Here is a 253453-nt window from a genome sequence, read left to right as displayed (position 1 = left end):
GTTAATGTATGGCATGTGGAAGTAAAGCTGGGTGTCTGAAGAAACCCCACAATGCATTGCTAGATTTTCCTCCCCTGGCAACAGCCCAAGTCTCCCTATTCAATTACTCGCCAGGTCCTACCCTGCTTAGCTTTGGAGAACCAACAACATTAGGACCATTCAGGTATATTTGTTCACAAGGCGATGAATTCTAGATTTGAAGCTTTCGTGACTGCAAGGATTCATACTCTTAGTTCTTTCGGTAAAGTCACGTAGGTAAAAAAATGAAATTAAAATTAATAAAAATAAAATAATAAACTCACGACGTTTCGGAGGCAACACAAGTCTCCGTCATCAGGTGGGACCGTCACAGCCAGATTTGCTGCACCACTTGATCACTTGATGCAGCAAATCTGGCTGTGACGGTCCCACCTGATGACGGAGACATGTGTTGCCTCCGAAACGTCGTGAGTTTATTATTTTATTTTTATTAATTTTAATTTCATTTTTTTACCTACGTGACTTTACCGAAAGAACTAAGAGTATGAGCCGTGGTAAATGTCTCATCCGTAATTGTCAGAAGGAACTAAAGTATGTGTCCGTGACTCATTCCTGTACCACCGTGTTTGAAATTTCGCCGGCTGTCGGCGGAGGAGAAAATATGCGCTGTTGTTAAATTTAATTACGCGGTCTTGTTCATTAGTGACAAAGGCGTGATTGAGCAAGGAGGCGGAAGTGAAGCCCGGTATTCAATTACTGCCGTGCTTTCAAAAGGCACAAATTAATGAGAAAGGTAAACCCGGCGTGCCTTTCACACTTCGCACGGCCTCACGAGTGCACCCAGTCTGGCTCGGGCACGGTGGTGGCCTGACAAAGTCAGGAGTTCTAGCGATCTCTGACCCGGAACAGGTACAGACCAACGTGCTGAAGTATGATTCAAAAAAACAATCCCCGTGACTGATGAGGCACAGGGAAGCCTTCCTCCATTCACCCAGCAGTAGATTGGCTGTACATCATTAGAATCTAGCACGGTGAAATATGGTTAAAAAAAAGCAATGACCGACACAGTATTAGCAGGCTTTAGTCCAGCGATGGATTGGCTAAATGGCTGAAATTTTCCAATTTAAATAACTTCTTATCTTCAAATATATTAAGGAACCAAGGCGCATATCTCTCAGTCACAAACGAAGGGGCTGGTTGCCTGGGCTACTAGGTGGACTATATTCTCAGAGCTCCTAAGAATAGCGATATGTAAATGCATGCTCCAATAAGCAAGGGCTCTGGGAATGCAGAGGAGTGATGACTGGCATCCGTGGTGCACGGTGTTGGGTGACTGGACCGGCCAGTGGCCACATTGGTCCCAGATGCACAAAAATAGCCGCGTGATTAGAATGCAGGGCATTTTGCAGAGCCTCATAAAACTAGACATCCGCCAGGAATGGACAGAAACATAATAATGCAATGAAGTGTCGAAAATGACGTATGTCTGTGTAAAAACACCCAGTTATATGGGGGGTGTAGCGTGGAGTCAAGAGAGGGCAATGGTTAGCACACGAGGATTGCAATCCCAAAGTCGCCGGTTCGAACTCTTTGGTTTTTTCGGTAAAGTCACGTCGGTAAAAAAATTAAAATAAATTAAATCACGACGTTTCGGATGCTTTCGCTAAGTTGTCCCCACCTGAAGAAGGACGCTTGTGTCGCGCCCGAAACGTCGTGATTTAATTTATTTTAATTTTTTACCTACGTGACTTTACCGAAAAAAACAAAGAGTATGAATCCTTGCAGTCACGAAAACTTCAAATCTAGAATCGCCGGTTCGACTCCGTCTTTCTGAATGGAAGTTGAAACAATGGGGGCAAGTTTCACAACCACGCGTGGTGGGGTAAGGTGTGGGTTGCGGCCACCTCTAGCAACACGTCTGGTCAACTTGCAAGGGGACAACAACAAATATATTCATCATCTTGGTTCTTTCGGTAAAGTCACGTAGAAGGGAAATAATAAAATAATAAAAATAAAGCATAAAGCGTCTTCAGACGCTGTCTCCCCGACAGACCTGGTCTTCACCTGAGGACGGCTGCTTGCGTTGTGGCCGAAACGTCGTGAGAATTATTTTATTATGTTTTTTATTATTTTATTACTTCCCTTCTACGTGACTTTACCGAAAGAACCAAGAAGATGAATCCCTGCAGTCACGAAAGCTTTAAATCGAAAAATATATATATATTCTCGAGTTCGCCGTCTTAGTCGAAGTTATTTCCGCCAGGAATGGCGCGAGCGAGCAATTACACGGGACCGTATTATTCAAGCCCGTGGGCGTGTTTTGTTTGCCTCTGATAAGCAGTACTTCTGTTCCTAGAACAAACTAAACAATCTCCCATCGCGAAACATCGGGACATCATGTCGCGAACAAGACGCGGTACAACTGGAATAAAACACATCGGAGAGCTGTGCATCCACCGTGGCTTGCTTAACAGCAGAGGGCAGTGGTGCCAAAACGATGGTTTGTGCGCAAACTTTCAAAGATGTATGTATCCATGCGCAGCTCAATTCTCATTGGTCGACTTGGTGCTGGGAGTTACACGATAACCTTTCAAAAGCAACGTCAATTATATTAAATGCCAACTTCGTGAAAGCGTTTCCTGCCAAAACAATTAAGTCCCGCGAGAATTACTTGTATTATACGGGCTTCCATCCTGGCTTTATATGAGAAACCACAATGAGAGGTTGCATTAATGTGCATAACAACACGAGCCCGTGGCTTTTTATGTCAATCATAAGTGAGCCTTACAAGCAAGCTTGCACCCACCGCAACACACGTAACACATAAACAGTCCTGTAGTGTAGGACACTCCACACCACCCTCCTTGTGCTCAAGGATCAGATAGTTATCCCTTCTAAATTCGTAGGCTAAAGTAACAAAAAAAATCGAGGCTTTTTATTTGACCATGTGATAACTCAAAATGCCAGGATGGTCTCGTCTATGGAGTGATGCGTGTTGCCATGTTTGATTTTTTTGTACTGTTTCTGTTTATTTGGAAACGTGACTTTGACCCCTTGGTTGGTCTCCGAAATGACGATGGGAAAAAAACCCACAAAGAAATTGGAACAATGAAGCAAAATTAAAATTAAGTGCAATAAAGCCCAAATAGAAATCACAACAAAGACACACACATCCGCCTCGCGGGAGAAATGTAAAATAATCTACATACTGCACACACGTAAATCAATATTAAACGCATACGTAAAACATGCTGCTTACACTATTTAACACTGGTAGCAATTTAACGATGGGCGTCACAGGATTTCCTGATGCAGGGAGTGGGGAGAGGTCAGAGCTGCAGACAATGCAAAATAAGACAAACCAGATCGTGCTGTTACTCGTGTTCAGCGTTTAACATTCGGTTGAAGTTTGTTTAGCATTACAACCGTATCGTGCCCCACAACTCCCCTCCTTTAGAGAACCTCACGCTACAGGGTTGCAAATAGATGTGGACGAAGAAGCTCGGAGCGGCTAAATGAAAACGGCTGACAGAAGACAGGGTGGAGATGGAAGGATGCGCTACTGACGCGCAGACTGTTTCCCAAGGCCGGCGAACGTGATAATGAGCGGCCCGAGCAGATACATCCTCCAAGTAACTTCTATATTAAGATGAAGCCTACTCTCAGTGTCCCAGTGCAAATTGTGCTGGCAGAAATGTGCCAGCTTTGAAAATTTTCTGTTGATAGGGACACCCAAAAATACCAGCCCCCTTTGCACCTAACCACAATAAGTGTCCTGCGTGTGGCATTGCCAGCAGATTTCTGCAGATCTTGGTGTTTCAGCTGTCGTGAGTTCTTAGTTGTCATCCAAGTGTCACCCAGTTAAGTCAAATGTTGATTATCTGGGTTAATAGTAGGGAGGAATGATCCGAATGAAACAAACAAAAAACCACACGGATAATCCAAAACGTGAAAATGAGGATGTACAAAACATTTTGTTTACCGACGTAAGATGGGAGTGAAGACGTTGAATGTTCCATCGTTTGTGTTGCTCCTTAAAGTAAATTGGCATTCTTGCCGACATTTGCTGCCACGTGGGTACTAAGCAGAGGTGTGGACTCGAGTCATGTGACTAGGACTCGAGTCAGACTCGAGTCATGAATTTGATGACTTGCGACTCGACTTGGACTTGCATAACAATGACTTTGTCCCACCTATGAGATGTGGACTCGAGTCATGTGACTTGGACTCGAGTCAGACTCGAGTCATGAATTTGATGACTTGCGACTCGACTTGGACTTGCATAACAATGACTTTGTCCCACCTATGAGATGTGGACTCGAGTCATGTGACTTGGACTCGAGTTAGACTCGAGTCATGAATTTGGTGACTTGCGACTCGACTTGGACTTGCATAACAATGACTTTGTCCCTCCTATGAAATGTGGACTCGAGTCATGTGACTTGGACTCGAGTCAGACTCGAGTCATGAATTTGATGACTTGCGACTCGACTTGGACTTGCATAACAATGACTTTGTCCCACCTATGAGATGTGGACTCGAGTCATGTGACTTGGACTCGAGTCAGACTCGAGTCATGAATTTGATGACTTGCGACTCGACTTGGACTTGCATAACAATGACTTTGTCCCACCTCTGGTACTAAGTGATTGACCGTCGACGAGTGAGAGGCAGCTCAGGACAGAACAAGCCTGCGCGTTCAAGGCGCGGATTAACACGGTTATGATCGCACAAATCTGCCCGTGAATATTCGAGTATTAACCGTATTGCAGTTCAGCAATAGCGTGTAGCACAAACAGTGATTAAGAAATACAGAAATGTCAAGGTAAAGTCACGTAGGTAAAAACATTAAAATTAATAAAAGTAAAATAAAATAAAAATCACGACGTTTCGGAGGCAACACAAGCCTTCGTCTTCAGGTGTATCAAGTAAATGATACAGCTGTCGTGGCTGTGACGGTTCCACCTGAAGACGGAGGCTTGTGTTGCCTCCGAAACGTCGTGATTTTTATTTTATTTTACTTTTATTAATTTTAATGTTTTTACCTACGTGACTTTACCGAAAAAACCTAAGAATATGAATCCTTGCAGTCACGAAAGCTTCAAATCTAGAAGAAATGTCAAGCTTTTCCCTAATGTTTGCACAGCAAATGGATTGATACGTGTCTTGGTTGACCAGCGGCAATTCCCATCTTGTTTTTGGCACATAGCGCGAGAGCCAGCATCTCCTCTCACCAACAGCCGTGTAGGTACACATCGGCACGGTGAAGTGTGTTCGACGAAGTGCTGTGGGTCACGTTGTAACAATGAGAATGTGGTCAATAATCGTGGCTTAATTTCAGCCGGAGCCGTCCAGGGTTGATCTCCGGGGGAATAAAAAAAAATTCCTCGCCCGAAAAAATATTCCACGAGAAATTAAGTCCCCACCCAACCCCACAAGAAATACAGTTCATGTGCATGGGACAACAGTGCCACATATACGGACTAGAATTGAAATATAGCACGGCGTATGATGTAATACCCCATATATTATATTTCATGGTATCATGTGTATGACGGTGGTGAGGCTGGCGCTGTTGTATGGGGCCGAGTGCTGGGGCACAAGAAAGAGGTAGGACCGAGCTATGGCAGTCACAGAGGTGAGGATGTTGCTGTTTGATGTTTGGGGTTTAACAAGGAAGGGCAGGGGGGTGAGAAATGAACAAGTGAGAGGAAGACTCAAGGTGGTAGAAATCACGGAGAAGATGAGAGAGAGAAAAAAATTAACCCGTAAAAACAAAGTTTTTCACTATAAATCCTTTATATGCGTGGCGGCTAGAGTCCTCTCGTCCTCTGGCTTGAGATGGCTGCCACCTATGGGTCAGATGATTGCCTGCCACCATTACGCAATTGGTAATTAAATATAATTATTTTTTTCCTAGAAAGTGTAAAGTTACGGAAAAAATTTTCACGAAAATAAATTGTCACGCACAGCGAGTCTGTGTGCAAAATGTCAGCTCGATTGGATCACGGAAAGTGGGTTAAAAAACGACCGAAAGATTTGCACGGTCGTAAGCGCGCAAGCAAGCAAGTGAACTTAATATAAAGGATTTAAAAAGGCTGCTGTGGTTCGGTCATGTGGAGAGACAGCAGGAAAATGATGTGGGCCAGAAGGTGCATGTGATGCAAGTGGAAGGAAAGAGATCAAGATGAAGGCAGAAGAAGAGGTGTGGGGGGAGGCGATGTGGTGCGATCGCACCATGGTGGTCCGAGGAGAGGAAAGAGAGATGGCACAGGGCAGGGCAGCGTGGAGAAGGTTGGCAAGGACAACGGACACTCCCACCTGAGTGGGACAAACGCGTGGAAGAAGAAGTAGACTGTGTATTGCCATGGTCACCATGAGCCATGATCTATGCACTGCTGGATGGGGGGCTTTTGAAGTCGTCGCCATCTCTCACGGTCCAGCAATACAACAAGTACATACAGTAGGCCTACCGTATACAAGATAAGCATTTCTTATACAGTACTGTAATTATATATGCAGCTTAGATAGTCCCATCGGTGAGCTTTTCCGGCAGGCAAGGCTGCGTTTGCTGGGTCATGTAGCCCGCATGTCCAGTCACCGCATGCCTAAACAGCTTTTGTTCGGCCGGATCGAGGGGGTTAAACGGGCGCGGCACGGGCTGGAGAAGAGATGGAGTGATGTGGTACAGGAGGACGTGGAGCTGAGTGGACTTGCCGATGACTGGTACCAGCGGTGTCAAGATCGGCCTCTGTGGAGGAGGCTCGTGAAAGACGCTACTGGGCAGTTGGAGGCAGTCGCCCTCCAACAACAACGGAGGGCGGAGGAGCGACGCTCACAACAACAAGTAGAGCGCCGGGTGGCTAAAGCACAGCAAGTTGGCACAGTAGGGGGTACAGGTGGTGCATCAGCCAGTCATCTCGGTCAGTCGACCCGTGGCACCTGGGTCTGTCCCGTGACCTCCTGCCAGCGGGGGTTCGACACTTCACTTGGCCTCAAGGTGCACATGGCCTGGCACAAGCGTCGTGGTGACGTCACCGCCACTTAGTGGCGAATGGCGGTTGTTGCAGTACTGTACTATTCATTCAAATAGCATTGCTGTGCAGTTCTGTGTAGCACGCATTTTTGCCTCTTCTCTTCAGCCATCCTCGATCCGAGGTTTGGCCGCACCATGGCCAATATTTCGCCACTGACTTCTGTCTTCTGCTATCCTCACTGTCTGTTCCAGGGTGAGCCTCGGCCATGCTTTGACGTGAGCTATCCGTGTCTTCCTGGCGCACGGGAACCGGGTATTGTGCCTTGCATCATCTGCTTTTTTCCCCAAACAATTGTTGTTTCTCATGACATGACCATAGTAGGCTCGCTTTCTCCACAACCCATTCATTTGTTTTCTTTTCAGTCCACGATACACGGAGTGCCTCGTCGTTCTCCTTGATTGTCCAACTTTCACAAGCGTACGTAAGCAACTGGCCACGCAAGGGCTGGCAGAAGTGTCATCTTCGTTTCGAACGAAGATGCTGAGACTCTTCCAAATTGTCTTCAGGGATGACCCCAATCGCCTGGCCCTTTTAACTCAGTTTTTAGCTCGGATTTCTTTAGAACACTTCGCATCCCCAGCAATAACCGATCCAAGATACGGAAAGGTGTCCACTTGCTCCAGCTGGATGCTCCATCGCTGCCCCCATCAACTGCCCATCACTTTAGGCTTGTCCACATTGACGAGGAGGTTAAACTCGCGACTGACCCGATCTAAGCCATCTGTCAACTGCTGCAGTTTCACCTCGGAACCGACAAGCAAAATGATGTCATCGGCATACCGAAGATTTGTGACTCATCACCCTCCGATCTGAATTCCTCCAAAGAATCCATCAAGCGTCTCTCTCATTCTAGATTTGAAGCTTTCGTGACTGCAAGGATTAATACTTATAGTTCTTTCGGTAAAGTCACGTAGGTAAAAAATGAAATTAAAATTAATTAAAATAAAACAAAAAAATCACGACGTTTCGGAGGCAACACAAGTCTCCGTCATCAGGTGGGACCGTCACAGCCAGATTTGCTGCACATCGTGATTTTTATTTTATTTTTTACCTACGTGACTTGACCGAAAGAACTAAGAGTATGTCTCTCTCATTACCAGCACGCATACATGAGACAATTGAGGTACTTATATAGTCTATGTTACGTGCTGTACTTAACGTAAACATATTATCCAAGGTTAAACATATTTAACACGCATGCACATCAGAATCTCTATTTATGCGGGAGGAATCCGATGAGCTATGAAGTTCTTTTTCACAGATGTTGGGGCGGGTCAACAAGTTACATCGGAGGTGCCGCAGAAGGACAACAAACTAAACGCAAACATCAGTTCTCAAGAAATGACAGCGCCACACGAAATAATAACAATGAAAACGATTAAACTAAGCGTATTCGATGTTTATTTGCAGTACACCACCCAGTGCAGTGCACTAAACATCACATCCAAATCAACACTCTTTACATCACCCACACGATCACCGTCTCACACCTCACGAGTCACTTACATTCACAATCATAGAGCTCACACGCTCACACATATCACACAACCCCAAATTGCTCTGCCACTCACTGTGACAATCAGGCACACTCCCTCACCCACAACTATCATCACTGCCGCACGCCACTCACACCGCTAATATACGCCCACACACTCGCACACATCGTATCACACCCGATGCACGTGTCACTCCTCCTGTCACCCACACTCACTCACTCACTCACGTCGGCCGCACTTACACAACTGACACGAACAACGGTTTCATATCTCACACACATCACATCACACGACTCACAGAACACGCACACACAGGCACAATCGCACACTCAGATTGCATCTCGCACACCCTCGCATTACACACGTACACACTCAGATCACACCACCCCAACCCCCATCACACACACACACGTTACACATCAAGACAAAGACCCCCCCCCCGTGTTCGCCTTTAACAAAACTGTCGCATGGCTGTCAACCCACACGGATTACCCCGTATTCTTGTACAGAGGGAAATTGAGTTTTCAGGACCATACGGCGTACAGCCGTTGCACTACGGGCAAAATTTAGTTTGATTCTATTTCTTCTTAGTTTTTTCAGTAAAGTCAAGTAGAAGGGAAATAATCAAATAATAAAAATAAAACAATAAAATAATTATTTCCCTTCTACGTGACTTTACCGAAAGAACCAAGAAGATGAATCCCTGCAGTCACGGAAGCTTTAAATCGAAATTGTTTCTATTTGTTTGCGTTTCTCCCTTGTGATGGGACTTTGCAGGATGAACGTTGATACTTATAACGGCACGGGGTGACCAATACGGTCTGAATTGGTCTGTACTAAGATGGGCACTAAGGGGTTGACAGGTTTGGTGTCGGGGCGAGTGCTGTCAGCGAGCTCCTATTGAAGGCCGGCAGGGCACACGAGGGAGGGGGTGGGTGGCCAGCACCGCACAAGGCCGCCTTTGTCTCCCCAGTGGCGATGTTTACGCGCAGGCACCGGGTACTCATTTGAGGCTGAGCCGAACTCGGGGAGGCCCAGGGCCGGTTCAGATACTCGTCACTGGGTGTTGGTGGTGGCCGTGAGCGGGAGTCGAACTCGGGTCGCCGGGTTCGTGGCGCAATGCGCGCTTACCGCCACACGACCGCTCCCCACACACACAACCACACAACCACACACACACACATCAACACACAACCACACACACACACAACCACACACACACACACAACCACACACACACACAACCACACACACAACCACACACACAACCACACACAACCACACACACAACCACACACACAACCACACACACAACGGCACACACAACACACAACCACACACACACAACCACACACACACACAACGGCACACACAACCACACACACAACCACACACACATACACACAACCACACACACATACAACGACACACAACCACACACACACATCCACACACACAACCACACATACACACACAACCACACACAACCAATACAACAACAACAACCGCCATTCGCCACTAAGTGGCGGTGACGTCACCACGACGCTTGTGCCAGGCCAAGTGCACCTTGAGGCCACGTGAAGTGTCGAACGCCCACCACTAAACTACAACCAACACACACACAACCACACACACATCCACACACAACCACACACACACAACCACACACACAACCACGCACACACACAACCACACACACACACACAACCACACACACACAACCACACACACAGCCACACACAACGACACACACACACAACCACACACACACAACCACACACACGCACACACTCTCGCCATCAGCTGTGGTTGATGTTTCCGGAGAGACGGGGCAGTGCGCGTGCGCCGAGAGTGCGCAGGGCGGAGCGCTCGGGTCGCGTCCGCGCTCCTCTGCGCCCCCCCTCCCCTCCTCTCTCCTCCTCCTCTCTCCTCATCCTCATCACCTCCTGTGGCCGGTCGCTCAAGGCTTCTCCCTAACCCAGCGCTTCTCCACCATCCAGGGGTTTTGCTTTCTCGGTCTCTCCCACTCTCGCTCGCTGCTCGCCCGCTCTTCTTCCCGACCCAGCGCGCTCCCACCCCTCCTCCACCTCCTCCTGCTCCACATCATCAGCATCCTCACGCTTCTCTCGCCTCTGCTCGCCCTCTCTTCTTCTCAACCCAGCGTTCTCCCCTTACCCCCCCCCCTCCTCTGGCGTTGTCATCATCTTGACCATCACCACCACCACCATCACCGCCGTAGTAAGCTGCACTTTGGTAATGTCTACAACGACGCACACGGCGTCTCTTCGCTAGCTGTAGGCTTCGTGCTGCGAGCTAGCTCTGCTATCTAGACAGATCTCGTGTACAGCCACAGTCTCTATCCTTTCGATCTGCCTCGCTCTCTGCGTTGCTCTGTTGTGGGATAGCCCTGCAGTTGATTTTATTTCACTATTTTGTGTTGTTTATTTCTTCTCGTCGAGTTCGCCCCGGTGTCTTCCTCCTCATCGTCCTATCCCTCCCCCTCCTCCTGTCTTTCTTCCGCCGCTCCCCAAGAGAGATTACCTTCAGCCATCTCCATTAGGGACTGGAGACACTGCTTACTACTAGACACAGGCCCAGTGGGGACACGCACGTACACACAGGTCACACACACACAGACACGCCGCATACACAATCGATCATACACAGTTGTTACACCACACGCTCACACGTGCGCGTCTATTCATCGCGCACCTATGATGGACAGATGCCACGGCGTCTACTTAACGTGGGTGTCCAAGCGTAGCCGATTGGGTTAACGTCACAGAGGAGTAGACATACGCACGTACACACGTGTACACGTGCACAGCAGCAGCAGCAGCCCCTGATGCGTGCGTGCACTCCACGTGCACTTGCGCTGACTGGACGCATGCGTGCACATGTTGGAGAAGGCACACACTCACACATCTTGCGATGTGAGCACACCAGCGCAACCTGATAGGCAAACAAAGCCAGGAATAGCACCGAATAGGTTACGGCAACATTTGGCTGGTCAGTGTAGTATACCTTGCATATATGCCGCGTTAATTATACTTTTTTTTGGGAGCGTGGGGTGGGGGAGGTACACGTTTATTTATTTGTTATTTTGACCCGAAATATTTGATCGGGGGGGTGAGTGCATAAAAAAAAGCTCAATCACAGCACGCGACTGTTGGCAAGATGATGCCACGGAGAACGTTAGAAGATGTGAAAGTTGAAGATGTGGAAAAGAGGAGATCACCCAGCAAGCACTATGTACGTATATGTCACGTGGCAACCTCTCACCCTGCACCGCTCTTCACAATGCACCATCCACGGTTCTCCCTCCGGCAGTCTCGACCGCCGATGTGCAAACTCAACCGCACACAAACAGATCAAAACAAACACACTCCCGACAATGCGCGCACTACGCCTATCTAAGTCCGTACAAACACAAACACACACATAGGTAGTAGACCGTAAACGCGCAAGCACAACGTGCATGCCTCTATTTCCTATACACCAACACACGTAGAACGGAATGCGTATACGAGTGGTCATGCATGCACACATCTGTATAACTGCATTGATACAAATGGCACACACGCGTACACGCGTGGTGAAACACATTGCATGTGTTGGAGGGGATATGCGTCGTAAACCTTAAATCCGGTTACTGTCAACATCCTATCACGACACGCGTTTCAATGCAATGCGTGGACAAGACACGTGTACTCCGAAACGCACTCACGACCTCGTATTGAACGACACGTGTATGATCGCAATCATGAGCACTTGCATCCGCTGATGTATGGGACTTGCACTCTCTCATGGCTGAAACAATGCGTGCTTGATTCATTGATTGGTGTTTTGGGAATTGGTAAAGCTTTGTAGCGGCTGTCAGATTGTCAGGCTCGCATGTTGTGTGTTCACCCGTGTTTGTGGAGTGTATGTTATACATCATGTGTGTGTGGAGTGTGTGTTATACATCATGTGTTTGTGCAGTGTATGTCATACATCATGTGTTCTGTAGTGTATGTTATACATGTGTTGTGGAGTGTATGTTATACATCATGTGTTGTGGAGTGTATGTTATACACCGTGTGTTTGCGAAGTGTGTGTCGCGGCTGCTTGTAATGGAGCAAATTGGCTCTGCTACACCAGTTTCCATCCTTGTGTTATGCCCATTGCAGAAGAGTGCCACGGTGATTCATCCTAAAGTCTCGCGTGGCCAGTTGCATACCATTCCCAATCACTGCGCGTTTCTCCCCTTTACATTGCAAACCAAGTGAAGACAACTTTAATGCGTCTCATGCGACCCACCCCTGAACCTTTCTGGGCAAACACCAGAGGTGTGGACTCGAGTCATGTGACTTGGACTCGAGTCAGACTCGAGTCATGAATTTGATGACTTGCGACTCGACTTGGACTTGCATAACAATGACTTTGTCCCACCTATGAGATGTGGACTCGAGTCATGTGACTTGGACTCGAGTCAGACTCGAGTCATGAATTTGATGACTTGCGACTCGACTTGGACTTGCATAACAATGACTTTGTCCCACCTATGAGATGTGGACTCGAGTCATGTGACTTGGACTCGAGTCAGACTCGAGTCATGAATTTGATGACTTGCGACTCGACTTGGACTTGCATAACAATGACTTTGTCCCACCTATGAGATGTGGACTCGAGTCATGTGACTTGGACTCGAGTCAGACTCGAGTCATGAATTTGATGACTTGCGACTCGACTTGGACTTGCATAACAATGACTTTGTCCCACCTCTGAGATGTGGACTCGAGTCATGTGATTTGGACTCGAGTCAGACTCGAGTCATGAATTTGATGACTTGCGACTCGACTTGGACTTGCATAACAATGACTTTGTCCCACCTCTGAGATGTGGACTCGAGTCATGTGACTTGGACTCGAGTCAGACTCGAGTCATGAATTTGATGACTTGCGACTCGACTTGGACTTGCATAACAATGACTTTGTCCCACCTATGAGATGTGGACTCGAGTCATGTGACTTGGACTCGAGTCAGACTCGAGTCATGAATTTTATGACTTGCGACTCGACTTGGACTTGCATAACAATGACTTTGTCCCACCTATGAGATGTGGACTCGAGTCATGTGACTTGGACTCGAGTCAGACTCGAGTCATGAATTTGATGATTTGCGACTCGACTTGGACTTGCATAACAATGACTTTGTCCCACCTCTGAGATGTGGACTCGAGTCATGTGACTTGGACTCGAGTCAGACTCGAGTCATGAATTTGATGACTTGCGACTCGACTTGGACTTGCATAACAATGACTTTGTCCCACCTCTGAGATGTGGACTCGAGTCATGTGACTTGGACTCGAGTCAGACTCGAGTCATGAATTTGATGACTTGCGACTCGACTTGGACTTGCATAACAATGACTTTGTCCCACCTCTGAGATGTGGACTCGAGTCATGTGACTTGGACTCGAGTCAGACTCGAGTCATGAATTTGATGACTTGCGACTCGACTTGGACTTGCATAACAATGACTTTGTCCCACCTCTGGCAAACACTGTCCCGTACTGCTGCGTGTATCTTGTGTAGAACCACATGTTCAGCCCGATGTTCAATGCAGCTTCAAACAAAACTTGCGGTGCTTTGCTAAAATCCCAAAACGCCTAGCGACCAGCAACAAACAGCACGATGTAAGGCGTCGCAGTGTGGTGGTTGAACACAGCGTGGTGGTGAACACGGCGTGGTGATTGGTCAGCACAGCGTGGTTGGTGAACACATCGTGGTGGTGAACACGGCGTGGTGATTGGTGAACACAGCGTGGTTGGTGAACACAGCGTGGTGGTTGAACACAGCGTGGTGGTGAACACGGCGTGGTGATTGGTGAACACAGCGTGGTTGGTGAACACAGCGTGGTGGTGAACACGGCGTGGTGGTTGGTGAACACATCGTGGTTGGTGAACACATCGTGGTGGCTGCACGCTGTGGGGGGATGACCCCGAGTCCTCAACATGGTTAGAGGAATCGATGCGCGGATGCTGAATTGACGGTGTTCCCACGCCTCGCGACTCGTTATCGGTGATTTGACCATACTTCACCACGCTGCCGCATCTACTCGTCTGTGCTCCTCTTGTTGTAAAAGGGGAGCATGGACGTTGGTGCATAGTACAGCACAATACTTGATTTTGCTACACGGCCCTCAGCTGTCCAACACGAATCGGCCCGCGCACCACGTGGGAGCACATTTGAATCGGAATCGTTATTTATGCTGGAGGAATCCGATGACCTACAAAGGACTTTTTCACAGATGTGTCCCGTAGGGGCGGGTCAGAAAGTTACACCCATCCGAGTACTATTGAGGCTCAAACTTGCTTAGCCGCCGAGGTCTGACAAGACCAGGCACATGCTGGTTGATTTGGTCACAGGCAAAGTATGAATGCACACACCTTCAATTTTTATTCTATAATAAAAAAAAATTTAAACAGGGTAGCTTTCAAGTCTCCTGGAACGGGCGTCACTAACCGCGTGTTTCATATTCAGGAGTGATGCAATTAAACACCACGCGCATTCAGTTACCGTATTAGCATTCGCATTCACGTGAAAATTGCCATGATCGGTGAGAGAAAATAAGCTCAACTTGTCACAAAGGTGCAGTGTAGAGAACAAAAATAGAGTAAAAATGCATCGCTGTTGGCTCTCGCATGGCTTATGAAGCTATTCATTCATTCACTCAGTAGTAAACAACTGTACCACCGAAAATAAACGCAAGACTTGCATTGCCAAGGGAATAGAGTGGGGGGGGCTTTTTTATTCCCTCCCTTTATGGTACTGTATGTATCGTACAAATAGTTTTCGTATTGTTCACAGTCACGGAACGTAAACAGCGGACGGTTTTTTTTCGGCAGCTCCTGTTTCTCAAATGTCCTTCAAGAGTACAAGACATGCGCCTTCATGTATGTGTGTTACAGGGTGGGATGAATGTTAGAGCTTACCACGCACGACGCGTTGGCTCTGTGTCTCTCTCTCTCCTGTTCACTGCGGTTGCGAACAGACAGAGACAGCAGGCAATGTCTTTCAATGCGGTATCTCCGGTTTCTTTCTATGCAATTGTTGCTGAGATGAATCCCAGATAGTCCGCATACTTTTTAGCGGTCAATGCCTGGCCGCTATTTTCGGAGAGAATTTCATCTTCCCCGCAATACTTAAACCGCCGCACCGATTGAGCGAGACGCTGCTACAGTGGCGTGCATTGTTACCGCCTGGCAGTGGCTGTAAATCTCAAGACTCGGGATGACGTACAGAGATGAGCTTTCCTGACTAAAGTAACATAAAATATAAACCCACACCGTTAATTTTAGTTAACGACCGTGCATTTTTTTTTATACGTCATTCGTTTCCTCTCTCTTGATTAAACATGACTTTGGGAGAATTAAAACTCTCAAATTATTCCACGAGCAGGAAGACATGCAATTTGAAAATGCATTCCTTCTCAATTACGCAGGCTGCAACACGTCCGAATGTGTGTCTTTTCGCGTAATTGGGAGGATTACTTTCAGAACTGCAACAAATTTCGCGGTCCGTGCCCAACGTTTTTGGATTGCCCCCATGAATTCAAAGCCACCGTACACCTCTTACCGGCCCACATATCCTCCTCGCGCTGGGCAAATGAAGAGTAAACACACACTTAATAAAATGGTTTAACTTTGTATCAAACACTTTACGGTTATGGGTACGCATACCCTCCCTCGTAAAATTGTAAACGCCTTCATAACCGAGCTGACTGCACCAAGCGAACGTGATTTTTCACGTCCGTGGATGTTGCTGAATGTGTGCTGCTAATTGGAGGATGATTAGCTGTGATTGCCTTCGCCAGCTTTAAGGATTTAGCTTTTCAGACAACCACTGTCAAAGCAAAGTACCGATACGTACACTGTTATGTGGGTAAGATGTCAAAATGAACTTCATGGGGAAAGGTTAGATTGGGTGCATACGATACATGTGTAAATCTGTTTCACTATAGCACTGTTTAAACATTTATTCTGTGATGGGTTATTGCCAAGCAAGCTAGTCCGAATCCTTGTACAACAAGGTAATACATTCTTCACGTACATAATTTGGTTCGAGGGAAGATTACGCTGCCTTGAATCAAATAAACAGAGGGTGATAACATCAGTAAATAATAAAAGCGAGTAACCCTGCATGTGTAGGAATCCATTTATTACAAATGCTTGCTTCAAGAAAGAGGAGATGGTCACGAAGTTTACAGTTTCTTGCTGTGGTGCAGCCACCCTGTTTGTCGTGGCCAGTGTGTGGCCTTGTAAGAGTCGTTCTCTTCATTTTGGCATTCACGGTTTTGATGGCTGACGAGACACTGGCCAAGTTAGGCAGCTGCGAACACAAGTCATATGTGCAGTAACGCTGACAGCAAACCACAACGTACCGTTACCCCCCTCCCCCCCCCCCCCCAGACTTAAACATCAAGGCACGCGTTACACCGTGACACACAACAACGTGTGTACGTGTGGTTGTGTATTCTCCCTTGCCCCATAATGCCGTGCACAGCCAGAACCAAGGCGTTAAGGCACTGACAATTGGAGTGGCGTCCACTGTGGTAGATGGAGATAGCCCAGCACCCACGGCTCCGTCTCGAACGGCGAACGCTCAAAACCTGCGCGTCCCCTACCTCTAATCCGGACTCGCGTCGCCACAGACGGCTGCTCACCGGCAGGATAAGAAGAGCGGCGCGCTGTTTATCGCTCAGAACAGCGTTTGTGTTCGAAACCGCGTTTGCGCTCCCTTCGCCTGCCTGCCTGCCTGCTGGCTTACTTGCTTGCAACACTGCCTCATTAAAGGTGTTGAATGTAACGGAATTATTTCACCCCCCCCCCCCTTTCCGCCGTCTCCGTCCGCCTGCATTGGCACCCATTCCAGGGAAGTCTGGGCTGGAGAATGCGCAGCGGTTCTTGGACGGTGAAAAGTGTGATTGTCTCGTCGCGTTTGTCGCACGTGCCGCCTTTCAAAGGTGGAGAGATTGTTTCAAGAACGAGCGCAATGAATTGTTGGCAGGCCACGCATCAGGCCCAACGATCGATAAATACCCTTGCTTCGCTCAATCTCATGCTATGCACCAACAGAATGCTTTTTGGTTGGGACGCCACACACTTTCAGGATATGAGACACTCCGCTTGCGATGACAACCTAGCCGTTGCCGCACCTATTTATTACAACCTTGCTGGAGATGAATCAACGTGTGGGTAAAGTTCATTTCGCAAGTGCAAATGTATTTCCCTTCATTAGACTTGTGTTGTTATTGCAAACCTAACATCTTTCCATGCCACCTTCAGTTTTAATCATACGTAGGCTGCAGGGATGTAGTGAAAGCATATATATTTTTTACATTTTGATGTTAATTAACGCTCGTTACACATGTAATGATTTTCAAGCATAAGACTTCATGGATATTTTCCATCCATGTGCAGTACGTTGCATCACTAGAGACGCTGCCATTCACTGCAGTGAGAATTGATTCTTGCCTGAAAACGCGACCCTGAATCAGGACCATCAAATGTGTGGGCAGTGCATTGTTCAGCTCCTAATTGACTGGGTTATTTTTTTGCAAATGGTAATAAAACCAAGGACAGTACAACATTTATACGACATGTACAAACGTATGCGATGCTCAGCTCTTTGATGTTAGTCGTTGCGGTAATTTGACCGTACTCCATGCTGGTCAGAGTGGGGTTGTTGAAGTTGGAGGGAAGACCAAGACGAGTTCATATATCACCCGCAGCTGACAGCCACCGCCAGGGACCAAACCCAGGATTGCCAAATTCATAGGCACAGCGGGCTAACCACTGCGCAGACACCAGTCCACCCAGTACACAAATGCCGGGTTTAAAATACCGTTCGAGTAGCGTGTTTTGTATGAGAGTCATGCGCACAAAGCGCGTCAGAAATTGCGTTTGCATTCGCAGCGTGCCTCCAGTCTCTTTAAGATTATAGAGAGGGCCTTTAAAAATGTGCCACAAAAGACATCGGTTGGGCGCGTGGCAGGCGGCACCCACGCGCTAATGCCCCCCCCCGCCACCTCCAGCTGCTCGTCACTTCAGTGCCACTTTCTGGATAGCCGCCACCTGTTGAGGGGGGCCCAGACAAACACTCTGCCGCCACTGCCGCGTCTCCTTTCACTCGTGTGACCCCCCACCACCACCACCAACCCACCACCGCTTGTGCATGGCTGACCTCACCCTGCGTGGATTTTGACAACTGCCGCTGGGCGAGTGGCGTGTGGCATGCGTGATTGTGGCAGGCACGTGTGTGTGTGTGCGTGTGCGAGAGAGGGTACGCGCGTGTGTGTGTGTGCGTGTGCATGAACGGCGGTGGTTTGTGCAGTGGTTGGAGCTCTGCGCCGTGAACCAGGTGACCCGAGTTTGATTTTGCGTTCACGACCAACAACAATGGGAAAAAAAATTGAACTGGTCCCGGACTTCTCCTAGGTCGACTCAGCCTAAAATTAGTACCTTGTGCGTGAACAGTCGGCAATGGGGAAATAAATGTGGCCGGGTGCGGTGCTGATCGTGTTGGCCTTCATTAGGTGCTCTCCTAGGTCGACTCAGCCTAAAATGAGTACCTTGTGCGTGAACAGTCAGCAATGGGGATATAAAGGTGGCCGGGTGTGGTGCTGATCGTGTTGGCCTTCATTAGGTGCTCACTCGCGGCACTCGCCCCAACAGTCTGTGAAGGCTATTGGGGGGATCTTTGTCTTTGTGTACAGATGCACAGTCACTTGGCTTTGCCCGTCAATGTCCTTCAGCCGTGTTGACGAATCTTTTGTGTGCCTGTGCCTTAAATGCTGCTTTCCAACAAAGGCTACAAGCCCTTATGTCAGCTCTGCCCGTCCCTCCGTGCATAATAGTGGGCAGGCTGATGCACTGTTACTCTCAGGAAACAAATATCCGATATGGATGAATCTGGAGTGTAAAGTTTTGTTGTTGTTGTTGTTTGGAGCTTACTGTATTGAAAAATGTCCAAAGCTTTTCCCAAACCTTGGAAGCACAAATCAGAGCAAACATCACTTCAGCATTTGCCACTTTGCCAATGTTTTTGCTCTGTGAGCTACCTATTGGTTTCCGTGCTGCTAATCCAATACTTTCAAAAACAAACGCGTGTCGGAGAGCGTTACGTATCCATGCCAGTGTGTGATTTTTCCTAATTTGTTCACTTTGGCTGGTTCTGTTTGGCAACACTCTGAAAAAATCAGTAATTGTCATTAGTTCAGTTCTTAGACAATGTCATGGCTGCGTTTTCTAAATCATCCTAATAATACATAATACCGGTCATCAGAAAACATTTTTAAAAGTTAATTCTCATCAGGCCCCATGGTATTAAGTGTAGTCTGCAGCCCTTATTAACTCTTTCTCTTGTCCCTCTTTTTACGTGCTATAAACAGCGCTATTGCCAGAAACGTCACTTACATTTTATTTTAATGCCACAGTGTTATTGACGAATGTGTTGAGTTCATTTGTGAAAATAATACATATGGGGTGTAATTTTGGAGGTGATTATCTATAATTTCGTAAAATATGGTTTATTTGTGGAAAAGGTCAAGAGTTTAACACACCCATGAAAATGAACTCACCGTACGCAGCATGGATGAAAACATCGGTTCGTTTTGAGTGCGTCCGACAAATGCTTTCATAATCACGGTCCTAATTGGTTTACACACTGTGCCCAAGTACAAAGCCACTTCATGATAACGGTAATGATTACCCATTTATTTAAAGTGTCTGAAATGTACGTCCAGAATTGCAGAATTATGCAAGTACGTTTCTCGAAATAACAGGGAGAGGGAAAAAAACACGTGTATGTGTTTTGTTGGTAGGGAATGACATACCGAGAAACTGCGGATTAAAAATCTTATTTTTTTCCAACATTGTAAATTAAGTGCCAAATCACAACCTTCCATATATGGCTGGCCATTTCGTACAAGAACGTTGTCCTGAAAATGAAATAAATCGACCTTCTTTACGCATCTCCACAAACAGATACTATATTTTTAGTCTTATCAGCATATTGATTTTGTGGACTTGTTATCCATACCTATTTGCTAAACCACAAAAATCCCAGACTTGCAGTCCTCGAATTGCTTTAGCAAAATGCTTTTGATGAGCATAAATGGAGAAGGATAATACGCTGAGTGCATTTTTATTAATGCGGAGATGGAGAATCATCATCATCATCACCATCACCGTCACGATCCATGGGCAGATAGCCCGTAGTAGTCCATTGCACGTTTCGTAATTTCCACTTTCCTGTGTCTTGTGCCAATATGCTCAAGTAGTGCCACATCCGTCTGGCACCAATCTCTTCTCATGTCGTCATCAAGCCATTCTCTCTTAGGTCTTGATGAAGGACGGAGGTGGATTCATTATTACACAAAATTATTATTTTTTATCATTATTATTGCTTACCTTAGGAAAGTCCTCACTAAGCCGAATTACTCTTTTCAAGAGAGTCCTGTCCAGTTTGATGGATATTAATCCCGATTGAGTTAATTCGTAGGTAATGTTGTGTTCATTGCCATGTACGGTCAATACACGTTACATTGCATGTTTCCTTTTTAAATCCTTTATATTAAGTTCACTTGCTTGCTTGCTTGCGCGCTTACGACCGTGCAAATCTTTCGGTCGTTTTTTAACCCACTTCCCGTGATCCAATCGAGCTGACATTTTGCACACAGACTCGTTGTGCGTGACAATTTATTTTCGTGAAAAATAATTTCCAAAATGTTCCACTTTTTAGGAAAAAAATAATAATATTTAATTACCAATTGCTTAATGGTGGCAGGCAATCATCTGACCCATAGGTGGCAGCCATCTCAAGCCAGAGGACGAGAGGACTCTAGCCGCCCATTTCAAAGACCAATGTGGGCTGGGTTGTGGCCCATTGAACACGTACTGTAGTTTATTGTCTTGCTCTTTGTAAGAAACCGATGCCACGCATATAAAGGATTTACAGTGAAAAACTTTGTTTTTACGGGTTAATTTTTTAGCTATGGGAGGCGAACGATACAAAAAAGGTGCAGAACGACACAAACGGCATGCAGAGAGCTGCCCGAGTCGAGTATCGAACCCAGACCCTGCTTGCCGTGAGTCACAAGTGTTACCATTGCGACACCCTGCCACAAATGGTCCACAACGAAGCATAAAGTGATTTTAACATCTGTTGATGATGCCTGCTTTTATTTGAATTGTGTGTGCGCGTTAATATCGGTTGGCTAGAGAATATTAGTATTCTTGGAGAGTAGTGCATAGCGCTTCCAGCGGTGGTCTGTACGTATGTTGTAGATCTGTCTGAATCAAGGATAAATACTTTTTTATATATATTGTAATAGTCCGCTATTTGTGTTATGTGTGCAGGTTAATATCGGTTGGCTAGTGAATATTAGTATGCTTAGAGAGTACTGCATAGCGCTTCCAGCGGTTGTCTGTTTTTACATTGTACTTCTTGTCTAGTACCAGGGTTTGCTGGTTGGCCTCATTTTTTGCCACGATCTGTCCCAGCCCCCCCCCCCTCAGATAATAAATTGCATGTACTTTATCAACAAGCCTGCCTTGCTTTGAGAAGACATTAAGCCTGCTATCTTACCCGATTCCTTGTGGACGTTTTTTTCCTTCTTACCAATAGTAGGTCATCATGTGTTGTGTCATGACATCATTTGCCAAGAAATATTTCCTGAAGCGAGCAAACTCCCCACGGTGCGAGGTGGGTCAGGACTATTCCGTAAACAAGTTGCGTGCAGCCTAATATAGCTGTGGAAATAAACAAGGGGTGAGGCGTGGAGGGAATTAGACATGCACGGCGAGAGAGATGGCGTTGCATTGTGTCGGGGTGCGGGTGGCTTCCAGATGGACGTGGTTTGTTCTACGCCACTTTATCAATCGACCGCTGGATGAAAGCTTCCCCCACACCCTGTCAGTGATGGGTGCTGCTTGACCATACTTCACCACGCTGGCCAAACCAGGTTGGTGAACGAGGGGGGGGGGAGGATGCAGATGAATACTGCACGAGTAAAAAACAAATCGTCACATTCGTCTTCAACACTGTCGTATAACAGAGAAGAAAACAAAGTTGTCCAATGGTTCAGGAAATGGGCCTTCTTCAGGGCAGCAAAGAGAGGGCAGCAAGGTTGACCGGCTTTACAATTGAGAACGTGCACATTACACCGTGGGTCTCTGAGAAGACACGGGGACATTTAAGGAAGTTGACAAGCGAATGACTTTTGAATTGACACACTATGCTCCTGGAGCGTGGATTTGCACAGCGCCCAAATGCAACGACATCCCAAGACGCTGCCGGAAACAGTGGGCACAAGAAACGTGTGCCCGTACATCGACGTTGAGTATCGAACGACACCCTTGGAGAGCCAATGCGTTGTCATATAGACCAATTTGAAGTAAAGTAAAGTAATCGCATCTGATTGTAGAACTGCGTCACGCAGGGAGTAAAACACAAATTACTAGTGCAGTGCCTCGCCGTCGTTTTGAAGATGGATACTGGGCACAGTATTTAGAGTGAACCTCTGGACTCTGTGGGCATTGAGTGTTTACACTGCTCACAGACCCCACCTTGTCATATCACTGGCATGCTAACATAAAGCAGGTTCAGGGACATTCTCACGCTTCAACCATTTTAAACAGATAAAAACGGAAACTACTATAACTGTTTTTATTTTACTAGGTAAGGCCCACTGAGCTACATAGCTCTTTTTCAGAAGCGACCTGGCTTTCACAAATGAGAACTCAACAAAGTGGCTAATCATCATGGGGAAATTCCTAGCAGCCAAATACTCTTGAGTGCACGCTGATTCTAATGTGGAGTGAAACAAATCCACGCGACCACGGGGAGAGAGACACGCAAACTCCAAATACACAGGCCTCATGGTCGGGATCGAACCCACGACCTATTGCATTCCAGGCAAGGCAGTTAACATCTGGACACCACGACACCCAAAAAGGGTAAAAGGTACAGCCCTGCAATTGCTTGTTCACTCCACTTTTTCTTCTTAGGTTTTTTCCGGTAAAGTCACGTAGAAAGTAAAATAAAATAAAAACAATTTTGTTTTTATTTTATTTTTATTTTATTTTACTTTCTACGTGACTTTACCGAAAAAACCTAAGAAGATGATTCCTTGCAGTCACGAAAGCTTCAAATCTGTTCACTCCACTGTTGGCGGAAGGGCCGCCACTAGAGAGAGGGAATGGAGAGGCCCTCTCGAGGGGATTTTGGCTGACTCGTCTATCCTGGACGGACGTTTTTACAAGAGGTTAGGAGTCGCCACGTTTCACCCCACTCCATGCGACCTGGTGAGTCACTGTGGTGTGCCCATTTATTCTGCTGAGTTGACGGAGGGAGTGGTGAATAGGGGGGGGGGGGGTGGTTCAGAAACATGCACCATTTTTTGACCGCCCAGTTGGGAGGTCGAATTGAACGGATGACCTCTGGATTTCAAATCCAGTGTGTTCACCATTACACCACGGCTGCATCGCCGATCAGCATAAATAGATACGTTCATTTGTAAACGTCCATTTTTAGTTAACTGTAAATCACAGTAACATTGTGACTTGGGTTCCTTCAAAAATACACACACGGAGTGACCTGATTAAAATATCCTGCAGACTGACAGTTTGTTAAAAACAGCCATACTTGAACCCTGCTATGAAGGACAGAATGAGAATAACACATAACAACGGACGGATTGTGAGCACACTCGATGGTACATTTTCGGTCCAAATTTATCGCTCCGTTGCTTTCCAAAGTTGGAAAATTTAGCATTTCATTCGGAACGGCTGAGTGTTCGGACAGCAAAATGGGCAGCAGTAAAACTCCTTCATGGAGAAATACTTTCCGTGCGTACACGTGGCAGAGTTATTGTTAGGTCACTCTCGCTGCTGCTGCTGCTGCTACTGACGCAAACCACTTGGCTGAAGACTGTGATCACTTGAACATGCGGTGGTAACGATTTCTCTTCGTGCCCTTTGCATTGCACTGCCAATTCAGAGAGCGTGCAGGCTACTCGAGTGCGCACGTATTGATGGCAATTATGCAGGGAAGCGTGATTTTCAGCGGACGGACGGCGGGCGGACGTCTGCAAGTCTGAGGGCCCGTCTGATGAGGAGTACGACATGCATACAGTCCCGCTACACTCGAAGTATGGGCCAGTATTGTAGTTTGCAGTGACATGACGTTTACCTTTTCTGAGTGGGTTGCAGCTCTGTGTAAATTAGGGTGTAAGAGGGCACTTGCACCTGGTTCTTTGACGGCTCAATCAGGGTTTTTTGAAGCTACATAGTGGGCTCCTGGATAGATGTATTTTTTCTAATATATGCATTTTAAGAAATGTAATATATTCTGTCAGTCAGTCTGACATGTCGCGGCATTGGAGTCCTGTATTTTGTTGTCGTACGGAGTTTAGTGAGGGATCAATCTGATCGGAAAGAACCAAGGTCCTCGGCATTGATGATGAGCTATGCATGACGAGGGACCTTTGACCCAAGTGGAAAAAAACATGACCGTACATTTTCACCATTTCCTAAATGTTGTGCTTTGAGAGTTGAAAATTGTTTTTTGCGATATTCACAAAATAACGCGTCACAAATTTAGTCTTTTTGGGGGGACCTTTCTACAGATAAATCCTAGTGCGCCTGTATTTTATGATGAAATGTGAATGCTCAGTATACCTTTAGCTTTGACATAGGTCTGCCATCCCATTGTGATCACAGTCAAAACAAGGTTCTCCTATGTCAGTAACGGTAGTCCATAAAATAACTTTGAGGTCCTCATTTAGATGGCCATTCTTTACACCAGAGACCCATTTGTGATTCCCCTGTTTTTGCATCCCCAAATAAACAATACACTCGAATGGAGCATATGTCTCACAGAATGTGCATTTAGCAGTAATCTGTAGCCATCTCTGGCATCACCGGTCTCCCTGTGTGGATGTTAGGTGGCTCCAAAGCATTTATCTATCGCTGGAAACATTTTGAATCTGGTCTTGACAGTCAAATGTTAATGAACAGACACATGCATCCGTATTGTAAATCCACTGCTGGATGAAGGCTTCCCCACACTGCGCGTTGCGGGGGTTATTTCACCATACTCTACGAGTCAATGTGGCTGTGTGAAGGTGGGGGGAAATAAATGTGGGGCCATATGGAGTACAGTACAACATTGGATTTTTCTGCACTATCCGCACCCTATAAGAACCCGTTCACGCATGGCGGACGTCCATCCGCGCACTATCCAGGCTCAACCCCTCTTAGCTCATGAGATGTGAAAAAATTGGGTGCATTCCTGGTGATTCATCATGGGACCTCCTTTGCCAGTACCAAAATATGATAATCGGTTTTTCCCCCTTTTTTCTGGCAACAAAACAGGTGTTAAGATGTTAAAACACCAGTTTTCAGTTTGGTGTTTTTAAATCTTAACACCTGTTTTGTTGCCAGAAAAAAAGGGGGAAAACCTATTATCATACTCTGGTGATTCGTTTAGACTAATGGTAATAAAACAATTGAATGTCGGTAGACAGAAAAGCCTCACTGAGTCTCAGCGCGGCGATGGTCCGTTTGACAAATTCCACTCATCGGTGTTTGTCTTCGTGCGACAGGAGTGTGGAGTACCTGGAGAACACCCATCACACATACCGTGTGGGATGCTGCTGCTACGGCACACGGGACTTGCAATCCAGGCGCACACCTTTTACCTCTTTACGTAACAGGGGGGACAACACTCCAAAGGTCCACGCAGATGGATGGATTGACGATGACTTTTCAGAGTTTTTTGACAAGCATCGACAGCTCTGGTCAATCCACCGCTGGATGAAGCCCCCCCCCCCACTCAAGGCAGTGTCACCAGTCATTGGCTGCCGCTCCGTCGCTATTCTTGACCATCGTCGTCCGTCGGATCGACGAATCTCCGGCCCAAGCCCACTTACTTTTCTTCGTAGATTGGAGACCGTGCATATGCGTGCTCTCTGATGCACGCGTTCCTCTCTCTTGTCTCTCATCGTGATTCCAAGCGTGCATGTTTCCTCGTCACATTATAACAACGCGAAAACGTAAGCCAGCATTTGTGGTTGAATGTTAATAATCTTTTTTTTTACAAAATAACGCCATGTATAAAACATTGGGCAAGTCTTGGGCATTTGCAAACGGGACGTGAGAGAGATGCGTAGTGCTTATGCCATTGACTTAAATTGGAGATTTAAAAAAATCAATCTGACAATTGTGCTCGGCACAGACGCACACTGCCCCGCACACATCACTCATGTTGATTGGTCAACGGGCGCCGCAAGAAACCAAATTTCACTCGTGTCAGTCATTGGCTTCGTTCTTGGATAAATATCTTTTCGTTGGTTCACGAATGTGCGCGGTCTAATACGGGAGCTTGGAAATTACGAGGTGCACTGTGGAGCTCACGGACAAGGGTGAAGGATGGTTGTAGATCATCGGCTACTGTATAGAAATGTGTGCACCACTTTATTTATTTTTATTTGGGGAGATGAGCCTTATTGCTAACACCTTGCAAAGGGAATATCCTAATCTCGTAATGCCACTCCCCACCTTCGCTCGCTCGCTCACTCTATCCTCTGCCACTATTCAATTTGGCGACTTTGATTTATAATCCCGAGGACAATTAGTTATTCAACACTGCAGCCTATAGACCATTGCCAGAGTCCATCTGTTCACCTTAATGCCGTGAAGGTTTTTTCTCTCTCGACAGCTGCCAGTGTGTGAGCAAAGCCAGCTATTTTTTTTGTTCTATACAAGTTATAATTGCTCGCCTAAGCAGTTAGTGAAGGAAGAGAGCAACCTTGGGTCTTATCACATGTTGTTCGGAAAGATGTCCGACGTTTCACTTCACGTGCTCGGAGCTTCTTCATTTGAGTTCTTGAAGAAGCTCCGATCACGATGAGCGAAATGTCGGATATATTTTAGCCGGCACGGAAACACATCGGAGAGGTATAGCGCATAAAACTGCGAAAACCTACGCTTGTGCTCTGGTCAGCTGAAAATGTGTGTTGGCCAAAACAATTATTACACAAAATAAATGTAAATAATCTCATTCAGCATTTGTTTATTATGGTCTTCCTATTAATCCCGATTAATATATTGCACTGTCAACACTATTCTATTGAGGCCGAGGCCATACATTATTCCATTATAAATATAAAGCTTAAATTAGTTAGTTGGCAGTGGAGAAATGTTGGTGATGCACGGTCGTGCTTGTGTGAAACATTTGCTCAACATTTAAATAGCCGGCGCTTGCAAAGCGTCAATTATATAGTAAGCCTCGCTGTGCGAAGAAACACAACACACAACTTCTCTCACATCTTCCACAACCCCCTCGCCCGCAACCAACTCTGCCACCGCCCCCCACACACAAAGATCGCATAGGGCCCATGAGATGTGTCGAAATGCCAGTGGTGACAACGGTAGCAGCTGCTTGGAACACGTGCTACGGACAACACATGCTTGGTCACGTGGGTCCCTCCGCACTGCTCATAGAAAGGGGGCTGCCTGCATCCCTGGTTGAAGCGGTGGGCTCACTCGTGGCCGAGATGAGCGTGGGGCTTGCACGCTGAACTTCGGTCGAGTGCCTCCAGAGTTTTTTAACATTCTTCTCCCGTAGTGCAAAGGCGAATATTATTCACCTCTGCTCTGGCTCTGGGGTAAGTCACACGCAGCGTATATGTTGGCGGAGGGTCGTAGAATTTCACTTTTATTTCATATCGGGGGAGCCGGTGGATGGATAAAGTAAGATAGTGAATGGTGCGTCAAAGCAATGTATGTGTTCGTTAGGAAATAACGAGTACACTTATTGAATTTATATTGAATGCATGTTTTTTATGTTAAACGTTGTTCTCACCGCACGTAGCGAACCGTATTAATCGGAGGTGCACACTTATGAGTTTATATTTGAGATCTATATCGTTTAAAAAAAATCAGATTTTTCTTACTTTTGTGAATGTGGAATTGTGAAATAGCTAATGCACAGCTTCATATTGACTACAATAAGCATAGTTATTTTTCGAAGTTCACATGTTCCTATCGCTTACAGGCTAAATATGTTATACTTTGGATCCAATGTCAATAATCTTAGTCTTGTACAATTTGAAAAAAAAAAATTCAACAATCGCTGGTTACATTTCCCAAATCTGATTATTATTTTTTATTGATGGGGCGGGGGGCAGGGGTACATATTATGCATTTGTAATGTCATCCAATACCTACGTGTAGGGCACATCTTCAACATTGTTGTTTGTGGTTTGGCAGGAACCCAGCACTAACAAACAAGACGAGGCGTACATGTGGGTGCCATTTCCAAATCGAATTTCAAAGTAGCTGTCTGGTAGCAGAGGGGCATTCTAAACCGGGAGGAGGGCTTTCTATTGTCCGTCTCGGCTCGCACACACTCCGCGATTGTGGTCGCTCTCCGGGACGTTGCCGTTCTTCGTCTGAGTTGTGGGCAGGATTCCTGGGAAGTTTGCTTTGTCGGGCCTACGACAGGCTCACTGTGAGATATTGATCCCCCGCCGGCCGTGGAACGGTGGTGCAGTGGTTAGCGCGCCGTGCTATAAACCCAGAAATGTTTGTTTGCGTATCACATCTGGACCTGGTTGAAATGGTTCTAGGTATCATAGCCCCCCGCACCCTCCTGCTCCATACCATTACTACTTCACTGATCCACACTGAACAGGGTGGTCAAGTATGGCCAACAACCCGCACGACAGACACTGTGCGGGCGTTATTTGTAAATTCAACTTGTAATTTAACCCAAGACGCTGCCTGTACGTGTTGTTCTCCATCTCCTGGTCAAATAAAAAAAAAGAAATCTAAATCTGCTAATTCAGTTTAAGGCGCCAAGGCATTGGCCAACTAAAATAAACCTCCGAATCATTTCCACCAAAAAATGTTTGGCAGCCGCCCTGCTTGGCAATAATTGGTCTCGTGAAGGGCAGCATTGCACGTTCTGTAGCTGCTAGCCCATGAGGTTTGCCACGTTGCCGTCGTTTTTGTTTATTTGCTTTAAGGAACAACAACAACACAGTACATGGGGCTATTTGCTGGGTGGGGGGGGGAGGTGTAGCAATGTTTTTTCAGGCGGAATGTTTTGGATAAACTGTTGAAATGTGCAGTTTTTTTAAAATATCTATTTTATCTATGTGTGCACAAGTGTTATCTTTCCTGACATCGTGCAATGCACCCTTTGCTGTCTTTCCAGGTGTACATCATCAGTGTCTCGTGGTCAGACGGAAGTTCGCAGGCCATCTTCAGGCGCTACAGCAAGTTCTTTGACCTCCAGGTACACCGAGCATTGACGGACGATCAGCTCAAGTTTTTTACCCGCAGTCGTTTCTCTGCGGCCCTTTTTTATGCGCTGGGCCTATATAAGGAATTGACGGTCTTTGAAACTGTTTAAAATCCAAATCCAATTGGCGTCCTGAAATAAATGTCTGGATAAGCGCCCCTTAGCTTGACAAAAGGAGTGAAGCGTTAGGCTCCCTCCCCGTTCGACAAGAATACCATTATGAAGCATTTTTTTTGCATTTCATCACGCGCGCGAGAATTCTACCCGTGCAATGCCTCATGTCTTCCTCTGTCTTGTTCAATGCGAGCAACTTGAGTTATATTTATATGGTCATATGCAATGTTTGTCACGCACTCATGCTCGCTGGTAAAAAGTAATAATAATTTAACAACGCAGCAAGTATATCCATTTGACATGTGGCATATAAACTCATGCACATTTGACATTTCGCGAGCGGTTTTAGATCTCTTTATTTTTTTATTGGAAACACGCATTCTGCAAGCACGGCTTACGCCTCGAAACGCATGGCCCGCTTCTCGGCTGTCGATCCATTTATCACACGGCCTGGCTCGGAGGCAACCGCACGTGTCTCTGAGAGCAAGGGTTAGCAGCTCAAGGCTTGTCTCTTTAAACCCCAATCCCAGCTCCAGGCGCGGCTGCTGTGGCGGGAGGAAGGGCGTGATAGAGGGCAACCACTCCTCATTAGGTCGGCTGTCCCGTATGCTTAGGGGAGCTGAACGGGTCTCTTGCCGTGTCCCGCTAGAGAATGCCATCGGGTGCTGCTGGTACAGGCCTGCAATCGCTCGCTCACCCCACTGCTGGTCGAAGGGTCTTCACTGGAGGGAGCTCTACGGAGCCCCTGTAAGGGGCATTTAGGCCTCCTCTTCCGCACTGGCATGACGATCTTGCAAGAGCTGGGAGTACCCGACACTTAACCCCACCGCACGTGACCTGCCAATCGACTAACCGTGCTGAATCCATTCACACTGCCGCTGGGGGGGGGGGGCATTCAAGAAACGTGCGCCACTGTTTCAACTCCCGTGCCGAGAGACGGATGCGGCAGACTTATGGATTGCAAGGCCAGTGTTCTGAGCGTTACAGCTCGACAGAAACCCTGGTGTGGGTGCCCTTTGGACTTGGACTCGCACGGCAGGTAATATTCCCCAATATCCGAAGAGCTGTAGCAAACAACGTGATGTGCATTGTAGTGGACCTACCGCCCAGCCCATATTGCGAATACAGTGTTGGGGGGGGGGACCCCTCCCTCCATAAAGACTACCCAAGAGAGCAGAAAATATTTGTTTTTAACGCTAAGCTGCTCTTTATGTGCTACTCCTCTAATGTAACCGTTCTAGGAAATGGGGAAATGTGCCTTTAATAGAAAGATTGTTCATCAAAATAAACTGACGTGCGCGAGACGCCGCCGTGGGAAATAAATGCTCTGCGATTGCAGTCGTTTTAAATCTGTGAATTAGAATTATAATCCTTGTCTTCGCCCACAATCTGATGGCATGGCTCTCTTGGCCATGTATTAGGCTGTGGTCATGCACAGAGAGGCTTCACGAATTGAAATCGTATTGTTTTTGTATTTTAGGTTTTAATAGGGCCCTCTAAGATGAGAGAACGTTGCTTTTCATTACACTTATTAGGCACTGGACATAATCGTGTTAGTGGATATGTCTATGGAGCCATTCATCCAGAAGTGGGTTGACATTTTTTTTAGCTTTGCATGAGCGTACAAAATCTGTACTTTGTGTGTCCGCAATACGGACTGGGCCATTCTGAGCAAGTGCTTGTCAGACTTGTGCAGTTCACCATCCAATTATGTGGCTTTTTCACTTCTTAGGCTGCGAGCGGTTAAAACATACGTATATAAACAACGATGGGAAATCGCGATCGTGCGGATCGTGGCACCCTTTTTTGAGGTTTGGTTTCTTTCGTTTAACCATGTGAGAACTCAAGAGACCGGGATTTGCCATGGTGACCTGGGGCACTATTCTGTTGGGGGGTGGCGGGGGGGCAGAGATGATTGCTGAGCATAATCCCAATTGGGTAAAATTTGTGAGGCTTTAATGTTGTGAGGAATGGAGTTGAGAATCACCGGCCTGGTCCCACTCGATTCACTGCACACGTCACGGTCTTCCTCGCCGACAGCGGGCAGTGGGCGACAGCCGACAGACAGCCTGCGCCCTGAACTTTAACTCCCTTATCAAGTCTGGCGCGGTGATGATTTGCAGCTCCTGCGCCGGTTGTTAACGCGGGCCACTTGGCAGTTGGTTGCCCAACGACCCAGACCCGTTCGCAACAACCGTAATGAAGTGCGCGCTATCATTAAAAAAGTCGACGCCCGCTCTCTATTTACTCGGCGATTAAACGCGCCGAGAAGGGCGAATCACGCGGGGACCCATGTGGTTTAAGGCAGCCCCCTTTGCAGAGGTCGCAAACGGGTTTTGATTCCTTACCCGTACCCGGCCGCACCAGGGTCGCAAATGGGTACCCGTACCCGGTACCCGGCCGGGTACGGGTACCCGGCCGGGTACGGGTACCCATTTCCTACCCGTACCCGTACCCTACCCGAAATGAGTGACAAACGGTTACTCACCAGTGACTCACGGTCTACCCGTACCCGTACCCGGCCGCACCAGGGTCGCAAACGGGTACCCGTACCCGTACCTGGCCGGGTACGGGTACCCGTTCCCTACCCGTACCCTACCCGAAATGAGTGACAAACGGTTGCTCACCAGTGACTCACGGCCTACCCGTACCCGTACCCGGCCGCACCAGGGTCGCAAACGGGTACCCTACCCGTACCCGGCCGGGTACGGGTAGCCGGGTATCGGGTACCCGGTTGCGACCTCTGCCCCTTTGTGGCTTGTGCCACCGCTGCCGCTCAGCTGTTGCCGTCTGGGGGTCTGCTTTCGGGGGGGGGGGGGCGGGGGGGGGCGGGCAGCGATGATCTGCAGCAGCTGCCCAGTGTAGATTCGACCACGATTTGTCTGTGCCAAGGGGAGAGGTGTCAAGTGTCTTGTTTTACATTTAGGGGAGGGCAGGCTAAACAGACGGGCAGATGGCTGTTTGTGTTATTGTTATCTTCGCGCAGAAACAAAAGTAGGGCCAGATAAGTTTCACAGCCAGGGCGACATTTGATCACACTCAGACTTTTTGCCGTTGGAAACATGTTCGTTGCCGGAAAGGGTGAATCCGAATTTTTGTTTTCGTTATTGAAAAAAAAAACAACGAAGTTTACGTGTTCTCATGAGGCGGTGAAGCTTTTGGGTGGCGCAGAAATCATGGCGCTGAGCTTAGCACCGACAAACCGCACACCCCGACCAAAATCAATGCCTTCGGGGTGATTTGGTCACCCGGTACTCCTATCGAGCCCAGACTTGTATAAGAACGGAACAAAGTTATCTGGAGGGACTGTCTAGAGATCCCTCCAGTGGAAGACCCTTCCGCCAGCAGTGGCTTGAGTGAGCACAACCGCAGTGCTGCACATTTGCCAGCGCCGTTACAGCAAAGTCTAGTAATTACAAGTTGCCTTATCACTCTAGACGGGCAACACTTATACAAGGAAACCCTAGCTCAACAAAGACTGCACCTTGGCCTCTGAAGCATCTAGGGGATAGGAGGTCAGATGGGTGAAATATTTAATGTTCAGCTTGGTCTTTCTCGTAGAGCATTGTCAGATATTTAGTCGCTTGATTTATGGCTCAGCGTTTGTTTCCTAACAGGCTTCCACAAACACTGCACTGAAAACTTTCTCAAATGGGTTGACCTATTTTTAATGGACATTTGTGATTTGCAGCAGGTTAAAGATACCCAATGAAACGGGTGTGGGGGAAGGGGCAGCTTTGATTTTTTTATGGTATATAAAACATGAAATGCTCTTGTGAAAAAGAAAAAAAGGACATTTTAACGAAGTGATTGCTTTTAAAAAATGTTTAACAAACACACATCTCATGCATTTCACGACCTTTAAATCTCCTTCATCTGTGTTTTGGACGGATAGGTTCTGTTGCTGTTGAAAATACTTTTTTGTTACGAAAAATCACGGGCAGCTATGAGCAGTTAGTAGAGCCATGAAGGGTACTGGAAAGTGACGATGCATTCTGGCAGTCCTAGTCGATATGTTTGTCATTGCCTTGTCACCTCTTGAATCGGTGATTCTCACGAGTTAGCGAGCAAGAATTATATTCTGCTTGTGCTATCTGCTCGTGCCTTAAATTGCATATGTAATACTCGTTCAGCTTATCTGTGTACATTTCACATTTTCCTGTGCTGGGTGCACACTGCACGTCAGAGGTCGCAACCGGGTACCCGATACCCGTACCCTACCCGATACCCGGCTACCCGTACCCGGCCGGGTACGGGTACCCATTTGCGACCCTGATGCGGCCGGGTACGGGTACGGGTAGGCCGTGAGTCACTGGTGAGTAACCGTTTGTCACTCATTTCCCAACGTCTTGTCTCTTCTCACAATTCAAGTTCCTAGAATCAACCCACCCGCGCCTGCAACATGGCTTCATCCCAGAGGTCGCAATCAGGTACCCGATACCCGTACCCTACCCGTACCCGGCCGGGTACAGGTAGGGTACGGGTACGGCCGGGTACGGGTACCCGTTTGCGACCCTGGTGCAGCCGGGTACGGGTACGGGTAAGGAATCAAAACCCGTTTGCGACCTCTGCTGCACGTTAATCAAGACGGTGGGTGAAGCGCTTTACGCATTTTGGAATATTTGTCCCACGAGTCAATGACTTTGCTCACGGGCCTTTGACAATCCACTGCCGGATGAAGGCACCTCCACGTCGTCTCGCTCATTGGGGTTGGTTGACCATGCTTCACCACTCTGGTCAGTGCGGGTTGGTGAGGGGGGTGCCCAGCAATGGTTCCGATACCCAGTCACCACTGGCGGTAGCAAGGGCCAGCGGTTGCACTCAGGTCGCACGGCTCATGGTGGAGTGAGTACGCTAACCACTGCGCCACCGCTCAACCACAAAATTGTTCCCTTTGTCATGATGCACGTCGTGCATATTAACAAAAAAAACGATTCCATCTTGGTCGACTTGTAATGGGAAATTGGGATTGTTATTTGGTCGCTGTGAATGTAATTGCTTTTTACACTCCACAATATACCACAGTTGACGCCTATATTACCGGAAGCACTGTTCTATGTTTACACTTTATGCCCCTCTGTTTATTGTTTATTGTTGAGGAACGCTTCATTTCATTCAGAAGTTTTACGATGTTGTTTTGACTATTCAGTTTACCGTTCTGCTTTGCGACCCAGGGACTCCCTTGAAAAGCAGACATATGGTCTCTGTGGACTCTCACCTGGTTTCAATTTGTTTTGAAGTCCTCACAAACTTCCAGAATTTGTGGCCGGTCGGGTGAGAAGAGAGAGCGCTGCACATCACACATTGTAGCCCACCAGAGGTATTGCTTGAAAAAAAACACACAACGTGGAGTATAAGCCATCTGCAGTTCTGCACAGTGGTTATGGCAACGGTTCACGCACGGAGCAATTAACTGGCATCCTGAGTTTGATTCTTAGCCAGGGAAAACGTCAACTAGTGGCTGATATCTGAACCGGTCCTGGGCCAACCCCCTCTACACCAACACGGATTGACCATCCGGCAGTGGTTTAACATTTAAAAATTTCACGAGACATCACACCATTGAGCTGCTGTTTGTGTGTACAAGCTCGGCAATATATTCTGAGCACACATTTGTCAGACATGTTGCAGTTCACTGTTCATTTCACCAGCGTTCTCACTTAATTGGCTGCACACAGTTAAACGACACGAGTAAGGAGAGAAGCCAACATGCTGGGCACGAAACTGAAATAATACCTTTGGCTCTATCAGCCACTACAACAGATGACACAAGTTTTGAGCAAGAGAGAGAGAGTAAAACAAAAAATCTTATTTCCTTTTTCGCTCCACAAGGACCTCTGTGAAATCTGCGAAAAGCAGCAGAAAATATCTCTCGCACGTCCTTTCGTTTATCAACAGAATCGTTCACAGACTCTTAACTGGGCCTCGTGGTGAGAAGCTAGCAGCGTGGGGGGGGGGGTAGGGACAGGAGGGCATGTGGCCATGATTGCTCCCAGATGGATGGTTTTACTCCCCACCTGAAGCTGCTTTCCGGATGTCGAGCTAAATTTAGCACACTCCCTAACTCCACGTGGCATCAGTGTGTGTGTGTGGCTAGCTGGAGGGTCGGCGGGTGGTGGTGGTGGTAGTGGTGGCGGTGATGGAGGCGGCGGTGGGGTGGTTGCTTTTCTTCTCGATGTTATTTGTTATTTTTCACTCTTCGCCTTCTGCTCCGAACGTGAATGTGGCACGACGGGAGAGCTGTCCGTGGGGGCCTTGACTTTGATCTCAAACCCAGGTCCTAGAGCTCCTAAGGCTGAGGCCTTGATCTCTGGACTCGTCACACTCTTGACTTCAGAATGGTTTTCAAGCAAATATAAGCAGAAGTCTGTTCTGCGTCTCCACGTATATAAATATGAATGTTTCCTAGTCCCACCAGCCGAGCTCGAGTTGTCACCTGGTTAAACAAACTAATGTGGAAAACTTTCAATTACTGTCTTTGAAAATCAATATTATCCCAGCAGAATTTGTTATCCAAGCGAGGTCTGGACCGGTTTCCATCTTCTGGGAGTTTGTATACAGAGACGTTTGGGCGTATTCTTGACCACAGCACAGCGCTGCCACAGCCCACTGCGAGGCACGTTGACCTGATCGTGCTTTTGAAAACTCTGGTTCGTGATTCCTTAGTTTGATTGCTTCACCAACCCTGCGATCGCCAACTATGAAATCGGTCAATCTTGCCTCCCTTTCTTTCTGTTCTGAAGAAGGGTTATGTTCTCAAACATCAGCCTACCCCCCACCCCCTCCGCTTCACCTGTCCATACTCACCAGCTTGGTGAAGTATGGTCAAAGAACTGCTCATGTTCAACGAAGTTGTAGAGGATGCCTACACGTGATAGTGAATTCTCACACGGCCGTAAATGGTAGTCATCATTATTATTTAGATTTAAAGCTTTTGTGACTTCAGGGATTCATCTTCTTGGTTCTTTCGGTAAAGTCACGTAGAAGGGAAATAATAAAATAATAAAAATCTAACATAATAATATACAATTCTCACGACGTTTCGGCCACAACGGCTGTTGTGTTGTCGTGAGAATTGTATTTTATTATGTCAGCATTCATCTAACTTAGCAATAATAATAATAATGATCTTATTGGTTATTTCGGTAAAGTCACGTAGAAGGGAAATAATAAAATAATAATAATACAATTCTCACGACGTTTCGGCCACAACGCAAGCAGCCGTTGTGGCCGAAACGTCGTGAGAATTGTATTTTATTATGTTTACAATTCTCACGACGTGTCGGCCACAACGCAAGCAGCCGTTGTGGCCGAAACGTCGTGAGAATTTTATTTTATTATGTTTTATTTTTATTATTTCATTATTTCCCTTCTACGTGACTTTACCGAAATAACCAAGAAGATCATTATTATTATTGCTAAGTTAGATGAATGCCGAGTGCGGTCTCCCCGCTTGCTTGTTGTTGTTTTACAGGCACCCTTTCGTAGAGGCTCGCACTAATGAAAAGCTTGATTCACGTCCACTGCAGAGATTTTCCTCATCGTGCGCCGAGACGTAATTCTTCCTCCCCCTGCGCTTCACGACGACCCAACTCTGATCCGCTGCCTCTCGAGGCATTTCCAGTGCAACATTCGCAGCGTCGCACGTCAATACTGTCCTGTGTATGGACATGCTGGTCAAGGAGCATGAACCCATCACGCCAACTCCGGTCGTCCTCTCATCTCTTTGGAACTGCTTTTTGTGTTTAGTTTCTTGTCCTTCACCCACATCACCGATTATCACGGTTTGCTACGTATTGTGTGAAAGAAGTTCAACACACAGCCGTGTGTAGTAGAGCGCTGCGCTGCATATGTTCGTGTCTGCTAGCAGACATCGCAAGTGGACTTTGTCCGCTTTAAGTTTCAGAAAAACACAAAGGCGTCTAAAAAGCACTCGGCCTTTGTGCATTATGCATAAGCAACCAATAGTTCCTGAAGAACTGCATTATGGTCCTCTGTTGTCTTAGGTCACCATCAACATACATTTGAGTGAAGGTAACTGACTGACTGGCAAGGCTGAGTGATATGTAAATGTTTGTAGTGTTGTTTGAAACTTGCGGGTTCTTTTTATCACTGTTTGCGTTCTACCAGCTTTAAAATTGGAATCCACGGGAGGTGAGTTACGTGGTTCGCTGATGATGGGGATCATACATTTTCAAGTGTTTAACGTGAGACCTAAAGAAATAGGACGGCTGCTTGCGTTGTGGCCGAAACGTCGTGAGAATTATTTTATTATGTTTTATTTGTATTATTTTATCATTTCCCTTCTACGTGACTTTACCGAAAGAACCAAGAAGATGAATCCCTGCAGTCACGAAAGCTTTAAATCGAAACCTAAAGAAAAGTTTAACTTTTGGCCTACCCTGTCCTAGGAGAAGAATAAATCCACCCCCAGGGCCGTAATTTTTTGGGGCCCAAGTTCAAAACATTGTTTTTTCTGGAAGGGCACCACGAACCTGGCAACCTGAGTTCGATCACCGACCACGACTAACATCAGTGGAGAGCGATATTTGAACCGGTCTTGTAAGGTCAAATAACACCGGTCAACACACGTTTTCTGGCATAAGGTATTCCAGCGGTTTTAAGGTAATTTTGTGGGTGCTGATTCCAAATCTGGCATCAGTTTTTGTCTATCACATCAGGTTTTTGAGATATCAAATATTGCATTTTCAATAAAAGCTGCAGAAGAAAAATATTAAATAAATATGGATATCTACGTAAAATTATATTATGAACACACTATTCAAAAAATACAGCACCATATTTTTACACTAAAGCAGTCACTGACTCGCAACAACTTGCAATCATAAGTGACAGAGTTAATTTCGGATAAAATCAATGAAAATGGGGTATGCCGATAGCATAAAGATGAGATGTGATAGAGCAAATCTGAGATCAGATTTAGAATCAGCACCCTGAAATTAGTCTAAAACAGCTGCAAAAGTCCAGGCCAGAATTTTTGTTTGACCAGTGTAACTGTAGGGGTCTTACGGAGGGAATATGTGTCGAGCTGATATGTATGGGATCCAACGGGAAACTAGCACAGTGGGCGGGGCTACGTCAGTGCACGGGCAGGTGCCCTCTACGACGTCCGCGCTTCGGACGTTACGATCCCCCGGGGCCCCACCCCTCAGGGAGGGGGATGTATAAAAGGGGAATGTATCGGGGGGCTAGGGAGAGTTGGGTTAGCTAAGAAGAGAAGACGGAAGACGTCCCAGATAGAGCCCTGGTCTCCCCCTGCTACGCCGTCCTTGTCAGGACCGCGCAGGCTCGAGCCAGTGGCGTGGTGCCAGAGCCAGAGCCAGGGTTGGTCTGGACTCTGAGTACCGGGCCCGACTGACCAGTGTCGGGCCAAGATAGCCTCCCCTAGTCCACAAGAGGAGGACTCTGAGGCAGGCTAGGGTTAGCTGGGAGAGGTGTCCCCAGAAAGACGGGTGAGGGGGCCGATACCCCCTCAAGTGTGTATGTCACGACGGTTGTTGTAATAAACCTCAGTGTGCCTCAACCCCGGGTGTCGACCTGTATTCGACGGTACTACATAACCTACACAATATCACAATGTGGATAGGGGCTTTAATCCAGCAGTGGATTGACAGGAGCTAAATGATAATACTTGTGTATGTTTTACTAATCATAGGTTATGTATATGTACGCTAAATTATAGCTCTCCATCCTTTGTAAAAATGTAATTAGTGTTTACATGTCGCCCAGGCATATGTATTGAATGCGCATGGGTGGGTGTGTCGTGTAATTGTAATGGAAGCCATGTGAAACGAGGAATGTCTGGGGAAAACCCAACCTCCTGAAACAATGTCAACATCGAGAAGAAGGGAAAGTCACTCATGATACACGCTTGAAAACTGGGCGCGTGAAAGTACAAACTCTATTTACAATATATGCAAAATATGTTACAACGATATGCCAGTGTAGCATTAGCATATCATTTACGGTGCAATGAGACCTTGTGAAAGTTGCCTAATAAGTGCAAATTATAACTTTAAATTTCTTAGGCTAATGGGATGAAACAAAGTGCGCAAACAATGCAAAATATGCATATTTGTATGCGTTTATGATATATGCATTGACAACCGTCGGTTATTAATGATGCATGAAAACCCTGCTACCTCTAGATTCACGGGACAGACAAACCTGTAACAAACACAAAGCAGAGATGGTGAGAAACAATACGAAATGAGGCGGTAACAACCTCCCCAAATATAGATCTTTAGTTCATCTCTGGTGGATTAAGCGAACAATTGACCACGCTTCCTTAATTAAGCCCCACCCGCTCGCCCGCCCCCCCCCCATTCACAACTTATTGCTACCACACATCACTGGCCCTTCACAACCATCAAAGGTCTTCTCCACCGAGCGGACGGAGTGGTTTGTCGCGCAGGCTTCAGAAGTTTGGCGGCGGCGTCGGCTGCCCGAGGAGGGTTTTTCGCAATACGCCCGCCACCGGCTCCCGACGACGCAGCAAACGGGACGAGGATTGTGGCAAGGGCCCCTCCTCCCCCTTATTTGTATGCCTCGCGCCGCAACGCCGCGTTGACATTTGGAGCATATAGCGCCGGCAATGCAAGCATGATGGATTGCACGCGGTTCAATAAACGCTCAGGGGCCTGTATTAAAAGCTCAATCTTGTACCTTCGAGTCACTTTCTAATGAAATGGGGGAGGGCATGGCCGGTTTATATTTATATGTTACTCATGACGGCTATCGGCCAAAACGCTGACTTTTCCCCTCGTACTGCTCGCTGGACGCTTTCGATATAGCAATCACCCACGCTATGTTTACTGATGCTATGTTGTATATATTAATAATGTATGTGCTGTAATGTAGTCGTGTAATTATTCACCCAATACTGCAAGACCCCCTCCCCTGGCTGTGTGATGAAGGGAAGTTCTACAAATCAGGCAACCTGACAGTCGAAATTTCAAAATCATCCTCAATATATACGTGTGTGGTGGTGTCATATTGAAGGTAATTATGTATAGATTTGAAAAATGCGGCGGCTTAATTGTAGAATGTGTCAGTGGTTTGGCACGTATAAAAACTAAATGCACCATCACCTCCCAGATTGGATTTTTTTGTTTAAGTCCATTTGCCTGAGTACGTCCCACACCAGGGTATTTAGAGGATTTCTCCCTTATCAAGAAAAGCGTCCCCCGTGGAAGAGTAGGCCAAATATGCCCTCTAGAGGGGCACCCGAGAGTTCCCTCTGGTGGAGGTCCTTCCGCCAGCAGTGGAGCGAGAAAGAAATTGCAGGGTTGCACCTCTACCCTTTACCGGCAATTGTTAAACGTCAGCAGACATCTGATAAACAAAAAAAAAATTGGCTAAAAATTACAAAGGGGAACCATACTCTTTGGTTATTTTGGTAAATTCACGTAAGTAGAAAAATAAAATAAAATAAAAAATAATAATATATCACGATGTTTTGATCGCAACACAAGCGGTCGTCCTCAGGCAGAAAAAATCAAGACACAAAGGGGAAGATCCAGCTTTTGTTGATTTATGTTTTTTTATTCTTGCTTTTCACAGATGCAGCTGTTGGACAAGTTTCCAGTGGAGGGAGGGCAGAGAGACCCCAAGCTGAGGACAATCCCCTTCTTGCCAGGTGGGTCCAATATGAATTTCACCACAGACCCATGTGGCCGCGTGGCTTTCCAGAGTAGTCACGAAAGATGGGTCCAACTTTCTCTATTGCCAAGGCGTTTTTGTTTGTTTGTAGAAACAGCAGCGGAATATTACAAAGGGCTTTATCGTTATAAATCTTTACCGAGGACAACATCACTGGAATATTTTTCAGGATGGTCCTGCTGAGACTTTAGGCAGCTAGTGACACCAAATCACTGTGCGCGCTTGCCGAACAGATTCGGTGAATCGTAACGATTCATGGATTCGGTGAATTTTTATCGTCTCGTTTCCATTGTTTCTCAGTTGGCTGCATTTCGCTTGTTCAGTTTTGTTAATTCCTTGCGCCTCAATTGAACCTGCGCATTTGCATACACTTTTTTTCATGAATTGCAAATATTGATTTGGTGCACCCGCAGTCCGATGTATGTGCGTTGAACTTCTTTCACACAGTACGTAGCCAGCCGTGCTCATCATGCGTAACCAACCGTGCTAATCGGAGGTGCGACGGGCGTACAGCGGATGTAAAAATCGACGAAGCGATGCAGTGTGACGTTCCAATCAGGGTTCTTCTTCAGACAATTCTTCCTCGGGTACTTGTTTGCAACTGGGAGGAAACCGGAGTTCTGTTTGAGAGATCCCTGTGCTGGAGGAGAAGTATGATAAGTATGAGGATACGTAAGAGGAGGAGTAAGAGACAGAGAGAGAGAGAAGAGAAGTACGAATTATTTTAATATATTATTTTATTTTAGTATGTTTTATTTTTATTATTTTATTATTTCCCTTCTACGTGACTTTACCGAAAGAACCAAGAAGAAGAAGCTCAACCTCGTAGATTGGTCACTCGTCTTGTGGCTTGCGTGCTTTGTGCAAGCGGCGACTCGCTGTGAGTGGATGCTTTAATTTATTGCCGACCACCAAATCAAATCTAGAAGGACCAGCAAAAGCACCGTGAATGTTCCCATCCTCGCCGAGTCTTAGACGCTGCGCGGTATTGAGCCCGGCTTGGTACGGACGTGACGAACGCGTCGACTCGTCGAATCTCAAGTTCACGGTTGTGATGCTCAATCGAGCATTGCTTTTGTTTGTGTTACAGTTGACGTGCTGTGGATCATATGTGTTGTATATAACGAGTTCACTGCATTCCTCCGGCCACTAGAGACTGCGACGTTCACCACAGTAAAAAAGCAAAGTGTTGTTTGTATCATGGGTGGAAAAAACCCGATTTTTCCAGCGGCAGGCATCGGGTTTTTTCTTTAATACAATTAAACCCGATTTCGGGGAGTTAAAACCTGGTTTAATGAACACGAAACTCTGATCCAAGGCTTAGGCTGCTTCCTCGTCGGTGCTGCTATCGTACTCGGGGCCGTCGGGCACGGGGTAGTCGTAGAATGCGGCGGGCAGGTTGGTCGTGATGAACACGAGGAGCTTCTCCTCCACAATCGTGGGCGCCAGTGAGTTCCTTAGCTTGGAATGGATGAAGCCCATCGTTGAGAAGTGCGGTTCTGCAATTAGAACCAATTAAACCGGATTTCTCCCAATCTCAGATGATCGGGTTTAATATAAAAAGACAATTAAACCCGATTGTAAAAAACCCGACAGTGCCACCCTTGGTTTGTATCAATTTGCGACTCAGAATCGCGACAATTTTGTTGGCTCCTCATGGGGGAGAGAATAGTTAGAGTGCTCTCCGTAGCCACTTGGATTGAAGACTGCGAGTAAAAATAAATCAGGGGTTCAGATGACCAGATGGCAGCACAACAGCATCTTCTTGAATCTACCTGTGCAGACTTTAGAGTGTTACCCCATGTGTGCTTGGGTTTTCTGTGGGGACTTGGGTTTCTTCTCACATGAAGCCAAATGTGGAGAACTGGAATTGTCCAAATATCCCAAAGCATGGCACTTTTGAAAAAGAGTCTTGAGTCTGAGCATGGCTTTCGTGGATAAAGGACATGGTTATTTTTATTATTAAATATATAACGGCTTGCTTCCATTCCTGTAGTGATTCATGAGGCTTTCGGTGAAATACACAATTTTTAAAACATCCCAATACATTACAGATTTTAAGTGGCCTACCACAGCTCTTTTGGGAGCAGGGATTGGAAACCTAAGCTGGTAATGCCACCAATGGTATGTGCCTACTTGAATGAGATTGTGCGAGGCACCTGCGCAAATAAAAGCCACCTTTGCTCGTAAGCACCGCTGAGACTCTAACATTTGGGCGACGATTTGGTCTACAAAGCTGCATATGGTGATATTTAGCACATATCCATCTTGTGAGGTATATAAACTCCATACTGCGGGTGGTGGGGCAGTAGTTGGCTCGCTGCGTTGTGAACTCAATGACCAAAGTTCAATTCCTGGCCACGGCTAACACCAGTGGCGAATGATGTCTGAACCGCGGCCCGGTCTCGCCCACCGGCGTTGACAGGTCCTTCGTACTGGCCAGCGACGTTCAGTATTCCAAACGTTCCTCATCGTCCATCTGGCACTGGGAGGTCTTCATACAGCAGTGGAGTGTATGTATGTATGTATGTTGAACTTCTTTCACGCCGTACATCGCCAACCGTGATAATCGGAGGTGCGGGGGAAAGGCAACGAACTAAACACCAAAAGCAGTTAAGAAGAAATGAGTTTTCAATCTGGAATTAAAAGTGCATAGCTCCCAGTGGCTTCCTAATATCGGAAGGCAGAACGTTCCAGACGGCCGCATAAGCGCATCCGAAAGCGCGCGATACGGTGACGGTCTTTGTTCGACGGCCTGCCGAAATCCGCTGCTGCGATGATGACCCGGAGTTTGCATGATGGTTTATGTTCCTTGAAAAAGGCCTGTAAATAAAATAAAACTAAATAGGCCGCAGTGGTTATTGCAATTGCGCTACGAACCTGGTGACCGGAGTTAAATCCCAGCAACGGCTGACATCAGTGGCGTGTGAAGTCTGAAACCGGTTTTGGGACGCCCATGTTACCAACCCTCACTGACTAGCACGATGGAGTCTGACCAAGCAACCCATATGACCGGCACGGCCGTGGGGAGGCCTTAATCCAGCAGCGGATAGGCGAAAGGGATGTAAATGATTAATTATTTTCGATACTGTACTCTGTAATAGTGTCTGTACCCTATTGATTTTGTAAGTGGCTTTTCCTAAAAAAAATGCTACCGGAAATGAGAGAATAATCAATATCAACACATGCAATATCACAATAGACTTTATCATGCACGTTAGAGTCAACATTGATATTTTTTGGGGGGGTTTCATTCCACTGCTACTGTGCAATATATCGCAAAGTACAAATTGTATGACACAAGTAGAGCGAGACCTTGTGGAGTGGTTTGGTGGCCAAAGCTGCACACATACAACAATTCGATGATGCTGCAATTGCAATTATCTTTTCTCTTAGATTCAAATAAACAATGATCGCTCCGCGCCATACACGCTCAAATTGCACTTCCAGATGTATACGATGGGGGCGGGCGGGTGGGTGGAAAACAAATTATTACCCTTCCAGAGATCTCATACGGTTTGTTTGCAGACCTTATGAAATCATTTTATTGCTTGTGCCAGTCGGCGCTGGCTGTTTCAGAACCCACTTTACTCCCATTCTTTCCGCCGACAGCAAGCCATAAAGGCTATTGGTCTGGGGGTAACAGTGTCAATAGAGATTTACCGATAAGTACACAGTTATTACATTTGACAAAGGGGGGGTGGGCAATCTCTCCACTACCTCTCTCTTTTCAGATGGGCCCTTCACATATTAATTTGGCATACCTGCCTTGATCAGAGCCAAAAAGGCTGTCGGGATTTTGGCAACGGCTGACATCTCTTTGAGATCAGACAAATGAGTGTTCTGCTTCCAAGTTCAACCCCCCTGGTCGTGTGGTTTCCCCTGCACCCAAACACTGCCCGTGGCTTGAGCCCCACTGAAACTCTATTTACTCAGATGGTTCTGGGGCACGATATTAAAGCTTCTGTTTGTGGATATAAATTCTCAGTGGATAATCTGGGGCAATTTTTGTTTGTTTGTTGTGATTAATGCCTTTAAGATGCCCGCAGTATCAAAGTGAAGGATAAACTGTCTTTTTAAGTTTGCATGAGACAAAAGTCTTAGAACCTTTGTTGAACACTTAAAACATAATGCTTGAGCTTGCACGATAATTTATTTTGGCAAAGTGCACCATTGTGGATGACTGTTCATGTTTACAATCGTCTGATGGTGGCGCTTGGGGCGGTTGGGGGTTGGCGGTGTTTGAGTGGATAGCTCTTGGCTGATCATAATGTTGATGAGGATATAACAATACAGTTATTTTTAGACATTTCCTGATCCACTGCTGGATGAAGGCTTCAACATGTCACGTGGGTCTTGGGGCTTATTTGACCATACTTCACCACGCTGGTCAGTTTGTGTTGCTGAAGCAAGGGTGGTGGTGGTGGGCGGGGGGGTATGGAGGCCCAGGACCGCTTGAGGTATCACTTGCTACTGATTTTAGCTTGGGACTGGAATTGAACTTTGGTGTCACTGGGGTTCATAGCACGGTGTGCTGATCACTGTGCCAACACCCCTCGGTCTAATGTTTAAGGCATTCAATATCTCATCGTGTCAGATGTCAAACTTATTCAGTTCCAAGCCGAACAACTTGAAACATAATCTCAAGGAGATCATCTTCATGACGTTTCAACACAACCATGCATAATCTCCATGGCATGCTATGAACATGAATTCGTACTCGGGGTGTAATGATGCAATGTTTACAATCGATTAGAATTGATTCTTGTGCGAGCGAGATATGATATACGTGTATTGAATTGTAAGTTTAATAATAATTGTGTTTTTCCTTCATATACATTCTGTCTTTATTTGTTTAAGTAAAAAAAAGGAATTTATTTTTGAGTTGAATCGTAGCAATAAACATCCCAAGGGGACACATTCTGTACAGAACTAGTAAATTTAAATATATATCTTCATAGCTGTTTGTCAATCATTTTCTGGATCAAGTCCTCCCCATGCAGTATTGGTCATATGGGTCATACTTCACCACGCTGGTGCAGAGGAGTAGGACCGGTCTAGTTTTCCCTCGCCACTGATATTAACCGCAGCTAGGAATCGAACCCCAGTCGCCAGGTTCATATAGTGCATTGCATCAACCACTGCGCCATCATGCCACCCAACAGATCTAGCAGGTACCAATAATTTAGCCTTATTATCGAAGTCAACAAAAGGTTTTTTTTGGAGGAGGGTGGGCGGGGGCGGGGTGGTGAGGGAAATAACAGCGGCATTTTTTTTTACGTATCAGGAGGTATTTCAGGAGAAGCAAAGCGCCAGGAATTTTAGAGCAACTTGCTAGCCGAGCAGTGGGGTGAGCGGGCACTGAACGGGGGCGCGTTTGGCCGGCTCCTGCGCAAGTGCTCAAAAAAAGCTGTCGTTGACAAACAAACCAAAAAATAGACATCGTTTTTCCCTCGCCGGGAATGGCGAAATTTTATATCGGTCTCTTGGTTCCGTCTCGCTCGGAAGGGTCTTGAGCCTTTTCTGGGCAACTTGTGCACCGGGGGCCCTCAAAGCCAGCTCCCCCCGGCGGGTTGGCAGTTTATTAGGCGGCACGTTCATGTTAATCATTTGGACGTCTATTGTTATATACATATTGAGGTGGACATTTCCTCCAGTTCTTAAATTGTGAGGCTTCAGGCCCTCACTGAATTTAAAGTATGGATTTTCTTTTTTGCAATTACAAAAGCTTATTAATGTTGGGGCGGTAGAGAAGGTTGCTACCCGTTCTGTTTTTTTTTAAACGAATGAGGTTATTATCTACATCCTTGATGTATTGCAGTTTTATCTCTCCCTGCGCCAGGAAGCTTTCACGGTTATGGCCAGTCGTGCCGCTGTGCTTATGCACGAGTCTCATCCGGCCTCTCGCAATGTACGGACGGTGTAACATTTTAACGGCGATAATTTAAAACAATTCCAACGAGGATGGTGTTGCGAAAGTGTCGCGTGCCTCACAGTGGGCTGCTGGATAGTTCACTTAATTTCTATATTTGCAAAGCTTTCGTCATCATCAGCTTTGATTATTCACTGCTGGATGAAGGCCTCCCTCACAATTGTTTTCGTCATCCCTCGCGAATGCAACATTCCATCCACCTCCTCCGCAAGGTCTGATCCGATTGCTCCATCTCCGGGGTGGTTGACCTTCTTGAGCATTATCCTTTATTTGCCTACCACTCTACTGCCAGTCTGAACCATCAGCCAATATGCCTTCTTGCAACTTGTCGTGCCCAAACCCGCCTACTTTCTTAACAGTCAATATGCTGTTTCCTGCCAGAGCCCACTGACTTTTATTGACACTTTATGATGTCCCTAACGTGTGTTTGTTCTCTGGTCAATGTGCCCATCTGTCTGTCTCAACTTTTACAAAGGGGGGTGTCGTGGTGACTCAGGGGTTCCCACACTGCTTTTCGAATCGGACCACTTGAGTTTGATTCCTGGCCACGGTTAACATTCGTGGCGAACGCAATATCTGATTTGGTTCATCGGTCGCCTCCTTTCACCAACTCGCGCTAAGAAAGTCAACGGTGAAGTATGAGCAAACAACTCCCATGACTGAAAAATAACGTACTTTATCCCCATCAGCATTATCATCATCACAATCCATGATGTGTCCACTGTTGGATGAAGTTTTTGCCAAGCTGTCACGATCAGTCAACGTTAATAAACATTATGCGAAATGGCACACTTTGTAAAAAAAAAAATTCATGAAAGTGCGATTTTTGGGGAAATTGTTACAATGGTTAAACTAGGACCATAATCTAGTCTCTTCTGAGAAGGTACTTTGCATTGCTGGCTAAGAAAAGCACACGAGGTGAGCCTGTGAGTCACGTAAATATGTACGGTACCTAATAGTAGCGATGGAGTACTAGAAAAACCATTGCCTGAAACGTGGCCAATGTTTTATATGACAGGCTGCTCTTGCACAGGTGAACTTCTGTGTTGTTCTTCTTGGTTCTTTCGGTAAAGTCACGTAGAAGGGAAGTAATAAAATAATAAAAATAAAACATAATAAAACAATTCTCACGACGTTTCGGCCACAACGCAAGCAGCCGTTGTGGCCGAAACGTCGTGAGAATTGTTTTATTATGTTTTATTTTTATTATTTTATTACTTCCCTTCTACGTGACTTTACCGAAAGAACCAAGAAGATGAATCCCTGCAGTCACGAAAGCTTTAAATCGAAATTCTGTGTTGTTGTTTGCTTTAATGTTGTGTTTTGCTTTAATTCCATAGTTGTTGTGTCTGAGTGCTTTGTGAGCATTGGCGTCACGAGAACTTTTTTGCAGTTCTCAGTGCACCAGCTTGTGTAAGTGTCCCCAGGAGGTGACTCACACAGAAATGCTTCTGAAGGAATTTAAATAGCCCCTCTATATACAGTACGCACAAGGGGCAAGCCGTTTTTTTGTGCCCTGCAAACTGAGTTTGTCACACGTCAGTCAAACCAAGAACGATTTTTTTCACCGCGAATAAGCCAAATTAAGTGAACACAACTTGAATATGCTGGAGTGTGTGTGTGAGTGTGTACAGCCATTGGCTAACGACGCCAAGACTATCAACTCAGTACGCTTGAGAAGCCACTTTCATTACGGGTAGCTGCCCTCATTCAAACCCATGTTCTTCGCAGTGCCGCCTCAGTGCGTACATTATATTCCTCCCGGAGTCAATCGGCCACCTCGAGACCGGGTCCTCCCACAGTGCCACTGCCAGCTTTTATAGCAACAATATACAACGGGTACGTGTGACTTAATAATGAAATTGTGTTAGGGTTCATCTTCTAGGTTCTTTCGGTAAAAGGGAAGTAATAAAATAAAAAATAATTCTCACGACGTTTCGGCCACAACACAAGCAGCCGTCCTCACCTTTATTACTTCCCTTCTACGTGACTTTACCGAAAGAACCAAGAAGATGAATCCCTGCAGTCACGAAAGCTTTAAATCGAAAAATGTGTTAGGGTTTTTGAAGTAGATAATTGGACCTGTAACAGACACCGAAGTACTCCTGGTTTTAACGAAGGAGCAGAAGTCGACTGCTTAAATGTTTTATTTGATTACGCTTTATATTAAAATTGCAAAGAATGCATCTCATAGAATGCCAGCTGCCACTCTTGCGATAGCAGCGCCAGGAGTGGCCGCGTATCCTTGAGCCCGGCTCGCTGGTCGGGATCGAGTCTGTTGGCTTCAAGGGTATCGTGTCCCCCCCCTGAGTGTGTGACACGCCATCACTGTTGGGGTGGCAGTAAAACAATTTTTTTTATTGTGGGAATTTAAAATTCCATTACCGGTATACGGGCAAAAAAAAAAGGTACGCATAATAAAACTTGCTTCCAAAAGGCTGTACTTGGGCATTACTTTAAATTGGCAATTCAGCCGCCGTCAAGAGTTTTATACGCAAAGATAAATTATTGATGGTTTGTACAGGTGTTTTAGTCTACTGAGCACGTGTGACTACCACTATGATGAAGGAAGTTTGTCCATCAGTTTATTACGTCAGTCCACTGCTGGATGAGGGCCTCCCAATCCCGTGCGGGGCCTGGGTTGTTATTTGACCATATTTTACCACGTTGGTCAGTGTGGGTTGGTAACGGTGGCGAACACAGATGTGGGACCATAGACGTACAGTACAGCAAGGGATTTCACTGCACTGCCCTCTGCTGCTGTCCACCACGTAACACAGCCCGACTGCAGCCTACAACAACCTGACGTGCATGGCAGTCGCCCATCCAAGCCAGTGCTGCCCAGGCTCAATCCGGATTAACTTCCGAGACGTGACGAGATCAGGCCATTCCAGGTGATTTGGTCACACGATAGGCGTACGCTTACCCAACGTTTAAAAGGCAGGTGATGCATATACACTGGCCTGAAGCCAGTGCCGGAGGAAGCTATAGTGCGGGGCCTGTAGCATTTGTTATAAAGGGGCCCTAAATTAAAAAAAAACAGATACATATTAAAACACACATTTTTAACTTGCATATGAAAATAATTGTATTTTTTCATTTGCTACACAGCCAGATAATACGACAAATCGCTAACCTTAAACACCCATCTTCTTGGTTCTTTCGGTAAAGTCACGCAGAAGGGAAGTAATAAAATAATAAAAATAAAACATAATAAAATAATTATCACGACGTTTCGGCCACAACGCAAGCAGCCATCATCAGGTGAAGACCAGGTCTGTTGGGGAGACATAATTATTTGATTATGTTTTATTTTTATTATTTTATTACTTCCCTTCAACGTGACTTTACCCAAAGAACCAAGAAGATGAATCCCTGCAGTCACGAAAGCTTTAAATCGAAACTTAAACACCCAGTCGTTTATAAAAGTTGAAGGCAGTATAGTACTATAGTAATAGAGCCAGTGCAGAATCCCTGAATCGGAATTGATAGCTTCAAAGCATTTAGCGCGGGGCCCTTGAAAGTGTGGGGCCCGTAGCTACTACATATGTAGCTACTTTTGCTACTAGGATAATCCGGCACTGGCCTGAAGCAGAGTCAGGCGGGTTGCACATTGCCCTGATTGAATAGTTTATTGCGATGCGTCATGTTGCTGCTGCTACTGCTGTTGTTGTTGTTGCTGTGTGAGATGGCATCACAGCGTGCGTGCGAGGTTTTGTCAGAACGTGGTGGTATCGCCCAGCGTGGTAGAGGATCGTATGCGTTGGACGTGCTGATGGTGTGTAATTTTGAGGAAGTGCTTTTCCTTGAGGTCAATGCTGCTGAATCGTCAGTGTGTGACTCGGGTTTCTCCCCCCGACCCCTCAACTCCGGCTTTTATGTAATGTGGCTCGCAGCCAGGAAAGCCTCCTGTATAACGAACGCACGCACGCACGCCGACCGTTCATTCCTCCGCTCGGCCTGTCATTGTGGCGGTGGTGCCGCCGATCCCAGCAGGATGCGTAACGAGGTCGTACAAAACGAAAATGGCCCGCGCGGCGCGCTCGAATTCGGAGACCGTCTCTCTCCACGAGCCCCACACAAGGCAGAGTCTTACCGGCGAGATTGAGCGGCACGGGAACATCAGTATTCAGGACGCGGAGTAGGGGACCGTATTTTGCGCTTTAAAGTTGTTTTTTTGAGGGGAAGGTGCATTTCAATATCTGCTTTGCCGTGTAATTTTTTTGAATAAAATTTTCTCACCGTCAGTCATTACGTTGCGTTCTCCGAGCTCGCACCTTTTGTTCGATAGCAATTGTTGTTCTCACGAAAAAAGGATCGTAATGAAAGCGTCACAGTTCGCGCGGTGCCTGTGACCCTTGAGATGGAAACCACCGCCTTACACCTCGTTAGCGGGCTTCAGTTTGGTCTCCTCGCATAGGTCAATTCCCGCTGAATGATAACCCTATAAATCCATAGCGAGCGTGTTTTAAATAACACACACATGCACGCGCACTTTGCCGGGGAGTGCATTGATTATCAATCGATGACACCGAAGCTTTCGTCAATTGGCTATAATTTGTTGTTTGCAATTGTCCGTATGCTTAAGCAGAATTATAACATGTAAACGCATGTAAAAAGGTAACGGTGCAGCCCTGCAAGTTCTTGGTCACGTCATTGCTAGAGGAAAAGCCTCAAATATTGGGGGGCGGGGTGGTGGGGGGGGGGGCCTATAGGAGGGTATTTTGGTCTACACTCGCAAGCTGGCTAGTCGTATTGGAAGCGGAGGGACTCCCCAGACTTTACCCCACCACACACGACCCACCGATTGAGTCGAGCTGCTCTGCACAAAGTTACGCAGCTGGGAGAACAGAGGCCCGGGAGGGTGGGGGAGGGGTTTAAGAAACTTTGCATCCTCGCTTCAACTGCCTCGCTCGGAGATCGAAACCGGTGACCATTGCGCCAACCCTCATACACCATCAGCGCGTGCACCTCACTGTAACACAAATATGTATTGCAAAAAAAGATACTGTGCAAGCACGTGCAAGATATATTTCGGGTGTACATTTTCCCTGAAGGGCACGACTTTTTTGCTAAAGTGACATGTGCTCTCGTTTATCACGGGTGCGCACACGCACGCGGTCATCTGTGCTGACGGCGCCTGCGAAATGTGGCAAGCGTGGGGCATGCTGTATGAAATTATGCTATTAATACAAATGCACAGCATGGATCTCGAGGCCATCTGTCGAGCGGCGATAGGTCGGTAACAAGGCTTACTGTCTGCGTGCCTGCGTGCTTGCTTGCATGCATGGGCAAGCTGTTGAGCGCTTGGGCTCGCGGACTCGTGCACGAGTCCGCGATTGGTTGCGTCGACCTCTTAATTGCGCCACGGTCGCGAGATGTTAACTACCTCGCCTGGTGTACAGGAGGTCGTGGGTTCGATCCCAACCGTGTTTGCCTGTTGTATATTTGGAGTTTGCGTGTCTCTCCCCCCCGTGCTTGCGTGGAATTTTTCTCCGGGTCCTCCGGTTTTTCCCTCCACATTTAGAATCAACGTGCATTTAGAGTATTTGACTGCTATGGATTTCCGCATGATAAGCCACTTAGTTGAGCTAACATTTGAGGCCCATGTCGCTTCTGAAAAATAGCTATATAGCTCAGTGGGCCTTAACCTGGTAAAATTAAAATAGTTTCTAGTGTAGTTTGAGCGCTTAACCTCTTGGGCTCTCGAACTCATGCATGTGTCCACAGTTGGTTGTGTCTGACCCTCTTAATTGGCTTGCACTAAGCCATTGGACATGGAGCCCACGTGCGCACGACACGTGCCACGTGCGCACGACACGTGCAGCGGCGTGGCATCGCGCGTGCCACGTCTTTAGCGAAGAGGAGGTGAGGATGAAGATAAAGGAGCACTGTTAGACCTTAGCCGACTGTGTTACCATGCAGCTGCCGAATGGATTCATTTTGGTAAACAGCAAAGCCTGCGTGTCTGTTGCCAAAATTGACGCTCGTCGTTTGAAAATCATTTAATGTTTAAAGGACCCTTCTTTTAACATCAAAGTTGCCGAAGGTAATTAAATGCGTCATCGGTTGCGATTGCAGCCTGTTAAAATAATTCATCAAGTGAATTCCTTTTGATGTTTACTCAGCCACGCTCTAAAGCGTGTTACCCCGGGTAGCATATCTCAATTACAAAATAATTTGAATGTTTTTTTTTTCTTAACAATGTCAAAGTGTGGAGAATCTGTTGGAAAAATGTGTCTCAGTTTGCTTAATTGAATAGATTATCTGTGCATAATGAGGCACTTTCTTTTTGCCTTTAACTTCGACATGAAGTGGGCAGCAGATGGGGCCAGGTCTTTATTATTCTTTGGATCTTTCGGTAAAGTCACGTAGATAGGTTCAAAGAAAATAACCAAAAACTACGACGTTTCGATCACAACACAAGCGGTCATCATCAGGAAAAGGGGGTTAACCTCTAAAGGCAAACTGTTTATAAAGGTTTGAAATGGGCGGGGCAGCTAATGTTAATGTAAGTGATGGTAGTAGTGGGCAGTGATGGTTCCGGTGGTGGGCTTCCACCAATTAAAGAGCTGCCAGGTCTAAAATGGAAACATTATCGCCATTTATGACTTAAACTGGTTCATAACGTCCTTCCAGTGATTGCTGAGTTTATACCCATCTTCTCGGTTGAAATTGTGTCGATGTCTGTATATATGGATGGCTTCATGAACGAGTCTTTGTTGATAGCCAGTGGGTTTGCAAAGTACCTTCGTCTTAGAGATGTCAATTTCATAACTGGCGATAATGTTTACATTTTAGACCTGGCAACCCTTTAATTGGTGGAAGCCCACCACCAGCACCATCACTACCCACGACTACCATCACCTCTAGCAGCAACCTCCACCGTCACCAGTGTGAGTGTGTAAAGCGAGGTTCGATCATTACTTGGCAGCTCTTTAATTGGTGGAAACCCACCACCAGCACAGTCGTTGCCCTCTAGAGTACCACCACTTACATTAACATCAGCTGCCCCGCCCATGCTGCTGACACGTGGGCTACATTAACATCAGCTGCCCCGCCCATGCTGCTGACACGTGGACTACATTAACATCAGCTGCCCCGCCCATGCTGATGACACTTGGGCTACATTAACATCAGCTGCCCCGCCCATGCTGCTGACACGTGGGCTACATTAACATCAGCTGCCCCGCCCATGCTGCTGACACGTGGACTACATTAACATCAGCTGCCCCGCCCATGCTGATGACACTTGGGCTACATTAACATCAGCTGCCCCGCCCATGCTGCTGACACGTGGGCTACATTAACATCAGCTGCCCCGCCCATGCTGATGACACTTGGGCTACATTAACATCAGCTGCCCCGCCCATGCTGCTGACACGTGGACTACATTAACATCAGCTGCCCCGCCCATGCTGCTGACACGTGGGCTACATTAACATCAGCTGCCCCGCCCATGCTGCTGACACGTGGGCTACATTAACATCAGCTGCCCCGCCCATGCTGCTGACACGTGGGCTACATTAACATCAGCTGCCCCGCCCATGCTGCTGACACGTGGACTACATTAACATCAGCTGCCCCGCCCATGCTGATGACACTTGGGCTACATTAACATCAGCTGCCCCGCCCATGCTGCTGACACGTGGGCTACATTAACATCAGCTGCCCCGCCCATGCTGATGACACTTGGGCTACATTAACATCAGCTGCCCCGCCCATGCTGCTGACACGTGGGCTACATTAACATCAGCTGCCCCGCCCATGCTGATGACACTTGGGCTACGCCCATTTCAAACCTTTATAAACGGTTTGCCTTTAGAGGCTAACCCCCTGTTCCTGATGACGACCACTTGTGTTGTGATCGAAACGTCGTAGTTTTTGGTTATTTTCTTTGAACCTATCTACGTGACTTTACCGAAAGACCCAAAGAATATAAATTCCTGCAGTCACAAATGCTTTAAGTCAAGATTCAGGTCTTTATTACTCTACAAACAACAAAAGCCCTGTCCATTGAGCGGCGTGCATCGGCAAAAGAACAAACTACGTGCTTAAACGTTTTTGCTTCATTTTAGATTTAATTGCACCCTCTACTTCAAAACAAAATATTTAAGATAATAATCACGACTACACTTCTTCAAATAAATTCGAGCAAAAGAAGACCAAAGCCGCTTCTCCGTGCGAACACAAATTTGGCCCTCTGTGCCGATGGTGGTAAAATGACTCTGCCATGTGTGTGTATGTGCACATAGACCAACAGCTTATTACACAAAGGCCACCTCGCCTCTCCCGTCGGTTCACGTAGATCGCTGTCATATTCACATTAACATTTTATTTTCGCTCCGACGCTCGCCACTGGCCAAGGCGTGTTGCGCATAGAGAGCCCCCCCGTAGGGCACGTGTGCAAGCAAATTAAAGAGGGCTCCAGTGGCAAAGAAACAACACGGAGACAGGGACGTGACAAGCCAAGCATTGGGGATCAAGACCGCTATCCTTTCCATAACGGCCACGCTCGTGCTGCCACTGTTTACAGTTCCCATAATTGCTTGATAGGTAAACAGCACGCCACGGTGGCGAGATGTTAACTACCTCGCCTGGTATGCAGGAAGTCGTGGGTTCGATCCAGACTCTGACAGCTGCTCTATATTTGCAGTTTGCATGTTCTTACAGTGGTCACGTGGATTTTCTCTGGGTCCTCCGGTTTTTCCCTCCACATTTATAAATGTGCGTTTTGGAGTATTTGGCTGCTATACATTTCCACATGATAAGCCACTTCATGGAGCTATAATTTGTGGCCAGATTGCTTCTTTAAAAGAACTATATAGCTCAGCGGGCCTGACCTGGTAAAATTAAATTGTTTAGTTTTAGTAAAGGCGCATGCCTGCAATGGCTGGCTCACGCTACTGCTGGTGGACAGGCCTCCTGAGATTGGGAGTTTCATAGTGTGCCTCTAGAGGGTGTTTGGCCTATTCTTCCACGCTCGACGAACGTTTTGGAAGAGTTGGGAGTGCCCACACTTGACCCCACCACACGTGACCTGCCGACCTATGAACTGCGGTGTACACATTCATACCGCTGGGTGAACAGAGGCGGTTCGCACATCACTCACTGTCGTGATGCGTACCTATCAATCGTTTTATGGTTACGAATTTGTTTATTTTACGAATTAAACCTAGAAATGGCTGTTATTGTGCACCTCACGTCATATTTTATTTTCGTGAGCACAAATATGTCTGGACAGGCCGTAATAAATCACTGGTTACCCGACGGCCCGTGAAGCCATTAGCTGTATTCAACATTTCTATTTGAAGTATTTCCATGGCCAACATTAGTTCCATTTTGCATCCAATAGAACATGGTCTAATGCAATTAACCGTTGTTAATTATGCTGGGGGTGGAGCAGTCGTAGTGGTAAGCGCGCTATGCTATGAACCCCGGCGACCCGAGTTTGATTACCGGCCATGGCTAATGGTCAGTGGAGAGTGAAATCTGAATTGTTCCGGGCTCCACCTTTACCAAGCCACATTCACCAGAGTGGTGAAGTATGGTCAAACAACCCCTCTGAACGACACAGCATAGGGAGGCCTTCATCGTGCAGTGGATTGACAACGGGCTGAACATGATTATTATTGTATTAAACAGATGGTATTTACCAGGTAGTTTTCACTTTTATTTATCTTTGTCAATCCACTGCTGGATGAAGGCCTACCCTTGCCTTGTCGGCCATGGGGATTGTTTGTCCATACTTCACCATGCTGGCCAGTGTTGGTTGGGAAAGTGATGGGGACCCATGCCCGGTTCAGAGCATCACGCGCCAGTGATGTTCACCATTGGTGGGAATCTAACTCAGGTGAGCAGGTTTTATAATTGCAGTGCACTCACCACTGGTTCACCACTGCACCCGCTAATTGAGAAAGACAAATCCAACGGACAACATCCACCACGCTGGAAACACATGGATTGGTGGGGGTGCCATACGCAAGCTAGCGACAGATTTCAAACCGTTAAGAAAAGTAAGGGGTGCTCGGGCAGAGAAATGTTTGCTAGAAGGGATCACGGTCTAAGGTAAACAAATAATAACAACAACAACAACGACAACGACGGAGCAGCAGCCACGGAGTGGGATGCATCCAACAGGACGTCGAGCATGGAGCTGTAGCTTCTGCACATGTGCGCAGTGGATCATTGCGTCGCAGGATCATTGCGTCACAGTGGATCATTGCGTCGCAGGATCATTGCGTCGCAGGATCATTGCGTCGCAGGATCATTGCGTCGCAGGATCATTGCGTCGCAGGATCATTGCGTCGCAGGATCATTGCGTCGCAGTGGATCATTGCATCGCAGGATCATTGCGTCGCAGGATTATTGCGTCGCAGTGGATCATTGCATCGCAGTGGATCATTGCGTCGCAGGATCATTGCGTCGCAGGATCATTGCGTCGCAGGATCATTGCTCGAGATGGTGGCGGCTTGTCGAAAATCTTATTCCTGAGGCAGCGGATCACCCATAGCTGCCGACGACGGTGGAGTTCGCGGCTTCTGAGAATGCGGTTGAAATTCCGGTCTCCGTCGTAATACATTTTACTTGCCGAACGGCCCCTTTCGCACTTGTTGCAAGAGCAGACTGTTGCCTACGAGCAGCCAAGTCGACCTTTATCAAATTAAATAATATGCACCACTGAAAAGACATTAGATGGATGCTCTCTATATTATAGCTCAGTTGAGCTGGCTTGGCATTCCAAAAATCCCCCAGGCGTGCCAAGTTAATAAATGCCCCTGCGGAGGTGCCGATGCCATTTCCAGCCTCGTTCCTTCCGTTAAGGTTTGTTTATTGGTTTGGAAGTGACGTCCGTCCCGCGAATTTCGCCCGCTGTCTTCAAGGCCTCGTTTGTGCCGCCGTGTCATCGCTCGTTTGCTCACTTGGCCGTTCGCCAGCCGCTAAGTTCAACTCAATTCGCGCAGCGGTCTCTTTGAGTTAGTGTCGGGCTCGTGGAATATATTCACGCGTTGCCATCGTGCTTCACTTCGTTCGGGTTTTGGCATTCAGCGGGTGCCCGTGCCGTCTGTTGCATTTTTCTCACGGTTGCCGTTTCGTGTACTTGAGTGCCCACCTGCCCATTGGTTGTCTCCGTGCAGCCGGCAGACGTTGTGGTAATTCATTGATCATCTTCTTGGTTCTTTCGGGAAAGTCACGTAGAAGGGAAATAATAAATTAATAAAAATATTACATTAAAAAAAATGTCTTCTACGTGACTTTACCGAAAGAACCAAGAAGATGAATCCCTGCAGTCACGAAAGCTTTAAATCGAAATTTAATTGATTATCGTCATAGGCCTATGAGCAAATCGCCCAGAATATGCCTGTTCTCTTTAGACCCGTGGAAGCGAAGCAGAATTGAGCCTGCATAGTCCTTGGATGGTCGCCGACCGTGCACATGCAGCTTGTGGTGCAGGATTGGACTTGCCTATGTGGTGGGCAGTAAAGGGCAATGCAGCTGAATCCATTGTTGTACTGTACATCTATGCATCCGCGTCGGATGCCGCCCGCCAGTGTAGGGAAGTATGGTGAAATAATCCTCACGAGCCGCACAGGCGTGGGGAGATCTTCATGCAGCAGTGGATTGCCTAAAGGGCTGTACGTGTCCATACGCGGTACATCGTCGCAGACTTTATTTCACCAGGTGAGAACCCATTTCCTTTGCAAGGGTCCCCTGAGCCAAGGCATTCTAGCTGTCCATTGCTACACACTCAGGTCATGTAGTGCATCCTGTTTTTATCTCTCCGCTGCTGGATGATGACCTCCTCCTACACCTGTGTGTATGTATCTTGAACTTTTTTCGCACCATACGTAGCCAATCGCGCGAATCGGAGGTGCGGGGGAAGGACAACAAACTAAATACAAAAATGCAGTTCTAAAGAAAGGAATTTAAAATTTAGATTTAAAAGTGCATCAGCTCCAGTGACTTCCCAATATCGGACGGAAGAGCGTTCCAGACGGTCGCAGGGGCGCATCTGAAAGTGCGAGTCGTGAGTGATGTTTGACCATACTTCACCACGATGAAGTTGATGAATGTGGGGTTGTGAATACGGAATAACAATGGATAGGATATTGCTGCGGTGTCCTCTGCTTGCTCACAACGCTGACTACACCTGTCTTAGGCGCGTGGCGGTGAAGCTTCCAAGTGCAGTACGAGACTCGTCTCTGCTCGAATTCAAAGATCTCACGAGATCGAGAGCATTCGGGGTGATTCGGACAGAGTCCTGACATTCACATTGACCATCGGAGTTAAACACACCGATCGTAGAATGCAGTACAATTCAATGCAGTCATAGTGTTAGGAATACAAAAATTGCTGCGCGTTAACAAAGAATGCATTCACATCGTCGCTGGAATGCTGCTTGGCCTGGGAATGGCGAGGAGCCCATTACAATGGAGTCATTCTCGTGGTATGTCTCCGAGTACAGTGCTGCGTTAAAAATTCTAGTGACAGCATGAATGAAATGTTGGAATGTAAATATGAAATAGGCTGTGTGTTCATTCTTCGCACAGAGAAAGCCCGTATTGCGATTCATTTTCTTGGAATCATTTTCTGAAATTCCGTCAGTGACGTGTACAATTACTTGAATAAAATAGCTGCAACAATAGGAGGGGGGGGGGCTAAAGCGTAATTTACATTAGGCAAGCGCTATTTGAGCTGATATTCACAAGGTGAGAGCTGAAATGGTTTGCGAATGCTCACATCAACCGTCAAAACTTTCAAAATAAGTTGTGGTTCATGGCCAGTCTGCGTCAAGTCAAGTTTCAATTTTCTCTCATAATATGAATTAAATGATTATAATTTAAGTGTGCATTTCTAAATTTCAGCACAGGCTTATATAACGTACACAAGTGGAGGGAATTCATTCAGTTCCATCCATTATAGAAGTTTATGGAAGGGATAGAATGAATATGGGCTTAGATACACACATGCATTTTGTTACATAATCAATATGTTTTCCCCAGATCTAAACATTTTCTTTGTCAGTTAATAAAAAAATAATTGTAACGTACGAACAAAAATCCAACCATCGTTGCACATTGCTCTCAGTTCAGTGGACATAATACAGCAATATGCAGGGTGCTTCAAAAAAATGTTAACACTTTACATGGGCCAATAGTTTTTAATTGAAAATGAACGGATAACACACCGTAACATGATAACAAGTGTAATGTTAATAGCTTCAGAAAGTCAAAGAGTCTCCACTTGTTCGCCATCGTTGTCAACACGTGCCTGGAATCTTCTCCAGGTGGTCTCCAGAGCCAGGAGGCACAATTCTCGTGGTATTGTTGCAAATGCTCAAAAGCGTTAACATTTTGTACCTATCTTCTTGGTTCTTTCGGTAAAGTCATGTAGAAGGGAAATAATAAATAATAAAAATAAAACATAATAAAATAATTCTCACGACGTTTCGGCCACAACGCAAGCAGCCGTCCTCAGGTGAAGAACAGGTCTGTTGGAAAGACAGCGTCTGAATGGGCACCACCAGGCTTGGCAGCGTATATTTAAGCTATTGAAACAAAAGTGGCACATCGGGCCACGCAACTACCAGCGTCTGTCTTTCCGCAGACAGAGGCAATGACTGTTGTGGGCCGCTGCCCTGATACTGACCTCCCCATTGTGGGCCACAAGCCATCCCATTCCCAGGACACCTTGCTCAATAGAGGAAGGGGGGGTGGGGGCGCTCTGGTAAAAAAACGATTTACGCCGAACCATTTGTGAGATTGGGCAGAGGATAGCAGATGGGCCGGCTTCCTCCAGAAAAGCCTGAGAGACAACCCTTTCTGCATCACCTCCGGGGAGCCCTCGTGTGTGTGTGTGTGCGTGGTGGGGAGTGGCGGTGCGCCGGTTAGCGCTACGCTGCGCTACGAACCTGGCGACCAGAGTTCGATTCCCGCTCACGGCCAAAATCAGTGACGATTATCTGAACCGGTCCTGGGGCCTCCCCTAAGTCGACTCGGCCTCAAATGAGTACCTGGTGTGTATAAACATCACCGATAGGGAGACAAAGGTGGCTGGGCGTGGTGCTGGACACCCACCCCATCATGTGGTGCTCTGGTCTTCATAGGTGCTCGCTAACAGCGCTTGCCCCAAAAGTCTGTTGAGGCTATACGGGGGATCTTGTCTTTGTTTTTTTGCGAGGGGTAAAACTGCCCGTACTTTAACTTTTGCATCTCTGTCCGAGTTGTTGCTTGTTTCGCGTCACCAACAACAGTCGCTTGTTAGAATGCAAGAGCCGTGCCGGGAGTTTGCTTCCAAAGGAAGCGGATCGCTTCAAATCGCACGGCATTCAAAACACAAAATCACGGTTGCTGAGCACGGGGCCCACGTTGGCACGAGATGAAGGTGTAAATAGATAAGACTTTTGCCGCGTTACGTCTATTGATTTGTTGAGTGGAGTTGTGAAGAACTGAGCGTTAGAGATCATGGGATGGAAATTCCAAGATGGAGCCTTGCGAGGGCACGTTGAACTTCTTTCGCACCGCACGTAGCCAACCCAGCTAATCGGAGGTGCGAGCACGGTGTAGCTGAGACGGAACAGTAGGCTGCACCGAGCCTGCAACGTTCATGGAGAAACGACTGCAGAAATCAAATGCATGCAATGGAATATATGCATGTGCTGCGCCTCTGATCAGCACGGTCGGATACATACGGTGCCGTACATACGTATGAACATTGAAATGTTGCTTCATTACAATCATAACTCGCGAGCCTCTCTACCGTTCAAGTCCCAGAGGGGTCGACTTCAAACACAGCGCGCAACTTCTTCCAGTCGTTTGAATGTGAAGTCTCTCGGGTGTCACTCCAAGAGAGGCTGCCATGCGAAAAAAATGTGACACGTTAAACAGGAGTGACCCCCCCAAGGAATTGTGTTTGTCGTTAACAAGCCCAGAGCTCGCTCTAAAGTCTAAACCATCGCCTTAACAATGTGTCGTATGGTCGGGGTTAGGGCAAGGGTGAGCCTTGCAAAAGGATTACAGCACACGAGTGTCTAATACATGGGGGCGCTCGTAGCGGAGTGACTGATGTTAATTATAATGATGTTCTAAGAGAGCTGGAAAGCTGAATCGTGGCACAAATATATCTAAGTCTATGCTTACGTAGCCGAGTCTCTGCTTATCTATCAAGTCGAGGAATATAATTGTATCTATGTATGAGAAAATTGCAATTCGGGCCCAAAACGATTACAACCTAGAAGTTGATTGCTTTTACTCGTAGGGCAGAGTAAGCCTAAATGTCTGATCTACTTCAAAGTCTCATTCTAATATTATAAAGCTACGCAATGTCCATCATCAGTGAAACAGGTAATTTACCTCCCATGGAATGTGATGTTAAAGCCAATAGAAAGTTGGATAATCCATCTAACAGTTACTCCTACCCAAACAGTCGATTGTTTTTTACGTGTAATCCTTTTAAGATGGAATTATTGGTGTTTTTAGTTGTTAGACCTATGGTAATATCTATCTCCAGATCTGCATAATAATTCGCAAATTTGTGTTCATATATAAAAAAAACACATATGCCGACAACACTGTCTAGCCTGAAATAAAAAAATAAAACAGGCGGTGTTTTTTTTCTTTCAATTACCCTTTTTCATAGCACATCCTATGAAAAATCTATGGAGAAGGGACATTGCCTGAAATACTGCCTATTATTATCATGTCTTTCTTTCTTTCAAGGCCACAGAGTTCTTGACAAATGTGTTGAGCTGTTTTGCTCATTGTATATGTGCACTACTGCCCAATGCAGCATCGCCAAATAATGTTATTCCCGTACATATGTTTGTTCTAAAATTCATTCTATTTGTGCACTACTGCCCAACGCAGCATCACCAAATCATTTTAGTCACGTACATATGTTTGTTCTAAAATTCTTCTGAGACTGCTTCTCCAATTTCAATACATGGCAATTCATTTAAAGGCTTCTGATCTGTATTTTATGTAAATGAGGTCTCAATTACAAAATAATACAATACCCCTTGGTTTATTATTGAGCTCATTCGGCCTACCAACTGAGGCACTGCTTATGCACTTTTCCATTTAAAATCACACTGCCTGTGTAACTTGGCCTCGGCAAGGTAAGGTAATTTACCCTTTTTACCGGGTAAAAGGGTAAAGGTGTCGACATGCCAAGGGGTAAGGTAAAGGGTAGGGTAAAGGTAGCGTGAAGTATTACCCGGTAAATACGGTGCCTTGTTTACCGCTAAAAGCTCCGTGGTGCAGTCCGTGGCCTCCATTTAAGAAGTAATATTAAAACAAACTTTTAAAAAAACACGCTTTTATGAAATGTACTCGTAATGGCAGAACTCCACGACTTCAGGAAGTGGCCCCGAAGCTTGCCACAACGTAAGGGGCCGTGGTGATTTACAGCCAACGTCAGTTGAGCGTGGACAATTAGACCCAAGCCGAAACATAACATATAAAAAATAATGTTAAGAAATATATATTTGTTTAATGATGGAATATAGTATTGTCATCAGTATGAAATATATTTGTTTAATGATGGAATATAGTATTGTCATCAGTATGATATATATAACGGTAAATGCTCTACCTAGCATTTACCGTTATAAACCTTGTTGATGTGTAGTTCCCTAGTAATTACCCTGTAATCGGGTAATTTGTATGGGGTAAGGGTTAAAGGTCGGGTAAAAGGTAGGCTCGTTGCTTTTCACCTTTTACCTTACCTGCTGAAGGGTAAGAGGTAGGGTAGAGTGATTGTACTGTGGTAAGGTAAAAGGTAGGATAAAGGTAGGCTCGTTGCTTTTTACCTTTTAACTTTTACCTTACCTTGCCGAGGCCTATGTGTAACTCAAGCTTACCTCGAATTATACAACAGATAGGCATGTGTCATCGGGGAGAGGTATTTGCTGGGGCAGCGTTGGGGTGGGGGGGGGGATGACTGGGAGATGCCGTTGAATCTCAGTGGGCTTCCGACCAATGTTGAACGTGGCCCTTGATGTCTGGAATTGTTTAAGGCGGAGCGGAAGCACGGGTAGTATCTCACTGCTGTGCTGTCCTTCGCAGGGAAAATCCTGTTTCGGAGGAGTCACATCCGCGATGTGGCAGTCAAGAGGCTGAAGCCCATCAACGAGTATTGCAGGGTAAGTAACGACATTTTAAATGCATGAATGCAGCTTCTGCAGTGCATCCACACACATGTACAACAAAGACAAAGATCCCCCGTATAGCCTTAACAGACTGTTGGGGCAAGTTGCTATTAGCGAGCACCTATGAAGGCCGGAACGGTACACGAGGGGGTGGGTGGCCAGCACTACGCCCGACCGCCTTTGTCTCCCCAGTGGCGACGTTTACACACTGCAGCAGATACTCATTTGAGGCTGAGTCGATCTAGGGGAAGCCCATGACCGGTTCAGATAATCGTCACTCGTGTTGGCCATGAGCGGGAATTGTACCCAGGTCGCCGGGTTCATAGCGCAGCGCGCTAACCGCTACACTACCGCTTCTCACATCCACACACATACACGTTTCCACACACACGCACATCTACTTTTCCGTTGTATGTATATATGCAGATTCTGCACACATAAGTGGCCTTCGTGTTTTAAAACAAATTTCTGACAGTTAGTCAGCCATAACTTACAGTATATATGATTACTAGGAATGTAATGAGTCTAGACCTGGGCTGTCCGATTGTTTAAGTACTGTAATCGACTACTTTATGTGGTGGGTTGCGGTTGCAGTGTGTTTTTTTTGTGGTGGTGGATTATTGGGGTGAGTTGTGGTGGTAGTGGTGGTTGTGCTGTGATCATCTGTGGTCGAGGTGGTAACAAAATAGGTCTTGTGCTAGAGGACACAAAATTAACCAGAATATTAATTAAATAATGTGCAGTACATGTATAAAAAACAAAGAATAACAGATTTTTCAATCTATGTTCAACCCTGAATCACCTGCATGGGAATGGTTGATCGTCACACCCCGGATGGCTTTAGCACCGAATAGTTAAGTGAAGGTATCTTACGTCATCGAAATAGGTCTCCCTGCAAAAGTGACATTTGCTGTGGGGATGGAGTTCGTGCAATCAGCTCGCGTGCGGAAGCTAGAGGGATTATTGCATCGAGGCTTGTGGAAGCCATCATCCAGCGGTGTCTAGATCGTGGCTGCTGCTGCTGCTGACGATAATGATGCGAAAATGATCTGCAAAAATTAGCAATTACAACGCCTAGATCCAACTGTCTATGGAAAAATGCAATTATTGAAGGTGACCAGAGTTCATATGGTGCTAGCAACTCGTTGACAAAAATGTAGGCAGATCACAGTAACATTCCAGCTTGGGTAATAATGCTGAGGGTTGTGAACTAGAATTTTACACATTTTGTTTGGGTCTAATGGAGACTGTCAGCTCCCTTTGTCGCAATGCTAATGGGTACATCCGAGAAGCTTGCCTGTAATAGAGCAGTACGTTCAAATAAACGGTTTGAGCATTATAATTATACTATTCAAATTTCAGCGTGGCATGAATTGAAGATTACAGCCTGTAGAGTGATTTAGCATACTTCAGTTCACTTGTTATTAACAATGTCCACCCATCCCTATGGCAATGGCATCTTTGTATAATTGAGCTAAGTTTTATCAACCCATGCTTACCACTGGAAAATTCAGAAGGGAAAAAAAAACCTAATAATAGTTTTCTTTGTGTTTAAAGTTAGTGCCATTTGGTGGCATGTTGTTAACTTTATTAGCTGTGTTATTAACAGACCTATGAAAATGGTTTTGTTGGTGTCAAATAAACATCCAAACCAATTATACCCGCATTGCATGGCTGCCCTGGTGTCGCGGTTAGCGCACTGGACTTGCAATCCGGAGGTCGCCAGTTCGATTTCCCGGGCACGGCAATTGAAACAACGGTGCAAGTTTCTAAACCCCTCCTCCACCCCCCCAACTTCTGTCTACCCAGTAGTATAAACGGGTTCCACCGTAGTGGATCGGGTAGGTGGTGCGTTCAGATTCAAGTTTATTTGTTTAGCCAGGGTGAGAACTCAAGAGACCAGGATAGATGAGTCGCACTGGCAAGAGTGCCTCTGACCCTGGGTCACCAAAAATGCTGTAAAATCAGAACAACAAAAAACAAACACTGGCTAATGTGGGGGATGTCGTGTTGGTGGGGTAAAGCGTGAGTATTCCCACCTCTTCCAAGGATAGGCCAAAATAATATCTAGAGGGCCTCTCTGGAGCTCCTGCAAGTGGAGTCCCTACCGTCAGCAGTAGCATTAGCACAAAATTGCGGGGCTGCCCTTTTACCTGCATGCGATTTATGCCCTTATGATCATTAAATATAAATTGTTCAGCGGTTTTGTTTTTGTGTGTGTGTATGTGCCGCTTGGTTATCGTGTGCAGAATTCTTCGAGTCTGCCCGTAGGGTGATATTTGATTTGCATTTGGCTTTTTACGTTGTATCTTTCATGTTTTGCTAATTGCTCTCAGCATTTTTTAATAGCTGGGGGAAAACACTGATAACTTGAAAAAAAAGTCTCATGCAGGGGAAAAGTGTGGAATTGCAAAGTTGCATGATGGAAGAAATGGTGAAAAATGTCCAGAAATCTTAAAACTCAACCCAACTCGGCTGGGCTGCCTTTTACCAAAGGTCAGTCGGTGGAAAGTGGAGGCATTTCTGGTTTAACCTTTTGTGACACAGCTGATGGAATTACATTTCAGCTACGTGGCGGCCATAGTATAATTAAATATTTACGCGTTTGCACGGTGACAACCATAGCAACATTAACATTATTATTATCATTCGAGCCCCAAAGTGATTGTCTCTCGATGGGGTAGCTGGCGACTTGGAGTGTTTTTTTTGCAGCCCTGCTGGGGGCTTATACATTTTTAGAGCAAAGTAAAATAAATTCGGAACAATATTTTTACACTGGGGGGTGAGAGCTCGAGCAGAATTCAAGGAAGATGAATGCGGACCAGGTTGTTACTCGTGCTGTTTAACATTTTCACTTGTTTAAAACGTATCTTGACTGTGTCATGCCCCCCCCCCCCACCTTATAAGTTTAAATAAGCTCCCTCCCCTTAACCAAGGTGATGCTACACGGTTGCTTTCTAGTCGACATCACAATTTTGCCTGCACGTCAGGACACATTTTAATTGCATGCTCTCAACTGTTCCGCAGCGTAGGTTACAAATGTCAATCCTTCACGAGGCTGTGTTGATGGTGAATTTCTGGTGGGCGGTTTGCGGGTCCCTTGGGGCCATTGGCAGCATTGGAAATTGATCTCAGGAAAGCTGGGTTGAGAATATATCCACACAGAGTGTATAATATATTCGCTGCAGCATAGCGGCCATCCTACCATGTGCATATGTTCACGAAGGGATGTAAGGACATTTTCACACAAATCTAAGGCTGTGTTTATTTAGATCGCGTTCTCTACGACTAATATATAATTCACTGCTGTATGAAGAAGGCCTCCCCCACAATCTGCATGTCATACTTGACCACACTTCGCCACGCTGGTCAGCGTGGATTGGTGGATTTTGGGCGACGTGGCATCAAGACCGGTTCAGATATCGCTCGCTACTGATATTAACTGGTGCTGGAAAGCAAACTCAGGTTACCGGGTTCGTGGTGCGACGCTAAATTTACTTGTACCGCTGCTTCCTAGCATGATGAAACAATAGAATTGACGCAATGGGTTAATATATTAAAATTTCGAAGAAATCCGTGCGAGTCGGTGTGTACAATTAATATCCAATTTTCAGATGAGATATTTGTACTACTTATTATATATATTTGTGTATGTGTGATCATGAAAATGAGTTTCATGTCTTTGTTAATGATCGACTTAATAACGTTTTGGTCCAGCTGCGAGCTACCCAGCTGTGCGTCAGTGTTATTGTCACGTTGGCGGAAAATAAACACGCGTCGTGGAGATTGGAAGTTGCCTTTTGTTGTTGAGCCCAGAGCTACAAACAGCCGATTTGTTGGCATGAACACATCCTTTCACAGCAGTTGTCTCCGCTCTGTAAACCCTGCGAGCCTTGACGCCTCGTGAGTGTGGTTGATTTCTATATTTGGTTACATGTATCTCTGTTCGACCTTGTGAGGCAAATGAATTTAGACATTTGAAGGTTGTAGGTACACTTTAGTTTTTTGCGTGATTTTCTGCTCAAAAGAGCATTGAGGTATTGCTCATCGCTTGTATGCAGCCCTGAGCCAGTGGTGGACAATCCACGTTCCTGTGGCGGGGGCAAGTCTATCCAAAGAACAACCGCTGCTGACTTCCCCACAAAGAAGTACTCACTTTTTTTATCAACCCCGGAGGGATGATGGCCCAGCTTAACCCCCGAGCAGGAGTTGAACTCGTCAGTTTCCCACTGCGAGCCCCTGGACCGGCTGTAGGTTGGGAGGAAGCTTCCTAATGTCGCTGCAATATAGCCCGCCCGTGTATTTCTGGTTCTCAGTTTGTCTCCGGCTTTCACGTCTCACTCCATTGTCCCAGTGCAGCTTCGTCATTCTCCCAAACAGCACAGCATGCAGCCTGTGCATTTATCTTATCTGTTGGATGTGACCGGAGATGATGAGAAAATGTGCTGGAATGTTGCCTGAGGATGGGATCGAGGTGGGGGTTTGTTATTGTGCTGCGTAGTCGAGTGTCAACCTTGTGTAAGAGCTTGCACTGATTACACTGTGTAACCAAAAAAATGTTGTTCCTGGGTAGTGAGTGTTATTTCCTAATTGCGTATGCCTCAAAAGTACAGAAAATGGCTATTATTCCCCACGAACTTTGCTTTTGTGACCAGGACAGTGATATTTAGAAATGTACCTATTTTCAATGAGAAAACGTGGTGTGCATTTGTGTCTTGCATTCACGTAAAGTCTTGCTCACAAAAGCAAAGTTTGTGGGGGATAATATCCATTTTCTCTACTCTTTAGGCATAAGCAATAAAAAAAATAACACTTAGTACCCAGGAACAAAAATTGTGTTACATGCTTCTAAACGTTGCCCATTGTGTTGGGCCCACTTTACCTTGTGCATTGCGATTAATAATTCACGTCAGACCGATATTTAACACTTTCCGGCTAAGGCTGCATGCAGGCTGACATCGTTAATGCATTATCTCTGCCCGCAACGAGGGAGCACTTCTATGACGCTCGTGGCGATTGAGGTCGTGGGGCCTTTACCCGTTTGATGTTCGGACTGTCCAAAACTTGGAGACACACAAACCAGAGCAACGAGGACTCTCTGGAAGTACAGTTTATTTTCCTCTTGACAGTTGACCATCGTTAGATCGAGCACTCCGGGGCCTTCTCGTGTGCAGTGAGTATGGCCGTTGACCATACTTCGCCACGCTAGTTCTGCAAGAATTGAAGGGAGCACATTTATTCCCGCAGAGTTACCCGCCTGATATGGGTGCCCCTATCCAGTCGAGCTACTCAGGCCTACAAGGCAGTCGAGCCTCTCCACCTCAAAGCAGAGGACGTCCACCAAGAAGACGGAGTAGGTCCTTGGTGGGTTATGACATCACAGGATCATGGGAGGAGGTAGCAGATTGAGGAGGCCTTCATGCAGTGGTGGATTAACCATGGTGATGATGATGCTGCTGCTGGTAGTGCAGTGGTTAGCACGCTGCACTACGAACCCGGCCACCTGAGTTCGATTCTCGCTCACGGCCAACACCAGTGACGATTATTTGAACCTCCCCTGGCCGCCTTTGTCTCCCACTGGGGAGACAAAGGCGGCCGAGCGTGGTGCTGGCCACCCCTACCCCCTCGTGTGCCATGCCGGCCTTCACAGGTGCTTGCTAACAGCACTTTGCCCCAAAAAGTTTGTTAAGGTTACACGTGGGATCTTTGTCTTTGATGCTGCTGGTGCTTCAACAGGATGGGGTGCCAAGGTGGTGAGATGTTAGCTACCTCGCCTGGTATACAGGAGGTCGTGGCTTAGATCCCGACCCTAACACCTGCTGTATATTTGGATTTTGCATGTTCTCTCCGTGGTGTGATTTTTTTTTCCGGGTCCTCTGGTTTTCCCTCCACATTTAGAAACATGCGTTTAGAGTATTTGGCTGCTATACATTTCCATTTGACAAGCCACTTCGTTGAGTTAAGATTTGTGGCGAGGTCGCTTCCGAAAAACAGCTATGTAGCTCAATGGACCTTACCTGGGAAAATAAAAGGGAGTTTATTTTAGATTTGAAGCTTTCGTGACTGCAAGGATTCATATTCTTGGGTTTTTTCGGTAAAGTCACGTAGGTAAAAAATAAAAAATAAAAATCACGACGTTTCGGAGGCAACACACGGAGGCTTGTGTTGCCTCCGAAACGTCGTGATTTTTATTTCATTTTAATTTTTTACCTACGTGACTTTACCGAGAAATAAAGGATTTAAAAAAGTTTTTCACTATAAATCCTTTATATGCGTGGCGGCTAGAGTCCTCTCGTCCTCTGGCTTGAGATGGCTGCCACCTATGGGTCAGATGATTGTCTGCCAGTATTAAGCAATTGGTAATTCAATATTTAATTTGTTTTCCCTAAACAGTGTAAAATGTTGGAAATTATTTTTCACGAAAATTAATTGTCACACACAACGAGTCTGTGTGGAAAATGTCAGCTCGATTGGATCACGGGAAGTGGGTTAAAAAACGAGCGAAAGATTTGCACGGTCGTAAGCAAGCAAGCGAACTTAATATAAAGGATTTAAAAATATATTCGCCTGTGGAGGACGCGGGGATCGATCCCGCGACCTTTGGCATGGGAAGCGAGGGCGCTACCAACTGCGCTACTCCACCACGGCCAGTGGAGGGGTTACGCTCTGGGCTCTTACACTCTGACGTTCAGCCAAAGCCATGAATGAGTTCTATTTGAATATATGTAAAATATTTTTTTTTTGCCTAAAAAGTGTAAAATTTTGGGAATTTTTTTTCACGAACAATAATTGTCTGGCACAACGAGTCTATGTGGAAAATGTCAGCTCGATTGGATCACGGGAAGTGGGTTAAAAAACGACCGAAAGATTTACACGGTCGTAAGCAAGCAAGCAAGCACGCAAGCAAGCAAGCACGCAAGCAAGCAAGCGAACTTAATATAAAGGATTTAAAAAACCCAATAATGTGAGTTTATTTTAGTTTTAGGATAGAAGTCAACGTCTGTTTGTCCCCGACAGGCTCTGGTGCGATTGCCTGCCCACATCTCGCAGTGCCCCGACGTGCTCAACTTCTTCGAGACCAAGCCCGAAGACCTCAATCCACAGCGAGGGTACAAACGAGCGTGTGTGTGCGTGCCCTCGCGTCCTGTGGGGAGTGGTGGTGTAGCGGTTAGCGCGCTGCGCTACGAACCCGGTGACCCGAGTTCGATTCCGCTCGTGACCAACATCGGTGACGATTATCTGAACCGGTCATGGGCCTCCCCTAGGTCGACTCAGCCACAAATGAGTACCTGGTGTGGCTTGTAAACATCGGCACTGGGGAGACAAAGGCGTTTGGGCGTGATATTGGCCAACCACTCCCTCGTGTGCCGTGCCGGCCTTCTTAGGTGCTCGCTAACAGCACTTGCCCCAATATCCTGTTCAGGCTATACGGGCAATCTTTTTCTTTGCCCTCGCATCCGCGCCAATCCTAATTCCAAAAGCCGTCAGCTCGGGTTTAAAATGACCGACCGTAGCCGCCAGCTCTCCACCGCGTGCGCCCGCAGTTACCGGGCGAGTTGTTGGTAACGGTTGGTTTGGCAAAACAAAGGAGGGAGAGAGAGAGTGTGCGAAATTTGTCTTTTTTTTTTGCGGGTGAATCGAAAAACCTTCGTGGCAACTTTATGACACTTGAAAGCGTCGGTCGTGTATCGCAAATTGCGTTTGTGTTTGTTCCAAGTAAAATATTCATTCCAACCCATCATGATAGTCCTCCAGTCGTGCACTTGCTCGTTTCCATCGCGATTGCGCAAAGAGAACTGTAATGGTAAGAGAATAAAAGGCGCAGCCCTGCAGCTGCTCGCTCACGCCACTGCTGGCAGAAGGGCCTCCAAAAATAGGGGTAGCTCTAGAGAACACCTCGAGGGTATTTTTGGCCTACTCTTCCACACCACACACGACCTGTCCATCGACGAACTGCGCTGTGCCCATACTCTTTGTTTTTTTCGGTAAAGTCACGTAGGTTAAAAAAGAAAACAACTAAATTAAATCACGACGTTTCGGAGGCGACACAAGCCTCCGTCTTCAGGTGGAACCGTCACAGCAGAATTACTGTGCCCGTTTACGCTGTCGGGTGGACAGAGGCGGGGAGATTTGAGAACCTCATGCCACTCTTTCAACCGCTTACCCGGGATATCCAATTGAAGCCCAGCCCATTGTGCGAACCTTTACGCCTACCGCAGCATCCGCGAGAAATGGAAACACTTAAAATTTCTGCGACATCCCTCGCGTGTGTGCGCGCGCCGGCTATGCGGAGCGGTGGGACAGTGGTTAGCACGCTGCGCTACGAATCCATCGAACCGGGTTCGATTCCCGCGCGCAGCCCAACGTCGGTGACGGATATCTGACCGGCTTCTGGGCCTCCCCTAGGTGCACTCAGCCTTACATGAGTACCTGGTGCGGGTGTGTGGTGCTGGCCACCCACCCCTGTGTGTGCCGTGGCAGCCTTAATAAGTGCCCGCTAACAGCACGCAAAGGGCCTCTATGGGGGGGAGGGGGGTGGGATCTTTGTCTTCGTGTGCCGGCTATTTTCGAAACGAGGAGGGTTTTGGGCCATGTTTTGGTGTTTGGCGGATATGTTATTTTTTTACTGCGGAGGAAAACTGGGACAATAACCTTCAAGTGGCCATCACCGTCTCCGGAGACTGACTTTGCTAAACAGTGCGATCCTGTTACGACGGAAATGTTCGTTTTACTCCGCTCCGGGCCGAGGCTGTGGATTTCCGTTCGCTGGGAGAGGGCTGGGTGGTTGCTCTCGCACTCAAGAGTGTAACGTTTACACCCGCACGCGTTTTGCTTCGTGGCATCGGGGTTGCGCGAGGAGGAATATCGACAACTCAACCCCATTCCTTGAAGTTTTCTAGAAACGCAACGAATGAAGTGTGTTTCCTGCATCGGCGCCCATGGTGTGTGACGTAGTCTCCAACTGTCACGCAGTCAATCTCTCACTGGCATCCCTATCTCTCTTCTACGACGGCCAATTGCTTGAAACGCCGACCGTTATATACGTGTCCCTCTTCATGGGCAGTGTTGTTGTTGACGGACGTGTTCAGATTTTGTTCATATTGTAGAAACGCTTAGGGTGCAGTTTCCCCGTGTGTCCCTGCAGCGATGTCTTCTTCTCTGCACTACAAGCGAGCCTTGACGTTTTAAACTGACCACCGTCTTGTTTTTTTTGTTAGTGGGGTTCTCCTAAGCAGCTGGGCTTGAACTGGGTAATTAGTTTGTTCTTATTAAAGAGGTCCCTGGAGCGTCGAACGCACCCTGGCGTCGACTGCTCGCATCTGGACCACGCGCCGCCATTATTTTTCAGTCAATCCACTGCTGGATGAGGGTCTCCCCATGCCGTGCTGGTGTTGCAGGGGTTGTTTGTACACACTTCACCACGCTGGTCACTGCGGGTCAGTGCGTTAATGAAGGGATGCAGCTTTAGATGTCCAGTGGTGGCCGTTGGGTAAATTCGGTGTATTGGTGGGGCAGCACAGACTGCACGGGAAGGTGCGGAGGGTTGAGGAAGGAGGGCGATAGAGGAGGATGCAGTTTGTAATCTTTATAAGAAGCAGATAAGTATTGTTTACAGTGTCCTGTACCTTTTTCAGCGTTTCACTCGTGGCGCCTGGCCCCACCGGACCCTAATGACAAGCCGTCGCCGTAGAGATTAAGTATAGTACAACAACGAATGTCCACCACTTAGACCCACGGCCCCATTTAACAACCAGCTTGTGCTTGGAGATCATTCGTTTAAGCACCATCCAGGCACTATACAGGCCTCAGTTAGCTGCTCAGCTTCTCTGCTTAGATCCAAAGAGATGGGGTGGTGGTATTCAGGGTGACTTGGGCTTAGACATCGCTGGTAACGCGACTCTGCTATTGGGATTGGAGTTTTCGCGAAGGAGATGGCTTCTTGAGACGGGCGCTCGGAACTGTTTGGAATCTCTCCATCAGGAGAGTGTGTTTAGAAGTCTTCTTACAATGAGGCCTCAAGCAAAGCAGCCATTTATTTTTAAACGCACCGTTTAAGCAAGCCCCCTTGTTTTGTGTTGTGCCAGATGTGCAGCAGCGTCGGCGCGACGGCCCAGGTGCCGCCCACCCTTGTGCACGGCTTGTTTCCTCTTCGTTTAAACCGTCGTTCAAATCTCAACCTGGATTTATTGGCACGATACACGGAGCCAGACGAAGGCCCGTTTGCCGCCTCTGGCTGTGCAATTTTAGAGCGCGGTTTTCTCTCTCTCTTTTTCCGGAGGAACTGGCGCTGGTGGCTTCAGACGGCACAGGCCAGTGGCACAAAACCCATTAAAACCTTCCGAATGTTTGACGTCTCCATCGTCCTTGCGTGAAATGGGTTTGTGTTTGGCTTTGTGATGGATTTCATAGAAAAGAGGGAAGGGCGGGGGGGGAGTTGGAGGGGTGTGGAATTGTAATTTTTTTTTTGACATTCGACGTTGCCGTTTTCCGGAATTGGTTGCGATACGTCAATACAATTCACTTATGGAGTTTTATGGGGTACGCTTACAGTTGAAATGGCATGACGCGTCCAACTGGTTTGCTCTCAATATATATCCGTTATGCACAATGTATACAGTGTATACATGCACGCGTGTAGATGTAATTTGCCGTTGTCGATTAAAACAAAAAACATTTAGATAATTGTGACGGAGGATTTCGCCAATTAATTAGCGTTGCGTTTTTAAAAAAAAGCCACTTTCGTGTATCGTACGCATCCAGCATAATCTAATAAAGCAACCGGAGATTTATTAACCATTTTCTATCAAGCTCGCCGTTACGCTGTAACCTTCCCCATTAGGTTCACGTATTGTTTCCTGTCAACTGCCCCGAAAAGCCGACACACATCACACAGCGCCATGCCAACGTTTAGGCTGCAGCGACACCTGGTGGCTGGGGGCTGACATTAAAAACACGGCACACAAATCGTGACGTGGAATCGTGGCGATGTATCAAATCTTGAAATCATATACGTGCACACAATACTCTTATTCTATATTGCATTATTCATCATGGTCAGCTATGATGAAGGCCTACACAATCCGACACCATCCCTCACAGGGTGGTGACGCGGCCCAGCGGTAGTACGTTGAATAAGTTCGTGGCCAGCCTGGCTATTACATTATAATTCTACTGCACGCCATTTGCTTCACAGTGAACTTTAAAGATATTCTTAGGTTTTTTCGGTAAAGTCACGTAGGTAAAAAATTAAAATTAATAAAAGTAAAATAAAAATAAAATAAAAATAAAATAAAAATAAAATAAAAATAAAATAAAAATAAAATAAAAATAAAAATCACGACGTTAAAAACTCTAACAGATAGGTGGAATTCCTCCCCGTAGAGGGCATTAATTCTAGATTTGAAGCTTTCGTGACTGCAAGGATTCATATTCTTAGGTTTTTTCGGTAAAGTCACGTAGGTAAAAAATTAAAATTAATAAAAGTCAAATAAAAATAAATAACGTCGTGATTTTTATTTTATTTTAACTTTACTTTTGTTAATTTTAATTTTTTAACTACGTGACTTTACCGCAAATACCTAAGAATATGAATCCTTGCAGTCACGAAAGCTTCAAATCTAGAACTTTAAAGATGCCCTGACAAGTGTGCGCCCTGCGTCGGGGTCCAAAATCGAAAATCCCTCTCCAAATTACAGTACTCGAAATCTTGCAGATTAGACTGTCCTGGTCCCTGGAGTTCTCACCTCCGGATAAACCAAACGCACTTGAAACTTGCACTCGTGTTCCTGTGATGCGGCAATTCATCTGACGTCTGCTCGTGAGCCGACCACGTCGCTCCATCTCTGCTACGGTCATCTTTTTTGAGGGGGTGTCATGTGCTCACCCCTTTAGCTGCCATTCCTTCACTAGTCTCATCCGTCATCCCTCTATAACGAATGTGTCCTGCCCAGGCTGGCTAACTGCCATTGATTTGCAATTGTTCTCCTAGAACCCCGTGTTGCCCTCAGTGTGATTCCGAGCACGCGTTTCTTCTTCACGCTTGTTTTTTTTGGCACATTTATTTAGCGTGCATTTAATTCTCGATATCGGTGTTCAGGATTTTGTTCCATGCGTTTTAGTGGGAAGTATACAGTGAGAATTATTTTATTATGTTTTATTTTTATTATTTTATTATTTCCCCTCTACACGACTTTACCGAAAGAACCAAGAAGATGAATCCCTGCAGTCACGAAAGCTTTAAATCGAAAAGTATACAGGCATTAAACACTTCGGCATATATTGATATATGAATTGCTCTTCAGACAAACACTTCTCCAAATAAATGTGGTGTTCTGTCCACGGCAGGAATAAACAACACACATTTGCCTTGGCACAAAAAGAAAGACTTGCTTCTTAATAACTCGAGTACGTTACTCGTATGGTTAACACTTCGGTCGTTTAAGTCGGTGTCATGTAAATGAACGAAGCGTTTAAATTCAAACGCTTTGGCCATTACAAATTGAAATGTTTTAGTTTACCGTGACCTTATGAGTGTGCCTGTGCTCCATTTAGGATGGCACACGGAATAATGCACGTGCGTGGGTTGCGTTGCCTGAAAATACTCGCATTTCATTCGTTGGTTGATTGACCTTAACAAACCAAAAACACTCGGTCGCACATTTCACACATCACTGGTGACTGCCGATTCCAATCGCTTCACAATGCGATCTCGCGTCGCGTTACTTGTATGTCCAGTAGGGGGCACTTCGTGCCTTTGGCGTCTCGGAGGGAGGGTGGGCACGGTGGTAACACAGCAAGAAAGTCCTGGGTTCGATTCCCGACTCGGACGCTTTCCTATGCGGCGTTTGTATGTCCCCCCCCCCCCCCCCGGTTCTGCGTGGGTTTCCACTGGTTTCCTCCAAGAGCTAAACCCCCACCCTCTCCCCCACCCATAAAATGTAACTGATATTCATAATACAACTTTTATTGTGTCAGATCATGTAAGTCCATATTCTTGGTTCTTTCAGTAAAGGCACGTAGATAGAAAATAAAAAATAATTTTTATTTTAAAAATTAAAATAAAATACAATTTTAAAAATTAAAATAAAAGCAAAAAAACCCCACGACGTTTCGATCGCAACACAAGCGGTCTTCATCAGGCGGAGATAAAAGAGGGGGCAAGCCTCCAAATGCAACTGCTTATAAGGGCTTTCAAAGTGAGCAAAGCTGTGTGCGGTTCCACCTGAAGACGGAAGCTTGTGTTGCCTCCGAAACGTCGTGATTTTTATTTTATTTTACTTTTATTAATTTAAATGTTTTACCTACGTGACTTTACCGAAAAAACCTAAGAATCTGTGTGGGGTAGATGCGATGGCATCACTTGTGTGCTCTTCGTGCGCGAAATGGGGGTGGGGGCTTAATGCATATCAATGACTATGGGTATCCATTGCCGTTTGATTTATTTATATGGTAATCACCATAGATAATGCATGTGTATTCTGCACACCCAATATTCTTGTGCTTCCTGTCGATTGTGTGTACTAAAGTAGCCGGGTGGTGGCGATTTTAACGACACATTTATCTATTTATTAGATCTAACCCTAATAAAACCTGTATTATGGATGATATTGGTCTGGTAAGCTTCCTACGTGTTAAAGTAACTGATATTGTCTTCTTGGTTCTTTCGGTAAAGTCACGTAGAAGGGAAATAATAAAATAATAAAAATTCAACATAATAATAATAATAAACTCGTAATAAAATAAAATAATTATTTTATTATGTATTATTTTTATCATTTTATTATTTCCCTTCTACGTGACTTTACCGAAAGAACCAAGAAGATGAATCCCTGCAGTCACGAAAGCTTTAAATCGAAATTTAACTGATATTGGCTAAACATCCCAATGCTGAATTCATCGTTTGGGATTGCACAGGACCTTCTGTGAAAATCTTGGCAGGATCCCTCCTGAAAGCCAGTCTTGAGACTCGGTTGAGGCTATCCTGGCTAACAAGCGTAGTTACAATCACGTGACGATGTGAATGGACCGCGGCTAATCTTGCTTGTGTTGTGTGCTTTGTTTCTTCTTCCAGGGAAAATGATAAGAAGAGAAATTCCCAAGGTAATCGACTTTTTAAAACCAATATATTTGTATAATTGTTGCGGTGCTTTTGCGTGTCAGGTAATGTGTGAATGGTTTCGTTGGTGGGAAACAGATGGCTGTGTTGGTCATTTTTTTATTTTCATGAGTAGGCAGTGCTGCAGTGGCGCCTTGAGTTCGATTCCCAGTCTTGGTGAACATCAGTGGTGCCGCGGTGGTGAGATGTTAACTCCCTCGCCTGGTATGCGGGAGGTCGTCGGTTCGATTCCGACCCTGACGCATGTATGCTTGGAGTTTGCATGTTCTGCCGCGTGGTCACGTGGATTTTTATTTGTGTCCTCCGGTTTTTCCCTCCACATTGAGAAATATGCTTTTAGAGTATTTTGCTGCTAAAAATGATGTCCACGTGGTAAGCCACTACGTTGGGCTACCATATGTGGCCAGGTTGCTTCTGAAAAAATGCTAGGCAGCCTAGTGGGCCTCACCTGGTAAGATAAAAAAAAGAACTGTAGTGTAGTTTTATAATTTTTTTACTGGACCCGGGTGCCCGCCTTTTCCAACCTGCACCGATCAGCGCGGTCAACCCCATGACCAAAAGGCATTGGTTGGTCTTCATCCAGCAGCTCATTCACAAAGTGCTGTACATTATCTATCAATGTAAGCAGCGTAACATTTTCTATTTGTAAAGTGGCTTTCATTCTGTGCTTGTCACTTAGTCACTGAGACCATCGGTTTCATATCCACAAATGAGAACGAGCAAACATTCTATATCGGGAAATGGAAAATTCACATTGTGAAAGTAAACCCACTTCGTGAGACACCAATATCTATGCTTATGTTTACATAATCCGAATTCAGGCTGCCCACTGCCGATGTTATTATAGCTCTCTAAACGTCCCTCCAGTCTTCGTTTACCAAATATAGCCGCGTGCAAAACAGAAATCCCACACGCTGCCATCATAATCGCGGCGTGTCTCGGGGAAATGCGGCTGGCAGCGTGAAAGCGCTGGAGCAGTGGCGGGTTTGACTTCCGGCGCTCCCGTGACGTCACGGTGGCACTCGCCATGCGGCATTGAACGAATTGCATCACAAAGCCCGAGGAACGATCCTAATTTTCCATAGTAGAGGTTTTTTGTGGGCACATTAAACACGCACTACAATGACAATAGTTTAAAGCGATTTGGAGCATGTTTTATTTTTTTTTTGGGGGGGGGGGGCAGAGCTTTGTGACGTCATATTTGAGGGGGGGGTCTGACTTTTTGTGACGCCGTGTGACGAGGGGGGGGGGTCAAAAATCGTCCAAAATCGCGTGACGTCATTTATGGACGGCCCCTAAGGCCCACTGAGCTCTACAGCTCTTTTTCAGAAGCGACCTGGCCACAAATGATAACTCGTGGCTATTATCACGTGGACATTTATAGCAGCCAAACACTTTAAATGCACGTTGATTCTAAATGTGGAGGGAAAACCGGATGCCGCGCAGAATTCACGCGACCAAACTCAAAATATACAGGTGTCAAGGTCGAGATCGAACCCATATCCTCCTGTACACCAGGCGAGGTAGTTAACATCTCACCACCACTGTTTCAGCTGCCACGCTGAGAGATTGAATGCAACCTTTGTTCTAACCATTACACGGTGTCAACATATGTAGTATATGATAATAATACATTAATAATAATAATACAATAATAACAATAATTATTATTTACAGCCCTTGATCAATATACTGATTGATAAAGGCCTCCTCATGTCACGTCAGTCATGGGGAGGCACGGTTGACTACGTACGGTGCGGAAGAAATTCAACATAAGTACATGGAAGTTGTTTGACCTTCCTTCACCACCTTGGTTGTTGTGAGATGACCAAGATTCAAATATCAGGACCAGTTGCTGCTGATGTTAACGCTGGCCAGGAAATCAGCCTCGGGTTGCTAGCTTCATAATAGTACAATAAACGAACCACTCAAGTAAAACAAAATTGTTCAACCATGAGTCTTCAAGAGAGACCACATTAAGTGTAATTGTCAAGAGTGACCTGGGTCACCATATTGAAGATAGCAAGCAGAGACATTAGAACAAAAATGCACCACTACTCCACTGTGTTGGCAGTCATAATATATATATTTCTAAAGATCTGACAAATCTTACGTTAGGCATATTAGGAAGCCGTTTTCCACATATGCTCGAAAAAAAGTGGAATAATCCAGTGGTGTTAGCGTTAACTATATACATGCAATCATAAGTACTGTGTAACACACTAGTTGGTCCATAGCTAGTTTTAATATTCTGTAGATATAATTTTCAAATGTCTCTTATGTACATGCACGTTGTTCGTGTATCCTGTGTAGCAGGGAGCGGTAGTGCAGTGTCTTCTTCGTTCTTTCGGTAAAGTCACGTAGAATGGAATAATAAAATAATAAAAATAAAAATAATAAAATTATTCTCACGACGTTTCGGCCACAACGCAAGCAGCCGTCCTCAGGTGAAGAACAGGTCTGTCGAGAAGAACAGGTCTGTCGAGAAGACAGACCTGTTCTTCACCTGAGGACGGCTGCTTGCGTTGTGGCCGAAACGTCGTGAGAATAATTTGATCATGTTTTATTTTTATTATTTTATTACTTCCCTTCTACGTGACTTTACCGAAAGAACCAAGAAGATGAATCCCTGCAGTCACGAAAGCTTCAAATCGATATTTTTATATTTTATATTTTTATTATTTTATTATTTCCCTTCTACGTGACTTTACCGAAAGAACCAAGAAGATGAATCCCTGCAGTCACGAAAGCTTTAAATCGAAATGTAATTATGTTTTATTTTATTGTTATATTTTTATTATTTTATTACTTCCCTTCTACGTGACTTTACCGAAAGAACCAAGAAGATGAATCCCTGCAGTCACGAAAGCTTTAAATCGAAATGTAATTATGTTTTATTTTATTGTTATATTTTTATTATTTTATTATTTCCATTCTACGTTACTTTACCGAAAGAACCAAGAAGATGAATCCCTGCAGTCACGAAAGCTTTAAATCGAAATGTAATTATGTTTTATTTTATTGTTATATTTTTATTATTTTATTATTTCCCTTTTACATGACTTTACCGAAAGAACCAAGAAGACGAATCCCTGCAGTCACGAAAGCTTTAAATCGAAATGTAATTATGTTTTATTTTATTGTTATATTTTTATTATTTTATTACTTCCCTTCTACGTGACTTTACCGAAAGAACCAAGATGAATCCCTGCAGTCACGAAAGCTTTAAATCGAAATGTAATTATGTTTTATTTTATTGTTATATTTTTATTATTTTATTATTTCCATTCTACGTGACTTTACCGAAAGAACCAAGAAGATGAATCCCTGCAGTCACGAAAGCTTTAAATCGAAATGTAATTATGTTTTATTTTATTGTTATATTTTTATTATTTTATTATTTCCCTTTTACATGACTTTACCGAAAGAACCAAGAAGACGAATCCCTGCAGTCACGAAAGCTTTAAATCGAAATGTAATTATGTTTTATTTTATTGTTATATTTTTATTATTTTATTACTTCCCTTCTACGTGACTTTACCGAAAGAACCAAGAAGATGAATCCCTGCAGTCACGAAAGCTTTAAATCGAAATGTAATTATGTTTTATTTTATTGTTATATTTTTATTATTTTATTATTTCCATTTTACGTGACTTTACCGAAAGAACCAAGAAGATGCATCCCTGCAGTCACGAAAGCTTTAAATCGAAATGTAATTATGTTTTATTTTATTGTTATATTTTTATTATTTTATTACTTCCCTTCTACGTGACTTTACCGAAAGAACCAAGAAGATGAATCCCTGCAGTCACGAAAGCTTTAAATCGAAATGTAATTATGTTTTATTTTATTGTTATATTTTTATTATTTTATTATTTCCATTCTACGTGACTTTACCGAAAGAACCAAGAAGATGAATCCCTGCAGTCACGAAAGCTTTAAATCGAAATGTAATTATGTTTTATTTTATTGTTATATTTTTATTATTTTATTATTTCCATTCTACGTGACTTTACCGAAAGAACCAAGAAGATGAATCCCTGCAGTCACGAAAGCTTTAAATCGAAATGTAATTATGTTTTATTTTATTGTTATATTTTTATTATTTTATTATTTCCATTCTACGTGACTTTACCGAAAGAACCAAGAAGATGAATCCCTGCAGTCACGAAAGAAGCTTTAAATCGAAAGGTGGTGCAGTGGTTAGTGCACTGAGCGACAAACTCGGTGTCCTGACTTCGATTCCTGCTCACTGCCAACATTGGTGTTGGATATTCGAACCAGTTCCGGGCCTCCCCTATGTTGACGCAGCTTTAAATGAGTAACTGCTGCTGTGTGTAGACATCAGTACCGGGGAGATAAAGGTGGCTTGTGTTAATGCTGGCCACCCACTCTCTCGTGCGCCGTGTTGCCCTTCATATGTGCTCGCTAACAGCACTTGCCCCAACAGTCTGTTAAAGGCTGGACGGGGGATCTTTGTCTTCGTACTTCATGCATTTGTAGGGTGCTCCAATTAGCCTGTTTACAAATCAAAAATCAATCACTGAGCATGAGGAAGAATTGAGGGATGGGTGCAGGCGGCCACGACCAAAAAGGGCATTGACTGGATTATTATATCATTTTATTTTATTTTTATTATTTCCATTCTACGTGACTTTACTGAAAGAACCAACAAGATGAATCCCTGCAGTCACGAAAGCTTTAAATCGAAGTTTGGATCTATGCTATTATCGCATTGCAGGCCATCATTGGCCATGTCCACATTGCTCAATACTTTGTTGTTAGTGTTCATGCTCTCACGGATTTTGCTGTCAGCGTGACGGGTTCGCGTGCAGCTAATGTCAAGTGCACCACCGCGGGGCTACGATTCGTATTCATATTAAACGTTGTCGGGCACATTTAACGAATGCGCCTCAAATCGAATCCGTAGGGTGGTGCCGCGTGAAGCGCCCCTCGAAAGATTGAGAAAGTTGCGCGGCGATTAATGCGCCTCGAGTCTATAATGCCTCCCTCCCTTCCCCGTACCTCTCAGCCACGTGTATTATTCATAGTTTGGCCCGTGTTTATTGTCGGGGCCTAATGTGGCACGCATTGATTTTTCTCTGATGTTGCCATAAACCTGCCACTTCGCACAAGCAAGAAGTAAAAAATGAGCGATGGGCCGGTTTTTTGCTTTCAAAGCCGCACATTGAATCCATTCAACTTCCTTCGGTCACCTCCGACAGAGCATTGTGGAAACTCAAGTACAGCTTTGGCTATGCATTTCGGCTTCATAAAAAAAAAATCCCTGTAGTATTCCTCGCGCATGTGCGGCGGGATTGTGCGGAACATTTGAAAGTGTGTACGGAAAGCGTTGTTGAAGCACTGTGCGTACGGCCGACGTTACTGTGCACAAGTTGGGCCCCTTTCGCGTCATCTCCGCTTGCCCTCCTCCTCTTGTGTTTCACGCGAGGGCCCTCGTGCTCATCACACTCGTGGCTCGTGTGCACCGAGAACAAGGAGTAAGAGAAAACACACAAACCCTCGTGTAACAGCACAGGCGTTGTGCGTGTTGTTACACAGCATACACGTCCGTGTCCATCACGTAACTTGTATATTTGAAGAAGCGCTGCCAGATTTTAAAAGCCACTCATCTCCAAAGATTGAGTGGCTTTTAAAATCTTAAACGTGTTTAGAGTCTTTAGTTTTGCATTTTTGCAGATAGAAATCATAAGATATTTTCAATTTTATTGCCATTTTGTGTCTCCTATTGAGTCTTCACTGCCACAGCGAAACACTGAACAAGCCCTGGTTGTGTCCTTCTAATGAACGGTCAATTTCGAGTTGACGCATTCACATTTAAGTCCCATTTCCTTTATGCTATATGAGTGGGATCCATCCCGGGGCAATGGTGTCACGCTTGAAAATCAATGTGCGCATAATGGCTCAGCATGTGTTCCCAATTTGAGAAGACCTTTTTATCTCCAAGGCCTGCCCTCGAGATAACATTCCAGAGCCCTCTGCTATAGGACTTGGTGTCTCTCGCTGTAATTACCAAGAACCAGATAGAGATTCCTTTGTGATTGTTGAAATTAATTGGCGTTATATCATTTGCACCACTGCATTGCTGGCAGAAGATTATGCATTGGCGTTTTTATTTATATTTTAATGAAAATGCGTTTTGTTCATCGTCCACATAATAAATTAGTATAATGTATTCGCTTGTGGATTAAGCGATTCGCGAGCAAACTATTTAAATCATTTGTGGTGGCTGTCACACGGACAGATTTTCTCATTAACCGCACGTCGGCTCGTGAAGTTCCATCTCGTGAAGTCTGAGGCTCAAGTTCAGCGAACGCGAGCAAACTTATAATTGGCAATATTGTAACGCGCGTCAACTTTTGCCGCTCCACATGAGACATTTACCACAATCAGTCAAGCGGAGTGCATTCATTACAGCCGCCCACGGCATTGGCATCAAGAGCAATAAACCACATCTCTTCTCTATCTGGGCCGGGCAGGCAGCTTGGGGCAGAAGGTTAATGTTTTTTTTTGTCGCCCGTGTAAACATGTGCCTGCCAGTGCAGCTTCAAACTAACCGAGACGCTTGTGGCCCCAGCTGCCCGTGTCGTCTGACGCTCTTTTGGCCCCCGTGGGCAGTTGTTTGCCAGAGTCAATACGGCGAACTGTCCTTGCCTATCTCCTGCACTCAGCGAATCCGCATGACCCCGGGAGCATTGCTATTTATACCGGTCATGTGGAAGGCATACACCACCAAACCAAGCCCCTCTCCCATCGCATTTATCTGCCTTCGCGAGAGTGTTTCTGTAATTATCTGCCGTCGTTGTGTTTTGCTTCGGAGCAATTCGTCGTTAAATAGCGGATGTTCACTATCGGCTTTGACGGTTCGCAGCTTCATCCGCGAATCGCCACTGTGACGGCAGAAGTGGATAATTTTCTGGACCGCATTCCCGCAGAAGGAGATTTCAAATTGACGTGTTGATGCACGTCTGTCAAGGACGTTACGGCGCTCAAACATTACCGCCCAGCAGAGGCAGACGGCCGCTGTTACCTTGTCGTCATCGCCTGAACAGGCGTCGGTGCGCGCTATAGTCCAGAGTGCCGTGTGTGCGTGGTGTTGGGTGCACGCAGAGCAGATTTCCATTGGACCCAAGTGATTACATATCACTCAGTCAAGCAGCTGTTTACATGCCCCGAATTCTTCACAAAGTAATTATTTAGTTTCGTCATCGTTGTCGTCTTCGTCGTCGTCAGCAGCTGGGTGAAGGCAATCCATCCATAAGCTGCCCCTATCTGCCACGATCCTACGACGTAATAGTCAGTTGTGTTTTGCAGTACAACGTGCCCCAGTGCAGTGGTCAATCCACTGCTGGATGAAGGTTTTCCCAAGCCGTGGCCATCTCTCACGGTCTCCCGACGTAGCAATCCATCTACGCGAAGCACACGAGCTGATTTCATCGCTCCGTCTCCACGCTGGAAGGCCCTTCGACATTTTTCCTCCTTTGGTCGGCACTGGTGGCACTTTGACGTTTGTCTCGTCTCACGGCCATCATCTCTTTCCCGTGACGTGCACCGCCCAAGTCGACTTGATTTTCTTCAACAATCAACGACATCTCCAACTTATTTTGTTCTCTCATCCGCGTTTTCCCCCCTTCAACCTGCTCGCGTAATTATAAGCATGCACCTCTCAGTGCTCATCTGCGTACCTTTCAGCTTCTGATCAGTTCCTTCTGTTAACATCCACGGATTTGTGATCCCGTACGTCGTGGCGGATAATGTGCATTCATTGCACGGAATATGCACAGGACGTTTGTTGAACTTCTTTCGTAACCGTACAACCGCGCTAATCGGAGGTGCGGCAATAGCAAACGCTATATATTCCTCGGCTGTGCATACGTACGTGCGTATCTAAATCGTGCAAGGGCTGGGAAAACCCGTCTCTCGTTGATGCGTGCGGTGTCGGAATCTGCTGTCTCGACTGGCTTCGTTTCCCCCCCCCCGTCCCCGAATCCATCACCGGGCGCCGGTCCCCCGACCGCCGAGCAATTTTCCACTTAAATTTCGATTTAAAGCTTTCGTGACTGCAGGGATTCATCTTCTTGGTTCTTTCGGTAAAGTCACGTAGAAGGGAAGTAATAAAATAATAAAAATAAAACATAATAATATAATAATATAATTATTTTATTATGTTTTATTTCTACGTGACTTTACCGAAAGAACCAAGAAGATGAATTTTCCACTTGCGAGCATTTCGCGCTATCGCCGGAGCCACTTTGCTCACGACGCCACGGCGCTACGAGGGGGAAGACATCAAAATCATCCCTGTCCGTCCGGCTGGCCGCACGCGAGGACTTTGCACGCATAAACCCCTGAACCCCGTGCAGGCAAGTTCATCTCGGCGAGCTTGCGTCAAAGCTAAATTAAAAAAAGGGCGCTGGTTTTTTCGAATCGCTGACGACCCCCACCCACCACTCCGAACCGCTTGCCAAGAGCAGTCTTCCAAATGTTACAGCGACAGCGTTTGGTTGGCGGAGGGTCAAAAAGGCGAGATTGCAAACGCAGAACCAACTCCTGCTCTCTCTCCGATCACCGTCAGCCAAGTTTTTTTTCGTTTCTCGCTGCCTCTCTGTCTCTTTCTCTCTCTCTGTCTCTTTCTCTCTCGCTGTCTCTCTATCTCTCTCTGTCTCTCTCTCTCTCTCGCTGTCTATCTGTCTCTTTCTCTCGCTGTCTACGAATTGCACGCAAGTAGTCAACAAAATGTGGCCGTTTTTTTTATTTCGCGTTTTGAACAAGACGGAAACAACAGCAAATTCAGCCCGAAACGCTGCCAGGGTGTAAGCCTCCTGCCCTCTGGCTTCATCTCTCACATCCATCGGGCGTCATCGACGGAGATAGCCGTTTTGTTTCGTCTTTGTTCCACGCGTCCGCGAAAGGAAAAGTTCAAAACCGTTTTTTGAAGCGCGCATCGCCAAACTTCAATTACGCCAAAATCACCCACAGCTGCTTGCGCGCATCGATTATAGCTGACAGTGATTATTAACACGTGCAACAACTGAGTTTCAAACCAAACACTGCGAGGAATAAACGTTGGCTTTGCTTCGTTGCGGAGTGCTCCGGTAAAAAAACCCACGAGCGTGCACCACGGCGCAAAGGGGGCGGGCTGGAGGAATAAAAAAAACACTCCTCGTCGTTTTTTCTTCTTTGTGTCTCGACCGAGCAGCGGCAGCAATGCGCCCGTGGGGGCTCTCCGGCACTTAGCGAGCACCCCAAGTGCGGGCTGCGTAAGTCCGCCGGCGTCACTCGACCCAAAAAAAAACCGAAGTGGGCCGACCGAGCTCCGCCTACCCAGTCTCTCCCCCCACCACCCCTCCTCCCAGCCGCTCTCCCTCTCTCTCTCGAGCAGCACGATCCCACCGCACTCAATCCGGGCCATGTGATCGAATCACAACAATTGTGCTTTACCGTGGAGCAAGCACCCCCCCCTCCTCCTCCTCCGCCCCCTCCAACTTAGCGACTCATCCGCGCTCCGTCCCTGCTGCCATGTGGCAGCCGGCAGAGACTCCGACGGCCGCTCGTCTGCGCTGCCCCCGCGAGGCGTCTACTCTTGGCCAGCGCACCCGAGTGGGATTGTACTTTGCCCAAAGCAAGCAAGAGTGAGAGCGAGCGAGCGTTGCGAGCAAGCACCGGTCGGCCCGGAACTTTGCGAAGGTTCCTCCCATCCCACACCCCCCCCCCCCGTGCACACCGCTCGAGATGAAAGGCTCTACGGTCGTCGGGTGCAAGGCTGTCATCGCCGTTTTGCCGGACGGAAAGGCGATACGGTGACCGTGGCGGGCTGGCCGGGGCATTGTTCAGGAGCTACTGAGCCGTCGGGAGTGTCACCTTTCGGAGGACGGGTGGAAAGAGACGACAAGGGGAGGGGCTGCGAACGGCAGCGGTGCCAAACATCGGACTGCTTGTGATGCTTGGCTCGAGTGGCGCGCTGCGGAGGAGGAGAGCGAGAGGGAGCGAAGAGCTGTTTGTCCTCGCCCGACAGGAAAACTCTCGCGCCGATTGAAGATCCCGCGCACTCCGTGGCAAAATCAGGGGAATCGCTCGCGAGAGGATGCCCTCGCCCCCCAACACGTGGCAAAACCATCGGGAGAGGGCTTTGGTTGCCCACGTGGCCGCTTGCCCGTCGGGATGGCTGTTTCTCTTCCTTTGAGCCGAGGAGCCAACGTGTTGCCCCTCTGCGTGGGATGGAGAAATAAACAATTGCAGAAAGAAAGAAAATTTTGCGAGGGCAGGAGGGGGGCTTAAGGATGGACTGTGTTGATAGTCATGTTGCAATGTGGGTCACTGAGCCTGGCTGGGAGCACTATAGTCATGGGGAGGTCGACATGTGCTTTTTTTGCTGAAGCTAGGTCAGACGAGTGATTTGCGGATCGTTTTGAGCACGAGTTTTTTCATCTGCACTGTAATTTTTACAGGGGATTATGATGAATCGGTAAATATAACTTTATTGAAATGGGTCTTTTAATACATACATAAAGTATACGTGTGTTTTACACACATTCAATATTATTCGTCTCATTTAATGCAAAATGTGTTTTTTTTATATGTGATTTTTTAAAATTACTTTGGCATGTTTTACATTTTCGAATGGCGTAATGCCTTTAGAAAGGTTTAGCTTACTGTTGGAATGCTGCCAAGCCATTAGGAGTGACCACTGTAATTGATACGGGTGACGTGGTAAAATAAATGATAGGCTAATTCAGCTGTAAAGTAGCTGGTACTAGTAATGGCTTTTAAAAACGTGGTATAGCACAGCAAGAGATTCATCTTTACAAGAGTACACACAGCCCGTGTCCTGTGCGTGTCATACAAATCCAAACGTTTAATACGTAAAGCTCAGCAGATTAAGCAGAGATTAAGGGATTACAGCAGAGCAAATAAGAATCATTGTGTGCAGTGGGGAACACAATAATATTATTTTTAAAAAGGACAAATAACGGACTTTGTAACATACACATGCTTCGTGAAAATGGTAGCCAGTTACTAGGAAATGGGAATGAATGAACTTCATGAAAACATTATTCAGCTTTGTGATGGATTCTCTGGAGGAGGAAGACAAGATGAAAGATGGCTGGAGGAGGAGGGAGGGATGTGTTTCTCCTTGTGGCCCCTGAGCCTCATAGCTGGGCCAGCAGAATAGCTGGAGACTCGCGAGGAGAGGGTGTAGCGTGTTTGCCGGGAACACTCGCAAGCGCATCGATTGGGGAGAAAAAAAAATAAACAGAGACATTGGAGGGTTCAAAAACCAAACAGTGCTGTGTGGGAGTGCGGATAGCGACCAGCACTTGACGTGACTTGATGCATCCCAGTGAAGTAAGACATTCAATGCGCGTGAATAAGTAACACGGACGTGAGGCATCGTGGCTGAAACAAAAATATAATAATGGAAAAGTAAATGAACAATAATTGTTCAACAAAAGAAATGCTGATTAGCCAGACGAAAACTAAATCGGCAAGAATAATTTCGCAGAGAAATTATCTTGATTGAAAACATCATTTGATGTTTCACGTGTTCTCAAGGACGGAGTTTTATCACTGCAAGCTTCCTAGGATTTGCCATCGTTTTTTGGTCGTAAAAGTGAACTGCGAAGGAAAAACCGCATTACTGTTTGGCGTTCACCAATAAAAGCCGACGCTCGCATCGTTTCACCCTAATATCAGAGACAATATATATCTTTTCAGTCGTCGTGACAATCGTCAAAAAGAGAACCCTTGGACAAAATAAAGAAGAACTTATTCACCGCACGCTTGAAACCCGGCCGGTTCACGCGATTAACCTGGCCGGGGGCGGTGGCCCTCCGCTTCAACCGGAGCACGATCGGCGCAGCGGCGGCGCCCGCCGCACGCCCCCGGTCGCCGCTCGTGCGCCCGCCGGCTCCGGGCCGCCCGTGCGGTCGCTCGCGTGCCGGCCATGGCGTCGCGCTGGCTCACGGCGTGTCTGACCCCCCCGGCAGACGGGGACACGGAGGGCGACGCGGACGACATGTGCGTGGCGGTGGCCGACTACGAGCGGCAGCAGGGCGGCGAGATCAGCCTGCGCGCGGGCCAGCCCGTCGAGGTCATCGAGAAGAGCGAGACCGGTGAGTCCTTCGTGCCACGGCCGGCGGAGGGGAGGGGAAGAGGCGTCGTGGTGGTTACTCCCTTGATACGGGCACTTTTAACCCTTTCCCATTCCGATGACGTCCGTGTACGTCATCGGTTTTTCTTTTCCGATTTCGTTCCGATGACGTACACGCAAATAAAATAACTTTATCGGTACCGAGGCTCCCACAAGGCCACGCGGGAGGGCGTGGCACAGTTTGGCGCCAGCTATACAGTGCAGTCGTGTCTGTTACAGTTCTCTGCGGTGAGTGCAATGTCTTTTAAAAACGACGGCGCTTCGCCTCTCTAAATAAAATTCACGCTGAACCACTTGTGCGTTCCGAAATTCAGCGATGAACGGGACCCACCCTGCAAGTTGCACATGTCTCGGAACGGGAAAGAGTTAATTGCAGTGCAGTTGATGCGGGGAACGAAAGTGAAATTGATATGATATGAAGCACATCCTCACGTGACATGCATGGGGATAAGGCGAAGGGAAATTTCTTATGGAAGCACTTTTTGTGGATATACGTACAGAGGGCCTTGTCACCCAGGGGCGCACTTAGATCCAACTTCTGCTGGACTAATATTAATTCAGTTTCGTTATTTTTGTGGCATCGTCGGATGTTTATATGTTGTGTCTTCCGGTGAGAGTGCCATTTCCTGTGATTGCATCATTCCCTGTTCAAAAATTTAGAATTTAAAAAATGTGGTCATGGTTGTGTATAAAATTGAGGCTGGTGAAACGAGAATTGGTTCTGCTCCAGATGATGGGTTCAAGGTCCTGAGCTGGATCCTGAAGTATGTTGAGCAACTTTTTGAAAGGCGTTTTGTCATTCCGCGTATAGCCTGGGAACCAAAACCAGGATGAGCAACGTACAAAAAAATCAGGGCAATAAAAATTGTCTACTCCAGAAATGTAACTTGGTGATTCGAGTGAGTGTGACCCGTCTAAACATTTAAAGGAGTGTATATTTAAATGCTGCATCATCATCATATTCATCATTCATGAATTCATTCATTTACATTCCTTTGCTGGTTGAAGGTTTCTACACGCTTTGTTTGTCGTGATATTTTTCTTTTGAAGTTTTCATTATCATCATCAAAGCAATAATATCCATTTTTCTTTTTTAACTTCGTGTGTACAAGGCTGCCTACCTCTGTGCAGGGCCCACGGAGGGGTGCAATGGTGCCAAAGGTGCCGATAGAGTTGTTTTTATTTTATTCATTTGCACAGGCAACGCTTCTGTTGGGTGTAGAGACTTCTTTATAAGAGAGTCTTGTTTTAACTTTTAAAACTAAACTTACAAACTATTTTCATTTTACCAGGTAAGGCCCACTGAGCTGTTTTTCAAAAGCAACTTGGCCACAAATGATAGCCCAATGAAGTGGCTTATCATGTGGAGATTTATATCAGCCAAATACTCTAAATGCACATTTCTAAATTTTGAAGGAAAAAAATTAACCTGTAAAAACAAAGTTTTTCACTATAAATCCTTCATATGCGTGGCGGCTAGAGTCCTCTCGTCCTCTGGCTTGAGATGGCTGCCAACTATGGGTCAGATGAATGGCTGCCACCATTAAGCAATTGGTAATTAAATATAATTTATTTTTTCCTAAAAAGTGTAAAATTTTGGAAAAAAATTTTCACGAAAATACATTGTCACGCACAACGAGTCTGTGTGCAAAATGTCAGCTCGATTGGATCACGGGAAGTGGGTTAAAAAACGACCGAAAGATTTGCACGGTCGTAAGCAAGCAAGCAAGCAAGTGAACTTAATATAAAGGATTTAAAAACGGAGGACCCGAATAAAAGTCTACGGGACCACGGGGGAGAACATGCAAACTCCAAACATACACCCCACGACCTGCTGCATACCAGGCGAGGTAGTTAACATCTCGTCACAGCGGCTAGTTCGTTTAATTAGTATGTTCACTTGTAGGAGGAAACCATCGTGCCCAGAAAAATGTCATATATTTAAGAGGAGAACAAACTGATGCACATATGGTTCATAAACCTGCTTGCTGTACTGCCTTCACCGTAGTAGTTAATTGGGATTGTGGTTTGCAGAGTAGAATGTTTTAAGATGCTGTGTCCTGGAAGATTAATGGAATGTCTAATTGTAACTTAACACTGCAGGGTCGACCAGACAAGACGTCCACTTTAACAGATTGCTTTAAGAGTTAATAATTTAATAACCTCGAAGGAATACAAACATTCCTATTGGGCAGCAACGCTTGGGATATTTCAGGAATTTCTCCTTTTCTTTGGATACTGTAATAAAAAAAGTAAAGGTGCAGCCTTGCGATTTCTAACTCATGCCAATGCTGTTGATAGGCAGCTCTAGAGAAGGGCCCCTTCTAAAGGGTAGATGGCCTACTCTTCTACGCTGGCTAAGACATTACCCTACCGCGTGTGACCTTCCAATCATTGAACAGTGGCTGTACCCTTTATACTCCGCTGGGTGGACAGAGGTGGTGGGGTGACTTCACCAACTTACACCATTGTGTCAACCGCCACCTCGGGAAATCGAACCAGCGACCTCTGGATTCGGTGTGCTAACCCCCGGTTGCGCCGGGGCTGAATCCACCGGGTATGTGAGCACATTGTAAACATACCGGTACGCGTTTATTTTTATAAGAGCACCCACCCACTCACTATGCCCAATACCTTTTGACAATGGTCACAGCACGCCACAAAACCCTGCGCGCACGTTCAATCACGCGCGGTGCAGCGTCCACGCTCGCGCCCGAACGGGCGTCACGTTTATTGGATGCGACACAGTCCCGTTCGGAAACGTTACATCAAAGGAGGGAATGGGAAGCTTGGGAAAATGTACCAATAATAAAAAATCTGCACAGCCAAGAAATGAGACAAATTCAAACGAAGCAAGCTGGAAGCATCTCATTGGTCTCGTCATCTCTCGGAAGCTGAGTTGGGCCCGGGCCCTTGTCATGTGTGGGTTTCATGAAAACAAAACAAATAATCCTGCAAGGTTGTTACCCGCAGTGTTATTTAATACCACGAGCCAAATCATTCCTGAATGCGGCAGCTCTCGTCAGAATCTCGGATGCTAAGAAGGCTTCGGGCCTGAGCATTCCGTGGATGCACAGATAGGTTGACCCTAGGGCTTCGCAGTGCTGCACAGCAGCGGTGCAGCGAAATCTCCTCTACTCCTGTCTCCCACGTCTGTGCTCCTCGCGTTCACCCATCCGCACTGGTCAGCGTGGTGAAGTACGGTCCGATAAATCTCACGAATGTGACGGCCCTCATCCTGGGCTGCGCAGGTGCATCGCTGCTTAACCGCTACAGAGGCATCCTCCCCTCCGCACCACAGCTCATCCAGTGCTGGGGAAGAGGCACGGGAGGGTGCAATGTCGTGCTCGCGCCGCTGCTGGCCACCAAAGGCCCTCCTCCACGAGAGGGGGGAGCTCTCTAGAGGCTCTCCAACAGGAGCTCTAGGGAGCCCCCTCTCCGGGGGTATTTCGGCCGAATGTTCCGCGTTAGTCGGACGTCTTGGAAAAGCGGGGGTGGGGTAGGAGTAGGAGAGAGGTGGGGTACCCAAAATTGACCCCGCTGCGCGCGATTTGCCGATCGATTAACTGCCGCGGTACCCCATTGATACGGCCGAGGTAAATGGACCGAGGGTTATTTAAGAAACTTGTCGATTGCTTCAACTGCCGCCCCGGGAGGTCGGGAACACGGTGACCTCTGCATCGTAATCCAGCGCGGTGTAAGCGGTACGCCATGGCAGCACCCTAAGACGAGGCGTTAAACCGGAGCCTCTTGTCAAAGTCGGACATTAAGTATCCCCTTGCAGCCCGTGACGAAGAACAGCGCTGTCTCGCGCGAGGACAATAACAGTGTCGGGATGTAGCAGCAAAAAAAAAAATCTTCAAGATCCACGGTCGTTTTTCAAAAAGTTTCACGTTTCTCCCGGCGGTGGGTCACGACGCTGCTGCGTGCTTCGCCGTGGATGTCTTCCCGTCGTGAGTAGTGGGTGCAGAAACTTAACAAAGAGAGAGCGGACTAACGTCGTCGTGCGGGTGCGGGCAGGGCAGGCCGGGGTGCGGTGCAGCTCGGATGGGACAGTTCGTGTTTTCTTAGTCAGAAGAGAGTTTTTGTTGGGGGGGGGGGGGGGTTTCTGGGGGGGGGGGGGCGGGGGAGAGAGAGAAAAAAAGCGAATAAAACATTCCGGAGGGCAGCAAAAACCCGACGAAAGAGCTGACGGAGACAAATGCTCTGGGAGTGTTTCCCCCACTAAACCCTTCACCCCTCTTATTGGACAAACTTTTGTTTATCGGACCCGGCCTGATTGTATTTATTTCTCTATGATTCTGCTTGAGCAAGTACATTTTCCCTCCCGGCCTGCTGTAAACGCTTCTATCGAAGCAAATGGACGAGTGTTTTTATAGCTTTATGATACTCTGCAGGAAACCATAAAGCTTCCAAGTGCCCTCCGCAGCCTTCACTTGGGCTGAGCGTAATCCCCATTTGCGGGTTTCTTTCTGAGGACATTTGGGTGTCTCAATTTCCAGAGCATTTAAGCCAAACAAAGACGTTGAAATCCAGCAATCGCGATGAATGCCACTTACTTCGAGTGCAAGGTCTTGTCTTCTTGGTTCTTTCGGTAAAGTCACGTAGAAGGGAAATAATAAAATAATAAAAATTAAACATAATAAAATACAATTCTCACGACGTTTCGGCGACAACGCAAGCAGCCGTCCTCAGGTGAAGACCAGGTCTGTCGGGGAGACGCAAGCAGCCGTCCTCAGGTGAAGACCAGGTCTGTCGGGGAGACAGCGTCTGAATGTCTCCCCGACAGACCTGGTCTTCACCTGAGGACGGCTGCTTGCGTCTCCCCGACAGACCTGGTCTTCACCTGAGGACGGCTGCTTGCGTTGTGGCCGAAACGTCGTGAGAATTATTTTATTATGTTTTATTTTTATTATTTCATTATTTTCCTTCTACGTGACTTTACCGAAAGAATCAAGAAGATGAATCCCTGCAGTCACGAAAGCTTTAAATCGAAATTTAAGGCCTCGCTCGTCGCCACCCGTCGACTTACGGGAAATCTGGCCGCGCGAGTTCACCCGCCGCGCGTTGTTCGGCTCCATTGCCCGACGTTTCGCTCCGACGGGGAGCTCTCCTCGAGCACGTGGAGCGAAACGTCGGACACCGTTCCGAACGACACGAGGCCTCAGCCCAAAAACGTCATCGCACAGAGGGGCTCGTCGAAAAACGCTCTCCCCCTCTTTATGCTGACATTGGATTCTGCGAGTTGGCCCAGGAGATGGCTGCGTTGCCGAATGTTTTTTACCCTCTCGTTTGTGTCGTGGGGATTCGCCGGGTTCTCCACTTTCCTCCCACATGAAGCCCAAACTCTCATTCATGCCCTTTGGTGAAACATTCTTCACCGCTGGACCCCTCCTGTAAAGTTGTCTTGAAATCCAGTGGGGCCTTTCTGTGTGTATTATTGACATTTCAATATTATTGTTGTTGTTGTTGTTAAATTACCTTTCCAATGTGTACAACAGAAGAGCTTTAAAAGTAATACACGTGTTAAAATCGTTTATAAAAATAACACTGTCGTGGCATACTCCATATTCTACGCGCTTTCAGTTTTCAGCCGAGGTGTGTGTTAAACTGTGCGCTCTAATGAGTGGACAGGCGAGTTTGAGCACGTCAGCCTGATCCTCTTAAGGGTGTTAAATTAAACAATGTAATTGAAGGGCGCGAGGTAATAGCAGTGAGAGCCACACCTGCACAAGCATGCGAACCAAGCTTATATATTTGCCCTTTTTGCGCAGAGCACGCTGTCGAGGATAACATTATTTATTATTTTTAAAAACCTCGATTGAACTTTTCTCGTGTTACAGTATTCTGCGCCTCCTTGGACCGTATTCATTTGTTAAAATGAGTCCGTCGTTCCGCTCATAGTTAAGCCGTACAAGGACGAACAACAAACAAAATACCAGCACGAAAAAAATAAATCCCGTCTCCAAATTGCAAGTTTTGCTTTTTGAGATTTACGTGTGACCTGACCCTGGAGAGTGGGCAGTGACTTTTAATGGTTGGTTGTGACTCCTCGCAAGAGACCCCTATGGGCGGACAGCTGAATTACGACACATTTCAAAACCGCGTTGCTGCATTGACTCATCGAAATGTCATCGCCGTCACACGGACCACAGGTGCATTTGCAAACTGCTCTTGTCCTCCGTTCTGTTTTTAAGCGGAGAACCGGACATAACACAAAGACGATGCCCCCTTTGTTGTGCAACGTAGCCTTTCCTGTGCGCGTGCCCGCGATGGCGAGACGGAGCCAAGCCTCTCACATGTTTATTGATATTTTTACTGATGTGTTTACACGATCCTATGGTGTGCACACATCCCTTGCCTCGTGCCACCACGGTCTGGCCATAGAATAAACAACCGTGACTGGAAAAAATCAACAAATGCGCATCATGGGACTTCTATTCGGATCATTACTTGCCAATTAATGCTCCCTCGTTTAGGGCGCGCGGAGAGTGCATTACGGGCGGCCCTATGAGTAATAATTAATAGGATTGCGTCATCGCATCGGCGGTACGTAAATAAAGCATGGCCTCGAATCTCGCGGGTAAGTGATACGTTTGACCATTAATGCACATTCGTGCCACGTTGGAAGAATAATGATGGCGCCTTTTATTTACCCGCGCAAGCCTCGCTGAGCATCAAGGTGACTATTTTGTGTGTCCTGCTACACTGGGATATTTGGCCTTTTGCTCTAAAGAGTGGATGGCAGGTGATAATAATGTGGAGTACCTGGAGAAAATTCCACACAAATGAGGGGATAACAGCCAAAGATCCGCACTGAATGTCAAGAATCCATTGCTGCACTGCCATATTCAGGTAACATTGCAGCTCAGGTCTCGAACAACTGACATCCGCATGTGGTCGACCCTGAAAGTACGAGCCTGACTCAACTCTACTTAGCTTCGGAGATCTGGTGCGATTGGGGGCATTCATGGAGATTTGAACAGGGTCTGCACTACACATTACATTCAGATCCGATTAGCACGGTTGGCTACGTACGGTGCGAAAGAAGTTAAATTTAGATTAAAGATTATACAGTCATTGGCCGTAGTTTAGTCACGCTATATACCTGAATTATTATACGTGCCCCGCTGTAGTTGTGTGGCAATTAGAATAACAAGTGAAGTGGTGCAATAAAATGTGATGGGCATATGCTTAGATGAGTAACTTAAATGTATTAGGCATAGCGGCAGGTACATGAAGAAAACTATATGAGTACTATTTCTTGAAAACGTCATGGGAAAACAAGAGACTGGGAAAATTACCGGTGCTTAAAGGCGGAGAAGACAGTGAATTTAGTACACATAGAGCATTTATAAAAATGCATTTTATAAATAAATGCTCTATGTGTCCTCCACCTGCTGTATGGACAACATCGAGACGATAGTTGAATTCGTCCAAAACGCCTCTCAATGTGTCTTCTTCCGCTGAAGTCACCGCTGTCGTGATTCTGTTCTTGAGGTCATCCAGATTAGTCGCTAATGGTGGCACAAAAACACGATCTTTTCTGCCACCGTGCTCTTCGACATTAGCGGATCAATGCCAAAACGCCGTTGAAACGCACGCTGCACCGCAATTACGGATTCAGTCTTGCTGAACTGCAGAACGACCCGATTTGTCCATAACGTGGTGTTCTTCTGGAACCCAACTACCGCATACCAGACTGTATGCACGGAAAACGAGTACACGCGCTGCATTGCATGGATAGACATTTCCTCATTGCAAGTCTTGCAATGGAGCAAATTCCTGGTGATGCCCTGAAAGCATTTGCGGGAGTGCATTTTTCCCATTTGATCTCATGGAAAATAATTCAGTCTGGGAATGTAATTCCGATGCAGAGCCGATTAATACCCCCCCCCCCCGCTACTGCAGTAGCAAGGGAAACATTTTAATAAAAATAAACGTAATACGTTTTGACTGTACAGTGTAGTATATGGAATTTCTATACAGAGCATTCACTCTTCCCATAGTAAGTTTTGTGTGAATTTTGCAGAGATGCCCCAGGGGAAATCGTAAGGAGCTTTGCACAATATAGGGCACTGGTGGATTATTTATATCTATGTGTACGTGAAAGTGCAGTTTTGTTTTATTGTATGGAAGCTTCATGTGAGTTTAACTTATGTCTTCCTTGGATAGGACTTCGTCCAGCAGTAGATAGATCATGGCTGATGGTGATGATAAAGTTTCATTGGAAGCATACGAGCATACTGTAAGGTTTTTGTGACCAAATCCCAGGCGTTGTAATGATACGTTGATCCAACAATTAGCATTGATTCTTAAAGCTCATGATCGGTGCATTGAATCGTGGGTGTGTAAGACTCAATGTTTTTCCGCTTTGTACGTTGCATGAAAAGGGTTTGTGTGACTCTCTCCATTCGCCAGAGGTGGCTATACTCAGCTCAGTGTTGACGAAGAAAATCGATTCTAGAATCAGCCTGCAACTCTTGAATTCTAACACCCCGAAACATAACCCTGGTTGTGCCCAATCTCATATGAGCTTGGATGCCAAGGACGGTTGAGCCCGCTTAATATTAGTCTTTGGTTTTGGTGGCTACCTGGGCTTGCCAGGAGTTGTCGGCGTGGGGGTCTCCGCCTCCTATGCGCGGTGGGTTTCCTCTGGTTTCCTCCCACACGAAGCCAAATACTCAATAATTACATTGGCCAAACATCCCCATGCAGAAAGGACCCTCTTTAGAAAGAGTTTTTGAAATTCAGTCAGGCTTTTCCTGTGAAATAAATTATGTTATTTTAAACAGTTGCCATTTTGGGTGTACTGTAATTCAAACTGTCATTGTTTTTTTTTTCTCCCCTTGTTAATGGCTAAAACACACACTAATCGGAGATGGCACTGCAATAACGCTGCGAGCACAGTCCCTCGTGGACCAATTACATGAGCCGTTTATTTATTCTGTCATTTTAATGTTGCTGTTCTTTCAATCCCTTAAATGTGTTTTTTTGCGCTTTATATGTGACTACCGACCCCCAGCAGCTCGCAGCTCAACAATTAGGCTCTCGGACAGAAAGTGCAACCATTGTACAGCAGAGAGCAAACGTGACAAGAAGTGCGAATCCTCAAGGGCCAATGATCCGGACCTAACCTCGGCTCTCCACGTGAAAATCTCGTAAACCGCCTTCAAGAGCGTTCGCAGGTCAATCAATGTCTTGTGGCGGGGTAAAGTGTCGGTACTCCCATCCTTCTCCACAATGTCAGGCCAGTGTGGGAGAATGCAAAATATCCTCTGGAGGGACTTTCTGGTGGAGGCCATTTCCTCAACAGTTGCATGAGCAAGCAATTGCAGGGCTGCACCTTTGCCTCTTTGTTACTTGTAAGTAGTCAAGCTCCAAGACCTCACCTTTCGCTTCTCTGTCAAACAGTTAACAATAACGAGAACCACCTTAATTTTTTTTTTAATGTATTGTCTTTGCCGGTTCACAGCAGCGCTCAGAACATATGTTTAAGGTTATTATGAACAACAGCCATGCCCTCGTTAAGTTGGCTATAAATTACACGTAATTATGCAGTCAGACTAACTAATCTTTCTGGTATGGGGGCAATACTTTATTAAGGGCACTTTAAATGTGGACTTAAAAGCTTTCGTAACTGCAGGAATTCATATTCTTTGGGTCTTTCGGTAAAGTCACGTAGATCGCTTCAAAGAAAATAACAAAAAACTACGACGTTTCGATCGCAACACAAGCGGTCGTCATCAGGACACAAGCGATCGTCATCATTCCTCCTGATGACGATCACTTGTGTTGTGATCGAAACTTAGTAGTTTTTTGTTATTTTCTTTGAACCTATCTACGTGACTTTACCGAAAGACCCAAAGAATATTTAAATGTGGAGTTTAGGAATATAGATATAATCATCACGTGCTTTTGTAAATATACTATAATTGTCAACATGTAAACATCTTCATTTTGATATCCGCTTTGCAATAATTGCCTACCTTGTGTTGTAGCATGCAATATTATTCATTATAATGCCATTTCGTCATCCAGGAAAGCAAAACTGAGTCTCAAGGCTGATTTTCAGGAGGGTCCCACATTGGGATGTTTTATCAGTTCCATTTGAGTGAGTGGTATTCATGTTGGAGGAAACTGGAGTTTCCAGAAAAAATCACCGGTGCTCGTACGAGCGGACAAGCACTCGAACGGTCTCTGTGAAACCAACTTGACCATTCTGACCATTCACTGCCCACATTTAGGCCCGATGTATTTGCGAGTGTCACCAATCCATAACACTCGATCGCGTGATCAAAACGTGGACGTGGGGCAATGATATAATTTCAGTGAGATGGATTGTAGCATCGCTGGACCGTGATGGATGGCAATGGTACACGGAGGCCTTCATCCAGCAGTAGAGAGACAATAGCTACTCATGTTGACGAACATGGTCATGCACATTTGATCCAACTTTCCGTTGACTTGACAGCAAGGGTTTGTAGATCACCGACTCTTGCAAATGATCATGGCATGAATGCCCTGATGGTGCACCTCTTGTGAAAATGCCTTTTTTTACCAATTAGGCAAAACTCCAGATAAAAATCATTCGTAAATGCCATGGATATTGCTCTCCAGATTAACAATCATTACTAAATGTAATAAACATTTCTCTCCAGCAGCATGTTATGGGACTCCTTACAGTAACTTTGAAGAGCGACATTTCTCCTCTGCGTAAAGTTTGGAGGGAGTTCTCAATACAATATTCAACATGTTAAAGTCAATAAACTTAGACAGACTATTTATTGACAAATGCTTTGAGAGATTCCATGTTAGTTTTCATTCCTTGCGGGTTTTATTTCATATGTGGAAAATATTGGGCCCCAAGGGTTATACGGCGTGTCAAGGCTGCTTCTGTTGTTTGCCGCGGCTTCTGCTGCTGGTTGTTCGCAGCAATATCTCAACGCGTTCTGGCAGTAGTACTACGCTTTGGTGCAAAACTGCCAACGAAGGGCCACATGAACAAAGAATTGGTTCAAAATAAACTTGACGATCACGGCGACGACTCGGTGTCACCAAATTTCCGCTCGAAACGATGCAAATCACTCTGGCTCATGTTCCGACAGCCTTCGCTGGAACTGAACCTGCTGTCTGCAGACTCCCAAGTGCGTCACTTCTACCTCCCTGCCACGGCTATTCCGTGAAATCTATGTAAGATTGCCGGCTTGGCAGCAGATCGCTGAGATGTAAGCACATGAGGTTTTGTTCCCCTTGTCTTTCCACCTGGGTCCAATTGACCAGTCTGCCACCCACCTGAGTGAAGCTCTGCCAAGATCAAAAACACTCTCACTTATTTATTTTAAAAAACGCTTTTTGATCTTTTTTGCTTTCATAGGGTCGTCGTCCCCCCCCCCGTGTCTCCTAAAATGAGTGCCACACGTGGAATGGTGTTTAAGAGCAATCTTCCAGATTTGTAAGTGTGGAAATACGTAATTCTCGCTGTAGCATCGCTAAGTTGTATCGAAATAAAAATGATTGAAAACACACTCATTAATAGGATTTGCCTAATATCGGCCTCCAAAGCAGAGACAGGAAAGTGCGACTTTCCTGGATAAATAAAGGACAGTGCTGTGTGTGTGTGTGGTGTTTCTGCACCCCCCCCCCCCACCGTGCAAATGACCTTCACCAATCTGCACTGACCAGTGTGGTGCAGTATGGTCAAAAATAATATGACATGGGGAGGCCTTAATCCAGTAGTGGATTAACAAAGGGCTGTACATATTTTTATAGTATTGTTATTATTTAAATGTCAATAAGACAAACACTGCTTATAAATAATGGTTTGTATTGCTTATTATAACATTATTCATCTTTAAAAATGTTATTTCCAGAAATTCATTCTGAGTGCAAATGAACGGTGTAACATGGTACACAATACACATGATTTATACATGATCAACATTCCTGTCAACTTTAAAACCATGACATTCTTACATAGCATCGTGTCTCGCGTGATTCTTTAAAAGGACATGCTTTTTAAATGGCAACTGGTAAACGACTGAAATATATTGCTTTACAACAGCCCATTGTGTGTTGTTGCTTACATAGGGATTTGAGACCATCAGCCCCCGAGCACCTGCTAGATTCTGTCATTAAGAGACATCTGTTAGAACTTAAAACCATCTCCCTTTAAAGGACAGGTGAAAAGTTAAAACCATACGCAATAAATCCTTGACTCACAGCAGAGCTGTTTTGCCACTGCAAATATTGTGCACATGATGGTATTGTTTAATTCCTATTGTGGTAGTGATGAGCTATAATTGCATAGCCTTCATTGTACGTGTGTGTATGTACTGCCCTTTGTCAATCCGCTAGCAGATGAGGGCCTCCGCACATCGTGCGATGCAATGCCATACAATGCATTCTTGCAGCGTTTAAACAAATACGCCTGCTACAAATGGTAAAGGAATTCTGCTCGTATTGCTGAATAATCCAATTGGAATTTTTGAAGTGAGATTTAGTAATTGTTTGGGAACGTTTGGTTTTGAAATTACAGTACGATTGGCAGGTTTGTTAGTTGGTTTCGTTGGATTTTACAACATGCGTGTGCATGAATGATGTGATGCTATCCCACATGCATTTGTCTTCAGAAATATTTAATCAGCAACACAGATCGCCCAAGGGGCAGCTTACGAGTGGGGGGGGGGATACGTTTGCATAATTGTAAACACGGTCGTCGGGTTTTTTCTTCTTCTTCAAGTTTTTGCCTCTCCAAGTTTTGGGGGGAAACCTTTTGATTCAACTTGGCCAGCTTACCTTTGGGGTAAATCCCAAATAGCCACATTTTAAACCCTAATTTGGTGCAGATTGGATCGTCTCGATGAGGGTTATAGTGCGCGCATTTGTTTGGCGTGAACGAATGGACAGAACTCACGAGTTTAACGCCCTTTGCTTTCGCTGGAAAGCGTAAAAGAATTCACAGAATAATACAGCGCAGGCCCCTTCACCCCTGAAGGCCTCATTGCCATGATAGCACGACTCTAAATAATAGTAAAAACTACAACATTGCCGTCAGGCTCACAGCTTGCGCCATAGTATTATTATTTTTACTGCCTTGTAACTCAACGGTCGAAAAACATCCATCGCGTTTAATGGTGCGTTACAAGTCGTGTTTAAGAGCAAGCTTTGCTTAAAATTTAATATTTTGAGATCCATTAACAAAAGAAAAATCACAAGTCCAAGTGGTAAATTGTGTTGTCATATATCCTATTAAAACAGCATGTCAGGCAAAGTGTTCATTCATTATGCGCCTCCAGCATGTCCACGACTTGGGTTGAGATTCAACGGAACAATCGATTTTGTTGGTGTTTCATTTGTTCCCTTTCGTTTGTATTCTTCGTATTTTGTGGTCTTATTTTCACGGAAAAGTTCACGCTATTAGCCTCAAAGAATCGTCGGCATGTGAATATGCTGCGCTTAAATTGTAAATAATCAATGACTGCAGTAAAACAGTCGATTTGCTTTCAGTGTCCTATTCTGCATACATCAACCCTGCTTCGCTTCCGAGACCAGAATGAGAGTCCTGATATGGATGGGGAGGAATCCGATGAGCTATGAATCTCTTTAATCACAGACGTCCAGTAGGGACGGCTCAGCAAGTTGCACAAACAACAAACGATACCAAAAACAAAAGACACAAGAGCAAGATAGAGAAAGTGTAAAGCAATTTTGCTCACTACATAATTAAAGCGATGAGACTGGCCGCATTTCTGAGTGACTCGGTCGTTGAAATATGCACAGAATTGCATCAGAAATGCATCGGCGGTGAAGCACAAATGTGCTTGTTATGGAGTATTTTAGTTGCAGGGGTTCAGGCTCTGCTGCTGCTGCTGCTGCTCCACACAAGAAGTGGCTCTTTGTGCTACGCGTGGCTCCCAGCAGTGCATTTGCAGCGCTGTTGGGGGGGGGGGGTGCGACGCTGGCCCCGTTGGTAGCGTACACACAGCGCCGGGATTGTGGAGAGAGTCGGTCATGTGACAACGCTTCCAGCTTCAAGGGATGCATGCAGTCTGGCGAGAGTTTTGTGGTCGCCTCGGTTGATGAGCGTTCTCAAACGCTGGCAGGGCCGTCATGCTTTCTTTTATTCCAAAAGAGTTTGGGGAGGGGCAGATGGGGGGGGGGGATGTTTTCACACATACACAGCAGCATGTGTGTGTATACACAGCATGGGCTAGCATTGAATATGCCTCGTACAGGTTGATAACACGATGTAACACCATTTTTGTTCCTGGGTAGTAAGTGTTTTTTTTGTAATTGCTTATGCATCAAAAGTACAGAAAATGGATATTATTCCCCCACAAACTTTGCTTTTGTGACCAGGACAGTGATATTTTGAAATGTACCTATTTTCAATGAGAAAACGTGTGCATTTGTGTCATTCCTTCGCATAAAGTCCTGGTCACAAAGCAAAGTTTGGGGGGAATAATAGCCATTTTATATACTTTTGAGGCATAAGCAATTAGAAAATAACACTTACTACCCAGTAACATTTTTTTTCTTACGCAGTGTTATATTCCGTTACAGTTCTACGTGGGAAAGTGCATTCGTTGCTTGGTGATTCTGACTGTAAGTGCTTTTAGTGGATACCATCTCATCATTGCCGTCGTCATCAACGGTGATCCATCCACTGCTGGATCAATGCCTCGCCCAGCCAATGCCATCCTCCATGCGCCTACTAACATGCCACAATCCATCTCGCTTATACATACAAGCTGAGCTAATCACTCCACAACAGTTCAATAGTGGTGGTGAGGTCCTACTTTCATATTTATTTTCTGTTTTACTTTACACTGTTGTGTTGTTTTGAAGTGGTTTTTTGTGTTATTCGCTGCCTCGTGATTTACACCGCACCTCTGATTAGCACGGTTGGTTACGTATGGTGCGGAAGACGTTCACCAAACATACCGCATTTATATAGTTTCTTTCGACCTGACGTTTGTGTTTTGTTTGCTGGTTACATACGGTGCGCAAAGAAGTTCAACACACGCACACACGCAGCAAATTGTTTTTAAACCTTCAAGCAGCCAGCCACCTTTTCAACGGACCTTCACAATCGCTCTCACCGATGGTTTGACTCGCATAATGTTGTTTTCTCTCTTAAGAATTCGTGGCCGTCTCGCTCAACGTGTCCCTCCCACATTAAAGGGGGCAGTGATTTATGGAAGCCTCGACCTGGACATGTTTAGCCATGCTCAGCAGGAACGGTGGAGGGGGGAGCGGGTGGTGGGTTAGGGGGGGGGGCAGCACCTATGCCGCACTTTGACCATGAATCACTGCCCCCTGCTATCGGCGGGAGAAGCCGGTCTGCTCCGTGCGTTCCACACGTCTGTCGTGTCTGCGCGACCCAAATGTTTGTGGCATATTGCTCCCCGGGCCTAAGGTGTCAGACTGGGGTGTGGAGTGTTGTGTCTCGAGTCTCGCTGCAGACCTGCGACCAGACGCGATGACGCACTCCAGCAGAGCACAAGTGGGGGCTGCCTTAAGACAGAGGACCGCCTCCTCCGTGGGGCTAATCATGGCCTTGTTTATTTTGCCCCCTCTCCTGGGATGCCCTCCACCCCCCCCCCTCTCAGCGTTTACGTTGGAACGAATCCCAAAGCAAACTCAAGTTAATTGTTTTTATTTTTTATTGTAAATTTTGTGCCGGTTCAGAATTGTTGAAAAATATTGGGAGTTTTTTTTTTACGTATTGAGTGCACTTTTCAAAAATGTTTTTATCGTTGCGAAGTACATTTACGGTGATTATGTGTATATAATATGCTTATGTATAATGGGACATAATGTCAAAATATGCGCTCTAGACTTTACGATTTTGTGCCAAGTGATAGCCGTAGACGTTGAGCCAAAAGTGATGGTCGACACGTACAAACAATCATAAAATAATGTTGGGTTCATTGTAAGCATTCTTATGTGCTTGGGAAGAATGGTCGGAACTCAGACACAGACGACAGTAATTTCAGACCTTTGTGTGACTTGTCAGCTGCGTGTAAGTCACTGACACAAATCTCTGGGTGCGCACAGGCGGTAATCAAAGAGTGAAGAGTTCTTGTTTAGCCATTTCACGAGGAATTGGACGCTGGGAGATTATCCCATTGTATTGGATGTCCTGTCAATCCTTTTCATGTTCTTCATCAGGTTAATGGTCGTATTTTAATTGGGATTTTTTTGGGGTAAAACATCAGAGATGGCCAAGCGGCTAAGGGGTCTGAGCGCTAATCTGGCACCGCTGAGATCCTGTGTTTGAATGTGGCTTTCAGTTGCCCATGATTAAGATGGGTCTTCTCAAGTGTGGAGAGTTGATAACCTCAGCCTGATCAACAACGACATCGCACAACAAATAAAGATAATTTTCATTTGGTTAGAGCAGCAGGGTGTGTGGGGGAAATGCTGTGCCCTTAAAACAAGTTCTAAAAATGTCCCTTTTTTTTCACTCAGCTCGAATAAATACTGTAATTCTGCACGAGTACATAATTGTACTTTGTACACTTTTTGTGAATTGTTTAAAAAAAAAAAACCTGTTAGATTACACAACATTTGCTAACCGTCGGTATAGGTAGTAATCGCGAAGGAATTTTCATGAAGAATTTCGCAAACCTGAGTCATTTTTGGTCACGTTGCTGTTTGCTGGTGAAGCATCGGTGTGCCGTTTTTCTGACGGATGGTCATGGCTGGCGTGTGCCTGGCATGTGATTTGGCGTGTTGCTTGGGGTACAGGCTGGTGGTTCGTGAGCAGCTCTGACGAGCAGGGCTGGGTGCCGGCTTCCTTTCTCGAGCCGCAGAAGGAGACCCAGGACGAGATCGTCGCCAACGGAGGGAGCAAGACGGGAGAAGGTGAGCTTCACTTGAGCAGGATCTTTACAAATCCAGCCACGGCGCGTGATGCCCACGGGCGTGGCAAGTTCGGTCTCGGCAGAAGCAGACGCGGTGTTTTTTTTTTAAATCCTTTATATTAAGTTCACTTGCTTGCGCGCTTACGACCGTGCAAATCTTTCGGTCGTTTTTTAACCCACTTCCCGTGATCCAATCGAGCTGACATTTTGCACACAGACTCGTTGTGCGTGACAATTTATTTTCGTGAAAATTTTTTTCCAAAATTTTCCAATTTTTAGGAAAACATTTTTTTCATATTTAATTTAAAATACCAATGTGATAAAAATGAAACTCTTACTCAAGAAAAACAGAAATGAATAATAAAATAAAACCGATGCCACGCATATAAAGGATTTATAGTGAAAAACTTTGTTTTTACGGATTAATTTTTTTTACAGTCGTGGTGTTAATTCGTGACACTTTGTTCGCAGTCCAGTGCTGGGTGAAGACCTCTGTGTTAGCCGTGGCTGAGAATCTGACTCGGCTCCCAGGGTTCATGGTGTAGTGCACTAACAGTTGCACCAACATTCAATTCAGTGGTATATATATTCACTTAGTATATGGGGGTTTTAATGTATCACACGACAATGAAGGTGAACTTGATAATTATGTTCTGTATACCTGTGATCACCATGTTGAATATTCATAAAATATCAACTTCTCTTTTAAAAATACTATTTAGTATTTTAGATTACATTGCAAATTTAACGTTTAACTTTCTAATATTATTATTGCTAACTGTAAGTCATTGATTATGTTTTCAGTTTGTATAGTTTTTTTGTCTTGGCCAGTTGTTTTTCGATAATCTCAAATCGTGGTTACGCTTGAGCAAAGATGTGCACAGGATAACACATGTGTCCGCACATGGGAATACAGATAACCTTTACAATGAGAGGATAAACAACTGATTTTTTGCGTTATATTTTCTCCTGAGAATTCTGCGCTGGTGTTGGCGCATTAAGTGTGTGGTGTTTGTTTTTATGGCACACAAGGCTTTCTCGACCAATATTATGATTCATAATACATTTTTAGGTCAAATCGTTGGAGAAAAATGTGTGTTGTAGAACCCTCCTCCGCCCAACACAGCCAATTGATAAAAGTTGTCACGTGAAAAAAATAAAGTGGCCAATGTGTGACTGCTTCAGCAGCACCACCGGTCGTGTTATTGTCGGAGGGCGATGCGCAACGTTTAACAATCGGGCGCGGGCGTTTCGCCGCTACGGTCGTCACAACAACCATCATCAGGCAGTTCAACCCCGATGAAGCTTGGAGAACTGAATGAAGCTCAAAATAACTCGCAAACAAACACCTCGTCGTGAAAGACCCAACACAGGAGATACCTGGGTTTGATCTTCCACGAAGCTCGCAGTCCACCCTAAATTGCATCCATACAAACCATGGTGGCTGATGCGGATAGCTGATGCACAAATGGAAACTTAAAAACTCTCCAGTGTGCGACTGTGGTCATCCAGAACAGAGCGTACAACCTGTAATGACGCAACGCCTGAGCCACAAACACGAAGGAGACATCACGGCGATACACTCCGCTGCTGGTGATGCGGCTGTCTGACTAGACCGCTTGAATGTGAAAGACGAAGAAGATGACCGGGCAGTTGCCGGCCTACATTGTGTTGTTTGCTCTGATCAACCTCCACACATCAAATTGTGCTTCACTGCTGTGAATGTTGCTCGCCTAATTATTCACGTCGCTGATGCTTGATCACAAAGCCCCTGCACCCCCCCCCCCCCACATGCACCCCGCACTTGCTTGGTCGCAGTCGGGCGCACCACCCCACCACGCGTCGATTGAATCTGCCCAGCAGACCGCCCTCGTCTTTCTCCCGTTCCTCACCAAAACCTCGCGGATGTTCCCCTTTCCCTCTCCTCTCTCACCCACACGCCCTCCCCTCCCACCACGCATCACGGGTCTGCCCCCCACCCCCCTTGCTTCCCCCACCCACCCATCCACGACCCCTCCTTGTCTCCTCCTCTTCCTCGATCCCCGACACCTCCTCGCGCGGTCAGTGGCTAAGCGGCGAAAGCCCCACTTGAAGAGGCTGGATCGGCGCTGGACCCTAGGGGGCTTCACGAACCGGCACCAGAGCAGAGGTGCGCCCCCTGCTATCTCCCCCCCCACCCCCCCCCCCCCCGTCGATTTGCATGCTTCTAATCAAACTTCTCCCACCCCCACCCCCTGTAGTTGAGCCTGTGTGCAGGAATTTTGATGGGCAAACCCTAACAAGAGATAAGATATTGACGTTCGAAATGTATCGCTATAGGAGGATACCGCGTCCGAACTGGACCCAAAAGAGTGACCAATGTAGAAGTGGGAAAAAAAAGTTGCGGGTGGAAGCAGGCAACCTGGTGATGCAGGCAGGGATGAGAAGGAAACTGGCACTTTTCGGACACACGTGTACGGATGGACAACAGTAGGAAAAGCAAAAGTGAGTTGTTGTTCGTAAAAATGTAAGGAACCGGAAAGAGAGGAGGAAGACCTCGCAGAGAATGGCTTGACGATGGCATAAGAGAGTTCGGTGCCAGAAATATGTGCGCACTGCTTGAGAATATTGGCACAAGACAGAGAAAAGTGGAAACAAATGACGAAGTGTGTGGTGGACACCTACGGGCAATCTGCCCATGGATTGTGGTGGTGATGATGATGATGAAGGAATCATGGTTTCCCGCACAATCATTGTTCTTCCCAGGACAAATCTTCGTTCGTTCCGCCCCAGTCAACATTTGTTGCCCTGCCTCTGATTTTTCTTTTTTAGCACCAAATTAGGGTTTGGGTGAGATGCTAAATTGGCTCAAACAAAGTGAGGACCAAACAGCTTGCGTGAAGAAGTGTATGGCTCCAGGAAGCCACTGGGAGCTATGCACTTTTAAATATAATTGAAAACTCATTTCTTTAGAACTGCTTTTTTGTGTTTAGTTTGTTGTCCTTCCCCCGCACACTCCAATTAGCGCGGTTCTCTACGTACCGTGGGAAAGAGGTTCAACATACATACATACACGACGGCGAACTAAACAAAGATTTCATAAATAAGTTCCTGGGGAAGTGAATATTCAGGGGTGGAACAAATGTGCTTTGACGCCGGCTTGCCTTGTGCGTGCGTGTTCACGGCGAGGGCGCTTGTGCATTGAGGTGTAGCCAACTGAAGCCCAGTGAGCGATGATCAAAGCCCTGCGATTGGGCCCCTGGTGCTGATCAAAGCTCTGATGCTTGAGTCTTTGTTTTCATCGTCCATTGGCTTCTCTGGTACTCGCTCGTGCTGTGGAGCGATTCACCACCCGCCCGTCGCGCCCCGCCCCGCCCGGCGAGTGGATGAATTGTCACGATGTTTTCGCTGCAATATGGTGGCAAGCGTAGCGGCCTCCAGTGCCTGCAGCGGTCGGATTAACCCATTGCAACACGTGCAAATATCTAGCAGTATTTTGCGATTGCACGCGCAGCGCTGGCGCACGAATCGCGAGCTCGAGAGAGCTGGGTGCTCACCGACGCGTCGTTACACACCCCCAGTTCAACTTGGCGCCTGCTGCGTGACCGCAGGAGCAATGTGCGCGTCTACGTTGAACTTCTTTCGCGCCGTACGTAGCCAACCGCGCTCATCGGAGGTGCGATCGGTGGCCGTAAAGAGACGACGGCTTCGCCCTTCATTTTCTCTCTCGATCGGTCTGAAAACCGACACCCGATCGTTCCCTCGTTAGCCGAGGCAATCCCGTGAGGAAGGTGGGGGGGGGTTACTGTCCCCCCCACCCCGGCAGGGGATCGCCTCGTTTATTGGAAGTTGCGCGTGGCGACCGTCGCGCGATTAAGAGTGAAAACGATTTCAAGTGAGCGAAACCAAAGAACTTTGCCTCCTTCGAAATGAATTTGCGACAAAAAACGCCTCGCAGTCGTAGGTCGTCGATTCTATCGTTAACGAAGTCATTTGTTTGGCGACGCTGCTTTGGCAGCGGTGGACACACTAGCGCAAATAAACAGAGACCTTCAATGCGCTCGTCAAAGACACTTGGGCCTCCAAAGAGAAAGGGAATAATAGGCGACGTTCGGGGTAATGGCCCTTCTTCAGAGTGCATAGAGAGGCCAGAGAGGGGTAGAGATGTTAAAGGTCACGTGACACCATTGCATGCAACGTATACCGATTTGAAAAGGGTTGATTATTACACGTGTCATTTAGTGATTGTATTATGGTTGAGAAATGGATATTAATTTGATAAATCTGCGTGTCTTTTCACCCATACTATACGATGGGCATTCACAGTTGTCAGCTTCGTGATATGAAAAATAAGAATAGGTTTTACACTTTCTGGCAAGAAAACAGGGGTTAAGATCTTTTGATGTTTTATTGCCAGAAAGGATAAAACCTTTTCTAAATTATAATACTTTGATACTCGGAATAAGGTCCCTCGACTTCATGATACTTAGTGCACCATGAGGGTGTGTCTTTCAAAAGCCAGTCATATGAATGTGCAGTGGCAGTCATTCCCTGTCAACATACAAGAGCAATTCGTGGAAATTCCACATTCCCATCGCGGAAAGCAAGTCTACCCATAGAATGACCATAATCGAATGAAATAGGCTTAGTTAACTCCTCAACGGGATTTGAGCTTCACAACCTTCTGACCGCAAGCCACGCGCTTTACCCAAGGTGCCACCCAACCGGAAACAGAATATTTATGCACTAATAACTAGTACAATGAAGGTAAACATTCATCGATTACACTGGTCAACACACTTTTTCTGGCATAAGGTATTCCAACGGATTTAATGCAATTTTGTGGTTCTGATTCCAAATCTGGCATCAGTTTTTGTCTATCTCATCAGGTTTTTGAGATATCAAATATTGCATTTTCAATAAAAACTGCAGAAGAAAAATATTAAATAAATGTGGATATCTACATAAAATAATATTATAAACACTATCCTAAAAATACAGCACAATATTTTAACACTAAAGCAGTCACTGACTCGCAACAACTTGCAATCATAAGTGACAGAGTTAATTTCGGGTAAAATCAATGAAAATGGGGTATGCCGATAGCATAAAAATGAGATGTGATAGAGCAAATCTGAGATCAGATTTAGAATCAGCACCCTGAAATTAGTCTAAAACAGCTGCAAAAGTCCAGGCCAGAAAAAAATGTGTTTTTGTTGTTGACCGGTGTTATCAGTCACAATCCATCCGTTACTGGACGAAGGCCTCCCAAAGCCATCATCATCTCGAATAGTCTTGCAATGCAACGATCCATTTGGCTTCTGCACACAAAACAGATTATTACTAACCTGAGAATTGAGAGAAGTGAAAACGTACTCTATTGAAAAAAAACAGTCGTAAGTTTGAGTATTCATGAGCTGAAAAATCGCATCTTCATATGGAAACAAACCGCATAACCCTCCGTTGTTGATAAAGGCGTCAAGCCTTTTATTTCCTCCACCCCCTCAATGTATAAAGTAAACAACGCTACGCAGAAACAGTTACTGCACGCAAGGGATTACAAAGGCTGTGACACCCCTGTTTAAGTGCTGTTTTGTCAAGTCGTGGGTAAGGATGCGGTGTTTTGTTTTTTTAGTTTGGGCCTCATTGAATTTCCTGCATGCGCAATTCTTTTCCTGTCGCCAGCCTTTGGACGCAAAGTTACTGCCAATAAAATAACGGCCGGAAATTCAATTCCGGGTTTTTTTTTCTCCTTTGTCTTGGCTAGGTTACCCGCTCGTGTGACATTTGGCGAATGGTAGAAGAATATAAGAAAAAATCGGAAATGTTTTCCAACAAAATTATTTAATATATCGTACGATACCGTTATTCGGATTTATGCGCGTGATTTTTTTTATTGAAATAAATATTCAAGACAATTACTACAATGATGGCCATTATTTTTTTTGTAAATCACTTCCAATGGAAAGCCACAAGCCAAATCGTTCACTTCGGCAGCTTGAGCGAGGGTTAGGGAAACGTTTGCCCTCCTGCGAAACATCGCGTGGCTCGTCAACCCTAACACCGGCGTCTCCTCCTCCGATTGTTCACTCGCGCAGAAGAGCGGTGCCTGGCAGTGCAGTCGTACACGGCGCAGGACAAGGATGAGATCAGCTTTGAGAAGGGAGCCACCCTAGACGTCCTCCAGCAGGACACCGAGGGCTGGTGGCTCGTCAGGTGAGGACGTAAAGCCTGTGTCTGTGCGTGCGTGCGTGTGTGCAGCGGGGAGTGGTCGCGTAGTGGTTAGCGCACTGCGCTACCAACCTCGGCGACATGAGTTCGATTCCCACTCATGACCAGCAACAGTGGTGAATATTTGAACCGGTCCTGGGCCTCCCCTAAGTCGACGCAACCTTAAATGAGTACCTGTTAAGGTGTGTAAACATCGCCACGCGGGAGACAAAAGTGGTCGGGTGTGGTGCTGGCCACCCACCCCCTCGTGTGCCATTCCAGCCTTCATAGGTGCTCGCGAACAGCGCTTGCCCCAACAGTCTGTTCAGATCTTTGTCTTTTGTGGACCGCGCTATTGACGATCAGTTCAGTTTGGCTTTCAGTTTATAACACAAATAATGTGCAGCCCTTTTAAAATCCACTGCTGGATGAAGGGATGAAGGCCTCCCCATTGCCTTGCCAGTCAGTGGGGTTGTTTTACGATACTCCACCACGCTGGTCAGAGCATAACAGCGCGGTGCAGGTATAGCCATCATTATTTTTGTTATCGCACAGTGCTTCGGTGTGCGTTAATGCGTGTATCACCAAAGGCACGGTGTTTGAAATCCCTATTCGGCCCACGCGACGGAACGCATTGGTCCCCCCCCCACCCTTGGTCAGCAACCAAAACAACGAGAAGAGGCATTTTTTTCGCATTCGGTAAGCAACTCACATATTTCAAGAGCCCCCCCAATGCACGTGAATACGAGACGGTGCTTCTTAATGAACAACGCGTCACGAAGCCAGTCCTTGGAAGAGGCGCACGCGGCTCGAGAGCCGCGGTTTTTCCAGACCCCCCCCCCTTGCTCTGAGCCACCGACTGACCTGGCGCCACCCAAACTCTCGCGAGCAGACACCAGGGCCGGCAGGGCTGGGCGCCGGCCTCGTGCCTCCAGAAGGTCCCGGAGGAGCCGGCGACCCGCCGCAAGACCACCTTCCACCCGGTGGAGATCATCAGCACCATGATGGAAGTCAGCAACCTGCCCGGGCGCCAGGCCTCTCCGGGCAAGGAGCCGCCGCCCGCCAAGGAGGGCAGCCCCAAGCCGACGCCGGCGCCCAAGCCGACCGCCAAGTGCGCCGAGCCGGCGGGCTGCGGCACCGAGAAACGCGCCCCCGGGTCTCCCGCCGTAGCAAGAATCGCCCCGCAGAGGCCTGCCACAGGTCAGATTACCCCCTCCTCCTCCTCCTTCGCTGCTGCGTCGGCTTGCCCCTCGCTCAAGTAGGGGTGCCACCATGGGCGAGATGTCCACTCTCTCGCCGGGTATACAGGAGGTCGTGGGTTTCGATCCCGACCCTGATGCCTACTGTATATTTGGAGTTTGCATGTTCTACCCGTGGTCGCGTGGGTTTTTCTCCGGGTCAACAGCACGCGTTTAGAGTATTTTTCCGCGATAAATTTCCACGTGATAAGCCACTTCGTTGAAATATAATTTGTGTTCAGGTCACTTCTCAAAAAGAGCTATATAGCTTAGTGGGCCTTGGTGAAATAAAAAATAGTTTCGTTTAATTTTACTTGTTTGTGCTACGCCTTGCTACTAGGTTTGCCAGCTGTCCTGTTTTTCTGTACTCTTACCCGCGTATATCAGCGGATGTATGTATGTGGAACCTCTTTCGCACCGTACGTAGTGAACCTTCCTAATCAGAGGTGCGCGATAAGATAAGATGAGGCATGCCCCAAAAGCTGTGCAACAATTCTTCCTGCTATCGGTGCTAATTAGTGGGTGAGGTGTCACAGGAAGTGGTCTCCCAGTCGTCCTTTCAACCGCAGCTTTCCACGGATCAAAGAAAAAAGTGGGTGACCAGAAAGTTGTGGCATAGTCATCCTATTACCCGCATACGCCTGCTTGATAATATAAATAATTAACGCGGATAATAGGAACCTTGCCCACATCAACACAGATAAGAGGAGCTTCACTGTACATGTATTTGAGTTGAACTGCACGTGCCGGCGCTGTGGGGGGTCACATGTTCGTCCGCTGCCAGAAAACTCGGCTCCACGGCGCTTGCGTAAACTCGCTTTGTTTCTTATTTTTTTCCTCCTCCCCCCTTTTGGCTGATCTTAGTTTTTTTTAATTTACGGATGCAAAAGCCAACGCTGCAGCCGTGACGTTTCGCATCACGCCACTGCCCTGCGTGTGTTTGCGCGTGTCTTGGGAGCGGTAGTGCAGCGGTTAGCAGGCTGCGCTATGAACCCGTCGACCCGAGTTCGATTCACCTTAACGGGGCCAACACAACTGAAAATTTTCGTGAACTGGTCCTGCCCTCCCCAAGGTCGACTCAGCCTCAAATTAGTAGCGTGTAAACATCGCCGCTGGGGAGACAAAGGCGGCCGGGTGTGACGCTGGCCACCCACCCCCTGGTGTATTTTTCTGGCCTCGCCAACAGCACTTTCCCCGACAGTCTGTTGAGGCTGTACGGAGGGGCGGGAATCTTTGTCTTGTGTTGGATTTGAAGCAAAGTGTGCCGCTGCTGCGATGCGTTCACCGGTGTAATTTTTGTGTTTTTTCTCCCGCTTGTGTTTTTCAGGCTCTCCTGAGCTGTACAAGTCCGTTTCCCCAAAACGCGATGCCAGTTTGGTGAGTGTAGACTTGCAGGTTCGTTCTCTGTCCTTCATTTCATCTCGAGGCACATGTATGCTTGCTCCGCGGCAAATCATTCCGACGTGGCAACGGCAACTCTCCGCTGCGTTTTGGGTCTCTTGCGTTGCCTGCGCTTCACGTGTTCGTGTGGTTGTCTAATTAGGCAGAGCGTCTGAACGTATTCCAGAGACGTTTACCGTTTCGTGCGTCTCACTGTCAGTTTGTTAAATGTAAGGGAATTCATTGGGACGTTTATTTGCGTTGCATTTGCTCGTAAACAACGTCGATTCAAGCCTCCCCAAATCTGTGAAACAACTGGGACATCTCCATAATAAATGTTGTGGCTTTGCTCTCCAACACACCGGTGTACTGTACTAGTAACGAATTAGCATGTTCTGCTTACGTGACAAACCTTAAATATCCCTTCAAATGTATAACTTACTCAAGAGTTTGTGGCAACTACAACGTCTTCTGTTATTGTACTGATGTATCGTAGCTTCCGGCCACAATACTCAGTCGTTTTGTACGTAAGAAAGAAATATTAGCAATGCTCGCTGTGTTTCAGTAGTTTAGAACAAAAAAAGAAGGAAATCAAAGGGGCCTTCATAGGTGCAAAGGGACAATTCTGTGTTATTTATTTTGTATACGGCCAGACCCCGTATTTGTGGCTTTATTTATGAATGGGCGTATCTGGGTCATCATACCATCAGGCAGTCGCCTATCAAGTAAAGCAAAGTATTGGAGATACTGCGTTTGCAGTGGTGCACAAGCACATGTAACAACAAAAAACTCAACACAGTCTTCAACAACACTGTGGCCTTAATAAGAGAAGTATATAATAAGCAACGTTTCTAAGAATGTCCCTTCTTCATAGAGAGCACGTATATATAGACAGAGATAGAGTGAATACGTGGATCAGAGTTGGAGTGTGTGCTTTACAGCGTGGTGATTCACTCGATCTTTCTGGCTTGAAACGTCTCCGATTATATATTTTTATTTTTACGACCACAGCGTTATTGACGAAGGTGTGGAGTTGATTGTCATCTATCCAGTAAATGTTTATCTCCAGGATCCAGTAGGCAGTCGTCGCAGGACAGCCTCCGTAAACTCCCAAGCAGTTACTACGACTAAAGATGTCCTGCATCGGCCTTCTAAACAGCCGTGAAAGTGAAGCGTTACCCATTCATCTTCCCATCACGTAGCAAGGATCAGTTTCTTCTTATTGTTCTCCTCATTAGCACTTTGATAGATACATAGATAGCCTCTTTGTTGCGTCAGTTTTGTCATCCGGTGCGGAGGCCTGGACATTGCGTCAGGCTGATTTTGATCGGCTGCGGTCCTTCCACACACGAGGCCATAGACGCCCTCTTGGCATCCGATGGTTCGACTTTGTCGGAAACGTCACCGTTGCATTTGCGACCGGTCTCCTAGCGATCCAGAGCTTAGCTCGAGAGGGGAGGACGGCTGTCGCCTCTTCGGACACGTCGCCCCGTATTGATGCGCACACTCCAGCACACTGCGCTCACTTCAGTTGGCGGCCGGCGTTCGAAGTGAGGACCGCGACTCCTCTCAAAGGGATGGCATCACCCCCGTGGTCGCCCCTCCCCCCGTGTTCCGTGGATAAAACAAATCACTGGAGACAGCAAGTGCATGGCAGCAAGAGGAGTCGATGCAAATGTTGTCGCAAGAGGTCGCACGTTTGGCGCAACGGTCCCTCAACTGACTATGCCTCATGAATGAACGAACAGGTCATAGGACTAATGGAAATTAGGGGCATCGTATTGCCTGTCGAGAAGAGCTCGTGGGTTTGGGCAGTGCACGTCGCTTTGAAGGGACGATGTCTGACGGTCCAGATTGACGACAGCCGAAGGAGGGGGCGCGCCCGAGAGAACGGCCACTGTGGAGGTCGCGCGATGAGTTTGTGCAAGAGCTGCATCGGTTGTTGCATCGTGCGACCGTAAACGATGTTGGCGGCTTGGGGAAGTCCGTCATTCATCCAGCAGTGGATAAGCCATGGCAGATGGTGGTGGTGGTGGTGGTTATGATGATCAGAACTCCATTGAGGCTGCATGTTTCTTTTTCCAGGGCAGCGCACCAGAGTAACATCATTTCCACATTTTGCAGTGTGTGTTCACGGCGCGCAAACTCAAGCTACGCGAAGGCCCCGCAGTATAAGGCAACAAAGGCAGCTTCATGTTGTTCACATCCCTCAAGGCCTCAACGTTAGTCCACTAGGCCCCTTAACTCGGCTGCCAGACCCCCATAAACTCCGAGAACCCTTTAAAACCATCACGACGGTACTCTCGCTCTCGACATACCTGCCCCGCATCGTTACTTTCCAGAGGAAGGATTTCAGCCACTGGGGGGACCCCGTGGGATCTGCTTCCTCGAGTGGAAATCGCTCTAACCGCTCGGCTATCCAGTCGGCCGATATAGCCTCCTTTTGTTACTATACGCCAACAATCTCGGCAAAACCGTACGCAGATCCGTTGAATAATACATCACCCCTCCTGCCCACCGATTTTCATCATCCTGAGCAATGTTTTCTCCACCGCTGGATGAAGGTGTCTGCAACACTCTTCGCCATCTCGCAGTGGTGTCACAATGCAACTGCCTCGCCAGCTCCTGCAGCCAATCTGATTTCATGGCTCCGCCTCCGTTATCGGACGTCCTCTGTGACGTGTCCCCTCCTTTGCCTGCAACCCCAACACTAGTCTCGACCACCGGCCACCATCCGTCGTTGCGTCGCGTGCCCCCCGAGAACCACTTGGCTTACTTAAACCGTCAACACGATGTCTTTAACTGGCGCTCGTTCTCCAACCCACGTGGTTCCCCTTCCTGTTTGTCAGCCTTTAGATCCGAGCACGCACCTCTCCATCTTTTCTTTGCGTGACTCCACACAGATTTGAATGCACAACAAATGCCCCGAGAATAACTCGCTGAAAAGTTTGGGCTGTATTGGTTGCCCCTTTTAATTGTTGTTGCTGCTGCTGTTAGCTGCCTTTTGTGCCACCCAGGTGGACTCTAGATTTGAGAACAATCATTGCATTAAGTGCGTTTTGGTTGGGCCTTCTTGGAGCTTGGCCTGGCAGCCTTGTCATTAAAACACAGTTTATCCCCAAAGGTGTTCCTGCTGGTGTTGGCATTTTGTGCAATCGGTATACACGGTTCCCTTTGTTTCATAAAACGCCGTGTGTGCGTGTGTGTGTGCGCGCGCGTACGTCCACACTTAATTTTAACCAGATGTGGCCTCACAATTACAGCGGCTGCTGCGTTCACGTTTTAACCAGTTTGACTCCTTTTTTGCAAAGTGTACATTTTTTATTGAATGCGTTCAACTTTAGTTCTCCTCGCAGCTGGTTTAGTATCTGTGGGGTTTTTTTGTGTCTGTGTAACACAATTCCACGTGACATCATGTGTTTTTGACGTTTTGCTAAATTAAAACTGCCTCGTTTTTTTTCAAGCGAATATATAATAACCGGCCAGGGGGGCTCAGTGATTGAGTGAGCTGCTCATAGTTGGAAGATTGTGACTGGTTTGGGGTTAAACTCAGTCCACCGTTCCTCCTGGTTCGATAGAATGAGTACGAAACTAAACCATTTTTTTGTATTTTAAATGGTAAAGCCCACTGAGCTATTATCTCTTTTTCAGAAGTGACCTGGCCATAAATGATAGCCCAATGAAGTGGCTTATCACGTGGAAATTTATAGCAGCCAAATACTCTGAACGCACGTTCTCACGATTTTCGTTTGGAAGTCAACAGTGGCTGTCCTTAGGATGGACTCTCCCTTGCCATTGGAACATGGAATTTCCACCACTGGCTCAGAGTTGTAAACGGGTGATGAGCAATCGCTTCGATGCTCATTTAAACAAGAAGTCGAATTCACTTTTCTTGAAGCAGAGACAGAGTGTGAAAACCCACTGTCGTTTTCTTACGTCTTTTCCCCCCCAGCGCACACTTTCTGGGCGTCATTTCTCTGTAACTCGAGCCGTGTATCCCAGACGGACGTTTTTTCCCATGGCTTGCTCTAAAGCCTTCCTGATGACGATGATGATATTCCTTGGCTCGAATCCCGCCCAACCACTGCATTGAGGCGGTACAAGGAAACGGCTGTTTACATAGCGGCTCCGCAGTGAAGCGCACGCGCGCCCCCCCGCTCCGTTCCCGGCTTCCGCCGTCCCGTGCACAACTGCGATCGGGCACAAAACGGCCCTCTCCGCCGCTGCGCAAGGCTTGGCGAGTAAATTAAATAAATAACCGGGGGGGGGGGGGTGGGGGGGCATATTTCCTTTGGGGCGTCCTTCCCCGGCCCGCCGCCGTTGTTGCGGAGAGGCTATCGCCGTCACAGAGGGGTGTCGAGTTGCAAGGAGACGGACTAAAATAAGGACTCGCGGTCGGGCTACAATAGCGCGACTGTGTCGAGCCGCGCCGATGTGGAGAGCCTGTCTGGGAGGCGCCGAAAACGATTATGCCTCGATCACCGTGAGTAGCCGCGAGCTCCCGCTCTCTGCCCGTTGCGGGGAAATGTGTTTTGTACGAGAGGCCAAGGAGAGCCGTCTCGGGAACGGGGAATGGACGAGCGTGTGCACACGCTCACGATGAGTGCGGTCGGCTACGCGCGGTGTGCGCGAAGGAAGTTCAGCGTGCAAACTGCGGCTCGCTCGCCTCTCCCCCTGTGTACAGTATTGTTATTCTTACCGCTCGGCTTCTCTGCACTTGACTTCTGTTGCGTGTGTTTCGTGCTTAAAAGACGTGAGGTTGTCACCAGCGTAAAGTTACTTGCGTGCGAATTGTCGAGCTTCTGTGTCCCCGAAGTTGTGTTGCCCACCGCTCTGTACGGTTTCGTTAATTTACTGCGGTGAACTCCTCGGAGCGTTGGAGGCAAGGAGAGAGAAGGGTTAAATTTGCGCTCAAGGTGAGGTTCTGCTTTAGATCAATGTTGCTTGATGTTTTGCTTTTGGAAAGAATTCCTCTGATGTTTTTTTTTAAGGCTGTAAACTTTCTCTTTAGAATTCTTATCTCTGTCTTTCTGCCCTCCGGTGTACCAACAAATGTTTCCACTCGTACTCTGCTTTACATTTTTTCACAGACATTTTCCCTTGCACCGCTGTCTCTCTGCTGTCGAAGGCATTGTTGCAAGGGAGTTTAGTCTGGGGAATACAGAGACTGGTTTTGATTGAATAAAGTTTCTCAGCCAAAAAATTTGGCTGTTTTACTTTCGATGTGCATGCTAAGGATCACACTGAGAGACAGAGAAAGGGGAACGCGTGGATCAGGGAACGTTCACAAGTTATGGACGTCATATTGACTTGTCACGAAAAGTGAGTGCTCTTGGTCAGGACACAGCTCAGAGAGATGATGGAAGAGACTGGTGATGGGGTGGCAGGGACTTTGCCCGAGAAGAAGGATCGTGGCATTCCAAGAAGGTGTGAGATCGCAGCGGCATAGGGGCGGCCTCCATCCAGTTGGTGGCTAGATCAGGGCCAGAGGTCGCAAACGGGTTTTGATTCCTTACCCGTACCCGTATCCGGCCACACCAGGGTCGCAAATGGGTACCCGTACCCGTACCCGGCCGGGTATGGGTACCCGTACGCTACCCGTACCCGTACCCTACCCGAAATGAGTGACAAACGGTGACTCACCAGTGACTCACGGCCTACCCGTACCCGTACCCGGCCGCACCAGGGTCGCAAACGGCTACCCGTACCCGGCCGGGTACGGGTAGCCGGGTATCGGGTAGGGTACGGGTATCAGGTACCTCTGGTCAGGGCTGATGGTGGTGGTGGTGACTTTGATACCGTTAGGGTGGTGGTGGTATTATTGTTCAAAGAGGAAGCCACAGGGGCCGGCTGTAGGAGTGGAGTAACACAGTGTTCCAACAATCGCAGTGTGTATATAACTTTGAGCTCATATAAAGATAGATCCTCTTTGATATAAATCTTACAAATGGTTTGTTTTGAGAACGCCGTGACTGTTTCTGTAAACAGTGTTACAGTTACAATTTATATTTCAAAATATTCGTATTATCTCTGCGCTGTGTACGTTAGCAGCTTAGTGCTGTTCGCAAGTACAGTGGCAGGTTTATTTTTGGGATCTCCACCCCCTTGGTAACTTTCGTGTGTGTGTATAAAAACGTTGTGTGTGTGTGTGTAAGTCTTATGAGGAGCGGTGGCGCATTGGTTAGCACGCTGCGCTACGAACCCCGCGACCCGAGTTCAATTCCTGCTCACGGCCAACACCAGTGATGGTTATCTGAACCGGTCGTGGGCCCTCCCATAGGTCGACTCAGCCTCAAAGGAGTACCTGGTGCAGTGTGTGGACATCACCGCTCGGGAGACTTAGGTGGTCGGCCGTGATGCTGGCCACCCACCCCCTCGTGTACCTTGCTGGGCTTCATGGGTGCTCACTAACAGCCCTCTCCCCAAAAGTCTGTTCAGGCTAAAGGGAGAGCATTGTGTTTGTGTGAGGCTTAATGTGTGTACCTTGTATGGGCCTCTCCTAAGAATGACCGTCTCTTCTAGTGTGACAACACTGAGGGAGACAAAGGTGGCCAGGAGTTTATGGAGCGAGCTTTACGGTTGCAGTACAGTATTTTTAAACAAAATCTAAATTGAAGGGGGTGAAATATTGCAAACCTGCAGTCAGCACGTGGACTTAAAAACAAAGATGAACGCACGCGCAGTCTACAATTTTGGACGGGCATCTGTTTTACTCCAGCGACTAGGCTGACTAAACTAAAGAATTATAGTTTGTGTACGTTCACAAATATCCATGGCACTCTGAACCAATGGCAGTTAATTGTGAATCGCGCCGACTCGTAACTTGGGGTTATTTTTACACCGTTGGTTAACCTGGTGTGAAAAAAGTCAGCGGCAGCCTTGTAAATTAAGGTAGCCGGGGAGTGCTTGTGGCCTGTGTGCGCGCATTTCCGTGTGTGTGTTTACCAGAGGTCGCAATCGGGTACCCGATACCCGTACCCTACCCGATACCCAGCTACCCGTACCCGGCCGGGTACGGGTACCTGTTTGCGACCCTGGTGCGGCCGGGTACGGGTAGACCGTGAGTCACTGGTGAGTCACCGTTTGTCACTCATTTCCCAACGTCTTGTCTATTCTCACAATTCAAGTTCCTTGAATCAACCCACCCGCGCCTGCAACATGGCTTTATCCCAGAGGTCGCAATCAGGTACCCGATACCCGTACCCTACCCGTACCCGGCCGGGTAGGGTATGGGTACGGCCAGGTACGGGTACTCGTTTGCGACCCTGGTGCGGCCGGGTACGGGTAAGGAATCAAAACCCGTTTGCGACCTCTGGTGTTTACATAGTGTTTACATAGCATTTCCGCGTGTGTGTTTACATAGTGTTTACATAGCATTTCCGCGTGTGTGTTTACATAGTGGCAAGCTGTTTAGTTCACTGCGTTACGACTACGAACACGAGTTCCTGGCCGGGATTCATTTCAGCCAGAATACTGCCCGGAAAATACATCCGCACCCGGCACACCACATCCATTATACCTTTGGCTATGTCTGTTGCTAGTGGTCAGGGTCCCCGCCTGCTTCCCGTCTACCAGCGAGCTGTAAAATATTCAGTGAAGAATTAAAGGTCTGGGGTTCGATTCCAAACCTTGCATGTCACAAGTAGCATTTGGAGTCTGCTCCTACCCTAGGTGGTCCTCTAAGTCAGCCCCGCCTAATATAAGTGCCCATTATAGCAATACCAACATCAGCACATGGTTTTGTCACGAGCTACGTAACGAAGCGTCGATTCACCAATCAAAATCGAGCTGATCGTGATGTATTCAAATAATATTACATTTAGCCCGATGGAACACACAAAACTTCACGGAAAGCAGTGCAACCATAATGCAAAATAAAACAATTAGACAAAACAATCGATTCTTGAATACGAATCGCAAACCTCAATCATAACAATCCATTGAATCACATGGGGTGCGCAGTGGTGATGAATCATTGCATGCCGATTTAACAGCACACAGCTCACCCGGTCGGGCATGGCACCGACCTCGTACACTTTCCACTCTCTTTTGCGCCATTCTGACCTTAATAGGCGCTCGCTAACAGCACCATTTGCCTCAACAGTCTGCAACCATGCATGGATATATTCTGGTTCGCCTTCCATCTGTGTTGGCGTGTGCGTGATGTGCGCACGCGTGCCAAAAGCACCGCTGTGTTTCTATGGTGCCTGTGTATGTATAAGTATGTGTCCAGTGTGTGTATTTACCGTATGATTGGGGCCTTAATAGGTTCTCGCTAACCGCACTTCCTGCAAGCCGTCTGGTTGAGACTATACGGGGGATCTTTGTCTTTGTATGTGTGGGGGACGGTGGCGTGGTAGGGAGCGACACTGCCCAACAAACCTGGTGAGCTGAGTTCCATTCCCGGAAATTACTGGCGTAAGTGGCAAAAATCAGAACTCCTCCTAGGGCTACTCAGCCCAAAATAAATACCCGGTGCATTGCGCAAACATCAGCACTGGGAAGACAAAGGGGGCCAAGCGTGGTTATGGCCACAACAACAACCCCCCCCCCTCGCGAGGCGTTCCGGCCTTCATAAGTGTTTAGCTCAGAGCACTTGCCCCTTGCAGTCTGCTGCAGGCTATGTGGGGGGGGGGGTGTTTCGTCTTTGTGTGTGGGATTTTTTTTGACATTCCCTCGTGTGACCGTACTTGCAGGCCAGAGGGCTGCAGCTGCCCAAGCCTCCGGCACCGCCCCCGGTGGAAATGGAGTATTACACCATCGCCGAATTCCAGACGACCATTGCCGACGGCATCAGTTTCCGTGCCGGCCAGCGCGTCGAGGTGAGGGCCGCCCATCGTCACCACCACCACCACCACCACCATCGGCCTTGGTCAGTCCACTGCTGGACGAAAGTCCTCCCCAAGACGCCGCCATCTGCCACGATCCTGTAACAATGCACCCAACACCTGCACACGGGCACTTACAATCGCTCCGCCTCCTGGGTGGATGTGCTCTGGGACACGTTCCATTCCTTGGCTGCCACTCCATTATTATTCTTGACCGTTGGCCATCATTTTTCCTTGTGTCCTGCCCAGGCCCACTTACTTTTATTAACGGTTTCTTATTCTTCAGATTTTTTTTACGCTATTAACTCGTTTTCTCATGAACGTGTTCCTCTTTCTATCTGTTGGTGGAATTCCATGCATGCACATCGCCACGCTTTCTTTGCACACGTTTCGGTTTTTGTTCGCCCATGACGTCAAAACGAACACCAACCAAGGTTGAAACGGTGGCGCGGTGGTTAGCGCAACCGAATTGATCAGTGGCGATAGAACCGACTCCCACTTTTTCTTTCGTCGAACGGGCAGTTGATCAGCAACGTTAATGTTTTCACGTTGGTGAGTGAGCCAGTCGATGGCTTTGGGGGGGGGGGGGGGTGGTAGTCTCATGGTAGATATCTCAAATGCTGCCAGTGAAGGATCGAAGTGTGCAGCGTGTAGGCCCGTGGTTTGAGGTTGGTGACCGCAATCACACTGTGGGCTCACCAGATCACACACTGACCGGTATGGTGACCTTTGGTCAAACGGCCCTGGCAAGCGATATGCTGTGGGGAGGGCCTTTAATCCAGCGGCGGATCGACAACGGACTGAATCAACATTGAATGTAATGCGCATGATCAACCTGGTATGTTGCACTCATATCGGTGCATTTCCATTCGACGTTTCTTGTTCACCGGGAACAATTTGGTGGCTGTAATTGCTTCCGTGCGAATTAATTACGGCATTTTCGGTTTATCTCTCGACTTTTAGATATGATAATTTAATCTGAAGCCAATATGCAATATCTTATTCTCGTCAACATCAGCACATGGCATTTAAAGTCAGATTCATATCACACGCACCACACTTTAGTGGCTTCCTACATAAACAACAGGACGATTGTATAAACAAAGGAAATCTTACCAATTATATCAGTCCAAAACACTACTATGCTTCGTGAAGGTTTTTTTTTGTTTGGAATGAGAAGATGCCAGTTATCATTTGCTTACATATACGAAGTTGCAAAGAGCGCGGGAGTGTTTTGTTATTGCTCCCACTTTATCTGAGCCACTGCTCGGTTTATCAAGATTCATTCAGGAAGTATTTCCTGCCCGCCGAAAACAGACCACCGCGCGCTTGTTTGGAGTCTGTGCAGCAAAAAAAAAAAACCACGCCCTCGATGTTTTCTTGTCACGACCGGGGGATTTGCGCAGTGCAACCTTCGAGGTCCTCCGCAGGCCAAGTCGATGACGCGCGCTGCCGACATAACGGTCACGGAGATGGGCTTGGCGCACACACGTACGTCCTTGTTTTGCCGTGCCACTTGAAATTGCGCCTTCCTGAACTTGGGCCAACTCGCGCGAGAATGGAGGGAAGTGTCGTGGCTCACAGTCCACCCAACCCATTCTTCCCATTCCTGCCGGGCCTTCCTTTCCAGCCCAGCCCACGTGGCACGGAATAGCCGATTCCCATGACCCTCAGCTGAGGAACTAAAAACGTCAACGCTCACCAATTAGTGAACAAGGGCTCCTGTGTTAATCCTGCGATAGAAGCATTCAGTGACATGTTCCTATCGTTCAGTGGATACTTTGAGAATGATTTGTTATGCTGCATAAAAAAACTATTTGGTAGGCCAACTTTTAAACGAACGTGCATTTTCTTTTCCTATTCTGATTTTATTTATTCAAATGTACAACTGCGTAAACATAACAACTGCATGAACGTCCATTGACTACTGTCATAAATACGGGTATCACTGACTCGCATGCATATAATGAAAACAAAATATATACGATGAGAAAATACATGTACATCGCTATTCATAGACTCTCCCATGGTGTTTTGGTTAGCACACTGGACTTGTCATACAAAGGTCGCCAGTTCGATTGTTGAAATAATGGACATGTATCTTGTGACCTCACCGCAGCACTTGTGCCAAGCTAGGTGCACTTTGAGGCCACGCCAAGTCTTAGGCTCACTGACGGGAGGCCACAAAATAGGCCCATTATTTATCGCTTTAAGAGCATCTGAAAGCTCGCGATGCAGTGACTGTCTTTGTTCGATGGTTAGCCAAAAGCTGTTGTCAGTATGACCGGAGTTCGCGTAATGCTTTACGCCCCTTGACGAGCTCAGCGAGGTATTGCGTTTCATTTGTGACAAGCACCTTCTGTGCAATGAGCGCGCGACCTTATAACCTATTCATTCGGCACTGGGAAGCCGATGCAGCTCGGCGAGCACCGGATCTTGCGGTGCCCGTCACTACGCGTCGTCCGTCTGACCTAAGTGCGGGTTGCCCTCTCCCCCGGCGGCAGGTGATCGAAAAGTGCCCGAGCGGCTGGTGGTACGTGCAGATCGGGCGCGACGAGGGCTGGGCGCCAGCGTCCTTTGTGGAGAAGCGGAAGAAGACGAACCTCGTGCGGCGCAACAGCAACATCGCGAGGCCCAAGGTGCCGCCCCCGGCGCCGCCCGCCCAGTCGCGCGGCTCCTCCGGCTCCGACGAGCGTCGGAACTCGGAGGTGGACGGCCGCTCGGGGGCGTCGAGCAGCGTGGGCGGCGCGTCGTCCGAGAGCAACGACAGCGACTCGCACATTTACGACGTTCCCGCCGTCGAGGAGGCGAGCGCCCACTATGAGAATGTGGAGCTGTCACCGCGCGGCTCGCCGGCCCAGTACCGCGCGGTGCGCGCCAAAGGCGACCGTGCCTCGCCCGGCGCCCAGCCCTCGCCCGTCAAGTCGTCGTGGGCGCGGCCGGGAGACGCGTCGCAGAACTCGCCTCTCGGCTCCAAGTACGCCTCCGCGGTTTCCACCAGCCCCGGCTCGCTGACGAAGCGGCTGAGCTTCCTGACGTCGGCGTCGGGGTCGCGGGACGATCCGAAAGCCGCCACGGTGACCGTGAGCCCCTCCGTCGTCCCTCCGTCTTGCCACGGCGCGCCCAAGTCCCCGCTGGTCATACTCCCCAAGTCATCCGCGGCGGCGACGGCGGCGGCATCGCCGAAGGCGCAAAAGGTGACCGCGAGGCCGAGGCTGGGGAAAGACGACTCCTCGGAGGAGAGCTCCGGGGGTGCTCTCGACGCCGTTCCGGGGCTGGCGTCGGTTTGCCGAGTGGATTCGTTGGAGGAGTCGTCGAGCGACAACGAGAGGCGGGATGTGAGCAGCCCAGCGAAGCCGGCGGTCCGGCCAAAGCCCGCGACGCCGTCGCCTTCTAAGGGCTTCCCGGGCAAGGTGGAAATGTTGGGCCTTCGAAATAGGCTCAAGCCCGTGCACCAGAGCTCGTCCGATGGTACGGACATCCCTCCCGACAGGAGGGAGGATAGGCCGTCGAACGGGAGCCGGCCGGCGGCCGCGTCAGACTGCCACAGGGGCGTGCGGAGGGTGGCCTCGGCCGAAGCGCAGCTGCCGAACGGAGCTGCGGCGGCGGCGGGCTCCAGGAGGCACGGCGGGCCGGAACTGCGCAGGGCGGACGCTTGCGGCGGCGGCCCCAAGCCGTCGAACCACACTGGGTCGGAGATCTTGACAAAGTCGGAGCTGGGCGCGGGCGCCGGGGAGGTGTACAGGACCATCGCCAGATTCGAGAGCGTGCAGAGGTCTCAGGTGGGCTTTGAGATCGGCGAGGAGGCGGAGGTGATCGAGAAGCGGGACGAGGGCTGGTGGTTCGTGCGGCTCCGCGGCGAGGACGGATGGGTTCCGTCCACGTACCTGGAGCCGGTTGAGCAGGGGGACAGGGACGCGCTCTTCGAGGGCGCGGCGCGAGGAATGGCCGCGAGCGGCGATGGCGCTCGAGGGGCAAAGCTGGCAAATAACGGCGTTCCGCCAAAACGGCCGCCCCCACCGAAGAGGCCTTCGGTGGGCACGGGGAAGCCGATGGCCGCCGTGAACGCGTCGGTGCAGCCTCAGACGACTCCGGTGAAACTCTCCAATGGCTCCCTGCAATCGGGACACTTGGGCAGCGCCGCCTCGCAGCAGCAGCAGCAGCAGGGACGCGGCGACGCCAAGAGGAGCGCCAACGGGCGCGAGGGCGGCGGGCGGCAGGCGGCGGCGGCGTCGGTGAAACGGAACGAATCGTTTCAGGCGGGCTCGACGTCGCGCCCCTCCGTACAGGTGCGACGCAACGTCTCCTTCAACGGGCCCAAGCCTTGGGGCGGCGCCGGCAAAGCGGAGCAGCTCGCGACGTCGAACGCGGCTGCGGTGGCCGCGGCGGCCGCGGCGGCGGCGGCGGCCGGAGGGGGAGCGGCCAGGCCGTCGTGGGGCCGCGCCAAGTCCGAGGCTGGGGCGGCCGGGGGGAAAAGGCCCGCGGCTCGTGCCATGGCCATCTCGATCTCGAGGCCGGTCGGCAGGCCCGAGGAGGTGTTCGTGGCGATTGCTGATTACGCGGGCGACGAGGAGACGATGGGACTGCTGGAGGGGTCGTCGCTGGAAGTGATCGAGCGAAATCCGAACGGATGGTGGTACTGCAAGGTGCTGGAAGGGGACGAGGAACGGGAGGGGTGGGTGCCCTCCAACTACTTGGAGAGGAAGAGCTGAGCTGGAGGCTTACAATTTGGGGGGCACTAACATTGTGGGTCTTTTATTTCTGATTTTGGGGCCTTATTTTAATATTGTTAGATTTATCTTTTTTGCTCATTTAAGCTTCGGTAAAACAAAATAATTCCAAATGCATATTACAAGTTAGCAAGAATTCCTTTCCAAAGGCGGCAGATTTCTAAGGTTACTTTAGTGTTTATACCACACCAAATCCTTCTATCTCTCGGTGTCTCTTGTCATGCAAAGCATGAGAGACAGAATGAGGAAACGTATGTTCAGGAAACAATCACGTTGCCTGTTAAGCACAATAAGTCGGCTTGGACAGGACACATCCCCTACAGGGATCTTGATTGACAGACGAGACTGTTGATGGACTGGGAGCCAACGGAGAGAAGGGGCCTGAAAGTGTGTCCACTGCAGAGAGGGAACGATGAGATCGTTTCACGTGCAGGAGCGAGATGGATTGAGGTATTGCAGAACCATGGAGGTTGGGACAGCATGGCTGTTGATGACAGTGATGAAATCCATCTCACGGTTTTTTGTAGGGTATGCATGTGACAGTTGTACAATGCCGGAAGTGAATATTAAAACAAAATACCAACTGTACTTGAGTGTTTAAAGTTACTTAGTACGTTTGGAATTTGAGATAGCGTTCACTACTTAATTATTGGTGCACATTGCATTTTACGACTAATTGTTTCATTGCATTTTGGCCGCGATATGGGTTCTTTTGCACAGTGGTTGGTGCTACTCATGAATTGAGTCTTTGATATCGTCTGGGTCTAAATTTTGCAATTGAGGAAAATATATTTCGTGTGTATAAACTGATGTAAATTAAATTAGAATGAAGAACTGCTGAAATTGAAATTACAATTTATTTTAATTTATGCAAAAAAATAGCATTACTTTTCTACACAGATAATGTTACTTGAAAAGGTAGCCGAAGTAACATGGTAAAGGTGTTGCATTTGACCTCTCGCTGTCGCAGGAGGTCAGACGTTTGGCGCAACGGTCCTCCGCTGACTGTGCGTGATGAGTAAACGAATTGCATTAAACTCTCCAGATCTGGAATCTGGTTTCTAAAGTAATTATTTGGCTCATGTTATCGCTTACATTTGGTGGCTGTTCTGCATTCTGTTTCCTCTAAAGAATAAACAGTCGAGGCTTTTTTTTCTGGAATGAAGGTCACTAACGGGTCAGCCACCGCAAGTTCATTTTTTGTTTTTAAATTTGTAAAAAAAAAATGATTTTAATGTCGCCTTGTTGAAATTACAAACTGGGTGGCGTTTTGCAAGCGACGACCACTCAGCATTTCTATGGCAGGGGCCAGCTTCCCACAGGATAATAATTGTTGACAATAATAGTTGTCAAACCACGGGTGACTGAAACTGGACTCGATTGTCAGCAGTGCTGACTACTGAGGCACCAAATGACCGCCTTGCCATATCCAAACAAACAGCGGGGAAAGCACGTGTTCTGTCTCGGAGCAGAGCAGTGCCCAAATGATAAAATGCTTTGATTTATGATTGCCGTTATCCTTGAAGGATTGTTATTGTTGTTGTTATAAAGCACAGCATCGCAGGGGTTAAAATCTGAGCTCGTGCAGAAAACAGCTGCGTGACGTCACGGCTCAACGTGGCCAGGGTCTTTCGAGTTCACCCCGTCACCTCCATCCTGTCGCATTGTTATCTGCTTTCTGTATTTTGATACATCTGTTGGGGCCAGCGTTCTCCCACCAGCTCTGGCCACAACAACGACAAAAAAACATGATTGATTGTATGCCTCGAGCACTGAATGTATACATGGCCAATTTGATTAGAGACGGTGATATCCACAGTGAGTTGCAAGGGAACCAAAAAAAAAGGTGGAAACAAACTTAAGTGAGAAAAAATAATACAAAAAAAAACCGACGATGTATAGTAAGTGTAAATGTAGCTAAAGCTTTAAGAAAAATCATGATAGGAAACCCACATTGAAAGGTTTATTTCCACTTCTTTTTCTGGGTGCATAAAGGTTGCAATCAAATGCAACCAAGAGTGTATTTCAAGGCTCGTATATGTGTAGCATATCTTTATCCCATTGGTGTAATATAGCTCGCCTGTTTTCTTTTCCAAATGTAATACCATTATGTTACTTTAAAGGCATGGTACGAATAGGTTATTCCATATGCTGAAGATGTATGCATTTGCTTTTGAATACCGACGCAAATAGCTTATGTTAATACTTTGCAGTCGACACACACCTTTGTAAGAAAAATATAAAATGTATAATACTCGGTGTTTCTTCGTTACTCATAAATGCTTTTTTTTCTCCAATGTATCAATAAGGTTAGGTGGGCCATTGTTGTGCTGTTAACATGCGATAGTCTTTGAAAACATTGGTAAGTTAAGCATTTTATGATTAATTTAAGTAACAGTTTATCAAGCAAGACTTGGAAAGAAATGTTTGGCTGAAGGCCATTATTTTACTGACTAGCCTTATTGATTTTTCTACCTTGGGCAGTTTTTAATATAACGATTACACATTCTCAATGGCAATCAATATTTAATATAAAAAAAAAATTCCTTTCAAATGTTAAAAAGACATTTTTAAAAATTTGGGGAGGGATATAACCACGGTCATAAAAAGTGGATATATCAAGCCATAAAAAATACTATCATTGGGAACCCATGTAGCACTTGGGTAGAATAAGTCAAACATGTAACACAGGCCAGTGACCAAAACCTCTGCGTACAAATCTACTATGTATGCATTCGGCCTAATGTTGCGGCTACTATCACTTAGCAGAGGCTCCGTTGTTCAGTTCCTACATGAAGTAAATTTCTTGATTTGGCATTGAATAAATTGGAATTGAAAAACAATGGGATCTAATTCCAACGCATGTCCGAGGGAATTTCCTTTTGTGGGTGCTACGCTTTGTGTTCAGCCTTGGTTCTCCAGGTGTGATGGCAGGCTGCAGTTCGAGTGATGCAGATTATCCATGTTGGTGGTAACTGAAAGGTTACCACTGACATTTTTTATACATAAATTATGTTGAGCTGGTATAGAAGGTTGAGCTGGAAGGGTGAAAAAACTAATTTACGAGTGATGTCAATCGAGAGTGGAGTGAGAAAATCCTTTCGGGTTTTCACAGTGCAAGGAATGACAATTCGACATCAATTTGGGCCAAAACGTGTACGTGTGAAATTCACCTGAGCTGGCAGCTTACATTGAATGGCACGGGTTAAGACTCTAGGTGGAATGATTCATCCTCTCCCTGACAACTGAATGAATATTTGACTCGATAATCATTTTTTCTTAAAATATTTCAGCGAATGGCAGCACCTCTTGTGGCTGCGAAGATTGAATCCATGATATGGAACGTCACACAAAGCGAAACAACATTGCACACACGACTACATGCGTGCATCGTGAGCTTAAGAAAGCATAAAGCAATTAATCAATGCATAGTTTCGTCCCTATTCAAAACAATTTGTTTCATAAACCATACTTTTCCCAGACACACTGTAAACAACGTCATGTTAGGCACACATGAGGGCATCTCCAAACAACGCCATTTCTTCTTAACATCATTATATTTTTCTAAAAATCATTAAAACTATGTTTAACCAGCTTGAAAGTATCCTCTTGCTTAGTTTGCTCATAACCGCAATAGACGTTGAAAATGTGACGCGGCTGCTCTCGATTTGTGATTAAATTGAATTCGTTTGGGCCCCCTCTCGGGAGGAGGAGCGGCGTGGGTTTCGCGTCAAGGTGATGCCACTCCGAAGCGTGCCAAACGAGCCCCTGGGAGTGCAAAGCGTGGCAGCGCCGTTGATTGCATCGCGAGGTCATCACCGTCTGGAGGTCTTGTCCCGGTGATGAACGGGCGCACACGCCGAGAGCGGCACATCGACAGACATTCGCGTGCGATGGAAACGTAATTTTTCTTCTTATATCGCGGCACCTTTTTATTTGTCGGCTAAAGGGAAAAAAAAGAGACGTGCGTAATTTAAATTTGGGCAATGTTGGTGTTTAATGTGTTCGCACGCGCGCGCATCGTACATTCATAACGTCAAAGGTGAGGCGTGGATTACTGTCGTGTGTAAGTGTCAGGGGGGGGAGGGGAATGTGACTTCTCAATTGAAAAAAAAAAAATCCGTGAGCTTTGAGTAAAATTGATTATCGTTGAAACGTTTGAAGCAGCATCTCATAACGAGGCAATGTCGTGTATGCGTGTGGTCCGCATGATAGCAGTTCAATCGCGGTTTTAATATGACAGCAAGATGTCTCGGGAACTGTTATTATTTTCAGTTCATCTCCTATATTCTTCCAATTGACACTTGAGTGTTGCCTCGTGACTTAAATGTGCCTGTCCACCACCCTTTGCAGTCTGTTACTGCTCAGTCTCCTGTGGATGTTAATGTACCTGCATTGCCCATGAGAAACAAATGTACGTCCCTGAAGATTTATCATAACCCAAGTGCAGTGAAATGTGTACACATATGCAGAAACTACTGCTTAATGTCCTGTAATAAACCATAATGTGCAATCATATATGTATAAACAAAAATCATCAACATCAAAGGACACGTATTTATTTTTAGGGGAGGAAAAAAATCCACCGTAGAGCTATTGGAAATTAAATACTTTGGAATGCCCTGTTTGTTCTGCATAGGTCTGAGTGGCAACGGCACAAAATTTACTGAAATTCTCCATCGCGAAGCACTTGATTTTTTATCGGAAAGCGATCCAACAATCGTTTACACATTCTGACCCAGAATGCAAGCCATACTCAGCACCATTTCATTTTTTTGAAAATAGTGTTAATTTCTTAGTAAATTCCCTATATTTGTATTGAAAAAATGTAATTTCACTTATATATTTTTTTTATACCTGACAATCTTGGTTTTTTTTTCATTTACTACAAGATGGCTATAACCATTCAAGTTGTGACCTTTAATATGCTCACAGGGAATGGCCCAGTGGAAGAGCCTTGCCGATGGGCGTTTGCAGTTGGCTGACATTCACAATTGAATTGTCCCTCTGCACGTTTCGTGCAATCACATTACTGGGAGTCGCAGGCCACCCCCGTCCCAAAGGCATAGTTCTGGTACAGTCATTTGAACTGCAGTGACATAGTTCTTGGATCGAATAAATGATTCGTTTAAGTCAGCTTCTCATTCTGCGATTGTATCACGCATTGTTCGCCTTGATGTCTGACGCTTCGCTCCACATGTTGGAAGCTTCTTTAGGTAACGGTATTAGAAACGTCGGACATCGTTCAGTTTCTAAACAAGCAGCACACAGTACGGTAGAGTTGAACGACTGGTTACATACGGACCAACGGAAAACGCATAGCCATACAGCACAACTGCTAACACCTACGCAGCGGTACAAGTCAAGGGAATGCCTTTTAACAGCTTTTAAAAGACTATGTAAGCTTAATAAAGTGCGAGGGGAATAGGAAAGCGCTGCTGAAATGTAGCGTATATTAAAGGCATTAAAATGAATATATGTGCAGGTTAAATATAGACACTGACTTAACAGCAGTGCTGTGACTGGTGGATTAAGACTTTTTTTAAGCACCGCATTGTGGCATCTGTAATCATTGGTTTGGATTCCCACGTAGATGGGAGTCCCACGAAACAGTTATGGTTGAACACTAATAATAATGCCAATGATTTACCCATGTAAGCCTCAAAGAGTTTCCGTATAATGTGTTGAAAGGAGGAGGGGGGGGTCCTGCACTATTTAGACAAGTCCACGAGTGTTTGGCTTCATGCCAGAGGTAACCGGAGAACCCAGCGAAAACCCACCAAGCTTACGAGGGGATATCACTCAAGAGCTCCCTGCAGATGGACTCAATCCAGTGGGTGGAGCAAAGTCGATCTGCGGACCGAAGCCGTTCTTGTACTGCGTTTGCTGGCATCTCGCAGCCATCGCAGCTCCTTGCAGACAACACTGGTGGGTCACCCTTCCAGTCCTGACTCTCATTGGCTTCCAAGTTCCAACGATATGGGGGCATTCAAGGTGACTTCTTAGAAGTCCAATACTCAGCACCCACAGTTATGAAAAACCTCATCATTCGGGGCAATGAGATTGTCAGCTGATTTGTCCCGCCAAGAGCTGTGCTCAGTCTCCAATTGTATTGACTCGCTACCTGCCCAAACCAATCGCCCACACATTGGCCATTGTACAGCCTACGTCCAAATATACAAAATGAATGACACGTGGAACGATACGACCTCGGCGAGGGATGGCCATCGTCTCTCGCCACGTTTCTGCGACGCAGTTTAGGTGCTGGTCAGGTCGTGTTGTGTTGCTTAGCGCAATCTCTGTGCTGTCGAGTGGATGACGCTTCCACCGGCTCCTTCGCATTGCTTGTGGTAGCGTGTTTTGAGTCGACGTTTTTGGGGAAACACAATTCGGGAAAATATGCTTTTAATTACTGCTGTAGGTGCAGCGTGCAGGGTGTTATTGCTTTTTGGTTATGGCCGTGTCGTTCTCGTTGTTTTGTACTCTTAAAGGAAGGAACCAAATGTGCAACATTTATTTCTTGTTCATTATAATTTTAGCCATTTTATGCAAAATGAAATGTTTTGGTGATATTTTTGCAAATCGTTTAACCCTTGGCCCCATAGCCTGTAGGAAGCGATTGTCTGATTTTTAAGAAAAAAATTATTTATGTGACCTCCGCTTGCATGAATCGGTAAAGTATTGAGTACTTTACATGCTTCACACCAAAATTATTTTTTATTAATGTTATTTCTGTATGCACTGTTGACGTCGCTTTCAAAAGTCAATAAAATATTAAATGGCACAATTTCATGGCGCTTGCTCTTGGACGGTGACACTGGGAGAAGGAGGGATGCGAAAACAGGGGAAGTGATTGTTCAGCCAGAGGAAGTATTGTAATCATGTGTGCTGCGTTTGAATACGTGGAAATGCGTACAAGTTTTCATTCTAAGCCACTAAAATAATGGCTTTACGATCAATCAGAATCCACTCTGTAATGTCAAGCAATTTGACAGTTCTGTATACAATCAGGTTACCGAATTTCCGGAAGGCTCAACCTGCACTCGCAATGAGTTGGCAGTCCCCTCTCCTCTCTGAGCTCCACCCACATTAGCATAGCCCCGCCCACTCAATCACTAGCCCTACCCACCTACTCATCAACCCTGCCCACTACTCAGCCTGCCTGGGCTTCATATATAATTGTAATATAGTCTGGAGCCGCCAAACCCCACATCTCCCTAGACCTTGGGGGCAGGAGAAATATTTTCTAGAGCTCAGCCCCGAACAGCTCCAACTTTGCCTGTACTCGTGCATGAAGCCAGACAATTATACAGCCGGACTAAATTAGAGTGGGACATCCTTTCTTGAACCGTGACAATTGGTCACCTTGGTATATTCATCATACTCATCATTTCCATGGGTGATTTGAAGCTTTCGTGACTGCAGGAATCCATACTCTTAGGTTTTTTCGGTAAAGTCACGTCGGTAAAAATAAATAATAAAATATTAATAATAGAAATAAAATAATAAATCACGACGTTTCGGAGGCAACACAAGTCTCCGTCATCAGCTGTGACGGTCCCACCTGATGACGGAGACTTGTGTTGCCTCCGAAACGTCGTGATTTATTATTTTATTTCTATTATTATTTCTATTGTATTATTTAATTTTTATTACTTATTTTTACCTACGTGACTTTACCGAAAGAACCAAATAGTATTTCCATGGGTGTTTATTGGTGCGCCGTCTGCTGGATAAAGGTGGTAATTTCACCCAGTGTAGTGACGGATAAGCAGCGTACTATGTCATCGGTGAGTGGTGACTGGGTGAGTATAAGAGGCGATGATTGTCAGGTGAGTGTTCGGCGCGAGTGCGTTTGGTGAGTGGTGAATGTCTCGTGTCAGCTGATTAGTTAGTGTGGAGTGTGAGCGGTGGGTGTGATCGACCAGTGAATGGTTACTGTTGAGTCGGGTGAGTCAGTTGAACACGTAGGCTTTCGCGACCAATATAATTCATAATACAGGGTTGTTTTGGGTTAGATCGCGTTAATATATAAATGTGTCGTAACGTCGTACTCAGATTGTAAATGTTGTGGGTTTGCTTTCCAGCACACCGGTGTGCTGTACGAGTAACGAATTGGCACGTTCTGTTTACGTGACAAATCTTACTAATTGGCTGTGTCGGATGGTGGCGGGTTTAACGACACATTTATATATTTACGCGATCTAACCCCCCAAAAAAACCTGTATTATGCAGTCGGGCGAGTGTCACATCACTCACTCCATCCGTTTTATGGGCTGCCCACTGGCGTACAACAGCAACCACGACATTGCTTCACACATTTGTGTTGCCGTTGAGCAGGACCTCAGGAGCGTTTGCACCCAAGCCCTGCAGTGCTGGAGCTGAGACATCCTCAACCCCAAAGGTCGCAAACGGGTTTTGATTCCTTACCCGTACCCGGCCGGGTACGGGTTCCCGTTCCCTACCCGTACCCGTACCCTACCCGAAATGAGTGACACACGGTGACTCACCAGTGACTCACGGCCTACCCGTACCCGGCCGGGTACGGGTAGCCGGATATCGAGTAGGGTACGGGTATCGGGTACCCGATTGCGACCTCTGCTCAACCCCCACCGAGCCGGAGCTGGCGTGCCACAAGTCACTGGCACGGACACACCGCCCTCTCGTGGCCACGCGCAACCTTCGCTCGCCGCTTTGTATCTACTGGACATGCAAAGCGAGTCGGAAATGCGCATGCATGATGTACGTTGATTAATTACCCCCCCCCCCCCATCATCCAGTGCCGGATTATCCTAGTAGCAAAAGTAGTTACGTAATTATGCTACGGGCCCCGCACTTTCAAGGGCCCCGCGCTAAATACTTTCAAGCTATCAATTCCGGTTCAGTGACTCTGCACTTGCGCATGCATAATGTACGTTGATTAATTACCCCCCCCCCCCCATCATCCAGTGCCGGATTATCCTAGTAGCAAAAGTAGTTACGTAATTATGCTACGGGCCCCGAACTTTCAAGGGCCCCGCGCTAAATGCTTTCAAGCTATCAATTCCGGTTCAGTGACTCTGCACTTGCTCTATTACTATAGTACTATACCGCCTTAAACTTTTATGAACGACGGGGTGTTTAAGGTTAGCGATTTGTCGTATTATCTGGCTGTATAGCAAATGAAAAAAATACAATTACTTTACTATGCAAGTTAAAAATTGGTATTTTAATATTTACGTGTTTTTTTTTATTTAGGGCCCCTTTATAACACATGCTACAGGCCCCGGCACTAGCTTCATCCGGCACTGATCGACAGGGAGTCGGAGATTCATTAATTCCCCCCCACCCCCCCACTTTTCGCAAGAAGAGCGCACAAGTGTTGTCACCACCACTACGTCTCTATTTAAGGAACGAAACAGGTGGACTTCTCCACAAATCTGTCTGTCGCCTGATGAAGCTAGCTGTAATTACTGGCGAAACGTCATACTCAGATTGTAAATGTTGTGCCTTGGCTCTCAAATGTGCTGTACTAGTAACGAATTGGCATGTCCTGTTTACGTGACAAACCTTACTAATTGGCTGTGTCGGGTGGTGGCGGGTTTAACGACACGATTTAACTCCAAAAAAACCTGTATTATGGATATTGGTCGCGAAAGCCTACCACGTGTTAAACTGAGGTCGGAAAACCTGCGGTTCTTTCTCTTCCACCTTTACGGCTGCTTTGGCTGCCCCCTTGCGTTTAAACTCGACTGTGGGAACGCGATTTCTATGCGACTCGAAGAATGCATTGGGGATCGACTGAGCTGCAGAACTGGGCGACGCGAGATAATAAGCCCACTGTGGTATTAAGCCAAAGACCTGAGACCGATTCCCGTCCACGGCTAACATCAGTGACGAGATTCTTGCACCGCTGCACCCTCCCCCCCTCCCCCCGGCACTGACCAGCATGGTGAAGTATGGTCAACCTCTGTGACCGACACGTCATGAGGACACCGTCCTTTCATTTGAGGAATGGATAAATAAAGCATTGGAAATGACGATGTAATAAAAGACGACGCAGGTGTAAGGATATCATGGTGTGCCTTAAAGACGCGGCAAATATGGAAAGTTGGGCCGTTGTCGGTCCAACGGTTCCAAACTACGTTGCCAACGTTGGCTCGACGTTGCGTGTTTACTCGGAAAGGGGTCTCATTTCGCCTTTGTTGTACTTTGTGTAGCGGGTTCACTTGAGAGACACACACATTCAGGAGGCAACATGTTCATTCTACGACCACAGCGGGATAACTACATAACCGGTAACCACGGGGTAACTACATAACCGGTAACCACCACGGGGTAACTATATAAACGGGTCGGGTCAGTCGGCACACTGCCTGACCCACGATGTCGAGCACGAAGACCGAAGGCCGAGGAGAAGGCTTCGTAGGGCGGGTTCCATTCCAGCAGACAGCCCCGATGGGACCCCGAGACCTCCCTTTTATGCCCCCCAGCGTGGCCTGGCTCCGCCCTCGGGCACGCCCCCTTCTGGAACTTACCAGAAGATTCTGGGCCTTGCACCACGTGTCCCTTCTATCACCTTTGGCCAACATCTTTACTCTGTCCTGTCACGTACCCTTGCCAGCCAACCGGGCTGCTACGTCCTCAGATGCCCTCTCTCTGCCAGCCACCAGAACCATGCCCCCTAGGGACCCTTTTCCATGACATAGCGTACCCTACTTAATTTTGAGCTTTTGTGACGGCAGGAATTACTCTTTGGTTCTTTCGGTAAAGTCACGTATAAAGAGAAAATAATAAATTAAATACTAGCATACGACGTTTCAATTGCAACACAAGCAATCATCATCAGGTATAAATGAAATAGAAACACAAATCTAGTATACTTAGAAATGTAATGTAATACAACAGAGAGTCGGATAACATAACAGTCAACACCCTACCTGGTTGATTACGTTCTTCCTGAGAATGCTACATTTGAGAGAGAGAGATCAAACACAGAACCAGAGACATATAGACAGACATATAAGTAGAGACAGATATCACAGAGATACAGAGGCACACAGAGCGTACCCTGCTGGCAGAGAGGGATACTACACTCCCAGTTCCCCTCTCTCTCAGTAACTGGCGCTTGGCGCCGTAGTGACCCATTATATGTCACTACATGTGTGTTTGGAACGATTCGCTCAGACGAATCATGTCGCCGCTCGGTCTTGTTCGAGGTGTTCATCAATGAGGGTCCCAGCAGCAGGCGCAGTTGCTTCGAGTGAGAGCTCTCCTCTGAACGGGTGGACCACTCGAGACATTTATTTCGAACAAAGAGGTACAGCCTGCGTCGCACGAATGATAGATGGACGACAGACCCGCGCACACGTGAATGAACAGTGGCGGCCGCTCCTGCACGTACGGGGCAACGGGGCGGAAACCACATCCACAAACGATATCGAGAAATACATATACACATACCTGTCAACCCCTTATCAATACTTACCTTATAATGGACCAATTCAGACATAATTGGTCACCCCGTGCCCTTGTGAATCTCAACGTTCATCCTACAAAGTCCCATCACAAGAAAGAAACACGAACAAATAGGCAAAAACATGTTTTTGCCCGTGTTGAAACGGCTGTACGCCGTATGGACCTGAAAACTCAATTTCCCTGTCCAAGAATACGGCTGAACCGTATGGGTTGACAGCTATGTATACAGGCTATAAATGCATACCTCGTAAAAAAAACAATTTAAATTAATAAATGCACAATCACTGTACATTCTGAGCCAATTTTCCATCGATTACATTGGAATCTGATTCATACAGAATTAATTAAAATAGAATCAATTCGTATCAAATAGAATAACTTTTAAAAAATCAATACACCGATATGCTGAAACACAATGAGATCTCTGCAAGCCCCCTAAGTTGGGGGGACAAGGGGAGGGGGGCGGTGCGGGGGCAGCATGGATTCCAACCCCCATAGACAATCACATTTTCATATCCCCCCCCCTCTCCCCTACCCCCCTCTAAAAGTGTTCATGTAAAATTATATTCAAGTGCCACTGAGAAACGCCTCTGTCCTCCGTCTCTGCGCGAAGTTCTTAATAATTCACGACAAATGGCTGCACAACACGCAATCCGCTACACGCATTGAATGCTCCCACACAATCAAAGACTTGACTCATGACGAGAGATGGGCAAACCAATATAACAGGATGGAGCCATTGTTTGTTTCGAATTCGGTGTAAAAAAAAACCTCTAAATATTTCAAGGGCCGCAATGCGATGGTGCAGAACGTGACGAATCGGTCCTTGAAGAGCTGCCTCGCTGCCCCCTGTTCTAGACCGTCTAAGTAAGCTTAATAACATGAATCACGGTACTTTATTTTAACCACAAAATTCCCCCCCCCCCCGCCAAAATTTTATATTTATTTGTAACCCCAAACATTACGGCATGGAGGTCGGTGTGTTTCCATCAAAAAGATAAAACCCACGTGAACGTTCCACATTGCTTTGTGTCTCGTGCAAAACCCTTAAATCAGGGGTGGGGAACCTTTTTTCTGCCAAAGGCCATTTGGATATTTATAACATTATTCGCGGGTCATACAAAATTATCAACTTAAAAATTAGCCTGTTATATTTGGTCAAACATTTAATTAACTCACCCCTAATGTGATGGCTGGAACTCCTTCTCTTTGGTGAGGCGTGTGATGTTAGCTGGTATTGATGTTGCTACTCGCAACTACTTTTCCAGGTTTGCTCCTAGATTTATTGAATTTCGAGTCCAAATGATTTCGCGGGCCTTATACGGCCCGCGGGCCGGACGTTCCCCACCCTGCCTTAAAATATAAATACGACACGATGCCCATCATCAGCAATTCGCCTCCTGCTACGAAAGGCGACGGGTAGACAAAGCCCCATTGCTGGTTACTACATATTCATAGGCACACGAATATACATACATAGAGTAACACACATTTACACTTACACACAATAACATATACACACGTGTGTATGTGTACATCGGTGTGTGTTTGTGTGCTGGGGCAAGTGCTGTTAGCGAGCACCTATGAAGGCTGGCACTGTGGCACACGAGGGGGTGGGTGGCCAACACCTCGCCGGGCCGCACTTGCTCCACCAGTCTGCTAAGGCTATACGGGGGATTTTTGTCTTTTGTTTTGTGTGGGGAGCCGTAGTGTAGTGGTTAGCGCGTGCCGCACTCCGAACCCGGATGACCCGAGTTTGATTCGTGCTCACGGCCAACGCCAGTGACGATTATCTGAATTGGTCATGGGCCTCGACTCAGCTCCGTGCATGCAATACATAGCGACCTTGGGTCCTAGAGATTCTGCACGTGGAGTCGGGACCCTCTACACGGAGCCATCTCAAGCGCGAGTTTCTGCATCACTGGGGCTGACGCTTTGTGTTGAATCCGCGTTGAGTGACGCTCTGTAGAGTCGGGGAGGAGGTGTGAAACTCGGCACCCACGTGATATATCCCACACGGTGCAGGAAACTTCATTGGAGTTGTTAAACCCAGTGACCAGAAAGTGTATGGATATTTTTTGAGAAGTTTTCATAGATGAGAAAAGCCGTATAATGAAACCGTTTATTTGGTGATACCGCTGTATAAATCAGACTGGCACACACGCACACATAGTTACAAACAGTAAGATAACACTCACGGTAAATCTGTCTTGAATAACAATACGTACCTAGCCACCACCAGACACATGCGGTGAGAGACATTAATCACCAAAGCATGGGGCGCATGGCTTTCAAGGACGACGTGAGAGACCCTATAATGTGTTTATATAGTTACAGAAACGCAAACGACCAATTAACCCGATATCATCAGAGATTAGATGTGATCTAAGATTAGATGTGATCTCTCTGATTAGATCTGGTGTAATCCAATCTGATCTCTGATGAGAGTCAAGATAGAAAAAACCCACAGATGATAACAGTGCACAGACTCATGTGACCACAAGCAGGGTTTTATTTCCACAGCGGATACTGGACCCTCAAGGCTGGCAGACGCAGTGGGAGTGTAGCACTGCGCACCAGGCAGAGGGATCCATCCATCCTGTCCAAACTCAGGGGCTTACGTCTCTCGTGCTGTGCTGCGAGAGGGCGGCACTCGCAGTAAAAATCCTTGGCACAGCACTGGCATTATGAAGGGTCTTCGGGTGACTTGATCCTGGGAACGAGGGAGATAGAAGGGCGTGTTCTGTCACTTGCACAGGAGGAGAGGGGACAGAGGGGTACAGGACGGATAGGGAAATAATTACCTTCACAAAGAGAGTCAAAGGCAGTGGGGGAGAGAAAGTGCTGGAACAGGTCTCGTCTGCTGGAGCTGAGAGCATGGGAAGGGAGTGGAGCAAGGTGAGAGGGGAGAGATAAGATAAAATGGTTTTGAATGTTTTCTCATGTGGGTTTGCCGACTGTTTTTTTTTACATAAAGGCAGTTCACATGGAAGTTACGGGTTGCCTTTTAGACTCAATTTATTTGTCGATAAGACGTGTTTTTCGCTGTATTTTTACGGCTTGTATATTTTATTGGTATTTGAAGAGTTACACAGAGGGATATAGTGAGTTTGGTAATGGTTCACACCAGAGGTGTGGACTCGAGTCATGTGACTTGGACTCGAGTCAGACTCGAGTCATGAATTTGATGACTTGCGACTCGACTTGGACTTGCATAACAATGACTTTGTCCCACCTATGAGATGTGGACTCGAGTCATGTGACTTGGACTCGAGTCAGACTCGAGTCATGAATTTGATGACTTGCGACTCGACTTGGACTTGCATAACAATGACTTTGTCCCACCTCTGGTTCACACTTTTAACTCATTTATTATTTGCAGATTGTACATAATGCAGTCCTTTTGTAAATCCACTGCTGGATGGAGGCCTTTCTAGTCTGGATTATGAGGGATTTTTCACCATATTTCACCACTGGTTACTATTATTGTCGGTTTAAAAGCAAGGTTTAGTAATATTTGACAGTACTTTTGCGAGATAAATCATGTTTTTTTCTCTTATTTGTTGTAAAACAATTATCTCCTGAAAACAGCAATTGAATTAACAATGCAAATGTACTCGTCACATTACGTTTTGGACATTTGGTGGCATGATTTAACCGCGATTTTGCATCAAATAGTGATTTTCATCTTAGAAGTGTTGAAACCCATGTTTAAATCCGTTTATGTGCAAGAAAACTACATTTCCCAATGGGTATTTAATTAAACATCGCCCCTAGTGGTAAGCAGTGCCTCCTAGTGGCCAAAATTTCCAACCGTGTAAAAAAAACACATTCCTGCGGAGGGAGCTGGTAGGAACGTTGGGTTGCTCGGTCAATGGCCAGGGTCAACGGCGGCGTGGTGTATTCCGCAAATATGCCCGACTGTGAGGGCGGGCACAAGCCGGTGTCAGTAGGTTAAACGTTAAGTTTTATAAGGGCACCAGGGGGTGACCAGCCCCTCCCAACCCAGCCCCACCCCTCCCACCCCCCACCCAGCCCCTCCCCACCCTCCCCACCCAGCCCCACCCCTCCCACCCCCCACCCAGCCCCTCCCCACCCTCCTCACCCAGCCCCTCCCCACCCTCCCCTCCCCACCCAGCCCCAACCTCAGCACCCAGCCCCTCCCTGCACGACGGACGGACGGACACAATAATCCCCTGTGGGCTGGTGTAACCAGGAGGTTCCTACCAGTATAACTTATTGCCTTCCCTCATCCTCTCTTCTTGAGGTCCCGTCAACTTCTGGTGCCATCTTCTTCACCACCACCTCTCGATCGCACACATCTTTACCAGATCTCAAATCACCTCCAGCCTTTGGTTCAATCTCCTCTCCACATTCGCCCACTTGCCGTTTGCACATTCCCCTTTCTCTTGCATCTTGTCCCCCTAATCTCCCCCATTAACACGAACTGACGCGCTTGCGTCCGTGGATGGAATTCCTTTCCAGCTCAGACCCCGCTTGCTTGCCCATCGCCACATACTGTATATAACCTCTTGTTGCTCTAACAGCTCTCTCGCTGGTTCAGCAGTTCCACTGCTGGATTATTTTTTTTCCGCCTGACGACAACCAACCGCTTGTGATGAGATCGAAACATCGTGCTATGTTATTTCTATTTTGTTTGATTTTTCTACCTACGTGACTTTACCGAAAGAACCAAAGAGTATTGATTCCTGCAGTCATATTGCTGCGTAAACTTACGGAATGACGTCATCGCGCAATTTGTAAATTGTCAAAAAATAAACGGTGGGATTTGAACCTGGGTCTGGACTTTAGAAGCAGCAATGTTATCCACTAATGTTTGCCTTTTTGTTGTTGTACTTTTGAATAGAATATATTATTTAAAAATTTGCATTATTCAATGAGCAAACAAAAATATTACATTAAAAAATCGGATTTGAACCTTGCACTCCATAACAAAGACTCACAACCCCGTGTGCTCCCCACTCAGCCACCGGACATTAGTGACGTCACGGGGATCCAGGTGGTATTGTGAATTTAAATAAAAGACGTTATTACATTTTACTAATTAAATCGACATGTATCGGATTCGAACCCGTAACAACTTTCAAGGTGGCCATGCTATCCATCACACCACAACGGAGGGCAGTGGACACTGGACACGAAATATGCTAACTAAATCAGTTTAAAGCATTGTTCAACACAATAATAGGGTGCATTTGAACAACTGACCCTATGACCCTATGACTCACAGCCAAGAACAATCCCCGCTTTGTTACCCGCTATTGCATCACGTAATTCAGTACAGGTATCATCAGTCACTTCGAATCACCTCTACGGCAATGACTGGAAAAAAAATGTTCCTTCTTCAAAAGTGAACAGATACCTTAAGAGAGTGTTTTCTTTAATATGTCCAGCATGTTGAACTTCTTTCGCACCGTACGTATCCAACCGTGCTAATGGAAGGTGCGGGGGGTGGGGGCAACTAAACACACAAAAAGCATTTCTAAAAGAAATTCGTTTTTAAATCTAGATTTAAAAGTGTATTGAATGTAAGCTAGGATAGCATATATTGAGGGATGCTTCATATTGCATGATAGGAAAAGCAAGGGAGTTTATTGGCAGGACACGTTAATGGCCAGTGGACAAGACTAACGATGGGCATGCTGCCAAAGGAGAGAACATTCTCGAATGTCCACTGCAGTTTGATCTACGTACGGTTATAAGTGTGTTCAAACAACTCACGCGCGCAAATTGGGAAGTGCACTAAGTGGTTGTGAAGGGGGGCGGATGCGTGGGGCCAGTGGTGTTGATTGGGGGGGGGCAACCATTCTAGATTTGAAGCTTTTGTGACTGCAAGGATTCATACTCCTAGGTTTTTTCGGTAAAGTCACTTAGGTAAAAATTTTAATTTAAATTAATAAAAGTAATAATAGAAATAAAATAAAATAATAAAAAATCACGACGTTTCGGAGGCAACACAAGTCAACACAAGGGGCCAACCATACCAACAATGTTGAAGATCACTGGGTTAGGGTTTTTTTTTTAATATGGGTGGAGCGATGGATGGCGCAGCGGTTAGCGCACTGCACTACGTCCAACGGTGGAAGATGGACAAAATAAGATCACATTGTTCACATGAAGTGTTCCGCATGCAGCTATAATAAATGTGCATCGTTGACAAAGGGATGAAGCAGTGGCGCAGTGGTTATCGCCCTGCGGTCTGAACCTAGTGACTGAAGAGAAAGCATGAGGGCAACATTGAACGTACACAAACAGAATTAAACGTTGTTTGTGCCATATGGCTGTGTTTTTTTAAAAAGTGTTTTTAGTAATGAGTTTTTGTATGCTTTGTGGCATGCTCACTATTTCAGTGCCAAAGCTGCTCGCATGAGCGTTGGCGGTGATTTTGTGTTATCATGGATGTGTAGTGACGCACTCAGAGACACTAGGAGTTGGAGGCACTCTATTTACGAGGGATAACCACAACAGCTAACAGACTGCCTGACTGACGACGCCGAGAAGGTGAAGACGTTGACGAAGACTCCAGCAGCCCGACGGGATCCCACTCCAAGCAACAGCCCTGAGCCTTTGCTCGGGGTCCCCTTTTATCCTCCGAGCGTGGCCTCGCTCTGCCCCGGCCACGCCCTCTTCTAGAACCTACTAGCAGGTTGCCGGGCTTACCTCACGTGCCCCCTCTATCACCTTGGCCCGACATCCCTCTCTCTGACTTAACACGTGACCTGCTGACAGACAGGGCTGCCGCAACTGCAGATCCCCTTTTCTGCCAGCAACCCGCGCTATGCTACGTAGTGACCCATTCCATGTCACTACACATGTAACAGATTTCACTTGAGAAAAAGACATCAGATTCACGCATGGACGCCATTGCAGTTTACCTCTTTACTTGCCATCCAAAGAAGACATGTCAACGTGAAGAAGAAGAACAAGGAACGATTACAACTAAGCACACAGTGGTTCGTGCATTGCGCTCTAAACCCAGCGAACCTGAGTTTGATTCTCGGTCATGGCTTAACAGCAGTGGCGAGTGATATCTGAACCGGCTCTGGCTCCCTACTCCAAGCCACGCCGACCAGGATACAGAATATAAAGCAGGGCATAGAGTGGAGTTCATAGCCGTACCTCGACATGTTCGCGCCCGGGGAAAGGTGCCATTCTCGTGCCACCTCCTGCCACCACCTTCCTATGATGAAAGACTCTTAAAAAAAAACATATATCAACGAATACATAAGTGTCTGTAATTTAAACCGCTTGTTAAAATTGGGTACGATTCAGCTTTGATGCAGCCAAGCTGTTGAATGAGCAAATTCCAGAAAAAGCAAATTGCTGTGTAAAATCCAGCGATGCCTCGAAATGTGTGGCTTAAAAACGCCCCGCGATGTATTGTAATGACCCCGATTCAGGGATCGACGCACGTGCACGTGTAATTCACAAACACGGCTAAGAGGGAAAGAAAAATAGTGTGTCACTCTGCAAAATAATTACGCCATAAACAAAATGTAAAGCATTAAAATGTTTTACGCTAATGCCATATATCTCGCGAGAAAAAAAAAAACGTTCATTTATTTTGTGCATTCCAGTTGCCTCTTTGTCATGGTCCATATATTCCTGACAGTACATTTTCCACCGGGTGTATTTATCGTGACATATGCACGAGGGGCGGCTAGGGACTAAAGGTGTTTGAACTTTTGTACATTTCTACCACCTATGTTGACAAGGTGAAACCTCCCGCGGGCTACATCTTGATTTGGCAGCAGGGGTGAAACCGTGAAGGGTGACCTCAAGGGTGACCTCAATATTTATCTTCCGGCCCTAGCTTGCACACACGACGGGCATGTTAAGGCCTGGCATGGTGGCACACGCCGAAGATCCAACACTTGGTTGGTTGGACTCTTGATATGCAAATTCCTTTGTCAAGGCGCTCTTCCCCCTCCAACCCAGCTTAAATATACGCTGCAAAGCTTGGTGGTGTTCATTCAGACACTGTCTTTCCGACAAACCTGTTCTTCACCTGAGGACGGCTGCTTGCGTTGTGGCCGAAACGTCGTGAGAATTATTTTATTATGTTTTATTATTATTTTATTATTTCCCTTCTACGTGACTTTACCGAAAGAACCAAGACGATGGTTGGACCACGTAGAGAGAGATTCGTGAAACTCCCGAAACCCGCTGGGCTGCTATGTGGCCAGAAGATTGCAGCACAGCAAAAGTTGAGTCGTGAACTCTTCCATGCGGAACATCGGTTTACGCCCCCCCGCCCATGCAAGTGTGGGTTCTCTCTGGGTTCTCTCTGGGTTCTCTCTGGGGTTTATCTGGGTTTTCTCTGGGTTCTCTCTGGGTTCTCTCTGGGTTTTCTCTGGGTTTTCTCTGGGTTCACTCTGGGTTCTCTCTGGGTTTTCTCTGGGTTTTCTCTGGGTTCACTCTGGGTTCTCTCTGGGTTTTCTCTGGGTTTTCTCTGGGTTCACTCTGGGTTCTCTCTGGGTTTTCTCTGGGTTTTCTCTGGGTTCACTCTGGGTTCTCTCTGGGTTCTCTCTGGGTTTTCTCTGGGTTCTCTCTGGGTTCTCTCTGGGTTTTCTCTGGGTTTTCTCTGGGTTCTCTCTGGGTTCTCTCTGGGTTTTCTCTGGGTTTTCTCTGGGTTCTCTCTGGGTTCTCTCTGGGGTTTATCTGGGTTTTCTCTGGGTTTTCTCTGGGTTTTCTCTGGGTTCTCTCTGGGTTCTCTCTGGGTTTTCTCTGGGTTTTCTCTGGGTTCTCTCTGGGTTCTCTCTGGGTTCTCTCTGGGTTCTCTCTGGGTTTTCTCTGGGTTCTCTCTTGGGTTTCTCTGGGTTCACTCTGGGTCCTCTCTGGGTTTTCTCTGGGTTTTCTCTGGGTTTTCTCTGGGTTCACTCTGGGTTCTCTCTGGGTTCTCTCTGGGTTTTCTCTGGGTTCTCTCTGGGGTTTCTCTGGGTTCACTCTGGGTTCTCTCTGGGTTCTCTCTGGGTTCTCTCTGGGTTCTCTCTGGGTTCTCTCTGGGTTCTCTCTGGGTTTTCTCTGGGTTCTCTCTGGGTTCTCTCTGGGTTTTCTCTGGGTTTTCTCTGGGTTTTCTCTGGGTTCACTCTGGGTTCTCTCTGGGTTCTCTCTGGGGTTTCTCTGGGTTCTCTCTGGGTTCTCTCTGGGTTCTCTCTGGGTTTTCTCTGGGTTTTCTCTGGGTTTTCTCTGGGTTCTCTCTGGGTTCACTCTGGGTTCTCTCTGGGTTCTCTCTGGGTTTTCTCTGGGTTCTCTCTGGGTTTTCTCTGGGTTCTCTCTGGGTTCTCTCTGGGTTTTCTCTGGGTTTTCTCTGGGTTTTCTCTGGGTTCTCTCTGGGTTCACTCTGGGTTCTCTCTGGGTTCTCTCTGGGTTTTCTCTGGGTTCTCTCTGGGTTTTCTCTGGGTTCTCTCTGGGTTCTCTCTGGGTTTTCTCTGGGTTCACTCTGGGTTCTCTCTGGGTTCTCTCTGGGTTTTCTCTGGGTTTTCTCTGGGTTTTCTCTGGGTTCTCTCTGGGTTCTCTCTGGGTTTTCTCTGGGTTTTCTCTGGGTTCTCTCTGGGTTTTCTCTGGGTTTTCTCTGGGTTCACTCTGGGTTTTCTCTGGGTTTTCTCTGGGTTTTCTCTGGGTTCTCTCTGGGTTCTCTCTGGGTTTTCTCTGGGTTCTCTCTGGGTTTTCTCTGGGTTTTCTCTGGGTTCTCTCTGGGTTTTCTCTGGGTTCTCTCTGGGTTCTCTCTGGGTTTTCTCTGGGTTCTCTCTGGGTTTTCTCTGGGTTTTCTCTGGGTTTTCTCTGGGTTTTCTCTGGGTTTTCTCTGGGTTCTCTCTGGGTTTTCTCTGGGTTCTCTCTGGGTTTTCTCTGGGTTTTCTCTGGGTTCACTCTGGGTTTTCTCTGGGTTTTCTCTGGGTTTTCTCTGGGTTCTCTCTGGGTTCTCTCTGGGGTTTCTCTGGGTTTTCTCTGGGTTTTCTCTGGGTTTTCTCTGGGTTTTCTCTGGGTTCTCTCTGGGTTCTCTCTGGGTTTTCTCTGGGTTCTCTCTGGGTTCTCTCTGGGTTTTCTCTGGGTTCTCTCTGGGTTTTCTCTGGGTTTTCTCTGGGTTTTCTCTGGGTTCTCTCTGGGTTCTCTCTGGGGTTTCTCTGGGTTTTCTCTGGGTTTTCTCTGGGTTTTCTCTGGGTTTTCTCTGGGTTTTCTCTGGGTTCTCTCTGGGTTCTCTCTGGGGTTTTTCTGGGTTTTCTCTGGGTTTTCTCTGGGTTTTCTCTGGGTTTTCTCTGGGTTCTCTCTGGGTTTTCTCTGGGTTCTCTCTGGGTTTTCTCTGGGTTCTGTCTGGGTTCTCTCTGGGTTTTCTCTGGGTTCTCTCTGGGTTCTCTCTGGGGTTTCTCTGGGTTTTCTCTGGGTTCTCAGATGTTTTTCCACACACACTCCACTCTCTAAAAACTCAACTGGCCAAACACCGCAATGTATGCAGGATCCTCCCGAAAGATACCGTTGACCACACGAGGCTTTCCTCTACGAGTGACATTATTATTATGAGCGTGACATCCACCGCAACACCAAGGGCCGCCCTCTCTGACACTCCCTCCTAACCCTAAAAAGTAATCGTGTTTACACCCACGCCGACCTCACGCTTGACCTGTCGACCTCCGAACGCCCTCATAAGCAGCGGTGCCTCGCACTTGCCCCACCGCCCCACACGCTTCGCAAACCACCCATCTAATGACCGGTGGATATTCAATTTTCTCCACGGAGCCCCCGACGCTGGGAGTGAGACGTACGAGATTGCTCCTGTAATTGAAATGCGCTGGGACGTGCAACTGTGGTGAGCTGTTAAGTTGCTCAGGGAGGCTTTCTCGCCGGCGTGTGCTTTGTGAGAGGCAGGCCTCGAGAGACATTGGCAGGAGCGGTCATTTCTCAAGAGACGGCTTGGGCTTTTCTCCTCTGTCATTACAGCCGCGTATTGGAGGATGGACACATTTCAGTTTCAGGTGTCGGTAAACATCTCCTCTGTGATTATCCCCGGTAACGTGGAGCGGTGGCGCGGTGGTTAGCGCACTGTGCAGTAAAAAGTCGCCTATCCGAGTTGGATATCCGGACACGGCTAATGTCAGTGGTGAGTAATAATTTGAACCCATCCCCGGGCCCCCTTCACCAATCTGCAGTGACCAGCGTGATGAAATAAGGTCAAACAAACCCCCATTGCCAATGTGGTGACGAGTGGGCTACGGCTAGCTACATTAAACATACATTTGTATAAAGTTACCAATCATAGTCGTACCTGTGGCATGGTTCACCAACATTTTAAAAGATATTGTATGCATAAAAAATGTAATAGAGAGAGAATAAAAAAGGTAATTTACAATGATGTCTTCCCAAATATATGCATAAGCAATTCGTTTTGTGTGCAAGCTAACTTTATAGTACACTTAACATAATTTTTTTAAATGTCATGCTAAATTTGTACCAAAAAATAATTTTTCAGTGAAAGGTTAGAATCGTAAAAAAAATCCTTGTGCAATATATGCAATATTTTGTAAACGTTTGAAAAAAAATGTAGTTATTCAATCAAATATAAATATGCTTTCAATAAATATTAACATCATATTCCACAAGTCTATAGTATTCCAAACAGTTACTGCTATTAAATTAACCAACATTATGAGGATTAAGCATGATGCTAACTAATGTTTCAACGAATTATGAAGTAAGGTAAAGAATAACATATAAAATACTTTCAATCGCTGAAAATAAACGTTAAAAACAATAGCCTTATTTTTTTAATTAAATGCTGTATAAAACGCATGTAATTTTGGTTGCCATTTTTCATCAAGTAAAGGTGCAGCCCTGCAACTGCCTGCTCGCGCCACTGCTGATGGAGAGGACCCCACGAAGGTGACCTCTCGTGAGCCACTGTCGATGGCATTTTGACCACGCATACCTCAACCACGTGCCAATCTACTTCACCGGGGCTCACCCCCCGGGTCGTACTACCGGCTTGAAGAGTGGGAGTATTCATCTTCTTGGTTCTTTCGGTAAAGTCACGTAGAAGGGAAATAATAACATAATAAAAATAAAACATAATAAAATAATTCTCAGACACTGTCTTTCCGACAGACCTGTTCTTCACCTGAGGACGGCTGCTTGCATTGTGGCCGAAACGTCGTGAGAATTATTAAATGTTTTATTTTTATTATTTTATTATTTCCCTTCTACGTGGTGACTTTACCGAAAGAACCATGAAGATGAATCCCTGCAGTCACGAAAGCTTTAAATCGAAATTTAGTGGGAGAATTATTTTCACAAACTTGTTTCAACCGGCCGCGCCTGGAGATCGAACCCACACCCTCTGGATTGCACATCTGGTGTGCTAACCGTCGTTACACAACGGCAGAATCCGTTTGTATCGCATACGATGACAATATTGTACGTCGCTGGCATAAGCCTGAAGGCATATCTAAATATAAAACCACAAGGCAATGAAAGCTTGTCATCCTTATTACATAAAACACACATTTTTCTCTTTTATTGCAAAACGAAAGAAACCAACGAACACATCTCATATATGAACATTAAAAAAAATTAAACGGTGTTATATCATTACATCTCCATCTACATAATAGCCGCTCGCTCTGTAACCAGACACGCGTCGAGTCTCAAGCAATATGCGAGCAGGTTTCCCTTATCCGACGTGTCCACGTGATATTGAGTGCTTCGTATTCGACAACATTTCTCTCACGAGTTGCGCCAAATTGTCACATCGCGTAATAATATCAATAATAAATAATTTACTCTTTTTCCCCAGGATCTAGAGACAGACTGGGCCTCCACCAAAGGAACGCGCCGTTTCCGCCAGAGATGAGCTCCCATAGCCCGAACTGTGCAGGGAGACTTTTGATATCACTATACATGCTTTACAGAGTGCGAATAATATGCTTTTTCGGGACGGTCCTACGTATGAACATTCGGCCAATACATTTATTGTGCATTTTAGTGTGGGAACAGTTTTAGTTTATTTAGCGTGTGCGTGTGTTTTAGTGTAGCAATATCGCAAGAGTGCGTGGAGAAACGACAACTGAATGAGAGGATAAATTGCTGGCTCTGAACACATAGGCCAGGAACATCCACTCTACAATGCTGCCCTTTTATCAAAGTACAGCAGAAACATCTAAACATGATGGATTTGAATGAAACGGGGAAAAAGTCAATCGTGGACAACGATTTTCTTCAGATAGTTTTTTTTATGATTAAAATTGCATTCAATCGCTCATCAAAGTAGTCATGTTTTTTGTTTATTTATACAAACCCACGTGATCCAATTGTATTTAAAGGAATGTGCCTCCAAATGTTCTGCTCGCAGGTTATAGTTAAAATTCATGTTGAGCTCTAAGCGAGTAAATTCTCTTAATTTCATTGCACTCTTCAGAAGCCATAAAATAGCGGACCAGCGACCGGTCAAACCTTCATCGTCTTCAGCCAAGCATTGCTTTTGTGCAGATAAGAAATAATTAGGCGGAGAAGTGTCAAGTGAGTGTAGTAGGCTGTGTCAACGAAACATAAATAAACGTGACGGGACCGCCACACGCGATCGTCGAATCCGCACTCTGCTACAGCGGTGTTGTATGCTGTGAAAGACACATTCACACCGCCCCATTCATAGCTACTTCGACCGAACAGAGGTTGAAATCTCACAGGGCGGTTTTCCGGGTTGGGGACTGCGTTTGGAACATTTCTTCTTCTCTCTCCCTCTCAAGCTTTCGCCACGCGGGCAACTTCAGGAGTTGGATGAGATGAACGCGGTAGTGCGTGGCGAAATACGGAGGGGGAAGAAACGCCAGGCGCTTGGCCTAGCCCCTAAAACCTATGCCTGGACAAGCGGCCGCGAAAACTCACGCGTCAAGGTCAAAATCTCATGACTACCAGTTCCAAACAAGCACCACACACATATTCTGCGTTAACACCTATGTGGAATCACTGCAACACGTCCGCTATAAATAATGAGAACCGTTTCATGACGACGGACTTGAAGTTAGCTTGATTTTTAACCCCTTACGCCTCGTTTGCGAGGCACAGAACGTCAAGGTCGAGGGATACAAATACGGTGTTACAAATCTCGAATTAAATGAAATAAAAAATTATCGATGATAACCGGCAAAGAACGGGCACTGTGAAAACAATCATCTGGCTGTGTAAATGTACAGAATGCCTCCTCATACACATGCAGATGGCAGAGATATGTGAATAATTTAATTCTATTACAGTTCTTTTTTTTTTGGCAGCCAGCTTCTTAAATCACTGATGGAGCTGCCACGATCGGATGAGTTGAGGTGAAGCTGCAGATATAGCTACGTATAACATCAGCTTTGTAGGTCATCTTGAAAAGCATGTCTGAGCATGTTATATATATAATATAGATCTATCTATTATGAAACAATTCATTCGACAGTCCGACGTAAAAAAAAAAAAATCCTCTTTTACCATCAAAGCGGCAACTAAACGAATCCTCTAACTTGCACACTTAACCATACCCACGTGTGCTCATGAATGAGCAAGTGAATGGGTGTGGCTCACAAGTCAAGGTATAACACTCAACACCATTCGCACATGCAGACGGGTGCCCGGAGCGAAGCCTGCTTGGAGGCGCTTTGGGGTGGCAGTGGCGCACTGACGACGGGCAACATGGACGGAGGTTGGCAGAGACGCGCGGAGCGGTGGGGAGCGCGGAGCTCGTGGTGGGAGGGGGGATGCGGCAATCGTGGCGAAGGGGAGAGTCGGGATGGGGGGGGAGAGAGGGGGGCGATGGCGCACGGGGGGGAGGGCGGGGGACGCGAGCGACACCCCCCCACCCCACCATCCTTTAAATGGGGTAAGTCCGGATGACGTCCTTGATGAGGCGCCTGCAGATGGGGCACGCCGGGTTGATCTGCCGGCGCAGCCTCTGGCCGCAGGCGTAGCACAGGCACAGGTGTCCACACGTGTAGATCACCGAGTCGGCCGGGTTCTCGAAGCAGATTGTGCACTCGCCGCGCCCGCGCGGGGACGAGGCGCGCTCGCCGTGACCCCGCGGCGGGGCGCCCGCCACCACGGCGACCGCCGCCATGGTGGCGGTGGTGGGCGCCGGGCATGCTGGGAAGACGGCGGCCGGGCCATCGCCGAGCGGAGAGCCGGGCGCTGTCACTTCACGAGGGAAAAAGGGGGGGGGGGGGGTGGAAAAAAAGGAAAAAACGCCAAAGACGTTTGCCGTTAATAATGCGGTGAGTTCTGCCTGTTCATGTTCTTGGTAAGGAAAAGCAAACGTGGGATGCGATCGGCACGCTGTGATTTGACCAAATGAGGGGGGAGCTGTTGTTGCAGTGGGTTAGGGCACCGCACGATGTATGCAGCAAGCTGAGTTTTATTCCCGGCACAGGGTCACATTTGTGACGAGCGACATCTGAAGCGGTTGTGGGCCCCCTCCTCCACCGGCCCACATTGAGCCAGCGTGGTAAAGTATGGTCAAGCAACCTCTGTGAACCACGTGGCATGGCGTAGCCTTCATCCAGCAGTGGATTAACAAGAGAGATATTATTTTAACACGCAAGCAAAAAATTCGTCTCATAATTAGGATGCAATTATTTTAGCAACTAATTTCACGCTCGCTTTCATCATCAATATCCATAATTGTTCACACCGCTGATGGTGGAAGGGTCTCGGCTGGAGGGAGCTTTTGACAGCTCCTCTTGGGGGCATTTTGGCCTACTCTTCCACGCTGGCGGGAGCACCTACACTCCAACCGCCTCACCGGGGAAATTGAACCGGTGACTACGGAGATCCATCGTGCCGACCGTTACACCACGACACCATCCCCCCCCCCCACCTCCGGGGGTGCAACCAAGGGGTATCGTCGTTGTTGTTGTTGTTGTTTATTGTACCGAGGGAAGATGACGAGGAGGAGAAGGAGATGCTGTTGCTGATGGTGATGTCCGAGTCGCTGCTTGGGAGATTGCTGCCCATTGAGGGAGATGACGACCCCAAAAAGCTGGCTTTTTGGGTGCCTAGAAACGCACGCACACACGCACACACACGGTAACAAGTGAAGTTAACGCTGCTGCACTAAAATGTATAACTTAACACAAATGCGTGGTGAGCTTTATCAGCTGAGAAACGTAGTTTCAACTGTTTATCTTAAAGCCTTCCAAAATAATGCTACTTGGCCTCCAGCATGGTAAACAAGGATGTGTATAACCTCCATAAGGGATCCTCAGCAAGCCATGGGCCAGCTACAGACACAGCATATTTGAGTTCTTTATCTGTGCCCGATATCTTCTCATGGAAACTATTCATGTAGCTGCAGTGTTTCCCCCCCCCCCACCCCCCCAAAATCCAATCAACCTCAGTACAGCTCAAAATTGTATTTCAAATTGTATTCCACCTCTCCTCTGCTGTGAATGTCGCTGTCCACAACCAAAGTGTTTTGTGTATATATATGTACACAAAATAATTTTCACACACGTTTTGTTCGTGATAAGCTGCAAAAGTACTTTCAACCTGTGCTTCTTGACCGCTGCCAGGGAAATATCAAAAATGCGCTTTTAGGCATAGCACACGCTGTAGGGCTTTATAAACGCATGGGTCCTGAAATATGTGCCGATTTAAATCTCAAATGACAAAGAGCATCCAACACCTATTAATGTCTTTCGCAGAAGAGAAGGGGGGAAAAATCAACACGTTCATCAATAACATTGACTACTAAAAAAATCTTAATTGTAATAGGCAACGTTTCAGGCAATAGCCCTTCTCCATTGCACAAGAGTGGGCCACAGTTGTGTCGTATTTCCAAACCGGCTGAGGTGAGAACTCTGGCAATTCGCATTGAATCCAGCGTTGCTGCTAAACGCCAACGTGGGGCAGCAGAAGCCCTTACACGGAATACTAATGGCACGTGAGGGGGCGGCCTTGCGCAGAATTTAAAACGAGCTTTTTGGCTTCATCCAGAATACCCCCTCAACCACCAGCCTGCCCCGCAATGAAATCACCTTTCACCACAAGGGGGCCCCGCCTTGTTCAACATTCTAAGCCTCACCCAACCAATGGAGAAGCTTGGCTTTCCAAAAATACACAGAGCCCTACGCATGCCATGGGGGCCACCGCCTTAGGGTTCTGTGGCAGTTGCTTTTACCCAGAAAATACCTCTAAAGCCACCGTTACCCAGAAGACACCGGTGACTCGTGCGACATTTACTCGGCAGCATTTAAATGCGATCTGCGTGAAGTCTGTTTACCTGAAAACTCGGTGTGTTTACTGGCAATAAATGTAATTCCAAAATTCAGCAATGCGTTTCGTGAAAGGGCGAAGGTCCTGCACACCACGATCCCTCCAAAGGCTCTAACTATAACCCATCAATGCAGTCGGTCTTTGTTTATAATATACTAGCTTTACTAGGCGGCTTCGTCCGAGACTCGGATTCTTGTCTTGGATTAATACACGGCCTACGCGGAGGGTGGGGGGGATGCGTGACGTCAGCAGGCACACTGCGTGACGCTGCCGCATTCGGGTGACATCACAGATGTGACGTCACCGCTCACTTGCCGTGTAATATATTATATCCATTATTGCGCCTCCCCAAATACAAAAGTCTATTTTTTTACTTTTTGCATTGTGTACAGTCTGGACACTACCCACATGCCAAATGTAAAGTTTGTTGCATGTTGGGAAGTATGCTAAACACAGACACACAAATTTCCCTTTTATATATATAGGTATGGTTCCTCTCTACAAAGTGTCTTCATTTGCACCTCTACCAATTCTCTCTCTCTGACCTCTAACATTATTCCCATCTTAAAATTCACACAAACAAATGCTAACAAAATCACCCGTCTTCTCAAAACTCGAAACATGCGCACGCGTCCCCTTATTTGTATTCCGCACCTCCGATTAGCACGGTTGGCTACGTACGGTGCGAAAGAAGTTCAACGTACATACATGTGTATACGGTTTTGTTACGCGGTCACATTTTGACCCTTTATAACCTAAAACTTAAATATATTTTATAATTCCTACAATTATCCGAGCCTCCAAAAAAAAACCCTACCAATGGAATGCTCTCGCAACGCAACTAACGCACAGTGGCCGGCCAAACGTCATCATCATCATCATCAACAGCCGTTGATCAATCCACTGCTGGATGAAGGTCTCCCCAAGCCACCGTCACGTCTCCTAGTCCCACGATGAAACAATCCACCCTTACAGCCGCACGCGAGCCGATCTCGCCACACACAGCTGTACGATTATTATCGCACACCGCACCAGTTGTAATTAGCTACTCGACCAGCAGCGTAAGTTTTCCCTGGCTAAAAAGAAATAAATGGCGTGCTCCGGTCTTTCATTCCTTCTCATGGTCCACCCTAAACCACACCTGCACAAACCATGGCAGATGCACAAATGGAAAATTAAAAAATCTCCAATGTGCCACTGTGGTCATCCAGAACAGACCGTACAACGTTTCACGACGCAGTGCCCGATCCACAAATGCGAAGGAGACATCACGGCGAAACACTCCTCCCGCTCCTGACGCGGTTATCTCGCTTGGCCACCCGAGTGCGAAATTGTAGTTGTTGCTCTGCACCTGCATCAGCCGTACGACAAGAAGAATATAAAAAAAAGAAAAGAAAGGCCACCGTTTACCCAGAATGCCGATCTCCGCGGTGGCAGTGGCATTGCGGAATCCGAAGAGCAGCCAGAGCGGGGGTCCTGGGTCGGCGCACACGAGCATGCCCTCCCTCGTGCCGTTGAGACTCAGGTGCACCTCCCCGTCTGGCATGAGCACCAGGCCCAGCACTGCCTCTCCCAGCATGCAGCCGCCCTCATCTGCAGACACAGCAGCAGCAGCGGCGGCGGCGGAGGAAAGCAACGCAATTGTGACTCCCTATTACTACGACTGCTCAGGGGGGGCTTAATTCAGTCAGGTGTGCTCAGGTCGGCAACGATGGGACAACATTTCCACACTCGACACAGCTCCTCCGATTAACACGGTTGGCTACATACGGTGCGAGTTCAACATACATACACACATACAGTATGTTGTTCGTTATGGCTGTGGCTAATAGTCACGTGCCACCTACAACTGTCTACCAGCGACCCAGTGAATATTCAGTAAGAAATTGAGCCCTGCTTGTTTTGATGATTTTTTCTCTCATCATCACAGTTGCTGAGCATAGATCCAAACGCTCAAAGCATCAATCGGCTACCAATAAATTACTTCGAATACGCTTGACCGGCTTCTGTGTGTCATCGCAACCTCGACAACAAGCAGTCAAACACAGCGTTCCGTGCGAGGTTTAATTTCTCACTGAATACATTCCGAATTAGTGAGAGACCGGAGTGGGTCCTAAACTATAGCAGCCAAAGCCATAGCAAGCAGTATTCTGAGTGCTATGTGCCGAGTGGCAAAATTATTTCCGGGTTTTGCCAACCAGGACAGATCCATCTGAAATGAAGCTCTGGTTTCAGTGCGACATGAGGCTCAAGGCCTGGGTTAGTCCTGAACTGCTGCGACCAGGCGCTGTACCTTGGATGATCAAGGGACCTCTTCCAGGTTTCGTTCTGGCCTCATTCCATCTGAATAGTGAGCCGAAAAGGCCAGGTGTGCAGAGAAATGCAATGCAATTGGAATCGATGTAATGTTGAAATACGACATCTTCAAGGCATTGTTCAAGAGCGGCCGTCGTGTGTCACCGGAAGGAAGCCGGCGGCGGGGGAGGGAAATAACTCGTCAGCGTGTCCCCAATGTCCTGTTATACCCACGTGAGCTAAACTGTGTTTGGTTTACTCTGCTTGCTATGCATGTTGTCGGTAACGTAATCAGTAAAACACAGGGTCGGGAAAAATGGCATGCACAAATGTGGCATAGCATTATCGATTTTCCTTGAGGATGGTGACAGACAATGGGCCTCTGGACAATTAAGTGCTACAAGAAAATGCAATGTTGGTCTTAATTTTAGAACTTTCGTGACTGCAGGAATTATTATTTGGTTCTTTCGGTTAAGTCACGTCTAAAGATAAAATAATAAATTAAATTAAATAATATTTCATTATACCTGATGATGATTGCTTGTGTTGCAATCGAAACGTCGTATTCTATTATTTAATTTAATTTATTATTTTATCTTTAGACGTGACTTAACCGAAAGAACCAAATAATAATGCAATGTTGGTGTCAAGATTGCGTAAATAACTCATCATAATTTGCGTTTCAGTATCAACATATTCCTTTCACATTTATAACGCGCATCTGGCTGCTATAAATGTCCACGTGAACCTTATGGCAGGACCCTGGGGTCCCATAAGCCCCCGGTTCTCGCATAAATTGCGTTGCGACGTCATTTTATGTCTCTTGAAGGCGAACAGTGCGGCAATCTATTCCTCTCGGCGAGCTCTACATGATGCGCTAATCAAAGTTTCAAAGTTTTGTTTATGACTACGGCAATTTTGGCAACGAAGGGTGCTTGGTGAAGAGGGAGATGATTGATTTCTGGTGGGTTGCGGGTGTTTATGTGCGCGGTGGGACGGAGTCGTCAAAAATAAATAAATTAATAACGATTTTGACTTCCGTTGATTCGTGACTCTGGGGTCCCGCCATAAGGTTCACGTGATGAGCCACTTCGTTCAGCTATCATTTGTGCCCAGGTCGCTTCTGAAAAAGAGCCACATAGCTCAGTGGGACCTTACCTGGTATAATAAAAATTTATTTAGTTTTTTAGTTATGTATAGCATAGTCAAAGTCAATGTGATTTCTTAGTTAAATTAGTATTTAGGCAGCACGCACACTCCGTTTTGTGGCCATAAGCCAGTGGACCAAATTCCAAATTCCTATGGGCCGGCTAAATTCCACCGGGCCGGGTAAATGTATATTGTAAATGCATAACATGGGGTTAACAGGACACCCTGTGCAATGCAGTGGGGAGAAAAACGAGAATTCATAATAAAAAAAAACAACCGGTGATAGTTGGAAGAGAAGAGTAAGTTTGTGAGCCTGAATTTGAACAGGAGAATGGAGTCAACAATGCCTGGAGGCAAGAGAAAAAGGGTTTCAGACGGCAGCTCCCTGCTACTTAGCCGAGTGGATAGAGGGGGGCGGGCGGGGGGGTGATGTAAGGCCGTGGTAGCCGGAGTGGAGAGCACACGGAGGAAATTGCAGCAAAATGGGATGGGAAGAGAAGAGGCAAAACAAGGGGCGGCTTACGTGACAGCCCTCACGACGACGACCCCGCCACGCGGATAAACGACCCGCTGTGCGCCTTTTCATTTCGATTCACGACAGTGCGCCACTTTCAACAACAACAACAACCCCATTGCTCTTACGCTATTACCACTCGCGAAAATCCTGTGGATGTCAACTCATCGCCTCTCGTATAAAGGCGTCCCACGGGAACACCGTTGCCTCAATAACCTTCCGCTATGAAAAAAAAATGAGTTGCTTCAGCTGTCGGGAGGACTAATTTTAGAAATTGGGTTCTGTATCAATAGCTGACCCGCTCGCCCTGTGGTTAGTGTGTCTGCCTGGGGTCCAAAGGGGTCGTGGTTCAGATCGCCTCACCCGCGCTCGTCCAGATGCTTAAAATAATCAGCTGTCTCCCAGTGTTGAACAGGAGAAGGACCCCTGCTATGAATAGAGTCTGTTGCAAGGAAGCATCGATACAAGGGCATTAAAAAAAAGTATTTGTTGACGTGGAGAAATGAGTTTACTAATGCGTGCTGTGAAGGTTTTCGCGGTTGTGCTGTATTGCCCTAAGATGTGTTTTCGGATTTACACCGCGTGTCGTTGAAAAGACAGATGTCTTGTCCCGAACACACACTGGTGGGCTAATTTCTCTCAAATGATGCTGCTAACATTATTAATAAAAAAGATATCCCCTGGCAACACAGTACTATGCATATTTATTTAATCAGCCATCGTTTGACATCGATTCTTGTTCTGACGACACATCGTACTCACGCAACAAATCCATTAATTTATATTTGTATATGTTGCAGGCATCACGTCGCTGGCAGGTACGATGGCTGGTGGTCAAGACTAACAATTAGAGTGGCAGTCAAAGGAGGGAAGATGCCTCAGAGAAAAACCACCGTGGAGATGGAGCGATGAAACTCCCTTTGTGCGCATATCCTTTGTGGATCATTCCATCGCAGGGTCATTAAGAGGTCGGAGTGGTTGGGGAGGCCTTCATCCAGCTGTGGAGAGATCGTGACTGCTAATTATATGTTGTATTTAATTTCCCAAGTAAAACCTGCAGCCACTACAAATTCGACAGGCACCTCCATGTAAATAAAAAAATCAATTCTTGAATCGAATCATGATGCAGAGACGTGGAAATTTTGGTGAACAAAAAATGGGGTTGGATAGCATGTAGCAAAATAGCTAATGAAATGCTTTACTTGGATCAAACACTGCAAAGTTAAAATCATATTGTACAAAAAAACGAATGGCTTTGTCCGTCAGTTCCCAGCATGCTGATCGGCTGCAGGCTGCGCGCAATGCAGCGCACATTCTGATTGGCTGGAGGCCGCGTGCCAGCGTGCAGGGGGAGAGTACGGGTGGCTGGTACGTGTATGGGGGTGGCGAGTGGCGGTGGGGGGGGGGGGGCACCTGGGACGGGACTGCGGGTGGGGCTTTAACCTTGGGGGTTATCGCACACGAGGGTTGGAGGGGGGCACCCAGGGGTGGGGATGTGGGGGATGTTGGTGGTGGGGTGGGGGGGGACCATCGCTCACCAATGGGTGCTTCCACTCGTGTATTAAATAATTATCGACTATTCTTGCCTGGCCGTCATCACTCTCGATCGGCCTAAATATAGCACTCTGAACTGCTGGCAAACAATATTAATTTATTTACGGGCAACGCTGCTGTAACAGCAGCAGCAGCAGCTGCAGCTGCCTTTCTTTCCCATTGTGCCACTTTTGCTGTCGCGCTGACACCCACTGTGGCGCAGCGCAAGCCTTCGCAATGAAACGAAAAGAAGCACGTGCGGCGTGACCACACTGCCCTGCACACTTCGCCCCCCACGCCCCCTCTGCACCTTGCTCGCTTATTTGCTGCGCCGACCCCGGCAGAGGGCACACGGTCACCACCACCCAGTACTCCCTCCGGTCGACCAGTGAGTGAGGGTCGGTCGGCAGCTCGTCCGGCCGCAGCGTGGCCGGGTCGCAGGACGTGAGGCCGAAGGTGATGGGGTCCCCGGGCTGCTGCTGCCCACCGACGCGCACGTAGATGGTCTCTCCGATGAACACGGGCCGGTTGGTGAACACCAGGCTCTGGCCGGCGCTGAACCTGCCGCTGCCGTTGCTCTCGTTGTCTCCCGCCTCGCTGCCGGCCACGTCCGGGGCGGAGCGGGCGAGGCTGCGGTCCTCGGACAGCAGCACGCCGCTGCCGTGCATCGCGTGGAACCACAGGTCCGGGTTGAGGTCATCGGGCAGCGCGATGGAGGAGGCGTCCGGGCCCTGCTGCTGTTGCTGCTGCTGCCGCCGTGAGCCCTCGACGGCGCCGAGCGACGGCGCTCGGGCCGCGCGCGACGACGCCGGCTCGCCGCCGATGCGAACGTCGCGCAGCGCGGCCACGGCGCGTTCCAGCGCCTCGCCGGGGCGCGCCTCCGCCGCATCCCCTTCCGCCTCCTCCCCCTCCTCCCCCTCCTCCTCCTCGTCGTCCTCACCCTCCCGGCCATCCCCGCCGGCGCCGGCGCCGCCTCCGCGACCACGTTGGCTTTGGTTGATGTCAGAGGACGAGGTTGGGGGGTGACGCGCGCCGTACGGCAGACGTGGGCACAGCTGGAAGGATGCCAGCCGGCGTGGGGGCTTCACCAAACCCGTTTCTGTGAAAGACGGGGAAAACAAGTGAGGTGTCCGTTCAAACGACGTGTGCTATTCTCGCCGCTGCTTATCCTTGAGAAATTGCACCAGGATTTTACAACAAACCATCCGTGAGATCCTGGGAGAGTTCTTGTGTTTGAGGTCATGCATTCCTTTGCGGTGAATTCTTTTTTATTTTGTCAGACTTAATTAAAAGTGACCGTGGCTTCCTTAACAAAAAATGTCAATAAAGTTCAATGGCACGAAATGGATGTTAATGTCGGCCTGACTTCTACACATTTTTGTCTATCGATTTACATCCTGTGAGACCCACTGAAACACAATTCCATCCTTTTTTATGTATTGTCACAGAGGACACGAAGCTAAATTAACACACACACATATGCTCGAATTAATTCCTGTACCAGCTCACATTTCACTGCGTAAGCTGTCAATAGTACACACGAACAACTATAAGAAGGACATCCCTAACCCAAATAAGCCACCGTAATCACACGACAGTGAACCGGCTGAATTACACAAGAACACTTGAAGGACACAAATACAACGATGGCGGATTTATTCCCCTACCGCCCCCTAAACCCCATCTACATTACTACAAAAAATGAAAATGTGTCCAGAGTGAAGATTTTCTTCGCAGTGGGAAAGCACTCGATATGTGGCGGTCACGCACCGATGGACACGGGCACTTGGTTTGGCGTATTTATGGGAAATTCTAGCCCGAGCACATGTAGGCCTTCTTCGATAATGATTTGAAACAAGCCCAGGTCACGGAGGCGACACGTGCCATCTCTGCGGGCGTCAAATGTGGGCCAACGAAAATGGCATTACAGAGCCAATTTCCCTGACGTAAGCGGGACCTGCTGTTCACATGCATGAGTTGACAAACTAAAACTAAACTATTACCAGGCAAGGCCCACTGAGCTCTATAGCTCTTTTTCAGAAACGACCTGACCACAATTGATAGGCAAACGAAGTGTCTTATCATGTGGAAATGTATATCCGCCAAATGCACTTATCTCATTTTCTAAACGTGGAGGGAAAACACCGGAGGACCCCCATAAAAATACATGTGACCACGGGGAGAACATGCAAACTCCAAAATATACAGGCGTTAGGGTCAGGATCGAACCCACGACCATCCTGTATACCAGGCGAGGTAGTTAACATCTCTCCACCGTGGTGCCCCAAACCAGTCGACTGCTCCGACAGAATGCACTCTCCAGCCTCAGTGGGGGGCCTGTGTGCCACATGGAGCAAGTAGCATGGATGGCATCGCAGCCCGTGCTGTGACGTGTGACAGGCACATTTGTCTTGGGGTAAGCGAGCATCTGGTAGCTAATGTCAGTGGTGAGCGAACCAGTTCTGGTCTCCCCACACGTTTCGCTTCATAAGAAATTCTCAGCAAGCCATGACCAGCAACTAGCACTGTATATTGTAGTTATTCATTTAAGTACTGATTAGAAAGATTTGTGGGGGTGGAGCGGTGGTGCAGTTGTTAGCGCACTGTGCGATGAACCTGGCCACCCATGTTTGATTCCTGGACAGGGCTAACGTCACTGGCAAATGAAATCTGAATCGGTCCTGGGATGCTTCTCCTTTCAGCAACACACAATGACCAGGGTGGTGAAGTATGGTGAAACAACGTGGGTTGACAAAGGGCCGTACGTACAAATGAGAGCGGCGCTTGTCAGCGGAGTCATTACGCAGACCACACTGTATTTTAAAAAATCTGTTCAGTCCAACTGTGTTTAGACAGTGACGCAATGATCAAAACCGCTGTCGAACTCTTATTTCCCAGTTAACGTGTGCTGTTCGACACATACCACAGTGACATTAACCACCCCTTTCAGTCACCATGCATGTCGGAGGACCTGCTAGGTCACTGGCAAGTAGAGGGCGGTAAACGGCACATCGGCTCATCGGCCAAAGTCGATCCTTACGCTCCCGACACAAGTATATTAAACGCTGTGGGCGAGAATCGATTATTTTTGATCCGTACACCCTGAATCCTCACCAGTGGCCAGGATCACCTAACCGTGAGTGCTGCATTCCCCGAGCTGGGTGAGCATCTTCACCAGAAATCAGAATGTTGATTTATACTGGACAAATCCGATGAGCTATTAAGCTCTTTTTTCACAGATGTCCAGTATGGTAACCTGTAACGACCAGCGTGGTAAGGTACGGTCATAACATCCCCCACCAATGGAAGAGGGGAGGTTTTCATCCAGTTGAGGATTGCCCCCTACAGCCACGAGAGGCGCTACAATATGCCACGATGTAAAAGAGAAAAAAAAGTGCGAATTCTTGAATTGAATCGTGGCCCCCAAATTGTGACAATCCATCGGATCACAAGGAAGGGGGAATAAGGGAGACTTTGACTCGTTGTAGACCTACTGACAATCCATGAGGCTTCATTCGTTGCGGGTCTACACTTCGGAAATGCTTTCTGTGGTGGCTTTCTGAAAGCCGTTTTTAAAGACTCAAAGCAAGCCGCAACCTGCACTGCAAACGGACCACTTTAAGATGTTTTCTTGTTCATGTTTTTGTTTTTTGTTTGTTGCGGTTGCACCCGATTGAAGAGCCGAATGGCTCACAGGGCTATACCTAATAAATGAACGTGAACTTGAACAACCAAAGGTGGGCCGGAGCCATTCCATTTGTGCTTAGAACTACAGACACACACACACAGTGGCCAGACCGTCTTGGAAAAGGTGAGAGTACCACCAACACCGTATCCCTCCACACACGACCTGCCAACCGACTAACTGTGGGGTGCCCATTTAGACTTCCGGGTGGAGAGAGAGAGAGAGACGGCTGCAGGGGTGGCAATTAAGAAAGCTGCACCGTTGTTTTAACTGCCGCGGCAGGAGGGACTAATGGAACTGGCGACCTCTGGATGGCTGGTCCAGTGCGCTGACCGTTTCACCGCGGCAGCATCACGCAACATCTTCGAGACTGTTTAAGGTCTCGGCCAATGAGGGATTTGTGCCTGTGGTCGTATTATTCTATTTTATCGCTCATTTTTTTTTACCAGAAAGAGCCATGTATTAATTATATATGTGACACAAGAACAAAGATCCCCCGTATAGCCTTAACAGACTGTTGAGGCAAGCACTGTTAGCGAGCACCTATGAAGGCCGGAACGGCACACGAGGGAGTGGGTGGCCAACACCCCACGCCCGGCCGCCTTTGTCTCCCTTGTGGCGATGATTACACACCGCAGCAGATACTCATTTGAGGCTGAGTCGACCTAGGGGAGGCCCACGACCGGTTCAGATAATCGTCACTGGTGTCGGCCGTGAGCGGGAATCGAACTCGGGTCGCCGGGTTCGTAGTGCAGTGCACTAACCACTACACTACCGCTCCCACTATTTGTGGCACACGCGCGCACACACGAATGAACACAGCCTCTGCAAAAAGGACCCTTAATATTCATAGCAGCAAGTGACAACCAAATATGCCACTGCCATCATTTACACAGAGACTGCGTAGGCATTTGCCTGACTTAAGAAAGGCAAGATTTGGAAGCTTCACATCATCGTCATCATCACTGCTGGATAAGGGTCTCCCAACCTCGTGCTGGCCGTGGGGGTTGTATAACCTCACCACACTGGTCAATGTGGCTTGATGAAGGTGATGGGGAGCAATGATGCATAAGGTTAATTTAATCATCAAATTAGGGGATTAAGGGGCTTGTAACATCAACATACGACAGTGATTATGATGGTGGTGGTGGTGGTGATGATGGCATCTGTGAATTATGCAGGATTTGATGCCGAGCACACGCACTTGACGGTTGAAACAATAAAAGATTGTCCGGGTTAATGCACGTCATATATTTGTACTCATAAATGGCGTACATTTCCATCTTAAGGTATTAAACCAGGCAATGTTAAATGAAACGTCACATCGCTGGTACGTTACATCAATATTCCTTGGTTCTTTCGATAAAGTCACGTAGGTGAAAAAAGAAAATAAAAAGAAAAAAGAAATAAATTAAATCGGTAAAAAAAATTAAATTACAGTGTACTTCAGTAAAATTTGTATTGCTGTGGTTGTCACACCTGACGATGATTGCTTGTGTTGCAATCGAAACGTCGTGATTTTATTTATTTATTATATTTTTTTTCACCTACGTGACTTTACCGAAAGAACCAAAGAATATGGATCCTTGCAGTCACGAAAACTTCAAATCTAGAACGTTACATCAAACCCATCTGCGCGCGAGCAAAACACACAATTTTCGTGATAATAAACAAACAAACGAACGAAGATCGAGCGCGTTCGAAGTAAGCTCGCAGCAATGCGCCCAAATAGTCTCGCTGTTTTCTTTTTTAATGGACCAGACACGTGCCCTCCAGCGCGCTTCGGACAATTACTGATAGGGCCATGGCGACGTGGGCCCCAGCCGTATCGCAGAGCGCGCTGTGTAATTGCAGGCGATGCCCGGCTCGGGAGGGCGAAGGTGAGGTGTGACGGGACGTGGCGGCGAGGCTGATTGCGAGGTCTCCAATAGCGTGTGTTTTTAAAAAAAAAATACGTGTTGTAAGAAATTCCAAGAAGTTCGAATACAATTTTATTTGTAAATTGAATAGGATGTACGAATGTTGAACTCCACACTGAAGGTAGTAAACTTTAATAATAGTTTTAACAAGGCGCGTGGCTGAATAACAATGTCCGTATTTGTCTTTTCCCTCAAATTATGTATGTATTACTCTTTGGTTCTTTCGGTAAAGTCAAATAGAAATAAAATGTAATTTACTTTCTTTCCGTAAAGTCACGTAGAAAGAAAATTGTATTTACTTTCTTTCTACGTGACTTTACCGAAAGAACAAAAGAGTAATACCTGCAGTCACGAAAGCTTCAAATCAAGTTTAATGTATGTATGTATGTTGAACTTCTTTCACACCGTACGTAGCCAAATGTGCTAATTCGACGTGTGGGAATGGATGGCTTAAGTATATATGTACACGTACAGCCTTTGAACATGTACTGCTGGGAGAAAAAAAAACTAACGTATTACAAATATATGTACATTGCTTGATATGTTGTCGAATGTGTCTTTTATTATGCAGTGAATGAGTTGGAAGATGGTGTGAACTATGCGGTCGGAGATAGATAGGATGAGGGCACTGCTATTACACATTCCTGCGGAGGGAGCTGGAAGGAACGTTGGGTTGCTCGGTCAATGGCCAGGGTCAACGGCGGCGTGGTGTATTCCGCAAATATGCCCGACTGTGAGGGTGGGCACAAGCCGGCGTGAGTAGGTTAAACGTTGAGTTTTATAAGGGCACCACGGGGTGACCAGCCCCTCCCCACCCAGCCCCACCCCTCCCACCCCCACCCAGCCCCACCCTCCCCACCCAGCCCCTCCCCACCCCTCCCATTTTTTGATTCACGACGAACGGACACAATAATCCCCTGTGGGCTAGGTGTAACCAGGAGGTTCCTACCAGTATAACAATGCATTTATTGCAGTACATGATACCGGGAGAGTGACAAATAAAGAATAACAATTTTGTTTAGGAAAGTGGTAAATTAATTAACTATAAAAACAGGATGATTTTGGAACCCAGAGGTACAATGGTTTTCCCTCTCTCCGTACGTTGAACTTCTTTCGCACCATACATCGCCAACCGCCCAATGATTTAATAAATTATCTCAATTCAGCGTTCACACGTGGATTCAAGAATGTACGCAAGTTGACCTTTCGGTGATCGCACAAAGTGGCTTGCAGTGTTTTACGCGAACCGACCACACGCAAATTCCTCGAAGCCAGTGAATCCCCTTCACCGAATTTCGTCGGGGCCACTGCTCTTGCACAGCGCACAACCAAATACGAATCAAACAGGACGGGGCGACGAATCGTCGAATCGACGACTCGTGCACACACGAGTAGAGAGATGGGGGGGAGTCGGCCAAGGGAGGCGGTGATGTGCGCCAGGCGTGGGCAGCTGGGAAGAGACTTTCGCGATGGCTTCACACGGAGGCGACGGACCGCAGACGGTCACGGCCACACACAGAGAGAGTGGAGGCACGCGGGGGGCTCTGCTCTGATACGCTTATCTGGTGCCAAACGGCGGCCGCATTACCTCATGCTCGCTATTTGGAAGCGTGAGTGTGTGTGTGTTGAGTCTGTGTGTAAGTGTGTGTGTGTCAAGTCTGTGTGTGTGTGTGTAAGTGTGTGTATGTCGAGTCTGTGTGTAAGTGTGTGTGTGTTCCGTGTGTGTGTGTGTTGAGTCTGTGTGTAAGTGTGTGTGTGTCGAGTCTGTGTGTAAGTGTGTGTGTGTAAGTGTGTGTATGTCGAGTCTGTGTGTAAGTGTGTGTGTGTGCCGAGTCTGTGTGTAAGTGTGTGTGTGTGTGCCGTGTGTGTGCCGAGTCTGTGTGTAAGTGTGTGTGTGTGTGCCGTGTGTGTGTGTCGAGTCTGTGTGTGTGTGTCGAGTCTGTGTGTAAGTGTGTGTGTGTGTGCCGTGTGTGTGCCGAGTCTGTGTGTAAGTGTGTGTGTGTGTGCCGTGTGTGTGTGTCGAGTCTGTGTGTGTGTGTCGAGTCTGTGTGTAAGTGTGTGTGTGCCGAGTCTGTGTGTAAGTGTGTGAGTGTCGAGTCTGTGTGTAAGTGTGTGTGTGTGCCGTGTATATGTCGAGTCTGTGTGTAAGTGTGTGTGTGTGCCGAGTCTGTGTGTAAGTGTGTGTGTGTGCCTTGTGTGTGCCGAGTCTGTGTGTAAGTGTGTGTGTGTGCCGTGTGTGTGTGTGTGTGTCGAGTCTGTGTGTGTGTGTGTAAGTGTGTATTGTGTGTTGAGTCTGTGTGTAAGTGTGTGTGTGTGCCGAGTCTGTGTGTAAGTGTGTGTGTGTCGAGTCTGTGTGTAAGTGTGTGTGTGTCGAGTCTGTGTGTAAGTGTGTGTGTGTGCCGAGTCTGTGTGTAAGTGTGTGTGTATGTCGAGTCTGTGTGTAAGTGTGTGTGTGCCGAGTCTGTGTGTAAGTGTGTGTGTGCCGAGTCTGTGTGTTAGTGTGTGTGTGTCGAGTCTGTGTGTAAGTGTGTGTGTGCCGAGTCTGTGTGTTAGTGTGTGTGTGTCGAGTCTGTGTGTAAGTGTGTGTGTGCCGAGTCTGTGTGTAAGTGTGTGTGTATGTCGAGTCTGTGTGTAAGTGTGTGTGTGCCGAGTCTGTGTGTAAGTGTGTGTGTATGTCGAGTCTGTGTGTAAGTGTGTGTGTGTGTGCCGAGTCTGTGTGTAAGTGTGTGTGTGTGCCGTGTGTGTGCCGAGTCTGTGTGTAAGTGTGTGTGTGTGTCGAGTCTGTGTGTAAGTGTGTGTGTCGAGTCTGTGTGTAAGTGTGTGTGTGCCGAGTCTGTGTGTTAGTGTGTGTGTGTCGAGTCTGTGTGTAAGTGTGTGTGTGTGCCGAGTCTGTGTGTAAGTGTGTGAGTGTCGAGTCTGTGTGTAAGTGTGTGTGTGTGCCGAGTCTGTGTGTTAGTGTGTGTGTGTCGAGTCTGTGTGTAAGTGTGTGTGTGCCGAGTCTGTGTGTTAGTGTGTGTGTCGAGTCTGTGTGTAAGTGTGTGTGTGTGCCGAGTCTGTGTGTAAGTGTGTGTGTGCCGAGTCTGTGTGTAAGTGTGTGTGTGTCGAGTCTGTGTGTAAGTGTGTGTGTGTGCCGAGTCTGTGTGTAAGTGTGTGAGTGTCGAGTCTGTGTGTAAGTGTGTGTGTGTGCCGTGTGTATGTCGAGTCTGTGTGTAAGTGTGTGTGTGCCGAGTCTGTGTGTAAGTGTGTGTGTGTGCCTTGTGTGTGCCGAGTCTGTGTGTAAGTGTGTGTGTGTGTGCCGTGTGTGTGTGTGTCGAGTCTGTGTGTGTGTGTGTCGAGTCTGTGTGTAAGTGTGTATTGTGTGTTGAGTCTGTGTGTAAGTGTGTGTGTGCCGAGTCTGTGTGTAAGTGTGTGTGTGTCGAGTCTGTGTGTAAGTGTGTGTGTGTGCCTTGTGTGTGTCGAGTCTGTGTGTAAGTGTGTATTGTGTGTTGAGTCTGTGTGTAAGTGTGTGTGTGCCGAGTCTGTGTGTGTGTGTGTAAGTGTGTGTATGTCGAGTCTGTGTGTAAGTGTGTGTGTGTTCCGTGTGTGTGTTGAGTCTGTGTGTAAGTGTGTGTGTGTCGAGTCTGTGTGTAAGTGTGTGTGTGTAAGTGTGTGTATGTCGAGTCTGTGTGTAAGTGTGTGTGTGTGCCGAGTCTGTGTGTAAGTGTGTGTGTGTGTGCCGTGTGTGTGCCGAGTCTGTGTGTAAGTGTGTGTGTGTGTGCCGTGTGTGTGTGTCGAGTCTGTGTGTGTGTGTCGAGTCTGTGTGTAAGTGTGTGTGTGTGCCGAGTCTGTGTGTAAGTGTGTGAGTGTCGAGTCTGTGTGTAAGTGTGTGTGTGTGCCGTGTATATGTCGAGTCTGTGTGTAAGTGTGTGTGTGTGCCGAGTCTGTGTGTAAGTGTGTGTGTGTGCCTTGTGTGTGCCGAGTCTGTGTGTAAGTGTGTGTGTGTGCCGTGTGTGTGTGTGTGTGTCGAGTCTGTGTGTGTGTGTGTGTGTAAGTGTGTGTGTGTCGAGTCTGTGTGTAAGTGTGTGTGTGCCGAGTCTGTGTGTGTGTGTGTAAGTGTGTGTATGTCGAGTCTGTGTGTAAGTGTGTGTGTGTTCCGTGTGTGTGTGTGTTGAGTCTGTGTGTAAGTGTGTGTGTGTCGAGTCTGTGTGTAAGTGTGTGTGTGTAAGTGTGTGTATGTCGAGTCTGTGTGTAAGTGTGTGTGTGTGCCGAGTCTGTGTGTAAGTGTGTGTGTGTGTGCCGTGTGTGTGCCGAGTCTGTGTGTAAGTGTGTGTGTGTGTGCCGTGTGTGTGTGTCGAGTCTGTGTGTGTGTGTCGAGTCTGTGTGTAAGTGTGTGTGTGTGCCGAGTCTGTGTGTAAGTGTGTGAGTGTCGAGTCTGTGTGTAAGTGTGTGTGTGTGCCGTGTATATGTCGAGTCTGTGTGTAAGTGTGTGTGTGTGCCGAGTCTGTGTGTAAGTGTGTGTGTGTGCCTTGTGTGTGCCGAGTCTGTGTGTAAGTGTGTGTGTGTGCCGTGTGTGTGTGTGTGTGTCGAGTCTGTGTGTGTGTGTGTAAGTGTGTATTGTGTGTTGAGTCTGTGTGTAAGTGTGTGTGTGTGCCGAGTCTGTGTGTAAGTGTGTGTGTGTCGAGTCTGTGTGTAAGTGTGTGTGTGTCGAGTCTGTGTGTAAGTGTGTGTGTGTGCCGAGTCTGTGTGTAAGTGTGTGTATGTCGAGTCTGTGTGTAAGTGTGTGTGTGCCGAGTCTGTGTGTAAGTGTGTGTGTGCCGAGTCTGTGTGTTAGTGTGTGTGTGTCGAGTCTGTGTGTAAGTGTGTGTGTATGTCGAGTCTGTGTGTAAGTGTGTGTGTGTGCCGAGTCTGTGTGTAAGTGTGTGTGTGTGCCGTGTGTGTGCCGAGTCTGTGTGTAAGTGTGTGTGTGTGTCGAGTCTGTGTGTAAGTGTGTGTGTCGAGTCTGTGTGTAAGTGTGTGTGTGCCGAGTCTGTGTGTTAGTGTGTGTGTGTCGAGTCTGTGTGTAAGTGCGTGTGTGTGCCGAGTCTGTGTGTAAGTGTGTGAGTGTCGAGTCTGTGTGTAAGTGTGTGTGTGTGCCGAGTCTGTGTGTTAGTGTGTGTGTGTCGAGTCTGTGTGTAAGTGTGTGTGTGCCGAGTCTGTGTGTTAGTGTGTGTGTCGAGTCTGTGTGTAAGTGTGTGTGTGTGCCGAGTCTGTGTGTAAGTGTGTGTGTGCCGAGTCTGTGTGTAAGTGTGTGTGTGTCGAGTCTGTGTGTAAGTGTGTGTGTGCCGAGTCTGTGTGTAAGTGTGTGAGTGTCGAGTCTGTGTGTAAGTGTGTGTGTGTGCCGTGTGTATGTCGAGTCTGTGTGTAAGTGTGTGTGTGCCGAGTCTGTGTGTAAGTGTGTGTGTGTGCCTTGTGTGTGCCGAGTCTGTGTGTAAGTGTGTGTGTGTGTGCCGTGTGTGTGTGTGTCGAGTCTGTGTGTGTGTGTCGAGTCTGTGTGTAAGTGTGTATTGTGTGTTGAGTCTGTGTGTAAGTGTGTGTGTGCCGAGTCTGTGTGTAAGTGTGTGTGTGTCGAGTCTGTGTGTAAGTGTGTGTGTGTGCCTTGTGTGTGTCGAGTCTGTGTTTAAGTGTGTATTGTGTGTTGAGTCTGTGTGTAAGTGTGTGTGTGCCGAGTCTGTGTGTAAGTGTGTGTGTGTCGAGTCTGTGTGTAAGTGTGTGTGTGTGCCGAGTCTGTGTGTAAGTGTGTGTATGTCGAGTCTGTGTGTAAGTGTGTGTGTGCCGAGTCTGTGTGTAAGTGTGTGTGTGCCGAGTCTGTGTGTTAGTGTGTGTGTGTCGAGTCTGTGTGTAAGTGTGTGTGTATGTCGAGTCTGTGTGTAAGTGTGTGTGTGTGCCGAGTCTGTGTGTAAGTGTGTGTGTGTGCCGTGTGTGTGCCGAGTCTGTGTGTAAGTGTGTGTGTGTGTCGAGTCTGTGTGTAAGTGTGTGTGTCGAGTCTGTGTGTAAGTGTGTGTGTGCCGAGTCTGTGTGTTAGTGTGTGTGTGTCGAGTCTGTGTGTAAGTGCGTGTGTGTGCCGAGTCTGTGTGTAAGTGTGTGAGTGTCGAGTCTGTGTGTAAGTGTGTGTGTGTGCCGAGTCTGTGTGTTAGTGTGTGTGTGTCGAGTCTGTGTGTAAGTGTGTGTGTGCCGAGTCTGTGTGTTAGTGTGTGTGTCGAGTCTGTGTGTAAGTGTGTGTGTGTGCCGAGTCTGTGTGTAAGTGTGTGTGTGCCGAGTCTGTGTGTAAGTGTGTGTGTGTCGAGTCTGTGTGTAAGTGTGTGTGTGCCGAGTCTGTGTGTAAGTGTGTGAGTGTCGAGTCTGTGTGTAAGTGTGTGTGTGTGCCGTGTGTATGTCGAGTCTGTGTGTAAGTGTGTGTGTGCCGAGTCTGTGTGTAAGTGTGTGTGTGTGCCTTGTGTGTGCCGAGTCTGTGTGTAAGTGTGTGTGTGTGTGCCGTGTGTGTGTGTGTCGAGTCTGTGTGTGTGTGTCGAGTCTGTGTGTAAGTGTGTATTGTGTGTTGAGTCTGTGTGTAAGTGTGTGTGTGCCGAGTCTGTGTGTAAGTGTGTGTGTGTCGAGTCTGTGTGTAAGTGTGTGTGTGTGCCTTGTGTGTGTCGAGTCTGTGTGTAAGTGTGTATTGTGTGTTGAGTCTGTGTGTAAGTGTGTGTGTGCCGAGTCTGTGTGTAAGTGTGTGTGTGTCGAGTCTGTGTGTAAGTGTGTGTGTGTCGAGTCTGTGTGTAAGTGTGTGTGTGTGCCGAGTCTGTGTGTAAGGGTGTGTGTGTCGAGTCTGTGTGTAAGTGTGTGTGTGTGCCGAGTCTGTGTGTAAGTGTGTGTGCCGAGTCTGTGTATAAGTGTTTGTTTGTGCCGTGTGTGTGTGTGCCGAGTCTGTGTGTAAGTGTGTGTGTGTCGAGTCTGTGTGTGTGTGTGTAAGTGTGTGTGTGTCGAGTCTGTGTGTAAGTGTGTGTGTGTGTCGAGTCTGTGTGTAAGTGTGTGTGTGTCGAGTCTGTGTGTAAGTGTGCGTGCGCCCGTGGCGTGTCAGTTCACGCGCTGCGCTACAAACCCGGCGACCCGAGTTCGATTTCAGCTTACAGCCAACACCGGTGACGATTGCCTGACCCAGTGCTGGGCCTCCCCTAGGTCGACTCAGCCTCAAATGACTACCTGGTGCGGTGTGGTGCTGCCCACCCACCCCCTGGTGTGCCTTGCCGCCCTTCATAAGCACTCACTACCAGCATTTGCCCCAAAAGTCTGTGAAGGCTGTACGGGGTATCTTTGTTGCGCGCACCTCACCAGAGAGCCTGCTCGCGTCTTTCAACTGACCCCTCCATCACACATGCTTACAATTGCGCATGCATCATTTGCACCGGCTTAGAAAATAATTTTCTGCTCAGAGAGCCTGGCCACAGTGTAAATAATCGCCCGCAGACTTCTGTCATTAAGGGCTACTTTGACTCCCACCTCTCTCACCCTCTCATTCTTTCTTATACAAACAGACCGTGCGACATCATTTATTTGTCTGCACTGGCCCTGTGCTGTTATTAAACGCGTGCGCATAAATCTATCTACCTTTGTAGAAAATGTGACCATATGTATCATAACGGTCGCAATTCAATTACATTTATTACGAGTGTTCAACTGAGCTTGCTTTATAAACGTCATATGAGTATGAAGCTATTCGACGTATTCGCTTATTTTTTTCTCAAAGATCAGTCACGACTTGACGTAAATTTTTTTCACGGTTTCTCTCCGTCCTTTCACTTGAGGGGCTCTCGACATTTCCCCGCGCCCGTCAATGATCCTTCCTGATGTTTATTTTCCAATTAATATTCACGCGCGGGAGGCACGATTCACGGCACGGTTGAGCAGCAGTAAAACACGTCCGCCGGGGGGGGATATATGACCACAACACCTGACCCCGCGGTATATATCGCAAGATATACTGGCTTGTGAAACACGTGAATCACATTTTTTAGGGTTTTTCAAAGAATCATAATTTCAAAGAAGGATCAAGATGGCCTTCAGGCTGTGTCCTTTCTGACCTTGCAGAAGTGCATTGTCTTCGCAGTGGAATGCACTGGAGAGGCTGTGCTCTTGCTCACAATTGCTTAATCACTGCCACGCAGATAACCTTGTAGCCTGCTGGGGCGAGGGCTACTACCGGACACCTATTAAGGCCCTGCCGTGCATTTTCAGGTTGCTTTGCCGTGTGTCGTTGGGCCTCACGTCCGAGGAGTCACTGCGTGATGGGGGGTGGAGGGGCGAGAGAAGGTCGAGCGACACGCAGTACAACAGCCCAACACACGAAAAATGCACGCAACCCAATTCGGCTGGGACAGGTACGCAATGTCTCCCCGCCTCCTCCCCCCGCCCCGCCACCTCCGTTATTGATGTTGATGAACCGCGCCAAGTACTGCCCATTTTTCAGGCTGAGTGGAGCCTGAGTGAGACGAGATGTCAATTTTTTCAACTGTCTTCCCCACCACCGTGGCTGGGAACCGAAGCCTGCTGGGACGCGGGTGCGCTTGTGAGAACAAACCGCACCGACTTTCACCAAATATAGACAGAGACTACATTCACACGCACTTGCTCACTCCCCCCCCCCCCCAGTTTTGAGGGGGGGGGGGGGAAACAACCACAATAAAACATTTCTCTGGGCAAAAAAAAAACACCCAGATTCTTTCGCTCGTAGCCGGAGGTTGCGGGCAGCTAGTGGCTGTGTTTACTTTAGTTCTGCTGGGGCCGGCCGCAGGACGTTTGTTTCTGCTCAGTGTTCTGCGCACACACGCCGCCATCTTGAATCTCCTGGTCAAGACGCCACCACTCCTGTTTATTTTAAGTGTGGCGAGTATCCGATGCCAGACGTCACGTTTTTTTCCTCCCACCCACCCCCCTCCTCTCCTTCACCGTGGCATTCCTATCCTCGACTTTCCCACGACTTTCTTATTTTAACATCCGGCAAAGGGTTTTATTTTAAAACCTGCCAGCCGCACAACAAGTGGCTCCAATGGCCTACAGATGTGCTGAACCAGCTCCTTTTGCTTGTTTGTAAATAATTCTCGAACGAGCGGTGCATATTCGAGCCAATTTTAGCTACGTGAGGAAGCGACGGAATTCTACGGACTACAAGATGCCCCCTTTTCTCCCCTGTATTCGAAAGCAAAGCAGAGGAGGTGTGTCTCATATTCTGGAGAAACACATCGGTATTCCAGAAGATGTCTCAAATTCCGTGGCAATATGTCACTACGCAGAGGAGAGAAAACACCACCAGCCATTTATAATCTCTTCCACAAGACACCTCTGCCTTATTTTAAAGCGGCGTGTTTAAAATCGACTTCTGAGCTGATGGCTCTCCATGGCAGTAGCATATTCTCCAGATTATAAAAAAGAAAAAAAAGAAAAAAATACTTTTAAAAAAATTAGCGCGAATGCTTGAGGTGCTTCTTACTCCCCGCATCATCTTATAATCTGAAGAATATGGTATGACCACAAGATAAAAAAAAACATGAGGCTTTTTGCGTTGCTGTGCAGTAGTAATCATAGGAGCAGTAGCAAAGGGATACGTGTGACAGTGCCGTTGACACTCGGCCGCCGTTCCTCGCGCGTGCGGCCAATTGACAGCGCGTTCAAAGCGCCGACGTTTACAGCTCCCTGAATCATGGTCCTTCGAGTGCCTTGAAGACAACAATATAATTATACGGTGACAAAAAAAAGAAAAAAATTAGCTACGATGGATTGGGAACCCCGGACCCTAGATAATTAATCACGCAAACGGCGCGGCGTGATTATAAGTACGCTTACGTCACGGTGCGTACGTGCGGCGGAGAATATAAAATAGCATCATGGGCAAAGGGATAGCGTAAATGAATGTGAATTCTGGCATGATCCCTTGTATCGAATAAAGCGTTTCCCCTCCCCGTCGCATACCCGGGGATTTTTCCGGCTGCTCCGGATTTCTCCTGCATGTAAACACTCATTAATTGGTCGATAACGCCTTGATATATAGAGCAATGCAGAGCTTGGGCAATTGTTGGTGCTGGCTCATCATTTGGTTGCCTTCCTCCTCGCGCCTCTGAGTCATTCTCTCTCCAAGGGACTCAGAGAATACGATGGGGCACGTTACAGATTTAAATTGTTATAAATGGGCTCGCTTTGATTTGTCTGCGTGGAACTCTGTCCAACATGTTTCCGGAACACAGAGAGGCCGGCCTATTAAATATCTGCAATGATGTATGTCGTAATTAATTTAGATATAAAAACGCTGCAGCAGATTTCCCTGCGGGGATAATCACGCTCGGCTAAGTTGGCAAAGATGCTGGTGGCTTGGGGATAACGTGGGGGGGGGGGGGGAAGCAAGGTGGACTGTACATTGCGCTTTTTAATGAAAAGAACTCCTAAAAAGTTGACATAATAATGGATAACACGCACCTTAATATGAACCACAGGCAATATAATGTGCTTCAAAAAAAAAAGAGCTCCGGTGCAGAGCGCCAGGAAAGCAACTTCTAAGGGATATGTTCTACGATGCATTCCCCCCTCCCCTCACAAAACGGTACATTCTGTGAGCTCTACATTGCACCGATGCTTTCAATCGAAAAGAAAGCAAAGGCTCCTACATCGATGAGGGCTCTTGGGGCGGGGGAGGGGGGGGGGGCTTCGTGATAACCACCAGCACCACCGCCGTCAAAGACAGTTTGACGACCGAGCGCGAGTGTGCCCGCGTGAATTGATGCACCGGCGACAATGTGCAACGCACGGATAACGCCGGAGAGCCCTCCCCCTACCTTGCTCCCCCATGGACACACGGCCTCCCAGACGGGGACGCAGGAGAGACGTGAAGGTAAAAGGGGCAGCCCAGCGATTGCTTGCTTTAAGCCACCGTTGGCAGATGGGCTGTCGCTCGAGGAAGCTCCAGAGACACTCTAGAGGGTATTTTGGTCTACTCTTCCACATTGACTAGACGTCTTGGGGACATGGAGACGGAAGCAATAAACCCACTGATGGACTGGCCAAAATAATGTATGTATGTTGATCTTCTTCCACACTGTACGTAGCCAACTACTAATCGGAGGAGCAGGGAAGGACAACAAACTAAACACAAAAAGCAGTTCTAAAGAAATACATTTTCAATGTAATATAAGAAAGCAAAGTTCAAGTGACTTCCTAATATCGGAAGGAAGAGCGTTCCAGACGGCAGCTTAAGTGCATCTGAAAGCTCACGATGCAGTGGCCGTCTTTGTTCGATGGTCAGCCAAAAGCCGCTGCTGCCAGGATGACCGGAGTTCGCGTGATGGTTTACGCTCCTTGACAAGAATGTGATCAAGTTGTCCACTTTGGAGGCAATTATTCTCCAACCACCCTCGATGGTTCCTTGCTTCGAATACATCTAAATACTGCATTCAAGCTCCGATATGACCTCGGACAGAACAACCAATGGTCATGTTTTGATGGCGGAACGCGTGAATCCGACTGTCCATGTTCCGTCTGGAGGCCCACTTCAAACGATCAGATTTCCAACAACTTGTGCAAGGGCACCGCAGGAAGAAAGAATAAACGAGGGAATGTTTAGGCTTTGACTGAGCCACTCGATTAGATGTGCGGTTGTGTCGGGAGTGGGAGTTGTGACGGAGCGGGTGCTGCTGGTGATGAGGATGACTTTGTGGGGTAGGGGGGTGGGGGGTTAAAAGCCACAGATGCGGTCTCGGGAGACGTTCATCTGGTGGGCTGTCAAGTGCCCTGGGAGCTGGCAGCTGTTTGGGACCCCGCGTGTTGGTTTTACAAGGCAGCGCGTTGTTCGGCAGGACAAGGAGCCACATTCATTCACCATCACCCCGGCGTCACAGCTGATTGTGGATGATGGACAATAGACTTGGGCTGTCGAAGGTATACGCCGCAGACTATACGGCCACGAGCTATTATTACCCGTTTATTTGCCTCTAGGGATAATTTGGAGGCACTCACGTTATTTACATTCATCAGTTAAAATCGGATGCACTCTGCCTGTGTGCTCTTCAAACGTAGCACATCTAGGTTGCATTCATTTTTCCAAGTATGTGCGATGCAATATAATTTTTATATTATAATAATGATATACAGTCATCTGTCAATCTACCATTGTACAAAGGCATGCTGTGTGAATGGTGGGGATTGTTTGACCATCCTTCACCACTCTGGTCAACGTGGGTTGGTGAAGGTTGGACCAATGGAGAGTTCACATATCACTCGCCGCTGATTTTAGTCGTTGCTGTGAATCGAACTCGGGTCACTGGGGCTCGACGCCACCACCCCAAAGTTTCAATATATTTTACAATTATTGAGCGTGGGGCAAAACAACGTCAGCAACTGATAAGATTTATTTTGGGGACACTTGGCAAAGTATAAATCTGGCTGGAGGCACCTGACCCTGGTAATGGATAAACAAGGGCCTTTCAAAATGACATCAGCTGACATGGGGAGGCTGCTTAAGGTACAGAACCCAGTGGTGTTGATACCCAGACCCCATGCATCCATCTGCCCAACAGCCTCGGATTGAGCTGACAATGACTGGTGCACTTTGCAGCCGAAAGATTAGAAATCCAACTCTGAGATTTCACCGGTAAAAATATTCACTGCCAATTTTCGGAAAATAATAAAATGAGCATGAGATGTGTGAAAGAACTCTACTCTTCGTCGCTCTACTCATTACTGAGTGTCCATGATCTATCTGCAATTTTGAGCTTTGCTTTAATGTTGGTATAACTGTCCTCCCCATTAAATCCACAAAACTATGCATAGAAACTTAGTCTGTCGACATCTGCTCTTTTTTACTTCCACTCGACCAATCATCAACAGTTTCCACAGGTTTCCCCCATCACACCTACAGCTGTTTACAAAATACTGCAGTTCCATCTCGTGTGTGATCGAACAATGGCCGTATATGCCGTATATGCCGTATATATGTTTTACAAATCCGCTTTCGAGATGCGCATGCAGCGCAGAGTTCGTGCTTTGAACCTTGCCGGCTCAAATTTGGCAGAAACAAAAGCTGGCTAGGTGGTACAAATTACCTCCCGTTGAACACCACACCTGCCTAATCGGAACCGCTTTCAATGGGACAAATATGGTCGGATTAAAGAGGTGACGATGACCAAGTGTCGCTGCATGGAAGCAGAGCGGGCGACGGGGATGAAGTTATGCAGCCCTCGTCGCTATCGCTCGGCTCGCCCTTAAATGTCTCTTGGTCAACGGTGGATTTTCTCCGCCTCGCGTAATCACGCCACATTGCAGAGAGCCTCTGATACGCGACACTTGGCCATGATGTAAGTGTTTGTGCGATTCGAGTTTGGGCCAACGTGGCTCGCGTGATGATCCTGGCATTTGTTACTTTACGTTTTTTATCAAATATTTTTTTCATAATCACAAGCAATTTTTCACTTCTGATAATGCAAATCGTGGCTTCGAGCCACGATTTGGATAATCCTACACTCTTGAAAAATCCTCCCCAATCGGTCATGGGTGCGGGCGTACGTGTAAACAAAAAATTGTTGTGCACATCTAAGCAAATGTGTGCGAATGTAGGTTAAGATGGAAAATACATCATGGGGCAATCTAGACACTGCGGTCATTACACAATTATATAAAACCCCTGCAAGGATATAGCCATACAGATGCTCAACACGAAAGGGATGGCTTGGGCGTTCCTATTGTTCAAATTATATCTTGCTGTTAAGATCCAAAAATGTAAAACCTGAAAGTGGGTCTGCCCTTTGGCCTAAAGAATGACGAAAAGGAGATATGATGAGGCTCATGGCAAACTCCCGAGAGCTGTTTTGTGATAATAAGACGTTGTTTACATCGCTATTGGCCCAGGAAAGCATCAATGCTCCTACAGGCGAGAGTGTCATGTATGTGATCCCATTACAGTCCCAATAGCCTGCCTCATAGTCACCGCTCAGCACCTCGCCCTCTCGCAGACAACCGGCAAATTGTCACAATTCGGGTTCGCAATTCGAATCAACGAATCAGTTCCTTTTTTGTGCCTCGCTTGTATAGTTTGTTGGCTTCTTGGTTTCAGAAAATAGTCCGTGACCGATTACCATATGCACAAGTTAATGCAGTGTATATCATGAGCACGAGACTCGATTTTTCAATGGACAAACTCCACGGGTCGTTTCAACCCCAGTGAATCCACTTTGCTTCATCAAAACGCACGTCACCCAGATCGGCCATCCTTAGCCACGTGTGTAGGTTGAACTTTCTTTCGCACCACACGTAGCCAATCGTGCTCGTCCATACAAGCCTCTATCCTAGCACAGCGCATCTGCCGCGGGTCATCACCACCACCGCTCCCGTCCGTGCACAAAACCACGCGCCGAGAACGCCACGGCTCGAACCGACCGCGCGCGACTGCGGTGGGACACTACTCACCGAGCAGCGTCACCTGCTGCGTGACTCCGTACACGTCGATGAGCGCCCACAGCGGGCCGGCGGCGTCCACCCCGCGCAGGAACGGCACGGCCTCACCCGCGTCGACGCGGTAGAAGGCGCGCCCGTCCGCCTCGGCCCAGAACTCGAGCGCGGAGCCGCGTCCCGCGCAGCTCTCGGGCAGCGCCTTGGCCCAGTAGCCCGGGCGCGCCGCCAGGTCGGGGCACGCGTAGCGAGGGATGCGCGCCGAGTCGAGCGTGCCGGGGTCCCGGCTCGTGAAGCCGAAGCGCAGCGCGCCGCTCCAGCCGGGCGCCGTCGCCGTGAAGCGCAGGCGCACGCGCTCGCACGGCCGCAGCGGCCGGTGGCCGAAGGCGACGCCGTGGCAGAAGCTGTGGCGCCGGGTGGCGCGCGTCCGCCCGCCGTCCAGCGTCACGTTGCGGCCCTTCGCGCGCGGGTGGAAAAGCAGCTGACCGTACGGCGCCGCAGTGCCGGCCGAGGAGGAGGCGGCCGCCACCGCGGCCGCCGCGGCAGAAGAGGCGGACGAGGAGGTGGTCGTGACCGCCGACGCCGGGTGCTGCTGGGAGCCGCGCTTGCGCACGGGACGCACGGCCGTGTCGCAGCACAGCGCGTCGGGGGACAACGCCATGGAGCGGTGGCCGGAGTCTGCACGTGCGCGGAATCGGGAGGGAAGGCACGCGAGGCGAGCGATGCGAGGGTTAGTGGGTGTCACGGTGGTGAGATGTTAACTACCTCGCCTGGTATGCAGGTCATGGGTTCGATCTCGACTCTGATGCCTGTATATTTGAAGTTTGCTTGTTCTCCGAGTGGTCACGTGGATTTTTCTCTGAGCCTTCCACATTTAGAAACGTGCGATTAGAGTATTTGGCTGCTATAAATTTCCACATGATAAGCCACTTCGTTGGGCTATCATTTAAGACTAGGTAGCGTCTGAAAAAGAGCTTTCCTGCTCAGTGGGCCTTACCTGGTAAAATAAAACTAGCGATTGTTCGACGAAGGCATTCCAGCGTTTTTTGCATTTCAGGCCCCATTGTCCCGTGATCTGTCTCAGCCATTGTAAGATTTGCTCGTGGGCAGCACGACCTGCGGGTGAGGTGACGTGCCACTCACATCACCCTCGTCAGACATTCACCACTCACCTGACCCTCACTCAGCATGCTCTGGGTCACTGTAAGTGGGAGAGTGCCCGGATACGCAGTGTTAAGACCCGTGAGCCACATTATTGAGTCAATATCAATAATATTTTGAAACGGTGACAACATTCACTGAAAATGCATCGTCTGAGCTTTAAAACGACTTCTCATTCATTGACATTGGTGGAGTGGTCTGGGAGAAGTATGCAAAGATGTATTACTCAAGTTTTTAATAAAGTTGTTTTGCCTATGGTAATACAATTTTTACATGCAAGATGTGTTTGTATTATATTTGCATGAACGTTTCATTTAATTTGCACACATTTTTTGGGACCATCTCTAATAATGTAATGTAAAATATCTTTCTCAATTAGAATAAAAACTCGCGTAAAATTCCTAAGTTAAAGATCCTCCGCATAGCCTAAACAGACTTTTGGAACAAGTTCCATTAGCGATGGGGTGGGTGGCCAGCAACACACGCTTTGCCTCCCCAGTTGGCGATATTTACTCACCAAATCAGGTACTTATTTGAGGCTAAGTCGACCTAGAGGAGGCCCAGAACCGGTTCAGATATTCGTCACCGATGTTGGCCGTGAACGGGAATACATTTCGGGTCTCCGAGTTCGTAGCGCAGCGCGCTAACCGCAAAACGACCGTTCCTTCTCCACACACGTAGAACCCATTATAACACGCATGAGCTAATAAAAGCTCCTCAATGTTAAACCAATGTACTGTGTGTACCTACAGAGGAGGCACAATGTGTGATGAAGCACAGATATACCCACTCATCCGATAATCGTATTTACCAACGTCACCTCACATCGGCTGCCACAACCACGAATGCAGCTCGGGCCGCAGCTGGCACAACGTTTGCTCCACAATTATTTTTTTTTTAAGCGCGATGAAAAATGAAAGGGCTGGGTTTAAAAAAATAAAAAATTGAGCTCCCATCTTTTTACGCGAGCTCCTCTCGGGCTCTGATCAAAGCACTTAAGTCTTCCCGACTGACAACAACAACAACAAAAATTCCGCAGAAAACGACGCTTGCAGCGACGTTTTGTCGTGCCGAACTACTCGCTGTCGAGACGCATCTCAACGCGGGTCGACGTCTGTCAAGATCATTTCTCGGGCTGACTCCCTCGCACGTGGAACCGTGTCTCTGCATTATTGATGCCGGAAGGCGGAAATGCTAAACTGGGGTGACGGCACTGAGCTTCTGATCTCAGAGAAAAGTATCGTCTCCCGAGGCGTGCAGACGGTTCTGGGGAAGGGGGGGGGGGCATTTCTCTTTGTACATGCGGAAATACGTGTGCGTGGAAGTTGCGAGGGGTATTACGTTAATAATTATCGCACCGCATTGTGCATGAGTGTCCAACCTCTGATGGCGGCTTTCGATGTATTACATTTCCCGTGGACAACAATGTCGCCAAGTACAGGGTGATCATCAAGCTCTCGTCCATTATACAATGATTATAATTAGAAGGCAGTTTGAGCTAGGCTTATTTTAACTGCACACAATGCGTACATGTTGCAGTCTTTTTGTACGTTTCGAAATTCGTGTGGTCACACCGATGTGACAAAAATAAATGTCTTATAAAGGTATTGTCCATTTTTTTTAAATTCTAAATAGACAGTGGTTATTAACTCCATCAATAGCGCTATACACACACTCGCACTTAGCAGCGCGAACATTTAAACCCCCACGTGCCACGTGCCCGCCGTAGTATCATCGTAATTGAGATGTTCACCAGCATCTCGGCTGAGATTTGTTTAATGCTAATGCTATGCGCTGTTTAAGATCACTCAAGCTTTTTGCATGTTTTTTTTTTTATAAACACACTTTATCTTTAACCTAATCCCATAATTCAACCATGCCATTCGGGGGCTACTGTCCAATTATTAATTATTTCACGAACAATATCTTTCAAGGACACCCTGTAGATCAGTTGCGCTGCGAAGGCAACCTCGTGGTTTTGCTGCGCGTGTGACTTAAGCGTTGCTAATTTTCAGGAATCTCTAAACAAACTGGCGGTGAAGCGACAGCGTAGTGGCGAGCAGCGCAGTGGGCTATGAACCCGGCTGGCTGAGCTCAATGACCGCTCACGGCTGACATCAGTGGCGAGTTGCATCTGAACCAGTAGAGGTCGACCCTCGTCAGCAACCCACACTGATCACCGCGGTAAAGTATGGGCAAATGTCAACCATAACGGAGACCGTGGGGGGGGGGGGGGGGGCCTTCATCCAGCAGTGGAATGACAAAGGGCTGTAATTTGTAATGGAGGATATTGTTATTTTTTTTGGCTCTTTCAGTAAAGTCACGTAGATAGGTTCAAATACAAAAAAAAAGGTAAAACATTTGTATTAATGTATTAATTTGTTTGATTTTTATTTTACTTTTTATTGATTTGAACCCATCTACGTGACTTTACCGAAAGAGCCAAAAAATATGAATTCCTGCAGTCACGAAAGCTTTAAGTCAAGATTCAGCATATTGTTGTATGCATTATTTACATAGTGTAGACAGCGAGTTCCCATTCCACAATAAAGGTGACAAACTCGAGTGCGTAAATTTACTCATGACCTCAGCAGGAAGCATTTCCTTTCATGTTTTTCCACGATCGTGGGTATTTTGTGATGAGCACAATATTAGTCATGTGGCCACGAGGAGATAAGGCTTCAAGGGAACATCACCAATCTCATGCTCATAACCTTGCCCGGCACGGAACTCTCACCCTAACTCTAACCCTCACATGAACTCTAACCCTCACGCGAACTCTAACCCTCACACTAACTCTAACCCTCACACCAACTCTAACCCTCACACGAACTCCAACCCTCACACCAACTCTAACCCTCACACCAACTCTAACCCTCACACCAACTCTAACCCTCACACCAACTCTAACCCTCACACTAACTCTAACCCTCACACCAACTCTAACCCTCACACGAACTCTAACCCTCACGCAAACTCTAACCCTCACACGAACTCTAACCCTCACACCAACTCTAACCCTCACACCAACTCTAACCCTCACACCAACTCTAACCCTCACACCAACTCGATCCCTCACCCCAACTCTAACCCTCACACGAACTCTAACCCTCACACCAACTCTAACCCTCACACCAACTCTAACCCTAACACCAACTCTATCCCTCACACCAACTCTAACCCTCACACCAACTCTAACCCTCACACCAACTCTATCCCTCACACCAACTCTAACCCTCACACCAACTCTAACCCCCACACCAACTCTAACCCTCACACCAACTCTAACTCTCACACCAACTCTAACCCTCACACGAACTCTAACCCTCACATGAACTCTAACCCTCACATGAACTCTAACCCTCACACCAACTCTAACCCTCACACGAACTCTAACCCTCACACGAACTCTAACCCTCACCCCAACTCTAACCCTCACACCAACTCTAACCCTCACACGAACTCTAACCCTCACACCAACTCTAACCCTCACACGAACTCTAACCCTCACACCAACTCTAACCCTCACACGAACTCTAACCCTCACACCAACTCTAACCCTCACACAAACTCTAACCCTAACGTTAGTCGTTTACTGGCAACAGGACGGTATAAGCAAATAACTAATTTTATACATGCTTCTGAAAGGTTTATAGCTGTGCGAGGCAAATAGAAACGTGTGTGCATAATTGCTGCCTTCAACACTGGCATGTATTTGTTTCCAATGCTTCGCTGACCGCAGTTTGCATTCTTGGGGGCTAGACAACGGATATGCCAGGTCAGATAAAAAAAAATACTCTTATTCAACGTTCAAAGTAATGTACGTAATAATATTTTCGTTGACAAATACCTGCATTCCTAAATATACAATATTTCACATTAATGTTTTATAAACTTTGTAAGGAAACTTCCTCAAAACATAAATCTGAGATAATGTTATTATTCTAAGAGTTATTATAGTTTAAATGTGTAGGATGACAATTGCTAATATCCATTGAATAATTTGCACTCCACAATTGCTAAACAAACATGAAGATACAGCATTGTATTCCTACAGACATATGACCATATGTTTAAGATCATAGACTCTCCAAAATATGATGGGATACAGAGGGAGATAGGGCGTAAACTGGACATCATTTGAATTTACAACAGTTACAATGATCTTCTTAGTTCTTTCAGTAAAGTCACGTAGAAGGAAAATAATCAAATAACAAAATTAAAACATAATAAAATAATTCTCACGACGTTTCGGCCACAACGCAAGCAGCCATCCTCAGGTGGAGAACAGGTCTGTCGAGAACAGGTCTGTCAAATAGACAGGTCTGTCAAGTAGACAGACCTGTTCTCCACCTGAGGACGGCTGCTTGCGTTGTGGCCGAAACGTCGTGAGAATAATTTTATTATGTTTTATTTTTGTTATTTTATTATTTTCCTTCTACGTGACTTTACCGAAAGAACCAAGAAGATGAACCCCTGCAGTCACGAAAGCTTTAAATCGAAAGTTACAATGATATATACATATCAAATGTGCATTTGCTTCGTAATTTATTTCCGCCCCCCCCCACCATCCGACCCCCCCAGCACCCCCCCCCAAGATAATCCTGAGTCTTGACCCGAGCCACTGCCAAGCGATCAAACTTCTTCGGGCACGCACGGCAGACGCGCGGTGCGCTGCGTGCAAAGGGGAGCACAGGGGTTCCTTCAGCTGCTTATTCCCAACACCTGTTTGCTGCTGTCGTGCCCACGGCCCACAGAGCGCGACTGGCACACACATCACACATGGCAGGGGACCTTACCAAAGTGCTTTTACTCTCCAAATCCCAAACCACCCACACAGCCGTGCCTTCCCTTCCACCCCCGCTGCAACCACCGCCCCCCCCCCCCCGTTCTCACGTGCCCCACCTCGCTGTGTTCAGCTGTCTTGTGGGTATGCCGAAGCTGTAGGAGAAGAGTGTGAAGGGCCCCTCCTCCTCCCACCCCAAGTATCAGGGGAGATTGGAGGAGGCTGAAACCACCCTGAGATGAAGGCTTCACCCCCCCCCCCCCCCTTGGCTAACCCGTAAATTCTTACGGTGCAATGAAACAATGGGCATCGCGATCTTTCCTCGCAGGGGGTCAAATCTCGGACGGGAATGAACGATAGACAAAAGCGGAGCATTTAACTTCAGTTTTTTTTAATTCAACACTGGCTGTGTCGTGCACCCCCCCCTACCCGCAGGATTTTGCAATGCCCCCCTCCTCTCCTTTAGACAAGTTCACGCTACAGGTCCGTGCCGCTTTCGTGTTGCCGCGGTAATGATGCGGCGCAGGTGAATTTTAATCGCAGTTTCTAATTTAAAAAGCCACCCGGTGAAATCCCGCCGGGAGAAAGGAATTGCAGTTTGGCGTTTTGATCACCGCATTAGAAAAAAAAACGAGCGGCATTTATATTTGTATTTTTGTTGGGAAGCCCGAGCTTAAGAATAAGAAATGAATCACGTAATTAAGTTGACACCGGTGCGAAAATAGGTAAAGGCTCTTAAGAGAAAAACGTGGCTCATGGGTAACCGGACGATTTGGCCAGACCTCCGCAGGTTTCGCAGAGCAGCATTGCACCGGGCTTCTTTTATTCACCGCCGAGCTCCTGCAGTGCAGACTTGTTCCTTGAAACTGCGCTGATCCTAGCGAAGGACTTCGCGAGCACCAAAGGCTCGAATGAAAAGGCTGCATCTTCTTGGTTCTTTCGGTAAAGTCACGTAGAATGGAAATAATAAAATAATAAAAATAAAACATAATTAAATAATTCTCAAGACGTTTCGGCCACAACGCAAGCAGCCGTCCTCAGGTGAAGACCAGGTCTGTCGGGAAGACAGCATTCAGCATTCAGACGCTGTCTCCCCGACAGACCTGTTCTTCACCTGAGGACGGCTGCTTGCGTTGTGGCCGAAACGTCGTGAGAATTATTGTATTATGTTTAATTTTTATTATTTTATTATTTCCATTCTACGTGACTTTACCGAAAGAACCAAGAAGATGAATCCCTGCAGTCACGAAAGCTTTAAATCGAAATTTAACGTCCCTGTCCTCAAGCAGCCATTTGGCAATTCCACTGCTGGATGAAAGGCATCATATCTCATGATCCTGCGATTCAGCATTGTTTTATGAACGTTGAAAAAGGAAACTCGTGATATAAGGGATAATCTAGGTTATAAGAGTTTATAAATGCACCGACTTACTCAGGCAAGTATGCAGCAGGCGGCGCGAATTTTACACACAAAGGCCTTATGAACTCTGCTGCTTCGCATCAGCATACTATGAACACTTTTTAATAGGCAGGCATTGAATCTGAGAAATTGCATATCCAAGAAATAAAATTTCAATAATCCAACTATTTCCTTATGTAATGCAGCATCAGATTGAGGAAATGTATTTTTTACAGCGAGGCACAATCTTCTCTGGCTGAAACGATTTAGAAAACAAAACATTGATATTTTAGTTCTAAGAGACGAATAACTCAGATTTGTACAGTAATTTGCATCCGCACCAAATTGTATTTAAACACTTGGTAAATTCAAGTTAATGCCTTCTCTAGAAAAAAATAAATCCAAGGGACAAAACACATCGGGCATGCGCTCTCTGTCTCGGAGAGAGAAGGAAACGATTATTGCTCCACGATCCAACACGATCAATCTGCGCACGGTCACTGAAAAACATACAACCCGGCTCTGCGTATTTGAAGTGCACATTTACACAAACACCGTGACATTTTGTGGGTAATTTATAGCGGGCGGCGAGGGGGGGGATTTATTTTTCAGAAAAACAAGTCAATCCGAGACATTTGTTTATACTACTTTTAAACGGCTGATATATGTAGAAACTCTTATCGTTTTTCTCTCTTATTTCTTCTTTCAGCCCTTTGTCAAAATCTTTTCTGGACGAAGGCCTCTGCACCACTAGGCACATCGGTAAAAAGCCCGCTGTCGACAAACATGAAAGTAGCGACTGTGTGCATTTGATGGTGCTTAAATATTTAAGGGTACTCGAATGTGATTTCAATGAGTAGAGGCTACAGCACTCCAAGCACACCCAGTTATAAGAGCATTTCTACTGTACACTCTAAGAGCTGTCAGGGAGGTTTTCTCGCAGGAAAGGCAGAACACAAGCCTCCCAACCTCAATTTCAGCCGTCCGAGCACTTTGCTGATATGTGACCCCCAAACTTAAAATAAAAAGAGGTCAAGGTGCAGCCCTGAAATGTCTTTCTCTCGGGACTGTTGGCAGAAGGGCGTCAACTAGAGCAGTGGTTCTCAGAGTGTGGCCCCCGGATTACCGGTGGTCCGTGACGGTCCTCCAGGTGGTCTGCGGGTTGCCGTTTCAATCCCAGGTTGATACGGAAATAATGAAAATGTTTGTACCTTTTGTTTCGGACGTTGATTTATATTTTGCTCACGAGATTTAATAAAATAAAAACACGAAGTTCGATAAACTACCCTGATTAAACTAACCTAACCCGAAGATCTAAATGCCCTCCCTAAAAAAACACGACAACCTTATACCTGATCTTCTTGGTTCTTTCGGTAAAGTCACGTAGAAGGAAAATAATAAAATAATAAAAATAAAACATAATAAAATTATTCTCACGACGTTTCGGCCACAACGCAAGCAGCCGTCTTCAGGTGGAGAACAGGCAGACTCTGCCTTCTCGACAGACCTGTTCTCCACCTGAAGACGGCTGCTTGCGTTGTGGCCGAAACGTCGTGAGAATTATTTTATTTTGTTTTATTTGTATTATTTTATTATTTTCCTTCTACGTGACTTTACCGAAAGAACCAAGAAGATGAATCCCTGCAGTCACGAAAGCTTTAAGTCGAAATTTAACCTTATACCTGCTTTAAAAAAAAAGATGTCCCGGTAATATGAATGGTTTTGAATGATTGATATTGAGAGAAATAAGCTCATTCGTTTTGTCACCAGGGGTTGGGTGGTGGGGGGCTGGGTGGTGGGGGGCTGGGTTGTTTCCGCGGAAATGTTTGCATCGGCTGAGTGGTCCGTGGGCCCAAAACAAGTTTGAGAGACACGGAACTGGAGGGCAACCAGAGGGGACACGGAACCAGAGGGGGTTTCGGCTGACTCCTCCACGACGCCAAAACATGCCTTGGAATAAGCGTGGGTACTCACAATTTACCACACCGCACCTGCAGACCGACCGACCGACCGACTTGACTGTGGTCCACCCAATTATCCCGTTCGAGTGGACGGAGGCAACGGGACAAGTCGAGAAGCTTGCACCGTTGGTCCCGCCGCCGCCACGCCAGGAGATGGAGTCAAACCGGCGACCTCTGGATTGCAAGTCCAGTGTGATAACCACTACGTAATGGCAGGATCTGTCAAAACTTAAATACCGTCTTAAGCACTCTGTCAATCTTTGTTAAATAAAAAAAATGTCTCGCTGGTCAGCCAGCCAGCTAGTTCATTAACGCTCAAATTGATTTTGTGCTATTTTGATGAGATGTAATAAGAACACAGGTAAGTAGGTTGGTTTAACCTATACAATGACTTCTAGTTCAATGCATTTAATCTTCATCTGTTTAAACAAACAAGTCCAAATCAAGAAAATAGTGAGTTCGGTAACGTAATATTGTTAAAATATATAATTTACAACCCTTTGTCAATCTGTGACCAGGAATTTAAATTGAGTGATCAGTGTCGGAGCACAGTGTGCAAACCACTGCGCCATTGTTCGCTATTAACTTGGAGACCTGAGTTTGAGTCCGGCCATCAGTACTATCTGAACGGGTCCTTTGCAATCCCCTTAACTAATCCGCACCGATCAGCATGGTGAAGTATGGTAGAACAACTCGCATGGCTCACACAACATGAGCAGACCTTCATCAACCAACAGAATGACAAGGGCTGTAAATTATTGCGACTGTTAACACTTTAAATATGACGTGAACAACATGTCAAAGTTTCTGCGGCAGGCTAAACGTAAAGAAATTAGATTAGCCTCAGCTGGCTACTCTAAGTATGACATTGCCAATGAATGGGTTATGTTCGCTCTATAGAATCCGAGAGGGAGATGATATTTTTGGATAAACATTGATTTTGTCTACGTAACATCAGCACATCTCAGTTACACAGCAATGTCCGCCCAAACGAACGCATTCAAACATCTTGACGAAACACACACCTCCCAGTTTTGGCTCTTAACAACCGGCGTAAAATATTCCAACAGGCTAACCTCTTAAAAACGTCGTTCTCTGAAACATAACCGCAAAAATAATTAAAATTCCACTTTAATTTATCCTCGCACCCACCCCTCTTCCACCCCAACATTTTTTTGTCAGCACAAAACACGCAATGTACGTGATGAGAGAAAAATATATCAATTCCCCTGCTTACCACATGGCTTTTGCTTGACCTGCTTTCCACCCATGATATTCACAGAAATGTTGAGACGGACTCAACCGCTCCTGCTGCTGTTGCCGTCTTCCAGGGCTGAGAATAGCAGCAGCAGCGCACACTAAGAACCGTGAGAGTCTGGAGGAGCAGCCCAAGGGGGGGGGGGGGGGGGGGCTCGGACTGGGGAGGGTTCTGAGAGGTAAGTGTGGCTGACTGCGGAGGGGCTGACGGAAGAGGAGGAGTCACTTCGGTGTGAAGGGTGTCCCTGCACACGTGAAGGCCAGCTCACCCCGCACGGGGAGAATGCAGGGAGGGGGACAGCCACCCTGGACGTGGAGATACACGCGTCAGACCTCCTCTGCTCCACAAATAGCATTAATTTATAGGCGTGCAGCAGAGCCCTGGGGAAGGCTGGAGGGAGGAGGGTGGGGATGTAGGGGAGGGATTGGTAGGAGTGTGCTCTTGGTACATGGCACGAGAAGACCAGAGACTTGGGCCAATCACGGCCCGGTTGCTATATACGGCAAGGGCCTTGCGAATGTGACTGACGCCTTGGGCAGCCGGCGTAGGCTTAGCCGTGGCCTGTGCAAGCCAGAATGAGGTGTCCTTTATCATTTTAATCTATTTAGGCGCAACGCAAGATCAGCCAGCCGCATCTGGTCTTAGCAAGTTGACTAATAACGAAAAGGGATAAATTGCAAGGTTACGTGTTTGCGATTTAAAAAAAGAAACAAACAACAATCACTGTCGCGTGTAAAAAACTGGTTTGCAAGAAGGTCGTTCGCGTGCCCCAAGAGTGTTGCACCAAACGCATTTGTCGCGTTTGTTTTCGTGGCGAAGTTTGCCGCGTTGGCCACTAATGTGCGTCGCATCTCACTGCTGTGCAAGCCCAATGACAAAGCAGCAGCAGGTGACCTCACCGCATTGACGGAGTGGCTTAAGGGAAGACCTGTCCCTCCGTTCAATGGAATTCATTGGTGTAATTTATACGCCTGCAATTCGTTATATTTTACAATGCATGCATGCACCTATATATAATTCAGTGTTATTGCTTATTAATTTTATTCGGTTCATTCTTGAAGGTTCGAACCGTAGAGTGCTTCATTATATAAACATGCACGTTTACTATTTTATAAATGTCCGTGTTTATCTGCTGCATTTGTACGTATCATATTTGGTATGTGCTATCATATTTGGCATGTGTACAATTTTTTGCTTTTACAGAATTGACTTCAAAACAACACGCAAGGAATGTGATGTTTTTCACAACTCACAGTAATGTCTCGGAACGTAATCATTTTCAAATTAGGCTAACGGAATTATCGTTATCCGGTTCATGACGAACATTTAAATTTTGTATTTTGAAATTATAAAAAAAAATGATGCCACATGCGCCACTCGGACGGAAGGTGGCCGGGTGTGGCTGAGACAACTCCCAGTGGCAACAAAAGAAGCAACCCCCCCCCCCCCCATGCACCAGCAGAGAGCGAATAAATAAATCGTCTTGCGTGCAGGAGCTATGTGAATGTGTGCATTGTGAGGACTATGATAGGTAGAGAAGGGCCTTCGTTCAGCAAGGGCGATGTTGATGATGATGATGCATTCAAGCAGCCAAGACGCATACAACTCTCCAATTCAGGAGACAAACAAAAATAAATAGTTGGACTTGCAGCCAGAAATCGATTTTTTTTAAATGTACTCCAGTGCCTGATATTCGTGGACTTTTTTTCCCTTTACATCGGGTTAAAGAAGATTTTCGGTAAGTTTAAATATAGAGATAAGCTGCAGCGCAATCTGTCCGAATCTGTGTCGGCTGGGCTCGCTCCCCCACCACCCCCCCCCCCCCGCTGCCGCCTGCACGGAGCGTGGGGATTATAAAATAGAGCTACCCAGTAGCCATTCACAATACATATATTGAAATGAAAAAATAATTGCTTTAGTGTTTATATTGTGGCTTGTAAAAAACAAATATTCCGCACTATCTGAAAATGCGTTCCTGGTCATATAACCGTGTTATTTGTAAAACGAAAATGACAAGCGAAGATTTTGAATTTGCTTCGTGCTGCTGCTACTCTCAATGAATAATGTAAATCATATATAATGTATTTTAAAATGCCCTAGTTTGAGAATGTTCACTTATGAATGCCGGTATCACATGGGTGAGCATTTATTCTACGCATGAGTTGCTGGTCCAATCAAATCCACATTTTCTTCAGAATAAATGTTTACTCGGTGTCAATTTTTACATTAAATTACATTATAGCAACTCTTTGCAGATTATTACTTAATTATCTATCTACTTACCCACCTGCCTACCCACCTACCTACTCACCTACCTATCTACCTACATACCTATGCATTCACCTACCTACTTACATACAATCAATTCACCCACTCACCAAACTACCTATTCACCTACCTACCCACCAACCCAAGAACCCAACTACTGTACCTACCTACTTACCAACCTATATAACTACCGACCAGTCCACCCACTATTCTACCTCCTTAAGTACCTACTTATCTGCCTACCTCATGTATTCCTTGCATAGGTATATATGCACGGCACAACATCTTGTACTATTTCAGATAACGCATTACCATTCTATGAGCAGTAGTAATATTGAAAAGCCTCAGATAGGGAGGAAGGTATAGTGTTATGTTTGTTGCCCTTTGCGGTTTAATGCAAATTCTTGGTTTGGTGGCTTTGTGTTTTAAACATATCTGGTTCAGTTAAACCACAACACAATCGCTGTTGAGGTCAAGTTTTGTTTTGTTCTGAAATGTTTTCATCTTTTACCCCATCGTATTCCTGGTACACTGTTGGTGGCTCTTTACGAGACAAATAATCAATTCAAAAATCTCTCGGAGCCGTGCGATCCCCCCCGTGTGACCAAAGAATGGCTGCGTAAAAAATATCTTCACTGAAACCTCTTCTGACAAACCCATCAAATGGTATTTTATCTTGACACAAGATGGGGGTTGCACTTTACCATAAGTCAACCTGTTTTTTTTCCACGGTAATTTGACTGTCGCATGATAGTTAAAGCATTGGGTTTTTTTTATCCTTCACGGAAAAGGAATTTAGTCAAATTAAGTGCAAAATCAAACATAACACTGCATGATGGTTGTATTGAGCAATCATTGGTGACCGGATTAGGCCATCGACTCGCTATGCTTGACAACTTAGTTTCAACCGAAAGTGGCTGCCCCAGATTCTATAAACTATTTTTATTTTAGCAGATAAGGCCCACTGAGCTATTTAGCTATTTTTCAGAGGCGACCTGGCTACAAATGATAGCCCAATGAAGTGGCTTATCACGTGGGAACTGATAGCCAAACACTCTGAACACATGTTTCTAAATGTGGAGGGAAAACCCGGAGGACCTGGAGAAAAATCCACGCGACCACAGGGAGAGAGACATGCAAACTCAAAATATACAGGCGTCAGGGTCGGGATCGAACCCACGTCCTGTACACCAGGCGAGGTAGTTAACATCTCGCCACCGCAGCGCCAAACCCAGGACCTCAGGACCTCAACGGTGCCAGCTCAGCACTCTGAACTCTGAGCCACCTGGCTACTATGTCATGGACAACACTCTTTTGTGAGTGTAACACCGATTATTTAGCCTACAGCATTCCAAAAAATGAACACGAAAAAGTTTTGTGTCGTATATACAAATATCACATCATAGTTCAGCTTTGATTCCCAGGACAGAACACCAGATTCATCCACTGTTGCAAAGTCCAACATTTATTCCGACAGTATTATTTCAGTTTTTGGTCTTTGGGTGCCAAAGTCCAGACACCCCAGGCACCTAGTCTCAAGCCAATCTTGGTCAGATGCCCTCCTCCAGCCCACAAAAGGTGCCCCATTCATCACAAATTATTATTCCGAATGATAACAATGTCCTTTATTTACACAAGAAAGCCTCATTGAGTCTCAAGACTCCCTTTAAAACTATGTTTGACCAATTCCATTGATGTGTTGGGATTATGGGAAGAAACCGGAGCACCAGGAGAAAACTCAGACATATGAAGAAAGAACACATTCATTCCAATGAGTTGATGCCATAACTGTGGACCGATACCATTGCTGTTCTGCCATCAACTAAAACCTCACAGCCTGCACAGGTATATGCCTAAAACACTTGCTATGCACTGGTGGTCACTCATTCAAGCAACAAGGAGACTTGACCCTCCTTATCTTGCAAAAAACTAACGAGAGCGAGTGCATTCAGGATTATTTGGCTGCAACCTGTGATTGATCAGATCTACACCACTTATCTTGCGCCGCTCATTACAATTCTTGCCATGCTGATTGACCCTACTCTGTCATGAAATTTCAGATGAGGGTTCAGGACATACTCCTGGTTGCACGGAGAGCATGAATAATATTGCAATAACTCTGCGGTAGATCTGCCCCAACAACAATTATGGAATGTGCACAGCTAATTCTAGGTATTGGTCCTCGAGCCACTGGTCCAAAAGTGGCTTCTCGGGACCACCCAGGGTGGCAGATGGTAACAATGATTCCCTCCAATATGTTTATCTCTTAGATCATAAATATGCACGATGGCAAAGTCATCCAGGCAGCACTTTATGCGATGAATGCCATTTATAAAAGGTGCGGGCTGTACGTTTGACAGAGGCTATAGTTTTGAAAAATAAACAAAAATAATTTCGCGTGAAATATCCATGGCATATCAAACCCGAGGAGGAAGAGTATATATGAAACAGGCAGTATCTATGCCAAGCTTTCAGCCCATGGTGAACACTGCTCACGGTGGATTTTCTACCACAGCTGGTACCAACCAACCTCCGTGGGCTCATGGACTATATAAGCAAGATGCATTACAGCTGTACCCGAGTGCACACTCGAGCGAAGCAGTAGACAGAGAATGTCTGGTATAATAATTCGAAATAATGTGGGGGTTTTTTATTGTCATGCGAACAGAATCCAAGTTTGTGTGTGTGCGCATACTTACAAAACCACAGGCCAGACTGAATGCAATCTTACAGCCCAAAACATGTTGATCTCACTGCATTTTTTGGATAGCCTGACGTTTTCACTTAGCTGGCAAGCACATCACTGATTTTCGTCCAACGTTCTTCACAATCTTATGGCATTTGAATGCCTAATGATGGTGTTCAAATGGTAGCACAAACCTCTGCAGAGTGCAGCGACCGTATCCCTCTCACCCAAGATAGACATTAACGTTAAACAGTAATGGCGATAAGCCTACTAGCGCAGGGGCTCATTTAAGCTTCCACATGTCGCTTTGGTGCCGCATGTGTGTTCCAGTTGTACCATTATCGTTTTTTTTTTCATAAATACACCTCGGTGGTTGAAAACAATGGTGCCAGCTTCTTCGATCACCCCTTCCTCCCTCTGCCACCTCTGTCCACCCAGCAGCATGTCGGTAGGCCGTGTGCGGTGGGGTAAAGCGTGGGTACTTCCACCTCTTCCAAGATGTCTGGCCAGTCACGGTGGAGTAGGCCAAATACCTCTGCGGGGGGAACTCTCTCGAGCTCGAGTGTGCAGCCCCTTGCGCCAGCAGTGACACGAGCGAGTACTTGCAGGGCTGCATCTTTATCTTATCTTTTTGCTTTTAGACGATGACAGTCTCTCATTCCCCTGTTGGGCACTGCACCCACGAGGCCACTTGCCATGAATTTTCGTTTATATCTAGGCTCAGCAAATTTAGTTGTGCAGTAGTTTTGTTTTTGCCGTCAGGTATCAAACTTTTAACAATCATTGGCTTTGTCCCCCCTCCCCTTCCCCACCCACTGCACGATCCCCCCCCCCCTTCCCCTCTAGATTTTTTCTTCTTTTCTTGGCAAGAAATTAAATTCTTGCATGGAAAATTGTCTTAGAATAGAACTTGCTGACATGCACACATCAACAAAAAAATATGCGCCACGTAGCAAAATATCATTTATTTCAAAACGGGGCCGATTTTTTTCTTGTTGATAAATGGGCCAAAAAAGACGCTGAATTCATTTTAAAGATGTTTATCTCCTTTCAATCTATGCGATAAGACATGCCACATTTTCTAATTTACAATAGGTTGTTTATATTGCCCCAAAAATGTATTTATAATGATAGACAAAATGAGAACAATAAGCAAAACCCAATGATTACGATTATATCGAAGTTGATGATGCTGATGATGAGGATATATATTATGCAGGCATGTGTTTCGTATATCATCATGAATAATACACAGTTGTCCTAACTGTTGCTATTAAAAAGATTAGTGTCTCCAAGGCACTGAGGACATCTGAGGACACGGCATACCCATGAGTGTCCAAGGCTACTGAATGACCTTGAGAGAAGGTGACACACACAAAAAACACCTTAACCAAAGTGTGTTTGAACCCTCCACACAAAGTGCAATCCAGTAAAACCGCATTTATCCACACTAATTCTGGCAGGCTCCCATATACACCGTGCATAGAGCCTTTGTGAGTAAATGTTTATTGCGAAACAATGCAACATAAATTGCCACGCAATCGAGCGTAAACATCAAAGCTATTAACCGAAAAAAGTCAACGCATTACTAATGACGTGATAATTAAAACATTTGAAAGAGTATTAATTGAAACTAATAATGATTCTATTGGGCCCTTAGTAATGCAGTGCTGGGTGAAAGGCTCTCCATGTCATGTTGGACATGATGGTATTTTTAGACTATATTTCACCATGCCGGTCATTACTAATTTGGCGAAATGAGGGGAACATGGTTGTTTGTATATCGCTAGACAATTTTTGCAGATATTCTCGGGAATCGAACTCAGGTGACCAGGATCATCATGCAGTGCAATAACCACTGCACCACCGCTCCACTCCAAGTGTAATAATAACCAATACAATTTTTGAAATCGTAATTACAGCTGACTTAAACACAAAACTGACAAGTTGTCATATAGAGTAGAAATCACTTGCACTACATAGCAAAAACTAAATGTGCTATATATACACAAAGAGATGCATTGCCACACATTTCAATTATCTGGATGTTTTGTTATACGAATAGTTATCATCGTTGACCGTATTCTTGCTTGAGCATGCCACAACAGTGTGATCGCGAAGGGGCGCAGACTGCTGCACGGGTGGGTGGAAATAATTAATTTGTGAGAATGGTGTGCAAGTGTGCGCAATTAGAGATCCGCTTGATGCAGTCTCTTGCTTACGGAGACCCACCGTGTATGAGCGATGATGGAAAGCTGATAGGGAATGCCACGAAATTTGATCGAAGCTTATCCTCCCGGGTGCCCACCATCTGGCTGGTAGAACACCAAGTGTCCCTTTGCTCACCCTCAAGGTATACACCCAGATTGGTAGTTTATGGGCACCTGCCTGCATGCACCTGTAATCACCACTACTACCACTGCAGTTACCACCACCACCAACAACAACAGCAACATAAATGCCACATCAGTGCCACCAACAAGACCACCGACACGCTACCACCATTGTCACTAACACTGCGACCGACACCATTGCTATGGCCACCACCACCAAAGACACAGATCCCCCGTATAGCCTGAAATGATTGTTGGGGCAAGTGCTGTTAGCGAGAACCTATGAAGACCGGCACGGCACACGAGGGGGTGAGTGGCCAGGGCCATGCCCGACTGCCTTTGTCTCCTTAAGTGGCGATGTTTACACACTGCATCATTTGAGGCTGAGTCGATCTAGGGGAGGCGCAGGACCAGTTCAGATAATCGTCACCAATGTTGATCTGGAGTAGGACTCGAACTCGCGTCGCTAGGTTCGTCGCGCAGGGCACGAACCGCTCCACTTCTGCTCACCATCATTACCACCGTAACCAACACTGCCGCCACCACGACCACCATTTCCATCACCACAGCTATTACTATTGTTAACACAATCATCCTCGTCATCATCACTTTTCTCATCGTAGTCGATATTGTTAAGTGCACTGTTGTCCGTTTACTAATGCTACTGTTATGTCCAGCAATGTAGAGATGGTGAAACGTTTGCGCTCGTAATTTTCCAGATTACACGCAAAGAATTCCACACGATCGAATCTCCAACTGCGTCATCTTTTAAAACGAGATGCTCATCTTCAATAAAACTCACGAATTAAAATGTGTATTTTATATTTATTACCTTTTTTCCCTGTTTCTGTGTAGCGATTAAATAAGCCGAGCCATACAATCCATTACGTGCAGTCTTGGAATGAATTTAAAATTTAATTTAAATATCAATAAGTGAGCACCGCATTGAGACATATAAAACATAGGCTCCGCAGAATGTAATTATTTAATGTGCATGTCTATATTTATAACCGGCCTGGATATTGGTTCGCTGTATACATTCGCTATAAAACACACAGTGGTTGAGGCTATAACAAATTACAATAAATTGCCGTGCCAGAGCAAGTCCTTTTGGCTTACAGAGGATCGTGAACAATATTAACCTCTGTGTCAGCTAATTTACATTATAAATAGAACATGAGGACTAAAAATGGAATATATATGTCATACTTAGGTGTTAGAAGAGGCACATTATCATAATGGGAACGACAAAGTGAGGCTACAAAGCATCGTGTCAATCCTAAATAGCCATTGTAAGCGGTCCATGGGAAAGAATTCCAATCCAAGCTTGCTCACAGAATATACCCCCGCGATGCCTCTGTTGTTGCTGTACATGCCGCACAGCAAAGGCTATGAATATCAAAAGGGGAATTGTGGTTGTAATTTATAAGGTTATTAAATAACATTGTAAAATGTAATTTAATGCAGCGTTTCGATGTGTGTGTGTGCGCGCATGTTCACGTGAATATGAGAGCGCGTGCGCGTGCATGCAATGTCTGCATAGGACTAATGACACAGATAGTCCATCAATATTATTTAAAGGATTAAAAAATAATTATGGAATCTGCATAAACATGGGATTCTGTTCGCAGACCCACATCACCTGGAGAGGCATTGTAAAATATCAGCATCACGTGAGATCAATTAAAAACATTTCTTTAGAATCCATGCTTAATGACGTTCCTATAATAACTGTAATCCATTCTAAATAATACATTTTTGCAGAATAGTGTTCCCTCGTTATTCACGAGGGATACGTACCTGAGATGCTCCTGAATAGCAAATTTTGCAATTATTATTGTCTTTTTTCATGAATTACCGTTAATATATAAAGAAGCTATTAAATACGTGAAAATGTATCATAACACAAAATAATTTGTTATAAACATGAAGTGAATACAAATGTAATCTTAAAGTCTCATTTTTTTGTTATTTTCTTTCAACCGATCGACGTGACTTTACCGAAAGACCCAAATAATATCTTAAATAACAGTTGAGATATGAACTTACCTTCAATGATGATGCTCAGCATCAACACTTCATCTCACATTCTCTGTCATCACTTTCTTTCTCTCTCTCTCAAAATCTAGATGCGATTCGTGGATAGCAAGTTCGTGAACGAGGGAATACTGTAATCTAATTAGCGTATGCATGAAAGTATGTGTTTATTTATTTATATGTAGCGCTGTTAAGCTGCATTCATTTGTCTTTTTTTCCGAGCAGGGAGATCAGGCAACGTGTTTCACCTCAGCGGTTTCCTCCACAGACAGTTGCGCACGTTTTTAATGTCCATGAGCTGGCAAATGGGACAGCAATGCAAATGTTAAACCTTCGAAGGAGTGTGCGCGTGCAATCCTGCACATGCCTGTCGGGATTGTGGCATTCAGACGAAAGAACCCGAGTCAGTAATGGGTGAGTACGCTCCATCTGAGCCACCGGACCAGTCCAGTGTTGCAATTGGCGAGAAGGGAATTCTCCCCAGAGAGCACAAATAATTCAAAACAGCTTTAAAGAAAGTGCCGTTCCTTTCATTTCCGATCCGCCCTTTTCACAAACCACCATCCATCAAATTTGCTGCGTTTGGCCCAAGTATAAAAATTCACATTTCCCCACTTTGGTTGATACAGGAGGCCAGAACGCACAATATTATGTTTTACTCTTTTGTAGTAATTTATTGATTTGCTGGTTAATTGGGAATAAAATCAATCACATTTCCTTTTTGTACGTTGCATTGTGAGTAAAGGCCTGTCCAGAGATGAAACACCAACACGGAGCCACCTGCGCAAGCGGCGGGCGTCTCTCAATTCCATCGCTCACCCACCTTTTCACGATTTACAAACATTTTCTGATGGCAAGCGAACGAAGCCACTTGCGCACGCTGTCTGCGCCTTATGTTTGGTAATCACGGAAGGGGTGGGGGGGGTAATGCGAGGACCGGAGTTGCCAAGCACTGTGCTGGAGTCCGTTAGATTTTTCGATTTAAAGCTTTCGTGACAGCAGGGATTCATCTTCTTGGTTCTTTCGGTAAAGTCACGTAGAATGGAAATAATAAAATAATAAAAATAAAACATAATAAAATAATTCTCACGACGTTTCGGCCACAATGCAAGCAGCCGTCCTCAGGTGGAGAACAGGTCTGTCGTGACTTTACCGAAAGAACCAAGAAGATACATTAGATTTTGTGCAGAGATGTGCGTGCCGTATGACAGCGCGGCTGGACAGAAGGGCAGGCAGATCTCCCGCGAGTGCCACCGATCACATGCAGTAAGAGAGATCCATGCAATGAATTTTGAGTTTTCTGTTGCACCGGTTTACAATGCCCTTGCGGTTAGGGAAAGCTGCCGTCGGCTGCTTCACCCTTAACAGCCCAACCCCCTGCCCACCTCCTCCTGGAAGAAGACGATGATTCTGATTTAGATGAATTTGCAGCAGTGATCAACAGCCACCTCCACTACCAGAGCCAATGTGCATTTTAAAACCGCTCATTAATCTTGCATTTTTTTTGCTTGTTCCCCAATTAGATCCGATTCGAAAGACATTTTTATTTAAAAAATGCTGCAAGCTAGCAGTGCATCACCCTGTGTCGGGCAAAAGTCTTGAAGAATGACACCATGGACCTGAAGTCACTTCAAGTGTTTTCCGCGTCCACACTCGGGGCCACAGTGCCGCTACAGCGCCACCGCAAAGTGCAGTTCTAAAGAAATTAGTTTTCAATCTAGATAATTGAAAAGTGCCATAGCTCCAGTGTCTTTCTAATATCGAAAGGAAGAGCGTTCCAGACGGCCGCAGAAGCGTATCTGAGAGCGTGCGATGCGTGTCCATTTTTTGTTTGATGGCTAGACAAAAGTTGCTGCGAGGATTACCGAAGTTTGCATGATGATGTATGCTCCTTCACGAGATCAGCAAATATATTGTCGTTCACTTGTGGCAAGCACTTTGTGTATAATGAGTGCAACCTTATAATCTGTTCGTTCGGCAACCGGAGGCCGATACAGCTCAGGTTAATTACATGTAGGGCTGAAACCAACGTTCAAAAACCCAGCATTTCAGAGGTACGAACCCAATGTCCTGACCCACGAGTCGCCTGGCTATCTCTAGCCACTATATTTGACATTCAGCATTATTTTCATTAAGAAACACTCACCATTATTTTACTTTGGCAAATTTCATTGTGTGGGCTTTATCCATGAAATCAATGTAATAAGTTGGTAATAGTAAGTTCGCATTGCTGAAGATTTTGTGGGGATTGGCAATGCCTCTCATTGTGAAATGAGGACGTAAGTAATGGCGCGTGATCAATGCTGTACCTCATTCCATGCAGCGCAGACACTGAAAACTTCTGCAAAAGTTTCTAAATGCAAATTAGAATTGTGCTCGCATTGGTTATGACTATTTTGCGTTGCTTACATTGTGTATTTGTGTCAAAGCAAATGCTCCAGCACACACACGGGCATTTTATTTATTTTTCTTAAACATAAGCAATCATCAACGGTTGTTATCGTAATATTTAACAGCTTAGTTTGCAGTGTGCTTTATTTTATTGTGCTCGTGTCTGTAATTTGCTTCATAATTGGCCGAGGAAGCAAAGCTACATTATGCAAACATTACCGTGTTTTCTTAATAAAGTGCAGTATTATTGTGTTTATTATTACTCATGTGATATGGATGTTTAGTAATTTATAAACATGAGCTTGGCTTGCATAATGTTTGTTGAATAGGGTGCTCGACTGATCTCTATTCCAATTTTATTCCTTTGTTTTGATGGTCCAATTTCAAATGTTTTTACTTTGAAAATAACAATCCCACCTCCGTAAATTGAATCGATCATTTTTTTGCAACGTTGTGAAAGGTATTGCAAGGGTTACGAGAAACCATTTATCATCATCGGCCATGCACAATCCACAGCTGGATGAAAGCCTCCCAATCCACCTGTATCTCTCACAGATCCTGTGATGTAACGGACCACCTTGCACCAGCACACGACTTGCTCTCATCGCTCCATCTCTTTGGTGTACGTGACCTCGGACGCATGAATCCGTTCCGTACATGCTTCTACAAACCTAGAAACGCTGATTATGACACGCATAATGTAACAGACGTGAATCGATACTAATAGATTAATTCATGCATCCTTTGTTACACCTATGATCACAGCGGTGACGTAGCATTAGTTGTCTGGGTCCTGGAGTGTAATGGGAAACCAACGTCCACTGTGCGCCCTCTTCGTAGGCCGGGACCTGGTCCACTCTGGCCCATAGGCCTCGGTGTAATTCCACCGGCTGGACACCCAACCACCCAACAGGCATGCCACTGGAACTTCTGCAGTATATCCCGTGAATTGTTAGCAACAAAAAATAAAATCGATCACATTAATAAGGATAATAAAAATAACATCAATTAGAAGCCGAACCCGTAGCAGCAGAGCGGTGGTGCGACACAAGAAACCCTCTCTCCCTCTTCCTCTCTCACCTCTGAGTTGAGGGCTCACCTGTGAGTTGGCCCCGCGCAGGGCTTCTCGGTCGGCCGCTGTGCGCCCACGCACACCGACGCTGTCTCAGGTGCATCGCGCTCACCCGGCTAACGTCCATTGCGCGGCACGGACGCTGAAACTCGCGGCTGACGTCCAAGAGGAGATTCAGCTCAATTTGGCATCGGGTGGCTCTCGATCAGTTCGCCGACTCCGCTTCAAATAGCATCCGGCTTGGCTACGGAACGTTCCCCAGAAATATCAAATGACGCTCACACCGAATAATTGGTTGGAAATTCACGTGCGGATGAGTCAAATAAAAAAAAGACGCCACATTTGCATGTCGTTTAAGTATTTTTGATTAATCGCAGAACTGCGGGGTTGTTGAGGGAGGGGGTGGGGGCGAAGGCGCTTCCTCTGCATCCTTACGCATCCCGCTGGCGGTCAAGAGTCACGGCTGCAGCGCGTCGTCGTCAGCTGCCACCACCGCCGCCGGGGAGCGTCTGAGGGGACATGGCCGCCCACCGTGCTGCTTTGGGGCTCACGTGACACGGCCGACACTGCGGCCACCGCGGCCACCGCCTGCCCGCGCTCGGGACGAGGCGCACCTGTCGGGCACCTCACAAAGGTAGCACGAGGAAAGGGAGGGCCTCGCCGGTCGGGTCAAATTAAGACGGGTCGGCGTGCATTGGAAATGCAGGGTAATTGGCGGGCATTATTCCAGGACAATGGCGAGCTGCGGACGGGGCGAAAGCAAACACCGGCGTGGCCCCTGTTATCGACGGCTCGTCTCAGAAAGTGAAACCCCCGCCGCCTCTCCCCCCCCCCCCCCCCGGAGCCACCGGCCCCAGTGGCCGCGTCCACATCGTGTAGCTCTGAAAGCAAGTGGTGGAAATTCTACCTTCCTGTGGCAATCCACAGGACAGCCACTGTTAACTTTCCCGTGAAGTGGTACTTATTTTATTGACCCCCCCCCCCAGACAGATGATGGGCTGAGTCAAAACCACAACCAGAGGGGTTAAGCACGCAATGCTCCGATTGCAAGCCACTCGCTCTACCACTGAGACACTTGGCCAATTTTATAGTTTATGGCGCGGTGTATAGAGGTGTCTGCCCGCATGCTGCATAACCTTGGCATTCCATAGTTATAATGGCATGCCCTGCATGAGGGATGGTCCTGTTGAGAAGGAAAAAAAATCTATAACCCAAAATAAATAATTCATTTCACACCGATATGACTCAACGCTCAATCTATAACAAAGCGATTCTATTACATCAGCGGCAGCTGCAATATCTTTGTTAAGGCCTAGGTCACCGTAAAGGTACATCGTGCATTAAAGGTTTCCTGTCCCTCGTTTTGTACACGCCGAATGGAACGTCACTTTCTCAACCGTGCGGCACATTGTAATGAACGTGATGCATGGTGTGCCGCTGAGTGATGAATGCGTGTTTTTCAGGTGTCCTTCCCTCGTCCCAACACCAACTTATCGGTGTCACTCTCTGATCCAATGCCTCACAATACTGTGCGTAATTGAGCCCAACAGCAGGACCTTCATCGATGGCACAATATTTTGGAGCCGTTTTTAGCGCCCCCACAATGATTGGGAGGTGGGTAGCACAATGGTTTGCGCACTGCGCTATCAGACCTTAGTCCGATTCCCATCCATGGCTAAACATCATTGGTGAGTAATATTTAAGCTGACTCTAGACCCTCCCTTCACCAAACCGCACTAGTCAGGATGGTGAAGTATCGTCAAACAATTCCCATGACTGGACCCCGTGTGGGGGAGACCTTAGGCCAGCAGTGGATAGACAAAGGGATGTACATGATTATTTAATTACAAGTCCTTCCCCACACTGTGTCGGCTGGAGGGTTTTTATTGTTCCTTACCATACTTGACCACACTGGTCAGAGCGGGTTGGTGAAGGGGAGGGGTGGCCAGGACCAGTTCAGATACCATCTCGCCACCGATGCTAGCCGTGGCTGGGAATCGAAGGTCGTTGGATTCATAGCGCAGTGCGCTAATTACTGCGGCACTGCTTCCCCCCACGGTGCGTTAACCTGGAGCATCAGCGGCGCGTAGCAAACGTGTGTCCCGCACGCCTCATTCACCACCTCCTCCTGGACGAGCTGTGTAGGGATGGCACAGACTTTTGCTACGCAGCTCGCATGAAGCAACGCACCTTGTAGATGTAAATCAGCGTCCTCGAGATCCGTGGGCGAAAAAAACCCCCAAACCACGTCCCTCCCCAGCTGCTCCCACAATATTACAATGAGGGTAATTTTAATTCATATCCCGGGAATTAAATCGAAACACGTGTTGCCATTTATTCGAGGCATCTCACGACACGGAATGCGGACGTGAAACGTTAACGATCTGCGCTCAATCGAATTGATTCCCCCTGCGCTAATTACAAAAAATTACCGAGTCTGCCACAAACGCTTGCGGCCTCGTGCCGGGAAAATGATGCCGCTCTGGTGTGGCGTGAACACAGTGTGGCATGCGCTGCACATTTATCCTTTTCGATTTCACGCGACGTCCCGTTGAGTTGCGGGTCAAACGCATTTCCATGTCTGCTGAAGTTGTATGCGCACCCAGAGACAAAGACCAGCCCATGTAGTCAACATCGTGCTGTCTTACAAGGTAAGACCCACTGAGCGATAGTGTTCTTTTCAGAAGCGATCTGGCCACAAATGATCAGCTCAATGAAGTGGCTTATCATGTGGAAATGTTTTGCAGCCAAATACTCATAAATGCATGTTTCTTAATGTGGAGGGAAAAAATTGGCATCCGAAGAAAATCTACGCGACCAGGGGGGAGAACATGAAAACTCCAAATATACAGACGTCGGGGTTAGGGCTCGAACCCACGACCTCCTGCATACCAGGCGAGGGCGTTAACATCGTGTCACTGCGGCACCCGGCATGGGGCACCAGGGGGTGGTGGTGTGGCTGGCCTCAAACACAACCAGCAGCCTTTGTCTCCCCAGTGCTGATGATGTGAGATAGTAGTGCACCAGACGCTCATGTAAGGTGGAGTTACCCAAGGGAAGACACAGGGAGATCTCGGACTGGTTTAGATATCGCTAGCCACCACCGTTGTTAGAATCAGAATATTTATTCATACTGTTAGTTGGGATTTGAACTCAGGTCACCGGATTTGTAGCGCATTATTGCACCAACCACTACACGCTTTAAATCTCTTTCCACGAACACACAAATTCACACAAACGGCAACGGGGTCTAATTGAACGCAGCATCCCTCCACCCCCAACGAAAAAACGCTTTTGTTACCAATTGACAACGACGGTATCGACATTGTCTGCACAAGCTGCGGCTCATAGATCCGGTGTGGAAAATAAAAATATATCACAAAATCGCGGTTCGTGGACGAAAACACTGAAACAAAGGGGGGAGGCCCCCGTCGCGAGCTACGCAGCGAGAGAAGAAGCCTTGGCGGTGTTTTCTCTCCCGAGCCGCCGTTGCTACGGCGAGGTGCGAGTGTGGTGGTGGTGGTGGTGATGATTGTTGTTATTCTTCACTCGCCCGCCGCTGAGCTCTCGTCTTTCCATGGATCGACAGCTGGCGGGCGCTTGGGGCCCGGGGATTCATTTTGACCCCCACCAGCCCACAGCCCCCCCCCCAATCCCCCCCCCTAATCCCCCCACCCCCATTCCCCCCCCCCCACCCCCCAGTCCCCCCCCCACCCCCATTCCCCCCCCCACCCCCCATTCCCCCCCCCCACCCCCCATTCCCCCCACCCCCCATTTCCCCCCCACCCCCCCAATCACCCCCCACCCCCCCAATCACCCCCACCCCCCATTCCCCCATTCCCCACCCCACCCCCCAGCCCCCCCACCACCACGGCGGGCACGGCCAGAGACACCTGACACGGCCGCCAAATTAACGCCGCGGCGTCCTTGCGTCACGCTGACATCATCGCACCGGGTCGCCCGTGGCAACCCCCTCCCCTGCGGGTGACGCCGGCGGGTTTGGCCGTTAGGGCGACGGCGCCCGGCGTCGCGGGCGAAATAGAGGGTGGTCCAGATGTCTTGTGACCCCCCCCCCCCCCCAGTTAATTGACCACTAACATTCGTTTCCTTCCTTTGGATATTCATTTCTGGTTTAAAGATGGAAGTTTTATGGAATTAAATTGGGGTCGCAAGACATCTGGACCACCGCGTAGAAGCACAGAACATCATATTATTGGTTCTTTTGGTAAAGTCATGTAGAAGGGAAATAATACAATTATTATACCGACGTTTCGAATGCAACACAATCAATCATCGATCAGGTGTGAAATCCACAGCAAAAACATTAGAATTTCATTATTATTTTATTATTTCCCTTCTACGTGACTTTACCGAAAGGACCAAAAATATGAATCCCTGCAGTCACGAAAGCTTTAAATCAAAATTTCACAGCACATCAATCTGAATATGCTGGGACGAGTTGACACATTCATGTTTTAAATGCTACACCTCAATCTGGGTGGTTTTCATATCTGCCATGATAGTCACTATTACTGCGATACAAGTTCCATGACTCGTTTGAAGATGGCAAAGCCAAGAGTGATTTTTTTACGCTCCATTGAGCATGGCACTTTGCTCACCCTGCTGCTTACAGCTCTGAGTCAGTGGTGGAAACTTCCACATTGGTGGGGGCAATTTCACCTCCCACAAAGTGACACCTATTTTATCGAACCCCATGTCAAACCACAACCAGGTATCAGAGTGGCAACATTACAATTTGGGGGCTGTGTGTGCCAACCACGGTGCCACTCAGCCAGGTTATGATTAGTTGAGTCCTGGGGAGTCATTTTCCAAAACTCTCTGCACCTATTGTTATATCGTTTGGCCAATTATATCCTCATTGTGCTGTCTGTATCAAGCCATGAGACAAAGTAGAGCAGAATTGTTTGAGATTGGCCCAGGAGACATCACCACAATAATCCCTACAAGTTACATCTGGGTCCACAGTACTAGGTAGCAATCTTCCCACCGACTCTGCCACTCAAGAGTAATATTCGTCGCATGGCAATCATACGGATAGTTCTCGTTCTCAAGAGTTGTAATTGAGTCAAATGAAGTGAAACTCAAATTTTTATATGACGGGGTTTTCTTTATGCACAGTCGCGGATAGCTTAGCTGAAACAATCAACTCACTACAACTTGAGATCCTGGCTCAATCACAAGCGGATACCTGGATTCAAACCCAGAATAGCCAGCAGTGTCAGGTGTGGTGCTCTGCATAAGCAAGCTGAGGGCCACATGATGCTCAAAGGGCCTTGGTTTCATAACAAATAGAAAGATATGGGTGCATCAAATATCAGCTCAAATTCATATCGTAATAAATATAGCATGCTAATTTCAACTTAATAACCAATTCATCTCTATATGTTCTGGATCTCTTATCTCATGCTATTATATCTCTATTTTCTCTAAATTTCTCTTATCTGATTAAATATGTATGTCCTGCCGATAAATCTTGTCATCTCACCAGGATTGAATTTCTGCTTAGAGCCCCCAATGGGCCAGCACCACCACTGCCCCCTGACCTCTGAGCCAGCGGCCACCTCTAACTCTCTGCACTTAGCTGGGAATGATGATGCGGTAATGTAATTTCCCCGTGCCTTGCACCAAAAATAAATCTATACACTCCCCTGAGTGTGTTTTCTTTTCCTCACAGCAAATGCTGATAATAGTGTGCCCATTCAGCCGTTGTAGTTGATAAAACGTTATCGCCCCTCATCTGAGATCAAACGGCTTCATCAGATGTTACATAAACACCATCACAACTCATTATCGTTACCATCGCTGTGGTTAAGAAGCACCCATCAACCGCCGGGGAGTTTACCGGAGAACATTTCCATAAAAATCTAAAGCAATTCTCATAAATTGTCTCTTCACGGTTGTAACTCGTTTTTTTATTATCATTGTATACTTCAAACTGGAATATTAACCAAGCTATATAAAAGCCTAGAGAGTGACCTTCAAAAGGAAAAAAAAAGACTTTCAATGACTCACCTTCAATGTGTTTGTATAAATATTTGTAGTAGAAACCACCTGCTGTTTAGCCGAAGCAAGCTTAGTCTGGTGGTGGAATCCCAAGCTAAGGCAGCGAGATGCGTGCTGATTTAGCCGGCTGGATGTGTCGCCCAAGAGAACAGGACACTCATCCTCTCTACGCACATTCCGGGCCCCCCCCACTCCCCATAGTGTAGTGTCATACCCTGTGTTTTAACAGGAAAGAGCTGGATTTTCTTAACATTTAGGTTTTTTTACCAAGTAAGGCCCACTGAGCTAGCTATATTGCTCGTTTTTTTCAGAAGCGACCTGGCCACAAATGATAAGCTCAACGAAGTGGCTTATCACGTGGAAATTTCTATCAGCCAAATACTCTAAATGCACGTTGATTTTAAAATGCGGAGGGGAAAACCGGAGGACACAGAGAAAAATCCACTCGACAAACGTGGAGAGAGAAATGCAAATGCCAAATATATAGGCGTCAGGGTCGGGATTGAACTCACGACCTCCTAAAGCTTGATAAGACCAGCAAAAATGAATGCCTGTAATTGACCTTGATACACAGTGTAGTACGAACTTGAAAGCTATGAATCTTAACTTAATGCATGAAAATCTAGATTTGAAGTTGTCGTGACTGCTGGGATCCATACTCTTTGGTCCTTTCGGTAAAGTCACGTAGGTATAAAATAAAATAAATTAAATCACCACCTAATGACGGACGCTTGTGTTGCGCCCAAAACGTCGTGATTTAATTTATTGTATACCTACGTGACTTTACCGAAAGAACCAAAGGGTATCAATGCATGAAATTGACTTTAGCATGTTAAGTCACACGGACTTGAAATCCGTCCATTTTCATTACATATGTCCACAGCTAGACTGTTTAAAGATTACTTCATATTTCTTCCTGCCTCAGCAGTCCACCTGCTGTATTTTTTCACCTGAAGACGATTGCTTGTGTTGCGATCGAAACGTCGTGATTTTTTTATTATTATTTTTCGATCTATGTGACTTTACCGAAAGACCCAGAGTATTACTTCAAGTATGTATAGTTAATGCAGCCTTGATGCCTTATAACTTATGTCTATTTGGTGTTTGAACATCTTAACATTTGTATTTGTGTCAGAAAGCGTTAAGCCTTTTCTACCATTCAACATCTTGATACTGGCAAAAGGGTTGTATAAATATGCTCCAAATGCCGTTAGAATTTTTTCACATAATGCTTTAGATTTACATAATGCGCACGAATATGTATTTACTTACAGTATTGATGGAGTCATGTGCCTAGTGGTGAGCGCACACCACTATTTTCAGTTTCAGTTTTCATTTATTTGGTATAGCCCTGTGAGCCATTCGGCTCTTGAATCGGGTGCAACCGCAACAAACAAAAAACATGACCAAGAAAACATCTTAAAGTGACTATGCGCAAACAGAAAAATCCAGGAAAAAACTGCAAAGTCTTCCAGAAAAAGCACCGTACACCAACGCTGTGTGCAAAAATCCCAGTGGGATGCACTATGAACCCGACGTTCTGAGATTTATTCCTAGTCATGGCAAACATCAGTGGCGAGTGATATCTCAACTCTTCCTGTGCCCCCATTCAGCAACCTGCATTAACCAGAGTGGTGAAGCATGATCCAAACAACCCTCATGGGCCAACAAAGCAGGAAAGCCCTCCCTCCAGCTGTGGCTTGACAAATGGCTGCAATAAGCAATCCAAGAAACAAATAAGGAAACACACGAGGCTTTAGTCTATCACGAAACTAAAAAAATGAAGGTCTCAAAGCAAAGAGGCCTTCTGTAGCAATTTTTCAAGCACCATTCAACACTGGACCAGGTGTGACTTTTCCGAAACTCGGTAACGGCCCTCTATGAACACTGCGGATGTCTGTACTCTACGGTGAAAAATATCAACATTGCAAATCTACTCCGCATACGAACAACGCACGCACAGCAAATTATGTGTGTGTGTGGCATACGTGCCTATGCACGTTTACATATCCTTGTGTTCTATGTACCATTTCAGGTGACTGGCCGACTGTAGGACTAGCCCAATATCCACCTTGATGCAACCAAGGCAACCAAGTGTCCGGCTGAGTATTGAGCTGAGGGACTAACAATGTTGGTTTAACGAACAATGTCGGTCCTGTTGGAAGTGGCACAGGCAGCCAGCCACGTGTGATGAAGCCAAGTTCAGCCGATGGTTCCAGCCCAGTCACCGATGACTGCAACAATTCAACTGTCAGGCCTCTTTGGCTTGCTTTGGCTAAACTTCAGCGCAGAGAATTAAAAAGCATCAGTTTGACTGCCACCCGACGAGCGTTGTTCTCATTGGCAGGGCAGATGACAAAATGCTGCCCCCTGCCGTGCGCACCAGAGGTCACGTGATGGCATGCGTCAGAGTTTGCATGTTGAACTTCTTTCGCACCGTACGTAGCCCACACCGTGCTAATGGGAATGGCGGGAAGGACAACAAACTGAACACAACAAGCAGTTCTAAAGAAATGCGTTTTCAATCCACGTTTAAAAGTGCGTACCTCCAGTGGCGTGCTAATATCGGAAGGAAGAACGTTCCGGACGGCCGCAGAAGCGCATCTGAAAGCGCGCGATGCGGTGACCGCCTTTGTTCGATGGCCCAGCCAAAAGCCGCTGCTGCGAGTATGACCGGAGCTCTCGAGATGGTTTATGTTCCTTGTCGAGATCAGCAAGATACTGTGGTTCATTTATGGCAATGCACTTTGTGTAATGAGTGCGACCAAATAAGGAGGCAACTCAGAGGAGGTGACTCTGTGTTATCTTGCTTTGAGTTCGTGTTCTCCACTGTGAATGGTTGCACTCGTCCGCAAGAGATCCCAACAGATGCTTCATAATTTGAGGGAAAAGACAAATGAACGGACATTCAAGTTGAAAGAAATGCACAACCTTGCATGTTCCCTCGTGTGCATTTTTATGTATCCATGCTCCTTGTTAAAACTATAATTATTATTTTATTTGACTACTGAAAAGGAGTTTCTTAGCACAATTAACCTTACTCAACACAAAACTTAAAGGACTGACAATATCAAAATAGAGAGACACATTTATAGCATCGAGTGTGGAATTTAAGACCGGGCTTCAGGCTATACAAGCAGATTATTGCGGGCGTAATTCCAAGCAGAGCCGAAGCACTTCACGTTTGAATGCTTCTGCCGATCGTTGTGATGCATCGTAACTGCCGAGCAGCATCTGAAATGCCCTTAAGCGTGTTACTTTGAGGCATTCCAGTTTTAATGGTGAAGTATAAAGATAACGTTCCCTCCACCTGCCAGCTTTGCGTTTATTCATTACTAGCGGGAAGAACCCGGCTTCGCCCGGGACTTGGATTCATCACGCCCGGCCGCCTTTGTCTCCCCAGTGACGATGTTCACACACCACACCAGTTACTCGTTTGAGGCTGAGTCGACCTAGGGGAGGCCCAGGTTCGGTTCAAATAATCGTCACCGGTGGTGGCCCTTTGAGCGGGAATCAACTCGGGTCGCCGGGTTCGTAGCGCAGCGCGCTAACCACTACACTACCGCTCCCCCCACACACACACACACGTGCGCGCGTCCATAGGTACACATACACGCGCTTGATGCAGACACACACAACTTTCAGGGTGCGTACAGCAGTAAACGACTGAAATAATAAAGCAATGCTGCGCGAAGAACGCCTTAGACCCGCAACACATTTGTATGTCACTTTACCCGCGAAGGGTTGGGGGGGTGACATCAACAGGCACACTGCGTTACGCTTCCGCATACGGGTCACATGACAGATGTGACGTCACAGCTCACTTGCCGTGCAAAATCTATGCATTATTGCGCCCCCCCCCAAAAAAAAAAATACAAAAGTCTATTTTTATAATTTTTGCATGGTGTACAGTCTGGAAAGTACCCACATGGCAAATTCAAAGTTTGTTACATGTCGTCGCGTAGTCGAAACATTTTAAACAGACACACATATTCACAAATTTCCCTTTTATATATATAGATTACTACTACTACGATCATTTGGCGCTGGTAGAGTTTACAGCCCTTCAAAGGGAACGATTAATGATATCTTATCAAATTGAAAGGCTTCGCTTTATAACCCGTTTCATGATCTGACATCACTCCTCAGTGACTGCATTTTGACTTAACAAATTGGTGTTATTCGGATTTATCAAACATAAATACAGGGTGCTTCAAAAACATGTTAACACTGCCGAGAATTTGCAACAACACCACGAGAAATATGCCTCCGGGCTCTGGAGACCACCTGGAGAAGATTCCAGGTACGTGGGTTGGCAATGATGGCGAACAAGTGGAGACTCTTTTGACTTATTGAAGCTATTAACATACATTTATTATCATGTTACAGTGTAGTATCCGTTCTTTTTCCATTAAAAACGATAGTCCCATATAAGCGTTAACATGTATTTGAAGCACCCTGTATAAGCCGCACGTGACGTCTCCAAAGCGACGCAGGTTAAGCCTGCATTGTTATTGGATGAGCATCCATCAGGCACAACAGGTGGTATAGGCTCTCGGGCTAACTGTTATCAGAGGGAAGTTCAGCAATATCCAGTGTTGTACTTCACAGCCCTCGAACTCCTATGCTCAATGTCTTCACCATCCCGCACGAGCCGGCACGGTGAAGTAATAATAAATAATACAATTCATAACGGACGGGAAGACGCAATTCTGAGGCACGGAGCCGAGCTCAGTGTCAGATCGCGTCGCGCGGTACGGTGAGACTCGGTTAAATGTCGGGCTGAAGAGATGCGCCTTCAGATGGATTTTTGAACCAAGAAAATTATTGATCCTTACGAATAGGGATGGCGTTCCGGGTGACGGGAGCTGCGACGGAGAAACGACGAGAAGCAATTATGGCCCTTGTCCTTGCGAGTCTCAAGGAGGTTCTGCGGCGCACCGCGGAGATGTCTATGATGCAAGCGTGGTCAAATAACCCCCGTGAGCCGCAACGGCGTGTGGAGGACCCTCGTTTCCGAGTGGCTTGACAAAGGGCTGCAAGTGTATGCGCGTAGCTGCATCTCCAAGACGCAGTGCAAACAGCAGGGTATGAGCGTCGCAAAGAGCCACCTATGTAGAATGTGTGTACAAAAGAGAGGTCAGTCACAGGGAGAATACGAGGGCCTCAGCTAGACCAGGGGACACGGAAATGTTTCCAAAATTACAGTTGAAGAATAATCTCTTCCAACTTACACTCGATAAAGGACATCATGGGAAATGCCAATGTGTTCAATAGGTGGGGTGTACTGCAAAGCCAAGGCTTTGCACGCGTTAAAAGCGATGTATGTAAACATGTGTAGTGGCATAAAATAAGTAATGTAGCAGCATAGCGCTGGCTGCTGGCAGGGAAGGGGATCTGCGGCTTACAGCAGCCGTCAGCAGGCCAGGCAATTCACCAGAGAGGGATATCTGGGGGAAAGGTCACAGAAGGGGCACTAGAAGGTTCTAGAGAGGGGGCGTGGTCGGGGCGGAGTGAGGCCACGCTGGGAGCATAAAAGGGAGCCCTGAACGAGAGGTCGGGGCTGTCGTATGGAGTGGGATCCCCGTCGTGCTGTTAAAGATCGTCGCCATCGTCGCTGTCGCAATCGTCGCTATCGTCTTCACTCGATATTGCGCTGCTAGACGGTAGTTGGCTGTCTTGGTTCAGCGCCGTCGGTGTTAGACGGCTCATGTTGTGTATAGGCGAGCAACCCACGTAGAGTTGTGTACAAGCGAGCGACAGAAGAGTGTGTACCAGCGTAGGGTGTGTATTGTGCAAAGGGTGCTCGGTTAAATAAAATAAGTGCCTCCAAGTTTTAGCGTCTCCAGGTGTGCGCTACACATGTGAGGCAAAGGTGCTGGCCTGCAAGTGTTTTGCTCACACCACTGCTGTTGGAAAACGCCTCCACGAATGGGAACTCTATATAGACCCTCTCTCGGGTATTTTCGACATATTCTTCCGCACTGACCAGACTTCTTTGAAGAGGTTGGAGTACCGACACTTTATCCCACCACATGCAACATGCTGATTGACTGTGGTGAACCCGTTCGTCCCGCTAGGACAGAGGCGGTTGGTGATTGGATAAACTTTACCCATTGTTTCAACTGCTGCACCGGGAGAACAGAATGAACCGGCTAGCAAGTCTAATGTGGATTGCAAGTGGAGTGCGGGTTGCAAGTCGAGTGTGGAAGTATGGATTGTAAGTCTAATGCGGATTGAAGTGTCGAGTGTGGGTTGCAAGTCGAATGTGGGAGTATCGATTGCAAGTCGAGTATGGATTGCAATTCAAGTATGGATTGCAAGTCGAATGTGGGAGTATGGATTGCAAGTCGGGTGTGGATTGCAAGTTGAATGTGGGAATAAGAATCGTAAGTCGAGTACGGGTTGCAAGTCGAGTGTGCTAACCATTACACCATAGAAGCTTTCCTCTATGTTTGGAACTTCAATGAAATTCCATGGACTGAATTGGCAGTGGTGTAGAAACACAGCATGAACAATTGTTTATTAAAGTCACCGTTAACAAATGCTACTTTATAGCTCAGCTTACACCAACTACTTTTAAGGACATTTTGCAAATTTACGGGCAGTTGTTCCGGAATAACATGGTAAAAAAATAAAGATTGGCAGCTACAATTGAGGTTCGGCCTTCTGCCGTGGCACTCTTTGCTTTATAAAGCATCACGTAACCAAGAGCACTGATATATTACTATTATTTTATACATTTCATTCCGGTCTCCTTCCAGATGTAAACACTCTTTAAGTGGCTGAAAACATCTGACTATATAGAGGACTGCAGAGCTTGAGTCCTTCTCTCTTTTAGCGCGAGCGAATACCTTGCGCATTACATGTTGACACTATCAAGTAAAGGGTACTGCTGTCTATGAAAGTGGAATTAAGGTTTTCATAACGTGTATATGTATACATTACTAAATATAATCTTATCATCAGCTATGACCCATCCACTGCTGGATGAAGGCCTTCCAAAGCTAGTATGGTTTCTCACACGCTGGTGATGCAACAATCAATTTAGCTTCTGCACATTTCATTTCGTCACTCCATCTCCTAGTGGTGGACATTTCGTAATCATATTAAAGTCTGTATTGAATACTCCCCTCTTTAAACTGGCCTTAGCTTTGGCCGTTCACCCTGGTTGTTTATTCCCTGCTTTCCATGGCGCATTGGGATCTACGGATGAAATGCGCCTTTCAAATGTGCATTTTCATATTATTCACTAAAAACGCATATTAAAATGAACTATATGAATATGGCTCAAGAGCACAGTGGTTAATGCGTTTGCCGGCAAATTTCCACGGGGTCAATAGTTTGACTTCCACAGATGCCTTCTGGTGTTGCGAGACATTACCAAACTTTGCCATCTGCCGTAAAAATAAACGCTACGGACCTTTTGACGTCATTCACAGAAATAGGCACAATTGTGTCAACGTAGATAGTCCCCCCCCCCCCCCATTGTGTTAGCGTTATAGCACCCCCCCCCCCCACACTATGTCAACGTGATAGCCCCCCCATTGCGTCAGCGTGATAGGCCCACCCCACCCCCAAAAAATAACCAAAATATAAAAATGATATCCCGCAGCTAAATAAGTCCTTGCTGTTTTGTTTTAAGGCACACACTTATCTACGGCAGAAGAGGTGTTGTAGCCCAGCATGCCCGTCACCTGCTTTAATAAAGGACACCAGAACATGCGTTAAATGCTTGGGAACAGTGGTTTGACAGTCATTGCGCTGTGCTGTGAACCTGGCAACCCGAGTCATCTTCCCGTCGATGGCTGACGTCAGTGGCACGTGATATCAAGACCGGTGCTGCCCTTCCCCATCCCCTCATGGACGGTCACATCCATAGGACGTGCGGTCTTCTTTTTGGTTCATTCGGTAAAGTCACGTAGAAGGGAAAAAATAAAATGATAAAAAATAAAACAATAAAATACAATTCTCACGACGGTCTGTTGAAAAGACAGCGTCTGACAGACCTGTTCTTCACCTGAGGACGGCTGCTTGCGTTGTGGCCGAAACGTCGTGAGAATTGTATTTTATTATGTTTTATTTGTATTATTTTATCTTTTCCCTTCTACGTGACTTTACCGAAAGAACCAAGAAGATGAATCCCTGCAGTCACGAAAGCTTTCAATCGAGACGTGCGGTCTGCTAGTTTCTATATTGAATACGTGCACACAATGGCACGAATTAAAGAAACGGTGACCAATAATTCAGTTACACGTTTTTTTTTATATCCCCATAACGTTATTCTACCTTGTTCAACGCATTTACCTCGCATGACCTCAACGGAGTGATATCCACCAGCAAAACAAGAATGTGATAGGGCAACAAAAAAAACGATGGAATTTGATGTGAAAACAGCGTGTGCCTGCTTGCGCCTGTATGTGCGGCGCAACGCAAAACGCCGGTCAAAGGGGGCTCGTCCATCAGGCTCCTGGAGAGAGATTGCGTAATATTATCCGTAGGGAGATGCGTCTGGCTTCGAGATGCTAAGATCGTCACGGGGAAAACGAAAAATCTGATATTTACAGGCGCCGAGGGGCTGCGCTGTAGAATAACCCGCTGCGCAAAGGCAACAGCAGCAAACGAGGATCTCCAGAATTAAATAAAATACTCAAGCCTAAACAAAGAAAACACAAAAAATAAACACAGCTCACGGTTACATAATGGGAATGGGGTTCCCCGCTCCCCCTTCACTGTGCACGGCTTGCACGGCTCTTACTGAAGCCTTCTTAAATATATCGGCAATATCCAAGCCCCTTGACATATGCATTGGACACTCGATTTCTCTTTTGCTGCTTTAATTGGACAAAAACCAGAGAAGGTGACACGATTTGGGCCTTCCCCCCCCCCCTTCTCTCTTTCTCCCAAGCAAGCCGAAAAACGGGCACTGTACGTTCGTTAGCGAGGAGAGAGATGGCCAATGTGATTTTAAGCAATTGGCTTTCCCCCAATGGCTTTCCCCAAACGCACAATGTTTTCACTGCAACGAGGGACGAACTGGCCCACTCGCCCACTCCCCCTCCCTGCGGCTGACAAAAACATAATAAGGCGAAGAAGACGCTTTACTTGCCCTAACGAGACATTTTCTTTTTAAAAAAAAACGTTGTTCCTGCCATTCGCCGCTCGCTTCCATGAGGATTAACATCTACAAATTGGAGCGTAACTTAAAAGTTCACGGTCTCGGGAGCACGAGGGGCAACGTGCCCCTCTTTTCGACTCACTATTTTTTCTTTCCGCCGTGTTCCTCACAGTGCAAGCACCTCCGACCGCAAGTTCGCCATTCGTGCGAGTTAATGGAGCTGGGGAGTGGTAAATAGAGTACTGTTGTACGCGGAGCTATAAAACTGTAGCGGCAGAATTTGTTTATGCGGCTTATTTGTATTTTTTTAAATTATTTTTTTAAAACATGCAGCTTACAGTATACGCAACAATATTTCCTTAGCGCGTAGATTATAGAACGTATTTAAAGCTAGGGATATCGTACTGTTAAAAAAAAAACATTGAAGTGGGATTGGGCAGGGAATTCGTCGATAGAACGGATGATGGCTTGCGGTTGAAATTCACGACAGTGGCAGCCAAAGGAGGAAAAGCCCCTAAGTGGGCGTCCGCCGTAGAGATGGAGCGATGGAACCAGCTTGTATGCAAGGAGCTCGCTGGATTGTGGCATCGTAAGACTGTGAGAGATAACAATGGCTTGGGGAAGCCTTCATTCAGTAGTGGATAGATCAAATGTAAAGATGATGATGACAATCATGACAAAGATGATTATGGTAATGACATGATTTATTTAATTAAACATTGCAAATGAACAAATTGAGCTATTAAACATACCACGGGATTTTTCATGATGAATGATATTACATTTTACAAAGTACAGTATTACATCAAACGATTACTTGCCATTATTGGCCGCATCCATCCCCAAGTCCCATGTTTTACAGACTCCCTGAGGTGTTTGGATTACAGAGCCATAGGTTTCACGCAAAGGAATAGAGCGATGACGACAAGATACCACGAAGGCATGGACCGTTCAGTGTGTGCATGCTTGGTGCTGAAGTCTCATTGATATTTGTGGCCTGTCCTAGTTTAATAAATCCCAAAGGGTCGTGCAGAGAACGTCCCCAGTTTAATTTACACATTGCTCTGCCGAGGTCTGTGGGGAAATGTTATACCCGGTGCCTTTATGCATCTGGATAATGTAATCAACACTTTGAAACATCCAACCAAATCCAATTTAGACTCTTTCGACAACAACAAAAACCAACGGGATATACTTTCAAAAAATGTACATATAAATATGGCGAGCTCTTTATGGCATTATCTCAAGAACAGATATGAAATATAAAAAAATAATAAAACAAAATCCACACATTTGTCACTAGCATGATATATGACAAAGGTCACAGTTTTCAAAGTACTCCTTCGTTAATGATGATTTATATCCTTTTCAAATCCTTTATATTAAGTTCGCTTGCTTGCTTGCGCGCTTACGACCGTGCAAATCTTTCGGTCGTTTTTTAACCCACTTCCCGTGATCCAATCGAGCTGACATTTTGCACACAGACTCGTTGTGCGTGACAATTCATTTTCGTGATTTTTTTTTTCCAAAATTTTCCACTTTTTAGGAAAAATAAAATAAAAATGAAACTCTTACTCAAGAAAAACAGAAATGAATAATAAAATAAAGCCGATGCCACGCATATAAAGGATTTATAGTGAAAAACTTTGTTTTTACGGGTTAATTTTTTCTGGCCAAGATGTGCTCATCATGACAGGATGATCCTAGTTAGGCTCGCATTTATTGCCTCGGAGGTTTCTGTGGTGATCCATGGCCCATATAGGCTACAGAAGCACATAATGTGGTTATCCTCAGAAGGAGTGTGTCCCTATGATTACATCGATTCTGGTGCCACACATTTATTCACAATTTGTTGTCCACACATATTTGACTTCTCTTCATATACAGCAAAGACACCGATGGGAAAATCACCCACCACGTGTCCAATCTCGTCAGATATTGTGAAGCTAAGCAGGATTGATCCTGGATAGTGCTTGTAAGGGCGACCGCCTTGCAAAGCAGGTGCTATCGGCTGCTTCAGAGCTACGCTGGGGACAGCAAACGGCAGTACACCAATATCCATTGTTGTGCTGTACTTGTACGCTCCCACATCCACGCTTTCCACCTTCATCATCCCACACTGACCAGTGTTGAAATACGATTAAATAAATAACCCCCTCGGCCTAGATGGTAAAACGAGCTGTAAAATGCACTTGTGCATATACGGCTCTTTTTGTCAATGCATGCATATTCCCTTTATATACTCTTTTGTAAATTACACCCTTCCACTGAGGTGCATACATCTTATTTATTGAGATATCTAACCTCAGCAGGGGAATCGTTTATTTTGTGAATTAGTCAGCTCGGGCGAAATTTCACCAGGACAGGGAAGTTATTGACCTGTATTGGGATTTCAGTTGGGGCGCTGCGATCAATGCAGCTGCTTTTATTGAAGACAACCACGGGACCTTTAATGTCTGCAAGAACAGATCGGTCCTCGATCCAACAGCCCTTTCAAACGACAAGCACCTCCTCCAGTACCGTGGGTCCTGGCACTGCGTGTGTGTGCATGTGTGCGCAGCATTTTGGCCAAGTATGATTAAATAGCCACTGAACCCATGGCCACCTGGGTCAGTTGTGTGCCCTCCTGCTAGCAAGCTTTCGGCACTTCACGTGGCCTCAAGGTGCACCTAGCCTGGCACAAATACCTGGCGGTTGTTGTCGTGCGGCAACATTGCTCTTTGCCTTGCTCACTGTCCAACCAAATACTCAACCGGGCGGCATCTGAGAGTCGATGAGACTCTCTGGCTATATGTGCACATGCACAGCCCCGTTGTCAATCAACTAATGGACGAGGGACTCCCACACCGCATGTGGATCTTCAGGGGCTATTTGACCATACTTCAAACCATGCTCGTCGGTGCGGGTTGGTAAAGGCAGGGAACACAGACGTGGTAATTATAGAACCATATTACAACGACGGATCTTGGCACACTGATATGTCTACAACATAGCACAGTCCAGCGGCTGCCTACGACAACTTGCTAGTATCGTAGTGCGTGGTGTTGACCCATGCAAGCAGTAACCAGGCCCAATTTTACTCAGTTTCCAGGTGACTTTTCCAGAGGTGACCACAGTATATCCCTGTGGTTATAAATAAATAAAAAAGAGAGCTATATTTGCTGTGACTTGAATTGCCCTGGATATGGTCCAACATGTCCCAAGCATGCAATGCACGCCGAGTTAAAGTGTGACTTCCAGCAATTAAAGCTTCGTGATCAATATGTGGTGGTCAAATAAACACCACAACCGGCACGCTGTGGGGAGGACTCCATGCAGCAGTAGATGTATGAAGCGGCACTACACATACACGTACAACCACTGTGTATTTCTAGGCACACTGGACTGTGAACTCTGGCACTCTTAAGTTTAATTCCTGTCCATGGGTAGCATCATTGGCGAGTGCTACCACTTCAGCAAAGGCTAAACATTGTTCTTTTTTATTCATGATTTTGTGCAAAAAACAAATTAATTTCCTGGAATAAAATATGACATTGGCGATTGCATATGGAGGGCTGCGTCCAGCAGTGGATGGACAATAGCTGATGATATTGACAGCATAAAGTATAACTAACATATTATAAATCATCTGTAAAATAGTATTTGATTGTGAGTTGACAATGGTGAAATGCACACACATTAGCGTTTTACAGTAAGCCTATGAAAATACATTCTGGTCAACAACCAAATGGAATGACTGTGTTAACAAAAGATCCCTATGATACAAAGAATGGGATAGCTCAGGGGTCGGCAACCTACGGCTCCGGAGCCGCATGCGGCTCTTTACGGGCTGCTTCTTGACGATATGTACGTATGTACAGTATGTACTCAGATGCATTGCGGCTCTTGAAATACTGAATTTTGTACCGAATTGGAAAGAAATGGCTCTTTTTGTTATTTTGGTTGCCGACCCCTGGGATAGATATTCATTTTGCGCTACTGACGTGCAAATTCATCATTTGGTCCATGTAAAATCACCGTGATATTTAAACACAAACATTTTATTAATATTTATTGAAATTACTTTTTTTCTTCCATAATCTATTCTTTGTAAATAATTTTTTTTATTTTAGTTTACATTTTGCTACAGCATTATACATTTGTGATAAATTGAAAGTTATCCAATATTGCTCAGTAACCAAGTTTTATTTATGCATCACATATATAAATACAGCATTCAATAACTCGTTACTATTTTCTGATTGAGACATGAATAGCTTTTTTTCACTTAGAACATGGATTAATACAAGATTGTTAACAGAATTTTTTTTTTATGATTTAGAGCTTTGATTGGAGTGTTTACATTTTTTTTACGCATGTAAACTACATGTTGTGTTTGTCCAACAACCACGGTAAAATGGTCCTGAATTATTAAATTCCATTACTGGGGTGATACGGCACATTTTTGTAACTTGAAGGTCGTTAACATATTCAGTAAGTACAATGGATCCACATTTAGGTCGAACCAGTCTGCAGCACAATTGTACACAGTGTACGTGCAGACTAAACCTTCACATGATGCCTGCGCTTTTAATCAGATAAAGACCACTCGTATAATCAAGCGCGATGAGCAAAAAATATAAAATATGGCTCTAAGTACAGTTTAACAAGTTGGACCACTCACAATGAATATGTGCTTTTAAAAAAAAAAATTGCGCCAATGCTTGCAGAGAGGATTTGGCACAATGTTGGCACGAGGATTTCAACTGATGCCATCCAGTTATTGGGCTTTGGTTCGAGATTTCCCACATGTGCTTTCTACTACTGGCACATTAATGAAACAAAACTGTACCGAGGCTATAGCCAGATGCTGCTGCCTTTGGAACAAATCGCATTGCAAATGCATATTCCAAGAAAAAGTGACCGAAGCCTCCTGCTGTTGATTATATGCAGCATACACAAGGGGGGCAGTTAAAATGTTTATTTTATAGAATGCGACATCAGACAAGGCACCAGACAAAATCATATTTAACTTATCTTGGCATGCCATCTTGAGTTACTAATCATATAATGGGAACAAGTGCAGTGACAGAAAACAATCTATTCATCTTAAGTATTGAGCGTGTTTACTTTTTAGAATGATTTATTCAAACCGTTTGACTGGTCTTTCATATCGTGGACAGCTGAGCTGTTATTGTCTGTTCAGCTTACAAAAATTTACGTTCCACATTTTTATTTTGGGACTGATTGGATTTTAACTCGTATGGCCATAACGCAAAGCAAGCTTTTCATATTTCTAAATGCTTCTCACATGTTCGCTGTTCCAATATGTTTTTCATAAGTTGTTTTGCCCTCTCTACCATTACATGCCTTTCCGGCCAGCAACGACATCATTCAAATTCATCCTTCAACCGTACTTCTAATAAACAATGGGGTGTTTTTTTTAATCAGCAGAGCAGTGATGTATGCATGTGACATTCACCCACTATGAAATGGATGCAGACCTCATTTATAACACCATTGATCCCATTCTATCTTCATTGCGATTTCAAAAGGGTAACCGAAGCATGATTCATTTTCATTTTTCCTGCCCCAATTATCCTGGGTAAAAATTTCAAAGATAAACGAGCAAAATGTCCATCACTATCGACTGCGGGATGATAACAACAAATCCATAAGCATATGGAAACATGGGACAATTATGCACCTCATAGTCAAGGACCAGTGGCTCCTAAGCATGCTCAGCAGTCAGCAGCCAGCCTGGCTTAGACACGTGTAAGAGAAGACTGCCAAAGCACTGTGTCAGATCAGAACACATTGGATTTCCTTCTTTTTGGCAGGAAAAAAGCCAGTTCCTAGTTGGAAATAACTGCTATCAATCAAGATTTTCAAAATGCCATCCTATCACATTCGTACACGCGCGCATATAAACAGCAGCATGCGAAAAACAAAAGGGGAGACATGCTTAGTCCGTCGTGCTTGAAGTGCACGACAGTCAGGGAATTCAGCCAGCAATACCGACCCTTGCATAATAATTTGCACGTTGATTAAAACATTTAAATTGCAAACTGCTCCGGCAAACAACGATATTCTGTAAAGTCACGTAGAATGGAAATAATAAAATAATAAAAATAAAACATTTTATTATTTCCATTCTACGTGACTTTACCGAAAGAACCAAGAAGATGAATCCCTGCAGTCACGAAAGCTTAAATCGATATTTAACAATATTATGATTAAAAGTTGGCCATGCCGCTGCTAGTTCTGGCCTGTCCATGCTTAAAACTGATATGGACCGGTGGCTCGGTGGTTAACGCATGACGCTGTGAACTTGGTGATCTCATTTAAATTCCGGGTCACGACTAACATCTGTGGCGAATGATATCTGAACCGTTGCCAATAGCCACCTTTACGAACCCGCACTGACCATTGTGTTGAATTGAGCGCCACGATTGATGCCATGTCGGCAGGCCTTCATGAGCAGTGTAGTCACAATGGAGTTGCATATTATTGTTGCAATGTTATGCATCTAGTCAATACAAAGAGCATACGCGGATGAGAAATCTATTACAACAGGTACACTTAAAAGGCAGTTTTAGAGACAAAAGCTGTCTTTCCGACAGCTCTGTTCTTCACCTGAGGACGGCTGCTTGTGTTGTGGCCGAAACGTCGTGAGAATATTAATGTTTTATTTTTGTTATTTTATTATTTCCCTTCTACGTGATTTTACCGAAAGATACAAGAATAAGTACCGTTACTCTATTTACACGGCGGTTATGCAAGCACGGAATGGATCCTGCCCAAAACAAACTGTCACATTGACGCATTGCCCAAGTCACGACTAAGCATGAACTAACTTGACATTTTCCTTCACGTCCTCTGGTTTCCATCGCCTTCCTCTTTGACGATCTTTATGTTCGGACTTAGGATGCTTAGACCGATCTTCACACAACGGATCACATTGTACTGGCCGTCACTTTTCGGCCTGCGTCGCCCTTGCAACAGAGACCCGAAGTCTCCGTGGGTTCTCACCAGGTAATGTCAAGTTTCACCTCTACTACAAAAGGAATCTCTCTCTATATATTTATTGTACATTACTACAGCACACTAAAGATGTATAATGTGAAATCTTCAGGAACCACAAAAAGAGAGGGGTTTGAGAACTATCAATATCCTCGTAATCATTCTCTATCCAATGCTGGATGAAGGCCTCCCCCATGCCATCCCTCGTGGTCCTACATAATGCAATGTGCTTCGTTGGTTCTGAAAATGAAATGCACAAAACAATGAAGCCAAATGAGACGTCGAGGTGGGTATAATTTTTACACGATAATTGACGGAGAGTAATCATTTTCGGCTAGTAAAATCGAAAGCATGCCAGGTAGGAACAGCCATACACGTACATCATTAATATGCCTAGACCCCCCCCCACCACCATAATAATAATCTAGGTGCGTACACAATGGGTTCTTGTTAATAATCATAAAAAGAATAAATAAATTAATTGATGTGCCAATCTCGTACGGATTATGACCTTGAAAGAAAGTATCTAATGATTGTGATTGGCAGCAGTTGATTACATATCCGCGTTCACTCCCAGTCGGACTATGGGCCAAGCAATTTATTAAAACGTGTGTCAGTGATTGGCTTAATAAGATTCTCAAGAACCACGGCTCCTCCATCCACCGCCGTCTCCCCTTACCGCAGCCGTTATCAGCAGTTGGCATAACTTAAGTGTGGACGCAATCAGTGTGCTATGTCTAACCCTTCAAATATAGCTCGATACGGCAATTATATGGAGGCACTGCGTATTAAAAAAGAAAACACCCACCGTGTAGCTAGCTATAAAACATCGGTCACTACTTTTTCACTGCATATTAAAAACGACTGTGGGGTTTCTTCTTCTGCTGCTGCTATTCTACGTATTTGATGTAATATGCACCATATCACAGAATTGGAATTGATGAGTTTTATTTAAGATGTGAAATTACTCTCTCACCAAATCGCCAGAACTGTGCCCGGTCCCATCACATCTTGAAAGCAAAGCCTAGCTGAACCTGCATATTGCTCGGATGTCCAACCACCATGCATAGTAACAGGTGTTATAGGCTGTGGGATTCCGTGGTGGGCAACAGAGGGCAGTGGTGTACTATACTTCTATGCTCCCGCGTCTATACGTTCTGCCTTTACCAATCCACACTGACCAGGGTGGTGAATAATTGTCCAATAACCCCTAAGACTTAAGAAGGCATTGTGGGAGGCCCTTAAACAGCAGTTGATTGGCGAAAGGGCTGTATATTTACCACAGATAAAACGCACAGCGTCTTACACGTGTCCCACATATATTGTTGCATAGTTGAACATTTATGTTAAATAATATTTTCCATTGAGGGAGCAGAAATTCAAAACCGCCAAACAGATGTTATTATACTATTTAGGTGGCTATATCAATCCGTTGAGGTTAAACATGTCACGTTACATCATAGCTGTGAAACAATGCCCCATTCTTAGCTTTCTTGGTGATTTGAATCACGTTTCCCACATAGAAATGGATTATTTAATATTTTCGGTTAAAGTTATTTTGTTTGAATTCACGTTTGCAGTAACATGCTAGGACGCATCGACATTTTACACAGTGATTAAATCACTCGCAAGCAGCCTCCGGGCGAGGACTAAAGGTGCAGCCGGAAATTTCTGGCTTGCACCAAGATGTAGAGGGAATGTTTGGCCTACTCTTCCACATTGGCCAGTCAACTTGTCAAAGGTGGCAGTACCCAGACTTTACCCGCACCACACGTGACAAGAGTTAGTCGATCGACTAACTCTGGTGGTAACCTGTTTTGGAGGCGGGCAGGGGGGGGGGGGCGGATTAAAAAAAAACTTGGGCATTATTTTAAATACTGTGCCAGGAGATCAAACCTGACTGACCACCTCTGGTTCTCAAGTCCCGCGTGGTGACCAGTACACGACGGCAGTGTAAACGCATCTGAATACATTGCCGTAAAATGTATGTGGGGAGCGGTAGTGTGCCGGTTAGCGCTACGCTGCGCTACGAACCCAGCAACCTGAGTTCGATTCCCGCTCACGGTCAACACCAGTGACGATTATCTTAACCGGTGTTGGGCCTCCCCTACGTCGGCTCAGCCTCACATGAGTACCTGGTGCGATGTGTAAAAACTTCGCCACTCAGGAGACAAAGACGGCCAGGCATCTGGTGCCGGCCACCCACCCCCTCGTGTGCCGTGCTGGCCTTCATAGGTACTTGCTAACAGCACTTGCCACAACATTCTGTCAAGGCTATCGGGGGGGAAATCTTTGTCTTTGTGAAATGTATGGTTGGCTTGAAAAATCCACTCTATAGTGGATGTTTTGGCCAACATCGCTGCATTCGGACTGCGATTAATTTCCGTATTCTGGCGAAGGTTTTGGCTTGAAAAATCCACTCTATATTGGATGTTTTGGCCAACATCGCTGCATTCGGACTACAATGAATTTCCGTATTCTGGCGAAGGTTAAATAATGCAATAGGATTAATTGGGCCTTTAACGCCAGGTGAAGGCACTTGTACAATATTGCAGTCATCGGCGCCGAGGTGCGATCATGTCTGAGAGCTGGATGTTTGGCAGTGGTGGACAATATCAAATTACAATGCGTTTGTTTTTTTTCTGGCTTGAGCGATGATGATGGGAGCCTTTTGTCCCTACCCACACACACTGGAAACACTTAGCATGCACAAGCGGCAACCCACTGCCTTGCATGAGGATCCCATCCAATCTGCCAGAATAGTGCATCAATGCTTTGGAAAGTTTATCACTTTATTGCAGTGTACACGATTAATTGTGAGGATACAATTTTCTAAATTAAAAACACAGCCCTTGGCTGTGCAATGTGACTGAAAGATTGCATAACAGTGTGTGGGCACTATTATAATCAGCAATGTGCTTGAAGAAAAAAATATATATTGTACTCAGGTTGTAAATGTTGTGGCTTGGCTCTCCAACACACCGGTGTGCTGTACTAGTTACGAATTGGCACGTTCTGTTGGCTGTGTCGGGTGGTGGCGGGTTTTAACGACACATTTATATATTTACGCGATCTAACCCAAAAAAAACCTCTTATGGAAAATATATATTGTACGTGTAGAGCCTTGTCATTCTACTGCTGGATGAAGGCCACAGCATTCCACGTGGGTTGCGAGGGTTATTTAAACATACTTCACCACATATTCTTAGGTTTTTTCGGTAAAGTCACGTAGGTAAAAAATAAAATTAATAAAAGTTAAATTAAAGTAAAATAAAAATCACGACGTTTCGGAAGCAACACAAGCCTCCGTATTCAGGTGGAACAGTCACAGCACGATAGCTGTAAATTAGTAAAAGTAAAATTAAAATAAAATAAAAATCACGACGTTTCGGAACAGTCACAGCACGATAGCTGTATCTCAAGTGAGATACAGCTATCGTGCTGTGACTGTTCCACCTGAAGACGGAGGCTTGTGTTGCTTCCGAAACGTCGTGATTTTTATTTTATTTTTATTTTACTATTATTAATTAAAAAATTTTACCTACGTGACTTTACCGAAAAAACCTAAGAATATGAATCCTTGCAGTCACGAAAGCTTCAAATCTAGAATACTTCACCACGCTGAGTCAGTGCGTGTTGGTAAAGGCAGGCAGCACGGAGAAGGAAAGTAGTCGACAGAGAAGGGGAGCACAGAAGTACTGTACAGTACCATAGATATTGTTGTTTGCACTGCCCTCTAACGATCCTGAACCACATTAGCTGGTGTTGGAATGGGAAAAAATATTCTAAGTATATATATATATTTTTAAAAAATGTCATGATGATAGCAACTCATTTCATCAACATCCGTGATCAATCCACTGCTGGATAAAGGCCTCCCAGAGCTGCGCCATCGCATGTGCGTACGAGCAACACATTCCTGCGGAGGGAGCTGGTAGGAACGTTGGGTTGCTCGGTCAATGGCCAGGGTCAACGGCGGCGTGGTGTATTCCGCAAATATGGCCGACTGTGAGGGCGGGCACAAGCCGGCGTGAGTAGGTTAAACGTTGAGTTTTATAAGGGCACCACGGGGTGACCAGCCCCTCCCCACCCAGCCTCACCCCCCAGCCAGCCCTACCCTCCCCACCCAGCCCCTCCCCACCCTCCCCACCCAGCCCCTCAAGCACCCTCCCCACCCAGCCCCTCCCCACCCTTCCCATCCTCCCCACCCAGCCCCACCCTTCCCACCCAGCCCCTCGCCACCCTCTCCCCCCGACAGCTCCCCACCCTCCCCACCCAGCCCCACCCTCCCCACCCAGCCCCTCCCCACCTTCCCCTCCTCACCCAGCCCCTCCCTCCCCGCCCAGCCCCTCCCTGCACGACAGACGGACACAATAATCCCCTGTGGGCTGGTGGAACCAGTGGGTTCCTACCAGTATAACTGTTGCATTACAAGGTACCTGACAGCACACATTGTTGTCCTCGACATAACACGGTAATTTGTACCGTTTTGTCAGAACATTCACCCACAAAAAAACATCACGTAGTCTTTTTTTTAATATGGCCTTTACCAATCCACTGCTGGATGAAGGCCCACTCTACACCAAGTTGGCCATGAGTGTTATTTGACCATACTTCACCGTACCGGTCAGTGTGGGTTGGTAAAGGGGGTGCAGGGACTCGTTCAAAAACAACTCAGTCGTGAGTAAACCCAAGTCCATTGTGCCACGACTCCACTCCCTACAGTTGTTATGGGGTGCTTGTCCATCCACGCAGGTTATTAACCAGAAATAAAAAAACTAAAAAAATGTTTTGGCACCGGTAGCAGTCGATTCAATAATTCTTACAGTGATGGGAAAACTACGCTGGCCTGTAAATAGACCTCATGAGATGCCGAGTAATCTCTCGCAGGTTTTTAGATTTCACACTTAAGGTGTGGATAATTATCAGCATTGTCCTTTAAAAAAGAGCAGCATTAATTGAAATATCATGTGCCGCCAATGCAATTTTTGCCACATTTGCAGTGAAGAATGCAAAACATTACCTGCCGTACAAAGTCATTTCAGGCCCCAATAGTGGCCATTAGACCATACTTGTTTGAACATACTGCATCACTTGCCAGTGATGTTAGCCATGGCCGAGAAGCAAAGGTCAAAGGTCACTGGTACAGTGCTCGAACCACGAGATAACTCTTGCATAAATATCATGACATTTACTTAAATATTTTCCCAAAACCCAAATACAAAACGAGACATGTCTACAGAAATATATTGTTTACCATGCTCATATGGTTTGGTTATACTGTATCTTACAAAAAATGTGTAATCATAAACATATCATTGTGATTTGACATTGTACGTGCAGCCCTTGGTAAGTCCACTACTGGATCAAGGCCCCTTCCAAACCAAGTCGATTGATTGACCATAACTTCACTTCGCTGGTCTGTGTGGGTTGGTAAAGGCAGGGAAGCCCGGGACCAGTTTAGAGATTACTATCCACTGATGTTTCTCATGGGCGGGAATAGAATTTCGATCGCAGGGTTCATACTGCAGAACACTAACAACCAGAGGTGGGACAAAGTCATTGTTATGCAAGTCCAAGTCGAGTCGCAAGTCATCAAATTCATGACTCGAGTCTGACTCGAGTCCAAGTCACATGACTCGAGTCCACATCTCAGAGGTGGGACAAAGTCATTGTTATGCAAGTCCAAGTCGATTCGCAAGTCATCAAATTCATGACTCGAGTCTGACTCGAGTCCAAGTCACATGACTCGAGTCCACACCTCTGCTAACAACTGCACCACCACTGCCACCCCGATACAGCATTATCCCTATATTTATGCTCATCTGTAACCAATCGAGTAGTCAATGCAAATAAACTGTTTCACGTAGCATTAGTGAGCAGGACATTAAATTAAGAGCATACGGTGACAGACCGTCCTCACATCAGTGGCATATTTGGGCTCTTGTCAAACGGAACGCCCGAACGATGCCACCGCAGCAAAATAACCCTGGCTGGGGAAACACGTGCTTCGACCGACAAAGCAGCTTAAGGATTATCGCTCTATTCCTATCGAGGGCCTTGGGGGGGTCCCCCACTTTCTTCTTAAAGCAGAGAGGCGTAATAATAGCCTACCCCCCCCCACCCCACCCCTTCGAGATGTCGCCTGCAAATAAACCCAGCCGTATTTGAAGTCACCTTGCGTTGCATTCGTGCGCGCAGAGCGGAGCAACGCCGAGCATCAGCAGCAGACTATGCTTTCGCACCTGATGACGGACGCTTGTGTTGCGCCCGAAACGTCGTGATCTATTTTATTCTATACCTACGTGACTTTACCGAAAGAAACAACGAGTGTAGGTTACGGCCCCCCACGTGCCACGCGCGGCGTCGTCAAACTCCACCGCATGCACACGTCAAGACGACGACGTTCCATGTCCTCCTCCTTCTTCACGAACCGCCGGACGGCTAAACGCTGGCGACTTGCAAGATACACGTATTTCGCCCGCTCGTTCAATTTTTGGTGGGCAAAACAAGCGACAGAATGTAACACAGCACGTCGGGCTCTTGCGAAGGCGCGCGCAAACTCAATGTCAAATGTGTAGGGATATCCACTTCTTCTTCTTGGTTCTTTCGGTCAAGTCACGTAGAATGGAAATAATAAAATAATAAAAATAAAACATAATAAAATAATTCTCACGACGTTTCGGCCACAACGCAAGCAGCCATCCTCAGGTGAAGAATGAAACACCACCAAGCTTGGAGCGTATATTTAAGCTGGGTTGGAGGGGGGAAGAAGAGCGCCTTGACAAAATATTTTGCATATCAAGAGGAATTTTGCATATTTATGGGAAATGCGTAGGAGGTGGGCGGGGGGTTTCAAAGTCATATTATGCCCGTGCATTATGCAGGATTAGCTGCATCAAAGGGAGGGGATAAGGGTAGCATTAACAAAGGGAAGGAATGTTAATAGTATGTAGCTGCAGTTACTAAACAACCACGTTAAAAACTAAAGTATGAACTACATAGTATCATCAGTATACTAAATATACTCTCCAATAAGCTGAGCTACTAACAGTAAGTAATACATTACAATTCTATGTCGCAAAAAATATAATATGCTTCCAGCTAAACTTTTTTCTCTTACATCACACGGGTCTACCCCGTACTATATGCTACCATAGACAAACCCAACATTAAATTACATACTATACTTGTTATGACGTGCCCAAAGATAGTACTGTAATGCGATTCGGTGGTGGCAGTTTTCGTGTTTACAGGGTGACAAAGGAGACACAGCACAGTTGCTACGGCAGCATTAAAATGAGTGTAGTTTATCTCAGGCAGTTCTATCTGAAAAACGATCGAATCCAAAACACTCTTCGCTTGACGTACACAAATACTAGGACTCCCTATAAATTAGTCATTTTCTTTAGACGTTTGAACAGGTTGCCACTTTCTTTCATTTACGGGCAGCCATTAGTTAATGATGATTTTAAAGGTCTTTCCCATAGGGTGCAGTGCGGGGCCTGTAGCGGATGTTATAAAGGGGCCCTAAATAAAACACGTATATATTAAAACACATCAATGTTTAACTTGCATGGTAAAGTAATTGTATTTTTTCATTTGCTATACAGCCATATAATACGACAAATCGCTAACCTTAAACACCCAGTCGTTCATAAAAGTTGAAGGCAGTATAGTACTATAGTAATAGAGCAAGTGCAGAATCACTGAATCGGAATTGATAGCTTGAAAGCATTTAGTGCGGGGCCCTTGAAAGTGCGGGGCCCGTAGAATATATAGCTACTTTTGTTACTAGGATAATCCGGCACTGATAGGGTGTCGATTATCGGTGGGTTTTGCCCATATCTCACCAGGATGATTATTGCGTGTTGATGATGAAGTGTAGGGGGGGGGCGAATCCAGGCTGACATGAAGCGTTTATGATAATCGAACTTGGATTCACAGCGTTGCGTGATAGCCACTGCACCACCGCTTCACACACACACACTATGACCGCCGGGTGTGTTGCATTATATTTGATTAATGTGTCCGGGAATGCTGGCGCAAGCGTTTATTAAACACAGTCGAGTTCTCATACAGTAGTACAAACAGCTTCGTATTTTACCGATCACTACCCCACCTTCCTGTTATATAGTGACGAGTAGTCGGTGTTGTTGTCTTCAAATGTGACATTCCTGCCGCATGCCATGCATGATCAAGCACACGCTCCGGCGTTAGTCATCAACTTACATAAATTTAAATATACATTTGCAATCACGCGGGCAAGTTCACTCATCGAAGTTTCTTTGATCTTCACGGATACATTTGATTTTGCGAAATTCAAGTCGAGCGAGCCTCGATGATTAACAGTTTGTGCTCATGCGCAGTGGACATTGTTTCAACGTGTGACGACTACCTTGTACGACTGTCACAATGAGTGCATCGCTCTTGACGGATGACAAGACGGAGCCTCCGGTCAGTGAGATACAACCCTTATAATTGTGCCAAGCAATCAAGTCAGTCACGTTACACACATCTGATCACACACACACACTGGATTGTTATAAGACAAACAACCTACTTTTGTTTTCATAATAAACGTGTTTGAGTTAGATCGCGTTATTTATAAATGTGTCGTAACCCTCCACCACCCGACACGGCCAATCAGCAAAAAAGTGTCACGTTGACAAAAGACACTACTTTAGCCCTACTCATGTTTTAAAATACACGGGGATAAATCCGTCTCATAACCCGGCAACTCTGGTACCATATTGACATTTGAACAAATACGATACCGTGTAGTATCTGCAATCGAGTGATCTGAATGGAAATGGGACAGTGACGGGATAATAACCCATTTGTCCTTGCAGCATTGATCACTGCCACCACGCATTATCACTTCCCTTGCGCGCTGGAGACCGCGTGGCATATGAATAGGAAGCGCTCTGACAAGTTCAGGGGGCACCTTCAACCATTCCACCCCCAAACTGTCACGACAACACATCCGCAAATATATTTTACACGAACACACAAACTACAGAGTCGATCGTCGATTGCCTACAACGTGAATCCCCCCCACCCCCATTCTCCCTTGTACCTCGCTTTGTACCGTGACTTAATCTCGAACGTCTGGACAGGCAAGGCAAAGAGGCAGAGAGATGAGAGAGTGGCACACACAACAACAGCCCTCAAACGACCCATGGACCACCACCTCCAACCCCAACCATCAAGGTCGGCGGTTAAAGGTAACACAACTACACACACACATCAATTCAACTCCACGTTATACGTACAGAAAAGACACAACGAGATCCCATCGTAGCGTTTGTTATTCACCGTTAGCATCATGCTGCATCTTACCAATCCGTTCGGAGATGCGTGCAGATTTCGGCTGTGAGCGCGCTGCGCTTTGACGCGCCCTGTTTGACACGAGTCTGCGTTTGAAAACCGCGTGAACGCCCAGCAAATGGTAATAGTGTTGATTTTAAGCTTTCGTGACTGCAGGGATTCATCTTCTTGGTTCTTTCGGTAAAGTCACGTAGGTAGAAGAAAATAATAATAATAAAAGAACACGACGTTTCGGTCGCAACACAAGCGTCCGTCATTTATTTTTTATGTCTACGTGACTTTACCGAAAGAACCAGAAATGGTAATAATCAATGGTTCTTTAAAACAGTACGGCAGAATACGGCATATATAGAGATTCACGCGTGTGTACAATGCCACCCGGGATACATACACACACACACAAGTCCACTGCCACTAGCGTTGCGAGCTTTAATAAACCGTGCATTGTTATTATCATCTCGAGAACGGACATGCGTTATCAATAAAAAACAATTTCCGAACATGATCATCACCATCACGTTATCATTGCACTCTCAATGTCTCGCCTTACCGTAAGTGGTATAATTGGCGTGACCGTGTCCACTCTCGCTGTAGCCTCCTCTGATCCAAAAGCCGGCTGTACCGTAATTCCCCATGATGATGGGGCTGTGGTGCGTCTTCTTGTGCAGGAGGGGTCCTCGATTTGCCCACCCAGCCTTAGCAGCAGCAGCAGCAGCTGTAGCAAGAACAGCAGCAGCCAGCAGCTCTGACAGGAGCTTACACACACACCACAGCAGCGGCTATATCAGCAAACAGCAGCAGCAACACACCACCGCAGCTATTGACAGCGGCTATGTCAACACACAGCAGCAGCTACAGCAGCAGCTGTAGCGGCAGCAACACAACAGCACACACCACAATCAGCTACAGCAGCAGCTGTAGCGGCAGCAACACAACAGCACACGCCACAATCAGCTACAGCAGCTGTAGCGGCAGCAACACAACAGCACACACCACAATCAGCTCCAGCTACAGCAGCTGTAGCGGCAGCAACACAACAGCACACACCACAAGCAGCTACAGCAGCACCAGCAGCTGTAGCGGCTGCAACACAACAGCACCACGCCACAAGCAGCTACAGCAGCTGTAGCGGCAGCAACACAACAGCACCACGCCACAAGCAGCTACAGCAGCAGCAGCTGTAGCGGCTGCAACACAACAGCACACACCACAAGCAGCTACAACAGCAGCAGCTGTAGCGGCAGCAACACAACAGCACCACGCCACAATCAGCTCCAGCAGCAGCAGCTGTAGCGGCAGCAACACAACAGCACACACCACAATCAGCTACAGCAGCAGCAGCAGCTGTAGCGGCAGCTACACAACAGCACCACGCCACAAGCAGCTACAGCAGCAGCAGGAGAGGCATTCACTTCAGAAAAAATCACGCAGGATCACGCGAGTCTGGATTCGTCACGTTGCTGCTCTCTCCCTCTCTGCTTATCCTTCTTCCGTGTGCGAGCGAGTGCGAGTGTGTGTGTGTGTGTCCCCTCTGTGTGTACGTGTGTATGTTATGTATGGATGGGTTTTTTTTCATAAATGATGCCGGATTTGTGTGTGTGTGTGCGCGCCTGCGAGATGATGTCAGCGGCTGTGTGTGTGTGTGAGCCCTCGGTGCGAGTCGATGTCACTGCACGCGCGCGCGTGCGTGCGTGCGTACGCACGTGTCTTTGTCTTTGCGCGTGTATGTACGGTGTAAGGAGTATTATGCAGGCGTGGTATGCATTATGTATGCCCTGATTTTTTTAAATATATGTGTTGATGCATTCACTGTCCGGTGAAAAATGTTAATGCCCTAATGTGGTAAAGGTACGGATCTGGTCTGAAGGTGTGTTACGTGCGCAGCTGCACGCGCAGTCTATAATCGTGTACACTTACTGGATGTATATTTGAGCATGTGCCTCCTGCGCGCGTGCAAGGCTTGCGCGTGTTAGTAAGCGTGTACCAATGTGTTTGCCTGCTACGCAGCGCGGTGCAATTGAGCGCAGTGGATTGTCCGCTAGACGGAATGAAAGGAAGGCAAAGACGGTCGTGTGGTGTGGTGGAGTCGGGGCTGCTTGGACGAGTCGCTGGCAGCGGGAAGGGGTTGGGCGCTGAGTGGGATGGGGGTGGTGGTGGGGGTGGTGGTGATGGTGATTGTTGGTAGGGGGCGGGGTGCTTTGAAGGGATGGGAGGAGGAGAAGGAACGATGGTGGGGGGTGGAGGATGAGTCTGGGCAAGATAAAACAAGGTGTTCCCTCTTTGCGCAATTCTGTGTGACGTGGATTCTGTCAATTAATGTGCCCGCTTATGAATGTGGATAGATTTTTTTTGTATTGTGGTTATCACACACACGCTAGCGTGATGCGTATTTCTGTATAGGTAAATGCTTAACGGTAATGTTCACCATCCCCGTTTCAACATGCTTAGCCAAGAGATATTTTATTCATATTAAATGCGTCCTATCTTGTCACCTCTCAAAGGTTAAGCAGGTGTTGAGCAGAGTTAGTTAGGACTTGGGATGGGAGGAGGCTGTTATGGTATAAGCCACGAGTCGTCGGCTTCGGCAGCGATGTGGTCGCACAATCGCCGTGCAGCGATGGGTTAACTCCATCTGTGTGGAAGTCTGAGCGTGTTCTCTTGACGATAGTCTTTTACGAGCACTTCGTTTGTATATCCCACGTAAAGCCACACACTCATTCATGGAACCGGTCAAACAAGTCAATGCAGGACCCTCCATAAAATGTCCATATGACTCAGCCATACATCCCTGCGTAAGAGTCGCTGCATTGTTATTAAGGGTATATGTAATATCTATTATAGAATCCTGCCGTGGTGTAATGGTTTGTATAGTATGCTTGCAATGCAGACGTCGCTGGTTCGATCGCCCGGCGCGGCAGTTGAAACAACGGTGAAAGTTTCCCAAACATCTCCCCCCGGTTCTGAAAACCGAGCAGCAGTCCGGGATCCAGTCGATCAGCTGGTGGCGTGTGGTGGGGTAAAGTGTGTCTATTGAGCTGTCACCTCTTCTAAGGCATCTTGCAGGCGTCGAAGAGTAGGCCAAATACCCTCGAAAGGTATTCTCATTTAGCTCCCTCGAGTGAAGGCCCTTCCACCATAAGTGGCTGTGAGCGACCAGTTGCAGGGTTGTCGTTTCATCTTTGTTTATCTGAACCTCATGGCGGTACCATATAACTCCGGCTCTCGTATAATGTCCGTGATGCAGTCACGTTTAGTCTGTTGATGGTCGGCGATGCGGCAATCGACTCATCTCGACGAGCCGTACACGATGCAACTATTGAAAGCTGAATTTTTCGATAACGGATTTTTTCATGCTGATGTTCGGCGTTTCGACATCCCGGAGTGTGGCACTGATTTCGGATTGATTGGTGCCCCAGTTACAGAGTGAAGTACACCCCTAGAAAAAATAGTGTTCCAGAAATAAAATATGTAAATGCCTCTACCATTTTGTAAGGATCATATGTAGCATACAAAGACAAAGATCCCCCCTTGTATAGCCTCAAACGACTTTTGCGACAAGTGCTGTTAGCGAGCACCTCCGACACACGAGGGGGTGAGTTGCCAGCGCACACAATAACAAGTAATCCGTGTCAAATTCTGTATCAGGAGAAATTATTATAACTACACTAAAGACAGTTCCTTAAGAAATATTCATTAATGTCCCAGACAAACAAGGCGTGGTTTTGTCCAGGGTCATTTTACTTTTCGAACCCATTCTTATTCCATGCGTAGTGACATCGCGAGATGTCACTGTGCAGTGTCGGCCCTGGAGAGGGCACGGCGTGCGGTGTAGCGACATCGCGGACACCACAATGGGGTGGTTGTAGTACCGGCCCTAGAGGGGCTCGGTGAGCGCTGAGTGATAGCGCTGGATGGCACCACGCTTGGCGTGCAGTCCCAGTCCTACAGGCAGAGCCACTAAGCGACCCTTGCAATTGCAAAGGGCCCCGTGGCCAGCAGAGGGCCCCCTAGAGTCACTGCTAGCGAGTGGGTGAAAAAAACCATACATCAAAGGGGCCTCCAACCAAATTTTGCTTAGGGCCCCCAAAGGTCAAGGGCCGGTTCTGCCTACAGGACAGGGTGGGGAGGAGTGTCGGCTGTAGAAATGGGGTTACTAAAGGCCATGGCACTCTGGTTGACCCGAGAGGACACGTGACCGGTTAAGTCTACAAAGGGGCCCCAAGTGGGGGCTAGGGGTGGTCACGTGGTCAGGGTCCAGATCCTGCTCGAGGATTCTGGAAGGTGGTCGTGGTCAAGGGCGGAGCCAGCCACGCCGCAGAGGATATAAGCCGGGTCTCCCAGAGGGACCGGCGTTGTTGTTCATCCTGAAGAAACCCTTCGTCAACGTTCTACGTTCTCTGAGTCTCCAACACGTGGACCTGGACCCGAGCTGTGGTCCCAGTCCGTAGTAGGCAGTTACGTTGTAACTAGTGTAGTTAGCCTGGTGGTCACCACCATAGGCTGTTATTCTGTCAAGGGGCAGTTACCCCGTGTGTTGGTGTTAAATAAATGTGTTGCCTCCAAGTGTACGTCTGCGACTCGGTTGAACTCACTACGCATGTAAGAAAAGTCACGTACGCGCAGTATCGTGAAAAATGAAGGTTCAACTTGCACCGAGCCAAGATGCACCACCGTGTCTCAACACATGCCCTTGTCGAGAACATCAAGACACAACTTCGGGAACGAGGCTGAGATTAGCAGCAGGCTGTCTTTGACAAAAAAAAACATGTGCGGGCTTTTACGTTTTCTTATTAATTATCTGCATCGTGCCAACATCGTTTGGAAACACGGCGTGCAGCTGGAGAAACTGGTTCTGGGGCTTTGGCGCACAATTCTGGCACGGTTCCAGTGTTGACGGAATGCACTACCTGCAGATTTTCACCAACGCGTTAATAGATAAACGGCTTTACAGGGACTGTATCTTCGATCTTCCTCGTAAAAGTGAACGGTGATGCCAGAGATCCACATATTGACCAGTAGGGGCCGTTGTAGGGAAGGTGGCATGTTCTGGGCAGGATCGGTTTGTTGTAAGTTTAACACGTAGGCTTTTCGCGACCAATATCAACCATAATACAGTTTTTTTTGGGTTAGATCGCATAAATATATAAGTGGCACATCTACCCCTCTATATAAAGAACGAAACAGGAGAATTTCTCACAAATCTGGCTGTCCGCCTGATGCAGCCGGTTGTAATTACTCACGAAACGTTGTTCTCAGATTGTGAATGTTATGGCTTTGGTTTCCAACACACAACCGGTATGCTGTACGAGTAACGAATTTACCACCTTCTGTTTATGTGACAAACCCTCACTAATTGGCTGTGTCGGGTGGTGGCGGGTTTAACGACACATATTTACGCAAACTAACCCAAAAATAAAATATTGTATTATCGGTTCGTTGGGTTGGTCGAGTGGAGAGAAACCATCATGGGAGGGCTGAGAGAACCAGGTGCGCGGTTTGAACTTTGAGCCCTCATTGAGGCTGGGCTAATGTACGAAAATATTCCATCGAGTTTAATTACTCACCTACTCGAGTATATCACCTTCGGTTTACGATTGTGCCACTGGATGGGAGATGATGGGCGCGGCTAGGGACGTCATCGACATCACCAACTGCCTAATGCTGGGCGTGGCTTGTAGGGGTTTCCTGCCTTAGGTAACCGCTTTTAAAGGAGTCTGAGTAGTAGACCACCAAAAAACGAGTCATATATATATTTAATCAATGTATCAATTTAACTCATTATCCAGGCTCAAAACGATTCCAATTAATGAGTGATTTAAACAAAGTTGATTCTAAAAGCAAACTTTCTTGAAGTAGACAAATGAGATCCTAGACAAAGTGTGCCGCCTGTCCCGGCAATCACGGAAGGGAAATGCACGAGAGGGAAAGTGGACCTGAAGGATTGGGCCTGCACAAGTTTTGTGGCACTTGGGATTTTGACACTGCAAAGCAAAATTGATGTTGGAAAGCGGAGGGTTATCGGTGGCACATTGCGACATATATAAACCTGGGGGCCTCAATTCGATTCCTGGCTATGGTTAACATCGGTGATAAGTGATATCCAAACCGGCCATAGAGGTCCTCCCTCCACCACCAGCCTGCACTGACCAACATTAATGGTAAAACAATGCTAACTACCGACATGGTAGGCCTCCATCCAGCAGTTGTCAATGGTACTGCAATTTGACAACCCTCAATAATGGGAGCCACAAGGGCTTTTAGAGGACAGTTGTGTCACAGTGGTTACACGGTTACATTGCATCTATCACCTAGTTAACGGGAATAGCAGACGTGATATCATGTGCCCAATGCTACGCCATCCTTCGATTCCATAAATTTGCCTGGCAGTCATCTTACATTTTGGGGTAGGGAAAGCAAAAATATGTTTTGATGACATTTCAAAGGAAGCATAAATTCATGTCGAGCTGTGTAAGGTGTGTAATGTCAACAGTCAGATTTCCCACCACTCAGTTATACATAGTCATATTTCCAGCAACCATTCGTCAACGTTTGCCCCAAAAGATCAATATAACCTTACAATCTTTCCAGCCAGTGAATTTCAACATTTCACGTTTCTTACAAATTATGGCACACTTCCTGTTTTGAAAACAACAGAGCAAACTCAATACTTACCAAGAATATAAATCGACGTGAAAAATTACAACGATTAAAACCTCCTTAAGAGGTTAATCATCGTGTTAAATTGCACGTAATGTGTACGTGTACTTTTAATAATGATCTGACGAGTTTATAACCGCTGACCGCATACTGCATGATATTGATATCCGACCAATTGGAGAGTGAGCGGTTTTGCAGTCAGAAGGTTGCCAGTTCAAATCCGAGGAGGGGATTGACTCATCTCATCATTCTTCCTCCTGCGTCAATAAAATAGGCAATACCTTTTTTTTTGGGGCGTCAATAGCAGTTGTCCGATGGGGAGACTCAACCCGTACCGCAAGAACGTGGAATTTCCACCGTTGGTTCGGAGCTGGAAACCGAAGATTGAGTACTGCTTAAATGCTCATTAAGTCAATTAGGATTTTTTTTATATAAAAACAGATCAGTCAAAGAACTAAAGTGATAATGGAAGACAAAGCAGATCTCGAAAGACTTTGTTTTGATTTGTTATTGAGTGGTCAGTAGCCTTGGAGAAAAATCTCAAGCGCGAATATTGACTTGCACAAGTAACAGTGTCCAACCGTTTCCAAAAATAGGACTCGCTCCTTTGCCCTGTCCTTTGTGTTAATATAGCCAGTGACTTTGAGATGCAGCAAAGTCAAACACATTTTTCTGGAAGTATATTTATAGATATAAATTGTGTATATAAAGAGATGGTGTACTGGGTAGTAGTGCACAAGTCTGATGAGATGATACACTGCTGTCTAAACTTATTTTATTGAGTCCACTTTAAATCAAAATAATTTAATTTGTCGGTTGTGTCCATAAGTCACGAGTAATGCGGTTGTGGTGTAATGGTTAGCACTCTGGACTTACAATCCAGAGATCGCAAGTTAGGTCTTTCCAGCGCAACAGTTTAAAAAAAGTTTATTAAATATCTCCACCTCTGTGAACTCAGCAGTAGACATGGGCACGCTACTGTTAGTCAATCAGCGTGTCCCTTGTGATGGGGTGAAGTGTGGATACTCAGACCTCACTCTTTGGTTCTTTCGGTAAAGTCACGTATAAAGATAAAATAATAAATTAAATACTAGCATACGACGTTTCGATTGCAACACAAGCAATCATCATCAGGTATAAATGAAATAGAAACAAATCTAGTATACTTAGAAATGGAATGTAATACAACAGAGAGTCGGATAACACTAGATTTGTGTTTCTATTTCATTTATACCTAATGATGATTGCTTGTGTTGCAATCTAAACGTCGTATGCTAGTATTTAATTTATTATTTTATATTTATACGTGACTTTACCGAAAGAACCAAAGAGTAATTCCTGCAGTCACGAAAGCTCCAAATTAAGATTACTCCGACCTCATCCATTACAGTTGGCGAGCGTGAAAAAGTAGGCCAAAAACATCCCCTTGATGAGCTCACCTGTGCTCCCTCTAGTGGAGGCAACTAGTGCGAGCAGTTTAAGAGCTGCACGCTTACCCACTTTACCATGAGCCGTGAACATGGCTTGGATAGATACAACTCTCAGCGGTCAGCACTGTTACCCCAAGCAGCTTTAGAAATGAGTGCACTGTGTTCAATGTCATGTGGACAAAATAAAGTGTTGGGCAACAAACAAAAATGCAACGGTTGACTTGTCCTGCCCCAAAACAGAGAAATTAGTATAAACAAAATCGTGGGATCGACAGGATTTGGGGGAAATTGTGCGTTAGGGTTTAATTCTGGAAATATGTACATGTTAGATTTAATCTTGAAATATAATGCGCCGAGCACTGTGTGCTGGAGAAAAATAAAATAAGCCGCATGCGCTGTTCGTGTGAAAGATGATGAGCACAAATTGTGTTGTGTGTGCTTTTCAACATATTTTGTGGCGCTGTATACTGCTGATGTATTGTGCCCTAGCTCTGTTTTCAGTGTCAAAGAAATATATTTTGCTGACAACTATGGTGACGTCATCGTCGGGCTAGTTTTTAATCCACCACTGAGAAGATGAATGCCTTGCCAAACGTGATGCAAGCAGAATAATTATTAGCGTAACAATTTCAAGCACAAAACTTACATTCCTTCGGTTCGCAGAGGTATATTTCCAGTTTAACACAACAAATATCATCCATAATACAGATTTTTGGGTTAGATCGCGTAAATATATAAATATGTCGTTAAACCCACCACCACCAACACAGCCAATTAGTAAGGTTTGTCACGTAAACAGAACATGCCGATTCGTTACTAGTACAGCACACCGGTGTGTTGGAGAGCAAATCCACAACATTTACAATCTGACTATTGCGTTTCGCCAGTAATTACAACTAGCTTCATCAGGCGATAGCCAGATTTGTGGAGAAATCCTCCTGTTTCGTTCCTTAAATGGAGGGGTATATGTGATGCTTACGTGACAAACCTTACCATTTGCTGTGTCGGTTGGTGGCGGGTTTAACTACACATTTCTATATTTACGCGATCTAACCCAAAAACCTGTATTATGGAGTATATTTCCACAACAACACCGTGAGGTGGTGTATAGGGGTGGGAAGGGAGGCGAGTTTTCACGGTAGCATTTAAGTGAAGGTGAGGGAGTGGGTGCAGTGCGCACACACATTATATAAATACATTATTTCGCAAGGCACACTGCTTGCGCGTTGGCGTGACTAAAACATCCCATCGCCAGTTTTATTAACGGAGCCGATAGGCCGCTGCTTACTGCCATGCCCGGGAAATATTATGTCCATCCATCCAGGCCACACGTTGCATTGTTTACGGAAAACTGTAAAACCCCTGAACCAATTGCCATTCATCTCTCCACGCAGCGCACCAAATATCAATGCCCAAATCTGCGTATTTTCGGGACCACGATTGCCAATGGACGAGTGCTCTGTAGATTTTCGCAGTTGTGCTGCGTGGCTCACCGGTGGTGGGTTTTTCGGCTTTTTGCCGCGTGTAGTTCGGCGTGATGCCCGGACATTTCTCTCCACGTGTTGAGTACTTTGTCAGGAACCCGTTGTACCCCGTGCTGTCTGGCATAACGTGATGATTCTGGGAGCAACTGCGGCTCACGTCATGCAAATAAAAAAAATGTCCGTGGCATCAGGCATGCTGTGGCCTCCTGGTCTCAGGAACATGATGATCAAAATACTCCAACATTACGTCAGCATGCTTCTGTAAAGCAACGCCTGCTGAACAGCGTAGCAAGTCTGTCTGTTAATGTTCAAAATAATAAAAGAGACTTACTCATGCGCACCATTACTCGTCACGACAAGTCATCCTACCCGAGATGTACAAGCCAATGTCAAGGTGACTTCTTCCTATGGTGGGGGCGAGTATATCCATAGGATAACCATTGTTGAGTTAAATTTCGATTTAAAGCTTTCGTGACTGCAGGGATTAATCTTCTTGGTTCTTTCGGTAAAGTCACGTAGAATGGAAATAATACAATAATAAAAATAAAACATAATAAAATAATTCTCACGACGTTTCGGCCACAACGCAAGCAGTCGTCCTCATGTGGAGAACAGGTCTGTCAGACTCTATCTCCTCGACGGACCTGTTCTCCACCTGAGGACGGCTGCTTGCGTTGTGGCCGAAACGTCGTGAGAATTATTTTATTATGTTTTATTTTTATTATTTTATTTTTTCCATTCTACGTGACTTTACCGAAAAAACCAAGAAGACATTGTTGAGTTTCCTACAAAGTGGTACCGATTGTATCCATGCGAAAAGGATGATGGGACGAGTCAATAGCCAATCAAGATTTGACCTCACAACCTTCTATTTGCGAGCTGCTTGCTCTACCGGTGAGCCACCTAACTGGATAGAATACGCACACGACCTATGTTTAAATACGCAACAAATACAAAAAAGCAATAACAATGTTTTAAAGATGTATTTCGCCGCAGCACACTGAGCTCATGTGCCTCCACTGGGCCATGGATAATCATTCTTCATGCTGTGCCTCTCTTTCATGATCTCGCTGGACGAGTTTCTCATTTTTATAATCTTTTCTCTGTCCATCCCTCGGGCTTTCCTTACACCGGGGTGGATATTCCTCAAGAAATCCAAGAACTCCTTAAGCACACTTGCATTGGCGTTAATGCCGCGCTGCATTCCCGCTCTCCAAAGAACCTTTCTTTTAATAATAATTTATCATACACGTGGTGACACAGGGATTACTCCGCGAGTCTCAAGACTCATTTTCATGGAACCATGTTCTTACATGTTTGGCCAATCTCTTTCTGCGGTTTTTAAAGCCCCTGTTTTCAAATAGTAAGCGGTATATATTTTACCAACATAATTAACCATGACCTATCCACTGCTGTATGAAGGCCTCCCAGGCAATTGTCTTATCTCACGGTCACGCAATTGAACAATCCACCTTCTGCACACAAGCTGATATCATCGCTGATTTCATTTCGTGCATCGTTCCACATTGACAGTGACAATTATTCAATAACTTCAGTTTTTTTCTGCCAAACTCTTGTTCACATATGTTCATTCCTATTTCTCCACACTGACTCGTGAATGGTAGATTTTTGGACTGCCAGAATATTTCATACTTTAGACGTTACAGATTATACAATGGGATCGGTAAAATTATGTTTCTGGCATTATCTGGATTATAGTGATTAAGAGAAGAAAACGAGTAAGACCATTTGATGAATTCTGATGACAAGCCAGTCCTATTAGTTAGCAGGAATTGTGCCTTTAAAATCCATAACACGGCATGTGGGAAAGTGCGCCCACTTCTGTATTCAGGTTAAGAAGGTCACGTGAATATGCCCAGTGGAAAATCTCCTCTCCAGCCTCAATTTGACACACGGGGCTCACATTTGCAAGATTTTTCCCGAGTGGATTCTTCACCTCGGGACATGACGCCGACGGCGGAAATTAAATACGTTCGGCAGACGTCCTGCGCAAAATCTCCTCCGCAGCCACCCTGTTCCACGAAGGACACGCTTGCTCTGAGAGATATACGAGGAGATTATTCATGTCATGACGCGTAAGGTGGGGAGGGGTGGGTCTGGAAAAAAAGATTCAAACAAATTCATAAAAGAGCCACTGCTCCCATTGTATCACATCTGGGTTTAGTCCTGTGGGGATGTTTTGCCCAACTTTTTGTGATCTTACAAGCACTACATGTACCCAGATTTGCCGCAGTTATGGATTCCTGCCTGATGACTCGTGGTTCTGCTCGCTCGGTGCATTAGAGGGAACTTGTTCTGAACCCTGACATCATTATTAATACTGTATATACTCTTGGGTCTTGGGGTCAAGTCACGTGAATACAAAATAATAGATCACGACGTTTCGATCGCAACACAAGCGATCGCAACACAAGCAATCGTCTTCTCACCTGAAGACGATTGCTTGTGTTGCGATCGAAACTACGTGATCTATTGTTTTTTTTATTTACGTGGCTTGACCAAAAGACGCAAGAGTATGAATTCCTGCAGTCATGAAATATTTAATACTATATATGTTAATATTTAACCCATATCTGTAGCTGCGCGGCAGGTATGTGACTATTAAAATGATCATATCATCATCAGCAGCAGCAGCAGCATCATCAGCATCATCAGCAGCAGCCATGATCGACCCACTGCTGGATAAAGGCTTCCCCGTGTCGGCACCATCCGTTACGTTTTTGCGATGCAATAATCCGCATAGCTTCCGCACGCCAGCTGACTTCGTCACTCTATGTGCACAGTGAAGATCATCTCACTCATCTTCCCTTCCTTGGCAGCCACTCCATTGATAGTTTCAATCGCCGGATATCTTCCGTTATAGCGAGGTGTATGTAGCATGCTGATGATCTCTGTTCCGTGCGTTCCTCTTTCTGTTTCTCTGTTTGATTCAAAGCTCGCATCTCCGCATGCACCTCTGTCCACTTTTATGTTTCCCTTCCATTTTATACGCCAATGTTCATGCTCCAATTCCATTTGGCCATAGCAGATAATATACACTGCTTAAGAACTTAAAAAAAAAAATCTACGTAGCAATGTCCTCTGTTAGGTGTGCAGGCCTGACATTTCCTGCTCGCATCACTGCCGGCAGCAAAGCCTCCGCCAGGTGGGAGCATCCACAATTCAGCCCACCACACGTGACCTGCCGATCAATTGTGGTGTGCCGATGTATACAGGGTGGTTCAAAAAAAATGTTAAACACTTATATGGCACGATCGTTTTTAATGGAAAAAGAACGGATAACATGATAACAAATGTCATGTTAATAGCTTCAAAAAGTCAAAAAGTCTCCACTTGTTCTTGGTTCTTTCGGTAAAGTCACGTAGAATGGAAATAATAAAATAATAAAACATAATAAAATAAAATAATTCTCACGACGTTTTGGCCACAACGCAAGCAGCCGTCCTCAGGTGAAGAATAGGTCTGTCGAGAAGACAGAGTCTGAATGACGGCGGAAATTAAATACAGACTCTGTCTTCTTGACAGACTTATTCTTCACCTGAGGACGGCTGCTTGCGTTGTGGCCGAAACGTCGTGAGAATTATTTTTTTTTATTATGTTTTATTCTTATTTTATTATTTCCATTCTAGGTGACTTTACCGAAAGAACCAAGAAGATGAATCCCTGCAGTCACGAAAGCTTTAAATCGAGTCTCCACTTGTTCGCCATCATTGTCAACACGTGTCTGGGATCTTCCCCAGGTGGTCTTCAGAGCCCGGAGACACATTTCTTGTGGTATTGTTGCAAATTCTGAGAAGTAAAAAAATTATTTTGAAGCACCCTGTACTTCTGGGCAGAGGCAAAGTGATTTACGAAAGTGACTTTCCAGGTGATCGAACAAGCGGCCTCTGACTTGCAAGTCCAGCGTGGCTAACCATTACACCACGACGGCATCTTGTGTGCGTACGCCCGTCTCTTCGGAGACATCTGGCCATCGTGGTAGAGTAGGCCGAATACCCACTACCTAGAACTCCCTCTAGCGGAGGCCCTTCTGCCAGCCGTGGCATTAGCGAGCAATTGCAGGGCTGCACCTTTATCTTTACAACGCTGTAAAAAAAAGTTGTTTTTGTCACACACCTGAGAAAGTCGACAGAAGCTATATTGATTCATATTTTCAATGGTAGGATGTTCAACATAGATTCTAAATGTGCATGTCTGGCTATCCAGATTGGACACATTAATGGGTGGCAGTGCTGTGTGTGTGTTAATTAACATTCGTGGGAACGCATTCTAAAGCCACCCTTATCACAGGCTTCAAGCAGTTCCAAAGGTTTGTTTGTTCAGCAGGTGTATGCACAGCATGTATTCTGTTCAGCGCTATTAAACAAGCGCATAGAACATAGCCAAGCAACCATTTTACTCACTAAAGATAAGTCCTTTAATGCCCATTAAAATATCACAAAACGTGGGGAAATAATATAAATAAAAGCATACATTATGTAAAGGTAATGGAATAGTTTCATGGTGCTCTCTTGTGAGGAGTTTGAAAGTCCTTCAATTAATTGAT

At 46.5% G+C, this 253453-nt stretch overlaps 2 protein-coding genes across 5 annotated transcripts; one reads left to right on the top strand and one right to left on the bottom strand.

Moving 5' to 3' along the window:
- The first annotated feature begins 10350 nt into the window (after positions 1–10350).
- Positions 10351–137050, top strand: SH3PXD2A (SH3 and PX domains 2A). 4 transcript variants are annotated; one of them, XM_078593156.1, is made up of 14 exons: positions 10353–11764; positions 29778–29858; positions 41562–41637; positions 64659–64735; positions 71759–71850; positions 78813–78841; positions 90867–90992; positions 107786–107902; positions 109967–110050; positions 113979–114096; positions 114983–115290; positions 116656–116723; positions 125405–125530; positions 128041–137050. In XM_078593156.1, the coding sequence occupies exons 1-14, from the start codon at positions 11690–11692 to the stop codon at positions 130246–130248; spliced, it is 3585 nt and encodes a 1194-aa protein (XP_078449282.1). In that variant the 5' UTR covers positions 10353–11689; the 3' UTR covers positions 130249–137050. The 4 variants fall into 4 exon arrangements, with proteins under 4 accessions (XP_078449284.1, XP_078449282.1, XP_078449285.1 ...); XM_078593157.1 differs by having other exon boundaries at positions 10354–11764; positions 116656–116705; XM_078593158.1 differs by lacking the exon at positions 109967–110050 and having other exon boundaries at positions 10351–11764.
- A 17172-nt stretch (positions 137051–154222) lies between these two features.
- Positions 154223–241414, bottom strand: NEURL1B (neuralized E3 ubiquitin protein ligase 1B). Its single transcript, XM_078593138.1, has 6 exons — positions 239866–241414; positions 184508–185167; positions 164778–165566; positions 160387–160569; positions 157635–157757; positions 154223–156900 (listed from the first exon to the last, which is right to left on the bottom strand). Exons 1-6 carry the CDS (start codon positions 239948–239950, stop codon positions 156581–156583), a joined length of 2160 nt encoding a protein of 719 aa, XP_078449264.1. The 5' UTR covers positions 239951–241414; the 3' UTR covers positions 154223–156580.
- Between the last annotated feature and the right edge of the window lie 12039 nt (positions 241415–253453).

This window comes from Lampetra planeri, chromosome 4, assembly GCF_965212315.1.
Source record: "Lampetra planeri chromosome 4, kcLamPlan1.2.h2, whole genome shotgun sequence".
NCBI lineage: Eukaryota > Metazoa > Chordata > Hyperoartia > Petromyzontiformes > Petromyzontidae > Lampetra > Lampetra planeri.
The sequence above is the reverse complement of the archived record's forward strand: the minus strand, read 5'-3'. Positions and strand labels throughout refer to the sequence as shown.

What these genes read in the sequence shown, in the direction of transcription:
- SH3PXD2A (XM_078593156.1), top strand. Translation starts at nt 11,690, where the DNA reads ATGATGCCACGGAGAACGTTAGAAGATGTGAAAGTTGAAGATGTGGAA. An exon ending in GACAATCCCCTTCTTGCCAG is followed by an intron (nt 41,638 to 64,658) that starts GTGGGTCCAATA and finishes TGTCCTTCGCAG; the next exon opens with GGAAAATCCTGTTTCGGAGG. An exon ending in CCATCAACGAGTATTGCAGG is followed by an intron (nt 64,736 to 71,758) that starts GTAAGTAACGAC and finishes TGTCCCCGACAG; the next exon opens with GCTCTGGTGCGATTGCCTGC.
- NEURL1B (XM_078593138.1), bottom strand. Translation starts at nt 239,950, where the DNA reads ATGGGGAATTACGGTACAGCCGGCTTTTGGATCAGAGGAGGCTACAGC. An exon ending in CGCGGAGATCGGCATTCTGG is followed by an intron (nt 157,758 to 160,386) that starts GTAAACGGTGGC and finishes GTGCGTTTCTAG; the next exon opens with GCACCCAAAAAGCCAGCTTT. An exon ending in CTCCTCGTCATCTTCCCTCG is followed by an intron (nt 156,901 to 157,634) that starts GTACAATAAACA and finishes TCCCTCGTGAAG; the next exon opens with TGACAGCGCCCGGCTCTCCG.